The sequence below is a fragment of the Pelobates fuscus genome, chromosome 4 (assembly GCF_036172605.1).
Source record: "Pelobates fuscus isolate aPelFus1 chromosome 4, aPelFus1.pri, whole genome shotgun sequence".
Taxonomy (NCBI): domain Eukaryota; kingdom Metazoa; phylum Chordata; class Amphibia; order Anura; family Pelobatidae; genus Pelobates; species Pelobates fuscus.
The window spans coordinates 68301067-68589424 of NC_086320.1; the positions used below are offsets into that span (position 1 = coordinate 68301067).

Below are 288358 nucleotides of genomic sequence, written 5' to 3' on the forward strand. Positions count from 1 at the left end.
TCTTATCGCGTCCCTGTGGAACTTAGAGTGGAGCAGCGAGGTTAACTCGCGCCTTAGCTGTAGGAGTCTCGTTTGGTGTGTGGTGTGTGGTGAGTGTTTGTTGAGGTCTTCCTCGTGTTGGATGTCTGTCAGGATCTGGGTCAGGCGGGCCTCAGAGTGTTTCTTGAGTAGGGCTCCCTGTTGTATAAAGTGTCCCCGTATCGCACATTTGTGGGCTTCCCATCTAATCATCGGGGACGTCAGTGCTGGGGGGTTGTCCAGGAAATAATCCCTGATTTTTTCCCCGATGTGGTTCGTGAGGTCCGTTCTGGTCAGGAGATACTCGTTGAGTCTCCATTTAGTGATGGTGGGTCGGTAGAGCGGGGATTTTAAGCGTAAGGTGACAGGTGCGTGGTCCGACCACGTCGCCACACCAATCGTTGCTTCTTCTACTAGGGGTAGTGCGTGTTGTGTGGTGTAGAAGTGATCTATTCTGCTGTATGTCTGGTGTGGGTGGGAAAAGTACGTGAAGTCTTTTTCGTCGGGATGATGAGCTCTCCAGCAGTCTATCAGCCGGTATTTCCTAAGGAGTGACTTGAGGGAGTGCAGCTGTTGCAGCGGGGTGTGGGACGTGCCGGAGGAGCAGTCCCAGGCTGGGTCTAGTGTGATGTTAAAGTCCCCCCCCAGCACCAGCGTCCCCTCAGCGAACGCGTGTAGTTTGCGTAGTGTCTGGAGTAGGAAGCGGCACTGTCTTCTGTTGGGGGCGTATATGGTAGCAAATGTGTAGGGTTGCTCAGCTATCTTGCCCTTGAGGAAGAGGTATCTACCTTCTTCGTCGGTGAGGCACCCCCCCTCCTGGAACGGCACTCGTTTGTTTATTAGGATGGCTGTCCCTCTAGATTTGCCCCCATGGAAGTCGCTAAAGTATCCGTGAGGATAGTGGTGGTTCGTCAGTTTCGGTCTGTCGCCTTTCCTGAAATGTGTCTCTTGGATCATGACCACCGAGGCCCTGTGGGCGTGGAAGTCCCTCAGGGCCCCAGTCCGTTTTTCGGGCTGGTTGAGTCCCCTGGCATTAATGGTCATGATGGTGAGTTGGGCGGGGGTCAGTGCCATGTTTGACCTGGTGGGGCCCCTCTGTCAGTAGTGGAGGAGCGTAGGATGGGGGGGGGGGAGTGGAGGAGTGGGGTGAAGAGGGGCGTAACGGGGGTGGGGGGGATATGTAGGTCTCGTCACCTTGAGGTGGCGTCTGGGTGTGGGCGTCGGGGAGTTGCGGCGCACGGTTCCACCTGTGACCCGTGCGGGCTGCTCACCTTGGGTTGACGCCCCGTCCCATGGGGTAGTGAAAGGAGGTCTAGGCTCACCTAGCGGGCAACGTCTGTGTCCGGTCCGTAACCGTCGGATCTCTCCTTAGTCACCTGTTGCCGTCACAGACCCGTGTCGGTCCCCTGCGGCTCCAATGCGCGTCTCGTATGTGGTTGGTGTCGTAATCCTCGCCTGAGGTTGTGTGGCCTCGTGGCCTGTATGGGAGTAAAGCCATCGGTATTTAGCAATAACATCGGAAACATCAGTAAAACATTAACATTACGTACATTAGACAACGAGTCTATCAAAACATTAACAGTGGTTTGGTTAACTAGCTGTGGTTGTTGTGAAGCTTGCCTGTACAGGCCTATTACCTTGTGCATTATCCCGGATCCCTCCCGCGCCTCCCCCGCCCGCACGTCCCCCTCTGTTCTGTGTAGGCCCCCTTCTTGGCCTCTACTTCAGCGGGTAGTGTGTGTTGTGTGTTCCCTGTCCGTCAGTGGTCTGGTCGCTCAGTCTTGGCTCCGGGGCGTGCATAGTGTGTGATCTTGAGGTCTCCCCCGTTATCGTCACCCCTCTGTGTGTGTTGGTATTGTGAGTCCTTGTCGTCTCTTTATCGGTGTTGTGTCATGTCTGCGTTCTGGCTACCCCTAGTTCCAGTAGCTCCGGGTCTCCCCGGATCCCCCTCCCCAGGTGTGGCCCGCCGGCTCCACCCCCCCGGCCCACTCGCCGAGGGTCGTTACTGGCCGGGTGGGTGGCGGCGGCGGGCCCCAGCCAGGGAGTTAGGTCTCCTCCACCCCCCTCCCCCTCGACCCTGGTGTACTTGCGAGCAAGGGCTCTCATCAGTTCGGTATGCCGGCTCCGGCATTATTAGTCTCAGTCCACCCCAATACTCGGGGGTTCCGCTGATGTGGTGGCGCAGCCCGTCAGGAGGGTCACTTTAAATTGTAATTCCACAGCGCTGCATTGGTTCCGTACGGTGATCTTTTCGGGTAGTGTCTCTGGGGAGCACGTGGTCGGGAGTGCGCAGGAGGGCCGTGCAGTGTTAGGCCAAGTCTTTCACAATGTCCAGCCTCGGGTAACAGCCGCTTGGGGCCATTAGCGCGTTGCGCCCGACGGCCTCGTGGCTTGTTGTCGGGATCTCCTCACTCGTTGCTGTTGAAATGGAGCTGGGGGGTTCGGCCCCTGTGGAAAGGAGTAAAAGTTCAGTGGGTCGGGCCAGGTCATTTGAATCGGCGTGAGGTGTAGTTCTTTTAGAAGGTCTTCCATGTCCCCCTCACTTTTCACAGTGAAAGGTCCGTTCTGAGTGGTTGCTTGTAGCCCCGTGGGGAAGTTCCATCTGTATCTGACTTTGTTAGTCTGCAGTGCCCGTGTGAGAGGGCGCATCGCTCTCCTGTAGGCAAGTGTCGCTGGCGATAAGTCTGGGAACAGTTGTACCTCTACCCCATTAGAGATCACCTGTTTGGTGTCCCTGGCTCTGTGTAGGATGTCTTCCTTTGTCTGGAAGTGGGCAAGGCAGCAAATGATGTCTCTAGGGGGGGCATCTGGGGGTCCTTTCGGCCTGAGGGCTCTATGTGCCCTAATAAATTCTATGTGGGTGGTTGGTGGCCGGCCGAGGAGGTTGTTGAATAATTCTGACAGCGTGTCCCTGATAGGGGTAGTTTGATCAAGTTCCTCTGGCATACCTCTGATCCGTATGTTTTGCCTCCGCCCACGGTTATCGAGGTCCTCTATGTGCTGCGCCATTTGTCGGAGTTGGACTCCCTGTTGTTGGAGTGTGCAGGTATTTGCAGATTGTGCCGCTGCCATGTGGTCGCAGTCGGCTTCTAATTGGGCTACCTTCTGTTGGGTGCCCTGTGTCAGGGTCTTACCTGAGTTGGGAGTCTGTAGCGCAGATATGACGCTCACCCTTGCAGATAGCCACAGGCCGAGGTGGTCAGGTAAGAATTCACCTGGCCTGTGGGTCTGTGCACGGGGGCTGTGCAGGATGCAGTACCAAATTCGCAGGACAGGCAAGGACAGAACCAGCAGGATAGTCGAGGGATAGCCGAGGTCAAAGGATGCCAGAGGTAGAATAAACGAGTCACAAGCCGAGGTCAAATACACGAAGCAGAATAAACAGGAACACTGGTACGACACAGGAACAAAGATCAAAGACTTGACAATGAGTGCAGGGCGAGGCTGGGTTTAAATACCCTGCTAATGGAGATCAGAGTCAGGTGAGAAGCAGACAAGTCATGGTGCAGCCCCCGGTGTAGTAGCCAAGCCAGAATGAACAAGGCCGGAATCAGAAGTCTCAGGTAAAGCCGCTGTGGCTCAGAGGTAGAGAGCAGGACTGGGATAGACAAGTACCCCGGTTCAAGTCCCCTGTTGGGAATTCCAGGAGCGACCACGTCTTGCCGTCTGTCTCACAGGTGAGTACCCTGACAGTACCTCCCCCTTCAAAAACGACCTCTGGGCGTAAGCAGGCTCCTCATCGAAGTAATCTGTCTCACCAGTGTCACTCTCAGAATCCGTCGAGTCCCCATAGTGAAAGTCCTCAGTATGGGATCCCTGATTAGTTCGGGATTTCCCAGTACCAGCTTCTGGTACAGCTGACGATCGGTCTAGGTTCCGGGTAGGGGTGACAAAAACTTCCACCACTTCGGGAGGGACAGTGCTCGCAGCTAGCAGTGCTTTTTCGAACACTTCCAGGTCCTTTTTACAGACTGTAATGCCATTAGAAGCAATGACACAATCCTTAGGTAAATCCTTTTCAAGTGGGCAGGAAGTAGTGGTGGTAATACAGGAAGCAACTTTGGTAGGAAAGGCAGACGACTCTGGAGCAGGAGGTCTAGGAGGGCGAACAGGACAAAGCGTGATGAAGTGTCCACCCTCTCCACAGTAAAAGCACAGACCATGGCTTCTCCTTCGGTCCCTTTCTCCCGGTGTGACTTTGCAGTGGACACGTCCAATTTGCATAGGCTCCTCAGGATCAAGTTGAACACAGGATACCTCTGGAGTTCTCCTGGGAACTGGGTCATAAGAGGGCATCACTGGGGTGTGGTGACGTAGACTCCGCGATTTTTTAGTAGGTGGAGCTGGCTTGGGCTTAGTGGTCCTGCACTGTGAGTCCAAAGCAATAATAAAGGACTCCCAGCTGACAAGGACAGGACTCTTCCTCTGCAACATTTGGTAAGACCAAACTTTAATGCGTCCAGACAACAGGTTGATAGCCGCTCTGACCCTGATGAAATCCGTGGCGTAAGTTCGAGGCTTTAAAGAGAACAATACCTCGCAATCCATCCTGAATGACTGGAAGGACGTGTAGTTACCATCAAATCTGTCGGGCATGATGACAAAGGGTTCCGGAGCTGGATGTACTGCGCCTTTAAGAGATAAAAGTTCCTGCTGCAACTCCGAAACAATCTGGGCCAGGCTGGACACTTGCTGTCGTCTCTTTATCGGTGTTGTGTCATGTCTGCGTTCTGGCTACCCCTAGTTCCAGTAGCTCCGGGTCTCCCCGGATCCCCCTCCCCAGGTGTGGCCCGCCGGCTCCACCCCCCCGGCCCACTCGCCGAGGGTCGTTACTGGCCGGGTGGGTGGCGGCGGCGGGCCCCAGCCAGGGAGTTAGGTCTCCTCCACCCCCCTCCCCCTCCCCCTCGACCCTGGTGTACTTGCGAGCAAGGGCTCTCATCAGTTCGGTATGCCGGCTCCGGCATTATTAGTCTCAGTCCACCCCAATACTCGGGGGTTCCGCTGATGTGGTGGCGCAGCCCGTCAGGAGGGTCACTTTAAATTGTAATTCCACAGCGCTGCATTGGTTCCGTACGGTGATCTTTTCGGGTAGTGTCTCTGGGGAGCACGTGGTCGGGAGTGCGCAGGAGGGCCGTGCAGTGTTAGGCCAAGTCTTTCACAATGTCCAGCCTCGGGTAACAGCCGCTTGGGGCCATTAGCGCGTTGCGCCCGACGGCCTCGTGGCTTGTTGTCGGGATCTCCTCACTCGTTGCTGTTGAAATGGAGCTGGGGGGTTCGGCCCCTGTGGAAAGGAGTAAAAGTTCAGTGGGTCGGGCCAGGTCATTTGAATCGGCGTGAGGTGTAGTTCTTTTAGAAGGTCTTCCATGTCCCCCTCACTTTTCACAGTGAAAGGTCCGTTCTGAGTGGTTGCTTGTAGCCCCGTGGGGAAGTTCCATCTGTATCTGACTTTGTTAGTCTGCAGTGCCCGTGTGAGAGGGCGCATCGCTCTCCTGTAGGCAAGTGTCGCTGGCGATAAGTCTGGGAACAGTTGTACCTCTACCCCATTAGAGATCACCTGTTTGGTGTCCCTGGCTCTGTGTAGGATGTCTTCCTTTGTCTGGAAGTGGGCAAGGCAGCAAATGATGTCTCTAGGGGGGGCATCTGGGGGTCCTTTCGGCCTGAGGGCTCTATGTGCCCTAATAAATTCTATGTGGGTGGTTGGTGGCCGGCCGAGGAGGTTGTTGAATAATTCTGACAGCGTGTCCCTGATAGGGGTAGTTTGATCAAGTTCCTCTGGCATACCTCTGATCCGTATGTTTTGCCTCCGCCCACGGTTATCGAGGTCCTCTATGTGCTGCGCCATTTGTCGGAGTTGGACTCCCTGTTGTTGGAGTGTGCAGGTATTTGCAGATTGTGCCGCTGCCATGTGGTCGCAGTCGGCTTCTAATTGGGCTACCTTCTGTTGGGTGCCCTGTGTCAGGGTCTTACCTGAGTTGGGAGTCTGTAGCGCAGATATGACGCTCACCCTTGCAGATAGCCACAGGCCGAGGTGGTCAGGTAAGAATTCACCTGGCCTGTGGGTCTGTGCACGGGGGCTGTGCAGGATGCAGTACCAAATTCGCAGGACAGGCAAGGACAGAACCAGCAGGATAGTCGAGGGATAGCCGAGGTCAAAGGATGCCAGAGGTAGAATAAACGAGTCACAAGCCGAGGTCAAATACACGAAGCAGAATAAACAGGAACACTGGTACGACACAGGAACAAAGATCAAAGACTTGACAATGAGTGCAGGGCGAGGCTGGGTTTAAATACCCTGCTAATGGAGATCAGAGTCAGGTGAGAAGCAGACAAGTCATGGTGCAGCCCCCGGTGTAGTAGCCAAGCCAGAATGAACAAGGCCGGAATCAGAAGTCTCAGGTAAAGCCGCTGTGGCTCAGAGGTAGAGAGCAGGACTGGGATAGACAAGTACCCCGGTTCAAGTCCCCTGTTGGGAATTCCAGGAGCGACCACGTCTTGCCGTCTGTCTCACAGGTGAGTACCCTGACAGTACCTCCCCCTTCAAAAACGACCTCTGGGCGTAAGCAGGCTCCTCATCGAAGTAATCTGTCTCACCAGTGTCACTCTCAGAATCCGTCGAGTCCCCATAGTGAAAGTCCTCAGTATGGGATCCCTGATTAGTTCGGGATTTCCCAGTACCAGCTTCTGGTACAGCTGACGATCGGTCTAGGTTCCGGGTAGGGGTGACAAAAACTTCCACCACTTCGGGAGGGACAGTGCTCGCAGCTAGCAGTGCTTTTTCGAACACTTCCAGGTCCTTTTTACAGACTGTAATGCCATTAGAAGCAATGACACAATCCTTAGGTAAATCCTTTTCAAGTGGGCAGGAAGTAGTGGTGGTAATACAGGAAGCAACTTTGGTAGGAAAGGCAGACGACTCTGGAGCAGGAGGTCTAGGAGGGCGAACAGGACAAAGCGTGATGAAGTGTCCACCCTCTCCACAGTAAAAGCACAGACCATGGCTTCTCCTTCGGTCCCTTTCTCCCGGTGTGACTTTGCAGTGGACACGTCCAATTTGCATAGGCTCCTCAGGATCAAGTTGAACACAGGATACCTCTGGAGTTCTCCTGGGAACTGGGTCATAAGAGGGCATCACTGGGGTGTGGTGACGTAGACTCCGCGATTTTTTAGTAGGTGGAGCTGGCTTGGGCTTAGTGGTCCTGCACTGTGAGTCCAAAGCAATAATAAAGGACTCCCAGCTGACAAGGACAGGACTCTTCCTCTGCAACATTTGGTAAGACCAAACTTTAATGCGTCCAGACAACAGGTTGATAGCCGCTCTGACCCTGATGAAATCCGTGGCGTAAGTTCGAGGCTTTAAAGAGAACAATACCTCGCAATCCATCCTGAATGACTGGAAGGACGTGTAGTTACCATCAAATCTGTCGGGCATGATGACAAAGGGTTCCGGAGCTGGATGTACTGCGCCTTTAAGAGATAAAAGTTCCTGCTGCAACTCCGAAACAATCTGGGCCAGGCTGGACACTTGCTGGAGTGAGGGTGAGCACATTTCTGCGGACTCCATATTGGTCAAGTCTTTTGTCAGGGTCTTACCTGAGTTGGGAGTCTGTAGCGCAGATATGACGCTCACCCTTGCAGATAGCCACAGGCCGAGGTGGTCAGGTAAGAATTCACCTGGCCTGTGGGTCTGTGCACGGGGGCTGTGCAGGATGCAGTACCAAATTCGCAGGACAGGCAAGGACAGAACCAGCAGGATAGTCGAGGGATAGCCGAGGTCAAAGGATGCCAGAGGTAGAATAAACGAGTCACAAGCCGAGGTCAAATACACGAAGCAGAATAAACAGGAACACTGGTACGACACAGGAACAAAGATCAAAGACTTGACAATGAGTGCAGGGCGAGGCTGGGTTTAAATACCCTGCTAATGGAGATCAGAGTCAGGTGAGAAGCAGACAAGTCATGGTGCAGCCCCCGGTGTAGTAGCCAAGCCAGAATGAACAAGGCCGGAATCAGAAGTCTCAGGTAAAGCCGCTGTGGCTCAGAGGTAGAGAGCAGGACTGGGATAGACAAGTACCCCGGTTCAAGTCCCCTGTTGGGAATTCCAGGAGCGACCACGTCTTGCCGTCTGTCTCACAGGTGAGTACCCTGACACCCTGGATGTCTTCCCGCATGGTGCGCAGTTCCTCTGAGAGGGACTTATGGAGGGTGGCATTAGCCTCCTTCAGGTCGGCTTTGGTGGGCAGGTTTCGGATCATCTCGATCCATTCAGGCTGGGGGTGGCTTCCCCCTAGGTGGTCGACATGTGGTGATGGCGGGCGGGAAAGGCCCGAGGCCTCGGAGTCATTGGAGGCCTGGGCTGTCAGCTCGGCCGGCGGCACGAGAAATTGCCTCATGGCAGAATGTTGTGCCCCCTTCGGGGTGCTGGAGGGCTGGTTGGCCTGTGATGTCCGGTGAGTTTTTCCCATTTCGGTGGTCTGCAGTGCTTATCGGGCGAGGATATGTGCTGAGCCTGTGGGGAGCTCCCGGTTTACGCCGCCATTAGCCTCGGCGTCCAAGCCACGCCCCCATTATTATTTTTTATTATATTTTATTATATTGGGACTAATTTTATCTTATTTTATTTAGTTTTATCTTGGTGCAGCCTTTTTCTCTTTTTTCTGTACATTCTCACTCCAGAGGGTTAGAGGGTGACCCTCTGTAAGGTTGCTGCCTACTTATTATATTATTAGCGCTAACCTATCTTCCACTTAACTTCTTTAACTTACCTGAGTGCTGGTTCGGCCTCCGCCTCCACTCACCACTCACATTAGTTCTTCCCCTATAGGAAATTATTTTACAATGCTCCTATATGGTTTCAGGTGACACTGGTGACAAAAAGTCCCATAACAACCCGGATGTCCCTCTAGTGGCTGTCTGGTAGACAGCCAGTAGAGGTGGAGATAACCCAAAAAGGTAATTATTTTATAGTTTCTTAAAACTGCAATAATGGCTTATCGCAAGTATTTTGTGGGTCTGTCCTGGATCCCGGGCACCTACATTCTGGGACAATGTAATGTCCCGGAATGAGCTGGGCCCCATATTAGTGAAGAGGGGGCCCGCTGGAGATATCCCTCTGTCTCTCCCTCCCCTCCCAGCACTGCGAGGAAGTGAGGTCACAAGCAATGACATCACTTCCTCTCAGCCCTCTTTGAGGACGCCCGCGCAGGAGGAAATATAGATGAACTCCCAGGACCAGGTAAGTGCATACAGACAATCATTCTTCTGGCCTTATCCCCAGAGCTGCTGTATTTTTTTACCGAAATTCCAAATAATTCACATGTGTCGTTCCTCTTTTGTTATCAAAAGTTAAAGACCTGTATACCTACAAACCACTAATTTGTCTGATTCTCCAGTTTTCTAATATCATTGCTCATTTAATTCACTCTCTTATAAGCTGTACCTTCTTACAAATGTTGCTGTCATATGCAAACCATGGAGCAAACAACCACTATCACTGAGGATTATATTAAACAGAATAAAGATCAAAAACTGACCCCTAAAGAACTAGCATATGTCCCTCCTTTCAATGTCCCTAATTGATTAAGACAGTGTGCTGCTTGTCCTTAAACCAGCTTTAAATGGACTTAGCAAATCTTAACAAGTCTAGTCCAACGTGATACAATTTTTGAAGAGAGTTATTTTGGACAATAAGCTAATATTTAGATGAATTAAAATATACATGAAATATAGGGGGGAATGGACGATGAAACCCACGCTACACTGCTGTGTCCGGTGTGAAGAGGGGGTGCGGGAGGGACAAGGAAGTGTCCCTGAATGGCATTTTCAAAATGTTGTCAACCTAGGGAGATGTCCTGCATAGGGTGATAGGTTAGGGTCAGCTAAGGGTCAATGGTTAGTTTAGCTTGGAAGGTTAGGCAGCTGAATACAGTTTACTGCGGTTTTAATTAAGGTATTTTCATTGGCTGTTAGTTTTTTGGCAGGAAAATGTTAGGCTCTGATTGGTTGAGATTAAAGAAAGCAGCGCGTGCATACCAAGTTTGAATTGCGCGGGCTTCATGCCTGAGGGACTTACAGCTCAAGAGGGAGAGGTTTTGAGCTTCCCCCCCACGCACCCCTTTTTTATTTTCGTTTTAGTGTCGTAGGTAGGGGGATTGGGGGTAAGGTCGCCTCAAATACGAGGTGGATTGAAGCTTAAGGTTTAAGCAATCTGGCTGGTTCAAGGGCAGATTGTTAAATTTTAATCTGGGTTAAATGGTTATGGAATTAATTCAAAGTGTTTGGTAATGCCTGTAAATACCCTCAATAAAGCTACCGCCTTTCCATCCAATGTTAAATGGTGTCAGTGTTATTTATTATTGTATTTGGTTTATCTGTTTATATGGTATTTGGTTTATTTATTTACAAATATGATCATCTGAAGGACATTACCACTGCAGTGTTAAGGGACCTGGGAATATGCACCAAGGCCATTTCAATGAGCTGAAGTGGTCTGGGTGCCTATAGTGTCCCTTTAAGGATTATTGCAAGAGCAGAAATAGCTTGGACTAAACTCCTGCAGTCCTAAAATCTGGTGTTCCCAGGACAGGATTGTGAATGTGGCATCTAATTAAGATGAAAACATTTAAACCTCTGAACATTTCTTAACAATTTGATCTCAATTTGCTGATGTTGTGATGGTAAGCTGGTTAGGGGCCCCTAAAAGACTGTGTTCAATTTAGCATTGTGGTGTTGGGGATGAGACCTCCCTTCTCAGCTACACATTCACTGCAGATTTTTTTCTTTTTCCTCCCTGCAGTCCAACACTATCCTGAAATCAGTGCTAGAGAATGCTGCCTCCACTGTTTTATATTGCTTACTAAATTGTCATCATGTAGTCTAAAAAAAAACTCCAGAAAAATAACACTGCGTTTAAAATGAGCTACTGCACCACTCAACACCTCAGAGAGAAATCTCACTTTATTTTTTTTTGTAATTTGGATTTTATTTGATTTTTCAATTTCAATAATATTAGGATGGGTAAGGGGTACAAAAGGAAATGGGGGGGGGGGGAGGGGGTGAGACATGGTAGACTGTTTTACATGGTAATTTTCACACCAAAATACGCTTATTATACAATTTTCTTAAAAGTTTCATGTCAATACATTCGCAATGGCTTGCATGTGCAATATTTGTTAGAGTATACTACGGTGCCTGGTTTATTTAGTCGGGTGTTTTGCCATGGTTATGAGCAGAGGTGAATGCCTATTACTGGCGTGGTATTACCAAGGTGGGAATTTATCTTGCTGGCGGTGGGGGCATGCCTCACTTCAGTAAGTTATTGTCGATACTACCTACAGTATCATTTGGTTGGGGGTGCCCACATTAGGCTACATGGCGGGCTGGTCTGCTCTTGACACTGGTAACGCGGGTTTTTTGCATGCTTCACATGCCCTGTGAGCTTCTTTAACGCTCACGCGGTTTCCGAATTGTGTTGTCATTAACTCATATACCCAATTTTGGTCCACTTGCTTTATCAGATTGTCTAGTGTGGGGGGTGTTGTTTTTTTCCATAACCTGGAGATCATTAAGTTGGCCGAGATGATAGTGTGGTATATTATGGTTCTAGTGTGTTTCGGAATGCCCCTTGGTAGCATGAATAGAATGCACGCTCGTGGATTGTCTAGCTTTGGGGTAGGTAATACTTTTTGGAGTAAGTGTGCCACCTCTGTCCAAAAGGTGCCGAGTTTAGCACAGGACCACCAGATGTGTAGCATTGTGCCCACTTCTCTTTCGCATCTCCAGCAGACGTTGCTGGTTTTGGGCCATATCTTGTGTCATTTGTCTGGTACTAGGTACCATCGGTACAGCAATTTGTGTTGGAGTTCTAGGTGCGTAGAGCATGCTGTGAGCCCCTGGTGGACAGAGTGGGCTCTTTCCCATTCGTCATCTGAGATTGTCTATTCCAGTTCGCCGCGCCATGCACGTTTAAGTTGTTCTAGTGTGTGTACGAATTAGATGACGAATTAGGACGAGCTCCTGGTAGCCCCAGGACATTGTCTTTTTTAGTGGTGTGGTTCCTACACATTATTTCTCAAAGTTTGTCATGCTTGTAACGTCCTCAGGTTCTGGGTTATCTCCTAGCTTGTCTGCTACATATGATTTTAGTTGGAGGTATGAGAATGTCGTCTTAGTGGGAATTGCGTACTCCGCTTGGATTGTTGGGAATGTTTTCAGCCTCTCCCTGTCTATTACCTGGTATATGTGATGTATTCCTCCCCTCACCCAGGTTTCCCATGGGAATGTCGGAATCTCCAGCCCTATGGTCTGCATTGGTGTGGCCAGAGGCAATGATGGTTTCGTCACTAGTTTGTTCCTCATTTTGCTCCAAACCCGCAGTAGGGTTTGGGTGCTAGGCAGAAGGTTGTCATGAATATGTCTGGGGCATTTTTGCTGCCACATTATTGCTCAGAGGTCCTTCCGGGGGGCCCAGTGGGATTCTATGGCTACCCATTGTGGAGCGTCGGTTAGGTGGTTAATTTGTGCTATGTTGTGGAGATAGGCTGCCCTTGAATACGCTGTCACGTTTGGGAGGCCCAGTCCTCCCCTGTGCACTGTTTGTTGTAGGGTACCTGTAGCCACCCTTACTTTTTTCCCCCTCCCAAATAAAAGTGTCGAAGGTATGTTGTATGTTCTTTAGGTATTGTTTCGGGATGGGTATTTGTAACGTGCGGAAGAGATATTGGATTTTGGGCATAAGTGTCATTTTGACCTCCGCTATGCGCCCTATCCATGAGAGGAATTTCCCTCCCCATGTTTGTATGGTGTCCGCAAATTATCCTGTTATCCTGTTGATGCCTCGGGCCCGGGCTCCTGCTCCTCAACCGGGCCCGAGGGGTATTGCCTGGGAAGAGCCTGGCAGGCGGGCGGGAATGCCTGCCAGTGCTGGGGCGGCCCCCAGGGGCAGGGGCCGCAGGGGAGGCAGCAGGGGAGGCAGCAGGGGGTGCTCCAGGGGGAGGTAGGCCGCGGGGGGGGGGGGCCGACACCGGTAGCCATGCCTCATTAATGATTGCCAATTGCTCCCACAGGTGCCGGCCACCATCCACGCTGCAGCAGCCCTGAGGGAAGCCAGAAAGCCTCAACCTCATCCCTCAAGCTGTGTAAATCTGCAGGCCCAGGCAAACAGGAGCAGGAGGACAGGAAGCGGTTTGCTGGCCCGAATCCCAAGTGGCACTGAGGTAAGACCTCCCCCACACTATCTTACACAGAACATAATCACACCCACAGACTCTTTCCCAACCAATCCCATGCATCTATCCCCACACTCCTACATGTGCCCTTGTCCGCTTAGCTGCGCTATCTCCCCAGGGCCTAATCATAGTTGTTTGAATTGTTATAAATCGCCTACATTTTTTCAGAGAAGCCTTGCCCTGGTCACATCCCTAAATTTAAAGTGTCCCTCTTTGTCCATTTGAAATTTGCTATCCGTTTACACGTGTCCTGCTTCACTGTTTAGTGAATCGTGCTATGTGCACTGATTGGCAAAGTCACGGACCATACATGCAAATTCCGTGACTCTGCTTTCTATCCGTGGAAGAGTTGGCACGGAGGCCAAGTTGTACATTCAGCATGCACACGCTGCCCACCCCAGATGGCCAGAACTGACATCAGGCAGGCGGAACTGAGCATTCTATGTTTATTTTTCTTCCTTGCCAATTAATTGTGTTTGTTCTAAATTCTTGACCCCAGAATGGCAGTCAGATTTATCCTTGGATCAAGCAGTTATTACCCTACATTGAAAGATTATATCCTTGAATATTCTGTTTTTGCAAGTATGCATCTAGTAGCTGTTTGAACATCTGTATCGACTCTGATAAAACCACTTCTTCAGGCAGAGAATTCCACATCCTGATTGTTCTTAGAGTAAAAAAACCTTTCCTTTGCCTTAGACAAAATCTTCTTTCTTCTAGTCTAAACGCATGACCTCGTGTCCTATGTAAAGTCCGGTTTGTGAATAGATTATGAAAATATACTGATTATGAAAATATACTGTCATAATGTAAAAGGGTTAAACACCCCGGTTAAACGATATTGCCTGGCGAGAGACCTGCGCAGAGACCACCCAGACGTGGTGTGCCTCCAGGAAACCCACCTAAAAAAGGAAACCACCCTGGCACACACACTATACCCCATACAATTCCACAGCACCTTCACATCCAAAACCAAAGGTGTACCCATTCTAATTAGTAAAGATGTGTCATTCAAGCTATTATACGAATCTATAGACAAAGAGGGAAGATATATCATACTGGTCTGTGAAATCAACAACCTAGAACACACGATAGTCAACCTGTACACACCAAACACAAACCAGAGAAATTTTATGCACAAACTGATCACGAAATTTACACCAGTCGAGAGGGGCATCACAATAGTGTGCGGCGACCTATACCACATACTAGACCCTAGATGGGACACCACAGTGAAGCCCAAAACCCCTAGATCAGCCACCCTCACAAGAGAATGCAAACCGTTGACACGATTACTGGGAGAACATGACTTGTATGATGCTTGGAGAGTGCTACACCCGGAGGAGAGGGACTACACCTTCTTCTCTCGGGTGCATAACACTTATTCGCGAATTGACGGGTTTTATATATTGGGCACATTCCTCAATCAATTAACAGCATGCTCAATAGGAACCATCACATGGTCTGACCATGCCCCAATAACCCTAGAATTACATGATGCATACGACTATAAACACCGAAGTCCATGGCGACTCAATGAATCGCTGTTAACAGATAGTGATGTACCGAACTGTCCGCCGGCGAACAGTTCCCGGCGAACTTAGCGTGTTCGCGTTCGCCGCGGCGGGCAGACACATGCGCAGTTCGATCCGCCCCCTATTCGTCATCATTGGGCAAACTTTGACCCTGTGCCTCTCGGTCAGCAGACACATTCCAGCCAATCAGCAGCACTCCCTCCCTTCCACACCCTCCAACCTCCCTCCCAGCATCCATTTTCGATTCATTCTGAAGCTGCATGCTTAGTGAGAGGAGGGAAAGTTTAGCTGCTGCTGATTAGATAGGGAAATTGATAGCTAGGCTAGGGTATTCAGTGTCCACTACAATCCTGAAGGACTCATCTGATCTCTGCTGTAAGGACAGCACCCCAAAAAGCCCTTTTTAGGGCTAGAACATCAGGCTGCTTTTTTTTTTCCTGTGTAATGTAATTGCAGGTGCCTGCCTGCCAGCTTCTGTGTGAGGTTCACATTGGATACTGTGCCCACTTGCCCAGTGCCACCACTCATATCTGTTTTTACAATAGGTTAAGCTTTAGATTTAAAATAAATTATTTTTTTTCACTGTAATAGAAGAGCAGTTAGTCTGCAAGCGTCTGGGTGTCAGGCCTACTTCAGCGTGTGCTCTGCAGACCTGTGCCAGCGTGCTTTGACAGTTGCCAATCATATTTGGTGTCTCTTTAGCGTGCTTTTACAAAGAAAAAAGGATTCCAGTGTAAGCTAATAGCAGCCAGTCAGTGTCCTTCAAGCGGCTCTGTCAGGCCTTCCTTCAGCGTGTGCCCTGCACAACCCTGCCAGCGTACTTTGACAGTTGCCACTCATATCTGGTGTCTCTATAGCGTGCTTTTACAAAGAAAAAAGGTTTCCAGTGTAAGCTAATAGCAGCCAGTCAGTGTCCTTCAAGCGGCTCTGTCAGGCCTTCCTTCAGCGTGTGTCCTGCACAACACTGCCAGCGTGCTTTGACAGTTGACAATCATATCTGGTGTCTCTTTAGCGTGCTTTTACAAAGAAAAAAGGTTTCCAGTGTAAGCTAATAGCAGTCAGTCAGTGTCCTTCAAGCGGCTCTGTCAGGCCTTCCTTCAGCGTGTGCCCTGCACAACCCTGCCAGCGTACTTTGACAGTTGCCACTCATATCTGGTGTCTCTATAGCGTGCTTTTACAACCAAAATTTTGTTTCCACTGTAATAGAAGAGCAGTTGCCTGCCTGCCAGCTTCTGTGTGAGGTTCACAGTGGATACTGTGCCCTCTTGCCCAGTGCCACCACTCATATCTGTTTTTACAATAGCTTAAGCTTTAGATTTAAAAGAAATAATTTTTTTTCACTGTAATAGAAGAGCAGTTAGTTGTCTGCAAGCGTCTGGGTGTCAGGCCTCCTTCAGCGTGTGCTCTGCAGACCTATGCCAGCGTGCTTTGACAGTTGCCAATCATATCTGGTGTCTCTTTAGCGTGCTTTTACAAAGAAAAAAGGTTTCCAGTGTAAGCTAATAGCAGCCAGTCAGTGTCCTTCAAGCGGCTCTGTCAAGCCTTCCTTCAGCGTGTGCTCTCCAGAACTGTTCCAGTGCACATTGCCAATCATATCTGGTGTCTCTATAGCGTGCTTTTAAAACCAAAATTTGTTTTTCACTGTTATAGATTGAATAGCAGTTACTTGTCTTCAAGCGGGTGTGTCAGGCCTACAGTGTGTGCTCTGCAGAACTGTTACAGTTCACATTGCCAATCATATCTGGTCTCACAGTAGCTTGCACGCATAGTACCACTAATCCCCCAAATAATGACAGGCAGAGGCAGGCCACCCCGCAGGGGCCGTCGTAGTCGTGGTGCTGTGATTCCCTTTTGCCCTAGAATAATGCCCAGTTTTCAGAAGCCACGTACCCTGAACTTGAAAAGTTATGAGGACATAGTTGACTGGCTAACACAGGACACCCAATCTTGTACAGCCTCCACTCGGAACCTTGACGCACCATCCTCCTCCAGCTTAGCTTCAGGCACCTCTCAAGATACCACTCACCCGCCTGCCGCCACCACCAAAACTAGCACCACAGCCGCTTTACTTGGTATGTCAGAGGAGTTATTCACACACCCGTTTGAAGAAATGAGTGTTGCGCAACCAATATTGCTAGAGGATGTAGATAACAGGGATATGTCTCAGGCAGGCAGCATTAAACACATGGAGGTACGGTGTGATGATGATGATGTTGTACCCGCTGCTGCTTCCTTTTCTGAGTTGTCAGATACAAGCGAAGCGGTTGATGATGACGATGCGTCCATGGATGTCACGTGGGTGCCCGCTCGGCAAGAAGAAGAACAGGGCGAAAGTTCAGATGGGGAGACAGAGAGGAGGAGGAGACGAGTTGGAAGCAGGGGGGGGTCGTCGCAAGGAGCTAGTGGCACAGTCAGACAGCATGCATCGGCACCCGGGGTCAGCCCGACAGCACGCCAATCAACGCATGCTGTGTCCACCACCAGAATGCCGTCATTGCAGAGCTCAGCAGTGTGGCATTTTTTTTGTGTGTCTGCCTCTGACAACAGCGATGCCATTTGCAACCTGTGCCAAAGGAAACTGAGTTGTGGGAGGTCCAACACCCACCTAGGTACAACTGCTTTGCGTAGGCACATGATCTCACATCACAAACGCCTATGGGATCAACACATGAGTACAAGCAGCACGCCTACTCTAAGCCGCCATCCTCCTCCTGGTCCAGCATCTTCAGCCACGTCAACCACTGCTGTCCTTCTTGCCCCCTCTCAACCATCCGCCACTCCGTCTCCCGCCTTGAGCAGTTCCCGCTCATCTGCCCACAGTCATGTGTCTGTCAAGGACATGTTTGAGCGTAAGAAGCCAATGTCACCAAGTCACCCTCTTGCCCAGCGTCTGACAGTTGGCTTGTCCGAACTATTAGCCCGCCAGCTTTTACCATACAATCTGGTTGAGTCTGAGGCGTTCAAAAAATTTTTAGCTATTGGGACACCGCAGTGGAAGGTACCCGGCCGGAATTTCTTTTCACAAAAGGCAATCCCCAACTTGTACTCGATTGTGCAAAAGGAAGTCATGGCATGTCTGGCACACAGTGTTGGGGCAAGGGTCCATCTGACCACTGATACCTGGTCTGCAAAGCATGGTCAGGGCAGGTATATCACCTACACTGCGCATTGGGTAAACCTGCTGACGGCTGACAAGCAAGGAATGCGTGGCATTGCAGAGGAGTTGGTGACACCGCCACGAATTGCAGGCAGTCCTGCTGCCACCTCCTCTACTCCTCCTACTCCATCCTCTTCCATAACCTCCTCGGCTGAGTCCTCTTGTGCTGCTGCGTCTTGCTCCACATTAACGGCACCCCCCAGCTCCCCAGGTACTATTCCACATCCCGGATACGGCAGTGTCACGCCGTCTTGGGTTTGACTTGCTTGAAAGCAGAGAGTCACACCGGACAAGCACTCCTGTCCGCCCTGAACGCACAGGTGGAAAAGTGGCTGACTCCGCAGCAGAGCAGGGTCCTCTTCAACCTATTGTTCCTGTAAGTTTATTTGTAATTGTCCTATTTATAGTGAAATCCCTTCTCATAATATTGTAAAGCGCTACGGAATCTGTTGGCGCTATATAAATTGCAATAATAATAATAATAATAATAACTGGATATCGGCAAAGTGGTGTGTGACAACGGAAAAAATTTGATAGCGGCATTGAAGTTGGGCAAGTTGACACATGTGCCGTGCATGGCACATGTGTGTAATCTGATCGTACAACGCTTTGTGCATAAGTACACAGGCTTACAGGACGTCCTGAAGCAGGCCAGGAAGGTGTGTGGCCATTTCAGGCATTCCTACACGGCCATGGCTCACTTTGCCGATATCCAGCGGCGAAACAACATGCCAGTGAGGCGCTTGATTTGCGACAGCCCTACACGTTGGAATTCAACACTCCTAATGTTCGACCGCCTGCTCCAACAAGAAAAAGCTGTTAATGAATATTTGTATGACCGGGGTGCTAGGACAGCCTCTGGGGAGCTGGGAATTTTTTTGCCACGTTACTGGACGCTCATGCGCAATGCCTGTAGGCTCATGCGTCCTTTTGAGGAGGTGACAAACCTAGTCAGTCGCAACGAAGGCACCATCAGCAACATCATACCATTTGTTTTCTTCCTGGAGTGTGCCCTGCGAAGAGTGCTGGATCAGGCTGTAGATGAGCGTGAAGAGGAAGAGGAAGAGTTGTGGTCACCATCACCACCAGAAACAGCCTTATCAGCATCGCTTGCTGGACCTGCGGCAACGCTGGAAGAGGATTGTGAGGAAGAGGAGTCAGAGGAGGATTGTAGCTTTGAGGAGGAGCAAGACCAAACACAACAGGCATCCCAGGGTGCTCGTTGTCACCTATCTGGTACCCGTGGTGTTGTACGTGGCTGGGGGGAAGAACATACCTTCAATGACATCAGTGAGGAGGAGGAACGGGAAATGAGTAGCTCGGCATCCAACCTTGTGCAAATGGGGTCTTTCATGCTGTCCTGCCTGTTGAGGGACCCTCGTATAAAAAGGCTGAAGGAGAACGACCTGTACTGGGTGTCCACGCTACTAGACCCCCGGTATAAGCAGAAAGTGGCGGAAACGTTACCGAATTACAACAAGTCGGAAAGGATGCAGCATTTGCAAAATAAATTAAAAAGTATGCTTTACACAGCGTATAAGGGTGATGTCACAGCACAACGGGAATCTAACAGGGGGAGAGGTGGAAGTCATCCTCCTCCTCCTCCCACGACCACGCCGGCAAGGAAAGGACGCTTTAAAGACGTGTTGTTGATGGAGGACATGCGGACCTTTTTAAGTCCTATGCATCGCCACAGCCCTTCGGGATCCACCCTCAGAGAGCGACTCGACCGACAGGTAGCAGACTACCTCGCCTTAACTGCAGATATCGACACTCTGAGGAGCGATGAACCCCTTGACTACTGGGTGTGCAGGCTTGACCTGTGGCCTGAGCTATCCCAATTTGCGATAGAACTTCTGGCCTGCCCCGCTTCAAGTGTCCTGTCAGAAAGGACCTTCAGTGCAGCAGGAGGTATTGTCACTGAGAAGAGAAGTCGCCTAGGTCAAAAAAGTCTAGATTACCTCACCTTTATTAAGATGAATGAGGGATTGATCCTGAAGGGACTGACACTGGGCGATACATTCGATTAAAAAAGGCCTGATGAGATGAGCTGCCTTGGGCTAAAAATGGTCCACACACTGCTGTATTTTAGCTCTGAATGACGTTTGACTTGCGTGACTTATCCGCCACCAACTAGGGTTCAAGCCGCCATGTTTTAGGGCACTTTCTGCCTGTGAAACAAACATCAATTTTTCTGGCCGCTGCTACAGCAGCGGCTGCAACAATACCAAATTTTTCAGGCATGTGTACATGCCTAATTTTTAGGCCCACTGGTGCAGCACTGTGGCTTCAAAAACCAAACCAAAAAAAATCCTCCAAGATGGCACCAATATACCAGTGGTCTAAGCATCTTCCCACCTTGGCCTAAAAAGGGGAGGTGATTCAACAATTAAAAATCTCTGCCATTTACACGTCCACTGATAGGAGACGCGGAAGGTATTAAACTGATATGAACAATACTAAACTCACCACTCCTATCTGGTGGCACATTAGCTTGCCCGCGCAGTGCCCCAAATTTAAAGTAAGAGGACCGATCAAGCATCTTCTTCCATCTCCCTGTTACATAAATCAATGCCATATCCATAGAAATTGTAGAGAATATCCAGGATTACAGAGTCAAATCATGTCACCTGTTGAAAGAGGTGACCTTGCTCGGGTCCCAGGTGTGCGGTTCCTAAAATGGCTGCCATATACATGTCCACTGATAGGAGACGCGGAAGGTATTAAACTGATATGAACATTTACTAAACTCACCACTCCGAGTGCTGTTATTTATTTAATTTTTTTGTGGTGAGGCTTTACAGGACAGAGTGCTTCTCACGGGACATGTTAACTCACGGGCAGCTGGCTCATCAAGGAACCAGAGCAGCTTGAACGAGGTGACCTTGCTCGGGTCCCAGGTGTGCGGTTCCTAATATGGCTGCCATATACACGTCCACTGATAGGAGACGCGGAAGGTATTAAACTGATATGAACAATACTCCACTCCTATCAGTAGGTCCGTCCAATTGTGATTTATGCCCCCCACCCACCGCGCAGGGATGGGGGCCGGGGGGAGGAAAGTAGGCCCCCCCATTGTGATTTATGGCCCCCACCCACCGCGCAGGGGTGGGGGCCGAGGGGGGAGGACAGTAGGTCCCCCCATTGTGATTTATGGCCCCCACCCACCGCGCAGGGGTTGGGGAGGACAGTAGCTCCCCCCAGTGTGTATCATGGGCTTTGAGGACAGGTGTCAATCCATACCTGCCAAGTGACCCTATGTAGGGGTAACAGTCCCTATTCTGCTCTGTGTCAGTGTGTATCATGGTCTCTGTGGATGGGGAACAGTCTCTATTCTGCTCTGTGTCAGTGTGTATCATGGTCTCTGTGGACGGGGAACAGTCTCTATTCTGCTCTGTGTCAGTGTGTATCATGGACTCTGTGGACAGGGAACAGTCTCTATTCTGCTCTGTGTCAGTGTGTATCATGGTCTCTGTGGACGGGGAACAGTCTCTATTCTGCTCTGTGTCAGTGTGTATCATGGTCTCTGTGGACAGGGAACAGTCTCTATTCTGCTCTGTGTCAGTGTGTATCAGGGGCTTTGAGGACAGGTGTCAATCCATACCTGCCAAGTGACCCTATGTAGGGGGAACAGTCTCTATTCTGCTCTGTGTCAGTGTGTATCATGGTCTCTGTGGACAAGGAACAGTCTCTATTCTGCTCTGTGTCAGTGTGTATCATGGTCTCTGTGGACAGGGAACAGTCTCTATTCTGCTCTGTGTCAGTGTGTATCAGGGGCTTTGAGGACAGGTGTCAATCCATACCTGCCAAGTGACCCTATGTAGGGGGAACAGTCTCTATTCTGCTCTGTGTCAGTGTGTATCATGGTCTCTGTGGACAGGGAACAGTCTCTATTCTGCTCTGTGTCAGTGTGTATCAGGGGTTTTGAGGACAGGTGTCAATCCATATCTGCCAAGTGAGCCTATGTAGGGGGAACAGTCCCTATTCTGCTCTGTGTCAGTGTGTATCAGGGGTTTTGAGGACAGGTGTCAATCCATATCTGCCAAGTGACCCTATGTAGGAGGAACAGTCCCTATTCTGCTCTGTGTCAGTGTGTATCAGGGGTTTTGAGGACAGGTGTCAATCCATATCTGCCAAGTGACCCTATGTAGGAGGAACAGTCCCTATTCTGCTCTGTGTCAGTGTGTACCAGGGGTTTTGAGGACAGGTGTCAATCCATATCTGCCAAGTGACCCTATGTAGGGGGAACAGTCCCTATTCTGCTCTGTGTGAGGAGGAGGAACGGGAAATGAGTAGCTCGGCATCCAACCTTGTGCAAATGGGGTCTTTCATGCTGTCGTGCCTGTTGAGGGACCCTCGTATAAAAAGGCTGAAGGAGAACAACCTGTGCTGGGTGTCCACGCTACTAGACCCCCGGTCTCTATTCTGCTCTGTGTCAGTGTGTATCATGGTCTCTGAGGACGGGGAACAGTCTCTATTCTGCTCTGTGTCAGTGTGTATCAGGGGCTTTGAGGACAGGTGTCAATGTTAGGTGATTTCTGCCCTTTATGGATTAAAAGCAGACTCTGCATCAACTGTGTAATTTTCCATGGGAGTTTTGCCATGGATCCCCCTCCGGCATGCCACAGTCCAGGTGTTAGTCCCCTTGAAACAACTTTTCCATCACTATTGTGGCCAGAAAGAGTCCCTGTTGGTTTTAAAATTCGCCTGCCCATGGAAGTTCGCGTTCGCCGTTCGCGAACCGAAAATTTCGGGTTCGCGACAACACTATTAACAGACCCACAATTCTGTAACCACATTGAGGCAGACATTCAACACTATTTTACTGAGAACCAAGCCACGGAAATCACGCCAGAAACACTATGGCAAGCGCATAAGCCAGTCATCAGGGGACTTTTTATAGGGAGAGCCAGCGCCTTGAAACGGGCATCCCAAACAAAAAGGAGAGGATGGCTGACAGCCCTCTATAATCTGAATAAGCAAAACCAACTAACCCCGACCCCTCAACTGAAAGGCCAGATTAGGGACATGTTAGAAAAAATCAAGGACCACGACTTAACAAAACTAGGATTCAGCCTCCGGAAACTTAAGGCAACACACTACACTCAGGGGAACAGGGCAAGTAAACTGCTAGCCAGGATACTATCACTTAGGAATGCAAACTCCAAGATACCGTATATCTTGAACCCAGCTGGTGACAAAAAGGTGACACCCAAAGACATTAGCGATGTATTCGCTGACTACTACACGACCTTATACAACTTGAGACAGGACGCCACCACCCCCCAGCCAATGCCAACAGACCTAGAACGGTACTTAGAAGGAATAGCCCTACCATCCCTAAATGAGGAACAGATAGCATCCCTACTAGCCCCAATCAAGGAGGAGGAGGTACTCCAAGCCATCTCACGTCTCCCCAATGGGAAGGCACTTGGACCCGACGGGCTCACAAATACATACTACAAAAAATGTGCTACCTCCCTAGCACCTCACCTAGTCAACATATTCAATAACACCACCCACAAAGCGGAAGCTCCAGCAGAAATGTTAGGTGCTCATTGTAACGGCTACCCAGATAGAGAGAGGGTTTCTGCCGTTGGAGACGTCCTTTTTCCCTGCAAGCTGCTGTGGAGAAGTAGGCTGATATAATCCCATCCACGATATCCAGAGCGAAAATCAGGTTCAGCTGCAACAGGAACAGAATAACCTTCCCAAACAATCCCCTTTCAAGAACGAGACGAGGCTACGTTATGAAGGGTCAAGATGAACTGAGGACTGGGACACCCAGCCTGCTTTTTATTAGAAAAGGGTACACACAGGACACTCCCAGGGGGAGGATGAAAACAACCAATTATGCACAGGGTAACACCCCCACGTCTCCTCCCCTCAGATAACCACATAATACAATTAGAACATACAATATTTTGCCCCAGTTCTGGATGTACCCCAAAAACAGGGGGTACACCTTTAAATCCGGCACCGCTTGAGAGATCTTCGTTAGGGGAACACTCTGTCCAAAAATCAGCCCGATTGGATGAACGGTTCGGGAGTTACAGAGTTTCAAAGTTTTGACCGACCGCACAGACCAACTAGCCGAAAATAGTTCCATGAGTTTTGGCCTTGCGGTCGGTCTCTGTTCGCACGGTAAAACGGTATGAAAATCTTGTCATCCATCCGAATCGCGGGGTTCGCTGAAATCCCCATAGGTGACTGAGTGTAACTACCGAATGGTGGGGTGTTCGGTAGTTTCTGTGCGAACTTGTGGAGGTCTGGAGGACTCAGCGGTGTTCGCCTGTTTGCGTATCCGTTTTTAGTTCCATGCGGTTACAGGCAAACACCGCTGTTCGCACACAAGATGGCCGCGAACACGTGTAAAGTCCTGAAATGGCGGCCACCTATATTTCACATACGGACTTCGCACGAAATCAGGCGAACAGAGGCATGAACCGAACAAAAGAAAAGACTAAGTTGGAAGGATCTGTTACACTGCTCCCCTTTTGTGGAACACTCCGGCAGACCCGGATTGATCCTTTTCGGGTCAACTTGGGGCTGTCCGGTCCCTTGTTAGGGTAATAGTTCTGTTTGTCTGGACAGACCATCGGCATTCCCGTTAAACCTGCCCGGGCGGTATTGAATGGAAAAGTTGTAGGGTTGTAGTGCTAGGCTCCATCTCAACAAGCGTCCATTATCTCCAGCTACTCTGTTTAACCACACCAGGGGGTTATGGTCGGTGATTAGTGTAAATTCCTGTCCGTACAAATATGGGGTGAGTTTCTTTAATGCCCAGACCAGGGCTAAGCATTCCTTTTCCACTGCCGCGTAGCTCACTTCTCTAGGTAACAGTTTCCTACTGAGATACGCGACAGGATGCTCGCCTCCATCTTCTCCGACCTGGCTTAGAACTGCCCCCAGTCCATACATGGATGCATCTGTATGAACGACAAATCTTTTGTTAGGGACGGGGGCAGACAGGACAGGTGCATGAATCAGAGCATTCTTTAGGGCCTGAAAGGCTGTTTCACAGGCGGGAGACCACAGGACTATCCTAGGCAAGTTCTTTTTGGTTAGGTCTGTTAATGGTTTTGCGATGGTACTATAGTCAGGGACAAACCTCCTATAATATCCTGCGGTCCCCAAAAATGCTAATACTTGAGTTTTGGTGTGGGGTGTGGGCCAGTTAGCTACAGCTTCAATTTTAGCGGGTTCTGGGCGCTGCTTCCCACATCCCACTCGATGTCCCAGGTACTGGACTTCTGCCATGCCGAAGTTACACTTTTCTGGTTTCAGAGTCAACCCTGCGGCCCGAATCTGATCCAGTACGGCCTCTACATGCCTTAAGTGCTCTCCCCAGGTTTCGCTATAAATCGCAATGTCATCCAGGTACGCGCAGGCGAAATCCTGGAAGCCATCAAGGAGGCGGTCCACTAAGCGCTGAAATGTAGCCGGGGCGTTTTTCATCCCAAATGGCATGACCTTAAATTGGTACAAGCCAAATGGGGTGACAAAGGCCGACTTAGGGATAGCCTCCTTGGCCAGGGGAATCTGCCAATACCCTTTACACAAATCGATGGTGGTCAGATAACGTCCCCTGGCAATACGATCTAATAGCTCGTCTACTCGGGGCATGGGATATGCGTCTGTCAGGGTTTTGTCATTGAGACGTCGATAATCGACACAGAACCGGGTAGTCCCATCCTTTTTGGGGACTAGAACCACCGGTGAGGCCCACGGGCTGTCAGATGGCTCTATCACTCCTAGTCTTAGCATCTCCTGGATTTCCTTCCTCATCTCATCTTTTACTGCCTCAGGGATCCTATAGGGAGTTTGCCGGAGAGGGGGTTGACCTGGGGTCTCTACATAGTGAGTTGCTAAGGGGGTGTATCCGGGCTCTTGGGAAAATGTCAACCTCTTTTCAGTCAGCAGTTGTCGGATCTGTCCCTTTTCAGCGGGGGTTAGTCGCTCCCCTAGCTGTATGGTATTGAGCAGGGTCTTAGGTTCCGAGTTAGCTAAAAGGTCGGGTATGGGTAAGCTGTCAGGGTCTTCAGTGGCTGGTATACATATGGCTGCTATATCCTCGGGCCTTTCTTGATATTCTTTTAATAAATTTACGTGAAAGGACTTCTGGATCCTTTCATCTTTGCTGCTGGCAATTACATAGGTGGTGTCACATACCTGTGCTACCACTTTGTAAGGGCCCTGCCAGGAGGTCTGGAGCTTATTCCCTTTGACAGGTCTAAGCACCAGCACCTTCTGGCCTACTTGGAACGTTCGCTGGCGGGCGCCCTGATCGTACCAACGTTTCTGCCGGCCCTGGGCCGCATGGAGATGGTCCCGTGCCATCCGGGCTAACTGTTCCATGCGGTCCCGCATTTCTAGTACATATGGCACGATGGGGACACCCTCATGTTCTGTCTCTCCCTCCCAGTGCTCTCGGATGAGGTCGAGAGGGCCTCGTACTCTCCGGCCATAGAGCAGTTCAAAGGGAGAGAACCCTGTGGATTCCTGTGGCACCTCCCGATAAGCGAACAGGAGGTGCGGCAAGAATCGTTCCCAATCTTTGTATTCCGCTGTAAAGGTCCGTAGCAATTGCTTTAGGGTACCGTTAAAACGTTCACAGAGACCGTTAGTCTGAGGGTGGTACGGGGAACTAAGTAGGGGTTTAATACTACAAACCTTCCATAGCTGCTGGGTTAGGTCTGCGGTAAACTGGGTCCCTCTATCGGACAAGATTTCCTGAGGAAATCCCACTCGGGTGAATATCCCGACTAGAGCACTGGCGACAGTGTCAGCCTGGATATTCGTCAGAGCGACAGCTTCCGGGTAGCGAGTAGCATAGTCCACTACGGTAAGGATGTATTTCTTACCAGAGGGACTGGGGTTAGGTAGGGGTCCCACTAGGTCGACTGCCACCCTGCTAAATGGTTCCTCGATCACAGGCATAGGTAACAGTCGAGCTTTAGGGTGATCTCCTCTCTTCCCTACCCGTTGGCATACGTCACAAGTGCTGCAGTAACGTCGTACATCCTTTGAGATCCCCGGCCAAAAGAAGGTCTGGGTGATCCGGAAGGTGGTACGGTTACCCCCTAGATGCCCTGCCAACGGAATGTCGTGGCCGATTCGGAGAAGCTCCAACCGGTACTTTCTGGGTACCACTAGTTGGCGCTTCTGCGAAGGGGGACAGCCTCTCTTTTTCCCTTCCGTCAGTCTGTACAACCTGTCCCCATCCCATAGGAAACGTTCCTGTTTGCCCTCCCTACTGTCTGCTAATTCTCGATACTTTTGGAGAGTGGGGTCCTCTCTAGTTTCCCTCCCAAACTCCTCTGGGGTGTCCCAAGCTATGGGCCTGCTTGTTGTAGTGGGGTTACATGTGGGTGCTTGGCTTACCTGGGTCTCCCGGCCTGTATTAGGGTCATCTGTGACACGGGCCTGTGAGCGGGTGGTTACGGGACAAGCGGCAGCAGGTGTGGGCAAATATGCTGAGGTCAAGGGGCCAATGTCATTTCCCAAGACGACCTCGGCAGGCAAGTTGTCCATGATGCCAACTGTAGTTTTCCCCGATCCGACTCCCCAGTCTAAGTGTACTCGGGCAGTGGGCAAGCGAAAAACAGCGCCCCCTGCGACCCGAACAGCAACAGTGCGGGTAGACACATTCTCTGGCTTTACTAGGTGTTTTTGGATCAACGTGATGGTAGCCCCGGTGTCTCTTAGGCCTTGTGCTGTTTGTCCATTCACCCGAACTTCCTGCCGATGATGCTGTCGGTTATCTGGCGAAGCAGCTTGTATGGGATCTGCTTCATACAAAATCCCCAGGCATTCCTCAGGGCCCATTTCAGCTTCCACACAGTGAGCTGCAGAGGGTCGTGATGCAGGGGCCTCTGCGTTGGGAGTTGTGCGTCTCCAATTGTTACTAGTGGATCTTAGGGGACAATATCGAGCAATATGTCCGAGGTTGCCGCAGTGATGGCACGTCACTTTCGACAAATCTCGGGGGTAGTTGGTAGGTCCCTGAGGACGGGGTGGTCCTGGTGGGACTGGAGCTCGAAACTCTGGGCGTGAGACAGCGGCTGGGGTACGTGGCTCTATCTTATGAGCTGGTCGTGGAGTACCCTGGCTTACTCTCCTTGTCTCGGCGTATTCATCGGCCAGCCGAGCCGCCTCATTTAAATTAGCGGGGCGCCGGTCTCGTACCCAGTCTTGTAGGTCCGCAGCCAAATTTTGAAAGAAATGTTCCATTAAGAATAATTGTAATATCTCCTCTCCGGTGTTGGCCTTACATCCTTGGACCCAATGTGATGCCACTCTTTGTAGTCGGTTGGCCCATTCCATGTGGGAGTCCACAGCTTTCTTTTTGGACTCCCGGAAGCGGCGACGGTAGGCTTCTGGGGTTACCGCATACCTGGTGAGCAGTGCCTCTTTTACTGTTTGGTACTGCGTGATCTCCTCTGTAGTGAGCGCTCGAAAAGCCTCACTAGCTTTTCCTGATAGTTTTCCCGCCAGGATAGTGACCCATTGCCCTGGCGGTATTTGATGTAGCGAGCACTGTCTTTCAAAGTCCGCCAAATACCCATCAATTTCCTCTTCATTTTCTGCAAAGGTTTTAAATGCATTGAAGGGAATTTTCTTTACTGTAGTAGTGGGTAGCGGGGTAGGAACTGTCTGTGTAGTGAGCTGTCTGGCTCTTACCAGTTCCATTTCTTGATCCCTCTTGGTTTGGATCTCTTCCCTTGTTTCCCGGAGTAGTTGGGTTATTAGCTCTGTAGACGTGACTGGATACAACGCTAATCTCCGCTGCACAATTGCCGTAATCACATCGTCCTCACTGATGGGTGCCCTGGGTTCCGTTACCTCCATGGACCTATCCATCTCGTCCAGCTCCAGCAGGTCAGCTATCAGCTCCCTCCGTGGTCTGTTGCTGGCACTCCTACCACGATTCTCCAATAAATCCTTTAGTGTGGGTCTTTTCAGCTTGGCATACTGAGACTCCATTCAGCACTTGCTCCTTGGATAAAAGGACCATCCCACCGCTTGCCACCAATGTAACGGCTACCCAGATAGAGAGAGGGTTTCTGCCGTTGGAGACGTCCTTTTTCCCTGCAAGCTGCTGTGGAGAAGTAGGCTGATATAATCCCATCCACGATATCCAGAGCGAAAATCAGGTTCAGCTGCAACAGGAACAGAATAACCTTCCCAAACAATCCCCTTTCAAGAACGAGACGAGGCTACGTTATGAAGGGTCAAGATGAACTGAGGACTGGGACACCCAGCCTGCTTTTTATTAGAAAAGGGTACACACAGGACACTCCCAGGGGGAGGATGAAAACAACCAATATGCACAGGGTAACACCCCCACGTCTCCTCCCCTCAGATAACCACATAATACAATTAGAACATACAATATTTTGCCCCAGTTCTGGATGTACCCCAAAAACAGGGGGTACACCTTTAAATCCGGGAACCGCTTGAGAGATCTTCGTTAGGGGAACACTCTGTCCAAAAATCAGCCCGATTGGATGAACGGTTCGGGAGTTACAGAGTTTCAAAGTTTTGACCGACCGCACAGACCAACTAGCCGAAAATAGTTCCATGAGTTTTGGCCTTGCGGTCGGTCTCTGTTCGCACGGTAAAACGGTATGAAAATCTTGTCATCCATCCGAATCGCGGGGTTCGCTGAAATCCCCATAGGTGACTGAGTGTAACTACCGAATGGTGGGGTGTTCGGTAGTTTCTGTGCGAACTTGTGGAGGTCTGGAGGACTCAGCGGTGTTCGCCTGTTTGCGTATCCGTTTTTAGTTCCATGCGGTTACAGGCAAACACCGCTGTTCGCACACAAGATGGCCGCGAACACGTGTAAAGTCCTGAAATGGCGGCCACCTATATTTCACATACGGACTTCGCACGAAATCAGGCGAACAGAGGCATGAACCGAACAAAAGAAAAGACTAAGTTGGAAGGATCTGTTACACTCATATTATAACACTGCCCAAACCGGGGAAATCGCCCACATGTAGTCAAAATTTCAGGCCGATATCGCTACTCAATACCGATACCAAGCTTTATGCAAAAGTGCAGGCTACTAGGCTCACCCATATCCTCCCCACACTGATACATAATGACCAGGTGGGTTTCACCACAGGCCGACAGGGTTCCAACAACACGAGAAAGGTGATAGACCTACAGTCTACACAGGAGCCCAGAGGGAGGCGTACTGCTCTCACTTGATGCCGAAAAGGCATTTGATCGCCTCAACTGGTTGTTCCTGGAAGGCGTACTCCAGAAGTACAAGTTTCCACTACCATTTATAAAAGCAGTAAGGGCGCTGTATTCACACCCCACGGCCAGGGTACTTAACGCAGGTTTTGTATCCAAACAAATTACAATAACCAACGGATCGAGGCAGGGCTGCCCACTATCCCCACTGCTGTATATCCTAGCATTAGAACCACTAGCAGCAGCACTACGAGCGGAGCCATCCTTAGGAGACAGAGCGTATAAGCTTAACTTGTTTGCAGATGAAATTTTGGTAACTATCACGCAGCCCTTGGTTTCTCTGCCTAACCTGATGGCGCACATAAAAACATACAGAGAAGTGTCGTACTATAAACTGAATGTTACAAAGACGCAAGCCTTAGGGATATACTTAGGCGAAAGCCTCACGTCCAGACTGACTGCAGCGTTCCCCATGGACTGGAGACATGACTAGCTGACATTTATAGGTTTAAAACTCCCAAAAAACCCTGCCCAACTCTTCCAACACAACTATATACGATTGCAAAAATAATTTGCGGACACCATACAAACATGGGGAGGGAAATTCCTCTCATGGATAGGGCGCATAGCGGCGGTCAAAATGACACTTATGCCCAAAATCCAATATCTCTTCCGCACGTTACAAATACCCATCTCACTGCTATTTGGGGTTTAGGAAGGATTTTTTTTCCTACTTTGTTGCAAAATTGGAAGTGCTTCAAACTGTTTTTTTTGCCTTCTTTTGGATCAACAGCAAAAAACATATGTAAGGAAGGCTTAACTTGATGGACGCAAGTCTCTTTTCAGCTATGTAACTATGTAACTATTGTGTGATACTATAGGTGCTGGAGTCCTGTCTGCTAGTGCGTCATTAATGTTTTGTCTGGGTCTCTTTAGGCTGCCCCCTCCTCTAATCGTCTCCCTTGGTTGTGGGTTTGAGTCCCCTTATCGAGTATCCGGGTGTTCATTGGGTCCCTTTGTGACCTTATCCGGTGGGGTGCTACCTCACCATGAGTCCTGTGTTTCCATTGGTTGAGGTTAATTCTGGGGTCGTGTTCCTGTCTGGTGGTGGGGGATAGGGAAGGTGGATGTGCAGGAGGGTAACAGTAATGCAACCATTATTCAGAACATTTGAATAAAACATTACAACATAAATAACATATACACTTAGAGTAGCATCTATAAGCATGTCCCACTGAAGGGTCCGGCACCAGTTATGTAGTGCCAGGTGGAGCGTGGTTATCGCTTAGTGTGGAAATGTGTTGGGGTACCGGGTGAGCGCGCTATGCCCGGTGTGTGCTGTCTTCCTAAAACGTGTGTGGCAGAGCTTGTGTTTCATGTCATCAAGTGGGTGTAAGAGGTGCGCATAGTGGTTGAACGTGTAGGAGTTGTCTCTGCGGTAGGGATGATGCCATTTTTTGGGCCTTAGCCCTTTGCGTCTCATTTTTAGAATTTTGTTTTATTTTTTTTTGTATGTGATCTGTCTTGTCAATGTTTTCGTCTCTCACATTTCCCAAGTGGGTGCTTGGCACGTCTATATGCCACTTCTTCACTACATAATTGTGTGACAAGGGTGAGTGTGTGGATATGTTTGTGTTTAGTGTGTGTGTAAGTTATACTTGCAACATGACATCTATGCAACTCCGTCTCGTGTCTTCCATAGTCCGCATTTCAATTCTCAAGTCCGTACACCAGTTCATTTTTTGGGTCTCTTCCATTCTGGAGACAACCTGGTCTGCATTGTATTGGTCCTCCCGTCTTGGGGTAGCGTGATGTTCCAGCTGCGGCCCTCCTCTGGGTTGTTGGTGGTTGTCACCGTTCCATTTTTCCTGATCAGGAGGCGTATCGGGTATCCCCATCTGTACTGGATGTTATTGCTGTGCAGTGCTTCTGTTATGTCCTTAAATTCCTTCCTCTTTTGCAGCGTGGCTGCTGACAGGTCCGTAAATATTTTCACGTTCCTGTATTTTTGCGGTGGGTCTTTACCCACTCTAGTGGCCTGTAGTATGGCCTCCTTCACGTGGAAGTAATGTAGGTGGATGAGCACATCCCTGGGAGTGTCTTGTGTCAGGAACGTTGTTTTTTGGACTCTATGGTATCTGTCTATGAGTAGTACCTCCGCAGGTAGATCAGGTGCTAGTGCTTTAAAATATTCTATGAGGTATACATGGAGGTCCTGCTGTTTCACCTCTTCCGGTATGCCCCGAATTCGCAGGTTCTGTCGCCTTGATCGATCCTCCAGGTCCATGACCTTACGCTGTGTCTGTTCCATGTGCTGCTGCAGGGTTTGCAATTGATCTGCCACTTCATTGTGTGCAGACGCTTGCTCCTCTATGCGCTGTTCGGCACGTGCTGTCCTGTCCCCCAGTAGATCTTTAAGGAGCTCCTTCAAGGTACCTTGTATGGATGTCAGTATCTTGCTGGACATATCCTCCAGACAGCTTTGCAGAAAATCCTGGGTCACAGGTAAGTTGTGGGGTCCGGGGGAGTTTTGCAACGGCAAGGTGTCGTTCCCGCCGTCGCCATCTTGGTCCGGGTCAGTTAGGCCTGTACCTCGCGGTGTCGATGCTCGGGCCGCAAAGAACCCGGATCTGTCCGTCTTGTCAGCCTGCTTCTTCTGTTTCTGGCTTGCCATGCCGAGGGGGGTACCGGGTGACACGATTTAGCTGTGTTGTATGCTTTTTTTCTTCGCTTTTTGGGCTAGCGTTTTGCAGAGCTCAGATCAGTGCAACCATCCGCGTTGCTCGCCAAGCCACGCCCCCGAAAACTCACTTTTAAGGTGGTGTCCTCCAATTCTGACAGGTTGTTTCTTTATCTCAATGTAAGTGGGAAACAAACAAGTAATTTCATGGATGTTAATTATAGCTGTATTGGTATGATATTCAAAATAGTGTTCAGGTCATCACTTCCAAATTCCCCCTGCTACCTCTTGTCTTAAATCCTCATTATATCCTTTAGATTGTAATCTCATGGGCTGTCTGTTTGTATAAAAGAGCTTCAATGGCTAGATCTTAGCGCACAGGCAGCACCTTCTTTACCTATTGTATTGGTCTGTGCATATTGTATGTTCTACACTAATTGTACAGCGCTGCGGAATAAGTTGGAGATTTATAAATGCCTGTAATAAATAAAGAGAAATATTATGGTGAAAATCTATACAGTGACCTGGGTTATGTCCCCTGAAGCTATGCCCTAACAATTAAATGCAATTAAATTTAAAATGTCTGTGCTTTCTTATAAATGAGCCATCCTGAAATCCTGCTGGAAAGTGCAAAGGACACTCAATCTTTATAATGATGACCGGCAGAACCAAGTACAATGAATTTAGAACAAACACAATTAATTGGCAAGGAAGAAAAATAAACATAGAATGCTCAGTTCCGCCTGCCTGATGTCAGTTCTGGCCATCTGGGGTGGGCAGCGTGTGCATGCTGAATGTACAACTTGGCCTCCGTGCCAACTCTTCCACGGATAGAAAGCAGAGTCACGGAATTCGCATGTATGGTCCGTGACTTTGCCAATCAGTGCACATAGCACGATTCACTAAACAGTGAAGCAGGACACGTGTAAACGGATAGCAAATTTCAAATGGACAAAGAGGGACACTTTAAATTTAGGGATGTGACCAGGGCAAGGCTTCTCTGAAAAAATGTAGGCGATTTATAACAATTCAAACAACTATGATTAGGCCCTGGGGAGATAGCGCAGCTAAGCGGACAAGGGCACATGTAGGAGTGTGGGGATAGATGCATGGGATTGGTTGGGAAAGAGTCTGTGGGTGTGATTATGTTCTGTGTAAGATAGTGTGGGGGAGGTCTTACCTCAGTGCCACTTGGGATTCGGGCCAGCAAACAGCTTCCCTCCCGCCCGCCCTATAGTATATTTCGTCGCAGCTAGCCAGGGGTATGTCCTTGCCAATTGAGTTTGAGGTTACATTTTAAGTATATGGAATGAGATGAACAAGTTTTTAAGGTCTCAAACCTCCCCTGCTCCAAAGGTTAAACTTTAGGTTGACTGAGGTCTCGTGCCCATCGAGCGTGGATAAGGTCGGCTGATGGCAGGCATTGGAAATATATGATTTTTATGACGAGGGGGGAGGTGAGAGGGAGTGGTGATTAGGAACCACTCTATGTTTATTGGCAAGGACGGTTGGGTCACTGTCAGGGCCAGATTAAGAGCCCGGGGGGCCTGGTGCTGACAATTATGATGGGGCCTAATAACAGAATCTTATCGACCAAAAACACTAAAACAGTCATACCTCTCAAGCGTCGTGTATCTGATGGAGATGGTATTGGAGGGAAACTCATAGGGTGCAGCTATGAGAAAACACCTATGCTAATCTCATTCTAATATGCTTTCATCTTTCAAGTGAATCCATACCCCCTTAACAGCAGTGTCCAGTGAAGCAGGAAGTCAAGGTTAAAAGGGTGGGCAACTGACGTGAATCACGTGACCAGAACTGCAAAAAGGGCGAACATGCCCATGTCTGTCCAAAGAATTGGAAGGCCAGCCTGGCATCAGTGTCCCTATGTATCACAGTGTCAATGTTGCCCAGTCCCCTAGTCTCCCAGTGTCTCAGTGTCCCCATTTCTCCCATTGTCCCCATGTCTCAGTGTGTCCTGTGTCACAGTGAGACATGGGGCACTGAGACACTTGTGGATACAGATATGGGGACACTGGGAGACATGGGGACACTGAGACATTTGGGGACACTGGGAGAAATAAGGACACATACACTAGGGACAAAGAGACATGGGGACATAGATGCTGGGAGATATTGTCATGATCTTGTGCAGGTCAGATAGGAGACTTAGGTCAGGGTTGACTTCAGGTACTTTATTAGAGTTTTTAGACATATTATGAAACTTGAATGAAAACAGACTTTAGGCAATATGCCACAGGATACTTACCACATAACAGGTTACTTGCACATAATAATGAATGTCTGTAATTTCCAGGTAACAAAGGCAGGCTGGTAACAGTGGAAGGCTGGTTACAGAGGCAGGCTGGTTTGAAGTATAGGTAAGGGTGGAGCAGGTTATTGTTAGGAGCAGGTTTGAAGGTAAGTCTGAAGCAGGTTCACATGAGCCAGGATATGAAGTCTTTTAATAAGAACATTAACTTCAATGTAAAGGCCTTAAACCGGAGACTACAGGGTTAACCAATATTCTAACAATCATTACTGAAAGTCTCTTGGAACTATGCAAATCTGTTTCTTTCTTACTGCAATCAAGCTGCTGCATATCACCTGAGAAAAAGACTGAGACTGTCTTACATTCCAGGAAAAGCAGGAAACGAGAGCCGTTAAAGTAAGAAATACAAAAGAGACTTCAGTTCCTGGCTCCAGATTTACCTTCAAACCTGCTCCTAACAATAACACAGACACTGGGAGACTAGGGGACACTGGGATACGTGGGGATACTGAGACACTAGGGACACTGGCTGGGAGGCATGATGACACAGACATTTGGGGACACTGGGAGACATGGGGACACTAGAGACACTGAGAGACATGGGGACACAGACACTGGCAGACATGGGGACACAGACACTAGGGACACTGGCTGGGAGACATAAGAACACTGGGAGACATGGGGACACTGAGACACTAGGGACATGTAGACACTGGGAGACAGGGGGACACAGACATTTAGGGACACTAGAAGACATGGGGACACTGAGACACTAGGGACACAGACACTGGGAGACTAGGGGACACTGTGTCCCTAGCGTCTCCGCATCCCAATGTGTATCCCAATGTCCCTATGTCTCACAGTATCCCCATGTGTCTCAGCATCCCCATGTCTCACAGTGTCCCCTAGGGTCTCAGTGTCCCCATGTTCCCCAGGTCTCCTAGTGTACCCTAGTGTCTCAGTGTCCCCATGTGTCTCTTAGTGTCTCGATGTCCCCATGTCTCCCTGCTGCCTTTCCCCTCATCCCTCACTTCCCTGAGCTGTAGGCTATCTCTGCAGGCTGGGAGCTGCTGTCTAGACTCTCTGTGCTCTGTAGCTGCTCCCCTGCGGATTAGTGAGTAGAAAGAGGCAGGGATGCTGTAACTTCCTATCCCTGCCTCTCTCTACACACAGTGACCCCTACTGGCTGGTGCTGGTATTGCAGAGTAATCTCTGTTTATACTGATAAAAATATCTGCATTTGTATTGTCGGTATTACTGCAATACTGGCACGGCCAGGCAGCCTCAAATACCATCTGTGCTGGTAAAATACCAGTCAGATGGCAGACCTAAGAGTAGTGTGTAAAAAAAAAAAAAAAAAAAGTAAAACAATTTTTTTTATTTTTTTTTTAATGGGCCTATTCCATGGGCCTGGGCCTGGAGCTGCAGCTCCATCAGCCCCTATGTTAATCCGGCCCTGGTCACTGTATAACACTATGGGTGGAGTTATATATGTATATATGTTAATTTATGCTTATTTATGTCTAATGTTTTGCTTACAGAAAAGAAGAGATTTAATAAATAAAGTTATGGATGTGTTATGCAGTAACTTAGTTTATGATAATAAATGCTGTGGCCTGTTTCATCCATACTAAGTGGTCTGTCGTTACTGGGGGGTTTAATGGGGTTAGATTTTGTTCTAGGCTGCATCGTGATTCCCCACTACGTACATACAAGAACAAGAACAATGTATGTTATTTACACACACATATTTCTAAACACATTTAATGTAGTTTCAAGGCACATTATTGTATTATTGCTGTGGAGACCTTGTATAAATTCGGACACACCAAAAGTATTGAGCTCCAAGAAAAGAGGCACATTAGGGTAGAGAAGTGGGATATACGACTGTGGGCCCAATCTTGGTCTGTCCCTACTATGGTATGTGATTGTAGAGCAGTTCCACTAGTTCTGAAGGAGGAATGGACTTAATCCTGGTGGATAAACTACTTATCCCATAAAATGCTGCTGGACGGAGGGGTAAGAGGTACATGGGATAGACTTTCTCTCCCTGAGTTGGGAAAGGGTCTGCATGTAGTTGTTTACTGACACATTAAAGGGACTAAACTGTTAAACAAACTGTTTTCCTGGCACTGCAGGTCCACTCTCCCTCCCACCCCCATCCCATGTTGCTGAAGGGGTTAAGACCACTTCAGAGAGAGAGAAAGTGTGTGTGTGTGTGTGTGTGCGCGTGCCAACATACCATAGTATTGCATTATGCAATGAACCTTTTTTTTATTGGGCTAACATAATGCTTAAGAGTTGTCCTCTCTCCCTCAGGTCTCCAGTAATATTGACTAATAGTGCTAACCCAATCCACATTGCTATGGCAGAGTATTGCTTCAGACATGAGGAACATTCTGAAAATCTTGTCTTTTAAATATTATGTTAGTCCAATAAAAAAAGTTATTGTTGCATTTTGACATACTCTAGTTCAGAGGTAGGCAACCTACGGCACTAGTGCCATGCACGGCACTCGAGGTGTCTTTGCACGGCACTCAAGGCTGCTAGAGACAAATAGGCTCTGGCCTATCAGGAGTCCCAGTAAAACTTCAGATATCTGCTAATCCGAAAAGGTAGTGAAGAACAATCCTCAATTTATGCATTGCAGTACGTAGAGGAAGTGATCTCATATCACTTCCTCACAGCACTTGTGAATAGGAATCCACAGTGTAGTAGAGCAGCTCGCAGTTGCTGTTGCAGCTCCTGTCCTTGACATGTATCTGGCCGGTCTGGTCCCCACTGGAACCCAGGGAAGCCACCCACACTGCTAGATATACACAGGAGTGCAGAATCCCTCATACACATAGTACGGACAGCCCACACACAAACATACACATAATCTGCACACACCACTAACAATCCACATACATGCACACAACCCCACATGCAGTCTCTCACATGCAATACCTCAAACAGCCCCCACACACACTACCAAACACACAATGTGACATATCCATTCACACAATTCCACAAGCAGCCCCCATACACAACTCACATTCATATGTATCATACACAATACCATAAACTACTCATGAACATATACAATATAATAGCTAATATACGCAGGGCCGTCTTTAACGTGGGTCAAACTGGGCAGCTGCACCGTGAGCCCCGCTGGCCTAAACTATTTCTAACCCCCGGCCGGTAATCTGCACACTAAGGAGGCCCAACGGGTGGCCCGTGCACAAAGGGCCACCCGGTAGGCTTCTGTCAGCAGGGTCCCAGTGGCGCAGTGAGGCGCTTTAACAGCGCGAGCAGGCCCCTTGCTTTTTGGCAACAGGCTGGGAGGAAGTGACGGCCGTGCATCACTTCCTCCCACAAAGAGAGGAGCGTGCGGGAAAGAAGAGTAGGCAGAGTGGAGGGGGGCTGGCCGAGAGAGCCAGACCCCAACTCCCAACACCTTCAGCCACCAGCAGGAAAGGTAGGAAACTGGAGGGTGGGTTTAAAAGTGTAATTTTTGTGTCTGTCAGTACATCTGTGTGTGTGTATGTCTGTGTCAGTATGTCTGTCAGTGTGTGTGTTAGTATGTCTGTGTCAGTATGTCTGTCTGTGTGTGTGTCAGTATATCTGTGTGTGTGTCAGTATGTTTGTGTGTCAGTATATCTGTGTGTGTGTGTGTGTGTGTGTGTGTCAGTAAATCTGTGTCAGTATATCTGTGTGTGTGTTTCAGTGTGTATATATATATATCTCTGTGTGCGTGTATATGTGCATACATCTCAGCATTCACACACTAACACTACACACAAATACACCCCTATATTCAAATTTCAACACTACGTACAAACACGTCTGTGTTACACACCAAAATTATATGTAAATACACCCCTGAATTCAAAAACCAACACTACACAAATACATGCTTGCAGTCACACCAACACCACATACAAACATATTCCATATAAAAACCTGTTTACATTCGAACACACAAAAAACGCTTAGTGCTAAGACCTGGAAACATGGGTAAATGGTAGAGCCCCAGCTGTCAATGCATTACTGGAGTTGCACGACAGATGGGGATCTACCTTTTAATCACTCGTGCAACAGGGAGGCCCCAAACAATTCTTGCACCTCTCTACTTTAGGTCCGCCACTGCGTTGAGGTGGAGGATGTGATTGCACGCCTGGGGAGGGGGGACAGGGTCCAGGGGGCCCCCAAAAAATGCTTTGCCTAGGGTCCAGTCAATATTAAAGACGGCCCTGCATATATGCACAAATACAACGATACAAAGCAATTACAGTAAAAATAACACAAGCAGGATACGGCAGCATACACACCTCATTTAAAAAAAAAAAAAATAGGACCGGCACGCTACGGGACATCACAATCCTATATAGGCACAGTGCTGCTAAAAGGTTGCCTACCCCTGCTCTAGTTTATATCTACACACACACATTTTTTATTTGTATATTTAGTGCACTATAACAGTCATTGCGGCAGTCTCTAAATTTGAGATATAATGAGCAGTGACAGATCATTGTAGGTAATTAAACTTGATCCAACCTATAAAACCGTTTTGGCAGCATGCAATGCCCCTTTTAAATAGTCACAACAAATAAACACAAGTTAAACGAAGCAAAGAGCACCCAGAGGGTGTCAGCAGTGATTACAATAATGACACAGGTGTCGGAAATCAAGTAAGTGTGGGCAGAAGCTAACAGACTGTGGGCGGAAGTGAGCAGAGTGTGCGGGCGGAAGTGAGCTGTTATGGGCGGAAGTGAGCAGAGTGTGGGCGGAAGAGATTGTAAGGTTTGCTGTCAGTGTGGAAGGATAGGCGTGGTGTGTGTCGGAAGCGGTGTTGTTAATAGTTTACAGAGTGGAAGCAGAGCAGTTCCCAGGCGGTAGGTATCTGTCAGTAAGCCATTGTCAGCCAGTTGGTAGGTACAGCAGCAATGTTCACCAATTTGGTCCAGCGCTTCATGCACAGCCCCCTGCCCCGTCTTGTGATCAGGAGAAACCCCAGGGCTTCAATCAACACCACCCCGGGTGCCAAGGCTCATGTAAGACACTGGAGTGACAGGGACATAGTATGTCAGCATGTGGGAATAGCACACAATGCTCCTTCAATGTAACCAAAATACTAAGGTGTCAGGGATTGTGGGTAACATAGTCCTCAGTATCTGAGGGGGGGCACATGGAACCCCCATCACATCTTACTAACTCTGTTAATTAATAAAATTAACGTGGGTCTGCACAGCTTGTACCTAACAGGACTGATAACTTTATTGTTCATTTGTATCTCTTTTGCTATCCTGAAACAAAGCTATTTTAACTGTATCAACATCATTTCATGATTCGTGCATGCTTTTGGTTCATTTCATGTTAAATGATCAATGACAGGGTTTTAACTTATTTATGTATTTGTGCATGCATCTAGCTGTAAGTGCCATATAAAAAGGGGTGTGTGTAAAATCTACATGAAAATATATTTGGATTTAAATGTGCAAATCCATTTTAAATGTTGACAAATTAAATTGTAGTTTAATGTAACTTTTGCCAGAATGTGTCTAAAGTCTTACATTTTGTACACGTTATTAAACTGTTATACAATAGGAGACATTTCAAAATATTGCTGTACTAACACAGTTCTTTACCACAGTGAGAATTCAAATTTAAGGTGAAAATATGAGTTGGAAAAGACAGCTAATCTATTACATATAGATCGCTATTTTGACCTTAAATTTGAAATTTATTATGAATTCTCACTTTTGCGAATAACTGTGTTAATCGAATATTTTGAAATGTCTCCTACTGTAGAACAGTTTAGTTTATATAGGAAGAACTTGTGTAACACTGTTAATGGATCTTGACAGTAGGTGGTTCTCTGACAATTGGTGGGTATTTATCCCAAGAACTTAAATATAATTACATATCTATGTCCATCGCACATTAACTGGTCATTCAGTAGTAGATTTCTCAGGCAGCTATAAGTTGGAGTAAGGTGGTAATGCATATATTTAGTAGCAATGTCAAACTCAAATGTAAACTTTAAATGGCATTTTAAGAATTCAGAATTATTTTTTTTTTGTGATGAAACCGTAGTATTAAATTACTTGGTGTTTTAAAAAAATATATCAAAATGCAATGTATAGTATACAAAGCTGTTTTGGCAGCCTCCTGCAACCTGTCAACTGAATGCAGTTGTGTTGGTTTTGTGTTTTTTATTTGATCTGACGCCTGATTGCTATGTTGTTTATTTACGACCAATGTTTGGTTCGCATTCTTAATATTGTTTTATGTAGATTTTGTTAGATTTTTATTTATTTATTTTTTTTTTTACGTTTTGCCAGTTATATGATGCATGTAAATCTGGGAAACATTTTTTTCTTGAGTGGTTTATTATTATAAATGGAACGTTAACCAGTTTCCCCTCCCATTTTTTTTCAGTAGAGCAATAACTTTAGGCCAGATCCTACTGTATTTGGCAATTTAAAGAGCGTCTCTAATAAATGTCATCAAGCACATCTTGAGTCTCTAGATCATATAATTTTTCCCTGTTTGACTATTTAAAATGTGATTTTTTTTTTTTTTAATAAGGGAATAAAGACCGACCCCCACACCCTCCTCCGCCCCCCAATCTTTTTGTGAATGATTCATTATTTCTCCCCAATTCGGTTTTACACATTATTGTAAATTACATTGCAGAATACACATTTCCTGACTGAAGTTTCCCCATTTTGTATTTTTTATTTATTTACCAAATATTGATTTTTTTTATTTATTTATTTATTTATTTTTTAAATCGTACATTTTCTTACATTAGTTGTATCGCTAACTTCTATAACCTAAGCTGCTATATATATATATATATATATATATATATATATATATATATATATATATATTTATTTCTAAATTGTATTTCTCAAATGAACTTCCAGCTGTCTGGATACAATGTATATGGTAAAATATTGCTTAGATATAAGGCAAGTGAATAAGGGGAGTGGTGTATGTATGTCCATGAAGTTTGCCCTATATTAAATTGATTTGCAAAAGCAAGGCAGGGGGTAATGTCCAAGGATAATGCAAAGGCAGTGTGTGTTAGAGTAACTAAAAATGGCAAATTGCTTTTAATCAACCTTTTTGTCTTTTCTGTAGTCAACCTAAACAAGAAAAATAAACACGCACATTAGTGAAGTGTCCTTTTTAAGTAGTCTTAGGGAAGTGACACATAAGGAACTTCTCAAAGGAATAGTAATAAACATACATACAGTTAACTGCATAGTATACTAAACATTGCCAAGCAATTAAACAGTTCTAAAAAAATTTAAAAAAAATAAAAATGTACTTCCTTTTTCAAGTTTCCCTCAGCACTGCTTAAAAGGTCTGCATGCACATTTCTCCCACATAAGAACGAGATGCTCCAATCAGGAAGGTTTTATTCTGGTCTCTGGAGTCTAATCTTATCCCATAATCCTCTGTTTAGTAAGAACAAAGTTCTGTTGTAAATTCTAAGTAGTTTAGTTCATCCCGAAATATCAATTACAATTCTCACAAAGGATGTTCGGAACTTCTCAATATGTTGATAGCAGCCATGTTTTACTATAGGGGAAAAAAGATGACATTGCACAATGACATTGGCCATGGATATACATGTTCTTCCTTTGGATGCAGACGGCTCTTTCTGGCAGGCACCGGGAAACGTACCAGGGCATTGCTGCATTAACCCGTGGTAACGGGTGCAGTGCAGGCGAGCGAGACCAATTACAGCCTTTCTATTAGTGTCCCAGCCCTTCAGGCCCCACAACAGGAGAATACCTCAGCGGCCTTGTGAGAAATCCGGCCCTGGCCCCTAGGCTTTGCTTTTTGGGTGCATAACACAGAATAAGAAACAAGGCTCTAGGCAAGAAATGGAATTAAAGTCTAGAATAAGCCCTAGAACCATCGATGGATATCTATGAAGTGAGAGGGAGGAGGGCAGCGAAAAGTATACATACATACTATTGTCACATCCTCAAATTTCTGCATACTGTCAATGAAATATTTGAAACTATGCAGGTTAAAATGCCTAAATAATGGCAGTCCCAGCACCCTGATGACATCCCAGTTTTGCATTCTAGAAAAAGGAAGAAAACATTTTCATAGCAGGAAAGACTTCTTATTCAATGGTTCTAACCAGACATTTCTTTTTTGCATAGGTTTATGGGAAGTTTACCTTGTTGGAGAAAGGCATTGTCCTGTCATCACTATCCTTCTTAGCAATTACAGCGTTCAGAAGGAGGAGGCAACATGCAGTTGTACATGCTAGCATTAAAGGTAAGCACTGTAATTTATTTTCATAGATGTCAATTTTTCCATCACTGATCCGGTTTGTTCACTACACTCCAAATAATTGCAACATTTAGATAAAAATTGCTGGTTTGGAAACGTTGTCCAACTTGACTATAGTCAGAGCTCGAGTAGTTTAGTCTGCATTTTGGCATTGTTTGCAGCATTTCTATAATTTTATTTATTTATATATATATATATATATATATATATATATATATATAATATATATATATTCTCTATATCTATCTCTTACTAGTACTATAAAAAGATTCACAAAGCTCCTGTAAGGGAAACGATGGAGTAAAACCACCTCGATTTTATAAGCCATTATAAATATATAACTTTAAAAAATACAATAACATTTTGATACAAGATACAGGAAACACTAGACAAAACAATATTTTGTGCCGGTTTGTCCAAATCAAATTCCTGTTAATCTACACATGAATGACTATGGTTATACAGGTAAAATCAGGGTATATTGCTTTGTTCAGGTGTGGATTAAAAGGAATTTGACTCTGGTGAACCGGCTGAAACACATTTTTGTCTAGTAATGCCTAGATAGTGTGGGTTTATGTGATAAGTAATTAACCCCAAAAGCATTTCCATTTATGCAAAACATATACAATGCTACCTAGGACACAGCACCATGAAAAGAGGTACAAAATAGAAGCACGAAGGTCTATATCTTTGAAGAAAATACATAGTACTTATGTACTTAGTATTTATTCCTTGATATTTCAAAACACCAGCAGATTTTTAAAATGGGGAGAATTCCCGAAGCAGTCTGTTAGCCCTTTGTTGTTCAAGCCTCAAACAAAAAAAATAGGCAACAGTTGTGCTGTATATAGTTACTTGTACTGGCATTAACAGGCACTCTCAATAAAAATGCAGATTAACACAAAATATATATATATATATGTATTAAGGCCTTTTGGCCTGTAATTGTGGGAGGGGCGTATGACACACCTCTTCCCTACTTAAGGGACACCCCTTACCTGGCTCCATATCGTTCGAGGTCAGCGCTGCATCATTTCCACTTCCGGGTCATCCAGACGCCATTTTACCTGATTACTCCATGAGGTTTTTTAAGCAGAGCTGTGTCAGGAATCCAGCCACAGGCTTTTCCGGCCTACCACCTTCTTTCTTCAATCCATCGCCGTGGATGGTGTCCAAGTGACTCACAAACTGTAAGTCAACCTACCCGTTATGCCAGGCATCAGTCCCACGGCACCATGCACGGGTCAGGCCCTCACTTTACGGCTGCATTTTGTCTAAGTCTGTTCTAAAACCATTGCATGTTCATGCATATCATTCGTTTAAACCCCCTACCGGTCTTTGGGTGTACTACAGGCTTCTTAGACATTATCACATTTCATGTACAAACCACTGCATTTTCGCCTACACACTGACCCCTACCGGTCATTCAGTCTACTACAGGCTTCTCAGACATTATTGCATTTCATGTACAAACCAACGAACCACTGCATTTTCGCCTACACACTGACCCCTACCGGTCATTCGGTGTACTACAGGCTTCTCAGACATTATTGCATTTCATGTACAAACCATCGAACCACTGCATTTTCGCCTACACACTGACCCCTACCGGTCATTCAGTGTACTACAGGCTTCTCAGACATTATTGCATTTCATGTAAAAAACAACCTTGCTTCATTTAAACGATTGTCATTTCGGTTTGTGTTTTCTGGTCGGCACTTATTCATAGTATATTCTATGCACGATTGCTGTTCGCATTAAAATGCATACGGTTAAGCTATTCATGCTAACTTCTGTTTCCCTTCATACTAAGATTCGGTTATTCTGCTATGTATTCACATAGATCTTTTTCGTGAGTTACATTTCATCATTTTATGTATTTACATTTGGTTAAAAAGTTGCTTGGTTAAATAGACAGACCATTTTCATGCTATTTTTAAGGTATCACTTATTACATCAAGGGTATGAAACCAGCTAACATTTCTGTATAGACATTGGACTCCCACGCTTACTGGAGTTTTTTTTTATAATTATCCATTTCATTACAATTAAATCAGCCTACGTTACAGGCCTCATTTCTTTGTTGTTAACCATGACACAAGGATTTAATTCCTTTTCATGCATACTCGGGTTGAATCACACGTACTGATCCAACCAATCATACGTTTCCTGCACAGTAATCGGTTAAACTTTAAAATACTTATTTTACACGATCTTAGGTTGTCTATTTTGTTTCAGTTTGCTTATTATATATATATGGTTTTAATAATAAGTTATTTTATTTTACAATGCAGATATTACATGTATATTACTGTTATGGTTAGCCTACATTATGGCTCCTTTTTCTGTCATGCTCGTACGACATACCACGAGTTCAAGGACACGGTCCTATTTTCAAAGAGTATAATGGAGATATGATGTTATTACAACCATGTACATTACGATTACATGGCACTAACTATTCAGGCCATTTCTTATCATACTCATACGATATACCACGAGTATATAAGAACACGGTCCTACCTTCCACAGAGGGTTTCGGGTTGAATCACACGCATTGGTTCAACCACTCATACGTCACGTTACAACATTTTCTGCATAGATTGTCATTTCACATAATTTCACATGGCATTTACAAACTCAGGCCTTTTCTTGACACACTCAGGCGACGTAACACGAGTATTCAAGAACACGGCATATACGTCTCACAAGACTTTCGGTTTTTGAATCACACGTTCTGGTTCATACATTCATACGTCACTTTACAGCAACATTTATGATTCTGCATATTGTCACTTCACATTAAAAAGTCCCTTGCATTCCCAGATCAGTTTAGTGACATGCATATCATCTGATCACCTTCCATATATACACATTACACGGCCAATCCCCTGCTGCCAGGTATCGGACTCAGCGTAACGCTTGTCACCAAGCATGGGCAGTCATGTCACTATCATACTCATAGATTTTACACCTCCCACACATACTGCTAGAAGCCTAATCCCAGCCTATACAGATTACACAGGTCTCACAGGATCCATTCTCACTCGATCCCTTTTTAGGTTTATCCAGGTTTTCATACCTGTCGAATCTCAAAACTTCATACATACTACCAGGTACGTAAGCCTGCTCACGTTGTAGTTCACATACGTTTCATTCTTCTAGGCCATAGAGTACTGGCAAGTTAGGGGTATAGGCCCAAATAGGTACCTCCCTTCTTGGCATTTCTGCCTATCGTTTAGTGGTCCGCGAGGCCAACACCCCGCCTCAACGTTTCGGAGGCAAACGCCATCGGGCCACACGTGAGTTAGCCGCCTCGCAATATTATAGAGAGGGCCTCACCTGTCACTCCCTCCCCGTTTTCTTTTACTATCACTGAGAGGCCTACGATTCCTGCCACTACGACGGGTGGCCTCAATAACCCCTCGCGCCAACTCATAGACAGAGCCTCTCATAGCCACTTGGCAACTAGCAGGGCCTCACCTGTCACAAACAAGATTAATTTTTCGCCTTTCAGGCCTAGTTAGCCTGCCAGTATCACCCCTGGGGAATCGGTCACTACACCCCTTACCATGGCTGGGTCGGCCGCTGCGACCCCTCCAGCACTGGTTGAGTTGCAATCACTTTCTCCAGCCATCTGTTTCAGGGCACATGCTAAATCTGTGTCCAAATAAAATGTATCCCAAAACTATACTTAACATCAATAAACATTTCTGTACTTACGACATTACTGCCACATCATCCATCTAGACATTTGGTGGAATTCATTATCTCGGGTCTATCAGAAGGATTCACACAGGCCTCATACACATGCCTTCCGGAATCCTGGAATGTCCTAATTTACAATCCGCACAACAAACCCTACAGCGGTGGAGGCACTCATAGCCAGGAAGTGGCAGAGGACTTCCTATGGGGGCCCTTCCAGTCCCCTCCGTTCACCACATGGCGGACAAACCCCATCGGTATTGTCACGGGGAAATCTTCTCACAAACAGAGACTTATCATTGATCTATCAACACCTCACACCTCTGCCACTCCTAGTCTGAACTCCCTCATACCCTCTGAGGAATTTTCACTGCAATATTCCACCATAGATCACGCCATTACGGCTATCATGCAGGCAGGGGCCGGAGCATGGCTCAGTAAGACTGATATCACAATGCTTTCAAGTTACTGCCTATCCACCCTACACTGTGTCACCTGCATGGTATCAAGTGGGCAGGGAACTACTATTTTGCTCACGTTTAACATTTAGGTTCCAAAGTAGTCCGGCCATTTTCAACGTATTCGCCGAAACCCTATGCTGGTTTTATTAAATATAGCCAGATGCCCTACAGTTATACATTATCTGGATGATTTCTTACTGGTCGAGGAGAATATTTCCCCTCCCAGTAGCCTAAAAGAAACCATCAGTCTATTCGAACAGGTGGGTGTCCCAGTCTCCTCCACCAAGACTGAAGGACCAGATACCTTCATCACATTCCTGGGTATCATACTAGACTCAGCCACCATGCAAGCTAGCCTGCCACGCCCAAGGTAGAAAACATTCTGATCAACATAATCTCTACATACAACTCGGTACTTGCAACCGCAAGAATTAGTCTCTGCTTGGGTCACTGAATTTTGCCATTCGCATCATACCTCAAGGCCGGGCTTTCATCTCACAACTCCTTTACATGTTTCCCACTTTTAGACATGATGGACACAGGTCACCCCTGGATACCCAAGCCACGGCAGGCGTAATTATGTGGAGAAAACTTTTAACCACCTTGAATGGTAAAAGCATGTTCCTTCCAAAATTGTCTGACTCCTCACCTACCATTTGGTCAGACGCGGCGTCTACCACAGGTGTTACAGCATTTTTTCAGGAACGAATGGCTTTGGGGCAGCTGGCCTTCAGAAGTTCAGGACCTGGAGGGTTTTTACACTACCTCAGCTCTGTTTGAGATATATCCCATCATGACTGTTGCCGTGGCATGGGTGCATTTATGGGCAGGTTCGTCTGTACGTTGCTACTCAGACAACCAAGTAACTTGTCACATTATAAACAAGGCCGATCCAAATCACTGACTATTATGAGATTCTTGAGGAAACTCACTTGGCTGGCTGCATGTCATAATTTTCTCTTGTTTTGTATTCATGTTCCAGGTGTATGTAACACTGCTGCTGACAATTTGTCTCGCTTTAATTTCCAGGCTTTTCGTCAAATACTCCCGTCAGCCGCACTCACAGCCATGAACACCCCACTATTCCACCATCTAGTAATGGACTAGATGCTATTATGCAACATAGCAGAACATTGTCCCAATTAGCACTGTCTACTAATACCCGGGAAACTTACGATAGAGCTTTCATTTGATTTAAAGATTCCTTTCTGAACACAACATCTTACAACCTTTCATCGTGACATCCTGGTTGGGCTTTGCTTCTTTTTGCCACCTCAAACTCAAACTATCAAACAACACAAACAAACCATATCTGACAGGCATCCAACATCACATGCTAACTTTACAACCAGACAAATCAAGTGTCCTCCTACCAATTAAGAACACCCTTAGGGGTATTCAGAGATCCGAACCCCCACGTACGGCCCAGAGGCTACCCATAGATTTCCATATTTTTAAAGACTTATACAATTCACTAGATTTAAACCCTTTGCCAACAACACAAACCTCATCGTTAAAACCGCCATATACGTAGCCTTGTTTATGGTTTCTTGAGACCAAGAGAATTTACCGCCATCAGCACAACACAGTCCACTCACATCCTACTTCATTCACACTTAACAAAACACATGGACTATTATATCTTGACTCTGCCTCACTCCAAAACCAGTCAACATGCACTTTCAGTAGAGGTTAAGTACTATCCTACTCACAACAGGTGGAGCCCCGTCAAACTACTGGACTCATATACCCAGCATAACAACGAACCACCATCTCAACCACTTTCAGTCTACAAGGTTCGGTACTCACTACCACCACCTTTATGACACACGTCAGGTCTTTACTTGCACAGCTGGGCCTCAAATCAGCTAACTATTCGGGCCACTCCTTCCGCATAGGAGCGGCCTCCACAGCATCCAGTGCAAACATTCCAGTTCATGTTATCAAGTCACTAGGGCGCTGGAAATCATCGGCTTACTCTAGATACATACCTAACCCGGTACAAGAAGTAAGAAATGCCTTTCAAGACATGTCTGGTTAAAGTATGTATATTGCTGGTATGTAATAAATTTGATTTTCTACTTTTGCCCTCTTTATTTACAGGCCTACCTCATCGTCGGTTCCGGCACACCACAACCGACTTGCTCTTTTAATACCATCAGTGTTTGTATCTTCTGTACTATCATGAGCCCTTAACACAAGTATTAAGGCCTTTTGGCCTGTAATTGTGGGAGGGGCGTATGACACACCTCTTCCCTACTTAAGGGACACCCCTTACCTGGCTCCATATCGTTCGAGGTCAGCGCTGCATCACCCTCCCACCCACTCCTCATTATTAACTCCTTTTCTCTTTACATTTCTTCTTGGTGGGCCCTCTTTATTTACAGGCCTACCTCATCGTCTGTTCCGGCACACCACAACCGACTTGCTCTTTTAATACCATCAGTGTTTGTATCTTCTGTACTATCATGAGCCCTTAACACAAATATATATATATATATATTTTCCCAGCACTCAATGTTCCCGGTCTTTTTCGTGCTCCGGTGCAAGTAATCTCCAATGTATAGCATCCAAGTAGAGAGCACTCTGGAGTCTTAATATTATATCAAAATAAATGCTGCTTTATTGTGCAGAATACAAAAATGTCGACGTTTCAGTCACAATAGACTTTTTTTTCAAGACAATTCATGCAATGAATAAACTGTGATTATATATGTTACAAAATAATTCCTATTGGAGGGTGAAAAATTGAAAACGAGGTCAGGTGACGTCATAATTGACGTATTTAGACAGAATATTAGCCAGGTGATTCTTGACTCAATCAAGGTTTGAAAAAGTGAATTAATACTAATTAAATACACAGAAGGCTATATACAAAATTCTAAAAACAAAAACTAATAATTATGATAAGTAAACCTAAAAAATACTCACTATATCCTATAATCCTGTTAACTAACAACAAGTCTTGATTTTTCTATCTTGCAATTTCCTAATGCCTATCGGCAGAATATGTATATAGAGACAAAATCAGTATATCCCATTTATACCACAAAATCTCCTAACAATGTATATCTTAGTAGTACAATATTAGTTACAAAAATTATCATAATAAGAACACAATGTCATAATATCCCACAGATACTTCATATGCCACAATGTTATCGTCTATTCAAAAAACAATACAGGGCATTCTTCTCATTTAACCCATTAGGTGATAGTGCCCCTAAAGTATGAATCCAATACGCTTCACGTTTAAGTAAAGCCAAGTCTCTATCCCCTCCCCTCGGGGAGATGGGTACATGGTCTATGCCAAAAATCAAGACTTGTTGTTAGTTAACAGGACTATAGGATATAGTGAGTATTTTTTAGGTTTGCTTATTATTATTATTATTATTATTATTATTATTATTATTATTATTATTATTATTATTATTATTATTATTTTTTAGTTTTAGAATTTTGTAAATAGCCTTCTGTGTATTTAATTAGTATTAGGAGAACGAGAGGAGAGCAGGGTCTGTCCTATGGAGTATGGTTATATACACCATATATCGTGAATGAACAGTTAAAATTGATAACTTTATTCAGTGAAAAAAACACACAACACACACTGAACTATATACAAGGGGGGAAGAGGGAGGGGAGACAAATACATAGGGTGCAAAGCACCTAATATAATACCACTACCTAACTCCAGTACTGGGTAAAGGGTGCAGGCAACAGGGTACTCCAGTGGTGAGAGACCTGCCGAGAGCGAGTCAGATCCCTCAGTGCTGAAGTAAGGGCTCAGCAGGGCTAAATACCTTAGTGCACAAAAATGTTTTGTCAATTCACTATGATAAGTGACAAGAACTATTTAAAGCAGTATTAATAGTGCTTCCTCTTCCAATGAGAGTAAAGCCGAGCTGAATTAGCCTGTGTATCACTTCATGTGAAGTGTCTGCAAATAGTAACAAAGTACGTTTGTACACTACTGGGTATAGAGTGTCTACAGGTGATAACAAAGTACGTCTGTACGAATATAGTGCTTGAGTTTATGGTCGGAGCCTAATATGTCTGGATAATTCCGTGCACCACTGTCTGTTACAGTTATTGCAGGTGGTCACGGGGTCTGCCTGTGGAGAAATAGTGTAGCGGGTTAGGGCTAAAATACCGAGATCAGTTGCTAGTAGGATCAGTTCGTACTACGTTGCTGTCCGGATTGCAAACTGATACCCGTCAGGCTAGAGAGAAGGTTTCCCCGTGATAGGGTATTACCTCTTTCAGTGGTTGCAAATATTACCAAATTCAGCTGCACATGTCTCATATTTGTCGCAGGGCTACAGATGGCGAGGCAAGTTGCTTGGAGAAGCAGTGCGTGGTAGGCCACTCTCCGGGATGCAACTAGTTACCAAAAAGTAGTCAGCCGTGCGCATGGGAAAGTATCCACAAGGAGAGTGGATACAATGGCACAAAAAGTGAGTATGTATAAAATCGTATGTGCTAGACCCTATACCTGTGCCCCATGGGTTGTGAAGTTGAGGCTAAAAAAATCGTCGTCAGTTACCTAGCAAAAGATACTTATTTAACCAGCTGACTTAGTTGAGCCGGATATAGGGTAAAAGAGAATGATGCCTTCATGGGCACCAGGTATAGGAAAGAGGTATATAGAGAGGGAAAGTACAGTCCTTAATTGTAGATGTGCCGCTAACCCTATCGGATAATGTGTGCGAAAATAGTAGAGGAGAGAGTCCCAAAGGGGAATCGGTATGAATGTTAGGTAGTGGTGACCCAGCTTTACGGTTAAGTGGGTCGGGTGACGGTCTCACCCAAAGTCGGTCTTTTGGTCGGTTTTCGTTTTGACAGAGTCGGATATGGTCTCCCAGCTGTCTATCCCGACGTACGTTTCGCCTGTGTGTACCAGGATTAGTATTCACTTTTTTAAACCTTGATTGCGTCAAGAATCACCTGGCTAATATTCTGTCTAAATACGTCAATTATGACGTCACCTGACCTCATTTTCAATTTTTCACCCTCCAATAGGAATTCTTTTGTAACATATATAATCACGGTTTATTCATTGCATGAATTGTCTTGAAAAAAGTCTACTGTGACTGAAACGTCGAAATTTTTGTATTCTGCACAATAAAGCAGCATTTATTTTGATATAATATTAAGACTCCAGAGTGCTCTCTACTTGGACTATATATATATATATATATATATATATACCTGTGTGTGTGTGTGTGTGTGTGTATATATAAAAGCCATTCACCTAAAGCTAAATATGTATTTATGAATTTTGCTCTCTGTAATTGTATGTTCTCTCTGATGCTTATCATAGCCTTTTGTATGCCATGAGTCTTCAAATAACTCACATTAGCGCCTTTGCAAACTGTGTTGCTCTTTAGGTGTAGGTTAATTGCAATATGGATTTGGCATGCTCCCTCTGTACACCAACATTCTAATTATCTGTCAAATATATTGTATTAAAACATATACAGGCTTACAAATATTTAGCATTAACAATGTTGCAATTAATGCACTTTTTTTGGAGAGGGATGGGGGGGGGGGGGGGAAGGGGTAGATACCTGATTTGACATCTCTTAGGGAGAGGCTTTAAAACTCAGATGAGAGTTGTTTCAGTGTGTCCATATAGCATTGCATTTGTAATTCTGTCAAATGTTAAGATGTGATGGTGCTTAAGATTAAACGTTTAAAGCGGCACTGTCATGGCGAATCCCGTTTTTTTTGTCCTCCCCCACCCTGAGCGGCGGGTGGGGGGCCATGAAGATAATGAGGGGGGGGGGGACCTACTTTCCCCCACCCCTGAGCGGCGGGTGGGGGCCATGAAGGTAATGAGGGGGGGGGTGACCAACTGTCCTCCCCCCTGGCCCCCACCCCTGAGCGGTGGTTGGGGGCCCAAAATAAAGAGAGGGGGGGACTTACTGTCCTTCCCCCCCCCGGCCCCCACCACTGTGTGGCGGGTGGGGGCCATAAGGATAATGAGGTGGGGGAGATCTACTGTTCTCCCCCCCCCTGGTCCCCACCCCTGCGCGGTGGGTGGGGGCCCTAATAAAACAATAAGGGGGGGACCTACTGTCCTCCCCCCCCGGCCCCCACCCCAGAGCGGTGGGTGAGGGCCCTAAATAAAGATAGGGGGGGCGGATCTACTGTCCTACCCCCCCACCCCCTGGCCCCACACTGAGCGGCGGGTGGGGGCCCTAAATGAAAATCCTCCCCCACCAATCAACAAACTATCCCCTACCTACCCCCTCACCCTAAAAATAGTGAGGGGGGAAGAAAATAACTAACCTGTAAAAAAAAAAAAAAAATAAACTTACCATTTGACGTCTTCTTTTTTCTAAAATCTTCTTTCTTCAGCCCCCAAAAAGGGCAAATAAAAATCCATCATACCCATCGCACTTAAAAAAAATAAAAAATAAAAATTAATCCTTGTTCGCCCTTCGAGGGCACGCCGCATACTGAGCTCCGCAGGTCGGGTCAAGGCTTATAAAGCCTAGCCCCGCCCTGCAATTAGGCTTAGAACTCTCTGATTGGTTGGTTTAAGCCAATCAGAGTGCTCTGTGTCATTTTACACAGCGTGGGAAAGTTCTTTTGAATTTTCCCACGCTGTGTAAAATGACACAGAGCACTCTGATTGGCTTAAACCAACCAATCAGAGTGTTCTAAGCCTAATTGCAGGGCGGGGCAAGGCTTTATAAGCCTTGACCCGACCTGCGGAGCTCAGTACGCGGCGTGCCCTCGAAGGGCGAACAAGGATTAAATTTTTTTTTTAATTTAAAGTGCGACGGGTATGATGGATTTCTATTTGGCCTTTTGGGGGGCTGAAGAAAGAAGAATTTAGAAAAAAGAAGACGTCAAATGGTAAGTTTATTTTTATTTATTTTTTTACAGGTTAGTTATTTTCTTCCCCCCCTCACTATTTTTAGGGTGAGGGGGGTAGGTAGGGGATAGTTTGTTTTGGTTGGGGGAGGGGGGGGGGGGGTGACTAGTGGCTTGGGACCCCTAGTCACCTTGATTGGGGGGTGGGGGTGTGTGTTTTATTTAGGGCCCCCACCCACCGCTCAGGGGTGGGGGCCGGAGGGGAGGACAGTAGGTCCCCCCCTTATTGTTTAATTAGGGCCCCCACCCACCGCTCAGGGGTGGGGGCCGGGGGGGGGGAGGACAGTAGGTCCCCCCATCTTTATTTAGGGCCCCCACCCACCGCTCAGGGCTGGGGGCCAGGGGGGAGGACAGTAGGTCCCCCCCTTATTGTTTTATTAGGGCCCCCACCCACCACGCAGGGGGAGGGGGCAGGGGGGGAGGACAGTAGGTCCCCCCCCTTATTGTTTTATTAGGGCCTCCACCCACCGCTCAGGGGTGGGGGCCGGGGGGAGGACAGTAGGTCCCCCCCCTATCTTTATTTAGGGCCCCCACCCACTGCTCAGCGGTGGGGGCCAAGGGGGAGGACAGTAGGTCCCCCCCCTTATTGTTTTATTAGGGCCCCCACCCAACGCTCAGGGGTGGGAGACGGGGGGGAGGAGGATAGTAGGTCCCCCCCCATCTTTATTTAGGGCCCCCACCCACCGCGCAGGGGTGGGGGCAGGACACCAGCCGCGCAGAGGGGGGTTTAATTAGTTTTTTTGTTTTTTTACAGTGAGCAGCTATAGGCTGCTCACTGCTTACTACACATGCCCCTACTCGCGATATAGCGAGTAGGGGCATATTATTTACTAATACTAAGTAATCTTTACCTAGTATTAGTAAATTTGGCTGAAAGACCAATTTAGGTCTTTCAGCCTTTTAGTAGATAGCTCCCTAATACCGTGGGCAAGATGCAGCCGCGGCAATGAATAGGATCGGAGTTTCATTCATTAGAATGAAATTCCGATACGAACAAAGTGCCGAATTGCGTTCTAAAAGAAACGAACATACTGTTCTCATTCAGTTAGAACGCAATTCGGCAGTTTCGTCTAAAATGACAGGAAGCATCGCCGGAACACAGAGGAAAGGTAAGGATTATGGGAAAATTTCTCTGACCAGCGGAAATGAAGCACACTTTGCTCCTCCGCTGGTCAGAGCTGGTCAAGCGGAGGAATCCTCCATAAGGCAAAGAGTCCCTAAATTGTCTTATGATTTTTAAGAAAACTAAAGAAGACAGGAAGAAAAGAATAACAGATCCCGAGAGGGGGAGAAGAGGAAGAGATTGAGGAAAGGTAAGTTCGGCATGACAGTGCCGCTTTAATTTACTGGCTGCCACTTGATTTCAAGTGTTTTTTTTTTTTTTTGTGGTTCAGAGTAATTTTCTAATCACAGAGAGATTGAACTGATATAGTAAAGTCAATGTTCATACTGCCTACCTCATAACAAATCTAGCAATATTCATTATCTTTAGAAACCATTACATCATTCTAGTACAAGGTTGCCAGCATATAGGTATGCAAGCCAACAATAAAGATAAGATAACTTTATGTCATCACTGATAATGCTTATGTTTTTCAGACTGCAATAAATCTGTATATATTCCCCCTTGCATTCTTCTAAATGGCAAAATCATATATTGTTGTACAAACTTTCTTTAAAAATGTAGTTATTAGAGAGATTTCCAAGAGTACTGTTCCTGGCACAATTATTTTTTTCTCTCTTTATATTAAACAGTGGTAAGACTTGTATCCTTCCATCCCATTGTACAGCGCTACGGAATTTTCTAGCGCTATATAAATAATAATAATTTATGTCAGCTGTTCAGACTTACAGTTGACGCCTTAGGGATGTGCTCACACTGTGTGCAATAGTTATGTTTGTAAAGGCAGTGACTGTGCATCATAAGATTTAGAAAGATCCTGCACATCCTCCACTTTCTCCATAGAGCATATTTTATAATTCTGTTGCTTTTTAAATTTATACAGTAGTAACTTTACAACACAAGTTGTTTGTGCAATAATATATTTACAAACCGACATACAGTTTGTTTCTTTAAAACCCTGATTAGTAAACATTAAACTGTGGTGACTTGAGAACTGTGAAGCAAAATATAGGCAACAATTGCAGGGTTGGATAAAATCTTTGATTTAGCTAGTTTTGTAATGATCCGAGAACAGACTAGACCATTTTAAACCAAATTAAACACCAGAAATCTCCAATTATTGTTTAGTGTCTAAACCAGGCTTCCCCAAAATCCGGCCCTCCGGATGTTAAAGGAACTACAACTCCCATGATTCTATGAGTGAAATAGGCTGAGAATCATGGGAGTTGTAGTTCAGCAACATCTGGAGGGCCAAAGTTTGGGGAAGCCTGGTCTAAACCCTTTCTGCAGAGATGGCAGCTGAGACAGCATAACTGTGCGACACTTAGATGAGTAAAAGTGATTTTATACTTTTTCAGACTTATTGTTTATTTTTTTGTTATAATTTACTCTTTTAACATAAGAGCAGGTTTTGTTGCGTTTTCCATGTTTCTTGCTTGTAGCAACTTTCCAAGAAATGTTTGTCTCATTCAATAAGTTTTAATTTATTCTTAAGAATAATAATTATTAATATTAGATAACAAACTTATTTATTTTGTTTTCAATTTAAGCTGAAGACCTCAAGGAGCAAGCTGATTATCTTCACGAGAATGGAGACACAGAGAAATTATATGCATTTTTGAGCCAGTATAAAGAGAGGTAAAAAAATGGCACTATGTTAAATACTTCTTGGCATTTTAAGAGGTTGAGAGACTTTTCTTAAACTTCTAAACTTTTTTTTTTTTTTTTTTTAACAAGGTGAGAGATTATGAAGATTGAAGGATAGTACTGAGTAGAGAAGCCACTGTGAAATATCTATGTCTTTACCCACATTATTAACTAATACGGTGCAGTAATAATGATCTACGCACTGCTTTGTAGGCTATATTTGCCATAATGCTTGGCTTGCATAAATTGCATTATTTAAGAATTTAATAGAAACTGCGGTTCACAAACATCTGAAGTGCCAAGATCATCCTTTACTGGCACAAATAAAATCACGTTTGTATTAAATTTTCATTTCTTATACCAAATATTCTGTAGAATCCACATTTCTTTTAACTGAGTTTTAATTATAGGGATGTGGAGATCTGTTGCATTAGAATGCCATACCTTTTGTAAAAGTGTGCAGAATGGTTCCAATAATTTTAAAATTCAGTTGGTATATATATATATTTTTTTTTTTTGTATGGTAAGGCAATCTTTCAAAATAATATTGCCACAGATTTGGCAAACAGTATGTGCCACAGATTTGGCAAAAGGCTCTCTAGTTGAAACTTAGATGTATTTTAAAATATGCCAGTTTATATTACTGTTTATATTTCAGTGAAGATGCTGAAATCTTATGGAGAATTGCCCGGGCATGGCGAGACATGGCTCAACTCAGCACAGTTACTCCAGCCGAGAAGAAAAGGATGATTTATGAATCACGCGAATTTGCTAAAAAAGCACTGGAAAAAGATGAATTGTGTTGGGCCGCTCACAAGGTTGGTTGTATTTCTGTTTTAACCTACTGTATAGAACTGCTATGAAGGATGATTTAATGAGATGTTCTAACCTTTCATTAACGTGGTGCTACATCAATCTATCATATCAATTTCCACGTTGCTAAACAAGTCTCATCCTGTATATATGAGATGTACAGTATCTTCAAACAAGCACTCCAGGCACCATAATCACTTAGCAGGAGCTTGTGTTAGTGCAGGGATAGCTCATTGGCTGAGAGTGTCACATGATATCTTTCAGCTCTGGAGTGGAGGCGGCACCCCCCAGGGAAGAGGTCAAGCCATTCTAAAAAGATTTCGATACTTAAATTGAGGGTGGGTTCTGTGGAAGATTGGCAAGAGAATTGTACATTTTAAGCCAAAGTAACGAAAATATCCAGCTCAGCAGTTTTTCCATTTTGCCAATTCCCCATAGCTTGTGGTTTACTCAGTATTCCCAGCAAGTTTGTAATTCTTTGTTTTTGTATTTCAGTGGTATGGTGTATGTCTCAGTGATGTTGGTGATTATGAAGGTATCAAGGTTAAAATTGGAAATGCCTACATTATAAAAGATCATTTTCAGGTATATTTTTAATGTACAAATCTATCAGTTTATCTAGGCATTTCTTGTCAGTGCATTGTGCCTCATGAATAATTTACAGGTTTATCCACAAGATTTGAAAATGACAAGGACGTTTCACATTTTTAGCCCAAAATAACTGAAATAGGAAAACTTTCCAGTTATATTTTCCCAGCTTGACTTTGCTCAAGAATGTGTAAGTCCCTGGCCATTTGTGGGTTAATGACTATATAAGCCTGATTATCTTTAGATAATCTGTCATGTTTAAAGAGCCAATAGTTCCTCTCTCCTGTACCTTATTCGGGTGCATTTGACAGAAGCATAAGTAATACTTTCTTCTGCTGCTTATACACTGCTTCTGATATTTTCCCAAAATACTTCAATCATGCTCTGGAAAATGTGTACATCCTACCATATGCACACATCTGCAAATGGACGCAAGCTGTCATGTATGACAATGATGATTGTGCTTATTCATGTTTCACTGTCTCTGTGAAATGCTTCTTGCTCGGCATGGATGGATTTCATGCCACACCCGCTGTAAAAATGACTAGTACTAGTGATCTAGTGATCTCTGCGATTTCCAGGTTCATGTTAAATATTTTTCATGACTCTAAAATGACACAAAACAAGAGCACTAAATGGTTATCGTTAAAAAGGGGTGGCAAATCTAATCACAGTGACCTTTTTACTATACAATTTTTATTTTATTTTATTTTTTTCTTCTTTCATCTCATGATAGATTTAGCCATTCATATGTCAGGATTTTATTTTTGCCTAAGGCATGATGGTTCTCCATAAATGGAATTCTGTTTTTCTTAAGGCATGTCATAGTATAGTAAAGAACATCTCCTGTCATTTATTACAGAGAGCAATAGAACTAAATCCAAAAGATGCCACCACCATTCATCTGATTGGACTGTGGTATGTATTCAACATATATTCATACTATGGATTCAACGCTTGTCATAATATACTTTGCTTTCCCCCTGTGGCACTTAGCAGGCTGAAATAAAAATGTTTGCTAGGGTCGCCGAGATTTGATCAATTTAATTCTATGCATGTGGGAAAACATGTCAAGAAATCATAAATTTATGATTTTCACTAATTTACTATAAAAAGCATGTATCCTTTATATATGTTGTTTATTTAAAGGAGCACTATTGTCACCAGAACTACAGCTTATTGTATCTGTTCTGGTGAGTATAATAATTCCATTAAGGCTTTCTATAGTAAACCGTTTTATTTTTAAGAGAAAACACAGTCTTTACAGCCTAGGGATACCTCCGCTGGCCACTCCTCAGATGGCTACAAGAGATGCGGTTTGGCCAGGTCTGTGTTTGACTTGTCCTGGCTCTGCCCCTGATCTACCTCCTTGACAAGCTCAGCCAATCCATGATAGTTTGTTATTCATTCTTTTCCTCACTGTCCTTTCTCCTTTTTATTGATTTTTGAGTTTCCTTGTAGCTATCATGTTTGTTCTGAGTTTAAAAAAAACAAAAACATTTCTTTGATTATTTGCATGATTATATTTCCTATCCATTTTCTTCCACAATTCTCTTTATAGGGGGAGATTTCTTCCTTTTTTTTTTTTTTTCCTCTAACACTGCCTATTTTGTAAAGCAGCAATTGAAGAGAACTTTATCTGGAACAATGCCTTAGAATCCTTTTCCAACTCTATGATTAGAATCATAATTGACCAGAGGTCAATTACCCTTAAGAAACTGGATGAGGCTATAAAAAATCTTAAAGATAAGTTGAATCCCTTTGTATGAACGAAAGACTTTGATGATCTAACAGATGAAATAAGTAAGAAATTAGACCATTTGGAGTTGGACATTCTTGAGACCAAACAGAGGAAATAGATGATTACAAAAGAGTCACAAGCTGATTCCGGTGCCAAATTATCCATATTTAAAGCAGGACCCAGAGGTATTTTGACTATGCAGCTGAGGAAGGCTAGATAGCCAAAGTGTGTTGTGCCCCGATTTGAAAGGACCAATTTGCTGCATCAAGTGTATTTATATGTAAAGATATTTTTTTGTGTGTAATAAATCTGTACATTTTACTATAACTTAGTGCTTGTTTGTGTTCATCTCTTCCTGGGAGGATATCACATCAGGAATCTGACTTCAGGAGTTATCACATCCCAATAATGCTGTATTACCTGAGCCAGTTGTGTACAGGCTCATAAGAATGTGAGTGGGATGTGAACTATTTATTCTGTACACAATATATTTCACTACCACTGTGTACTACTATATTGCCGGGACAACTACTTCAGGGTGTTTTCTTTCTGAAAATATTTCTCAAAGTATGTCCATGGGTTTATGTATGGGTTTACATTATTATAATCACACGGGTGCGCTTTCCACCAATGTTTTATTGTTGTGTTTTACAATAATTGTGATGGCTGTGCTTTTGTGGGTCTAACAACCTGTTGTGTGAGTTTCTGACATTACACAGGGCAACAGGCTTAATGCCAGGCTAACAAGAATCCCCGTAGCTTTGTTAACTTTTGCTTTGCATCTGCTTTGAGCTAGGAGTTGGGGGGGGGTGCTTCTCACCACCTCCTCTGCCCCCCGCACGGTTCCCTCTGTATGTGGAAGGGAGCAGCTGTAACCTGATCACACTGTTTAAAGGCTACTGCGCCCGTCAGGGCACAGGTTCAGCAGTACCCATCGGGTGGCCCTAAGTGCATTGGGCATCGCTGCATCTGCAGTAGTGCCGCCACTCGTATAGGTTCCACCCGCCCCCCCCCCCCCCCCCATACATTTCTATTGGCTATGCACGCTATAACAATTTAGTGGAATATTCCCTTTAACTTTTTATTGAATGTTTTTTTGAACTGAAGGGAGTACATATTACTCAGTAAAGTCTTGTATTCTTGTGATTCTAACATATATCTTAAGGTTTATTAAAAACAAAACTTTTCTAATATTTGCAGGTACTATATGTTTGCTGATATGCCTTGGTATCAGAAAAAAATTGCTTCAACGCTGTTTGCAGCCTTACCCCCTGCTACATTTGAAGAGGTAACTCTATATATTTTGTGTGCTGTATGTGCTTCTATATACTTGTTTTTCTTTTAGATACACGTGACAGTATGTTTTTGTTTTTTTTTTAGGTTAAAAAATATAAATATTTAGTGACTTTGTGTTTTACAGTTGTGAAATGATATACTTGCATTGGGATTTCAGATTAATTTGAATTGGATTAAAATGACAACAGTTATGTAATATTTACTGGCTAGTCAGGGCTAGTGGCACCAAGTTTATTGTTCAAATTGAAAACACTCCATGGTTTCCTTTTTAGGCAAAATATTATGTGAATTGCTGTTTTATCTGTCTCTTTCCATTACTCACACTCGATATCCAAAAGTGGGTTTGGAAATTGGGGATTTTGTCTTCCTGGCATTTCTCGTATTTCCAAAACGATGACCGTGAGAAATTGTCATAACTTTAAAACATACGGAACCTACAGATAAATAATTCACATGGCTTTTCTTCCTCATATACAAATCAACTATTGATACCGCACTCACAATTGGTTTAAGAGAGATATATCCAAGTATGTGTAATCACACAGATATTCATTTAGAAAAATGCTTGTTATTTATTCTATTGCCATGTCTTCACAAATAATAACTTAAACTACTATGATATATACAATTCGTAATATACACCTCATGCCACTATAACTCCTGTGGTCATCAAAAAAAAACCACCAAACATCAATCAAAGCCCCAATACAGTCTGACAGTATCCGTTATAATTGTTGCTTAATCGCACTGTATGACTGAGAGTCCTCAATATAATCAGGATCCAATTTCTTCCTGGCAAGGAGACCTTATATTATTTGGTTGAAAAATGAAAAAATCTTTTAAAAAAAATATATATATATATACAAAGGGGAAAAGAATGAAAATTAAAAATATTTACAGTCCTAGTGTGTACACACCAATATGTCCTGTATTAGTAATATATGGGTAGATCTCACCAATGTTCTCTGCTGGTTTCAGTCTTGCACAGGATAAAGAGTTGTGGCTTATTCAAGCCTCTGAGCACAAAAAGACTCCTATTTAGAGTGTTGACTTTAAAGTGCTGGTGCTTCTAGGGTCCAGGATAGAGGGTCTCTCTGTTGGCGTCGGTGGGGTGCACGGGCTGTGCGCTCGGGATCCAATGCTCCCTTCAATGGCCCTGGAAGGGAGCATTGGATCCCGAGCGCACAGCCAGTGCACCCCACCGACGCCAGCAGTGAGACCCTCTATCCTGGACCCTTTTAAGCACCAGCACTTTAAAATCAACACTTTAAAATAAACAACTATGTTGTTTATGAGGATAGCTGTATTTTCAGCACAGATAATTATTTGCTCTTTAGCTGCCTCTTTATTAGCGACATGTCCTCAGGGTGAGGATTATGGCTGTTATCAATTGTGGCGCTCACCTAGTGTTTTATACTTTTTGTGATTTCTTAATTTGCTGCCCGACCATTAATCAATGTTGTGAGTGTTATATTTTTATTGAAAGTCAGCATTTTGTGATGCTACCTGCCACAGACACAGCCAATTCCTTTGGTGCTTTCACAGATTTTGGTGCTCCGCACTTAATATCTTACAACAATATTTATATGTACTCCTTTAATTGGCCATTACTGATTAACCCCTTAAGGACCAAACTTCTGGAATAAAAGGGCATCATGACATGTCACACATGTCATGTGTCCTTAAGGGGTTAAAGCATGCTCAGAGCAAACCGTTAAAATGGATCAGAGTATGTACCCTGCTGATTTGTTGTATAGCTTTATCTTTGCTTGATCTGCACATTTGTTTTTTGGCTGAATGATGCATTTGGTTTGTTTAAGTACAGAGGTAGTCACCTTTGGCACTCCAGGTGTTGTGGACTGCATCTACTATAATGTTCTGACAGCCTTAGTGCTGGCCGACGTTGCATCAACCTTAGTTTTCAGTAACCAAATTCTTAAACTCCCTGTTCAAGGAAAATACATTCTAGCAAGTCAAAGGCTTTATCCAGCTAAAAGACTGCACTCTTGCAACTTAAATTTTCTAGCCTAACGTGACACTGTGGCGTTTAAAGCGAATTCACCAGAATCTATACAGCTTTATTAAAATACTCCATAAAAAAAATAAAATCAAAATTAGTATGCATGCAGTTTTGTTTAGTGTGGGGGTATATGAAATCCTAAGCCTTCCCCAGCACAGACTTTCTGTGGCTGTCCAATCTCAGATGGCTTTGAAAAGCAGGTACTCTGGACAATTGCCTGCCTCTTAAGTTTAGATCCACAGAGCTAAACTACCAGGAGGTAACAGGACCAGCTGTCTGATTAACATGGTTCTTTTCTAAAGGCTCCTATTTTAAACCATGCTACATTTGCCATCTTTTAACTAATTTTTTTTATATGCTGTGTGTTTAACATTCGAGGAGGCTATATAGTTTAATAAAAACTAATGTGGCTAGGGAGAAATATTTATTTTACACAGTAGTATAATTGAAAGCCTGTTCTATTTAGTTTGGGTGACCATGTTTCATAAATCGGATTGCTTATTTTACATGTTTATACAGTGAAGTGACTAGTGCCCAACAGCGCATTCTAATATATATATATATAATTTTTTTTTGATAACTAGAGCCCTATAGGGCATTCTAAATGTTATGTCACTTGGTCCCCCTTATTCGACTTGTAAAATAAGCAATAACTTACCTGTAATTCAGCGTTGGGTGAAGCTGTTCTCACTGCTATCCATGCTTCCCGCACAGGTCCAACCATATGATTCTAAATGAATAGCATTTGACTGGATAAATCTCCCAGCTCAGAGTTGGGGAGGGATTGAGTGTGCGGTGTGGACAAGGTGTGTTGGCAGAGGTGTGGAGGGAGGAAACATACAAGCTTCTTCTTGCAGGGATGCTCACAGCATGTGCTGAAGACAGACCTAATAATTGAACAGTACTAGCATTAGGCAGTCCAGAACAGAGGTCCAGGCCGATTAAGTCACGTATGCGGGGGGTGCAAGTACCCTCGGCATGAAGGTGCAGATTACCCGGTATAGGCAGCGTTTCAAACAAATGCAGCTCCTATAGATTCCTTGCTCCGTAACCCTTTAACTTTTATGCAGAGCACTCGATTCTAAAATATTAACATGTATGTGATTGGATTTCTCAGGATTGTTCTTGAATCATGAAATTTGCAAACAGAAGAGACACACATGCAGCACAGAGCAGGAATAACTTTTCAGGAGATCGGAGGTGACCTAGAAAATATTAACCAAGGCCAGTAATCAGGAGAAAATATGTGCATAGCTGAGGGCCCTTTAATATGAACCAAGCTCCTTCATTTGTTATCTGATGGAATTTGTTACAGAGAAAAGTCTAAGTGTAGTGCAGACTTCTTAGTATCACGACCTTTACAAAGCCCCATAGAACACTGTTTCCTAGAAGAGTTATAGATGTGTATGTATAAAGAAAGAAGCTTGGATTTCAAAAAGTGAACTATACATTTATTTTGTATTCTTTATTTTTGCAGTGCATTGTAAGACAGGTAAGCTTGTATAAGCATTTCATGAGATGACATAGGACAATACATGAAGGCTTCAAATCTCATGTTGATGCTAAAGTGTTTATTCCATTTAAAGGGACACTAGTCACCAGAACTACAGCAGCTTATTGTATTTGTTCTGAGAAGTAGAATAATTCCCTGAAGGCTTTTTGCAGGAAACAGTCTTTTCAGAGATAATGCAGTGTTTACATTAACCTAGTGATAACTCCACTGGCCACTCCTCAGATGGCTGCTAGAGGTACTTCGTGTGGCATGGTTGCACAGTGGGAAGTACTGCCATTCAGTGTCTCCACCCTCTAGATGCAGACACTAAACTTTATTTATAGAGATGCACTGATTCGCGTCATCTCTTGAGTAGATGCTGGTTGGCCAGGGCTGTGTTTGACTTGTGCTGCCCCGATCTGCCTCCTTGACAGTGTTAGCCAATCTTATGGGGAAGCATTGTGATTGGCTCAGACCTCTACTTCTGATGTCAGCAGGCAGGTCAGAGTTGAATACAAGTAAGATTTTACTATATTTAGGGAGGAAAGACAGGGCCAGAGGGGCTAAATGGTGGGTTTTAACACTATAGGGTCAGGAATACATGTTTGTGTTTCTTTAAAGTGTGGTACCGGGCTTATTGACAGTGAAAAAGAGAAAGTATACACACTAGAGACCAGAATAATATATGTTAAATCGGAGTGTTCCCAGGTGTACCTCACTTACATCTACCAGCAAAAGACATCAAGAAAAGAAAAAAGTGGGAAAAACACCCAGTAAACGTAAAAAAGTTTAACTTAAATACAACCTGCAAAAGTTAATCCAGGGCAAATGAATCCTTATATAAATCTATAATAATAAACATAACATAGCGTGATACAGTAAAAAAAAATTCAAAAAAAAATAGTGTGGGTAGCAAACTCACAAACAAAAGTTGAATCGTGCTTCTCACCCCAAAATACAAAATTTTTGATTGCATTTAAACGGGTAGAAGGTATGAGCATATCTCCACACAGTGGAACTCTATCGCAGCGTGATCAGTCTTGAAATTGCCAACTTCAGCCGCAAAGAATAAAACAAAGAATAAAACAAAGTCCATATAAATGACGATCCAACTAGTTTTGTCCAGATAGGGGACTTCTTCAGGGATCTAGCAAGAAGTCCCCTATCTGAACGAAACGCATTGGATCATTTATATGGACTTAAGTTGGAAATTTCAAGACTGACCACGCTGCGATAGAGTTCCACTGTGTGTGGAGAAACTAGTAGAAGGTATGAACATATCTCCACACACAGTGGAACTATCGCAGCGTGGTCAGTCTTGAAATTGCCAACTTCAGTCCATATAAATGATGATCCAACGCGTTTCGTCCAGGTAGGGGACTTCTTGCTAGATCCCTGAAGAAGTCCCCTGTCTGGACAAAACTAGTTGGATCATCATTTATATGTACTTTGTTTTATTCTTTGCGGCTGAAGTTGGCAATTTCCAGACTGACCACGCTGGGATAGTTCCACTGTGTGTGGAGATATGCTCATACCTTCTACCAGTTTGTAAGTGCAATCAAATAAATAGTTTTCTGGTTTTAATCATACTTCACTATGACCTTTTTCTTTTACATATTTGAGGACTCCTGCTTCTAAGATCTACCATCAACTCTAGCTGTTTCAAACCCCTGGTGGGGTGAGAAGCCTGATTTAACTTGTGAGTCTGCTACCAACACTACCTTTTTTTTTTTTTTTTTACTGTATTACGCTATGTTATGTCTATTGTAGATTTATATAAGGATTTATTCGCCCTGGATTAACTTTTCCAGGTTGTATTTAAGGTAAAGTACCCCCCCCACACTTTTTTTCTTGTTATTGACAGTATCTACCCAATCTCCACATGCATATATACACATACTTTTTATGCAGTATTTTGACATGTACTAGACTAGCCTTATTGACTTTGCAAAAAAGATCACGCATTGTCTCCTGTTGTATAATTTGGTTAATGGCTTTGGTAGATTAAATTATTATATTAATTGGTCAAAGTGTTAAGGCATATGAAGAGTATTCTAGTTTACCTATAACCACCACCTTTTGGGATTGTTGTTGTGCGTTTTTTTTTCTCTCTTTAGAATGTAAAATAGCTTTCTATGTGACCGGTGTATTCTGTTCATTCTAAATAACGATGCCAAAATCTGGATGCTTTTCGGGTTTATGAATTAGGCATTGTGAGCAGTCCCAAGTGTGAAACTCCAAGTTTCAGACTTTGAATTAGGAACTACAAAAAAAAAAAAAAAAAAAGACAGAGCTTCCTACATCTTGGTCCTTTTTAGAGCAACAAGTGGAATTTTTCAGTGTGTGTGTTGGGGAGGGTTTTTGATAGTGATTAGGCATAAAAACTAAATGTTGGGGGATGGTGTTCTTTAGTGAATAAAAAAAAAATCATGTTACTAACAACATCACTTTCCTTTCAGGCTCTGGTATATTTTCAAATGGCTGAAGCAGGTAATTATGCTTTACTCTGTCAAGCATCCTTGTATATTTTATCACATAAACAATCAATATTACTTAGAGAACTAAAGCACATACATTATTAATGGGAGAACTGTGTTTAACGTCTTGCATCCCTGCAATGCAACACTGAAAACCAGAAAAGATAGGTTTTGTAAAGAATGCCTTAGTTAAAGTGGCACCATAACTTCATTAGAATGACGTTATGATGCAAAGAGGTCACAGGTAACTGTTTACATTCAGGGGTTAAACCTATTTATGTACAAAGCTGAGTTAAAAAGGTGCCCAGTCCAAAGCATCCCAATTGAAACCTGAGTTAAACGGAAGTGGAGGGGTAAGGAGTAGAGATGACTGACTCAAGTCGTTGGGGTTAAACCATTCGCTAATAATAAGCCGGTGCCCGAAGTGTTCCTTCTAAGAGGGTCTCCAAGCACCATGACCACTTTAGTGATTTGTAGTGATCATGTTGCCTGTAGTCTGTATGGGCAGCTTCTTGCTATGAGACGCTGCACATGCAGTGTTTAACCACTCTGTTGAAAGACATAACTACATCTGAGGTAGGACATTACCTGTGTAACTTTAGAATATTAAGCATAACTTTACTTTAATTACTCAATGATCTCACTTTTAAGGAACACTAGTATCAGGAAAACACGTGTATTCCCAACTCTGGTTTAAAAAGCACTGTTTAGGTTACCAGCCCCCTCTCCTTACGTTTAAAAAATTATTTTACTCCCCTTTTTTCCCCCCTCTTGCCACGGCTGAGATAAAAAAAATTGACGGTCTTAGCCAAGGAAAGCATTTACAGGCTATTGTGAATGCGGCCAAACTCTACATGGAGATGCTGATTGGCGAAGTGCAGAGATACTATGACTCAATGCATCTCTATGGGGAGAGTTCAGCCTCTCCACACTTTGAATGGAGACTCTGAACATCATTGCTGCACTGTGTAGCACTGCCCCAGGAAGCACCTCTAGTGGCCGTCTGAGTGAGTGCCACTAGAGGGGTTACTAGGCAGTAATGTATATTTCAGAGAAAAGGCACTATTTACATTAAGAAGCCTACAGTGACATCCTAAAGACACCAGAACAAATACATTAAGCTGTAGTTGTTCTGCTGACTAAAGTGTCCTTTTAACATTTGTCATTTTCTCACATATAAATACAATGTCTATAGATATGCTGCAATAAAGGAGTTTGTGTATATATAATTCCTTGAAATTTTTTCCATTATAGCGGATCCAAATTTCTATAGCAAAAATCTACTTTACCTGGGTAAGAGTTATTTAAAGTTGAAAAACAATGAATTGGGCTTGTTCTGGATATCCAAAGCAAAGGACTACCCTGCACGATCAGAGGAAGATCAACAGGTAATCTCTTCAAAATCAAGCATTTTACACTAAAATACCAGGCCAAAGGTTTTATAATCATGTGGAGAACAATATGAAATTAATACTACAATCACAGTATGCTAGTCTCTCAGTGTATGTTAAATATAATGCAGCATAATGTATTAGAAAAGTTACTTCTGATCCTGGAGGTCCTCTCTAGATTTATTGGCCCCTCTAATGATTCTTGTAGAGAAGTGTTTGCAATGTATCAAACAAATGCTTCACTCTATAAAGACCTCACACTTATACCTTGAACAAGCATTTAAGGACATGTCCTCAAAAACTAAAATCAGTCTATTTCCAATCACCCCACACTATGGACTTTGGAGGTTAACCGTTCTAAATTTGTCTATGGAGAGGATGATGCTTAAACTGTAATGCCTAATTGTAGCCACTAGAGAGTTACAATGGCTCAGTTGTTTTGTAATAGCTAGGCTTAAAGGAACACTTTAGTGATAGAAATAAAATGTTGTTTCTAACACTGTTTCCATTACAATGGAGAATGAGCCTAGAAGATGCTTGGGAACTTCCTTCATTTTCAGCTTCCAACCTGTCAAGTTTGAATTTCCCATCCCGAAGAACATTGAGCAAAAGCCATGGATCTTGGGAGGTAGACACTCCTAAGGATGAGTGTCAGAAGCAGTGGTAGAAACCTTACTGGATTTAAGGAAGTTGCTCCCTTTCTTCATACCATAACATTTGGGCCACATTTCAAGAAACTTTTTTTTTTTTTTTTTTTACTTTCTCCAGAAAGCTTGTACCAAAGCTTAAAAGGAAATTCTAGTGCTGGGAAAACAAAGTTATAGCTCCCTATAGTACCCCCTCACTCAAGTGTTAACTTCCTGTCCTTACAGCTGAGGATCAACCTATAAATGATGCTGCTGCCATGGAAATCAGCCAGGAAGAGAAAATTAGGCTGTTGGAATACATTGTTATACTGCTTTTGTGGAAACTGTTACATTTGCATTGTATAAATGTTTTGTTAAGACAACAATGTTAACAACTTTCCCTTTTCAATTTTAGGTCCACAAAGAAGCTAGTGACATACTGAAGTCCATGGGACGATAATTCAAATTGTGATAAATTCTCAAACATTTTAATTCAACCAATACAGGTTTTTTTTTATTATAAAAAGGTATAATTATCTGTTAGCATTGTGTCTAAATAAAAGTAACAAAAGTATTGTGTGACGTTGTTGACCTTTGTTCTTTTGGAACCATCAGAGATGCTCCACCATTCATTCCACGGTTTGTAGTAAACAGGGCAGAATCGGCGAAAAACTCATGTAGATGTTACCATATAAATTCACCTGAATGAAAATGACATTTAGAAAAGGCCAAACTATAAACAGTTATGGGACAAGAATATTTTACGCTGAATGTGACTAGACATTAGCTCACGTTATCTATGCATGTTTCTGGTTAGTGGCCCAGGCTGCACTGTGAATCTGGTTTCACGTACAACAAAAGAAAGAATGGTCCTTCACACTACCTTTTGTGTGTCAACGCTCCAAATTTAAGGATCCACACAAGTGAGCAACTTTTTGGCCTTCTGTGAAGGCTTTCACCTAAATCAGAGACATCGCTTACTTGTTAGATCTTTAAATTTGAAACCCTAATATACAGCCCTTAATGTTGGCTAAACCTCATGGGAATTGAGATTTAGAATAGTTGGGGGTTCTCATTCCCTGAATTTGCCTTTGAATTGGTTTCGCACACACAGGAATAGACTAACATTAACAAGCACACAGACAGTAAAATGTGTCAAATGGATTTTACATCTATTTACAATAAAGGATGATTGATAATCTAATGAGTGGGTGAACACTGCAGAGGTTTTGAACATGCAGCCTGAATGCTAAAAATTGACCATTTGTTCATGATTAAAGAATTCTACCTCAAGAGTGAAGGTTTAAAACGGTGTTTGCACTAAATACTCATGGAAAGCAGAAGTATAGAAGATAAATTCTGAACTATAGTATAAGCACTTTGAATGCAGTCTGGGGGAAAAAAATAAATTACACCACACACTGATTTGAGATTAAAAAAAATTTAATTTGTCATTTTCTTTTGAAAAGTTTGCAATGTAATCCTGGTATTTACACTAGACAGCTTCAACTCCTCATCCTGTCAAGTCTAAAAGCCTGTGGTTCCACATTGATTGTATGCTGCGTGCGTGGTGCTAACACCACTCTGCAACTGTGTGAGGCAGAACCCTTGTTGCTAAAGGGTTAATTTGAACACTGCTACCTACACCGGTACATCGTTCCACTCACAGCTCCTCTATATTTGCACCATTGAAGAGATCACCAGTTATCACACTGAATACATGAATTGGGCAGAACTGGGCATTTTCTGCCACTTTAAAAAGCCAGCAGCAGTTTATATTTTAATCAAGTCTTTTTTATTTTTTTGGGCATTAGCCTTTAACACCATTTGTTGGCTGCCATGCAATAATCATTTGTGGTATGGATGTTGTATACGGAAACCACTGATCGCAAAGTGTTTCTTATTGAATAAAGCAGGTCCAGTCCTCCAATGGCTGTGATTTTCTTTTTGTATACTTACAACTCTATAAAACTAGAGTTCTCAGTACATACACAGTTATATAAATCTTAAAATAAAGTCTTCGGTCAGCATTTTAAAATTAAAGTTATTTTATCTATTCTGTTATTTGAAGGGGAAATAAATAAAAATAGAAAAGGCTAAAGTGTTTTGCATATCTATGTGGAAGAACAGAAATATCTACGCATTAGTTTCAGAAAGATCACTGTACAGACTAAACAGCTTATATACAAGTAAGAGTGTGCAATGTTACTTGGCTGGACAGAACACAGATGTCCTTTAGCATTGTGTGCGTCTTAGACACAGCTGCTATTTATTCTTGGCCAAAACCTTCAGTTTCTTCAATTGCAAAAAGCAGCTTCTCTTTTAACTGTTCGTAGCTTTTATAGGGAGGCAAATCCAAACGGTTGAAACTGTGAACGAAAGGGAGATGTTAGATGTTGTGCAAGTTGGGGCAGAGAGCAATGAAGATGGTTTACCCAAGAACTCTTAAAAGGGACACTGCGGGCACTACCACTATTTCATCCCAAAGCAACATTCCTCCATGCAGTGTGAGCCATTTCTGGACATTTTAACACTAAGGATCCCCCTGGCTACCCACAACACAGCCCTGTCTAAAGGTATGGCTAAAACAGATTATACACTTGCTTTAATTCATACCAGTAATGGGTGCTGTGATAAGCTGATAGTGGTCAGCTGCTACTCAGGCTAATATTTTATTTCCACAAACATTAGAGGAGACGGGCTGCTGGGAACTTTTGTTTAGTATTAAAAATAAAAATAAAAATAGTTTGATGCTGAATGGAAGGATGGCACCAGGGGACTCCAGGAACTATAACCATATTAATGAGATGAAGCCTGCGGCTTACAATGACTATTTGTGGCCCAGCAGAGGCAGCTCTCTAAATCGCCTTAAGGCAGACTAACATGTCGGGTCCTCGGTCTATGACCCTGCTCCACACTATACCACACCCCCATCCTCCGGCGTCGTCCCCACCCAGTCTCCCCCTCCCCATCACATTTACCTTACCTCTCCATGTAACACTCCCTCCTCCAACCATGTGACACTAACCCTTCCTCATTCTGCCACACCTGTCTCACAGTACTGGTTTATGTTTATTTCAACCATCACATTACAAGGTGATCAAAATTTTACATACCATGTATGACTTCTTGGCAGCCATGTTTCTTTGCCAACTTTCTCAATACAGAATTTCTGAGGTCCATTACTCCCTAGATTAGAAAAACTATTATATGTAACTTTTCCCAGCAGAAATCTTAAAAACAATACGCTTAGCAGTCCTTTTACACAAAGTAACATTCAGTGTTGCACTGCAGGCTCTTTGAAAAGAACAAAATGAAAAAAAAAAGACCAAGGGTTTTTGGGAGAGAGTGGCCCTTTTATCTTTAACCCCTTAAGGACACATGACATGTGTGACATGTCATGATTCCCTTTTATTCCAGAAGTTTGGTCCTTAAGGGGTTAAAGAGCTCGTCCTGCAGGAGTCACTCCTTCAAACTTGTGGAGGAGATGCCTATCTGGTTGTATCCTATGTGCAAAAGGAACAACCCAGTCATAAATACAGCCTAAAAAAACAATAAGGTACCTCCCCGGACATTGTTTAGCGTATGCTAGTGATCCAATAGCTTTCAATGGAAATACAGAGCTTAGAGCTCTGCAAAGCTACAGCATAGCACAATTCACTTAGATTGGATAAACCATAAATGTGTTCTGTACAGCTCTAAGTGGAACTGCAACTTGCAATAACTTCTGCTACACAGCCTGTTAGGATACTACAGTTGTACTTGACCTAACATATACCGGTAGTTGTATTACATGAGAGAGGAATACACTGCAGTTTGGGAAGAGAAACTGAATACCTGGGCTTATATAGCAAAATGTTTATTATATATAAAAAACAAAAGTCAAACCAAGTTTTACAATGCATATAAGTGTTTCTACAGTCCACTTTAAATTCAATTAATTTTATAATCAAGCACCCCCAACTACACAAAAACAGTCAGCCATCATTAGGCAATTTCATTTTTTTTTTTTTTTTAAAATATAGTTTAATGATTCCAGACAGCACTGCTTTGCAGACAGTTTTAATGTCAAATGAATTTACAAACCCCATAACAGAGAAGGTCTGTCACACCACTAAAAAAGTGGAACATCTGAAATTAGGAAAGCATTCAGCCAGGCCCATCCAACAGTAATCAGTCCATAAGCAAAGGCTTAAACTTACCCATCAACTCCGCAAATCCGCCCAGAGGTAACCTGCAGGTACCAGTGACAAATTGGAGTAACCGAAGTCGCACCTCATTGTCCATTTCCTTCACAAACTGAAACAGAAAAGTTGATTTCCATTTGTAAATTTTCTTACAGTTTCTGTATACTGAGATAAATTTTAACACATGACAAATTGTTCAGCAACAATACATTTAAGATAACTTTAAGAAGCATTCTAACTGAAGAATATATACAGCTCTAAAAATAAAATAAAGATACCATTCCATTTCCATAATCAGCATCCCTACATGTATGGCAGCCATTCTATGACATCTCTATTTTGCCATCCTTGTCCTTTCATATCACAGAATAGCGCACCTCCGCTATCAGAAATTTTGCTATCAATCAAATTAAGGACTATTCTGTAAACAATATTTTATTACTTATTAGTGTTGTTTAGCATTTCTACACCAACATTTGGCGTAACCCATTTTTAATGTCCACCTCTAACTGAAATTATTTAGGGCACTAAAGTGTTTCTTTAAGGTCAAGTTATGAGGTTTTATAAACACTAATCTATGGCAAATTGAATATTAAGTGATACACCAATAGCCACCCATGCAAAAGACAATTTTATATGAACTAAAGTATTTAGAATAGTTATTAATCAGTTATAGATTACCTGCCAGAACCAAATGATCTGCTTGCTATTTCGTGTATAATGACGATACACTGTGTTCCGCTGCCAGTCTGATAAATCCACTTCCTGCATTCCGCAGAGCATCACCTAAGACATCACACATGCTGTTCACATTCCACGTAAGTAAATTCTTGCATTGAAGCTCAATATACAGGTTACTAGTGTAGTGCGAGATCTACATTAGCTATGCACAGACAGGGTGACCATACAGAAATCATTACAGTACTGCAGGATACATGTGTTGGTATGGTCACTTTAGCTATGAATCAGGTTATTCAGAAAATGAAATACAACAAATTAATGCAAACAGACAGACTTGAACTGTGAGTGAGCCACATTTTAATAGTCCGTCAGTACTGTCTCCACCTATAAAACACGCTGTCTTGGTTTGGACGTTTGGCCAACTCTACAATAAGTTATGAAACCATGTTACTTTGTGTATTAACCCCTTAAGGACCAAACTTCTGGAATAAAATGGAATCATGACGTGTCACACACGTCATGTGTCCTTAAGGGGTTAAGCAGCAAACAATTTCTGAAGTTACTAATAGAAGTATGGGGTGGACTCTGCATAATGTCACACAGCATTCTAGACTGAGTGCAGTAGAAGTATCAGTCTCCATATTGTAGTGTTAAAGTTTATTATTTTTTTAAATCTGCTTATCAGTGTGTAGATGATGGATAGGTTTACCTTCCTGTAGATACAACTCGGGAAGTAGCTATTCTTATAGATTGTGTAGCATTTGATTGGTAAATCTAGATTACCATTTTATAATTGGGTGCTAAGCTCAGAAAAACTTGACATTATCCCTGTATCAGCAACTTGCACCCTGCACAATTCATCATGATGAAACTTGGCAAACAGTGAATAAACATTCAGGCTGAACGGTTTTCTCATTTCTTTTTAACTCCCCTATTAACAAATGTATCCTGTAACCACAAAAGGTCCATCTTTAGATGCCAGTCTCAATCTGGTACCTGGATGTCAACATTAAGAGCACTGGAAACATTTTAAGGATGCATATACATTTCAAAATGTGTTTTGTGAATGTTACAAGCAAGTTATATACAAACGTTATGACATTAAATTCGTAATGAATATCCATATCGTGCTGGGTTAGTATAGTCTAGGACGGTAAACATGTCACTGAAAAAATTGAGTCTGTTAGATTTGAGTTACTTGGGAGGAAGGGCAACAATTCATGATTTTAGGGAAAAGGAAAAGCATTGGATTGGTTGAGATCACCAAGGAGGAGGGCAGGGCCAAACACCGGTTTAGCCGATAAGCATCTCCACATAGAGATGCATTGAATCAATACATCTCTATGAAAAAAAGTTCAGTGTTTCCATGCAGAGGGTGGAGATGCTGAACATCCGTGCTGCACACAGTGCAGCACTGCCCAGGAATCATCTTTAGTGGCCATCAGAGGAATGGCCACTGTAGGTGTCCCTAGGGAGCATTTCTCTGAAATTAAGCGTTTACAGCAAAAAGGCTGCAGGGACTGACCATATTTACCAAAACAACTATATTAAGTTGTAGTTCTGGTGACTATAGTGTCCCTTTAAATTACACAATATAATCGGAACCGATTATTTTTTTTTATGACAGCTTTACCAACCCAGGATCTAGATGCTGCAAGAACCCTCCTTTTAGGGAACACCAAAGACAGAGAATACCTAGACGCCGCATTCTGTGCTGAGCGGCGAGGAATGCGGGCGCCATCTTGGACCGGTCGCCGCTCTACTGAAGCTATTGAAGAACACTTGGAAAGCCCATCTCACTAAAGGTAAGTGAAGGACTTGGGGCACTTATAACCCTTAATGCCCCTACCCCTACCCCTACCCCATGTCATTAATTCCCCTACCCCATGTCATTAATGCCCCTACCCCATGTCATTAATGCCCCTACCCCATGTCATTAATGCCCCTACCCCATGTCATTAATGCCCCTACCCCATGTCATTAATGCCCCTACCCCTAATCCTTAATACCCCTACACACACAGTGTTAATACCCCTATCCCAGCACACAGTGCTTAATATCCCTACAAGAAGCACAGGGGTATTAACACTGTAGGGGTAGGGGTATTAAGGACTAGGGATAGGGGTATTAACACTGTGTGTGTAGGGGTATTAAGTGCCCCAAGTCCTTCACTTAACTTTAGTGAGATGGGCTTTCCAAGTGTTCTTCAATAGCTTCAGTAGAACGGCGACCGGTCCAAGATGGCCGCCGCATTTCTCGCCGCTCAGCACAGAATTCCATAGACGTGCGGCGTCTATGTATTCTATGTCTATGGGGGAACACATTATGTACCTGCACTCTGATTGGCAGCACATTTTATTTTTAGAGATAGATAACCAGGCATTACTGGTGCAAGAATCAAGAAAAAAGGTGGGGTTTGCATATGATCTAAAAATGACCATACTCCCTGGCAAGTACATTGCAGCAGTTGAAACCGATAAAAGTTGTGTTTTTTTTTTGTAGTCAACTTAAATGTATGTAAACGATTAGGTGCTACTTTCAAACAACTGTATTTCAAAATAAATCAACTAATACGGTTACTGCTTAGATGCATTAGTCTTCTTGCCCATTGTCACAAATATAGATTTACGTATATATGTACATTTGTATTTGTCGAACCTCTAACTCTTTCTCATCAAAGTACTGCAGCCATTGAAGTGGGACGACAGCATTAAAGCCGTCAAGAAATGCTTTGGTTTGGTCTTCAACTCCACGTGAGAATCTCCACTCTGCCATTAGCCTAAAAAAAGAATGGGGAGAGATAAGTGTTCACAATATTTCCTGTACATTTCATTTGTGATTTACAGGAGTCTGTAAAAAGCTATTTATATAGTAATATACACAAAAATCATCTATACAGCGATCTGAGAGTCTGCTTTACTGCAAGAAGCCCAGCTTATAAAAACAAATACACTGAATAAATAGCACTGATACACAACATTCTCAGTTTATTTTGATTGACCTCTAGCTGTGTTTAAGCTACAAATCAGATTAACCCCTTAAGGACAGAGCTTCAGAAGCTTGTCTTTCACTTAATGACAACGGCATTTTTTGCTATTTGCGTTCAACTGCAATTTGCATTTTACTAATTTATTGCACCGACACATATTATATACCGTTTTTTAAAGGACAGAAAGGGCTTTAATTTGATATAACATATATATATATATATATATATATATATATATACTTATTTATTATAAAAAAAAAAATACAGAAATGTGCAAAAAAATGAATTTTTGTGTGTTTTTTTTTTTTACAGTTTTTGCAATAATAATGTGTACATAATTAGTGCAGGTTAAGGAAAGTAATTAAAAATAAATTCATTTAGTTGTTCTGAATTACAGAATATATAATGTGTCTGGGATTTTACGTTTTTTTTGGTAGTTACAGGTCACAAAGCACAAGGAGTAAAATAAACTTTTTATGTGGAGCGATTTTAGAATTTGGTATGTTTGTCTTGTAAGCCTAATAGCCATAAAAGAAAACAAAATTGCCACACAAAAGTATATATTTATATAAAGTAGACACCACAGGCTATTTACCTAAGGTTGTTTTGACACTTTCTACGTAGCCATTTTACCGCCAACCTCTGCTAAATATTGGAGTAAAATTGTGTTTTTTGGGGGTTTTCGCACACAAACTTATAACAAAGAACTTCTCATGTGTATTTTGTAAAGTTGGTGTGTGCTATTCCTGTACAAAGTTGTATTATGTGTTCAGTTACTTCTGCTGAGTACAACGGTACCCCCATTGTATGTCTTTGGCACTATTTCGTGAAGCTACAGTGCCATATAGGAGAACTGTCCTTTTCAGTATTCACAGTAGAATTTTGAGAGACGGATTTAATGAGCCTATGCTTCCATTTGGGGTACTATAACAGTTTGACTGTTCAAAAAAAACCCACAAAGGCCTACCATTTGTAAAAGTAGACACTCCAGGGTATCTCATAAGGTGCATATTGTGCCTTAACATGCCCCCATTTTTTTTACCATTACATGCCAAAGTATGTGGTAAAAAATAATTTTGTGCATTTTTTACATACGGATTGCATTTTTGCTGGGCATTTTGTATATTTCATGTGTGCCACTAAGTTCAAACCCCCCAAATTATGCTCAGCTAAGTCTTCTGAGTAAAAGGACACCCCCATTGTATGTCTATGGCACTATTTTGTGAAGCTACAGTGCCATACAGGAGACCTGTCCTTTTCAGTATTCACTGTAGAATTTTGAGAGAAGGATTTAATGAGCCTATGCTTCCATTTGGGGTATTATAACAGTTTGACTGTTCAAAAACACCCCACAAAGGCCTACCATTTGTAAAAGTAGACACTCCAGGGTATCTCATAAGGTGCATATTGTGCCTTAACATGCCCCATTTTTTTACCATTACATGCCAAAGTATGTGGTAACAAATAATTTTGTGCATTTTTTACATACGGATTGCATTTTTGCTGGGCATTTTGTATATTTCATGTGTGCCACTAAGTTCAAACCCCCCAAATTATGCTCAGCTAAGTCTTCTGAGTAAAAGGACACCCCCATTGTATGTATATGGCACTATTTTGTGAAGCTACAGTGCCATATAGGAGACCAAGCCATATCAGTTTTGACCGAACTTTGAATTTTGACGCCGGGCCTATGTGCAATTTCCAAGCATCTTTGCAGGTTTTAAATTAAAACTACCCCACAAAGGCCTACCATTTCTTAAAGTAGACACCCCAGGGTATTTCAAAAGGCATATTTTGAACCTTAGCGTGGGATCATTTTTCCGCTAGCGTGTACCAGGTGTAGTGGTTATAAGCGTTTTTTTCTGCCTTTTTGACACACAAAGTGAGTTTGCACAGTATATTTTGCAAACCATATGTATACTACCACTGTATAATACTTCATATTTTGCTCAGCTATGTCTGCTGAGTACAAAAATACCCCCGTATGTACCTTTGCCAGGTATATGTGGACATCGGAGGGGCACATTTAGGACACAGTCATTCCATTTTTTTTTTAAATTTTGAATTTTTACGCAGTGCCCATGTCCCATTTTAGAGTATTTTACCAGGCTATATAATCCAAATACCCCCTAAAGCCATACCATTTCTTAAAGAAGACATCCCAGGGTATTTCAAAAGGCATATTTTGAACCTTAGCGTGGGATCATTTTTCCGCTACCTTGTACCAGGTGTAGTGGTAATAAGCGTTTTTTCTGCCTTTTTGACACACAAAGTGAGTTTGCACAGTATATTTTGCAAACCTTATGTGTACTACCACTGTATAATACTTCATATGTTGCTCAGCTATGTCTGCTGAGTACAAAAATACCCCCGTATGTACCTTTGCCAGGTATATGTGGACATCGGAGGGGCACATTTGGGACACAGCCATTCCATTTTTTTTCAAACTTTAAATTTTTTACGCTGTGCCCATGTCCCATTTTAGAGTATTTTACCAGGCTATATAAACCAAATACCCCATAAAGCCATACCATTTCTTAAAGAAGACATCCCAGGGTATTTCAAAAGGCATATTTTGAACCTTGGCGTGGGATCATTTTTCCGCTAGCTTGTACCAGGTGTAGTGGTAATGAGCGTTATTAAATGTATTTTTTTACTTTTTAAAACTATTTTTTAAACTTTTGTTTTGATTATTCATTTTTTTAAAGTTTCCTAAACTTTCGTAAAACTTTTTTTTTTACAGATTTAACATTTTTCTAAGCTTTTTTTTTACGTTAACCCCTAACTAGCAGTAAACAGCACTAACAGTAAATTCCCCATTTTCCCATAACTCCCACCCACCCCAGCTAGCAAAATATTTAATTATACAATATTTAAATTAGTTAATTAAATAAATTTAACCCCTGAGGGTTAAAAAATAAATAAAAGTTAATCGTCAGGGGTTAAAAAAAAAAAAATTAGATCGCAATATAATACTGTGATCTGTATTTTGATCACTGTAGGCAGTGATCGACTGGCAGGGAAGGGGTTAATTTTTATTTGGACTGGGTAAAGGGTTTATTTTTTTTAAATTTTTTACTTAAACGTTATTAAAAACTTTATTTTTAACTTAATTTTTTAACTTTTTAAAGCTTATTTTTAAACTTTTTTTTAAAGGACCACTCTAGTGCCAAGAAAACATACTCGTTTTCCTGGCACTAGAGTACCCTGAGGGTGCCCCCACCCTCAGGGACCCCCTCCCGCCGGGCTCTGGAGAGAGGAAGGGGTTAAACTTACCTCTTTTTCCAGCGCCGGGCGGGGAGCTTTCCTCCTCCTCTCCATCTTGATCGCGACGTCATCGGCTGAATGCGCATGCGCGGCAGGAGCCGCGCTCGCATTCAGCCGGTCGCATAGGAAAGCATTTACAATGCTTTCCTATGGACGCTTGCGTGCTCTCACTGTGATTTTCACAGTGAGAAGCACGCAAGCGCCTCTAGCGGCTGTCAATGAGACAGCCACTAGAAGATTTGGAGGCTGGATTAACCCTCATTATAAACATAGCAGTTTCTCTGAAACTGCTATGTTTATAAAAAAAGGGTTAATCCTAGAGGTACCTGGCACCCAGACCACTTCATTAAGCTGAAGTCGTCTGGGTGCCTAGAGTGGTCCTTTAACGTTAACCCCAAGTTAGCCTAATACTAAATCCCCCAATTCCCCACTAGCTTCCACCCTCCCCAGCTAGCTAAATTTATAGTTTTAAAATATTTAAATTAATTAATAAAATAAATTGAACCCCTGAGGGTTAAAAAAAAAAAAAAAAAAAAAAGAATTAACCCTCAGGGGTTAAAAAAAAAAAAATCAGATCATAGTAAAATGTAATCCCTGCCAATTGATCACTGTAGTCAGTGATCAATTGGCAGGGAAGGGGTTATTTTTTTATTAAAATGGGTAAAGGGGGGGTAAAGAGGGGTGGGATTTTAAATACATTTTATTTTTTGTCACCAGGGGGCAGGATCAACACTGATCCGTCTCCCTGCACTTCACAGTGAACCCGGAAGTGCAGGGAGGCGGAGGTGAGTATACACAGCACATGTGCCCGCTCTGGCATGCTGTCAGAGCGGGCACATGTACTGGGGCAGCCGGATCCGGTGCTCCCGGTCTGCCTCTAATGCAGAGGCAGACCGGAGCACCATTAACCCCACGATCGCCGCGATTGCGGCGATCTGGGGTTAATTTTAACGGGTGACGGACGAGGTCCGTCACTCGGCGTTAACGCATTCCCCTGAGTGACGGACCTTGTCCGTCACTCGTCGTTAAGGGGTTAAATTGACTAAAATACATCAAGTATAAAAGTAAACAACATCTCTTCAAAGAACATCTGCTATACAATGATAGTGACTTCAACGAGCACATCTCCCTGCCCCCCCAAAAAGACTTGCTTCTACGAAAGCTAAACGCAATGCATTATGACATCCCTAACGGAACTCTGCTATGTACAGGGTGGCCCATAAGTCCCTACCCATCCAGCACACAGATACACTGGATATATAAGATATATAGTTGGGTAGGGATTTACGGGCTACCCTGTATAATATATTATAGATTACCGTATTTGACATACATGTAAGACTACCCATTTATAAACAGGAAAGTGCTATATGGACATGTGTCTGATGCTGCACAGAATGAAAAACAAGTCAAAGGCCCAGAGAAATTCTAGGTAGATAATGGTGGAGCCAGTTTATAAAAAAAATATATAATGAACTGGTCTATCAAGCATCTGTGAGCTCTCAAAAAGATGGTTAACAAGATGATTTAAAAAAAAAACAAAAAACGTACACATCTCTGGCTTTCAAATTATCACATGTACTTTACCAGGGATTGCGGACCTTAGGCAATCCAGCTGATAGAAGAAGTGCCATGATAGGCATCCATTTAAACAGCTATAGTCTCCAACAGCAGGAGTGTCAACAGTAATATGTGACTTATGGAGTAGAACCTTTAAATTCCCCTGCAATTTCACTGCTCAATTCACTGTCATTTAGGAGTCAAATCACTTTGTTTCTGTTTATGCAGCCCTAGCCACACCTCCCCTGGCTATGATTGACAGAGCCTGCATGAAAAAAACACTCAAACAGATGTAATTTACCTTTAAATAATTGGATCTCAATCTCTAAATTGAACTTTAATCACGTACAGGAGGTTCTTGCAGGGTCTAGCAAGCTATTAACATAGCAGGGGATAAGAAAATCTTAATTAAACAGAACTTGCAATAAAGAAAGCCTAAATAGGGCTCTCTTTACATGAAGTGTTTATGGAAGGCTGTGCAAGTCACATGCAGGGAGGTGTGACTAGGGTTCATAAACAAAGGGATTTAACTCATAAATGGCAGAGGATTGATCAATGAGGCTGCAGGGGCATGTTCTATACACCAAAACTGCTTCATTAAGCTAAAGTTGTTCAGGTAACTAGTGTCCCTTTAATGCTACAGGCAGACTTCCCAAGCTTCAGAAATGACACAACATAATCCCGATTAGGCCCAGCTGATAATCACTAGTACTTTGTATGGTATACTCCCTACAAGGATAATTCTATCCCTTAAAGTAGTATGACAGTTTCTTAGATGAAGATAAATAGAAGTCTATGAAGGTTACATGATACTTCCACACAGGCCAAAATAATTTTAAATATTTATCTCTTTCAGTCTTTTTGAGATTTAAAAACATATAAAAATTTAATCATACCCAATATATTCTTCCTTGTTTTCTTCAGTAACAAGGACATTGGATCCTTCAGGTTTGAGATCATGAGATGTGACTTTCCCCAGAATCTCCATGTCCACAGAAAAGTACATCTCCAAGTTACATTCTTCAATGTTATTGTCCCTGCAAATGACAAATAATGTTGGCAACCATCTGCTAAGCAGCTTTTGCTACTGGGAAGACACATCTTGTTACTTACTAACCTTATCCATATTAGGGAGTTATAGAACTCTGGATCAATGGATTCCAGGTCTTTGATGGTGAGTTTCTTGCTCAACATTCTCTTGTAGAATGGGAGAGAAAATCCTGTATCAATAAACTTACCATGGAACAAGGCCTAAAGAAGAACACAAAACCATCAGTTAGTGCATTGAGTGGCTTTACACCAAAGTTTTATTTTTAGAATATCGTATTATCCAAAGACGGTAGTCTAAATTATTAGGGACTGAAAAGTGTGGAACGCGTTAAGAGGTGTCTTTTTTTCCTTTTCCGTAGTCCCCTTGTGATTTTTTTTTTCCTGTTTCTTTACATCCTTCTCTAAAGTTCCTTCTTTAAAGTTCTCTTATGGTCTTTATTTTTTTGCATTTACCATGACACCAACTTACCTTTGTCACAAAAGATAAATCGTAAAAACGTGTATTCCTTCCTGCTCTCTTTCATTCAAACACATTATGCAACTCAAATATACAGCTCATTCACTCTTATTACACAGAGCGTCATATTGATGTAAAAAGAATAGCCGTTTACATTCTAATTCATTAGATTCAAAGTGATACATGAATTAAATAGTACAATAAAACTGTACAAGACAATATCTAAAATGTATAATCACGGATATTCTGTAAATAGTTCATGAGAAATATGGCATTCAATCTTTTGTGTACTTATAATGGGCACCCACAAATCGTAACTCACGCAATATATATATATATATATATATATATATATATATATATATATATATATATATAAAAAACACACACAAACCTCAAATTGTCATTATATTCCAGTTAAACAACCTTCACCATTATACATCTTTTATATCACATTATATTTTTCGGTTAGGATTATTGCAGGGGTTAATGGGAAATTAAATGTAGGGGTTAATTTTTGTTCTATAGGAGTAAATGTGTAGTGTAGGGTGTTAGATACATTTTGGGCACGGCTCAAAATTTCCCACTCGTCACCAGCCAGTAAAAATGTAGCACTCGCAAGTAAAAGTTTACCTGTGGTGAGTGTGCCAGGCACCCTCCAGGCACAGTGACAAGTAATTTTTAAGGTCTGGCAAGATTTTAAATTTTAAGCCTTGATGTGAGGATTAATGCCCCAATGCTGGCTGAGATTCGTGGGAGTCACAGTCCTGTAAGGCAGCTATTTAAGCTACCATCATTAAAATGGAGGCAGGTATCGTTCTGGAGCATGCCTGTGTATACCCCGTGCGTACTTAATTACGGGCCACAAGACTGCAGAGGTGATATGTGTACTAGTCTAGCTGATCATAACAGGGAATAATCTCAAGGATTATTATAAAACCTGAACTGTACACTGAATTGTACTCATTGTCTCCAGGATGGATCATATGTTATATACACAATATGCAGTAACTCCCTTTATATATGAAAGACTACAAACCATAGCAATGAAGCGTCCGATGAAGCAGAAATAGGAGAGATGATCAGGATTGATCGTTGATGCTGGGTTAATCTGCAGGCAGTAATTGCTCTTTCCTGCATATTCAAACAAGCAGTACATCGGGTTCAGCACTTCATGAGAAAGTAAGAAAAACCATTCTCTGCAAACAAGCACAGACAATGAATCCAGTAAGAAACCGCAGTAAGGACAAAATGTACAATACAGAGCACTAAAAATGTCTGCACCAACACAAGGGTTTATAAGCACAACTGCTCAAATCATCTTACATTGGCTGTAATTATTAAAAAGCGCAAATGCATCTTGAAGTAACATTTAATAGCAACACGTATGTAACGTATATAGCTAGCCAGTTTATACAAGAGTCAATGTAAACTGCCATACAACAACAGCAGTCTCCACTCTAAAAGCAATGTAACTCTTTGCTAGATTCACCCCCCCCCCCCGTAGTCCAATTTAATATAATTCAGAAATACTTTTGTTGTATTTGACGGGAGAATTATTTGGCCATTTGACTCCAGATTAATTAGGCTATATATATTGCCACAGCCAGCACTTCCCACAAATTAAAATAAACTGCAGATCACATAGATGCCAAGTTAAAACATATAAAGCAAACAGTTACCTTGCCAGACCGCCATAATCTAAACCTTCTTCCCCTCTGAACATTACATATAGCCGTCTTCTTAAATCATACGGTTTTAGCGCCATGATCTACAGATGAAACAAATTAACAAATTTAAAAAACGTATCTGGTTGGAAAGGCAGTCGATAAATAATGTCTTCACACTTCAGTATCAGAACATTGCAATGCCACAAACGCTAAATATTTTTTTTTTCATGAGTTAGCCGAAAGGTGAATAGAAAAAAATAAATAAATAAATAGCACAGAGAGTATAAGACAGTGACACGGATCTTTTAGAATGTGCTTTATTTATGAGGTAAATAAACCCAAGAAAAGAGAAATAGAATGTGCATAAGGTGAAAATGTATAATTTGTTTATATTATGGAACATGTAAAGAAGGGATTAGAATGAGCTTACGTACCCGGGGCTATAAGAGGCATTTTTTATTTTACTTGCACAGTATTTTAAATGTAAGAATATTACAGGTATTGGAGTCTCAAAGTAGCTCAGCATGTGTCCAGTACAAACTGAGCAATTTCTTTACTTTCACATAATTCTACACCATACCATTTATTTTGACAACTGGTGGGAATAACCGTAAGCAACAGTAAGACACATATCTGCATTAAAAACAAAAAACAAACAAAAAACCATGGTATCTCATCACATTGTTAATGTATAGTGTACCTGCTGAAAGGAGTCTTCAAAAAGTGTCTGCCTGGATACGGTTATCTTGACATGGCTTGGCAATGCATTTGACTGTAGAAACAGATGTAAAATGATTATTTTCAAAAGATTTGAAGGTAGATTTTAAACAGAACCTGAGGTTATATATAGTGTAACCATGAAAAACGCTGGCATATGCATGTGATGTGCCTAATCGAATCCTTGTAATTCACTGTAATGTTTCTGCATACACTAGCTACTGCAATGGTGCTCTCCCTGCATTAACGCTGCAGCTGGAAGAAAAATATAGCTTACAAGAAAGCCTATACTTTCCATTTTCTTATTGCAGCAAATCCTGAATCCCTAGCACACAGCTGATTAAAGCCGCTGCATCACCTAGAACTTCCATTAACCTCTTTTACGTTTTCATGCAGGGCCGGCGCCACCTGTAAGGCGACCTAGGCAGCCGCCTAGGGCGCAACTTACCAGGGGGCGCCGGATTCCTGTCCCCGCTGCGCCTCCTCATGCTGCGCCGCCTGAGCGATTTAGCAAGCCCCAGGCGGAGCAGCACTGCTGCATGGAGGGCGGCCGGGTTTGTGACCGGCAGGAGGGAAGCGCAGAGCGCTCCCTCCTGCCGGTCTCTCCATGTAGCGTGGCCGGGCGGCGCGGAACGCGAGACAGGAACCTTTGTTTCCTGTACCCGGCCGCCGACGGAATGACAGGAAGTGCTCACTCAGTGAGCATTTCCTGTCATTCCGCCGGCGGCCGGGTACAGGAAACAAAGGTTCCTGTCCCGCGTTCCGCGCCGCCCGGCCACGCTACATGGGCAGGAGGGGAGGGTAAGGACCACTAAGGGAGAGGGGGGTTAAGGACCACTAAGGGAGGGGGGGTTAAGGACCACTAAGGGAGGGGGGGTTAAGGACCACTAAGGGAGGGGGGGTTAAGGACCACTAAGGGAGGGGGGGTTAAGGACCACTAAGGGAGGGGGGGTTAAGGACCACTAAGGGAGAGGGGTGGGGGTTTAAAGGACCACTAAGGGAGAGGGGGGGTATAAGGACCACTAAGGGAGGAGGGGTGGTTTAAGGACCACTAAGGGAGGGGGGGGGGTATAAGGACCACGAAGGGAGGGGGGGGGGTATAAGGACCACGAAGGGAGGGGGGGGGGGTATAAGGACCACGAAGGGAGGGGGGGGTATAAGGACCACGAAGGGAGGGGGGGGGTATAAGGACCACTAAGGGAGGGGGGGGTTAAGGACCACTAAGGGAGAGGGGGGGTTTAAGGACCACTAAGGGAGGGGGGTATAAGGACCACTAAGGGAGGGGGGGGGTATAAGGACCACGAAGGGAGGGGGGGGGTATAAGGACCACGAAGGGAGGGGGGGGGTTAAGGACCACTAAGGGAGGGGGGGGTTAAGGACCACTAAGGGAGAGGGGGGGTTTAAGGACCACTAAGGGAGGGGGGTATAAGGACCACTAAGGGAGGGGGGTATAAGGACCACTAAGGGAGGGGGGGTATAAGGACCACTAGGGGAGGGGGGGTATAAGGACCACTAGGGGAGGGGGGGTATAAGGACCACTAGGGGAGGGATGGGGGGGGGGGGGTATAAGGACCACTAGGGGAGGGATGGGGGGGGTATAAGGACCACTAGGGGAGGGATGGGGGGGGGATAAGGACCACTAGGGGAGGGATGGGGGGGGATAAGGACCACTAGGGGAGGGATGGGGGGGATAAGGACAACTAGGGGAGGGATGGGGGGGATAAGGACCACTAGGGGAGGGAGGGGGGGATAAGGACCACTATGGGAGGGAGGGGGGATAAGGACCACTATGGGAGGGAGGGGGGGATAAGGACCACTATGGGAGGGAGGGGGGGATAAGGACCACTATGGGAGGGAGGGGGGGATAAGGACCACTATGGGAGGGAGGGGGGGATAAGGACCACTATGGGAGGGAGGGGGGGATAAGGACCACTATGGGAGGTTGGGGGGGGATAAGGACCCCTAGGGGAGGGGGGGGATAAGGACCACTAGGGGAGGGGGGATAAGGACCACTAGGGGAGGGGGGATAAGGACCACTAGGGGAGGGGGATAAGGACCACTAGGGGAGGGGGATAAGGACCACTAGGGGAGGGAGGGAGGGGGGATAAGGACCACTATGGGAGGTTGGGGGGGATAAGGACCCTAGGGGAGGGGGGGATAAGGACCAATAGGGGAGGGGGGATAAGGACCACTAAGGGGGGGAAGGACCACCAAAGGGGGGTAAGGAGGGAGGACTACTAAGGAGAGGGGAGGAGGGTGATTACCACTAAGGGGGTGGGGGGAGTAGGGGAAGGTCTACTAAGGGGTTTGTGAGAGGGAGGACCACTAAGGGGTTTGGGAGAGGGAGGACCACTAAGGGGGGAGTGAGCAGACCACCAAGAGGGACTGCAGAGGGACAGGGGGCTAAGGGAGAGCACTAAGTGACAGAAGGGGAGAACACGGAGGGACAGAAGGGAAGGGGAAATCAATAATTGAGGGGAGAGCACTATGAATTTTTTTAAAAAAAAGAAAGAGCTGTTCCCATCTCAGTCCCTATCCTACCCCACAAACCTTCTCTTTTACACTACACACATACACAATGCATCCCCCCCACACACACACAGAAACATACAATGCATTCCTACTCACACACAGACACACCCGAAACACACAATTCACCCCTTACGTTCTCTTACATAATTAATGCACCCCTTACAGACACACACTGCATTCAATTACATACACAGAAACAAACCTTGCACCCCTTACACACACACACACACACACACACACACAGAAACATACAATGCATTCCTTACACGCAAACACACACTACATCCCCTATAAACACACTACATCCCTTACACAAATTGCACACATACAACATCCCCAACTCATGGATGGGCCATGTAGGTGGATTTATGGGTGGGCATTGTAGGCGTATGCCCCCTGGGGGCCCAGACCTTGAGCTGTGTAAGGGGCCCTAAAAAATGGAGCTGCTTCCTGTTCGTTAATTGTTGTGAGCACTGTTAAAAACAGTTTCCAGAGAGCCTCTTCTACACCAGACCTGTGGAGCCAGACTGAGCCCATCATCAGCCTCTTGTCCTCATCTGGTGGTAAGTAGGCAATCCAATATATTATTAGTGGCACTAATCTCTAATTTACCTCACATTAAATGGATACTATAGTCACCAGAAGCACTACAGCATAATGTAGTGGTTCTGGTGTCTATAGCCTGTGCCTGTAGGCTTTTTAATGTAAACACACTGTCTTTTCAGATAAGACACTTTGTGAAGACTGGCGTTGGCCCATATGGCAGAGCATATGGGCGGGGCATTGTGATGTCACATGGTGGGCTGGACATATGGGGGGGCGGCAAATTTTTTTTTGCCTAGGGCGGCAAAAATCCTTGCACCGGCCCTGTTTTCATGTAAGAAACATACATCGATACCATGTTCAGTCCTGACACACAGTGCATTGGAAATTTAGAAACAAACATCTGGGAAGATCCTACAAAACAGTGCTGAAAAATCTGTTTATGAACAATTTGTTTCTCTATTCTGATCTTTTCCACTATTTATGACTTTGTTGGTTTTTTATTTTGTATCTTTATATATTATTTTTTTTGCGCAATATGCATTCAGGTTTTTTTCTCTTGGTATATAACGTAAGGCAGAATATTTGCACAGTATTTTTGTAGTAGATAACATATAATTGAGAAGGGGCAGAAACCTATTGGCATATATGCAAAGGAGGAAGGGGCCTCTTTTTACACCACTTTTAAAACACTTTAATAAAATGGATGAGATTTTTCAACCCTCCAAAAAAGAAAGAATTTTAAGGACACTGATAAATCCCCTCATTGTTTCTCTCATAGCTACACAGGTCAGAGCTAATAGTAATGATTGAGAAGGAGACAACATGGAGGCCTTGATTCCAGTATAGATGTAAATAAAGCGATGTAGAATTTTACATTTAATGTTATTTAATACTTTAGAAACACATTTGTTAAATATAGTGGATAATTAAACTTAGGTTATTCACCAATTGATTCCTCTTCTCTTCCTCTCAGAATCTGTCCTTCTTTATTTCATTTCCGATCTAGTTTTCTTTAAAACACAAGTCAAAATAGGGACTACTTTGTCTTAAGTATTTTTCCTACGCCTGACTTTCTTTGAGCCAAAGAGGAGCTTAAGTTGGCTCAATTTTCTGTGTCAGAAAATTTTCCCACAATATTCACTCTTCGACACAGGAAAGGGACACTATAGTCACCAGAGCAACTAAAGCTTATTTGTTCTGGTGAGTATGATCATTCACTTCAGGCTTTTTGCAGTAAACACAGTCTTTTCAGAGAAAAGGCAGTGTTTACATTACAGCCTTGGGATACCTCCACTGGCCACTCCTCGGGTGGCAACTAGAGTTGATTCCTGGGGCAGTGCTATACAGTGTGCAGCACTATCATTTAGTGTCTCCAGCCTCTGCATGGAGACACTGAACTTTCCTCATAGAGATGCATTGATTCAATACATCTCTTTGAGGAGATGCTGATTAGCCAGGGCTGTGTTTGGCTTGTGTTTGCTTGGACCCTGATCTGCTTCCTTGGCAAGCTTAGCCAATCTAATGCTTTCCTATGGGAAAACATTGTGATTGGCCTTGATCAACACTTCTGATTATGTCAGCCAAGCAGGCAGATCAGGGGCAGAGCCAGCAGCAGCAGTAGACTGGAAGAAAGGTACATTTATACAATATAACGGTGTAGGAAAAATATATACTTCTGTTTTAAAGAAAACTAGATCAGAAATGAAGAACAGGTTCTGAGACAGAAAGAGTAGAGGAAACAATAGGAGAAAGGTTAGTTCGGCATAACAGTGCCGCCTTAATGACAGAGTAGCTCAACTGAAAGCATAGCTGACATTTATTTAAAATCCTGCAATTTTCACTTTAAAGTTGAAATTCACTTTAAATTATCACTTCAGTAAATAAATATGATAACATTTAAAATCTTAAAAAGTTACAGTTTCCCTTCACACACTCAAAGAACTGGTAAAAGTTTCACATTTTTATTTCCATAGCCTATTTAGAAATTATAAAAGATGTTAAAGTGTACTTATGGGTAATAAGAGACCTTTAAAAACTTAATCAGTACAATGAGCCAGCAACTGCTGACATGTGTGCACACACGCTTCCTTTGCAAGAGTATTTTTTTATTTTAAAATTTAGTAGGAATTAAAAAACTTAATTTTTTTTCTCATTTCAAGCTCCATATAAATCACTTAACATTCCTGCAACATGACGAGGAGGCACATCAAAAGTGGAAAAGTGCTTCCAAAAGCAAGGTTATGCTTGCACAGCATGGAAAGGTTATGTTTACACAATAAATAGTACATTATATTATGGAAAGGCTTGGGAAAACTTTCCTCTTTGGCCACACGTCAATCCATTACAAACACAATTACCTGACACAAGTAACGGAAATGAGCGAGTTTCCACCGAAAACTGCGTTCATAAGCAATTTGTGGACCTTTTGTTCTGAAAAAAAAAAAAAAAAGAAAAAAAAAAAAGAAATCAGAGGCAAGGAACAGTCCACTACCCCACCCTCATAATTTAAAACATCATTGTTTAGTAGATTTAACTCAACATAAACAATGCATTTAATGATTTCATTTCATTGGGGATATATCTAAAACGGTTTGCAAAAGCTGCATTTCTCTTGTCTGAAACCTTTGCAAGTCCTCCCCTTTCAACCCGTCCCAGATTTTCTGTGAATGTCCAATCACAGGCTTCCCAATGCAGCTCACTGAGAAGTTTTTGCAAGGCATGTGGTCTAGGGTCTTGAATGTTCCTTTAACTTTCTAAGCATGTACTCAGCACAGTGTCAATTCTGATTCTCCTGCTGCTACTGGCTATAGTTTCCATAATTTTTTTGCAGAGAAATAGGGGAATGTAGACGTACAAAAGCTGTAAGGCCCAGATTACAAACTCCAAGTGTAAAATATATATGTCAAGAAGGGCTTAAATATCTTGCAGTTGAAAATGCCATGGCTCCAGCCAGCAAAACAATGACAATTAATTGTCTACTTTGCTGAAGTGTGCATTCCCCAATACTGTGGATCATTTGCTTATGAAGTATGATAAAAAGCCCTTTGCAAAACATTGTGTGTTTCTTACACTGATGATTTCCCAGTACGTGGATCACTGAAAGTGGTTGTCTTTGTGTTGTGATCAACAAAGTACTTGACTCCCTCTCTTGTATAGCGGATTTCCCATCCCTCTGGAAGGGGATCTTCATTTTGTAAACTGTAAAAAAAAGAAAAAGGAGAAATTCCAGTTATTCACCTACAAAATAATGTTCTACTCATACAAAAAAAAAGTGTATTGTTCTCGCATTTCCATTTATATGGAGACAGTGTCTTGGTCTACGTAAAGGGAAAAAAACAGAGGAAATATATATATATATATATATATATATATATATATATATATATATATATATATATATAAAACATTTTATATCCCTCAATGCTGATAATGTGCACATTACAGTACTTTGTGTAACGTTCTCCCTGTCCCCATGTGCACTGCTAGCAGCTGTCATAATGCAGAGGCGTCCTTAATCCAAGATGTCTTCCCTTGTATATCCCACCCACTGCGCACGGAGATCAGGACTGGTTTATAGGTTTAAAAATAATCAAGCCATAGCAATGTACAGTACTATGTGAGATGAGCGGGACATCGCATTAGATTGTCTGAAACACATAAGTATTGAATAAATAGGTCTGATGTCCTCTATATTGTAAAAGAAAGTGTTTAAATGTGGCAGCTCACCAAAGATCAGAATTGGCGAGTGTCCATGGATTATTGACAACAAAAATAAACAGAAACGCTTACAATATTAACTACTGTTTCTATTACATGAAATAACAACAGGGTAAAACAGCAATCTAACAAGGGTTGGTACAAATATTGCTTTCCAACCAATTCACTTAGCCATTCTGAGAATTTACACTGTTAACTATCTGAAAAACTCAAAACTACAATGAAGAAATGTCACTGAAAATGTATTTCCCACCAAACAGAAAATATGAATTGATTGCAGTCATGCTTCTCATACTCACCCTTGAGTTCGAGGGTCTTCCCACTGTGTTGTTTTTGTATTGTGATTTACAAAATACACTCTATCAGTAGAATCCACCCTTCGTTCTGAAACAAACCGGAAATTTACTTTAGTTTTATAAATTTGGGTTTCCAAAACGGAAAACCTTATTTTGTAATCTCTTACCCCATCCTGGTGGCAAAGGCCCAAGCGGATCATTTTCTGCTGACAGCATTGAAGCCTACACAAAGAAAATCAATTATAACAATGTAAAAAAAGAACATTGTAATAAAAAATTACTAGCATTCCTATAGTTAAAAATGCGATTGCATGCACTGTAAAAAAAGTCTCGATGGATTTCTACCTACAGAGTTCCTGTCTGTTTAATATCCCACCAGGGGAGTTATTAGAACAGTTACAAGCAGCTCTGATAAATGCCTGAAGCTGAATATTTACAAGTATATTCATCTTAGGATCCTATATTAACCACTTAAGGACCATATGACGGTCAATATCATGTAGTGCAGGGCTTTAATGCCCAGTGACGGCATAGACCGTCATGCAGTAAAGGTATCAGCAGGGGATAAATCCCTGCTGGTACCCAGGAATCCAAGGTATCGAAACACAGGAAGTGGCCCCAAACTGACTGATAAGATGGGAGTGCTGCTCCTAGATTAAACTTCCATCAACAGCAGTGCAAAGTGCAAATACATTCATGTTGGGGAAATCGCATCAGCAACTTTGATGCTAAGTGAGTCTTTATTGACCTATGGTGGGATATCACTCTCAGCAATTTGTGGAAGCTCTCGAAAAAAGAAAGCTCTCCCCCAAATGCTTTAGCTTGTAGTAAAATTGGTAAAGAATCAATAAGTAAAATGTTGTTTCCAGGGCACTAATGACTGATACGAGAATGACATTTTATAAATGAAAGCTTGAGACTGGTCTAAACTTGAAAATGGTGCCATGGACCAAAGCAAAATGTTTCTATTTGAAAAGTTGCAGTTTTGCATTCTGTTTGGTTGTGCTCACTTTCCATGCTCCAGCAAGACCCAGAGCGTTTCTGCAGAATGCTTTAGGACAGTTGTTAAAGACACATATCTACTTGGGAGCTAAATATAGTCAGAGCATTAAAATACATGACTAATCAATACTATTTTTTCCATGGTTAAAATGATAATCAAAATTATGAGCTCATACAGCCCAACCAACCCATCTCTATTACAACATATAGTAACACTGCACACAAAAAAAAGAATGACATGGTCAGATACCAATCTAATGAGGCCATCAACTGTGACATTAGCAAAAATACAAGTGACCTACAGTCAATACCTACCGAATAGAGGTATCGTTGGTTGAACTGCTGCATAGCTCCCTGGAGTTGATTGCGTTGGGACTGCCACTGCTCAAAGTTTCGGACTGATTCCATGGTAGGCCGCTGCCATGTTGTGGTTCGTGTGTTATGGTCGACATAATAAACCCTTCCTCGATCATCGACTCTTCTTTCCCACCTACAAGATGCACAGCTTGTAATTATGAAGATACAATTATCAGTTGGCTATACTTCTCAAATATGACATGGTGTATTTTATAAAACTTGAGAAAGGAGAGCTAAGAAATTTGTAAATTGAAGGCGAAGTAGAACCCAGTTTTGGATGTTCGTATTATGAAGACGTTCGTAGACAAATCACTGTGCCTTCAGTTTCTAAATAAAAACTCAATGATCAAGCAATTCACAGCATAAGCAAACATGGCACTGTAAAAAAATATTTATAGACAATGGAGACTAAGCCAATGGTGTAAAAACAAAATCAATAAATAAAAATCTTATCTGACAATTTAAGGGCAGGCAAAAGTGCACCACCTGTTGAACGAAACCTTTGGGTAGTATGTCCTACACTGACTAAGGTCTTCAAAGGGCCAGGAGATTCCTCAAGTAGAACTTAGATGGATAACATCTGCTTAGTGTTCATTCAGCCAGGTACGAGGATGCTTGCTAGGTGAATTTAATGCTCTTCAAGGCAAGGTATGTCATGCACATTGTTAATCCAGTTTAAAAATTGTACATTAGATATAATCTTAGTCTGACATCCTATTGGTAGAGCATCAGTAGAATATTCTAAAACTGTTCAGGTATTTAAATCAAGTTACTTTTCATAAAAATCTTCACTCACTAAGCATTTATAGTAACCAAATAACATTCCAAAAACACTAAATTATTGCCAAAAAAAAAACACAAACTAAACAAAACACAATAAATTGCACATCCATCAATGAACAGGGGATTTTTTTGCATGCTGCAAATATACACTGGAATTCATAGTCCTAAAAGTGGTTTTATAAATTTTTTTTAATATATTGGCCTTTTTCTTACAGTATTACAATTAATTTAGTTTTTTTTATGCAACAGAACCACTTAGTAACATGTATGCTTGTGTTAACTCTCACATTCTGCAGATAGTCTTATACGACGAGACTGTTGTATTGAATATGTCCCACTGCAATGCACCATAGTAGAATCCAAATTACAGGTAATCTGATCCCATACCACAAGAGGTCGCCATTTATCTACTGGAATTTATGTAACCAACTATCATGATGATTTGGATAAAACAATATTTGAAAAAGACAGAAAAACAAAATCTCTTCTCTATGTAATAGAAACAATTTAACCTTCCTGCATTACCTAATAAGGACTGCGCTGGCCCATATCACCAGAATTCTGCGTATACCACCATGGGTGAGGTAGACAAATCTCCAGGGTTTAAACAGATTATGGGATTGCATTATAGAATCACAGAAACAGTCTAAATATCAGACCAATGCATTCTCACAAACTCACCAAATTTACAGCACACGCTTGTATGTTTCAGTAGAATTTTTGCACCTAGTTGCAAATGTTACAATGATTGTAGCAAGAGTTTGAAAATTCTCCCAAAATTAAGAGGACAAGATTGCAAACTCACCAGGATCAAAGTACATGCTCATAAACATGCTCAAACAGTAAAATATGCCCCCCAAAGTAATGCAAAGAGGTGACCTTCAGAGGAAGTGTGATAGCACAATGTATATGGTTTTATCTTTGTTACCAGGGCTCTTTTAAATATAGTTTCCACTTCATACTATTCTCATTGGTATTGTTAGTGTGTTGAGACAGATTTGTTTTGGAAAACAAAATTCAAGTCACAGTACCCTGGAGGCAAAGGCTGGGGACGCTCCCACGTTGTAGTCCTTGTATTGTGGTCTACATAGTATGTTCTGCCATGAGGATCCTTTCTTTGTTCCCATCTGTAAAAATATGAGGTTATAAACACACACACAAAAAAAAGATATTGGTTTTACATATGCCTAATGCTTGTCAGATATACTTTTTTCATTCTTCTTAAACAATGGTACTCAAGCTTAAAGGGCATTAAGCACCACAGCGACTGTATTGATTATGCTTTCAGGAGATAAATCATTTTTGAATGACACCCAAGATACCTAGGTAAGTTGTAAACCATTTGAAGACAGTTTGATTCTAAATAGGAGGACTAAAGTGAACTGCCAGATTGTTCGCAGACTCATAACGGAGTGTTATCTGTGGAAAGGATGCTTTCAAAGCATAGAGAGCGATATTTTTTCTAGATTCCTAACAGACATGCTCAACATTAGTAAAGGCACATTGGCATATTTGTGAATTCTGTTTTTTTTTTTTTTAACCTTAAACTGTAATATACATAAAATAAATGATATCCATATATTGGTTAGATGTAAAATATTCTATGAATTGTATTTTGAGATTTATCTCCCCCTTTCAGAAGATCTCCCTTTTGTATCGCATTGTAATAAGAAATGATGCCTGTCAGTGAGGTATGTACCACCAAACGCATGCACGTCCCAGCCCTGGAACATTATGAGAGTATTCAGGAGAGCCCCATTACACAAAAAGGAAACACTGGTCGTTAAGTAGTTTTAACTTCAGATTTTTTGTTAAAATTTCACTATTACAGGGACAGCTTGAATTATGAATTTCATCCTCATTTCATGTTTTGCACATGTCCATAATATCTCATGCTGTTCACATGTACTCTGATGTCACAAACCAACCTCTTACAGTTTAATAATCTAAATGCTTAAAAGCAAGCAAAGGGGTGAAAACTTCCCAGTTCTTGGGCACTCAAAGTTTTGAGCAACGGCAGAAACATTTTCACCTCTGATAAACATTCATCAAAATAAATAAAAAATAAATAAAAAAACAAAACATTAATTCTATTATCACTTTGAAAACACACAAACTGCAGGCTGGAATGAGTATGCGAAGAGAGGACCAGACTGATATGCCTGCACTGCAGACACTGTGGAGGATACGTGACAGCTCTCTGGTCCATGATCATTAGCCGTCTGCAAAAGCAAAAAAATACATCCGCATACCCAGGTGGCAGGGGCTCTGCAGTGCTGCTAGGTTGCTGTCTTACAGGATCCACAGAGGCAGTAGCTGTCGATTGCCTTGGTTTCAACGCTTCGGGGCTGGTGCTGCCAGCAGCAGAAGATGACACAGAGTCTGTAGCCCTTGCAGGTTCAGGTGCAGCATTGACTGTACTGTTTACTGTGGGTGTGCTGCTTTCTGAAGTGCAGGTCACCTGTGTACCTGCTGGGTCACTTGTATTGTCTGTGCAATCTGATATGAATGATCCTGCAGGGGCTGCTAACACTTCAGGACATGATGTGCTATTGGCTTCACTTGCAGCAGTTGTGCCGTTAACTGAAAGGGAACAATTAACACATTTCAGAAAAGGATTTGGGGCTTCAAACAGCACACTAACAAATGAGCATCTTTTCCACTTGGAACAGTAACAATAAACTGTCAAGCACAAACAATATGTAATTACTTTACAGATCACAGGTTGCCAAAAGATATATTAAGAGCCAACAAAGTAACTTTTAGCCGCCTCTGTTGCAGGCTAAAATACATTTGCTGTACCTTGCGCTAAATACACTAATTGTGGTATAAAGAATGTGGAGATTTTAAGCTTACATGAAAGGTCTAATTGACAGGTGTGCTAATTCAATAGAGCTACACACGATTAGGTGCTTCCACAATGCCCAGAATTATTGTACATGTGACTTGAATAGTTATTTACTTTATTAAATATACAAGTAATGCATAGAATTTGCTAAACCAGCAATGTGTCCTTGGAACAAGAATGAAATGTTCATTTCTGTTGCCCTTCACAAAACTCTTTCATAATTGGTGACAAGATTCTTAAAACACTCGAAGTCTGGAACAATTTGTCTTTTCAATGTGTTTTTATTTTAACCCTTTAAATGGCCACCACACAGGGACACACATATTCTAACAAAGTGCCAATGTAACATTGAAAAGGGACGACTGTGCTTAACACTGCATTGCTAGGCAATTCTAAATAGATGAAAAAGGAAAAACCTTGGTTCACCACAGGGAAAAAAAAATGGTTTTCATTCTCAATGACCGTAAATAAACGGTTTTAAATGCTTGACTTATTGTACTAACATTTTGGAAACTCGAGGCTTTGGAGAATTGATGAGGTAAATACATTTATTGGGCCAAAATAGCATAGTCCAAAAGAAAGAAATGTTAACGATGGATGAATAAGGGAAATAAATGTTCCTCTGTTTTCATTCCCCTGTTGCAAACCTGTGTGGGGTGGGACTCAAGTCAGAGTGTGCATACCGTTGACCAGGCATAACCTGCAAATACAGGCTAGCAAGGAATCATGGGAGATGTAGTCCTAAAACAGCTGGGGTGTAATATTTGATCACACTTGTGCTTCTAGCTCAGTGGAACAAAGCAAAACATTTTATTTTGTGCTTACTAATTTGGATGTTGAAAGAAGGGCAGTGACGTAAAAGCACTTCTGAGCAAAAACAGGCCGTGTCCTTCACCATAAAGGGGTTAATCAAACACTGAACGCATGGCACACAAAGCTTGCGTAGGAAATTTAGACTTTCTGGCTCACGGTCTTGTGACAGAAAGCTTGTATTTGTGCCAAGATATTTTCATTGCCCAACTTCCACTCGCAAGGTAATTATTTGCCCCACACTTATTCTACAATGAACAGCCATTCAAGGACTTCACAGCACATCTCACTTTAGTGCCAAACACCATCATTTTATAGACTGCTAGAAGTTGTTGGTATTTAGTTAAATGGAAAAGTATTATTGTGTGCCTACCAGTTCTACTGCCCGTCTGAGCATTAAGTGGATTTGGTGCTGGTGTATTTTTGGGTCTGGCTGCAACATGAGGAGAGGAGTGGGCGCCGTCTCTGTTTGCTATTTGTGCATTAAAGGCATTCTGTTCTGTGTAACCGGATGGGGTTTCACTAGATGTCCCGTTGGGAACGTCAACAGTAGAGCTTCAAAGGAGATATATAAAAAAAAAAATGTATTAATTCACATCTAGTGATAAGTAAACAGTAGTAAGTGGAAACAGAGATTAATAATAACACGTGTTTAATCCCATAACGAAACCCCTAAATTGTAAGTTGGCAAGGTAACCAACTGTAAGCCCTCTAACAAGCAGGAGAAAATGCAGATACCACACCGGGGTGTGAAAACAGGAATATATAAACACCATCAGCAATAAAAGAGTTAACTACCTGACAAAATTCAAGGTAAGGATACAATGTTTCAATGTCACCAAATCCATATTAAAGCAAAACATAGACAGACAGAAGGGATAAATTGTGCTACAAGTTCTAAAAGATCTCTGAAAAAAGGAACCCAGCCTTCAATTAGATCATATAGATATATATACCCTCACAACCCTTTATTTCAGGTTGACGGTAAACTGTCTTTTTTTATTATTAAGGATAAAAATTTAAAAAATAACAATGATAAAGCCACAGAAACAAAAGCGAATGGTGTTACAGGAAATGGAAGTAATACTTTTCTATAAGTATGTGCTGATCTTGGCGTTTCAATGCATCAGCATGTAGAAAGGGATCATGTCATCACCATTTTCTTCCAAAGAGGGCATCACAGGAATGTCATAAATAGCTGGGAGAGGTTTACATGTGATGTGTGATGCTCCAGCTGTTAACTAATAGGAACTTTAGAAACCTGGTTCATCAGCAAAGAAAGTGTGAATGTGGTCTCTTTCAGCTTAATTCAGTTGATAAAATACCTCCTACGCTCCTGCATGGCAATTGTGTTCAGCATCACCATGCTGTACATGAAGATGCCAAATGCAAATTTCTTAAAAAATGCAGGTCTTAATTAGGAAGTGCCTCTGGTGACCAACTGTCTGACTGCCACTAATCGCTTGCTTTTAGACCAACCTAAACTGACATTTATCAGAAAACAGTAATGTTTTACAGATTATTGACCCAAATAAATCTTTTTTAATCAATAAGGACGTACTAATTGGAGTAGAGACTGCTATAGCTAATTGGTGGCGACCCTGCCCGGTGGCACTAAGTGCTTCCGGTAAGATTCAGATGCCTGATGCCGCCGGGGTTACCTGCATATAGGCGCTGTAGGCAACTTTTGATGTTAGATTTTTCGCGAATGCTTTATCCCCTTAAGATAAGAATGCACACTGGGGACTCCTGGCACCATAACTTAATTTAGTTGAAGTTGTTATGGTGACTGGAGAGTCCCTTTAACTTTTCAACTCTTACACAACTGGCCAGACTTTATAAGACCTGCCTTACAGTATTTAGTAAAAGACTCTAGTGACAAAACAAGCACTCGCACAAGGACAGTAAATTAGATTTGCAATGAAATGAATACACTGACATGAAACATCTTTCAAGACCTAATTTATATAAAATATGGTGTGTGATTTGCAAGTCAGTGAGGGAAATGTAAAACATCTGCCAAGAATGTATTGTAAAAGGTGGATCATACCTCCTTCTTGCCTCCAAAGAGGTTTCAGCTCCGTTTTCACGAATAGCATCACCATTTTGCTGGATTTCTACTACAAGTACAAAAACAGAGTTGCATTTTTTTTGTTTTCCATTTGATTAAAAAAAAGGAATATCATCAAGTTATGAAACTTACTGAGTGGAGGAGATGTTGATCTGGTATTGAGGGATTCTGGTTCTACAATCAAACCATCTAAAATAATGCTTAATTCACCCGTCTGGACAGTGCCATGCTTGCCATCTAACGAAAGCTTTAACTGCTGTTTTACTTTGTCCACTGACGAAGATAGAAAATGTGATTAGTAAATCAACAGAAAATATAGAACCCATACATGGGTATCCATATCACATTCTTCAATGATCACCACTCTCTTTCAAAGCATTACAGAGAAATCCAAAATTTTCTGGATCCTTAACTTTTTGTGCTTTTGTAATGACACATTATTTAAGGCACAAGAAACATTGCTGAAATATTTGGGTACCACACAAACCAGCAAAATGAGGTAACAGAACATAGAAAGGTAAGCTCTATAGGATAGATAATGCTTTTGCCACTCTTTGTATACAGAGACTGCATTGCATCGTACCTGCTGTTCATGCAGTGTGTGTTGATGAGAATTCTAAATCCACTATTTAAATGGGTTAGAGTACATGAACACACTAAGTGTATATACAATTAAACCATTATTAGAATGCCATAACAACTACACAAAACAAACCATGTGAACAAGAAATGGTTGACAAACTCCTTTTAAGATAGAGACATTGTAAAGAATACAGTAGAGTTTGGAGAGGTGGTTACTGAAATTAACTTAGTACAATGTTAATGTCTGCATACGCATACGCAACCATTTTTGCAATAAAATATCTCCTTAAATCATACCAACTCAATTACTACAGAAAGTAGAAAAAGGCTACCCAAACTCTTTTATGGTTACACCATGACCTTTGGAAGTGGCTCTGAAACTTGTGAGTCAACAATTTATAGTTTACACGGACAGCTGCGTTCGTAAAACATTGTACTTTCAGGTTTTATGGCTTTTCATGCTTTACTAAATTTTTTAATACTGACATTTATTCTGTTATAGCGATCAACTTTTTAGTTTTATTGGTGTGTTAAGGGGAGTTGTAATGCAGAGCTCTGTTGCGGTTGATATTTTGTTATAATTAACACAATGAGATTTATTTTTTGATTTACTGAACTGGTTATATCAAATCAAAATAAAACAGGTTTTCAGTTAGTTTACTATTCTAATGTACAATCGATCAAAAGTGATTTCCTCTTTAAAATAACACTAACACACACAACCCACATATCTGTTTCCAGCTATTTACCGACACTCACACTTGCTATTGTGGGTTTCCAAGGCTTGTTTTAAGTCTACAAAGGTTTTTCCAAGCAGTGCATCTGCTTTTAAAGTATGGTGACTCCATACCTTAAATTCAAGTGTGGTTTCTGGCGTTACGTTCCTAGAGAGGGAGGAAGGGGAAGAAGGAAAAAAAAAAAAGACATTGACAATTAGTCTTATTTTATGTATGTATGCTTTAAAAACCACTGAAAACCAGAGAGTGAAGTAAAGTTGGAAACATTTCACCAAAGATGTGAGGCCTATGACTGCCAAGACAGGGCAGCATTAGAATGTGCCTTCTTTCTAGAACCTCTCATTTTAAAAAAGATGTTAGGCCAGAATAAGTCATTTCAAACAAATTCTTCTGATGGCGTGATGACAGTGTTTCTAGGAAAGAAGAACACACTCGGAAAATTGTCTACTTACCAATAAATCCTTTGCTTGTAAGCCCGTAGTTAGCGCGGACATTTGAGTTTATCCTATCGGCTGATAGCTGGAGGCAGGACAAAAGAAGTAATCCTTGTGACTCCTCCTCCATGACATAGCCTTATTCTAACTCTAGATTACTAATCCATGTATATTGAACAGTCTGGCCGTATTAAGAAAAAAAGATGAAGGAGAGTCTAGAAAAAGTAAGCCGAACAAAAAAAGATTACAAGAACAGGGTGGGATGTCTTGCTTAACATACGGGTTTACAAGGATTTATCTGGTTTTATTGTCTTTCATCAATGCATTTAGTGCAGAACTCCTCCTCAAACACAGATAGGAGGCAGAGCATTGGTCTGTTGTGTCCAATGAGATGCTTTTTATAGAGAAGCATCACAGCCATATGGCGCATGCACAACTATAGCTGCATTGCAAAAATATGAATAGAGCTCAGAAATGACACCGTTTTCATTCGGCACGGCTGCAGGGGCAACACATTCCTCCCAAAACAGTGATGCCAAGACTGTGTTAATTCACGTGTCCTTTTAAAGCAATCCGTATAGCCCTCTTGGGTTTCTAAATCAGGAACGCCTTAAAAATTTTGTTTAACCCCTTAAGGACCAAACTTCTGGAATAAAAGGGAATCATGACGTGTCAGACATGTCATGTGTCCTTAAGGGGTTAAAGTGATCATTTTGCTAAACTAGAGAAATCTCCACTTCACTTTCATTTCCCATTCGGCATTAAACTGGCAGTAATGCATATGGCAATAAATGTTCAGCTTCAGATAAATATAAACAAGCCTAATTGCTTCCATATCCTTTGTGTATATACATTTTTAGCTGCACTGACTATTAAACATAAGGACACGATCATTGATTTTGTTGCAACCAGTGTATTTTTTATAAAATATTTCTGATGCATGTCTTGCAATAGCAAGCTATTGAATCTCTCTGGAGTTTTTGCTATATATGTAAATGGTATAGGTTCACTATTTTTCTCAGAGCTTTCCATTGTTCTCATATTTTCGTTTTTTTACTCCAGTTCTTTGAAAAGGACCTTAAAGGGACACATTTTATTGTTAAACAGTTTCCAGTAGGTTTAACATAAAAGTATGATCCCTGGGCTTCACAGCCAGCCCCCCTCTGACAAAAATGAGTTACGCTCCACCTTATACAATAACAAATGATATCAGACAGAGGCCAGCAATAGGCTTAAAGTCTAAAAGGAACAGTGGTAGGAATGAAGGACACTGCTATTTAAAAGAAGGACACCTAGTAGCGATGTCAAAACATCATACAGGCAGCAAATATATTTCTGCTCACAGATGTGGCTTTCTAAGGGAACCATGCAATTGACAACAAGAAAATACCATAGGGTCATCGGCTCTGGTCAGTTGGCAAGTTGCTGTGAATGCATTCATTTTAACTTCACAAGCAACTTTCTCATATAAGTAGACTCACAGATGGCCTTCTAGAAAGCAAAATGGTTATAGATACAAATATCCAGGCACCCTGATAGTTTCTTCCAGACGGCAGTTTTTATTTGAAAGAAAGGCTCATTATTGTCTCCATTTCTGTGTTCCAAATGAAGAAACCATCATGCGTGACTGGTTATTTGTATCTACTACCATTGGACTTTTGTGGAGACCTAATCGTCCCTAGCACCCTAGTGGAAGTACTCCCCCGTTTTAATGTGTGTGCACTACTCTCTCCTATTCGTAGCAGAAGGCTTCCCCAATAGAAATATGCTAATCATTATCGGCATAAACATAACAGAAAAAGTGGGTGAGAATTGGCATTTCCCCAGAGTAATTGAGCTGCATTTAAAAGAGAAAGTTACCAAACTGAATAAAACACCCCTAAAAACGTATACTTTTTCCTCATGTGATGCTCCATGGTCTTTTAAATGTATGTTAACGATTTAGCAAATTACATCACAATTCATTTCAGTACTGGCACGATGCAAACAGTAGCAGAAAAACATTAGGACATATTTAATCGAGTGATGAAATGGTCCCTCACCACTGCTTTGCCTCTGGGAGATAATCAGCTCTGATGATCTATTGGCCAATTCAATGCTTCGTATAGGAAAGCATAAGGACAGGGGAACACATGCACAAGAATTGAAATGCCTGTAATAATTCTAACTGCAAAGCATTGAAAACTGTCAGAAGTAGTGACCTAGTCCTGCCATACTGGTGCACAGACCCAGTGAGGAATTGCAAATCCCCACTGTCTCATTAACCCTTTATAAAAGTGACAATTTTACTTTTATAAATTGTCTTAGTTGCTTCCTCTCAGGTGTTAAAGAGTGTAAAACCCCTACATTACTTCAGCAAGTTTTTTTTTTTCTTAGTGTATTCTGACAGATTTAAAGGGATACCATATACACCAAAACAACTTTTGCTTTATGAAGTAGTTTTGACGTATAGATCATTACTCTATAGTCTTACTGCACAATTTTCTGCAATTTAGAGTTACAACACTTGTTTATGTTGCCCTAGCCACACCTCCCCTGACAGTGACTAACAGCCTCCACGAAAAATAGCTTACTTTATAATCAGATTTTACTTTAGACATTTTTAATCGCTTGGTTTGTTAATTAAATTGCAACCACACACACGAGGCTCCTGGATGCGCTGGCACGCTATTACCAGAGCAAAAGATACGGAATTTCAAGTTAAACACACTGTGCAATAAAGGAAGCATAACATTTTATTCTCGCTTTGCAGGAAGTGTGAAGGTAGGCTGTGAGAGTTGGTGTGGCTTGGGCTGCAAAAACATGTGATTCAACAGTAAAACCACTTTATTAAACTAGAATTGTTTAGATGAAATAAAGGTAAAAGCTGCGCCAAACAAATCAATAAAAATAAAATGAAAATAAATAAAATAGTCCAAGTAAGGAGAATCCAGATAAAATAAGATAAAAGTCAGTCTTAGCTGGATGTATCTTCTTTAAGATAAGTTTCTACAATGGTGTTATCCTCGTAGTCCTTCCTCAGGTAAATCCAATAATATGAAAAGATAAAACAGATATCCAAAATAGTGTAATATGTTCTCTAAGATATAATATATAAAAAGAGAATGATATAGCACTCCCATTTGATAGAGCTATAACCAGCTCTAACGTAGAAAGCGTACAGCGGTACAAATCCCCGCTTATGGAATACAATGCGGTTTCCTTCTCTTCAGGGGTAAGTGCCACTCAAATAAAAAATAAAAAAACAATAGTGTTCTCTGTATAAAAGAGAGAACATATTACACTATTTTGGATATCTGTTTTATCTTTTCATATTATTGGATTTACCTGAGGAAGGACTACGAGGATAACATCATTGTAGAAACTTATCTTAAAGAAGATACATCCAGCTAAGACTGACTTTTATCTTATTTTATCTGGATTCTCCTTACTTGGACTATTTCATTTATTTTCATTTTATTTTTATTTTATTTTTATTTATTTGTTTGGCACAGCTTTTACCTTTATTTTACCCATTTGTGTCTCAAGGGTTTTGAGGGTTTTTTAAGTTGCTGCCTTGTTTTGTTCTGTTTTAAAGCGCTAACCCTCTTCATTCCTTTTATAGAATTGTTTAGAGCTTAGACTGTCACTTTAATCCCTTAAGGACCAAACTTCTGGAATAAAAGGGAATCATGACATGTCACACGTCATGTGTCCTTAAGGGGTTAAGCAGACACTATGTACCAAAGACATTGGCCTTAAAGGGATCCTATAGTACCAGGAAAACAAAGCCGTTTTTCTGGCACTATATGTTCATAAAGAGTCCCTCTCCCACGCGCCCCCCTCCTGCAGGGCTGAAGGGGGTTAAAACCCCTTCAGTCACTTAGCTGATTCGAGCGCCATGTCCCACGGCGCTGGGGTCAGGCTCCGCCCACACTCCTCCCCCCCACACACGTCACCCGGCAGGGGGATCTAATGCGCATGAACAGCAATGGCCACGTTTGCATTAGGATTTCCCCATAGGAAAGGATTATTTAATGCTTTCCTATGGAAAAAACCTGACGCTGGAGGTCCTCATGCAGAGAGTCAGATATAGGACCAAAGGTCCTTTTTGATTCCGAAAATGCTCCAGTAGCTCCAGTTTTACATTGCAGCACTAAGTGAAATAGGGACATCGCACCCAGACCATTTCAATTAGCTAAAGTGGTCTGGGTGCCTACAGTGTCCCTTTAATGACAAATGCAAATACACTGTTTGACAACCCCTCATCCACCCTATTTTCTAAATGTTATTTTTTTTTGTCTGTCCTACTTTTCTACTAAGCACTTTATCTTCCTCGTGTGGTAATGAAATATGACTTCTTCAGGCATTGGCAGCTTTAATAATCTTTGCCAGTATAACAGAAAAAGAAATATGAATCCTACAGTAAGACTACTGGACATGGTCGCAATACTTATGCAGAAATAGCGAGATCTAAGCCCTATAAACAGATGAATCAGAATTATACCCCAAGAAACGGTTACAATCGAGATGAGAGGGATACTCGCTACACCCCGAAGAAGCTATACAACAATACATGGAGAAGACAAGATAATCCTAATCATATTCCTCTCTCAGAGTCCAGGGACCTCCTTACCAAAAGATCTACCAATGATTTAGATGTTAACACAGGCCCAAGCCACCACGGTCCCACAATCAAGGCTTTTCAAGAGATGCCCAGGTCCATCAGATATTCCCAAGACTTTTCCGCTATTTTCCAAGAGGGGAGGCAGGAAAAGAGATACACCCACAGGGGAACAAGAGGAAAGGGAGATGAACCCCAACAAAGTGAGGTGCCTCCCTTAGTGGGAATCTTTAATTTGTCTACTCATATATTGAAAACCTCTGAGATCTCCCTGCTGAATAAAGGTTTGAACTCTGCCCCCCTCAGGAATCCTAATATTTTGGATCTATTCAGGGATCTCAATCAATTCATTAGGAAATTGACCCTTACCAGGTCTTTCAATATTAAGGAGGCAAATAGCATAAATGAATGTCCTGGATTTCTAAATGACCCACAAGACAGAATTATACCCAAGAATCTGATAGGTCTCCTCAATTAACAAACAGAGTCTGGGATCACAATTGATGCCTTGGAGGTTGTAGACGCCAGCATAACCACAGGCCTCAAACCACCTTCTACTTATTATCCTGTAGCAGATAAAGGAGGATTTCTACCTATCTTCTACGAACTGGTACTGAAGGACTTTAAATCCTTAGTCACCAGTCTAAATGTTAAACAAAGAAATCGAAGGTTAGAATATAACCTCACGAATTTGGAAATGACAGCACTGAAAGACCTTAAGAAAGATCATAACATCGTTATCAAGGGGGCGGATAAGGGAGGAGGGATTGTCCTACTTGATAGGGAGGATTACCTCAAGGAAGCACATCGGATCCTGGAAGATGTGAACTAGTATAAAACTCTCACATTTAATCCCACAACTCAATTCACCAGGTATCTTAAAACCTGGGTGAACAAGATGTTTGATATAGGGGTTATTGACAAATCAGAAAAAGGTTTTCTTCTTTCCAGTGGAGGCAATACACCCATATTTTAATTCCTCCCTAAGATCCATAAGTCCCTTACTAACCCACCCGTTAGACCTATCATTTCATCGATTGGTTCTCTTACAGCACCCTTGTCGAAATGGGTAGACATTCATCTTCAGAAAATTATGATTAACCTTCCCTCATATATCAAGGACACGTACTATCATTGATGCAAGAGATTACTTGGCAGGATAATTATTGTTGGTTGACTGTGGATGTGGCAGCCCTTTATTCAAACATTGACCACAATTTGGGCTTGAAAGCCATTCAACACTTTCTCTTGGAAGATCCCCTCCTCCCTCCTTGCCAAGTGGAAGCAATTCTGGAAAGCATATCTTTTATTTTAAACCATAATTATTTTTGTTTCAATGGGCAATTTTACCTACAAGTAAAAGGTACAACAATGGGGGCCAGTTTTGCCCCAGCATATGCAAATATCTTTATGGGCCTTTGGGAATCCACTCATGTACTAAACCATCCTGTAAGGAGAGAACATCTTATATTTTATAAAAGATTCATCGACGACGTCTTGTATTTGGAAAGGTGATCTTGATGATACTGACAACTTTGTCCAATATCTCAACAACAACGAATGGGGACTATCTTTTATAAGTAATAAAAATAAGACAACTATTGAGTTCCTGGATTTGGTTTTATGGGGGAAACCTGGACATGTTCTTACTAAAACCTTTAAGAAACCGGTGGACGTCAATGGCTTTCTACATTCAACGAGTGGTCATCATCCAACGTGGATCAGTAACATCCCGTTTGGCCAGTTCATTAGATTACGTCGCAATTGTTCTCTTCTAGAGGACTTTGAGGAAGAGTCTTTGGAACTATGTCAACGCTTCTTGGATAAAGATTACGATCCGAGCATCATCTATCAGGCATACCAAAAGGCTAGAAACATCCCTAGAAGCTCACTCATAGATCCCTATATTGATCAAGAGTCTTCAGTTACACCACCTCTGTTATTGGTCAAACATAGGGAAGTGTTATCCCTTTTGGAAAATTCAACTCCTAAAAGAAGACCTAATTCCCGGAACAAATTCAATATCAGCACCAGGGATGTTTCTCTCAATAAAGGTCCCATATTTACCACTACTTTTAATAGGGCATATGACCAGATTATCTCTATTTTATGCAAACATTGGTCTATTTTATTATTGGATCCTTGGTTGAAATTCAGTATTGCTGGGTCACCCAGAATAACCTTCAGGAAAAATAGAAATTTGAAGAATCTGTTGGCTCCATCTAAACTTGCCTTAGTAGAATCCCATAACACATTGGTACTCTCTGGTGTAGGGAACTTCAAATGTGGCTCGACGCGATGTTTGACATGCCAGTACATATGCCATGGAAGTTCTGATTTTTTGTCCTCCTGGAATAATGAGATCTTCCAAGTAGCTTCAAGGATTACCTGTAACACCCCATACGTCGTCTATTTACTGAAGTGTTCATGTGGACTACTTTATGTTGGCCAGACCTCTAGGTCATTGAAAACCAGGTTTAGAGAACACAGACTAGCGATTATCAACCAGGATAGGAAATCCCCGGTAGCTAGACATTTCCAGATAGCCCATGAGAGTAACCCTTTATATAGATCAGTTATGGGTATTGAACACATCCCAGAGAAGACTTTCAATAGAAAAGCAGCCCTTATTGTAGCTGAGACTAGGTGGATTTTCCGACTAAATACACTTAACCCTTATGGGTTGAATGAGGAATTGGAGCATATTACCTAAATTTTCCCCCCTTGCTTTGTTTATTTCAAGCTTTATTCGTTCATGGTTTTGTTTTAGTAGTGGGGAGTGTATCATAAGGGATATGAGGGTTAATTAATATATTTCCAGCCATATGACCCTATCCCCCTAGGCTCTGTTTAATTATAACTTGTTCATTTTGACAATTCACCCATTGTTCAATTTATATGATTGTACGATATGAAATTTCCCTAAAAAAGTTTTTTCATATGTTACATATTGATCATATACAAGATGTATGTGTTTCCTCGTGTTTCTTTATGCTATTTTTAGTGATTGGGATCATTATTATTATTATTATTATTTTCTGCACTTATATCTGTTTTATATATTACTTTAGAAGCTTTTGAGAGGTTCTAATCAATAAAGTATAAGTAATGAAGTTCTTTATTCACACACAAAAATCCTCTGTGTTTTGGTTGATGTGAAAGGATATATACATGTATGTATACATATAGAAACATAGCATATAAATATTCTTAAAATATGAAAAAGATAAGAGACACATTTAAAAAGTGGCTTTGTTGCATGCAGCCTTGATTCCACATGTTTTACCTGTCAATATTATCATTAAATAGAGAGAGTGATATCACTTATTAGCTGATGATTATTAATACCATATTTTGTATTACAAGATTCTTTATGATTTATAATTATTAATATTATTTTGATGTTTATATTGCAGTTTGTGTTTATTTTATTTTTTTAAATGCACACCTTAGGCGATCCGCCCTCTATCAATTTACTTTTAATCTTCATTATTTCTTAATTGAATGACCACTCCTTTAGATGCAGGGTATATAAACCCAGTTTGTGGACAGCAGATCTTTGTCTTGAGAAAGTCCTCCAAAGGGGACGAAACGCGTAGACGATCTGTTTTCCGTCTCCTCTGTTTTCCACCCGGCTTTATTTACGGTCCGGGAGGGATTTTCGGCAGCTGTTGAATTCGGACCTACACATCCTATCTCGTGGTAGGGAGTTGGCGTGCTCCTCTTACCTTACACGAAGGTCGGGTGAATAGGGTAAGTTTCTCTGACTTACTCCCTAGGTTTGCAACTTTGGGAGATTATTCACAGCGGCACCCTCTACCTTTACCTAGTTGTTTGGCGGGTTTAAGAGCTCCCTCCCCCAGGAACGATATATGTGTTTGGGGTCTGATATTCATTTTTTGATGTTCTACATTTTTTAATTTTTAATTTTGATGTGCACAGTCCTTTGGTTTTTATTTTTATTTTTGATACACTATCAATATTAGTGTTGGGGGTCCCACACTGTGTATCTTTGAACTTTGGCCTGGACATATATTTTTGTGGCAACATTAATTTTTTTCATGTTTGATTCATTTTATTGTTCATATATGTATAAATAAATACTTTGTGTATATTTAAATGTTTTATTCAACAGCTGCTGCTTTGGAGTATAATTTCTAGTGGTCATATTTTAATTTGGAGCGCTCACATACCATTGTTGGTTTCTACTTTTCTACTAAGCACTTTATCTTCCTCATGTGGTAATGAAATATGACTTCTTCAGGCATTGGCAGCTTTAATAATCTTTGCGATGAGACCATTCATTCCTTTGCCTAACTTAATTGATAAATGGTTGTCTTATTAATATTATTTAACATTTTTTTTATATATATATATATATATATATATATATATATATATATATATATATATATATATATATATATATACACACACACACATATATACATATATACACACATATACACACACACACACACAGAGCATAATATTACACATTTGAAGTGACAGCTCTCCTTTCATGTTACCTATATCTCTTTCAAATAACAGAAGCAATAGAGGGACATATAAAGTAAAGAATGCATACACAGTTAACTGCTCCTCCCATTTTGGATTACTTGAGCTGCTCGATTTTGCAGTCTTTTTTGTCTCGCCATTGACAGCCAGTTCCGTGTACACTGTAGTTCCAAACCAATTCTTTTTTCTCTTCAGTTTGGCACAGGACACTATGAAAAAGAAATAGAATGTTACTTTGATCCTTGTTAATAGCAAAGGCTGTGTATGTCACTCAAATCCTTACCAAGCTACTAAAATCAGAAAGATAAAATATAGAATTTAGCATAATCGCTGTTCCTCAGTTGACCCAGAGACAAAGCAACCTCTGCTATTACAGATTGTAGGAGGGTGGCAAAATATAAGTTGGTAGAAGTTAGAGAGAAACCACAATCACAATAAAGTGAGATTTGAAAGTGAATTTCACATTTAAATCCAGTGTAGGTATCCTGAAAGCATTGCTCACAGAGAACTTTTCCGGTTTCACTATATTGACCTTGTATTTGAAATTCACTTTGAATTCTCACTTTTGTGAAAAACCTTGACAATGTTTCTTATTTCTCCTCATCTTTGCAATGTGTACCAAGCTGGATTGTGAGGTCTTCTTTAAATCTATGTTATATGAATTTAAACGAAAATTGAGCACTTACCTATAACTTTAAACGTAGCTGGTCTAATACCTTAATGTCTGGTAAAAACTAGTATCAGAGTTTTGGCAGATTATGGATGATATGCAATTTTATTTAAATCCATTCACGGATATTATGTTAATGTGCCATTTAATTTGGATTTGACAAAATGTATGGAATATTAATGCCAGCTTTCTTTTTTCTTTTACAGTTCAGACAATGATGCCAATCACATCTTGTTCATGGCAGGACTAGGTCACTAATTCTGACAGTGGATTATTTAATATTCCGTTTAATTCAGAGAGACGAACAAGCAGCCATTCTATCAGTACGATGATTAGCTCTCATTACAAATTAATTCAGACATGTCACAAAATGCCTTGGATGTTGGCAAAGATACGCAAAGTCTATGCAAAGAGTGCCTTGCCGATTTACCAGGGTTACACAAATACTGCACATATAGTTTTATACATATCTGCCAAATTTAAGACCAGAGTGGTTTTAGATTTATAAAGTGTTACCTTACAGATATTTGTAAAAATAAAGAATTACATTTTGCTGCAATATTCATGTAGTAGAGTCAAAAGTCTGTGTTAGTCACCATAAAAAGAATGGGATAGTTGGTATATCAAGTCCTACCAGAAGCATGAAAATCCCTAATAGACACCAGGTTGCCCAGCTATACAAATGGACCACTTATGACAGACAATTGAGTAGAGATAGAACGTTCCTCCTAAATGATTGCAGCAACAGGTTGAAGGATAATGTCCCTTTAATGACAAATGCAAATACACCACTACTGACCACCTCACTACTGCTACGTGGAGTGAGGTGGCCAAAGTGTGCAGCAGAAATAAATTATACTTACCTGAATCGGTCGCCCTTGGTTTCCGCAATCTTCTCTCTTCAACTCCTTTTTTTTTTTATGTTCCAGAAGTTCACATCAGGGTGGAACAATACTGATGATCTCAAGAGTGCCACCATAGATCATGTCTCACAAAGAGCTGGACAATATCGGATTTCTATATCCAGGGCCAAAGATTGCTGTGAGAATTGACACAACCTGATGGTGGAAGTCCCTCGTTTAAACTTAAGACTTCACCATAAGTACAGCCCACTCTGTATTCTATAATTTCACTATGTTGGAATATTAATGGAATTTCAATACTGTTAATAGAAGAGAAGAAATGCCTATACTTTTTTGGTGTCAGGGCCAGGTTAAAACTAATGTGCACATATAATAATTGTATTTATTTAATAATTTTGGGGTTAAAGAGATACTCCTCAGCCCCTCATTCAGTATATCGGTAGTACTAAGCTATAAGTAACCATTTTTATGCATTAGAATGTGCAAAAATAATACATTTAAACATCTCATCCAAAAAATACTGTTTAAAGTATGTAGGTCACAATTTGTAAAATGAAATGTGAGCATGCTTAACATTCTGAAAATGCTATGCAATTCTCCAGCTATTAGTAACACTCAAGGCAAAGATATTCTTACAGTTACTGCCTGGATTGAATCAGACTGTAATGTCAATTATTAGTGAGAAATAAGCTTTAAAGAGATGACACTAATGCAGAAATTCTAATAAAATGTAACCAGCTCAGACAGGACTCTTAGAAGTAACCCAATTCATCCCACCACTTATGGTGTAGAATGCAACAATGTATGTCAGGTAGAGTTTTATTGGCCTTTACCAAACCAAGTGTTTCGACTTCAATTTTGTACAAACGCTTATTTATTAGATCCCAGCAGAAACCTTTTGAAATCTGTTCAAATGCTTTCCAGCTTAATGCTTCACATCCACCCTGAAAAGCACAAGGCAATCAGTTGCATTTTTACTGCTGCTGCCCAAATCACTTTGGTGACAAATCATATTCACACAACAATTAAATACATTTTTATGGCATATAATAACGTTCACCTTAAAGAGATTCTATGGGGTAAGGAATACAAAGTGGTATTCTTTACACTATAAAGCACTCTGGTCCCCCCCTCCTCCCCCAACAGTAGAGTCTGACTCAACAAGATGAATTGAAATTGTAAAAACCAAAGAGGAAAAGGTCTAACTTTGAGCATATACATAATGTTTACAAACTAGCTTTCAAAAGCAGATATTTACAGTGCTTTCCATTATTTATTTTTTTTAAGATTTTGCACACAAACCGGGTTATTTGCTAAAGTGAGAATTGCCAGGAATTCACAGTGAATTGCAATTTTAAGGCCAAAGAAGCAGAACTAGAGGAATAGCTTGAATTCTTCCAGTCAAATTACTTAAGCCTTAATTTTGAAATTAACTTTGCTCACTTTAGTACCTAAACCTGAAAGTATGATAGAAGTAGAATAAGAGTTAGAAGTTGCATTTGTGGCAAAGAGTTTAAACAAGTCAGTGGTCAATGCCAAGACAAACCGGGGTGGAGACAGGACTAGGAGACTTAAAGGAACACTTTAGTGCCTATAGGGTTGTTAGGTTCCCCCCTTCAGCAACTTACCTTAATTCATCGCCGGGCTCCTGAGTGGAGCCGCATGCGCGGCCAGAGCTGCAAGCGCATTCAAACCGCCCATAGGAAAGAATTACTCAATGCTTTCCTATGGAGACCTGAACTCACGCTGCGTGAGTTCAATGCGATTTTCACATGGAGAATAGCGGAAGCGGCCTCTAGTGGCTGTCAGGGAGACATCTACTAGAGGCTGGATTAACCATACAATGTAAACAGAGCATTGCTGTTTTTATGAATGTGGACACTGCAAGACTAAACAAGCCATGAGGTGCCATGTTGAACTTCCAGTGACTAGTATGAGAGAGTGTGAGAGCGATAACACCAAATTTAACACACCTGCTTCCCATTCACACCTGAGACCTTGTAACACTAATGAGTCACATGACACTGGGGAGGGAAAATGGCTAATTGGGCCCAATTTGGACATTTCCACTTAGCGGTGTACTCGCTTTTGTTGCCAACGGTTTAGACCAGGGATGTCCAAACTCTGGCCTCTCCAGATGTTGCTGAACTACAACTCGCATGATTCTTTGAATGGAATAAACAGGCAGAGAAACATGGGAGTTGTAGTTCAGCAAAATCTGGAGGGCCAGAATTTGGACATCCCTGGTGTAGACATTAATGGCGTGTTGAGTTTTTTGAGGGGACAGCAAATTTACACTGTTATACAGGCTGTACACTTACTACATTGTAGCAGAGCAACATTTCTTCAGTGTGGATATAAAATATTTACAAAAATGTGAGGGGTCACTTTTGTGAGATACTGTATCACTAAATTGTAAGCTATTTCAAGCAGTGTCCTATTGTTCATGTAACATTTTGTAATTGTCTCTTTTATTGTTAAGTTTCACCCTTTATAAAATATATATAACCTTTACACAATATTTTAAAACGGAGGGAGAAGTTGGTGTTACAGCAATGTGAATAATAATAATCTAGAAATATTAATCAAAAGAACACTACAGCGCTAGGAATACAAATGTTTTCCCAATGCAATATTGTCCTGTTAAAGTTTAGGTCCCCGGCTCCCCCTTAAACAAAGTCAAAAGCACTTTTACTTAATTGTTCTCCCTTCCAGATAACCGAAAGCATGTTTTTACAAGAAACATAAAAAAAAAAAAAAATACATTAGATGACTTTTATAGTTTGGGCTGACTTAGTTGCTTATTCCTGTGATAAACATTTTACAAATAACGTGTCACTGCTATCCTCACTGAAACAAATAGTTTCCCATTTGTTTCCTTTTAATATCAAAAACATATATAACAATGGTGCTAACCTTATGCCACAATTGTTTAAAACGTAAAATCTGAAGTATTATGGCATCCAACAAAAATGCTTGCCCAGCCCCTGTCCAACAGTTACTTATAACTGCAGCAATTGGCAAATGTCACTGCAGGTAGAAGACTGCCCTTTTTCTCAGAAAGCTCAGTGGACGAAGTTATATTTGCGCACAAGGGATAACTACATGTATAGCATATACACTTAACATGGGTGAACACCTATCCCTACCTCTTCTCACCAGACCGTTCAGATCCCTACCTCTTCTCTCAGACAGCATGATTTGCAGCTGCACGCGGGTACAGTCTGGGGCTTGCGCCAAGACACTGTGATAGGACATCTCGCATGTCATGGTAAATAAGTTGGCCTGAGGGGGTTTTCAATTGTCCATTAAAATTAGTAGACGAATTTGACTTGTTTTATCTATGCTTTTGAGACTTGTTGAAAGACCGAGTAGGTTTGTATAGTTTATTGATGCAGAAGCGGATGCGATCACAACACTTCTGCATTTATGAGATGCTAGAGATATTTTATTTGTTTGTACTGTACTTTATGGATTACTCAGTAGTATAAACGGCAGACAAAAGGCAAATCAAAACCAAGATAGCATTTGAGGACATTTACGGTGACAAGTAACTTTTATCCTGGCCAGTTAAGTTAGGACTTTAAATTATGAGCCCCTTATTAAAATATTGACATTTTTCTTTGTTTTATTTTACGGTTTACAGACTGAACACTAACAAAATCCTAATATTAGCTATTTACCACTATAAAATGAATGGTTGATACATATACTCTTACACAGACTCCAAGGCCCGGTGACCCACTTCACTACCCTAGCCTTTTGACAAGTAATGTTTCTCAGAGAAACCAGTATCAAACTCATTCTGTGGGCTCCAATCACATTCAAACTACAAAAGCAGAGACAGAACAATTCCAAATGAATTTTCAAACCGTAAAAATGACAACTGAGAAGTGACATCGATGTTTTACTTTAGACTCCGGCACTCAAGACGCTGCTATGCTAAGCTAATGTGAGGCAGGAAAGCATGCATGAAACTGATAACATACACACTGCTATGCGACTGTCCAGCAGATGTGACACAGCAGGGAAAGGTAAGCTCTGTGTTTGATGCCAGGATGATTTGTTTTGGCCCGTCAGCAGAGCAGACAGAAAAACAATGTTTTGCTAAAGGAAAGCAATGGCTTTACCAATACAGATTTCTCTCCAGGCAGAATGTAATAGGTTTCACATTCAGATGTGTAATCCTCCTGATTATTGCTCAAATTGTTTAGAAGACAATGTGTTCACAAGCCTCGCCTCCTGCACGAAAGCTGCTACCCTCGCTTCAGCCCTTTATAATGATTGTGTGTGTGTGTCTGCCAGTGAGTGAGTGAGTGTGTGTGGGGCAAGTGAGTGAGCGTGTGTGTGTTTGGGGAGGAGGGGCGGGGTGAGTGAGCGTGTGTGTGTGTGTGTGTGTGTGTGTGTCTGCCAGTGAGTGAGCTTGTCTGTGGTGAGCATGTGTGTCAGTAAGCTTGAGCATGTGTGTGTCAAGGAGCTTGTCTGTAGGGAGATTATATATATGAACAACAAGAGCACTCAATGGATTTGATGAAGTAAAAAGTTTATTCACATTAATAGATCTATTTATGCGAATGTGAACACACTTTTCTTCTTCATTTCTTTGCGCTGGAAAAGCACCTTGGTTTCTTTGGATATATGGTTTATGAGGGAAGAGTGCGGGAAACAATATTGTAGGATAGACAGACAGACACAGACTACTAGCATACATTTATTTTTTTCCAGTGCAGCTTTATATCCCCAGTCCGGCACTTCTTTCATCTGCTGTATATTATTTTAGGAGTTTTCTTGTACTATGGGAGATGATTGTGTTATCGAGTATGTGTATAAAAGGTTAACAGAAGGGAAGAAATTAGTTTATAATACAATAGCTGTTGTGTAATGGATCTTGGTGGCAGGCAGGCAATTCAATTATGGACTCTTGACCTAATCCTGTACTAGACACCAAGATTCCAAGGAGTGACTTGTATTGTTTTGTGTGATGACCCCCTGTATAAACCTGTGGTTCACTCAATCAAATCAGTTCTTAATCGCCCATAGCGAAATTTTGGCTAGTGTTTGGGTGAGACAGGTGATTACGTTGAGCTGTAACACAGGACCGTGTTCCAGGGTGGAAAACTTCAGATTGACCCCAGCCAAGCTACAATGGCTGAAGCGCTACAGGTGTCCCGGTTGAAGCTAGGAAGAGTGCTTGTCGGAGGTACCCAGCCGGGGTCTGTCACACAACTGATACCCAAAAATACAGTGGGTTCTTTTTAATGATTTTAAGACTAAAACATGACATGTCTAACCAACAAAATATAGTCCATGTCTCTGCCCCTCTATTCACAGATAAAATACAAGTTGTATACGTAAGGATAGGTTGCCCATGTTTACTAAGATTGTCCTCTTGACAAGTGATGCCAAAGAAGGGAACATTTCCACGTAAAGTATTTTTTTCAGTTCTCAATCTTATACAGTTCAGGAATCTCATTCCACATCACTGCTCCTTAAAATGCAATATGAGACCAGTCAGTCTCCTTTATACAGTTGGATCCAGAAGTGAAGCACACATACCATCATGATATCCAGTTGCACATGTCACACATCTGGCCATTTAAACTCTGTACCTGTATTCTCCAACTGATCTTCTAATTTGGATTCCTTTCTGTGAAATTATGGAAGAATTAGTCATTTCTGCCCTATTTCAATGCGGGGAATTGCAGAGGAACTTCCTACCGGAGCTTGGTTTGGTAAGATCATGAGAGAACTAGAGACAATGTAACAAGAAGTTAGATCAGCTAGCTGTATTAAACCAGAGCTTGACAAATTTGCTCTGAATCTACTAGCTATCTAAAAACAAAGTTAGGAGTCAGGTTTTTAAAACTTGCAAAGCTTTATTTTTAACAACAAAAAGACAATTCTTAAAGAGAGACTCTATAGTCACCAGTACCACTACAGCTTTATGTAGTGGGTTTGGGGTCTATAGCCTGTCAGTGCAGGCTTTTCAATATAAACACTTACTTTTCAGAGAAAAGGCAGTGTTTACATTGCTGCCTAGTGGCAGTCACTCAGACAGCCACTAAAGTGCATCCATAATATGCAGTACATTCAGGGCCTCCACGCTCTGGAGCATTGGATTTGCAGAGATAATCACACACACACACACACACACATTAATTTTCATGCACTTTTATGCCACCAAGCCTCCTTACCTTTGGGAGAGCTGGAGTGGATCTGTTTTCCCTGGAGTCCAGTGGGTGGTCAGCTGGGGGGGCGAGGAAGCTGTGATCTCCCTGCTCTGCTCCCTCATGCCGCTTAGTGATGCCGGGGCCGGAGTGACGTCATATGCCAGCTCTGGCATCACTATGCAACACACAAGGGAGATCAAAGCTCCCTCGCCGTCAGCATACAAAGCACCTAGGAATTTGTCGAGCCCTGTATTAAACGATTGTCCTAGATAGTTTTTTCTAACATTAAATATTAGAGATCAAAAATTATAGGTCGCAGAATGGATACGGTCTGTTATCATTTGAAACAGATTAAGATTACATGTACTTTAAAGTATAAAGGTTTACAATGTCTTTAATTTATCTTTTAAAAGAAAAAAAATGCTCAAGCCCTCTAGACAAGAACATTACAAAACTACTCACTTCGGTTTGAAAATTCGTAAACAATTGCTTGAGTGGAATGCACTCTAAATTTCATGGCTGGGTTGCATGTTCACAACAAATATGAATACTCCTATTCCAACTATTCCAAACCATAAAGTCTGCCGGGCGGCCATATGAGCCCTTTTTAGAGCAAGACTACTCCCCTTTCATACTTGGCATGTATCGATCTCCCATTACCAATAGTCTATTCTTCTCACCTATTCCCTCAGACCTTTCTGATCTATCCCAAATTCAGATTTTCACCCTGGAAGCACAAACAATTGTCTATAATACTGGTAATCAACCTTCAGCACTCCAGATGTTGTGGGCTACATCTCCCTTGATGCTTTGCGAGCATTGTGGGAGATGTATTTCACAACATCTAGAGTGCCAAAGGTTGTTTACCCCATGTCTAAAAAAAGTTAGAGGAATTGTAGGACTGTAGGACTTTATCTGTAAATTTCCTTATTGAATTTCTTCATAAAATACCTAATCATCTGAGCCATCCAACTTTAAAGGGACACTCCACTGACACTTTAGTAGATCTATCCTAAATGAAAGCTTGCATGCATTTAATTATGCATTTTTTCATTGGAGGTGTATGTAAAAACAGCTTGCCTTTGAAAGCCCTCCTCTTCTAAACCCGCCCAGACTATGTGACTATCCAATCACAGACTTCCCAATGCAGCTCAATGAAACGCCTTTGCATGGCAGGTGCTCTGGGCAATCAGCTAATTAAACCAGGAAGTAACGGGACCGCCTGTCTGCTTAAAAAGACAGGTGGTATAGCCAGTATAATTTATAAAATGTGTTTATTTCTATTGAAAGCTGCACTTATCCCCCAAAATGTGACAGAGCGGAGGCCATTACTTCTCACAATAAATGTCATTTTTATTTTGAGAGGCTGTACTGAGCCTTTAAAATGAAGAGTGTAAAGGTTAAAAAGCCATTACAGTTCCAGAACAGTAGACAACCAGAAAATGGGAAGTAGAAATGGGAAACCGAAAGGAGGGGGTGAGGGGGGAATAAATGTAAAAAAAAAAACCCTGATACAGAACTAGGAGAAGAAAAAGAAAGTATCAAGCACAAACACTTTAAAAAATAAATTGCTAGATGTTAAAAAATATACGCAGCCTCCCCTGTGACAAACATTCCTAGGAACAAGCACTCAAAGTGTTTTGAAAGTCTGTTTACAGCGCTGAAAGAGCGGCAAAAATATCCAATAAGTAGTAAACATAAGTGGGAATGTGCTGTGAGGAATGGCATACGATCCTAAAGGAAAATAGTTTAGAAGTCCAGATGGCAGCATTGTGCATTAGGCTGCACTGCATACTCTGACAGATAGCATGCTCTTTACTAGCAAACAGCGAGAATGTTACCACCTAATATTTTTACATACAATAAGAACTTGCATATAAAAGCAGCCCAGTCACCACCTGGTCACTTAAGCAATTCAAAGAAAATCTTTATGAAATAAACAAATATACTGCTTGCATTGCAATTTCATTCAAGTAGGATCTACGGCAGACCGGCACAACATGTGGCCAGCCAAAGGATTTTGTGCGGCAAATCGGGAGGCCCTTGCACTTACGGCCACCAGATGGGCCACTGTCAACAGTGGGCAGTTTGGGCACTGTGCCCCTTTAACATCGCAACCTTGCTTATCAGCAGCCTCGGAGAAAGTGACACCCTGTCACATCCTCCCAGAGAGATGCGGAGCCACGCAGAAGGGAGGAGGTAGTTATGAGGCGGTCCGGGACTGGGGAAGACATGAGGACAGAGTAGAAGGCTTGAGAGGAAGGGGCAAATGCTGTAAGAGCCAGCCCCTAAGTCTCAACAACCTCAGCCAGCACACTGGAAACCATGGCAGTCACCCTCCTGCACCCAAAACATAGGAAACTGGCGGGTGGCTATAAGCATGTATATTTTAACGCGTGTGTGTGCGCACACTTTTTTTTTTTTTGAGTTTGGATTTTACAGAGAAATTGGTATAAGGATTTGTATTTATATATATTGTATTATATATATATATTTTATATATAGTTTATTTTTATAATTGGAAAATTAGGCGCTAAAACATATCTTCGTCTCAAAGAAGTTTAGTCTTTTAATTTTGGCCCTACCTACTGCCAAGTTGTGCAGGACTGGTCTACGTTATCTTATAGCGAAGTCTAAGTTGACAAAACTACAATAAGCAGAGCGTCAGATGTCCAGTTCTATCAATTCCCACAGCTGCCACTAGCTGTAGGAAACTGGAATTTTTTTCAGGAAACAGCAAGAGTTGCCCAAAGAGAAGATCACAGTGTTGCAGGATCACAGAAATCTATCTGGATTACTACATATATATCAGGTCAGTGTGATACCAGCTATAAGGAGACCACGATACTTGCATTTTTCTTGTAATAAAGTATTTTGTACTGGATTGCACTGTTCTCTGGTGGATTGGATCAATTTCCTGATTGGTGTCCCTTTTGCAGTTTGTGGATTTGGTTCTATACAAGACTAGTACTTTGTTTAGCTTTGATTTTATTCTGCCCACCTCCTGACATTGTTGGTTTGGCAGCAGTGACCTGCTCTGATCATTGACGAAGACTCGTTGTTTGATTGTTTCGGTCATACTGTAAGCTTTTAATATAATTGCGTACAAATCTATATTCCTAATGCTGTAGTGTCCTCTCCCTTGCTGTACTCCGGTGTCCCCCAGTTTGGAATTAAAATTTAGAAAAAAATAAATAAATAAAAAGATTTACTTGCCTTTTTCCAGCTGTCTGCCTCCCGCCATGTCCAGCATTGGGGACCTAATGCGTATTCACACTTTCCCACAGGAAAGCATTGAATCAATGCTTTCCTATGTAGTTTCCATGTCACATGACAGTACTCTGTCAGTGCAGCAGAAGCACCTCTAGTAGCGGTCATCTGTAAATAGTTTTTTTTTTTTTACTCTTCTATAGTTCCTACACAATGCAGGATTTAAACCATGCTCTCCACAAATAGCGCCAAACAGACCCCTATAATTACGAATGAGTGTTTTCATAAGCGTTTTTTTTCATATACCTCCAAGAAAACAAGCAGAAAGAGAGAAAAAAAATAAGGGGGGGAACTAAATTTCTCTAGTGTATATCTGCTAAATAGTGAAAACATACATTTCAATGACCTCCTATGGGATACAGCTGAATACCTCAAACATAAAATAAACAAAACACTGTGTATTCATGTTTCAATGTGCCCTGCAAAATTAAATAAGTATTTCAAGCTTTCAGAAAGCTTTCTCTTCGATGGGAAACCAGAAGCCCTTGGCATCCTCTCTGCTTTTTCGGATAGGAATTAGGATACAGGTTTTTAGTTATAAGAATAATTTATTTAAAATTAGTTTAACAGATATATATATATATATATATATATATATATATATATATATATATATATATATATATATATAATATAAAAAATAATAAAACAAAGTAAATAGTCTGCCGTCCAAAATAAATATGTAAATAGTCTCAAACGCGAAGGACAGAAGAAGACTTAATTTTGACCGAAAACTACTTTAAAAAAAAAAAAAATTATGTCTCAAACTAATTTTAAATATAATTTATACCTACCCACCTGGATCCAGATTCTTATCCTAAATGTAGAGAGGACGCCAAGGGCCCTGATTTCCCATTTAAGGGAACGATTTCTTAAGGCATTTGAAAGACTGAGTCGGAGTGCAAAGCTCTCCACAAACACTGAATTCTATTATTCTTTCTAGCACTGCTCAGCCTTTCCTATAAGAGGTGGTTTATGGGCACACCGTGGATTTCTGGTAGTCTTTGGTTCAATCAGATTTCAACTGAACACGTTTAAAAGAATATGTCAAGTGCATCAGTATTTTTGGATCAAAAAGGTGGGGGCAGAAAGGGTTTTTATATTTAGCAAAACATGAATTACATGTTTCACTTAATATGTGGGTGACTGCACATTATATTTAATTGACATACAATAAATGTTTCTGATTAAACTGCATTACATAATGGGCAGTTCAAGGTTTTCCAGGCTTTGCCCATATGTCCTTTTCACTGGGATTTTACCATCTTTGCAGACCATTTTGTAAGGTTTATAAAGAGCACATATGGAGGAAAGCCAGTAAAGTTCCAACCCACACTTAGAATTGTCTCCCTTATTTGCAATCACTACATTAACATGGTCCTTACAAAAACACATTGTATGCATTTTAGGAAAATAAAAAGATGTGTTTTGTGTTCCGTGGCAACCAAAGGTCTAAACGGTAAATATGACCTGATTTCCGAAATGTGTTTCTTGAACGTTAAAAACACTATGTCCACATTTCACTATGTTATAGGGATACGGTGTCAATTTAGTGCCACCAAAAGGATTTGTGGAGCTGGGGTATACTCGTCAGTTTAAAAAAATAATAATTTTCATATCCTGGGACTCTATCATATCTGACCCACTAAAGCTACTAAAATCCACCTCCCACATTGAACAGCATCGCAAAATTCTATACCGGTGGTACTTAGTGCCGACCAGACTGCACAAGATCTTCCCCTCCACCTCACCACTTTGTTGGAGATGCCAAGCAGCAGAGGGCACAATGCACCATATATGGTGGAGCTGCCCAAGGCTACTCCCTTACTGGACTGATTTCCACACATTGATCCGAGAAGCCACACAGAGCTCTCCCCCATTCACCCCACAGGCGTGTCTATTGCTGGACCTCCCTAGAGAAATGCCTCCACACGTCAGAAAGTTGACCTTACACATAGCCTTGACGGCGCAGCAATTGATAGCAAGGAGATGGAAGTCCACGATCCTTCCCAAGAAGAAAAACCTCAGAGGAATTGCATAAGCAGTGGATTTACGAAACCTCCTACACGTCCCTCTTCCCCCCCTCTACGCTCTATAGGAAAACTTGGGAGCTTTGGCAAACATGGAGGTACCTGGTAAGGTACCTGGTAAGGTACCGGGTAAAGCACCAGGGGCTGTACCTAGCAAATGAGCTGTAATGTCCTCAACATACCCAAGTTGCATATGCTTACTCACACTCCCACAACCACCCGTGGGATGCTGCTGTTGATATGTTGTTAGATATAGTGTGACATGCTACAGTGGGGACATAGTGTCGTTCAGAACTGGAAATAATGTGGATTTACTGTTACTGTAACAAAAAAGCTCGTCTGTATCAACCTGTGATGCACCCATCCCCTGCTCCCCCTACCTTAACCTCCCCCCCCCCCCTCCTCTGTTATGTACCCTCCCCCGGTATAAGGAGCAACTGTCCAAATCTAATCTTATTAATTATTATCCCATTCTTTTCTGTACCCTGAATATGTTGCTTACTGACAAAATAAATACAAATTGTCAAATTTAAAAAAAATAAAATAATTTAACACTGCAACCATAGCTTCCTTGCATCATGAACACTAAAATAAATGTTAGTGGCTATTCTTGACGTTTCCATTTACAAGATACATGTTTAATAGAAAATGATATGCAGTCATTCTGTAAATATGTTCAGAGTATATTAAAAAGGGCTAGAAAAAATATATAATTCAATGATAGCGTTTGCTATCAGCACAACATTCAGCCCGCTAGTAAGTGATTGAATTAAATAATGGAAATTAATGCAGGCAGGCACATTTCCACGTCAGGAATGTAAAATCTTGCTTTCTTCTTCACCAATTGACCTCAACTGAAATGTTCTTCCAATTCCAGTATGGTGAACAAGGCTTCCTAAGGCAGTGTGCTGGGGATAGATTTAACACTTTTTAAAGGTCACAATAGTTGCTTTGGCTGTGCAGAATTCCCTGCCCTGAAATAAAAAAAAAAAGTCTATAGAAAATTGAAATGTGGTTACGGTATGCACATTTCAGTTGCAATGGTGGTTTAGATTTCAACTCACATGACACAAAGTAGGTCCTAGCTATTATCCTTAACATCCCTACCTTCAATCTGGGATGCAGCCACTCCTAGCTACACTGTACAGATAGCATCATCATTTACTAAAGCACTGAAAATAATCTTGAACGCATGTTAACATGAAGCTGCATGGAGGAGAAGGAACAGTAAAGGACATTTCTCAAAGTGTTCTAAAAAACCAAGGTTAAATTCAGTCATTATTTTCATCATATTTATCAGAGTGATCTGAAAAGTGACAATTTTCTTTACAGTAAATTTTCATTTTAGAAGACCGCCGAATTCACGTTGTGTCAAAATTGTGCAACTTTTCTGTTGGGAAAAAGTGGCATAACAATTCATAAATCCATTTCCTGTGTGTTCTGCATTGTGGGTTGGTTTCCATGCCAGCTCATTTTGACTTTTTTTCTGACCTCCAGAACATTAAATTGGTATATATACATATACACATATACACATACATACATACACACACATATACACATACATACATATATATATATATATATATACACATACATACACACACACACATACATACATACATACATACATACATACATACATACATACATACAAATAACACTTGACAAAGTACTCAAGCTTGTTCGAGTGCTTTACATGTTGATTAATTATTTTTTGGAAAGCTTATAAATGGTTGCAATTGTTTTTAATAATATATATATATATATATATATATATACACATACAAACAAAAAGTGATGGGAGTTGCACTCCAGCTCTCCTGTGGATATTGCCCGGTGCTCAGCAACACAAAATATACAGTTCAATCAAATGCTAGCACTCAGGGTCTCTCAATGTAAACAAAAAATAGAAAAAACCTTTTATTCCAGAAGTCGACGTTTCAGTCCATACATATACACACACACACTTTTATAAAATGTTATATAAAATTCCAAATCGTGAAAACATACTTTTCAATTATTTCAATGTTATGTTCTTTTAAATATAAAGGGATAGGTAATCAAACACACACACACATACATACATACAAATAACACTTGACAAAGTACTCAAGCTTGTTTGAGTGCTTTACATGTTGATTCATTATTTTTTGGAAAGCTTATAAAAGGTTGCAATTGTTTTTAATAATATATATATATATATATATATATATATATATATATATATATATATATATATATATATATATATATATATACACACACACACACACACACACACACACACACTTTTAGAAAATGTTATATAAAATTCCAAATCGTGAAAACATACTTTTCAATTATTTCAATGGAATGTTCTTTTAAATATAAAAGGGATAGGTAAACAAAGGGTAACTAAGCACTTTAGCTAATGAAGTGGTTGTGGTGCATTAATCCCACACCTGCAGTCTTACTGCTCCATTCTGAGTCACATAGGAGATAGACCACTTTATTTCTCCAACCCTAACAACACCTCCCTTGACTGTTACTTACACAGCCTCCCTACTATTTCCTGAATAGACTTGATCATTCTTCTGTGCCGATTGTGCTTACTCTGTTCATTGCCTGCTAATGCAAAGCAGCCTCCTATAGGTTGAAGCCAGAAATCAAAGCTAGTTCAGGCTTGTTGCACTACAAGAAGAATATATTACAGTGCAACACGGGTAAATTATATTATTTATATACGTAGTTTGTAAAAGATTCAGTATTTATTTAATAAAGTTATTTTTTATCACTAATATTTACTTTTATGTTTGTTTGTTTTTTATATTCCAAATAAGAAGCAATTAATTGGAAACTACCCAGTAAGAACAAGGAAGTTAGCGATTGGCAAAGAGGGGATAGATCAACTTGCAGAAAATGTAGGATTTTAGAAACATAATAAATGCATATTTTTATTTTAACTTCCTTATCCAAGTGCACTAAAATGCATTTATTTAACCTAGACCTTTAGATATTTAATATCAAAATGATTTCTATTTTAGGTTTCAAAATGCAGGGGAGACAAAATTGTTGTTCACACAAAGCAGTATGCTCTGAGAAAGAAACTGAGCTGAACCTCAGAAACTGATCTAGAGTGGTCAAATCACCACTCACGATTTCCTACCCTAAATTGAAAAAGTGTATTATTGCCAATTCATAGAAACAGTCCATTGCTAATCTGACATGCCAAATTGGCTAGAGAACTTTAAAGAGGCTGAATTCTACACTCTGTCAGATTCTATCATTATACCGTAACAATGCATGCTTACGTCACACAAATATTATGTACATCAGGAGGTGAACGAAAATAGTTTTAACAAACAAAAAAAGGGTATAGCCTCTTTGTACCATAAACACTACAATATAAAGTAGTCTTGTTAGTCTTTATATATCTGAATAATTCCCCATGAGCATCAACAATAAAGGCAGATGTTTTAAGTTGATCCATGCCACATAGAAAAGAATAGTGCCATCATTTAAAGTCTTCTATATAAAGACAAACAAATTAAGCTGTACAAAGTACAGGATGTTGAAATAGGATGTGAGATCAGCGACGTGGCTGAAAAAAAAAATAAAAAAAATAGAACCAACTATTAAGCGATGTACTGCACTTGAACTGGGAAACTGAAAGGAGGTTGAAACAGGAAGTGTGGTGGGTGAGCTAGCCAAAAAAATAAAAGCATCAGTTCTTACTGGTGACATACTGCACACAAGCCAACACCGTAACTTGGAATAACCTCCTAGAGCAAGCTTTCCAGAATGGATAGACCATTATTCGGCTGTACATGAAACTGGTTGTGAAACTGCTTGGGCAAGCTCCCTATTAAACAGACTATAACGTGTATTTGTCCCAGTAAACCATATTCAATGACAATGTTATGTCAAATAGTATTGTACAGTATACAAATTTAACGGCCAGTTTGAAGAATTGATGACACTTTTCTGATCTTTATGGAAAACTATTACCTTTTCCCAAATGTCCCATTTCTTCAGTGGAATCCATTACATGCATTGAGAAAGCAGTTGGGAATATCTCAAAGATAGTGGATCCCAGGTATTTGGTAATTATTCCTTTCCATCCTTAATTGTACACAACCTTTATTTCTGAAGTCATACTTCGGGTTGGGGGGAGGTTCATTTACAGATAGTTATAACTGGATGGCTCACACAGGTGCTTTATTATGGGGGGGAAGGTTGAGGTGTGCTGTGGAGGTGAGATCAGTGCATGGTTCCCGACAATTACTAGCTCTCCATCCACCATACATCTGCCCTCTGTTGTTCCCGCTCGTATATCCTAGCGAGACAAGTTATTCCCCCCACCTACATCATTTCCAGTGCGTTAGAGCTGGATCTTTTCCTTAAATGTTGGTCTACTAAATGCAAGAAAACCACCTGCTAAAGAAGGAACATTTCTATAGCACTCAACTTGTAAGAACCAAGTCTAATTGAAAAAACGCATTAACAGATGCAGGCTTAAAATAAAATCAAATGGCGGTTTTCTTATTTACTAATTTGTCGAGCAGGGTCTTCATAGTCTCTCTTAACAGCTTGCAGCATAATCAATTTTGTGATAAACACCTCTGCATGAATATAGATACCACACAGTGATAACAATAAGTACAATCTGCAGCTGTTTATGGTTTAAGTAGAAGAGACATTCTAAACCATTAGATATCATAACAGTGGATCCTCCAGTTAGTTTAACAAAGGCTGTGTACCAGAGCATTGAGGTATTTACAGGATATTTTACTGGCCCTTGAAAATGTAATTAGCGGCACAGATTGTGGTGTTTTGCCAATAAATGCAGGAAATTCCTGCAATGATGAACTCGGCTAGAAAATACTGCTTTTCTTAAGGTCTACAATAAAGTCAATAAAGCATGTCTTTGAGTGAATGACAGCTCACACTCCATAACACTATAGGCACCCAGACCACTTCAGCTTAATTAAGTGGTCTGGGTGCCAGGTTTAACCCTTTTTGCAGTAAACATAGCAGTTTCCGAGAAACTGCTATGTTTATAATAGGGTTAATCCAGCCTCTAGTGGCTGTCTCATTGACAGCCGCTAGAGGCGCTTCTCACTGTGATTTTCACAGTGTGAAGACGCCAGCATCCATAGGAAAGCATTGAGAATGCTTTCCTATGAGACTGGCTGAATGCGCATGCGGCTCTTGCCGCGCATGCGTATTCAGCTGATGACGAAAGAAGAGGGAGGAGAGTCCCAGCGCAGAGGGAGCCCGGCGCTGGAAAAAAGGTAAGGGACTAACCCCTTCCTCCCCCTTCAGCGCCACGGGAGTGGGACCCTGATGGTGGGGGCACTATAGTGGTGGTCCTTTAAGGACAAGAATACAAATATAATCTGCTGCAGTGTAGAAAAAAATTACAAATAAATTCACCGGTATTAAAAGTTACATGCAGAAATGTGTAAAATATCCAGAATGAGATACAAGAGCAGATCAGACCCATTAAACACAAGGAGGAAAGCCGGGTTTAGATGGATAGAAGTAGAATGAACGTTAAAATTCACCCCTAGTGGCCATACTATGGCTTACAATAACGAGTAACTTAAAACCTGGCTAGCGTATAATATATATTATCTGTGCTAGAAAATAATTCAGTTCTTTCACAAGACAAAATTATTAACGACACTGCATTGGACACTGGTGCTATAGGGAGTGTTTATCTGTCTTGATCCAAACAGCTTGATTAGTACACTATTCACCAAAATCCCTAATGTAGTGGCCATGGTGTATAGATGCAATCCTTGAGCTTTTTTGGTCTGAAAATGTAAAACATAGCCTTTCTGAGAAAAGTGGTTGGCAGACAGGCTGTCAAAGCTGCTTCCTCCTTAAGAGCTTCGATTTGTATATATTTAAGGTTTTATGTTCGACGCCATCACGCACAGGCATGATAATGCCCAACATTGTTAATGCTTCTCATATAGAATAGATTTCTATTGTAACAGAATGTTTCTTTAAGAAACAAGTAAAGATTTGCGAGTACTGTCTTCAGTGGTATTATGTTTTACATTATGATCATGATTCAGAGAACTCTGCTTTGTTTGTGATTTCTCAAGTTTCCACAACTGCAAAAAAAATTAAAAAATCCAATGATGTGAAGAGTTTAAATATAGTTTTAAGGGAAGAACAAAATGACACAATTTTTCTCAGATTTTCTGAAGCTTTTCACAGTATCGTTTTGGACTCCTCTCATTTGAGTTTGAGAATGCGGTGTAAATAATTTAAACAGTGGTTGGAATGTGGGCTACAAGCAAAATTCAAGTCAAGCACTTCACTTTGGGTTTAGCACATCCTCCATTTTTTGTCAACGTGTTTGAAACCAGTTTGAGATTGCACCCATATTCTCTCAGTACCATAACCTGTAGACAACATGCAGCTCGCTCACCGTTTATGATTATCTCCAATCATCTTTTGAAAAGCTTTGTTAGGACAGTACATTTGTATAAAGCAAGCTTTTGTACCAGTCATGTAAATTTAGCATACAGACACTACATAAAGGATTAGATTTCACATATACACTGCATTAACCAAACTGACAGCAAGAGCATAGACATTTTATTGCCACTAAGTTGAAAATTCAAATGGCAGAACTGAGGCAAAATTAGGCCACGATAATAGCAAAAGTCACAGTGACTATTTTTGCCTAAATTCTGGCATTTGGATTTCAAATTTAGTGGGTAAAAGCAAAGTATTGCTATATATCCTAATTCATGCTTCCCTATGTTTGCTAGCGATTTTCTAAACACACTCTCAGTGGCCAATTCATTAGGCACACCTGCTTATTAAACACAACTTGTCAAACAGTGAATCACAAAGCTCAACTTCACATAAAAAAAAGAAAAACATCAATTAGTGATCCAAACATTAGGAGGAAGACCATGTATCATCTAAAAGACTTTGCTGGGGAAAACTGTTTTCTATGATTTACAGAGTGTATACAAATAATATATTATGAAGGTCAGTTCTTGATAAACCATTTCAGGATAAGGAATAGTAAAAAAAATGATCAGTCCTTAAATGCAGTTTTACTTATACCTTCAAAGTACCTCTTTTTGGATTTTGCTTTATAGAAACATTTTAGTTTCTTTACTGCAGGACACCACAAATCCAAGGTGCCAGGTCACCATGGCGACTAGAAATGTTGTCAACGAGTGTGAGTGTGTGTGTATCAGTTTGTGTATGTTTTGGTCACCGTCCTCACTAATATCGCATTGGAATGTTTACCGCTCACCCTTTTTCCCACATCATGCCGGTCTCATCGTTGCTGGCCCCACCTCCAGTCATTGCGCCAATCAGCATCACCTAAGATATGAACTGAAAATAGGCACCAGGGCACTTCATCTTATTGAAGTGGTCTGGGTGCACTGTCCCTGACCCCTGAGTCCTGCAACGTAAAACATTTATGCAGGGTTAGAAGCACTTCCTTTTACCCAATTTAATGCAATGAAGAGATGCTGAAAGTCCTCACTCTGAATCCCTATTTGAAAACACTGATTCAATGCTTTCCTATAAGGTAGGCCTAATGCGCATGAGACGCTTGCTGTGCATGCACATTATCGTCTCTCCATTGCAGATATCAGAGGAGATGGCGATGGAATAAGTTTATGGCTAACTGACACTATAGTTCTAAGGAACAAAGGTGTATGTCTAACACTATAGTGTTCCTTTAATAGATAAAGCACTTTGAGGTTAATATAGCCCACAACATTTACCACTCCGGGCCAGATGGGGTAATTAGAAATTCAATGCTGAATTCCCACCACAGAAGGGTAAAAAACAAAAAATGTTTGACAATTCATGACGCACAGTCTTTTCCTTTCCCCGTCTTCATAATGAATAAAATTAGTATATAATTAATATTAATGGTGGTTGGTATGTGTAAGTAGAGGGTTTGTTTCACCGACTCAGGAAACCATAGAAGAGATTGCACTGCCCAGGAGGTATGACAGCTGTAAAGCTCGGATGAAGCAGAATTACAACAGACTGTCAAAATGTTGTTATTTTAAGAAGGAGCAACAAGGAGAATGTTTAACAAATGCATTATTAAACAGCACTATTTAAAAACACATATTCCTAAAGATACTCACCCCCCCCCCCCCCCCCCCACTCTTTTTGAACCAATTTTTTAACACTAATAAATCTCCCCCATTTTTCATTATATGTTTATGTGAATACAGGATTACTTTGAAAGTCTAAATGATCCAAAATGATAGATTTGTTTTATTCAAACATCACTAAAGGCAGTGGGTCAAATGTCTGCAGAAAAGGTACAAACATGCGACGGTAATTGTATATTTAGTTGGGGTATATAGTCTCCATCTCAAAGCAAAGTTATAGACAGTTCTCAAAATTTCCATTACCGCACTAGCCACTGGCAAATCAAAATTCAGCCATGACGAGTTCCACTGAATCCCTGGTGAGTGTACAATGGTCCATATCCAGGCTTACAAGTTACTTTTGGCCTGTCTAGCAGTGTGCACCTTGTAATTTTGAGCCCCGATACATACAGACAGACATATAAATGTTACATTTCTTATACAGCAAGTACCAACATTTGTTCCAGATCTGAATTCAACTGATACAGAGTCAAAGAATGTATTGTAACACACACACACACACACACACAATATAATGCACAAAAGATCATATGTAAATGGACATACCAAAAAAAAAATAATCACAAATGCTACATGTTTTTATTAAACTGTGTTCATTATAACTGCAAACTTAAACTACATTGCCATGAAACACCATCAACTAATGGCAACTGTAGCACTGCAGATGTTTGCAAGTCTACTACTTGCCCAACGATGCCCAACCACCCATCACAGGAAATGCATTTGATAATTCCTTGCAGTGCCAAAGTTATGAACGACTGCTCCAACAAGTCATACATCAAAAACGTTCTTGAACGATGAGTAAATATACTAGAACTCCATATGCCGCATACATTAAGTTAGTGTGTAGTCGCAGTGTCCTAAACTGGATTTACTAGAACATGTAACTTCAGCCATTGGACTCTTATTGTCATGAGTAATGACTGTTGTAGTCTAGCTACAGACCAATCATATATTGCCATGCATTAAGGAGTTTGTATGTGATATTTTAACTTCAACCACTAACAGGTGCCTAAAATAAAGAGTACATCAGAAACGGTGTTAAGAAATCAAAAAATCTTGCAGACACAATAAAAACCTACCTGTCACGTGCAGCATTAAATCTTCATGACTATTTCTCGTAGCCGGCCTTGGTGAGGCTGCGGCCATGTCCAGTTACAGGTCAGGCCTGCGAAATAAAAGAAAAAGGGATCATGTGAGCACAGTGACTAAACAGCAATGGGCAGAGTGTGCTTATTTTCCTAGTTGTCTAGTGCACATTCGGTCATGGGTGACTTAATCAGACATCTCGAAGTACAGAGAGGCACTGTACCACTGACTGAGCACTTAAAGAGACACTGCAATATAAACAATACATTGCACTTTATTATCTCATAACAAATCTTTTATAACTCACCTAGAAAAATATGACTACATTACACATTCATTCACTAGATAAATATAGAAAATATTTGTTTACATTTTTCCTACCATTGAAATAAAAGCAGCAAGAACAATCATTAAACGAACACTCCAAGCACAAGTTATGTGGTTTATTATTGCTGCAGCTTTATGCACACCTTTAACTATGTATAGACATAGGTTGGAAGCCACGTTCTTGCAAAGATCTTGTATATAAGTAAACGTAACACATTGTTGTTCTGAAAATACGTCAAGGGGCAATTGCACTGACAACCACTATGGCGCTTTCTTTTTCAGAACAGAGTCAAATGCTGTTCTTTATGTTCAAAGCCCTCTCACACAGCATGAGGGTGTCAAACGATCAATCAATGCTTCTCTAAATGAAACATTTGATCGGAAGAATGTGGCGCTTGTGCTTCTCATCCACAAGACTTCTCTATGAGAAGCATTTGATTGGATGGCACGTCAAAGAGGACAGAACATTAAATGGGAGGCAGAGCAGATGACAACATATAGTCGAAGATGCTGGTAAAAACTAAAGGGCTATTTGGATTATTATAATCACCTCAGGTAGTGCTTGTTAAAATGAACACTAGAGGATCAGGAACACAAACATGTATTCCTGACCCTATAGTGTTAAAACCACCATCTAGCTCGCCTGGCCCCCCTTATCTCCCTAAATAGAGTTAAATCTTAGCTTTATCCCAGTCTATTGTTGAGTCTTCGCCTGATCTGCTTCCTTGGCAGACATCATTACAATTGGTGATTTCAGCCAATCACAATGCTTTTCCATAGGAAAGCACTGGATTGGCCGAGACTGTCAAGGAGGCAGATCAGGGACAGAGCCAGCACAAGCAAAACACAGCCCTGGCCAATCAGCAACTCCTCAAAGAAATTCATCGATTCAATGCATCTCTATAAGGAAAGTTCAGTGTCTCCGTGCAGAGGGTGGAGACACTGAAAATGCCTGCAGGGAATGATTATACTCACCAGAACAACTACATTAAGTTTAAGTTGTTCTGGTGACTATAGCGTCTCTAAGAATTTATTGGTATTACTACATTATGGCAACAATTTTATACAATAGAAAAATACAAAAGATAGTATTAACATCACAATGCTTTTCATGTGTAGACCAACATACACATAAAAAAAATAATCATTGACAATTCTGTATAACATGAGAATTTGACTAAAAGAAATATATATGGCAAAAACATTTTGGAAAAAAAAAATCACAAATATTGTTAAGCAAAAAAAAGGGAGAGAAAAAAAAATAAAATAAGTGTTCATATCACCATATAGCACGACGTTATCTGAGCAAAACAAAAAATTAAAAAAAACTCCTATATAAGTACATATGGTGTAACTATCACTAAAGGTAATAAGTATTTACCCGGTGTTAAAGATGTAATTGTAAGCATTATGGCACAACTTAGAAGAAATTAGCCTCAGAGTGAATGTCTTGGGTCTTAGAGGAACAGAAAGGGAGGGGGTAACCCTCAAAAATGTAATGACAAATTTGAAAAAGGGAAAGCAAGGAATCTGTTCCCACTGCCTTTATTGGGTAACTAAAGAACAAGAAGAAAAATAACAAATACTTTATTAATCGATAGGGGACACCTATCCAAGGTAAGCCCCAGCAAGGGTTGCCTAACTAGACGAAAGTCACTAGCGGCAATACAATGTAAAATTAAAAAGAACAGTGTAAATCAATAGATGAGTTTAACACTCTTCGTGATACACATATGTATCAAAAAAATAATAAGATACAATGTGAGAAATCCCACAGGGCAAGTCTGCTCACTACTAGTAACAGTGTGTCAGAAGGAGAAATATGATACAAAGTATCGATGTGGTAATTCACAATGTATTCCTGTATAGTCAAAAAGCAAGCTCAATCTATTGTAATAATAGCGATAAAAAGTGTCAGTTTGACAATATCTCAGTACATCTAAATCGCATCAGCATAGTGTGTTAGTCTCAAATAATATAAGTCTGCATCAGTCTAATAGTGGTAAAAGATAATTGCAGCTAATCCCATACCATGATAAATAATATCGTCAAAAAAGAGAGATGTCTTAAATTAGCACTGAGGAAGGGCTTGTTGCCCGAACCGTTTGTTTATATTGTGTCCTCTAATAAATTGCAGTAGCACCTGGGTGTGCACTACCTACTTGATGCGCAGAACTTCACGCCGGCAAGCAAACAGTGCTACATATATACCAACACCAACTTAGATAGTTATGCACTCAGCAGTATACATTGTTGGAATAACAGTTTAATTGCCTCAATGCATCTCTACAAAATAACAGCAACCAATTTCAGCAGTCACTAACACTTGCTCCCAGTTTGGGTCCTTCCCAGGCCAGATCAGATCCACCCATGTAGAAGTGAGATAGATGTCAAACCACTTTTTACACCGCACATGAGCAAGCAAAACAATCTAGAATATACCACCATAACATATTTGTGCATTTGTCTTATAGCAACTAATTGCTTTAATGCAGACATATTTGTCTCTCGCTCTTTTTTGGAAACCAATTAACAAAAGAAAAGGGATATGGAAAATAGAAAGTTAGGAAGTAAAGAATTAATGAGATTGCAAGTAAGACCAATCTTGGCTTTAACACTTTTTTTCGCGCTCAGGACGATAGAGTCCATTGCAGCAGTAGATAGAAAGTTCTAATTTGAGAATTCACAGTCACTGTATATTGTAGTGAAGGTACACATGGCACCACGCGTTGTTTTGAACTACATTTGTATTATGCAGTGATGGCCTAAAGGACTCTACAATTAAACAACATTTTGCTTAAAATCAGCCCCCTGTCCCCCAAAAAATGATTCAGTTGGAAGTGCTTTAGGGGACTGGATTAATCTTGAAATATATCAATATAACCATGCAAATGCAGACAGTCCTTATGCCAGGCATCACATAAAGAAGTGTAAACCTACCAGTGGCTATTTCTCTTAAACTGCACCATCCAAATGCGTTTGGGTTTTTTTTTCCCGTCACTTTAATGAATCAATGTTCAAAGCTAGAAGTTTGAATATTTGTTAACAATGGCACAATTCTTGAACAGATCACTGTTTCACAAAGGGCTATTATTAATCCAAACTCCTCTAGAGCTATGCAAATGCTTACTTTCTAACGAATGTAATAAAATTCCTATAACGTGCAACCTCTCAGAAGCCAGCTCACGTTGTGGACAGCGGACTCTTAGCAGAATCTAGAGGGTACACCGTTGCCCCCGACTATAAGCGGATCACCAATCTGGGATACTACCTAAGAAAGCTCATAACAGAGAGGAGAAATTATGTATTACATTAACAAATAGAACTTTTCTACAATATGTATCCACTCAAAAATTGATCAAATTTTTATCCGTGGTCTTGATTGCACTTTGAGATTATGGTCTGTGTGACCAATATAGTGGTGTGCAGTTACATGATGTAGCCTTAGAATGCATGGGATTTGAAGGGGTAGTTTACTGATTTGATGCCAGGAGAGACCCAGCTTGTTCTACGATAAAACCATCCTAAGGTCAACCAGTGCCTTTATTCCAGCCTCAATTTCTGATGGATATCTAAGAAGCTCCCCCTTTTGCAATAGAAATAGCAATTTTGCCCTGTTTGAACAAAATTAATTGGCAAGGAGTGTCCAGAGATAATGGCGTTCCATACGATGATAGGAGGAATTATCACTAATGTGAAAATAGGGATTTACACATTAATGATATGAGAAATGGTGAGACCAGAGGTACCCAGAGGACAGTTTGACTACTTACTGTGGGAAAGCGCAATGGCTCTCTTGGGATCAGAACTACAACATGCTGTAGTGGTTATAGTACCCCCATCAAACAGACTAATGAGGTGTAAAAACTTGTCACAGCTTTGTGGACTGAAGGATACAATGCACGCAACTGCATTTTTTTTTTAATATTCTCAGTTAGGAATTAAACTACTAATTGATTCAACTTTGTTCAGTAGGTGGTTAAAAAAGAAAGAAAGAAAGAAAGAAAGAAAGAAAGAAAAAACTGCTGTAGATCCAAAGGACATGAACTAAAACAATATGTCTTAACGACTGGGTTGGGCCCCAAAATTGGGTTCCATGCTACTTAAGTTGGTCTTCCAAGGTTGGAACAAGTACCCCACAATCATCTAGCAGCAAGCAACTACAAACACATAAATAGTCTAAGGAATTTTTAAGGTGTTTTTTTTTTTTTTTAAATATTATATATCAATTGAAAATTGAAGAGTCGATAACCAAGGCTGTGCCATATGTATTATTTAGGCCCATGTCAAAAAGGTTAAGAAACACTGGTATAAAATATACTATACTTATATGTACAGTTTTATAGACCGGTAAATTATAAGGGTGTTCTACGTGAGTACCTGAGATGTTTCGGTACCTTGTGACACGTAATGCAGGAGCCATTTCTAGACCACAACAGTTCCCAGGCTGATAAACTTTTATGTTGGCTTTAATATCACAAATAACTTTGTCAAGTTCTGGTCTATACTACACTGGAACAAGGCTCTTAACCCGTTGTGTATTATAGTATGTATACTTTTGCCTGGGCCTTGCGGTCATGAATTTGTTTTAATTTATCTGTTTCCTGGCTACACTGTACAGCCCGGTGGCTGAACACAAACCTGTACATTTAATGTATCCAAGACTGTTTCTCTAACAATCAATAAGACAGGTTGAAAACCCAGGTAAATGTTATTCCCATGGCCCCAATTATTGTAAAAAGTACATTTTATTATATAAAGCAACATTTAAGACTAATTAACTGCCAGAATTAGGATCTGCAGGGCTGTTAATTACCATCTGGTTAGACTTGGAGAATAATCCACTTACATATACAAAATATTTGTTCTGCAGGATGTTTCTGCTTTGTATTGAGAGTAAGCAATGTGAAGCAGACCATGTTTAATCCTTACTTCTGACTAAAGATGATGGGTATAACTGATCAGTTACCATAAGATCTTTTCTCGGCCATAACATATCTTCTTCATTTTGCCTTAAATTAATGACCATTATACATTAACCAAGTTATTCACTTAACCAAAGGCTATCAGAATTTTACCACCGGTCATATGCTTTTAGCCCTTTTGGAAAACAATCTCTAACTTAGCTATTTTATTAATAGATATTGTGGCCTTACAATTTTAATTTCAAAGGTCAATTCCTGAAAATGTGTGATTTGATGAAGGTGTAGATAGTCAACCTTGCTTTTTTCTGGAATGTATCCTCCATTAGTTCTTGGAAACCTTTGATCACACCCCCCCCCTCCCCCAAAAAAACAAAACAAAAAAAACTGCATATACATGTTACTAACCTGCCACATTGAAACATCTCCGTGAAGGCAATAATTAACACATAATAGCAGAAACACTTTTCAACAAACCCATGGTTGGTCAAGGCAACAAGGCATGACCAAGGACCAGCTGGAGGCAGGAGGGGGGGAGGGGGGAGGAATGGTCCCAGAGAAAAGCCTTCATATTTTGAAGAAGAAAAAAAATGAACTGAATCATGATCACAGTGCAACTAGAGCTTTCTGTGTGGATGAGCTTGCACAATAGAGCAAAGGTACATGTTGTTTATCAAAGGATATGCATGTTGAAACATTGTTTTTTCAAAAGGTTTAGTAATTTGACAAACCAGAAATATTTTAATGAGATTAGAATAAAATAAAAATTCAAAACCAAATAGGCAAATTTAAGCAGCAGAGGTTTGGTGTACAAAGTGTGCGAAAACATAACACCTAGAGGTATTGGCAACCTTCGGCACGCCAGATGTTATAGACTACATTTCCCAGAATCCTTTTACAGTCAGAATGCTGGCAAAGCATCAAGGAAGATGCAGTTCACAAGATCTGGAGTGCTGAAGGTAGCCTGCTCCAGTCCTAGATCTCTTTCGAAGCAGAGAAAATCAATGGTGCATGGAAAACCAGTGATCAGGCATGAGTTAACAACTAGAAATCACTGCAGGCGGCGTGCCAGTTAACAATGAAATCTATTCATGTGTTACAGCTTTCTGTGCAGCAAGTATTTTGAAATGCCATCGCAGTAGGTATAATACTTTAATAATAAAAAGATCCACTCACAATACCTGTGGAGTCAATAGCATGTCACGAAAACACTCCCAGCGGCTACAGCAGCAGATCTCCCCCTCCTTATGCCAGAGATTCTGATCCGTGCCAGTCATGTGACTCTGATGTCATTGGCTACAATGTGTAGACTGGAACAAACTTCCTCGCATTTTACTGCAGCTGCTTACTTTTTTGATGTGGTACTGGAGACATTTTTCGCCACATATAAACAAAAACTAAATAGAATAAGAAAAAGGGAACACTTCACAACTAATGGGCCATAGCTGTGAAATTCTCAACACCCGTCTAATATACGATATTCCAGAATTAAATCTAGAACATGTGCACCAATTATACTACACTTTAACAAACAAGTAGAGCAACATACAAAACTGGCCAAGCGGCTGCTTAGTGACAATGTCATAATGGGAAAGAATATCAATGGTCCTTAAGGTGTTAAATAATTTTATGAGGGGAAACAAGAAAATCTACATTTGAAGTAATACTGTAATATTCCACAAAAATGTATATGTTTGTGTAATATATATATATATATATATATATATATATATATTTGGTGAGAATGAAGGGTATAAATATGAAATAAGTCACTGGAGTTTATATTTTAAAGAGAGGTAATGATTAGCGAAAACATGTCCAGTCTGGGAAAACCTGTAAAATGTAGTGAAGTCCATAATAAAGGTATTTGATAAACGTTTCATTATAATGTTACATTAGCTAAAAGCAGCACAACAAAACAACAAGCTCCACTCCCATTACATACACCCAAAAACACTACACCCAAAGGGGAATAGTTATTACAGAAGATAATTAAGTGTCTAATGACTACTTTAGCAAACTGTGGAAGCTGTTATAATGACCATAATTAAGTAATAAACATACTGTCCAACACAATTCCAACTGACAGAAATGAAAAATATGGTGTGTTGCTAATGAAAGGTTAGACGTCAGATTTAGTGGAACACTCCAGGCTCTGTTTCTCAACAGACAAGATGAGCTTCATAGTAAACCTAAAAATAAGTTGATCCAAAATTTCAAATGTTTAATGATCTCCAACGTAAGCCGATTATATATGTAATGGTGCAAATAAGTGCCCTGTCTCCTTGGCAAATTTGCTTTAACTGCAGTAATTTGCTAAACATGCTGCAGGTACACATTATAAGCCTGCAACTTTTGTCTCAGATGTCAGAGGGCAACACTTTACTTCCGGTCCTATATATATTTAGACGGCATGTAGACGTACACGCGGTTGTCATCCCACCTTCCTCGGTGGTTCTGTACTGGAGCCAGAGTTTTGCTGCTGTGCACAGCCACCTTCAGAAAACTGGGCAGTATCTCATGGAGACTCCTGTGCAGGGCCGGGAGGAGGGGGGGTATCAGGCAAGTGCATTCTATTTTAATTCTGTACCACCTGAAGTTGTTTATTTTTATTTTCCTATTCCTGCTTAGGATGTAAAAATTAGGTTTGCAGGTCACTGTCAGTATCTATTTTGAAGTGCGGTATACTGTCTTTTAAATTTAAGGTATTCATATCTCACCATCTATGCGTAAAGAGATCTATGAAAATACACAACGCAAGCAACAAATCTCAATATCATCCATCAGTGTAATAAAGAGTGAGCCGATGCTAGTTTATCTATCCCTTGGATAAACTCATTTCAAGGTGTATCTTTGTTTCTGATACCCATAAGAACTCACATTTTGGGCTAACGTTTAATGGTTCTTTATCATTTATCTACTCAACTATTGCTTCTATTGGACACTGTTTGTACAATAGTAATGGCTTCACTGAAATCAGAAAATGGAAAAGGAACCGCAGTCAATTCACTTAAGATAGGGTGCTTAGCTGAACAAAGGGCCAGGACAAGCCCAGAAGGTAAATACCAGTATTTGAAAAATTGGAGTGCCTGGACCCTTTTTCTAAAACTGGTATTCACTGAAATTAAGTCACTACATGCTATAGGTGCACCAGTGCCTGCTTGCTTTATGGTGCTGCAGCTGTGGACTACAGTTCCCATAATCCTCTGCTAAGTGTTTTTCAGCTATCAAGACAAAGAAACATTGAACACACATGAAGCCCAGTAATTGTTTGTTGCTTGCCCATGCATTCCCCCAAAGCATTCTTCACAGCTCAGAACATCACAGACTCTATCCCAAGCCTTTTTAAATTGTTCAAATGTGAAAGTTTTTAATACATCCACTAGTAGCCATTTACTGATTTACAAAAAAAAAAAAAAATCAATATATTTCTCTCAATAATTTAACCCCTTAACGACGAGTGACGGACGAGATTCGTCACTCATGGGAAAGCATTAATGTCTAGTGACGGACCTCGTCCGTCACGCGTTAAAATTAACCCCCGATCGCCGCAGTACCGGCGATCGCGGGGTTAACGCTGTTGCTGGGTGCCTCCGAGTCAGGGGCAGACCAGCAGCAGCAAATCCCGATATCCCAGCCCAGGTGATCACTGTGACAGCCAGTCACAGCAGTCACAATGCTGCTGGGATAACTGATCCGCCTCCCTCTACCTCGTGTGGGTTTGTGAAGTGGAGAGAGACGGATCGGTGCTACATTGTGTCCCAGAAGAATAGCTAAGTTTAAAAAAAAAAGTCCCTAATACCTTTCCCCTTTATTAAAAAAAAAAAAAATAACCCTTTCCCTGCTGCTTGATCACTGCTAGCAGTGATCAATATACAGGTCACAGTACTTTACTGTGATCTATTTGTTTTTTTACTTTCAAGGGTTATTTTTTTAGTTTTTTTATAACCCTAAGGGGTTACATTTTATTATTTGATTTTATTAATTTGTGATTTAGTTATTTTGGTGGGTGCAATTTAGTGGGAATTAGGGAATTTAAAAAAAAATATTTTTTTTTTAGTTAGTGTAGATGCAAATATCCATTTTGATATCTATCCTAGCTGTCCAACAGTTAGTTAGAGTTTTGTTAGCTGTGTTAGCTGTATTAACAATGTTTAGAAAGTATAGCGCAGAGGAGGCTTATGCCCTGTTAGCGGCCGACTCAGAGGCGACTGACACTGCCTCAGAGAGTGAAGCAGGGAGTGACGCAGGAGACAGGGACTATGTGCCAGATACTGCAGGACCATCAGGGGAAATCGACGATTCCCCTAATGCTGAACATGGCGCAGATGGCTGGGTACCCCCTAATAATTTTTCCCCAGACATCCCAGTGTTTACAGCCAATCCTGGCATACAGGCTGACCTGTCTGCCTATAGTGCGCTGGATGTTATGCAGCTGTTCTTGGGGGATGAGATTTTTGGGGAGATAGTCACCCAGACTAATCTCTATGCGGAGCAATATCTGGCACGCAATCCAGACTCTTATCTCCAGGAAAGAGAGATGGAACCCAACCAGTGTGCCAGAATTGACCATGTTAATGGGGCTAATTAAAAAGCCCACAATTAGGATGTATTGGTCTAAACGTCCTATTTGCAATACCCCCATTTTTGCCGAGACAATGACGAGGGAAAGATATGAAGACATACTAAGATTTATGCACTTTAGTGATAATAACAAGTGCCCCCCAAAAGGTGATCCGCAGTATGATCTTCTTTACAACATACACCCTTTAATTGCCCACTTTAACAGTAAATTTGCCACTATATATACCCCCAATAAAAACATTTCCATTGACGAGTCCCTAATTAAGTTTAAGCGAAGACTGGGGTTTAGACAATATATCCCATCCAAAAGATCCCGATATGGGATCAAATTTTATAAACTATGTGAAAGTGGCAGTGGCTACGTATACACCTTCCGTGTATACGAAGGAAGGGATAGCCACCTTGATCCCCCAGGTTGCCCAGATATAGTAGGGACAAGTGGGAAAATTGTCTGGGACTTAATAATGCCACTAGTTAATAAAGGTTATCATCTATACATCGATAACTTTTATAATATCATCCCACTGTTATAAATGTTGTACTGCTTCGAGACCGTGGCCTGTGGCACTATTCGGAAGAATCGCACAGGTTTCCCAAAGGCTCTAGCGAACAAAAAAATTAAAAGGAGGGAAACAGCAGCTCTCTGCCAGAATGAACTGCTGGCACTCAAGTACAGGGATAAAAGGGATGTTTTCATCTTAACCACCATCCATGGTGAAAACACTCGGAGGGTCGCAGTTCATGGCAGAGACGAATGTAAACCAGTCTGCATACGGCAATATAATCGGCATATAGGGGGCGTTGACCTGTCCGATCAACTGATGCAGCCGTATTTGATCATGAGAAAGACCAGGGCATAGTATAAAAAAGTGGGCATATACCTGATGCAGATGGCAATCCACAATGCCTTTTAAAAAGGCAAATGCTGGGCTGAAAAACACTTTTCTTTCTTTCCAGTTTGAGCTAATTTCTAATCTGCTAGAATGCCACACAAGGAGACCATCAGTGGAACCTAGCAGAAGAATGGAGGCAGGTCACTTCTGCTTTAAGATTCCACCAACCCCTAAAAAACAAAACCCCCAGAAAAGGTGCAGGGTGTGTTACAAGAGGGGCGTAAGAGTTGAGACCAGCTATTACTGCCCTGATTGCCGCTCTCAGCCCAGCCTATGTATTGGCCATTGTTTTAAAATTTTTCACACCCAGGCCGAATAAGTAGACCAGTTTTGGGGTGTGATTTTTAGTCATCTGTCTGATTGGTTACCGAATCTTGGCTTTGTCTACCAGTTATCCTGTCTTCTCTGATCCTTGACCTCGGCTTGTCCTATCATTGTTCCGTTTCTCTTTAACTCCTTTGACCTCGGCTTGTACCTTGACAATTCTCTGCTTGTATAGCCTGGCCATTCTAAGGACCGGCATTACAAGTTTCTCTCTCTGTGTTCTCTCTCTTTGTGGTCTGTGTTTTTGTTTCGGAATCCATGACAGCTTTGCCCGGGACGCAGATGACTGGGTACTACCCCCAGATAAGTTTACCCAAACTATTCCCCATTTTCACAGCAAATAGTATGCACTTGTTCATAATTTGAATTGATGAGCTGCTTATACTTAAAAATATATGTGGCCTTTGAGAGGTAATTTGCAGTCCTGAGCTGCTAAAATGAGACTTGGGCCCAGCATCCACTTTTGAAAAATATGGAAGTGGTGTGTCTCCAACCCTTCAACATTCACATAACCCTGAAAAAGGTACACATGGGGGTATCATTTCACTAAGATGACATAGCTGAGCAACATATTAGGCGTTATACTGCCGTAGCACACATAAGGATAGCAAAATATACAGTAACATCTCCAAGTGTGTGTCAAAAAGGCAGACAAAAATGCTAATTGCAACGAGACTTGGTACAAACTAACAAAAAAAATGATCCTACACTAAGGTGTAGAATATACCTTTTGAAATACCCTGGGGTGTCTACTTTAAGAAATGGTAGGCCTTTGTGGGGTAGTTTTAATTTAAAACCTGCTAAGATGCTTGGAAATTGCACATACATCCAGCGTCAAAATTCAAAGTTCGGTAAAAACTGATATGGCTTGGTCTCCTATATGGCACTGTAGCTTCACGAAATAGTGCCAAAGACATACAACGGGGGTGTCATTTTACTCAGAAGACTTAGCTGAACATAATTTGGGGGGGTATGAACTTCGCGGCACATGTGAAATATACAAAATGCCCAGCACAAATGCAATCCATATGTAAAAAACGCACAAAATTATTTTTTACCACATACTTTGGCATCTATTGGTGAAAAAATGGGGGCATGTTAAGGCACAATATGCACCTTATGAGATACCCTGGAGTGTCTACTTTTACAAATGGTAGGCCTTTGTGGGGTTTTTTTGAACAGTCAAACTGTTATAATACCCCAAATGGAAGCATAGGCTCATTAAATCCGTCTCTCAAAATTCTACTGTGAATACTGAAAAGGACAGGTCTCATATATGGCACTGTAGCTTCACGAAATAGTGCCAAAGACATACAATGGGGGTGTCATTTTACTCAGCAGATGTAACTGAACACAAAGTTTGTACAGGAATAGCACACACCAACTTTACAAAATACACATGAGAAGTTCTTTGTTATAAGTTTGCGTGCCAAAAAACCCCCAAAACACAATTTTACTCCAATATTTAGCAGAGGTTGGTGGTGAAATGGCTACGTAGAAAGTGTCAAAACAACCTTAAATATATACTTTTGTGTGGCAATTTTGTTTTCTTTTATGGCTATTAAGCTTACAAGACAAACATACCAAATTCTAAAATCGCTTCACATTAAAAGTTTATTTTACTCCTAGTGCTTTGTGATCTGTAACTACCAAAAAAAAAAAACTGATAGATCCCAGACACATTATATATTCTGTAAATCAGAACAACTAAATGCATTTATTAATTACTTTCCTTAACCTGCACTAATTGTGCACACATTATTATTGTAAAAACTGTAAAAAAAAAACACAAAAATTCATTTTTTTTGCGTATTTCTGTATTTTTTTATAATAAATAAGCATATATATATATATATATATATATATATATATATATATATATATATATATATGTGTGTGTGTGTGTGTGTGTGTGTGTGTGTGTGTGTGTGTGTGTGTGTGTGTGTGTTACATCAAATTAAAGACCTTTCTGTCCTTTAAAAAAACGGTATATAATATGTGTCGGTGCAATAAATTTGTAAAATGCAAATTGCAGTTGAACCAAATAGCAAAAAATGCAAAAAATGCTGTTGTCATTAAGTGAAAGACAAACTTCTGAAGCTCTGTCCTTAAGGGGTTAATGAGAGCTTCCTTTGACACTGATAATGTAATCATCAGACCAGGTGACAGCATGCACTAATCCATGGATGGATGGATGGATAAAAACTGAGAGGATGTATGTGATATGTGATGCAGGCCAGTCAATCAGAACCTGTGATTTGCAGAGTCTCACTCAGAATTCCATTGTGAATGAAACAAAACCGTCTCTATTATAACATTCTGTCCTCAAAGTGCAATTTCTCTTTTTATACTGAACAGATTAGGCAGTTTTTAAAATGCTATACAATGACAGGCTATTTATGCTGACAGACACTTTACTGTTGTCCTTTTACACAACAGATCAGTGTTGAAACAGCACAACTATTAGGACTTTAACCCTTGCAGTGCACAAAGGAACAAACACTTTCAAACCACAGAGTAGCACTAGGATTTGCAGCTCAGCGTTCACTTAACCCCTTAAGGACCAAACTTATGGAATAAAAGGGAATCATGACATGTCACACATGTCATGTGTCCTTAAGGGGTTAAACCACAATACATTACAAAACAGTTCAAGTTCATCATAGATTTCTCCATTATAAGGGAGGAAGAGAATCTTGTAAAAACGGTTTAGCACAAAGCTCATAAAAATTATGTTATTGCTTAAACGTTGCTACAGAATTCAACAGATGTAGGTCTTTAAGAGTTGGCAGATCATGTTATGATTTAGGAATGTCTGACAAACGCATACAAACACACAAAATAATACCCTGCGTTAAAACTCCTACTAATCTTGGCAGCAGCAACGGCTTTAGTGTTCAGCAGCCCAATACATAGAAGAGAAATAAGGTTACCTACGCATGCGCTGCTAAGCAGAATTTGACTCAAGGATGGAGTTTAACTCTGTATTAGAGGAGGGAGCATCTCAAGTGGCTGTCAGAAAGACAGCAATTAGATGTGTATTTAAGAGAGACAAGAGAGGAAATCTTAGAAGTGGACAGAGCCCACATCAAAATTCCTAAAGGGTTACAGATATATCAGGGGGCATGGACCCCATATAGTGGTTAAAGTAGACAGAAAAGACTAGAGTGAAATGGTTGTTCCACTAAAGATGGAAAAGTTGGACATCCATTCCACAAGTTGATATCTCTAAAAAGTAAAAATAATTATAGGGTATAACCTTTATTACGCCGCTTACGGACAAAACAAAAATAAAGTGTATTAAAGGTGAAACACTCGTGGAAATATAGGTGAATTAAAAACTGGGTAGATGCACTGTGGATATTCTACACGAGTAATGGGGGTGACAACTGTATCCGAGATAAAGTTTAGAGTAAAGAGTACATTTTATAGTATAATCTATATTTAATCGGATATCGCACAGCCCCTATTCCTTAAGAGGGAAGTTCCCTCAATGTGCAGGATTTAGTAGATATCCCGGCTATAAACGTGAGTCCACAGCTCATTCCCACAGACTCTGGTGTATTTGTAGTAGGATTAGACAATTTAAAATAAATACATATTATCCATGTGTCATGTATTATTCCTCTAAATTGTTACAAGTAGTGGAGAGTCTAGAATGAGCTAAAGGAGAGTGTGTATCTATTATATCACTCTGTGTTTAAATAGAGTGTTGATACATAGGAGATGTCTCCTTACATGGGTAAAGTACCTTAGAAGTAGACTTTATACTTGATATCTATAGTCAATACTTAGAGACAACAGAGCAGCAAATGTCTCAATAGATTGATTAGAGCGCAGATAAATAGATGTACCTAAGAGACTGGTTTCGCAGGATACACATGAGGGTCAGTCCACAGATGTCCCAAAGTAAATGGGTAAGGACACAGACCCCATATAGAAGTAAATACCCGCCAATAAACCAGATTCCTCCCAGAGATAGAGGTCACCAAGGCAGATTTAAATCAAATGAGCTATGAGTATGGTTTTAACCAGGTCTAGCTCCTATATACAGTTAAATACACTGCTGCTTCAAGGCAGCCTAGTCTAACTGACTAGAAAAAATGTTCCAAAGCAGCCTCTCTCTAATATGTGACAAATAGACTGTCAAACTGGCTAAAAGAACAGCTGAATATATCCCCTATTATTGCCAGAAACTGCTGCTGCTACTAAAAAGACAGTTACATAGTCTAGTGTCTAAACAGAGGTTGAGATAGACTCTTTAGCTGCTGAGTCCCTATTTCCTAGTAATACCAGGAAGTGACTACTATTGCTACTGCTAGAGAGACAGTCTAAGGTACAAGGTACTAATTCCCCATGTTATTCAAAAGTAAGCCGTCTGCATCCCCCAGTAGTAAAAACAAAGTTCGGCAAACGCTCGACGCGCGTTTCGGCGCAGTCACACGCCTTTATCAAGAGCTCCTGGCACAGCTGAGAGGAGGTGAGTTTATACCGGGGAGAGTCCCGCCCATACATCCGTGCTTTTCAATCAGTACGGCTGAAGGTTGGCCGGGGGCGGGGCTATGCCTCGATCGAGTCCCCCTCAATCAAGGGCTCGTTAGTCAAGATGTCACGTGTCTCCTGTGTATGGGCTGCGTTAGCTATCGCCATGGTAACACAACTAGCCTTACAGTGTGCGCACGCAGTGCAGAATGGCTGCACAGAGACCTAAATCTGAAGGTCTATCACCTCACTTGGCTACTCTTTTTTATTATATATAGTTGCCATAAGTAAGCCATATACATCAAAGCTACATTAATAAAGTGATTGGTAGCTCGCCAGTGGAGAGGAGCCACTTTATTCAAAGGAGAATTTAGACTGAAAAGAGAGATTACGTCTAGCATGATCCATAGAAAGTTAGATCACTGTACTCAGTCCTCTCCCATTGAGGTTCACCAATCACCATCTAGACAACTCTATTATAGAGTGCTATTAAATTTAGGTATGGCTAGGGATAACGCACAGCATTAGTAGTATGCCATATGGATTAATTGGGTTTAAGATTCAATTAGATAGAAAAAAATCCAAAATGTATATTCATTAGATATGTTACCCAAAATGGCAAGTTAGTGACACAATTGTACAGTTTACCCATAAGTGAACAGAGGTATGGACATATATTTATCTACATGTTCTAAGGTCATCTAGACAGAAAGCCACTATTATAGAGTGCTATTAGGTGCAAGTATGGCTAGAGGTAACGCACAGCATTAGTAGTATGCCGTATGGATTAATTGGGTTTGAGATTCAATTAGATAAAAGATCCAAAATGTATATTCATTAGATATAGTACCCAAAATGGCAGGTTAGTGACACGATTCTATAGTTCGCCCATGAGTGAACTCGACCGGTGCCAGGTTAAGGTATACATACCACAAAATTATTGTGAATAATAATCAAGAAAGTTTATAGTTGTAAGCAGACAACAAATGCAGGTAAAAGGATTTTGTATTTAACCCTTCAATGGAAACCGTTTCTACAATACTGCAATTTTTATATTCCAGTATTTAAATGACAGGTCGACTGCACCCAGAGCTCTTCATTGAGATGAAGTGGTCTGGGTAATTTTAGTGGTCCTTTAAATACGGCATACATACAAATACACAAACTCATAAGAAAAAAACGCACAAAATTAGAAAGGATTGCCTTTGCTTCCCGAATTCTATTTAAAGTACAAAGATAACTTCTAAAACTGCAATGATTTACATTGCGGGACTGGGGCACTGCACCCAAACCAATTAAATGAGAAGTGGACTGGCTGACTATAGTATCTCTTTAACCTGCTAACGAGCAATCAAGATTGACACAAAAGTTAAATCAGGTATCTACACAGGGAACCGTTAAGGTGGTGGTCCAGCATTAGTGTGAACCTGAGCACAACTTGTGTATACCTATGCTGGATTCCAACTACTTCAAACTTTGTAAAAATGTTCTTTTACCAGCTAGAAAATATAAAAAGTGAGATGTGCACTATAGGCTAAATTCATCATCCACAGTGATTACTAATAAAATGTGTAACTGAAAATGTAATGGCTCATTAAATGTGAACACATTAATCATACGTTGGTTACATGCATGTGTCTAATGATCTAATCCCCAAAGCTTGCAAGCCACCCATGTAATAGAGCTTATTCATGTACGCTAGGTTTGTCTGTCTTGTTTTTTAGTCGTCTCAGCACTTATCAAAGCTCCATATGCAAACCACACATCATCAATTCAGTTATGACAAAACGAAAAAAAAACTAAAAACTGGAACATATGGCAAATCTCCCAAAAACAATAACAAGGCAAATTAAAAAAAATAAAATAAAAAAAAAAAAAGACACAAGTGGGATTCGCAGAGACATAAATAAAAAGGATGACTGTGCCTTTCATGGCAAGACTGGGATAACAGCCAGCACTGCAACAGCCATTTAGTTGCAACTCTTATCACTCTTAGAAGAGAAAGGGGAAAAAACAAATAAAGCTGTTTTTCCAAGATTAATTATCTATGCACTTTTAACCAATTTTTTTTTTTTCGTCCTGAGTTAAATATTTGTAGCATTAAGAAGTTAACCAAACATTTAACTTCTATTGGAAGACAATTTTACCATAAATGGTAAATAAAAATGCCTTATTGCAAGATGCAATATATTTTAGGAGCCCTGTGTTCTTCCTTTCAACCATTCATATTGGGGAAAAACTTTAAAGGGACACTATAGTCACCTGAACAACTTTAGCTTAATGAAACAGTTTTGGTGTATAGAACATGCCCCTGCAGCCTCACTGCTCAATCCTCTGCCATTTAGGAGTTAAATCCCTTTGTTACACCTCCCTGCATGTGACTTGCACAGCCTTCCAAAAACACTTCCTGTAAAGAGAGCCCTATTTAGGCTTTCTTTATTGCAAGTTCTGTTTAATTTAGATTTTCTAATCCCTGCTATGTTAATAGCTTGCTAGACCCTGCAAGAGCCTCCTGTATGTGATTAAAGTTCAATTTAGAGATTGAGATACAATTATTTAAGGTAAATTACATCTGTTTGAAAGTGAAACCTTTTTTTTTTTTCATGCAGGCTCTGTCAATCATAGCCAGGGGAGGTGTGGCTCGGGCTGCATAAACACAAACAAAGTGATATAACTCCTAAATGACAGTGAATTGAGCAGTGAAATTGCTGGGGAATGATCTATACACTAAAACTGCTTTATTTAGCTAAAGTAATTTAGGTGACTATAGTGTTCCTTTAACAATCACCTATCATAGCAAACAAGTATGGGGATTCAGTTACACCATATGGCCATATTGTGTTAAGTCCACCGCAACGTCACCGGACCCCAATATCTGTGAGTCCCAAACTAATTTTTACATGGGAGATTAACATGTTAACTGCAATACTTACTGCTTAAACTGCTTCCAGAGACTCTCCTTAATTTAGTGGTGGAGTTGACACAGTAGCCTTGTGTAGCCTTGTAGCCTTGTGTTGTACTCTGTTCCTTAAATCTGTATTTTGTATATATTTTGGTCTTTAAGGTGCGTCACCAAGAAATACGTGTTCTAGGTGTGTCCTCAATTCCCATTTTTTCTGTGTAGATTTGGAATCCAGTCCAGATTCTGGTTGGGCTGACCACCCCACCCATCCCCAATAGGTGTTCCTCTGGAGGTGACCACAAGCTTCTTACTATGAAAAACGCTGGGCCATAGTTACATCTGAAAACTTGGTGTGAAGAGGTCAGCAAGGCAGTGCAGCTGCCATCAGCTAAGGCACCAATTCCATTTCATGAGGAGTGGAAGAGCTTTCAAATTGCCATGATACCATATGTACAAAAAGAGGCACTAGTCCAGAAGCACAGCAGAGGTAAGTGCTTTTATAATGTACTTACACCCACTACACTCCTCAACCCACTAAAAACATCAAGTATGTTTAGTCAGGTAAAAAACAACATAGGCTAGCTGCCCCCAACAAATAGACCTTCCTCGAAGCTGGATATCGATCATTTAAGTCATCGTATCTTCACACGCATTTCTATGTGTGGGTCAAAAAATTAATTTTGCTCATCCAGTGGATTCAGTCAGTTCCCCCGAAGTAAAGGGCTTCAAGGCCCCGGTGTTCTATATGAAAGGAAAAAATATGCATCCTTTGTGTTTTAAAAACCTTAAAGCATGCTGAATAAGAAGTCACTTAACCCCAGTGAGAATTGCACAACTTACAGTGTGACAATATGGTTAAAGAAACCTATGTAGACAACACATACACATTTCAAATTACTCGTAGTCATTCATATGAGCCATCAACAACAAAATAAGTTTCCCATTATTTCAAAAACTATAACTGAAGCCCATACGCCAAAGAGGAGCACAAAGAGACAGTTTTACAGGGTCACATATGGTTTGCATGTCATATGCCTTCTGCATTCAGCTACTGAACAGTTGTCAGAGTGTGTGCACATCCTTTGCCAACCAACTGGGATTAGTGAATATTACAGACGGAGCCGCAATATGATGTACTATAAATGCAATAATACACTAAGAGAATTTGGTGGAAATAAAAAAAAATTAAAAAACACACACATATATATATATATATATATATATATATATATATATATATATATATATATATATATATATATATATATATATATATATATATATATATATATATATATATATATATATATATCTCCTCCTGAGTCCCAATCCATTAACGTGTGTCCTCTGTACTGGACATTGAATTCACATGCATCTCCTTTTATTCTTTTGAGCTACTCTATAAATCCCTGCTGTATTGTAAAGAGGACATCCTGGGCTTTCCAGTGATATGTCATGTGATCTTCCTCTTCCTTTTCATCAAAAATGGAAAGAAATTGAAAGAATTGTTTTTTCCTCTGTTCCCTGCAGGATATAAAACATCAGCAAATGGAGTTTGGGTCAGATTTTAAACACAGAATCATAGTCTGAATGTGGGGTCTGAATTGTACAGTACCCATGGTTTTGGAGGTTTGGATCTTCCAAAACTTAGTCGAGATGCATTTGACAGTATTATCTGGCCTCCCAATTCAGCAGAATAGCTTGGATAGACAGAAGATGGAACACTGCAATCCTGAGACGCACTAGATACTATGAATTAGCAGAAGACGATTGACATGTACTTTAACCCTCTAACAAATGATGCATCAATATATGGAATGTTTTATATACCCATTTTCTTTTCTCCGTCCTGCTACTAAAACACTCTGTACTTGGCAAATAGTTACAGACTAAATCCAGGTCTCTGTGAGTTGCTAATAATCAGTGATAAAATATTTATTCCAGCAGGATACACACTTAATAAAGCAATGTCCCTGCTCGAACATAACAGATAATTCCTAACTTGTAATGAGAGTCATGACTTTATAAACTGCAGCTATAACTTCAAATAATAGTGTGCCCTGGTCTTAATTTTAAAGCATATCATTACTTCTTTAGAAGTCTGTTCAATAGATGCGTGCTTAAATTTACATTTCCCAGCAATTCTATCTGTAATGTTAGGCATTGAATGAAAGAGGGACTAGGAAAGCTAGCGTGCACATAGAAGAGCATATTGCGGAATAAGAAGCCACTTCTTCAGCAATATACTCGTCACAACAATTCTAGTGAAGTCAATCCAGGCCCCAGGTAATTTTTTTTTTTTTTTTTTTTAAATAAGATATCCTGCACAACAGGGATTTTTAGGTGATATGCCTAGATCATGGGTTTTACCTATAGTTTGTCGTCAATCATTGATTATTTTTGATTCTTGCAATACATTTACCAACCCTGGCTTTAAGTCTGTTTTGTAGGCAATATAGCTTTTAGGCAGTGCCAATATTCTAAATATAATCAGCAATACCTCTACAAGTACCTTTGTAAATATTTGATTTCATTCTCTATAAATACAGACACATTGCATTAGGGTGTGTTTTACGTTGTGTTAAGTCACGCTGTTTTTTTTTTTTTTAATCTCACTGTACAAGTGTTGGGGAACACCTATTCACACCCTTAGCACAAACCTTGGATAATTCTGGTAAGCACCATACACTTAGATTGCAATATTCTATAACCCACAGGTTTGCCACTCAGCAATGCAGTGGTGCAAACATGCCCACATGCCCATGCCTACCGGACAGCAGCATGGAGGGATAGACTTAACGCACGATAGCAACTCAGCGCACCGTTATATAACAGATGTCAACACCACACGAAATCTCTCTTGGGACCACAGACTTCTTGAGGCCTAACTAGCGTATTAGAACAGTTACTAAAAGTTAAAATAACAGATAATGTGAAACTGGGATCGGGTGGGAAGGGACGAACCAACTATAAGGGGCTGCAATACACATTGCCTGCGTGCATCACACAACAACCTTGGTCACAAAGATATCATATTACTGTGCAAAGTTTTGTTTTGCTATATGCTATAGTATGTTAACCCTTATTGTACGACAAACTATATTTGATATTTGTCTTTCCACCTGAACGCTCATTCACAAATAAAGAATTATAAAAATTTTAAAAAAATGGCCACATGCCCAGTTGTAAGATACTGCCACTATACGAAAGGAGGGGTTGGGGGGGATACTTTTTAAACTGAGATTTTGCAAGAAGTGGAGGTGCCTGGTCGACACCCCAATGTAAGCAGTAAGTAGTGGAACTTTTTACCTGGGGTCTGGCAGGCTCTGCTCCCTAAATGCACAAGCACACTCCTGGAACTATAACCAACAGAGAAAGAATGTTCCACCGGTGAATGGCTGGCATCATCCATGCATGTTGTGTGCCATCACCCTTTTCATCATTTCACTAAACAATCCAACATGATAGATTTGTTTGATCAGCTTTGAGCTAACAGAGGAGATGTTCTCATGGCAATAGACAGAATATGCAGCTAGTCTTAAAATACATGCACTTTTTGGATTTCATCTAGAGCTTAAATGCTTTACTTTAGCTTTTTCAGCACATGCCTTAGTGAACTAAGTAAACTATTTACTAGCACAATACACACACTGTTGAAACAAAGTTCAATTCTAATTTATAATGCACATGTAACACCAAACATTGCCTTTAAGTGGTTAAACCAAGAAGGACTTCGGACCCATGTATTAAAAGGAACAGTATAGTGTTAGGAACACAAACCTGTGCCGGTTCAGTTTTATTTTTTTGTTGTGATTTTATTTCGCAATAAACCATATGATGAAAGAACAGTTATTCTGACATTCACTCCAATCTTCAGTTGGCCTGTTTTATTTTATATATTTTAAGCACCTAACCTGGGATCACAGCTACAAAAATGTACTAAGAATACAGCCCCAAGGATCAGCTAGATACAGGCTTCCTCAAATCCCGGCCCTCCAGATGTTGCTGAACTACAACTCCCATGACTCTCAGCCTATTTCATTCATAGAATCATGGGAGTTGTAGTTTCTCAACATCTGGAGGGCCGGATTTTGGGGGAGTCTGATTTGGAAGATAGCCTTTTATTACCCAATTGACTTTACTTCATTAGAATGTGCACACTGGTCGGCAGCACTTTTCATGCACAGATGCTGAACAAGGGGAGGTGATGCAAGATCTAGCAAAATATGGTGAATCTAGCAACCCTAGTGGGCAACTGAGCATAAAATAAATGTAGTCAGCGCACATAGCATGCCTTGTCCAATCCGCAATTAAAGTCTAAGCCCTCCCTACCTTCGATGGCTCAGAGCATGCGCCATGATTAAAAAACAAGCAAACATTTAAATGTACCCATCCAACTACACTTTTGAAAAGTTTCTCTGCAGTCTTCGATCCAAATTAGAGACCTGACAATTTCTTCATTTTTCTTTTTTTACTTAGAAAGCTGATGCTTGGCCTGTGTCAGTTATGAGGCTTCTTAGAAGGTCACAATTACTTTTTATTGCAGATGTCAGACTGTGGCTAAACATGAAAGCTTAGCCATGCTAATAAAAGGTTTGTCATGCAGCCCTTATTTATATATTTTTGGTCCCTGCTGAGAAGAGGGAAACATCACATATCAGGGTTTCCCTAGTAACAGCAGGGGAACAGGGGAAAATTTGCATGACACTATTATTCTGTCCCGAGCCTAGACTACAAAGATGGAATCATTCTGTCATAAAGCCCCACAAGTACCAGTTAAAGCAGGGGCTATTCAGCTTTTAATTATTTTATTTTATATACATTATAATTATTTATATAGCGCCAGCAAATTCCTTAGCGCTGTACATGGCATTAGGATGGCGATCCATGCTTTAATTTTATAGTAAGGAAACCCACTTATAGCCTTATTAAGTCCTGCAACGTACTCTAATCTTTACTTTGATCTAGCAAGAAGTATTTACGGGAGTTATTAGAAGTAATGTGCAAGCCTTCATAAAACCAAATGAATGATCAACTGATATGAACAACCATACAAATTCCTTAACATCATTGTGTTTACTTATATATGAATCATTAGCTGTAATAAGTATGATACAATGAAATAGGCAAGATAAAAAGACTTGTCACAAAGTTTAAAGGAACAGAAACATATTTCTAACCATTTAGGTGGCTTGCCCCCTTTATTTCTACAGAATGTAAGCTCGATTGAGCAGGGTCCTCTTCAACCTATTGTTCCCGTAAGTTTTTTGTAATTGTCCTATTTATAGTTAAATCCCCTCTCATATTGTAAAGCGCTATGGAATCTGTTGGTGCTATATAAATGGCAATAATAATAATAATAATAATAAATTATTTACAGCGTCCCACGCCGATCTGCCTCCTTGCCGACATCAGAATTTACGATTTCAGCTAATCCAATGATTTCCCCATAGGGAAATCATTGGATTGGCTGAAATCAGCAAGGCCAAACGCCGGCTTGTCCAATCAGCACCTCGTCATAGAGATGCAGAGTGTGGAGACGCTGAACAGCAGTGCTGAACAGCCCAAGGGAAAACCTCCAGTGGACACCTGAGGAGTGGCCACTTGGAGGTGTCCCTAGGGGGCAATGTAAACACTGCATTTTCTCTGAAAGACAGTGTTTACATGAACATGCCTGCAGGGAATGATTAAACTCACCAGAACAACTACATTATGAATTGGGGAGTTCAAAGTAACAAGGGAAAAGGAATATACTTCTCCATTCTGGTTTTAATCGTTTAAAAAGACAAAGAGCACAGTTTTTGGTTTTAAGATAAAAATGGCAGTCAGTTGGATATGGATGCACATTCTAAATATATTTTAATATTATCCGTGTTAAAAGATAAGATAATATCACACAGCCTGAACAGTACTAAGAAAACCAAGTAAGAGCAACTCATCAATAGTCACCCTAATTGCTTAAGGTCAGAAATAATTCAGAGTATAGAAATGTTGCTATAAACACTATACAGTAGTGTTTCTTTAAAACCCCTTAAGGACACATGACGTGTGTGACACGTCAAGATTCCCTTTTATTCCAAAAGTTTGGTCCTTAAGGGGTTAAAGTGGGACCCAATAAAAAATTGATTTTGCAATGTTAGATCTTCCTGTTGCCAGAAAGGAACCCTGATTTCCCAGGTCACCTTCAAAATAAGAAAGGGAACAATGTTCAATATTAACAGAAAAGATTCGATCGTATCTATTAAATATGGTGGTACATGGTCACGGCACATTTAGCTCATATATAACTCTTATGGTGGGGAAAAGTTCCACTTACTACAAACAGCAGTCACAAACTAACCATCCAAGAAACAAACAACATAATACATTCTCACCTACCCCATAACACACAAAACTGTACAACAAGGTCCTATTTTTGGGCAGTAGACACAAAAAGTGTAAAATGAGACCTGATGAATGATTGACAGCTGACATTAACTCTGCCTTGAGGCAGTAGAGATGTCATGCAAGGTTAATGGAAATAGTTACTTCAGTAGTCAAGTTATGGATATCCCTCTGGAATATACAATAACTAGATCTGAACAATTTTGAGCTCTATGTGGACTGGCTTGATCAGCAAGGAGCTACTTTGTGGATTTTCAGCTTTTCTTTTTCCCAGTCAACCTGGCCATTAACACTGCCACTGGTTTGAATTTAAAGAACATTACTACTTCAGGTTTCTTAACATAAAGAAACACAGGACACCTCAATGTGAATTCAAGTACAGTGTCCACAAATAATTATAGGATTCCATTTGCCTCCCATCATTCAAGATACTTTGCATTTCTATTCCTAGAAGCAGCCCTGCAGCAGCAAAGCAACGCAGGAGAATATCCCTTATTCTCTGAATAGAGTTTACTGAATGCACGTGTAACGCTACCCTACTTTTTGTGCCAGATCCAAGTATGACTGCGAAATGAGGCAAACGGCAGTTTTGTGCTTCACGTACCAATGAGAGCAGAACCGCCATTAAAGGAACACTATAGGGTCAGGGACTCAAATGTGTAATCCTGACCCTAGTGTTAAAAACACTATTTAGGCTCCCGGACCCCCCTTGATCTCCTTATAAAGAGTAAAAAAAAAAAAACACCTTTATTGCTGAACGTCAGTTGTGCAGCACTGACTCAGGTAGCACCTCTAATAGCCATATGAGTGACTGCCACTGGAGGTGTTACTAGGCAGTAATGCAAACACTTCCTTTTCTATGAAAAGGCAGTGTTTACATGAAAATGCCTGCATCGACATACTATACTCACCAGAACAACTACATTAAGCTGCTGTTTTTCTTTTAACTATGCTGTCCCTTTAAATGTGTATAATTTCCATTTGTTGATAATCAAGACTGGCTAGGATTATTTTAGACTAGCTTTGCATTCACCTTCTTTACAACAGCAGCTTCAGTTTACAGTAGCACTATCCCACAGAGATTCTCAGCAAGCATGTCCTCGTAAAATCAATATAAACATACCACTAAAGCACTCGTGACACTGCTCTGCCAAATTTAGTATATGTTACTTAACATCAAATGAAAATAATGAACCTATAGATATAAGAAAATGAAGAAAACTAAAGCTCTAGAAGTAGCCACTGATACAGCTGAATTACGGTCACTAAACACTAGAAATCTTGCCTAATGGTATCAGTTTAAACCTTTAGGGTGTAGCTAGACTACTGGTAATGAGCCAGCACTTGCAAACTATTTTGGGCTAATGGTTTCTGCAATATCAAAGGGAAAGTAGACTATTTGAAGACGCTATCAGAAATAGACATCTGGCTTTTTATCGAGATCTCTGTATATAAAAAACATATTGACATCTCAATTTATCTACTTATCTGCCTGGAAAAAAAGAATAAGAATACGTTTTTATAATGACTCAAGGCACCACTATTAAGCATATGTAGAATTAAAAAAAGTCTCATCTATACTAATGCCAATGCTATATGTGTACTTTATTCAATATATTCAATATAATAAAACAAAAAAACATCAATTATCAATATGCATATTTAACAATTAAAGCATCTGTCATCTTCTAAGGTATTTGCATATTTTTAAAGACCCCCCCCACCTCCCAATGGTGACATCGCCACTTGGCATGTGGTGGCCCAGTGGGGTGCCGTACAGGCAAGTTATATTTACTTGATGTTGTCCCCCGTGGGGGCACCATCTTCAAACTTTAGCTCTTGGGGATTCATTCAACAGGAGCCCATGTCTGTGCTGTACTCTCGTGCATGAGAGTACAACACGAATGTCTATTGAGGATACTGCAAGATTCCAGTTCTCACGATGAGTCATAACAGCTGGGGGAAGTGACAAAATTTGACAGGGGTAGCTCCGCCTTTTGTCAAAGTGTTGGCTTTACAGTAAGACAAAAGTAGTCCCCGTACTGTGTCACATCTTTTGAGTGTGTAGATATTTTCAATTTTATAAACTTTTCATTTACATTTTTTTGGGTGGAAGGTTGACAAACCCGCTTTAATTTTAATCAGCATTATTTTATTAGTATTTTATTAAAAGGACACTATGCGCACCAAAACAACTTTAGCTTAATCAATCAGTTTTGGTTTAGTATAGATCACGCCCCTGCAGTCTAACTGCTAAATTTTCTGCCATTTAAGAATTAAATCACTTTGTTTATGCAGCCCTATTATTTATTTATTTATTATTGCCATTTATATAGCGCCAACAGATTCCGTAGCGCTTTACAATATTATGAGAGGGGGATTTAACTATAAATAGGACAATTACAAATAAACTTACAGGAACAATAGGTTGAAGAGGACCCTGCTCAAACGAGCTTACATTCTATAGGAGGTGGGGTGTAAAACACATTAGGACAGGAATTTACACTCAAATAAGGTGGGCTGCCCTTTAGGAGAGGGCAAGAGACAGGTATGTGAGGTAAGGGTTAGTCTTGGAGGCCATAAGCTTTCCTAAAGAGATGGGTTTTAAGGCACTTCTTAAAAGATGCAAGACTAGGGGAGAGTCTGATGGCGGTAGGCAGGCTATTCCATAGGAAGGGAGCCGCCCGCGAGAAGTCCTGCAAGCGCGAGTTGGCCGTACGAGTGCGGACAACGGACAGGAGGTGGTCACGGGCAGAACGGAGAGACCGAGAAGGGACATACCTATGGATCTGTGAGGAGATATAAGAGGGGCTAGAGTTGTTCAGTGCTTTATAGGTGTGAGTTAGTACCTTGAATTGACTCCTATAGCATACAGGAAGCCAATGTAAGGACTGGCAGAGGGGTGAGGTGTGAGAGAAACGACTAGAGAGGAAAATCAATCTAGCAGCAGCATTCATTACGGACTGTAAGGGTGCAGTACGGCTATTGGGAAGACCAATCAGGAGAGGGTTACAATAATCCATGCGGGAAATTACTAGAGCATGGACAAGCTCCTTGGTAGTATCTGGTGCAAGAAAGGGGCGGATGCGGGCTATGTGTTTAAGATGGAATCTACAGGATTTGGCAACATGCTGGATGTGAGGCTCAAAGGTGAGACCAGAGTCAAGTATGACGCCAAGACAGCGCGCTTGCAAGGATGGACTAATGTTGGTACCACAAACTTGGAGGGAGAGCGAAAGATGAGGATCAGTATTAGGAGGAGGAAAGACAAGGAGCTCAGTTTTTGAGAGATTGAGTTTCAGAAAGCGGGAGGACATCCAGTCAGAGATGGAAGAAAGGCAAGCAGTGACACGTTGCAGGACGGCAGGGGAGAGGTCCGGGGAGGAGAGATATAGCTGGGTGTCATCAGCGTACAGGTGGTAGTGAAATCCAAAAGAGGTAATAAGTTTGCCAAGAGAGGCAGTATAAAGAGAAAATAGAAGGGGACCAAGGACGGAGCCTTGGGGAACGCCAACTGAGACAGGGCAAGGGGAGGAGGTATCATTAGAAAAGGAGACACTGAATGAGTGTTGGGAGAGATAAGAGGAAAACCATGAGAGGACAGAGTCACAGAGACCAAGTGATTGAAGAGTTTGAAGAAGGAGAGCATGATCAACGGTGTCAAAGGCCGCTGAGAGGTCAAGAAGAATTAGTATGGAGTAGTGGCCTTTGGATTTAGCTGCGATTAGGTCGTTAGTAACTTTGATAAGGGCAGTCTTATCTTACCCTAGTCACACCTTCCTGCATGTGACTTCCTAAACACTTCCTGTAAAGTGAGATCTAATGTTGAATTTCTACATTACACAGGCACATCATACATAATGTCTGCCAGAACTCCCTTATCAAGGACCATAAATTAGAGGGACAAAGGTTTACAAATAATATCAGGAAGTATTACTTTACTGAGAGGGTAGTGGATGCATGGAATAGCCTTCCAGCTGAAGTGGTAGAGGTTAACACAGTAAAGGAGTTTAAGCATGCATGGGATAGGCATAAGGCTATCCTAGCTATAAGATAAGGCCAGAGACTAATGAAAGTATTTAGAAAATTGGGCAGACTAGATGGGCCCAATGGTTCTTATCTGCCGTCACATTCTATGTTTCTATGTTTCTATATCCCCACACAATTTATTTTCCTGGAAAGCTTATCACCGATCGCCCTTGCTGTCCAAATAGTGCTACAACTATAGAATGTGCCAGTTATGCCATGTAAATGTTTTACCAGTTGCGGCTGTTCCGAACTGGCGACAAGTTACAGGTGCGCGGCAGCTTAGTCCCGGTCTCCAAAAAGGGTTTCCCATCCCATGGTGTTGGATGCGCTCTCGAACCCCAGGTATCCTTCAATGCCTCTTTTCCTCCCCGATTTACCCTCCATTTAGCACTACATTTGGAGGTTGTGGGACCAAGCAATACCCACTGAAAAATTGACGAGACCTCGGCATTGTCCCGATCCGAGAAACAGTTGTTGAGTGCTTCAGAGTATCATCCAGTCAGGCGCTCGGTATATAAAATAAGTCTAGGCGATCCCCAGATGTCCTCAAGTCCAGCTGGGAAGCATAGTAAGCATCCAGGTACCCCATAACCCTTCCAACAGTGACAAGAAACCCTTTTAGAGGCTCTTGTGGCCAGGCCCATAGTCTGTTGGCAGACCTTTAAGGAGCTTCCACTGCACTGTCCTTTCAAAAACTTTTGTAAAAACTGTAAAAAACCTGCAGTAGATATTCTAATCTGCAATCTGCCAAGTTTTGTCACACAGTACATGCAGAATATTTAGTTAGCTCTGCCTCTGAATGTCCTTTCTTTGCTCTTTGCTCATGGCTTCCAATAGGCTCACTGGTTCAGATCTCAGCAAGACACAATCAGAGAAAGTTTGGAAGCAGTGCTAATAGGTGAAAGACTGAATATTTTGGTGTTAAATTGTTAATTAACGGTTTACCCCTTTAGGTAAGCTGGCGCCTTGGACCTCCTCGCACCATAACAACTAGATCCCAATGCAGTTATGTTGCCCATAGTTTCCCTTTAATATTTTGTTCCCAAAACAGACAACTACACGTTCATCTTGGTTTAACGGTTTGCGATCAGAAGGAATTTTGCAGTGCACTCTGGATACACAATTTAATGTCATGACACAAAGAAATGGCAGCTATCCAAAAGTTAGAACCAGAAGAAAACTCAAGAAATTGTCAAAAAACAAAATAGTTTACAAAAAAAAAAAATGAAAACAGTATTTTGCATACGTTATAAGTCTGCCTACTCTGCACTTTATGCAGCTCAGAACTTCAACTATATATTGTGCTTCCATGCCTCCCAAATTGCCCACTTCCGGCAGGACAGTCCAGACTTCGGGATCCTGGTGACACCAGGGAGCTGTCCTTGGCAGCACAGTGCATCATTAGAGTGGTTCAGCATGGTAGTCCATTTTCTCCAAATTAGTCTTGCCTAAACTTTGTAAATCACTTATAAATTCACCACAATTCTCTGTTGAGTGAATAGACCCCAATGCATTCCTGTGAATTAAAATGGCATACATAACTGTCCTTTCTTGCTTCCTTAGTAGGGTATTAATATGTCTTAAACCAACACAGAAACTGAACCTCTTATGGATCAGGGATCTTGAGATACAACAATTGCAAACATTTTTTGGCACTTTTGCCATGCATTCACTCAACCACAATTTTGCCCTTTCTGTTTAAGTGCACCCATACACAACGACGACGACAGAGTCATGGGACTGTTATGAGGTTAAAAGGAAGTGACTTATCACTTCATCACATTGAACAGTTTAACACTGAATCAGATTTCCCAGCAGACATAGCCCCTCGATGCTGCTTATCAATGCATTCCTATTAACCAGAACAGAGGTAGAAAGTGACAGACTGAGTATATCAGCTGACCATCGCTGGTATGACTTAGTATTGCTAAAGTGAACAGCAATTGCTGCCTAGTCATACCTCCAGGGAGCACTGGGGAACACTTGCTCAGCATTCAACCATTTTAAAACTGAAGGCAAAGAGGGCCTAGTGTCATCCCTCTATGAGAGTGTCCCTTTAAGAACAATTTGGTTTCCATGCCAACTAGTGGGCAGACTTTTTTTTTTTAAATAAATACATTCATATCAATGCAGCAAAATTGCATTGCTAAGAAGATAAAGGGTTACTCCACACATCATAATCCCTATAGCAAGCATGTCAAACTCGCGGCCCACAATGAATGTTGCAATAGCAGCGGCTGGACAGTGGAGAATCTGGCGGGGCACGCAACGCCACATTCTGACGGGACGTTAACGTGTTCCACTTTCACAGGTTTTCAAGGAGTAGCAGGAGGATCCGTTTCACACAGGAAGCTGGCAGCGCCATTGGGGGTATACCAGAGGCTGGACTCCGGAGTCGCATACTGGCAGCGGCAATGTGAGTGGAGTCTGCTTGTTGGAGAATATTGTTTTTTTGAACGAGGGCTAGGGTTTACTAGAGGGGGTGCTGGGATTTAGTACAGGGGGTAGGGAAGGGGGGGGGGGGACGACTTTGAATAAGTACAGAGGAAGTGATGTGAATTAGTACAGGGGGAGGGGGAAACTGGTATTTAGTACAGAGGGGGATGCTGTTTTTTATACTGTATTTTTTAAAACAAACCTACGCTTCTGTGAAAAAAAGTTTAACTTGTCTTAGTTGCAACCAATTGTTAGCCCACCTAATGTATAGCTCTGTGGAATTTGTTTGTGCTTTATAAATAAAAATACAGTGCCCCTATAAAGTGAGTAAAAGAGGTTGTCAGTCCAGAAAAAAAACTTTAATTTTTTTGTTAATAATCAGTCTTTGACCACAAACTTTGGACCAGGAGTAAGCAGCTATGACACACCCATATGAAAAATTAGTATTTCATAATGATTGTGTTGGAATTTCACTAAAATTCCAACTTGGTCAAAAGATATAGAGAGACAAAAACCTAAGGACTACTGTGCCTCAGTATTTTCCCTATGTTTGACAATATTGACAAAAAGGCAGAATTGTCCTTTCCCCTGCCTTTACCGGTGATGGCTGTAGGGAAATAAAGCACTCTCTATGGAGGATCTGGCAGTCTTGCAGGATCCTCCATGGATTTCAAGGCTTTTCTGTGGCACATGCGCGAGAGTACAGTGCTGGCATTGGCACCTAGCAGCTGAAGTGCCAGGAGCTCAAGAAGAGGATGGCGGCACCCATGAATCCTCACACCATGGCCATGGGACACCCAGCGGCGATGTCTCTGTCGGGAGTCTATACAAATTATGCAAAGCCCCCAGATGGTGCTTTAAGAGTCGTATTAGGCAGAATTTTATAACAGCACAGATTGCATACTCTGGCCCCACCAATTCGGATGGCCTACAACTTCTAAATTCTTTAAATTTAATAGTTGGCCAGAGCTGTAGTTAAATGAGCACTATAGGGTCAGGAACACAAACATGTATTCCTGATCCTGTAGGATTAAAACCACCATCTAGCCCCCCTGGGCCCCTCATGCCTCCCTAAATATATCAAAATCTTACTGTATTCAAGTCTGCAGCTCCTGGCTTTGGTCTGGTTTTCTTTAGACCTGCCCACTACCTGCTGACATCAGCAGAAGTGGCAGCCTGATCCAATCACAATGTTTCCTCATAGGATTGGCTGAGACTGACAACGAGGCAGATCAGGGGCAGAGCCAGCATGATTCAAACACAGCCCTGGCCAATCAGAATCTCCTCATAGAGATAAATTGAATCAATGAATCTCTATGAGGAACGTTCAGTGTCTGCATGCAGAGGGAGGAGATACTGAATGTTTGGATGCATTTTAGGCAGCTATGACCCAGGAAGGATCTCTAACAGCCATCTGAGGAGTGGCCAGTAAAGTTATTTCTAGGCTGTAATGTAAACACTGCATTTTCTCTGAAAAGACAGTGTTTACAGCAAAAAGCCTGAAGGTAATGATTCTACTCACCAGAACAAATTCAATAAGCTGTAGTTGTTCTGGTGACTATAGTGTCCCTTAAAGGAGCATCTGGGGAGGGTAGGACTTGAATGGTCTGTTTTAACCCCTTAAGGACCAAACTTCTGGAATAAAAGGGAATCATGACATGTCACACATGTCATGTGTCCTTAAAGGGTTAATGACATACATGTTCATGGGATACAAATAACAGTAACCACTATGCATGTAACAAAACACAGATATGCAAACAAGAATAAACATTCTACAAATACTATTATCACTGCAGAATTAGCTTTAACTGAACCAGTCGCACGTATTAAACTTTGCTGTCTGTGACCACTGCCTTGGTTTCTAGCACGGAATTGAAGTAACCAACACAAACTGCTGTATGCTACGCACTGCAGTGTCCTTTTCTCAGCAGTAGCAAAGAGCTATTGTGCTGAAGCCCAGTTAACCAAGTGCCAGTAATCAAGAAACATGCATGTTTCAATGTGAAAAAGCATTTGACAAACATGTAAGCCATCAATTTCATGACAAGGACGTATATGTAACAGTATACTGCCTTTTAATGTAAAGTGATGATTGCCATTTATAACCTGGTAAGATCGCTGCAATTGACAGTAAAGAGTTATGATTAGAATATGTCTGAAGAAAGTCTTGAGGACACTACGCTGTGCCGTCTGCCCTTCAGGAATCATAATGGCACAAGATGAACAGCAATAGACACATCATTTTACACTAGACTGTGCAGTAAAAAACATTCTACAGGAGGACTGTATTGTGTGCAATTTAAAATCCAGAAACTAGTAGAAACTAGCTTGATTTTTATTTTACCAAAACACAGATTGGTACATTTCTACAAGTCTTTATAAAGTGCAAAAACAAAATATTAGGTGACAACAGAAAATTAGAGCAGCCAATTATATATTTAATTTGTGAAGAACTTGGTACAAGGAACTAGACAATCGTTTATAAATCGTATTTAATAAAAGGTTTTGTAATTGGATTTCAAAGCAGTGCTTTAGCAATTTAAACAGAAATTGTGAAGAATTAATAAGAAACTGCAAGATGAAGGTCAAGCTTTCTGAACTGGAACGAATTCTCTTAGTCAGCTATTTTAGACTAAAATCTGCAATTTTCTTGTCCAGTCCTGGTTCAGTGAGCTAACTTCACAGTTTATTCTTTAGCAGGAGGAGTTAAAGAAACACAGCAAACACCCCAACAACTACAGTGCGTTGTAGAGGTTCTGGTGCATGGAATGGCCAAGCAAGTTGTTACACAATTTTTGTAACAGTTTGTCTTCTTAGCCGGGGTCTGCTGGTAGCCTGTCCCAGCCTCCACGAGAAGCTTGAGGCACTAGCTAGGAGCTTCCTTGTCTCTCCTAAACTAAATCCTGCTGTGACGGCTAGGCTTAGCTAAGGGAGGAGAACTTCCATCTAGGAGACAAAACTGAAACTGAACCCCTGGTAAGAAGTCAGTGGTTATGGTCTTCAGAGTGTGATTTTAAATAAGTAGAATAAAGTAGACTTACTATATAAAGAACATAAATCTTAAGTCAAAACAATATAATAACCAAGAGATAAAGACTGTAGAGCAGGGGAATTCCGATCACCCAATGTTTTAGAAGTACAAATACCATAATGCCTTGTTAGACTCTGCTGTATAGAAGGTAGAGAAGGGTTTACCTATGTGGTATAACATTACTTTGTGATATCATATTTAGGACTTGGGATTTGCACAGCTTTCATGTACTTGGGTGTACTTCAGGGAGGTCATGCCAAACTAATCTTATTGATATTTTTTGATTCGGTAACTAAAATAATAGATCAGGGTGGTGCAGTAGGCATTGCTTACCTAGATTTCAGTAAGGCTTTTGACACTGTTGCACATAGAAGGCTTATCAATAAACTGGAATCTTTAAGTTTGGATTCCAATATTGTTGAATGGGTGAGGCAGTGGCTGAGTGACAGGCAACAGAGGGTTGTAGTCAATGGAGTATATTTAAAGCATGGGCTTGTCACCAGTGGGGTACCTCAGGGATCTGTACACACTCTCTATAATATATTTATTAGTGATATTACAGAAGGTCTTGATGGTAAGGTATGATCTCTTTGCTGATGATACTAAAGTTTGCAACAGGATTGATGTTCCAAGAGGGATAAGCCAAATGGCAAATGATTTAGGTAAACTAGAAAAATGGTTGTTGTGGCAACTGACATTTAATGTGGATAAGTGCAAGATAATGCATCTTGGACGTAAAAACCCATGGGCAGAGTACAGAATATTTGATAGAGTCCTAACCTCAACATCTGAGGAAAGGGATTTAGGGGTGATTATTTCTGATGACTTAAAGGTAGGCAGACAATGTAATAGAGCAGCAGGAAATGCTAGCAGAATGCTTGGTTGTATAGGGAGAGGCATTAGCAGTAGAAATAGGGAAGTGCTCATGCCATTGTACAGAACACTGGTGAGACCTCACTTGGAGTATTGTACGCAGTACTGGAGACCGTATCTCCAGAAGGATATTGATACCTTAGAGAGAGTTCAGAGAAGGGCTACTAAACTGGTTCATGGATTGCAGGATAAAACTTACAAGGAAAGGTTAAAGGATCTTAACATGTATAGCTTGGAGGAAAGATGAGACAGGGGGGATATGATAGAACCATTTAAATACATAAAGGGAATCACCATAGTAAAGGATGAGACTATATTTAAAAGAAGAAATACAAGAGGACAGAGTCTTAAATTAGAGAGGCAAAGGTTTAAAAAAAAATGTCACATTGACAGAGGATTTGCAAATTTATATCCGAAAACAATTCAGTTTTCTTCTCAATTATCTACAATTCCTATTTAAGTGAACAAACATGTTCATCTCAGATTGTTAGCTTCTTGAGCAGGGCCTTCTTTAACTCGTCTGTTGTATTCCGTATGTAAACTACTTGTTATATATTCCATTTTATAATTGTAAAGCGCTGCAGTGTATGTTGGCGCTATATAAATGATAATCATGTCACAGGGTAGGGGGCCTGTGAGCCAGACAGACACATAGACATATGCACACAGCCAGTTACAGAGGAAAAAGGAGGAATGTTCACAGGAAGTCCAGACAGATTGAGCAAGGAGGGGCTAATAGCAATCCCAAGTAACACAGAGACAGCTAAACAAAGACAGTAGACAGTATGGGAGAAGATCTGAAGGGAAATCCGCTCATTGAAATAATAGACAGATCTGAAAGTAACATCACAAAACTTAGTAGTCAGAGAAAGAATGCAGACAAGGAAGGAGAGCTCCCTTCCCGGCGGGGCAGCCGGCGATACCCCCATTTGCGGCCGTGCAGCCGACGATACCCCTCTCGCGGCCGGCGATACCCCCCTTCGCGGCCGGGCAGCCGACGGTACCCCCCTGGCGGCCGGTGTGCCGCTCTTTTAGATTGTAATTGTTTCAAGGAGGGTCCTCATCAACCTATTGCTCCTGTAACATTTTGCAAATGTCTCACGTATTGTTATATTTCCCCCCTTTTATAATATTGTACAGTGCTGCGGAATATTGTTATTAGTAACAATACCTGCCTCTTGAAGAGGGCAAGGAGTCAGGGGGGGCAAGGAAGCCAGCCACTTGAGGCAGGCAGGGGTTAGTAATAAAGAGAATTAGACATTTATATAACAGATAGCTGATGAGATGTGAATGGGCAGAGATATAGAAAGCAGGGACAGCCCTCACAAGCAGAGGATCCATGGCTGGGAGCAGAGCTGCACACATAGAGAGTAAAAGTGAGCAGCATATCACATCCCCAGCTGTTCTAGAACTACAACTCCCATGATGCTTTGCCGGCAAGGCTTAGCGATAGGACAGGATCTATGGTGTTGGCCATCCCTGGCCTAGAGCCATTAATAGAAAGCCCTGTATCGGGAGGACACCCTGCATGCCCGGCTCACACAGCGACACGGTACCTACCAGGGCGGATATCCCGTCCTCGGCCTCCCCTCACCGGGCCGCCTTGACCACCTCCTCCTCCCCGGCTCCTCGCTCTCTGTCTCACACTCTCACCGCTTCCAGTGCCTCTGCGGCCATCGCACAGCGCCGCTACAGACCACGCCCCCCGGCACGTCAGCCGGGCCCCGCCCGCGCAACGTCACTTTGCAGCTAACTTCCCAGCGAGTCCCTGGGAGAGAGTGTGGGCGGAGCCCGGAGAGAGTGTGGGCGGAGCCCGGAGAGAGTGTGGGCGGAGCCCGGGGAGAGTGTGGGCGGAGCACGTGATGAGGTCTTGGCTGCTTGCAGTGCATGCCTCTGTTGAATGGGATTTGGTAACTCAGAGCCTATCACAGCATGGGGCAAGGGGGGCATAAATACCCAGCCCCAAAAATGCTGTTTTTTCTTTTTTTTTTATTGAAATAATGACCTAAATGTTTGTATAATGGTTTTGCTTGCTCTCTTTTTAGAAAGTTAACTATAGGTCATGCTTTTTATTTGTAAAAATAGTTTTTAATTGTTGTTCCCTGCCTGGCTGTCTGGGTATAGCGTTAATGTTAGTATTGTCTAGTAAGAGCCAACATATGACAAGTAGCTGCCATAAAACGAATTGGAACAGCAGGTTCTCAGGACCCTGCTCAAGCTAAGGGCAAACATTCTGATATTGGTAGGTCTGCAATCAGTCATGTCATCCCCTCTCACACTGTCACCCCCCTCCCCCTGTCATCCCCTCTCACACTGTCCCCTCCCCGTCATCCCCTCTCACACTGTCACCCCCCTCTTACACCATGTTACACCCCTCCCCCTGTCAACCCCTCTCACACTGTCACCCCCCTCTCACACCATGTCACAACCCTCCCCCTCTCACACTGTCACCCCCCTCTGACACCATGTCACACCCCTCCCCCTGTCACTGTGGTGGAATCTCGGTAAAAATAAATGTAGTAGGCCGAGATTGCCACGTGGTATGTGCACGTGCATATACTGATGTATCTGTCGGGTGGTTGCACGTGGCAACGATACAATCCGTAGTGTACGGAGCATGTGCAGGAATACAGGATATAGAGAATTTCCCTCCTCCATTGTGCTGGGAAAGCCATGTGGTCAAACAGGAAGTTAATCTTTATTCTGTTGATTGGGTTAGAGTACATGTGGGTGGAGCTGATTATGGGAGGAGCTATATACCTATATAAGGGACCTACACTGTATGATTAGGGCTCAGACTTTGCTGTTTTTTGGTGACATTAGTCCCTCTGAGTCCCGGTCGGTGAATCGAATAAAGATCTCTTGCTTCCTGAAGAAACCTGTGTCCATCTCTCTGTGCTCGGCTTCCGTCAGTTTCTCCGGTATCATCACCTCCTCTCACACTGTCACCCCCCTCTCACACCATGTCACCCCCCTCTCACACCATGTCACACCCCTCCCCCTGTCACCCCCCTCTCACACCATGTCACAACCCTCCCCCTGTCACCCCCCTCTGACACCATGTCACACCCCTCCCCCTGTCACCTCCTCTCACACTGTCAGCCCCCTCTCACACATGTCACACCCCTCCCCCTGTCACCTCCCCTCACACCATGTCACACCCCTCCCCCTGTCACCCCCCTCTTACCATGTCACACCCCTCTCCCTGTCACCCCCTCACACTATGTCACACCCCTCTGACACCATGTCAACCCCCTCCCCCTGTCACCTCCTCTCACACTGTCAGCCCCCTCTCACACCATGTCACACCCCTCCCCCTGTCACCCCCCTCACACCATGTCACACCCCTCCCCCTGTCACCCCCCTCTTACACCACCATGTCACCCCCTCTGACACCATGTCAACCCCCTCCCCCTGTCACCTCCTCTCACACTGTCACCCCCCTCTCACACCATGTCACACCCCTCCCCCTGTCACCCCGTCACACCCCTCTCCCTGTCACCCCCCTCACACTATGTCACCCCCCAGTCATCCCCGTCACTCCCCTCTCACACTGTCACCCCCTCTCACACCCCTCTTACTCTGTCACCCCCTCTCACATTATGTCAATCCCCACTTACACTGTGACCCCCCTCACACTATGTCACCCACCCGCTCACACAGTCACCCACACTAATGTCACGCACCCCACCTCTCACACTTTGTCACACACTCTGTCACCCCCTCCAAACACACTGTGACCACCCTTTGCACACACTGACACCAATCTCCGCACACACTGGAATCCCCCTACATACACACTGTGACCTCTCCACACACACGGGCGCTACTCTCCGCACTCTGGCTCCCCACACTATACACACTGTCACTCTCCTCTGCATTCTGGCACCACCTTCCATCCACACGGTCACCCCTCTGCACATACACAGGTAGACAATGCAAGACACACTCAGAAATACACACAGACAGATAAATACACATTGTGACAGATTTCTTTAAAAGCCCAACCAAAATAAACATTTCTGTTTTCAATAACCTCTTCACACCAGCACTTATGTATACACAACTGCCAGGCTATGCAACCATACCTCGCAATCGTGTGTAAACAATTAGCATTATTGCAAATTTAAATTTGTTTATTGCAATATATGCCATAACTACAGTCAGAGAGCTCACAACACAGCAGCACAGTGAGCTGCAACAATGCAAGCCTCTGAACAATGAAGAGAGAGACTAGGTCTCTACATCCAATGCTGCAAGCCCGCCCTTCAATATATCTACAGCTTCTTATACACACACACACAAGTCAACCGCTATTTTTTCCCCCACTAATGGTGTTACTTGGAACCTCATTTTTGAGTTTTGCCAAGTCTAGAGCCGCCACTGCTCGGACTCACATACAAATGCACACACTGACACACATACAGATGTGGGGACACACAGATACAAACACTGACACAAATGCAATACACAGATACACATACAGATGTACAGACAAACAGAGGCACACACATATAGATACACAGATACAAACAATGACACACATGCAGATACACAGACACATAGATACACATACAGATGTACAGACAGATACACACACTGACACACATACAGGTACACAGATACAAACAATGAGACATGAGGATACACAGCAGACACACCGATACACATACTGACACACAGATACAATGAGACATGAAGATACACAGCAGACACACAGATACACATAATGACACATACAGATACACATACAGTTGTACAGACACAATGACACACAAATGTACAGATACAATGACACACTCAGATACACAAACATACAGATACACACTGACACACACAAAGATATAAACACTACATACATACAGATACAGACACCCAAAACACACACACGTCACAATTCTAGCCACCCTTCAGTTTCCTACCTCGTAGGTGCAAAAGGATGGCTTCTGCAAATTGGGGATGATGGATATAAGGGGCTTGTTCTTCTCCCGGTCTTCCCCCCTTATAGCTCTGCCCCTTCCCACTTTGCTCTGTCTCTTCGAGCTGAGAGGAAGTGACAGGCTTTCACTCACTCCCTTCCAGCTCTCCCAGCAGGTTAGAAGAGGCCCTTGCTGTTAAAGTGCCACAGCACACCTCCGGGCCCTTCAGGGCACAAGTCCATCGGGTGGCCCTAAGTGCATGAGCTATCTGATGGACCTGCTCACCCTGCGGTTCCCAGCCCATGCGGTGTGGATGCATTACCAATTTTATTTTGTGTACCCCCGGGGGCACTGGATTAATCTCTGGAGGCTCCTGTGTTCTTGAGTGATTCTCCATAGATATCAGTACTCCGTGAAAGAGCAAGAGCACTAACACAGTTCCTGGTAGATAAAGACAGAAAATATCAGCACCCATGAAAGACAGGTAAGTATTTTAACCTTCCACTGCCCCACCTTGGTCTCCAAGCGAGGACGCAAAGACCCCTATAGGTGACAAAGCCGCTCAAGTCGAAAATATTTTAGCATTGTGGTAACAAAACTATATTCATGCAATTAGAATTGCAATTGCCAGTTGTACTGTGTTTTCCTGCACACATATAAAAAGCAGAAATACAAGACTGTGATCACTTTGCTTTGAGTTCATAGTTTGCTTTTGTTTGCCAGTGTTCTTGTATCTGATTCCTGGCTTCCCAATTACTGGCAATGTTCTGTGACCATAAACTTTTAATGCCCGCCACAATGTCTGGGCCTGCTGCCTGTGCTTTTTGTATTCTATGTAGCACAGAGAGGATATGAGTCTAAGGACTCTCATTTAGCTTTAAAATATTAAAATTGTAAAGATGGCACCAGGAGACAGCAGACACTAAAACCACTTTAATGGGATGAAGTAATTACAGTGCCTACAGTGTCCCTTTAAAGGGACTCTATAGTCACCCAGACCACTTCATCTCAATGAAGTGGTCTGGGTGTCAGGTCCCTCTGAGAAACTGCTATGTTTACATCTGGCAGGGTTAAGCCAGCCTCTAGTGGCTGTCTTCCGGACAGCCACTAGAGGCGCGTCGGCAATGATTGAGGCATATTATCCCTTAATCACGCAGAGCGTCCAAAGGAAAGCATTGAAAAATGCTTTCCTACGGCCACTTTGAATGCACGCGTGGCAGTGCCGCGCATGCGCATTCGGCGCCGGTGACGTCGGACAAGGATGCTGATGTTGGCGGGGGAGGAGGAGAGGTAAGGGAGCCCGGCGGGGGGAAAGGGTGAGTAGATAAAGGGGTTTTACCCTCAGCGTACTATAGTGTCAGGAAAACCAAGCAGTTTTCCTGACACTATAGTGTCCCTTTAAGTACAGATCTCATTGCATTCCCCATAATTAACCAAAATGATATTGTATAATTAATAACTAATTTTCAACTGAACCATTGTTTGGTCCAAATGAGCTACATTTTTGGCTATGCCATGAGCAATCACACACTACTGAATGTGTGAATTATTAAATAGCCTAATCACTGTATGCTGAGCCGGCTAAGAGTTTCTATTAAGTTCAGAGAGCAAGAAAGGAAATCCGCTAACAGAGACCTAGAGTTCTCTTTGACCCTCCATCCCCGTCACAGGAACAGTCACTAATTTCCTCCATTCAATCGGTCTTCCTTTAACATAAGATAACAAATTAGGCTACTATGAGCATTGAACTCAACAATGTTTAACACACTGGGGATTCCAATTTAATTTATTTTGGTATTGCAGTCCAGAGCATTTAAACAGCAGATAACCCCTGATTAACGACAGGTCTGCATTGTGAAGTCTTTCAGCCCCTTTCTAAACCAATGCCCAACCCCCCTCCCCCCCATGCTTCATTGACTACCCCCACTCTAAATATTTTTGTCAAATAAAAAGTATGCAACCAGCACAATAAGGTTACAGCCCAAAACATAGTTACAGTAAATCCCTTGCCTTTCTGCCCAACAAACTCCAAAACAGGCCAACATAGCCTTCAATTACTTACCAACATTAATACACTACGCACCCTTTACTACCCCTATACTTGCTACAGTGTAATTCCCCTGACAACCCCCACCCAGCTCACCAAATACCTTTGGTAGACCCTTTTTCACTCCTAAACCCCTACCACCAAAGTAAAAATACCCGTGGTAAGCCCCCATTCCATCCGTATCCACAAACCTACCAAAATACCTCTGGCAGACCCAAATTCCTTTCATACTCCCCAAACCCAACCATATACACCTGGAAGAACCACTTTTCCTCCTTTCCCCTTATTACCACGGTGAAAATACCCCTGTGACAGGTCCCCCCACTATCCTTAACCATATCCTCACAACAATAAACATGCTACAAGCAGACCCCCTTTTTCTCCTTATACCCCTAACACCATAGTAGACAGACTATGACATATGAGGTCCCCCTTTCATCATCACCACAATAAAAATACTATTGGCAGATCTTACCTCCTTCCCACAAGGAGATTGTAGCTACTGTAAACTTGTCTCTGGTAGCACCCTCTCTAAAGTAAAATTATGAATGAAGAGGCACTGGTGCACTAAAGAAGGAATGGGGGGCTTTATCTGTTACATTTTAGAATGCTAAACTGTATAGCTGGTGTTGGTTGGTTAAGGGTTCTGGGGGAACTGTAAAATGTGTCCAAGTGATGAGACATTATAACTTTTCATTGACATAATAGTATATTCTACTAATTTATGAACTAGTTAATATATGTGAAACTATTCTAAATGCCGCTATAGCTCCACAGTAGTGATGAAAAATATATATATTATACGATTATTTCCTGCTACATAAAATATGCTCAGACATGAAATTGATGTTGTTAATGTACCTGTTTAAAGCATGAAGTGTTACCGTATCTGACTGCTTTTATTTTATTGGTTTTCCAATAAATCTGAACACGCGATATTCTTCTTTTGTTTCAGATCTTTATTTGCCCATAAAAAAAAAATATTTTAAAATGAGTCTGCAATATCTGTTTATTTAAAGATCAAGACAGCTGATTTGGAACATCATTGTAGCTACTTTAACATCCAACTATTACCGTTTTTAAGAAGACATGGACTGTGATTTCTCAGAGATCTCTTGGAAGGAGACAGTGTTGTGATTCAAATTTGAGTTCTCAACTCATGAGTAGGGATGCACCCAATTTCCTTGTATACTTGTTTGCCTGACATGTATCAAGTGGGTAAATGCTGGGGTCTCGCAGACCCCATAATGTTTTTTTATTATTATAATCACTTTTTACCCCTGCAGCACCACTGAAGAGAGCACTATATCATGATGCCCTCCTTTGTGGCATTGAAATGTTTTATTTTCATTTTGGTTTGCATGCCAAGTTAGACTGTACTAGGTAGCCTGTCTGGTGATGCATGGCTAGTTGGATCTTACACGCGGTCCTAATAGCCATAACGTTTATGGCAGGAATTATTTTTTTTACAGGAAAACTGCAAAGCTATAGGCTGATTCAGATATTATTTTGCAAATTACAAGTTTTCCCATGGAATTTTTTTTTTTTTTTTTTTTATTGGAGCGGCTCACACTATCTTAATTGGAAACACTCCCAAAGTCAACTATGTTTCCAGTACAGCTACTCTAGCCTTAAACTTGAAATTCACTCCGAACTCTCACATTAGTGAAAAAACAAAAAAGAAAAACCCAACCCTGTAAAACTCCTTTTATGCAGTAACAGAAACATTTGTCAATTACAAAATATTAGTAGAAATATTCTCAAATCAATAAAATGGCATCATTAGAAAATCCACTAAAATTACTGTCACTACTTTTTAAAATTCTTTATTCATAATCTGACGGCTAATAACAATATTCAACCAGTAATAGTTTTGAAAAGATAACACATCACACTTGTAAATCGCCATCTGACTTTTTACTACTGTGAAGGTCACACTACCTTTCATATACATAGGATGGATCAAAAGAAAATACGTCACGAAAGAAGAAGTAGCATTGAGGAAGAAAGTGAACGAAGAGGAGGAAGACCAAGGAGAGAGAAGAAACCCGTAGTAGGAAAGCCACAACTAACATGTCCAAGGTGGCAGCCGACCTTGATAAGACTATAAGGGAGCCAGACTTTGTCTCAAATTTTTACATTACATAAGAGATATGAATTGACCTCCATTTTAATACATCTCACAGATAACACTGCAAAGTGAAATAAATAAATAAATGAGTGAAGTTTCTTAATTTGTTGCAAATCCATTAGAATATGCTTTCAAATGTGTGATACGTATGTATTAATGAATGTATGTTCGCCATATAGAATTACTGGACAATTATAGGAAATGTTTTTTAAGAGTAAGCAAACCAGCTTTGTAGTAGAAGACATCGTGATAGCAATCTCATTGACTCCTTACAATATTGATGAATCTATATATTACCATTAGTATCTATTAGTTTAATTAGTGGGATCTGTTAGAATGTCAACAATATATGTTCTAAGAGATGACACATTCTAATAACAATCTCAGTAATTCCCTAAGGTTATCGGGGTAACAGGAGAAACCAGAAAATAACAATGTCCTTGAAAACTAGGTAGTAATTTTGTTAATGTGTGAGCACAAGGAGATAGAATGTACAGTTGTAATTAAAATTACTCAATCCCCATTGAAAATCAGGTTTATTGTCAAAATTTACAGACATGCAGCTGTTTGCAAAGAAAAATAAAATCAAACAAAAGCAATTGAAATAGCTCAACACAATGAATGCTTCAAGTGGTTTCTCCAAATTCAACTGAAAATTCAACTTATAATGACTTTATCCGTCTAAAATTACGCAACCCCTTCATGGCAAGCACTTCCAGTACTTAGTAGAGTACAGTACTCAGTAGAGTACCTATTTGCTGTTATGATCTGCTGGAAACAAGATGCATAGCCAGACTCCAGCTTCTGGAAGCGTCTGAGGAATCTTAGCCCTTTGCTTATCAGCAATGGCCTCCAGTTCAATAATAGTTTTGGGTTTTTGTGCTGCAATTGCCTTCTCCAAATCCCACCAGAGATGTTCTATGGAGTTCACATCAGGTGACTGATTTTCCAGGACTTTTTCTGCAACCATGCCTAGGTGGAATTTGAGATTTGAGGTATGATTGGGATCATTGTCTTGTTGGAAGGTCCAATGCTGTCCAAGCTCCAGCCTCCTCACAGACGGCATGACGTTTTCTCCTAGGATTTACTGATACTTCAATTAATTCTTATTGCCTTCTACAGGCTGCAGGTTTCCAGTGCCAGAGGATGCAAAGCAGCCCCATAGCATCACCAGAGCATCATTCTATAAAAGCTATGGGAGAGATTTCATTTTGTAGTAACTGGGGAAAGGCCTGATTTGGAAATACACAATGAGTGATCAATATTCTCATTTCCTCAATATTGTTGCCTAACGTGGGTCACTATTATTTTCGAATGAACTAGCAGCCATTTCTTTTTAGAGTTCAATTAATTGTATTTTTTGCTTTTTACAGCACTTTTTCAGTGTAACGTTCACAAGGGAACCCTAACACGCAGACAGGACAGAGTAGAGAGAATTGCAATACCGATCCTTAGAATGGTCGGCTTAAGCAAAAAGGGATAATCAAAACACAAGCCGAAGTCAAGGGAAACAGAGAGACGGAACCAGGAAATCCAAATAACAAGTGCAACACTCAATGGTAAACCAAAACCAAATAAACTGGATCCTGTGCTGCACATGCGTTCTAGCACTCCTGCTACTCCTCCACAGCAAGGTCCTGGAAGGTAAGTAAAACTAGTTTTACACTTTCATTATAGTTAGTGCATTCACTAAGCTTAGGCACACGGGACATTTCCCGTTCAACATTAGAAACCTATAAATACACATATTTGGAAAAACAACAACATCCCCATTACAGAGGTCCATCTCCACCACCTTATGCTGTAACCAAACAACGGCATTAGAAGATAGCATAATACACAGGCCTGTCTTATAGGGTGCCCATGATCCTATGGACTAGTGCAAAGCTGATGGGTAAAGTTAAAAATCTTGTTACAGCAGACTAGGTATGTCCAAGTGATCTATGGGGTGATCTTAAACTCTCCCAAACTTTGATCAGTTGCCCAATTTTTTATGTTCAGCACACACTTAGAATTAGTCCTTACCATACCACTTCAAGATTTGGGGATTTTTGTGTGAGGGAGTGGCCAAAGGACCACAAACCAATTATTTCGGCTAAAAGGCATTGGGTCACTGGCAGCACTAAATTGAGACTATTATATAAAAGCAGATAAAAACATACATTAGATCGTCTCTCACTATTATTGAGCAGCAGCATTGGCATGGAATTTAGTGCAAAGGAAAAAGCAAAATAAAACAAACAAAATAGGTTTTATTAGCACTCTTAGCACTTAAACAGCTAGAATAATACTAAAGCTTTAGGAATACATATTTGTGTTCCTAACTATTTATACTTGTATAATGTTCCTTTTATAAAATTCAAATTTAGACAAAATTCATTGACAGTGCAGAATATCTGCTCCTCATACGTGGTTCACCATCATGTATCTTTTATATTGCATGTTTCTTTTCTGTTTTGTTTTTTTGACAAAAATATAGAGGGTTCATGGCACCAAAGCAATTGAGTGACACATATTTGTACCAATTATATTTTTGTGTTATAAATTTTGAGAGTATTCTATTTTTAGAGAAATGAAAAAACAAAACAACAAAACAACTAAAACATTTATAACAGTGGTACAAATATTACAAGTAGCAGCAATGTTGAAGAGAAAAAGACAAACCAAAACAGGTCGTGTTGAGGGAAAACAAGAGAGAAAAATACATTGAGTTCTTTCCTATTTTTTGCCCTTTATTTTGCAATTTGGATGCTAACAAAATGAGCTTCAAAGCTTAGTTAGTACACAGGGTCTCATTCACTAAACAGTCTCCCCTCGGTCAACAACTGATCATTGTACTATAACCAGAAGGATCACAAAGGCTTTAAAAAAAACTTTTTCGGTAGAAAAGGATTTGAAAGTAAAACTGAGAATAAATGTAGCTTCCTAAATCATTCAAGATGACATTTACTATAGAGTTTCCAATGTGAGCTGAAGTCAATGTCTTTCTTTCAACTTAACAAATAAGCAAACAAGACAGTGTATAAAATAAACAGTGTTATCACCAGGCATATGCAGCTCTAGCAATGTCTGGCTAACCTACATACTGAACTGACCCAGGCTATGCCTGTGCTTCCCTGGTCTGGTACAGCAGAAACAATGATTGGGTGTGGAGGGCCGAGGTGATAACACAGAGGAATGTGCCCTAACACCTTTTAAGCCAGCTTATTTATTAATCATGATTGGATTAACGCTTTGCGTGCCAGATGGGTGTAACATACTTTCCAAAGATTTGCAGTGTTTACGTAATTGTAGGGTTATAGAAGACAACGTATTCTGTTAGCAATAAACTTAGAGGGTGGAACGCCCCAACCAGTTTGTTACGTTTGAAAACGTTAATATATAATAAGTGATAATAAGTGAGGTAGGTGTATCTAAAAGACTTTTAGGTAGTTTTCCCCTAGAGATCTTCTTACAAGTCGGAACTTGTAAAAGGAAGATAATTAAAAATAACATAAGTTGGTATGCGCGGTGGTCCCTTTCAAGCGGACGGTCAATTGGCTCTTGGCGGGAATGTAAATATATTTTCAGGAGGTTTGTTCTTGGTACATAGAAACATAAAACAGAAAATACATAAAGTTCTTCAGCTAGACATTCACGCAAACTTCACTCAGATCTATTTGTAAATCTGGACTTGAAATATAAAGTAAAGAAAAAGGTCTTCTTTCTCACCTATTTAAATTCCCCTCCTAAAAGATGTCACGAGAAATAGGGGAATGTAATAGCTATAATTATCGTTTACCCACAAATATAGGGTGATGAAAAAGAAGAGTTCTCTATTTACTAAGGAGTCAAAAGGAACCCATTTTGGGGTTGTTAGTGTTTCTACGTCAATCCCTCCCTAGTTAACCTCCCTAGTTACCATGACGTACAGTAGTAGCAGTAACAGCGATCTCTTGTTGTGAAATGCAAGATTGAGTCAGATCAGACAGCAATAGTAAAAAAAAATAAAAAAAAGTAAATTGGGAGGGGGTGGGGAGAGGACCCACGTGAAACATGCATCACTCAGCAATGGTGCTGCAGTAGAAATTCATTTTTATACAAAATCCAGATTAAGGAACAATGCACACACAAAAATGCAGTTTGTTCCCCATATTTGTTTGCCAAGATAGGTGATTTTCAGATACCGGACTGATACCGGAGCCGGAAGATGACGTCATCTTCCGGCGCCGGCATCCCTACGCAGCGCAAGAGAGAGCTGAAGGGGGAGCACACAGGGGAGAGGACCAGCCAGCCGGGTGACACCACTGCACCCCACAGGTAAGGAGGCTGGGGGGATTAAATAAAAAAAAAAAATCATGTGTGAGTGTGTGTTAGTGTTAGAGTGTGTGTGTTAGTGTGTGTAAGTGTGTGTGTGTGTTAGTGTGTGTGTCTGTTACTGAGTATGTTTGTGAGCGTCTGTTAGTGAGTGTGTGTCTGTCAGTGAGTGTATATGTATGTCTGTCACTGAGTGTGTGTCTGTCAGTAAATGTGTGCGTCTGTTCATGAGAGTGTGTGTGTGTGTGTGTGTGTGTCTTAAGCACTTACCTTTCTCCAGCGCCGGACTCCCTTGGCGCTGGGGATCTCTCTGCCCCGATCCACCTTTCAGCTCCGAATGCACATGCGTTGCAAGAGTTACGCGCGCATTCAAACTGAGACAGCCGCTAGAGGATTTTCACAGTGAGAATCGCAGAAAATCCTCTAGCGGCTGTCAATGAGACAGCCACTAGAGGCTGGATTAACCCTCAGTTTCTCTGAAATGTTTTCAGCTGCAGGGTTAAAACTAGAGAGACCTGGCACCCAGACCACTTCATTGAGCTAATGTGATCTGGGTGTCTTTAGTGGTCCTTTAAGTGCATGTGTTTATGCATGCACTGGCGTACATACCGCGGTCGCAGGGGTCGCAGCCCTGCAACCAAGTGCCCGCCGCCATGTGTTGTGGCCCCAGCCTGCGCAGAGTAAGCAGGCGCGCGCGGGGGGCCCCACGGATCAGTTTTCGCACCAGGGCCCCATGGGTTGTGTGTACGCCACTGGTGGAGCGCATAAAGAATAAGATATACCAGTAGTGCCAAGCAATAAAATGGTATACTTAAATTTTTTTGTCCAAATAAAATTCCAAGCCAGGCAAATGCATGTAAGATAAAAAAAAGGGTAAAAAAATATAATAGTATACCCTGTACAGCAAGGATGTCTAGTCCTATTAGATTCTAGTCTGCTTACCATGTACTAGTGTCACCAAATTAGATCTGGCATTAATTGGTGATGTAATGGCCAAGTGAAAGACTCAAAATGCCCCATATTAAATAGCTCAAAGTGTCTTTTTTTTAAATGTTGCTTTGATTTTTACATTGTTATTGTTCATATGTTTGCTTATCAGACTGAAAAATTGAATTAAATAAAGAGTTGTGAGAAGTTGTTTGAATTGAGGTAGTGACATCTAGTGTTCGGAAGGAGTATATTTTACGTAACTGTTACCTTACAATTAACCATATACAGGTTTAATCACTAAATGAGATCTGTCTGGAACTCAAAGTGAATTTACAATTTTAGATCAAAATAGCCATGTCCTAAGCAGAGCTGACTAGAAGATTGCTTTCCAATTCAGCTATTGTAGCCTTAAATTTGAAATTCTATTTGTATTGACAATTCTCACTTTAGTAAATAACGGTAACAATGTTAACACAAAAAAATGCTTCCATGTAACAAAGAAACAAGCCCACATGTATAAAATATGCTGTCAGACATGTAGAAAATAAAATAATAGTTTACCCACCTTACCATCTCTTTTCTGAGATATCTTTATTTGAGACGGGTTTCATAGCATATTAAGCTTGTAAACGTTGTGTTTCACACATCCTGTATTACATACCTCAGAACTGAAACATACACAGAACAGCCACAACATTATAACCACCTACCTGATATTGTGTAGGTAGCACCCCTGTGCTGCCCAAACAGCTCTTTGAGGCATGGACTCAGGGCTGGCCTTAGGGGTGTGCAAGCTGTGTGACTGGTGACAGGTGTGCAGGAGGGAGCTAGGGCAGGTACCCGGGTGGAGGATTTCACTATTCTCACTATTTGTCCCTTCAATAACAGGACGACACACAGTTTTGGAGTGTAAGCTGGAATAGAATTTTAATGGAGGCACACTGGCCTTTTATGCAAGTTTCCCAACAAGGGTGACACCCAGGTGGACTTTGTTAGGCACAGGTACACAAAGTGAATAAACCAATATAAACAAACAGAATCATACAGTGAGACACTCCCATACACAAACAGTAGAATCCCTCCTCTGTGCTTGGGAGATAATTGAATCAGGAACTGTACTAACTAAAAGGAGAAAAAATAAAAAATAAATAAAAAAATAAAAAGTTACCTGCGCTCTTTTCCACATCCCTCTGTATTTTTAACTAAATGGAGGTTTTTAGTTACCTCCAATGGCCATGAGAGGGTATGCCCACCTGCCACGTCAAGGCAGACCTCTTAGGTGGGTCCTAACTCTAACCATTCGCCTTGCTTCCTTGAGCTTCTGGCAAATATCTCTAAGGAGACAGAAAGGGGTATTTTTTATATACTTAATAGGGAACACATGGGATGGGCAGCAGCATTGTAACCTAGCTGTGTGACACAAAAGTAATAACAAATACAAAGAAACAAGTCCTGCGCTCAAATTCCCATTACTCCTGGGCGGCAGCAACGACCATAGTACACATCAGCCAAAATAAATATAGTAAAATAGATGAGAGGGTAAGCATGTAGGGATGTATATAAAAAATACCCCTTTCTGTCTCATTAGAGATTTTTGCCAGAAGCTCACGGAAACAAGGTGAATGGTTTGAGTTAGGGCCCACCTAAGAGGTCTGCCTTGACGTGGCAGGTGGGCATACCCTCTCATGGCCATTGGAGGTAACTAAAAACCTCCATTTGTTTAAAAATACATAGGGATGTGGAAAAGAGCGCAGGTAACGTTTTTACTATATGTATTTTGACTGATGTGTACTGTGGTCATTGCTGCCGCCCAGGAGTAATGGGAGTTTGAGCGCAGGACTAGTTTCTTTGTATTTGCAGGAACTGTACTAATCTAACCCAATTATGTCCAAGCACAAAAAAAAATTAAATTTTATGAAACCCCAAAAAGTACCTTAAAAAAACCACATAAAACCCCCATAAAAGCTACATCCCCTGATAGCCCTGATCTGGGTGAATAACATATCCAAAAATCTCCCAGGTTTGTTCAGTGGTTAAGGAATTTCCTGGAAGTTACAGTTTTGACCGTCTGTGCACATGGTCCTATGTCAGTGCTAACAGTCAGTCAAGTTTGGTAGTCTTTTACAGCTTTCCCTGCAGGGCCCATAGTCTGTGGGCAGGAGGCTGGCAAGCAGGCTCCTCCAGGAGCTTGTGGCAAACTCACTTGGAGAGGGGAGTTTGTCACATATCTTCCCCCTCCCAAGGAGACTATCCAGACCCCAGACCTCCAATCTATCTTGGTCTGTGATAGTCTGGTGGCCTTCTGCCACAAGTGCCCATTTGTAGATCCAGTGTCCTGGGGGGAAACAACCTGGATGCACTCCCCCATGGTTATACCAAGTTGTTGCTGGGGGCAGATGCTGTAGTTTGAGTTTCCCTCATCCGTGCCTGGTGGATCATCAGGCCCCAGAACAAAGAGGTAGGTAGGGCAGAGGCCAGCTGCGCTCTGCCCAAATGCCAGCTCTTCTGCTGTAAGGGGGTCAGTAGAAGCCTTGGTTCCCTTTCCTGCACCTGGACCATGGTTGGGAATGGGCAGTTGGGGATCTGGGTAGTCCTGTGTGTGTGTGTGTGTCTGCCTGTGTGTGATTGTAACTTTGTCTGTGTGACTGTAACTTTTCCTTTGTGTGTGATTGCAACTGTGTATGTGTGTGACTGTGTCTGTAACGGAGCGTGTGACTTTCTGCCTGTGTCTAAGCGTGTGTGACGATCTGCCTTTGTGTTTGACTGTCTACCTGTAACTGTGTGTGAATGTCTGCCTGTAACTGTATGTGTGTGACTGTGACCAGCCAATCAGTGCGTTGCTGTGGATTACCACAGGAAAGCTCTGATTCCCAGCACACTGGAACACACTGGAGATCAGCATTCCGCCTCAAGGTAACAACCAGGAAGGGAGAATTAATATTTAAAAAAAAATTATTATTAATGTAATAAATCCCCTATACAAACACACATACATGGATGAATGTGTATGACTGGGGAGGATGGGGCGCTGTGAATATTTTTTGCACAGGGCACCTAATGGCCTGAGGCCTGCCCTGCAGGCAGGCCTCAGGCCATTACCACAAGTACTCTGAACATGTCCTGTGGTATCTGGCACCAATACATTAGCAGCAGATCATTTAAGTCCGGCAAGTTGCAAGGTGGGGGCTTCATGGATTGGATTTGTTGTTTCAACATATCCCACAGATGCTCCATTAGATTGAGAGCTTGGGAATTTGGAGACAATGGCAACACCTTGGACTCTTTGTCATGTTTCTCAAACCATTCCGGAGTCATTTTTGCACTGTGGTAGGGTGCATTACTCTGCTGACAGAGGCCGCTGCCAATGAGGGAACACCATTGCCATGAAATTGTGTACATGATCTGCAACAATCTCTAGTTAGGTGGTACATGTCACAGTAACATCCACATGAATGCCAGGACCAAACAAGCAGAACATTGCCCAGAGCATTACACTGCCTCCGCCAGCCTGACTTCTTCCTATAGTGCATCCTGCTGCCAGGAAAACGATGCACACACACACACCGGGTCATACACCTAATCTAAAAGAATATGTGATTCATCAGCAACCTTCTTTTCTTGGTCCAGTTCTGACACTCACCTCCCTATTGAAGGAGCTTTCCGCAGTGAACAGTGGTGATCATGGACACTCTGACCAGTATGCAACTATGCAGCCCCATACGCAGCATACTGTTATACACAAAGGCAAAGTGCTGCAGAGCTGCAACGCTTGCCATGTGTATGACTGTGTGTCTGTATGGCTGCGTGTAGGACTATCTCTATGACTGTCTGATTGTGTCTGGATGGCTGACAGACACAGCCATACATGCACTCATAAAAACAGTGTTTATTTCTGTATGTGTGTATGGCTGTGTCCGAATGACTGTCAGGATGGCTGTGTCTGTATGTGTATCTATATATGTATGTATAGTTGTAGCTGTTTATGTGCTGTATGGCTGCCTGTATGAGTATGGCTGTGTCTCTATGGCTGTCTGTATATGTGTTGTATGGTGTCTGTATGACTGTGTCCTCATGTGTGCTCTATGGCTGTCTACAGGGCCGGTGCTTGGATTTTTAGGTACATAGGCGAAGATGCATTTTTCCGCCCCCTCTCCCCCCCCCCAAAAAAAACAAACATCTTCACCTATGTGCCTCTTAACCAGCCCTTCTCCCCTCCCCGACCATTAGTGGTCCCTTCCCTGTCCCTTAGTGTTCTTTTCCCCTCCCCCCTCTTTTCCCTGTCTCTTGGTGTTTCTCTCCCATTCCCTCCCTGTCCCTTGGTGCACCCCACTACCCTTTAGTGGTCACACTCCCCTTCCTGGTGTGCCTCCTTCCTCTATTGTTGCATTGCCGAGCGGAGCAGACCCACTAAAGGAGCTTCAGTTTTCTGTACCGGGCCGGACTGACAGGGAGTGCTCTCTCTGTGAGCACCTCCTGTCAGTCTGGCCAGGTACAGGAAACAGAAGCTCCTGTACCACGCTCCGCTCCACTCCGTACACACTGACAGTCACACACTCAATGACAAACACACAGACGTCACTGACAGACACAGACTCATTGATCTGACACACACTCATTCATTGACACTGACAGACCCACACTGATTGACAGACACACTGATAGTCACACACAGACTCAATGACACACTGATTTGACAGACACACACTCATCATACACTGACAGACACACTCATACAATCACTCACAGACACACACACTGTCAAACACCGACACATCACATACATTCACTAATTATTTTATAAATAAACATTTTCCACCCAGCCTCCCTACCTGGAGAGCTGGTGTGGATGATGAATCATTCCCTGGGGTCCAGTGGGGCTGTTGGGCGGCGTGCGGCAGTGCTGAGATCAGACGTCATATTCCGGCTCCCGTGGTATCAACAGACAGCGCGCGAGGGAGCAGAGCGGTGAGATTAGAGCACGCCGCGCCGGGGGTCGAGATGGTGGCCGGCAGGAGGGAGAGCTTCCCTCCTGCCGGCCACTGAAATATTGCGCCCCCAGAGCCCGTGCGCCCTAAGGCCGCCCTTAAAATTCGTTTAGGCGATATTCCCCTTTCAGATATAAAGGCAGCTACTGTAGAACATCAAACTCCCGAATTGAATACAAGTGAATGCACCAAACTCCCAAACTGCATACAAGGGAATAAGGTAGCAGTCCAAACTCCCGAACCAAAACCTCACGAATAGCTGCTAGCAGACGAACAGGAAAAGCTCCCAAGCGGCTTACACTCCTGGCAATCAGTCTCTAACAGCATGCAGTAAATCCCCCCAAAGACGAGACAGAGCTCCGTGTTGAAGGTCAAGCAGTGGTCTGGTTTACTCAGGGCTACCCACCCAGTATTTATGCAGGTCTCCCACCTGGTAGACACTCCCCTAGGGGACCAGATGGGAGACTGTAACAAAAGACAGACATACATCATTTTAGGACATACAGTCACCATACTTTCCCACAATGCATCCTGGCTTCCTCTCCTCTGCCCTGGAGATAATTGAGAAGTAATTCAATTATCTCCCAGGACAGAGGCAAATCGGCATTATACACGTGGGAACACAAAGACAATAAAACACCATAAAATACACAAGGTTACGTTTTATACATTAAACACAGACATGTCACATATCCCCAGATAGCTGGGATCTGAGCGCACAAAACTACCGAATAGCGCTCAGATCCTATACACACAGTTCAATTGCCATGGAGCCAAAGTCTTTAACTACACGAATGGGCTCCATGGCATAGCAATCTGGGTTAACACATTCACATAAAATAAAATACAGAATGGACATGTGTTCGTTAAACTGTACGAACAGGAACCAGGCGGCAGACGGCTCAGCGGTGTTCGTGCAAATACGTGTCCGTTTTTAGTTCCATAGTTTAAGGGCCGAACACCGCTGGCCGTACGGGACTTTTAAAATTGCGCCGCCACGTGTTCGGTAAACGAACAAAGAGCACCCTGAATTCGTCAATTAAGCTGCGGTTAACCGAGCTGCAGTCCCCTGGAGGTGAGGCCTTCGACGATCAAGTTGGGGCCTGTGCCGGCGGTGAGAGGGGTGGACGGCCGCTGCCCCCCCCCCATGGACCAGTGGGGGTGATCCAGGTCCTCACAAGATGGCGGATGCCATGTGCGCAGGAGTCAGCAGAGGGGAATGCTCTACAGCGGAGCTCAGAGCATCCAGCGAGGCATCCAGACACTGGCCCAGGGGGGTCAGAGGAGTCCGGGGCCTTCCTTCCCTTCATCGCAGCCCAACCGGCGATATCATACCCGCCCACGCAACGAGCCAAGCTAAAGGAGGGCAGCGGCGGAGGCCTAACCGGACCCACAGCAGCTGCTACACTAACAGACCGGGACCCCGCTCAACAATCACCTCTGCCTGTAACTAATGATCCCGACGCAGAGCGAGGCACTCTCACAGCAGGGCCGACCACACTCTTGCCCTACGCACTCCCTGCAGAGCGGCAGCCCCGAAGAGGGCCAAGCAATGACTCCCAGCAGCAAACCAGAATAAGCAACGCCCGCATGCCAATCCCGGAGTACACTCACCTCCTGATGCCCAAAAGAGGTAAACCTAACCAGACAAGGAAGCAGCCCACAGAAAGCCAGTGAGGAGCCCAGAGACGTGCCTGGAGAGACATCGCCAGAGCCCCAGCCTTGAAAGACACTAACACCCTGTCACAGCAGATCAGGCATCGGCTGACCATGTGTCCGCCACCACCCGCGAAGCATCGAGCCCGCCAGGGGCGTACCTAGAGCAAATTCACACCCGGGGCGGGTCCTATTTTTGGCACCCCCCTTCAACTTTAAATATAAAAACAACCAAAATAGTTTTTTATGTATTTAGCACTAAGCAGTGATTGTGTGTTTGAATGTATGCATGTTTTTGTATGGAGTATATGTGAGTGAATGTAGCGGTGTGTTTGTATGTAGTGTTGGCGTTTGAATGCATTTGTGTGTTGTGTGGTATTTGAATGCAGTGGTATGGTTATATATAATGGTGGGGTTTGTATGTAGTGTTGACGTTCAAATGCATGAGTGTATTTGTGTGTAGTGTTGGTGAGATTTTTAGATGTCTGCACATATACACATACACACATGCAGATACATATACACACAAACACAGTCACACACAGATACACATTGACACATGCAGATACATATACACACAAACACAGTCACACACGCAGACATCATGGCGACTCTAGGAACAATATATATGCGGGGGGGGGGGCACATAAGATACCACAGTCAAAACAGGAGGGGGAGGGGGAGCAGTAAAACTTCTCACTAGGGGATGGGGTAATATGCTGCCATTGGCTGTCTGATGTCAGCATGCTGTGTTCTGCATGCTGGCATCTGACTACACATTTGCATATAATTCACATTAGCCACCCAGATTTCTTGTTGTGGGCTGGCTGACACCTCTCAATTTCAATCTTTGTTTAGCAGATAACTCCTCTATTTACTATCCTTTGTGGGATTGCCATATTTAAGGACACCAAATAAGGTGCTAAACAGCACCCTCATTTGGTATCTTTAAATATGGAAATCTCACATACGGGCACCAATTCCGGGAATTATCTACTAAACAGCTAAAGGAATAAAAAAAAAAAAACGCCCTTTTCTTATTTCCAGTTGTTTAGTAGATAAATCCCTTATTTGTTATCCTTATGTGGGATTGCAATATTTAAGGACAGGAAATAAGGGAGCTATCTACTAAACACATACGCAGAGATACACACAATCACAATCACTGACCGACACACATACAATCACAGACACACAATCAGATACACAAACATTACATACATACACACATTTAATAATTAAGAGGTCCACCCAGCCTCCCTACTTGCTCTAGAAGGGCTGGAGTGGATCATCAGTCCCTGGTGGTCAGTGGTTGCTGCTGGGATCTCTGTGCTTTTTCTGCACAGGTCCATTGCACGCCCTGCAATGACGCCGAGGCCGCAATGACATCATATCCTGGCTGACGGCTCACTGCAGGGCGAAGACCGTCAGACACAGTCAGATGCACACACAGTTACAGGCAGACAGTCAAACACGCAGGCAATCACACAGGCAGACAGTCACACATACACACACACACACAATCACAGGCAGACAGTCACACATACACACAACACAGTCACAAACACAATCACAGGCAGGCAGTCACTCACTCACACACCCAAAATCACAGGCAGACAGTCACACACAATCAGAGGCAGACAAAACACAATCACACACAATCAGAGGCAGACAATCACACACACAGTCCCACAGACAATCACACACACAGTCAAAGACAGTCACAATCACAGTTACACACTCACTCAGTCACAGTTACACACAGCACACACACAGTCACAGACAGTCACAATCACTCTCTCACTTACAGTCAGCTTGGCTGGAGGAGGAGTAGATTCAGTCCCTCCTGTGCTGTAGTTGGGGAAGCAGGGACTCCTTCCTGCTTCCCCTCTGTGTGAGCAGCAAGAGGCTGCAATTAGCTCCGCCCCCACGGCCGGTCTAGCTCCGCCCCCAACTCTCCGTGCAGGTTTCCCGCTTGCTTCCAGCCCCTGCGCGTGAGCTGTGTCGGCTGCCCGGCGCCCCTGCTGCTATGGCACCCGGTGCAGCCACACAGCTAACTGAATAGCAAGCCTGGCCAGCCCTGGTGGCACCCCCCTGCCTGATGGCACCCAGGGCGGACCGCCCCCTCCGCCCCCCCCCTTAGTACGCCACTGGAGCCCTCCATGTCGATGGTCTTAGGAGCGTGTGCCAGCTCATGAACTTTTGATCAGCCAGGGTGATATTTTATCTGTAGACTGTTGTTTAGCCTCAGCATGTTTATATACTAAGCCTTTGGGCATAGCTTACCGTACAAATCTTGTCACACACCCAATAGACATGCATTCAAACTACCAGCCAGCATTACGCAGCATAACAGTACCTAAGCCTGTTCCACACTATGTACTGTACCTTTAATACTTATACATCACACTAATGCCATCTCTGTTATCAACCTTTGAAACACACACTGGCACATGAGTGAGCCACCAGCTAGATTTCAGATACATCACAGATAATCTAGGGTTAACCTGATATCAAAGCGCAGCAGTTTAATATGCTATAAGAATGCCATAACGTACCAATTGATTGATGTCGGATGTAAATACCCAGCATGTATTTAACTGGTTTCATCGACTTTAAAAAAAAAAAAAAAAAGTGTGCTTTACATCTGAATGTCATACAGCTGTTAATGAATACTTGTTTTTAAAATGTATGCAAATGCTGTTGTGGCATTGCTGACATGCATAGGTTATCTCAAGCACAGCAAAAATAAAGAATTAAAAAAATAAATAAATGACCATTACCACTACACTTGGTACAAGCTAGCGGAAGAATGATCCCACGCTAAGGTTCAAAATATGCCTTTTGAAATACCCTAGGATGTGTTCTTTAAGAAATGGTATGCCTTTATAGTGTAGTTGTAATATGTAGCCTGCTCAAGTGCTCCAAAGTGGGACACTGACGCATCAAAACCCTCCATGAAAATTTACACTTGAAAACCTTAACTTCTTATGTCTCTTTTATAGCAGTGTAACTTCACAAAATAGTGTCTAGGTCATACATTGGGCATATTGTTTTACTCAGAAGGCTTAGCTGAGCATAATTTGGGGGGTTTGAACTTAGTGGCACATATGAAATGTACAAAATGCCCAGCAAAAATGTAATCCGTATGTAAAAAATGCCCAAAATTATATTTTACCACATACTTTGGCATATATTGGTGAAAACATGGGGGCATGTTAAAGCACAATATGCATCATATGAGATACCCTGAGGTGTCTACTTTTACAAATGGTAGGCCTTTGTGGGTGTAGCGGAGTGCAGTAGTATAATCCACGATCTCCGCTGGTATTACAGGTACATCCACAGTCAGCGCTGAAAAGTAAGGCAATATCCCCAATCCTCCCAATAACCGGACGAAACACAGTCTGGGAGTCAACTAGCAGCTTTATTAAGAACTTCCAGTATTTATGCAAGTCCCCATGCAAGGGGTTTCCTTACTGACAAAGCAGGGGTGATACAGTAAGGGACTACATGGGGGACTTAACATTTGGTAAATTTTTCCAATCAGCACGAGAGGGATACTCCCACTGAAATATACTGTTAACTGGATTATCCCCTCGTGGAGCAGAACCGGCATTTCACATTAAAATCTGTAACTTTAACAATATTCGTCTTATTTGCACGAACAGGCATTCGGTAGATAGCTGGGGTCTGCGGGTACATTTCATGGGAATACCGCTCAGATCCCAGCTAAACTAACCGAACGCCGCACGAAATACATTCATCTATTTAATTCATTTAAAAAGTACCGAACACCAATCGGTCTCCCAATAGGAGAATACCGGAGCTCCCGAACAGCCTGGAAGTACAGCGGTGTTCGTGCCGTCGAGTAGCCATTTTTAGTTCCATGCACTCGACGACCAAACACCGCTGGGGGAGACAAAGAATCCAAGATGGCTGACCGCCGCGTGGTCGGTAGTCGAACGACGGCCACCTAAGGATCCACTTAATTACCGATTGCAACAATGTTGCAATCGGGTAATTGGTGACACACGCCTCTAAGTGTGTGGGCTTGCGTTCGGTACCTAATTCGTTTCACGAACAGCCGGGAAAGTTGCTGTTCGTGAAACGACCATGTAAATGCTAGCGGCTTGCGGCTGCTAGCATACGAATACCATAAGAATACATGCAACCATACATTTAAAAGCACGAATACAAAGTACATTCAATTACAACATATCAGCAGTGGGTAGGACAACATTTAGGGAACTAGTTCCATAGTCTGAAGTGGCTAGGTTTGCCACAGTGTTTTTTTTTTTTGAACAGTCAAACTGCTATAATTCCCCAAATTGAAGCATATGCCCATTAAATACGCCTCTCAAAAATGTACTGTAAATGTTGAAATGGACAGGTCTCCTATATGGCACTGTAGCTTCACGAAATAGTGCCAAAGACATACAATGGGGGTACCGTTGTACTCAGCAGAAGTAACTGAACACATAATACAACTTTGTACAGGAATAGCACACACCAACTTTACAAAATACACATGAGAAGTTCTGTTATAAGTTTGTGTGCCAAAACCCCCAAAAAACTTAATTTTACTCCAATATTTAGCAGAGATTGGCAGTGAAATGGCTACTTAGAAAGTGTCAAAACCGCCTGTGATGTCTACATTATATAAATATATACTTGTGTGGCAATTTTGTTTTCTTTTATGGCTATTAAGCTTACAAGACAAACATACCAAATTCTAAAATCACTTCACATTAAAAGTTTATTTTACTCCTTGTGCTTTGTGACCTGTAACTACCAAAAAAAACTGAAAATCCCAGACACATTATATATATTCTGTAATCAGAACAACTAAATTAATTTATTTTGAATTACTTTATTTAACCTGCACTAATTATGCACACATTATTATTGCAAAAACTGTACAAAAAACACAAAATCTATATTTTTTAAAATAATAAATAAGCATATATATTACATCAAATTAAAGCCCTTTCTGTCCTTTAAAAAACAGTATATAATATGTGTCGGTGCAATAAACGAGAGAGATGCAAATTGCAGTTGAACGCAAACAGCAAGAAAATGCAAAAATTGCTTGTGTCATTAAGCGTAAGACAAGCTTCTGAAGCTGTGTCCTTAACCCCTTAAGGACACATGACATGTGTGACATGTCATGATTCCCTTTTATTCCAGAAGTTTGGTCCTTAAGGGGTTAAGAAACACAACGATGGCTTATGTATTATGGGGCGTTGGGTGAGGGGGTGCAATTTGCAGTTCAGGATTCATTTCTCAACTATTCAGCATTCAATCTTGTTGGTTCTTATTTATTTTTTTACATTGTGAACTCCTTGAAGACATTATGTTCCCATTTTCTCTATCTGTATCTCTTTATAAAATCTTGGAATAATTTGTCTTGGCCAGTAAAAAGAAAGGTATACGAGTTTATTTACTAAGCAGGAACTGCTCTAAAAGAATTGGGCACCAAATACTCAGTTACTGTGTAAGGTATTTGGCCCACAGTCAAAATGACAGGATGAGTACTATAAATACTAGGGGGGGGGGTTTCTTGCGGTGATTTGAAACACATCTGTTAAATAGAATGTTTTCCATTTGGAAATGTGTGCCGCCCTCTAGCTGCAAACTGAGCTAAGAACACCCAGTTTTGGTGATGTAATAATGTTTTTGGATCAATTTTGTTAACTGGAAAACAAAAATAAAGGCAGCAAGCACAATGTAAAGAACAAGCAAAGTCACAGAAAAGTCAAAATCTGAAAGAAAAAGAAAAAAAAAGAAAAATGTATATATATATATATTGAATCCAGTAAATGATTCAAGACAGTACAAGATAAACGACTGTACACTTTACTTGCTGTAGTGGTTATGGTGACAGGATTGCTCAGTGTAATCTGTTAAACTGTTTTAGCATGTTTGACGCTGACCTGGATCCTGCTATGCATCTCCGCTTCTTCTAGTTTGCTTGATTTTCTTGAAACAGACATCATATTTCTAAATTTTCACTCTGACCAGACAATGTTTCTTTCACTATTTTTGGATTTACTGGCACCTTTTCTTTTTGCACCAAAATATCCTTTACTTCGCCTCTTGAATCATTTCTTTTACTGTTTCATTGTCCGTTTTGAATTTTTCCAATATATAAAAAGTGAAAAGTGTACCTTTATTTTCCTAACAATTATTTTCCACTGGTGTCAGATTTTCTGTAACAGGTAAGCACGTTTCCTTTTTTTTTTTTGTCTTTTTTTTCCTTCTTGTAATATTACTAATTTGTCTTATTTTATGCACGTCATCTACCATAAACTTATCCAAAAAAAAAATTATTAGCACAAAAATGATAGCGTTGTTTTTCCTTGTTCCTTTGCCCTTTTCTTCTAGATTGGAAGCTCATTTGAGCACGGCTTTCGTCAACGCTCTTTGTCTGCCAACAACTTGTTAAATAACCCAATTGAATAACTAAAGCATCTCTAAAATTGTTGCCATTATATAATTAAGATGCCACGGGCATTAAGCACTGCGGCATATATGTTTGGTGGCAATAAAAGGTTAAGCGGTCCTGTTGGTACAGTTAGTGAAATTTAAGAGAGTTCATGATCCCTGGTTAGGTTGTTGGGCAAAGTGGGACAAGTAGCTGGGCAGATATGGTGACACAGCTGGCTGAGGATTGGTTGCTGGCCATGAGCCAGCGGAGCGCGGAAAGCCAGGTAAGCATAAAAGGTGACAGCGCGAGCTGTTCTCGATCAGGTCAGAAAGGAGATGATTGCCAGGTTTAACAGAAGTGACTTTATACGTAGCTATTGACAATATAACCGTCTTTTTAGTAAAATAAATAAGCAAAAGGGAGAAATAATCGTTAAGGCAATATGCCCTTTATATAAAATAACCAAGAGTGCAAATTATAAAGCTGGAGAAGTATATTGAAAATAACAAGACAGGGATTAGTAACTTTTAAGAATCAGGAATGAAAGGAACACCTTAGATATCAATTTGCAGCAATGTCCAGATAGTGGGTTTTGTAGGTTTGGATTTATCAAGTTATTTAGGATCATTCAAATAGCAATCCAAGTAGGAAGGGTGCAGGATTGAATGAATCAGGTAGGTAGGTTAAATCAATAGTACTCCAAGTAGTTATGGTGCAGGTTTGAAGCAATTCAGGCAGGTATGCAATTACAGGAGAGTTCATAATAATCCAATTTATGAAGGAGTCATGTTTGTAGCAATTCTAGTGGTATGCCATGCAGGTAAGTACCTTTAGGTAGGATGCAATGCAGGTAAGTACCTTTAGGTAGGATGCAATGCAGGTAAGTACAGGATAGTTGATAATAATCCAATTTAGGAAGGTGAGAGGATTGTAGTAATTCAAGCAGGATGCAATGCAGGTTAGTACAGGATTTCTCACAGGAGCCAGGATATAAAGTTCTTGGTATGAACACCAACTTCAATGGAACGGCCTCTTGGATTGTTGGGTGTGGCCATTTATAGCAGGACTTATTAACATAGGATATAGGTGAGTATGTTGTGACTAGTGGCTAGGGAGGCCACTAGAGGTGAAAACCAGAACTGCATTTAAAGGGACGGTAACAAAAAGAAAAAAGTCTTGCTTATTATCATTAGAATGTGACAAAAGGCGGTCAGGTTAGCTATGACTGACTGGCAATTAAGTGATGGTGACATTTTAAAGTTTTCAAAGTAAAGTGAAAAGTTTATGTGAATCTGTTAGTTATCAAGTTACGGTGGTAAACCCCCTTTAAGCTTTAAATAAACCCACAGCCTAGCCCATTGAAATAAATTAAACTGTGTCTGTGTTTATTGTGTGGTCTAAGTTATTTATGAGAAATGTTGCCTACCATACATAACAATAACAATAATCATAATCATAGGAGATCTGATGGTTTCAAGCTCCCGGCAAAATTTCACTCTCAGCACAGGTTATAATTGGTATACTGGTTGAAAGTCCCAGATTCTACTCTGTTCATTCTCAGTATTGCCAATATGAACAATTTCAGCAATATTTTTTTTGCCATGTCATAGTAATCATAACTTTGATCGTTCTTATTTATTATTATTGGTATTTAGACATATGCAATTCGTTTCGGGTCGAATATGAATTTGGACAAATTTCGGGCAATTCGAGCATTCGGGTACTTCCGAATGGCCGAATAGCCGAAGTGCGAATTACCGAGGTCCTGAAGTTCCGTGTAATTTGACTCATAACACTCTGATTGCTGGATTAAGTAACCAATCAGAGAGTTGAGTCAAATTACACAGCGTGGGAAAATTCCAAAGAACTTTCCCACGCTGTGTAAAATGACACAGAGCACTCTGATTGGTGGATTTCAAACCAACCAATCAGAGTGCTGTGACAGGTAAATGTAGAGACTTACCTGTCAGTCTCTTCATTTACCTGTCAGAGCACTCTAATTGGATGGCTTAAACCCACCAATCAGAGTGCTTTGAGCCTAATTGCAGGGCGGGGCAAGGCTTTATAAGCCTTACCCCGCACTGCAGAGCTCAGTCTGCGCGGAGGACTCGCCGGGTGAAGATGGATTTTTTATTTTTTTTGCGCTCATTTTTTTTTTTTTAAAGGGTGTCGGTTATTATGGCTTTTTATTTGGCCTTTTTTGGGGCTGAAAAAAATAAGATTTTAGAAGAAAGAAAACATCAAATGGTAAGTTTAATTTTTTTCAGGTTTTTTTTCTTAGTTAAATGGTTCCCCCTCATTATTTTTAGGGTGAGGGGGGTAAGTAGGGGATCATTTTTGGGGGAGGGGGGTGACTAGGGGTTTGAGGACCCTTAGTCAGCCGGGGGAGGGGGTGTTATTTTTTTATTTAGGGCCCCCACCCACCGCTCAGGGGTGGGGACAGGGGGGAGGACATAAGTTCCCCCCCAATTAGTATTTTAGGGCCCCCACCCACCGCTCAGGGGTGGGGGCCAGGGGGAGGACATTAGGTCCCCCCCTAATTAGTATTTAGGGCAGACCCACCGCTCAGGGGTGGGGGACAGGGGGGAGGAGATTAGGTCCCCCCTAATTAGTATTTAGGGCACCGACCCACCGCTCAGGGGTGGAGGCCAGGAGGGCCCCCACCCTCTATCTGTATCTCTTTATAAAATCTTGGAATAATTTGTCTTGGCCAGTAAAAAGAAAGGTATACAGGTTTATTTACTAAGCAGGGACTGTTCTAAAAGAATTGGGCACCAAATACTCAGTTACTGTGTAAGGTATTTGGCCCACAGTCAAAATGACAGGATGAGTACTATAAATACTAGGGGGGTTTTCTCGCGGTGATTTGAAACACATCTGTTAAATAGAATCTTTTCCATTTGGAAATGTGTGCCGCCCTCTAGCTGCAAACTGAGCTAAGAACACCCAGTTTTGGTGATGTAATAATGTTTTTGGATCAATTTTGTTAACTGGAAAAAAATAAATAAAGGCAGCAAGCACAATGTAAAGAACAAGCTAAGTCACAGAAAAGTCAAAATCTGAAATATATATATACATATATATATATATATATATAATGAATCCAGTAAATGATTCAAGACAGTACAAGATAAACGACTGTACACTTTACTTGCTGTAGTCCTCCCCTCCTGATTCTAATTTAGGGCCTCCACCCACCGCTCAGGGGTGGGGGCCAGGGGGGAGGACGTTAGGTCCCCCCCTAATTAGTTTTTAGGGCCCCCACCCACCTCTCAGGGGTAGGTCCCCCCCACTCTAATTTAGGGCCCCCAACCACCGCTCAGGGGTGGGGGCCGGGGGAAGGACAATAGGTCCCCCCCATTATTTTACTTTAGGGCCCCACCTGCCGCTCAGGGGTGGGGGATCGGGGGGGCAATAGGTTCCCCCCCATTATTTTACTCTAGGGCCCCCACCCACCGCTCAGGGGTGGGAGCCGGGGGGGGGGAGCAATAGCCCCCCCTTTAGCTTAAAAGCCCCCACTCGTGCGTTGCGGGTGGGGGCTCAGGAGGGGGGACCCATTTTTTTATTTTATTTTTTTAACAGTGAGCAGCCACTGGCTGCTCACTGTTTAATATACATGCCCCAACTCCCGGTATAGCGAGTAGGGGCACAATTTACTAATGCTAAGTAATTTTTACTTAATTTTTACTTAGTATTATTAAATTTGTCTGAAAGACCAATTTAGGTCTTTCAGCCTTTTGGTAGATAACTCCCTAATACCGTGGGAATTAGGGAGTTATCTATCAAGCGGCTGCAAGAGACGTTCCGAAATTCCAGAGTCCCGAAGTTGCTGAGGTCTTGAAGTTCAGACATTACCGAATTTCTGAAGTGTCGAATTGCCGAAGTTCCGAAGTGTTGAAGTGCCGAATTGCCGAAGTGCCGAAATCCCGAATTTCGGAATGCCGAACCGAACTGAAATTTTTTCCCATGCACATGCCTATTGGTATTTATATAGAAGTAATTCCGCAGCACTTTACAATATTATGAAACGGGGGGACATTTACAATAAATGAGACAATTACACAGTGACACAGGAACAATAGGTAGATGAAGGCCCTGCTCAAACGAGCTTACAGATTTAATATAGAGGATTTAATCTAACCGCACAATTCAAATATTATTTAATGGCCTTTAATTTACTAATATTTTCCTATATGACCTGTAGTATGAGTAAATGATAAAAAAAAATAGAAAAAAAATAATTTCCACAAAAAAACCCATCTGAAGGAAATATGACATGCGATATGTATATCTATATCTCTGATGGGTGAAGACTATTTTAAGCTCACCTTCAACTCAACACTTACTAAGTGGCTCGAGTGCAGCTGCCGTGTTCTCACTGAGAGCCGGGTCAGGAAGGAGCAGTTATTGTGGTCAGTACATGCCAGAAGACTATGAGGGACTATAAACATTAATGTACCATCATGTATACAGAAGACTATGAGGGACTATAAACATTAATGTACCATCATGTGTACAGAAGCCCTGCTGGACCATCAGAGATCCAGGATCTCAGTGGACCAACAGGGAATCCTGAGTGGAGAAAACAATGGATGAAAAAAGAAATACTGGATCAAGAGTATAATATATTAAATAAGCTGTTCGTACTTCTTGAAGAAGTGAGTGCAACTCACGAAACACGTAGGAGCGAACAATCACCGAATTCAGCAAGATATGACCTATTTAAGACACTGTCCTTCCAAGTTCCAGCATGGCAGAACATGCAACCGGCGGAACTTGCAGAAGGACTTGACATTATCTCAACTGGTGCAACTTCCATGAGCTCTCCACATACATTACACCAGCAAGACCTCAAACAGGTCCAAGCACTTAACACACGCACTGAATAGCTGCAAAAATGGTGTGTCACGGATCTAAGGAATATTCACCATCCAGCTCCACTCACTTTTTTGAGTACACTCCAGTAAGGGAACAGAGGACTTTTTATATATTTATAATATATAAAATGTTATAATAATCTTACTTCACCATAGAAGTCTGGTTTGTGCTTCTATGTACAGTGAGGGAAAAAAAGTATTTGTTCCCCTGCTGATTTTGAATGTTTGTCCATTGACAAAGACATTATCAGTCTATAATTTTAATGGTAGGTATATTTAACAGTGAGAGACAGAATAACAACAACAACAAAATATCCAGAAAAACTCATGTCAAAAAAGTTATAAATTGATTTGCATGTCAATGAGTAAAATAAGTATTTGATCCCCTATCAATCAGCAAGATTTCTGGCTCCCAGGTGTCTTTTGTACAGGTAACGAGTTGAGATTAGGAGCACTCTCTTAAAGGGAGTGCTCCTAATCTCAACTCGTTACCTGTATAAAAGACACTTTCCACAGAAGCAATCAATCAATCAGGTTCCAAAACTCTCCACCATGTCCAAGACCAAAGAGCTGTCCAAGGATGTCAGGCACAAGATTGTAGACCTGCACAAGGCTGGAATGGGCTACAAGACCTTGGTGAGAAGGTGACAACGGTGCGATCATTCGCAAATGGAAGAAATACAAAATAACTGTCAGTTTCCCTCGGTCTTGTGCTCCATGCAAGATCTGACCTTGTGGAGTTTCAATTATAATGACAGCGGTGAGGAAGCAGCCCTGAGCTACACAGGAGGATCTTGTTAATGATCTCAATGAAACTGGGACCATAGTCACCAAGAAAACAATTGGTAAAACACTATGCCATGAAGGACTTAAATGCTGCAGTGCCCGCAAGGTCCCCCTGCTCAAGAAAGCACAAGAACAGGCCCATCTTAAGTTTGCCAATGAACATCTGAATGATTCAGAGGAGAACTGGGTAAAAGTGTTGAGGTCAGATGAGACCAAAATTGAGCTCTTTGGCATCAACTCAACTCGCCGTGTTTGGAGGAGGAGGAATGCTGCCTATAACCCCAAGAACACCATCCCACCATCAAACATGGAGGTGGAAACATTATGCTTTGGTGGTGTTTTTCTGCTAAGGGGACAGGACAACTGCAACACATCAAAAGGACGATGGACAGGGCCATATACCGTTAAATCTTGGTAAGAACCTCCTTCCCTCAGCCAGGGTATTGAAAATAGGTCGTGGATGGGTATTCTAGCATGACAATGACAAAAAACACACAGCTAAGGCAATAATGGAGTGGTATAAGAAGAAGCACATTAAGGTCCTGGAGTGGCCTAGCCAGTCTCCAGACATTAATCCAATAGAAAATCTGTGAAGAGAGCTGAAGATTCGAGTTGCCAAACGTCAGCCTCGAAACCTTAATGACTTGGAGAGGATCTGCAAAGAGGAGTGGGACAAAATCCCTCCTGAGATGTATGCAAACCTGGTGGCCAACTACAAGAAACATCTGACCTCTGTGATAGCCAACAAGGGTTTTGCCACCAAGTACTAGGTTGAAGGGGTCAAATACTTATTTCACTCATTGACATGCAAATTAATTTACAACTTTTTTATAACTGTTTGACATGTTTTTCTGGATTTATGACTCTCACTGTTAAAATACACCTACCAATAAAATTATAGACTGATCATTTCTTTGTCAGTGGGCAAACATTCAAAATCAGCAGGGGATCAAATACTTGTCTCCCTCACTGTATATGTACTAAACAAGGCTTTGTGTTAACTGTAATCATATGTATTGAAAGGGTAAATCTGTCTCTGCACAAAATAAAGATCCAGGACTTGCACTCTAGCCCACACCACACGTACTAAGGCCATGATTTAATACATTTTCCAAATGATTCAATATTGTTAGAACAAGTTTCCAAATGATTTATCTTCAAAAATTCCCATACACTGTAATGGAGACTTCTGCAGCTAAATCATTTGGAAAGCTTATTAAATCAAGGCCTAAGATGGAAAAATGATTTGGACATGCCTGTAAAACAGAATATGCTGACAATACGGGACAATATAAAAATAACCAAAAAAAACCCAAAACAATTAATGATACATCAATGGATAAATTATTAGGTAGGAAAAAGGCTTATCTATGGGGTTAACTAGTGTGGCTACACCGGGGCCGGCAGGTATTGGCAAACCAAGTAAACAGGTAGGTCTGACCCAGGGCCAGTGGGTGCTGCGGCCTTCTAGCAGCAAGACCGGCCCTTTTAATATCGGCAGCCAGTGTTGGATGTGACTACCTGTTACATCCCCCCAGCTTACAAACCGTGCAGACTGGGACGATAAAGGAGGCACAGAGAGAGGGGAGGAGGAAGACAGTCTAGACATCCTCAGACTCCTATCAGCGTCAGCCAGCCCAGAGAAGTCATCCTCCTGCACCCAAAAGGTATGGAAGCAGGGTGATGGCTAAAAATGTGTAAAGTGAAACTTGTATGTGTGTCTGTGTAGGTATATGCATGTATCTGTGTATGTGTCAATGTACGTTTGTGCCAGTTTGTGTGTATTTGTCTGTGTAGGTATGTATTTGTCAGTATGTTTTGTGCCAGTGTGTATGTGTCTGTGCACAGCAGGTATAAATTTGTATCAGTGCATGTATTTGTGTGTGTGTACCAGTGTATGTGATTGTGTAGCAGGTATATGCTTTTACCAGTGTGTGTATACGCCTGTGTAGGTATATGTGTGTATCTGTGTATGTTACTGGGAGTATCAGTGTGTGTATATATATATACCAATGTAAAAATGTAGGCTGCACTCACGGACTTCAAACTTCAAAAAAGGTGTTTTATTCCATTAATTATATGTTGTGTATATAAATATATATATATATATATATATATATATATATATATATATATATATATATATCTGTTTAGGTGTACATTTGTGTCTGTGTGGGTATGTATGTATGTATGTATGTATGTGTGTGTGTTTATCTGTGTCACTATGTGCATGGCCACTTATGGGTATATGTGCATACATCCCAGCATTCAAACATCAACACTACATATACAGAATACTACAATCAAAAGGTAACACTAGAACAATCAATCGCCAACACTGCATACAACATATTGTTGCAATCATAAAACACACCCCTGCATTCAAACACCAACACTACATACAAACACATCCTCACCTCCCGCCCAAATATACTACACAAAAGTACACCATTGCTTTCAAGTGGCAACAGTGCATACAAACACACAACTACGTTCAAATGGCAACACTACACACAAACAGAAACCTACCTTCACACACACACAAACTCCATACAAAATATATGATTGCATTCAAACACAGAAACACTGCTCACAAATAAAACCCAGCAAGGAGGGCAAATGGTAGATCCCCAGTTGGCAACGCATTGTGGGAGATTTACAACAGATGTGAATCTATATTTTGCCACCCTTGTGCTAGTGGATATGGCCAATGAGTTTCTTACACCAGGGCCTTCTCTGCATTAGTCCCACCACTGGGGTTAACCCTGTTTATCTATGTATCTATTAGCTGTACCAGTGATATATCATCATCATCATCATATTTGTACACACATTTAGCATCAGATTATTATAGATTAAATCATGGATGTATATTTTAAAATCATAATTTGAAGATTTGAATACTGAGCCAGCTACCATAAGAAAAAAATATTGATATCCATAAGCAAATTCCAGATTTGAATATTCCATCTTTAAATTAAACTAACATTTTCTTCACAAATTTATTTAATATATTTATTACAATTGATCCATTGTTTGAACACAGATCGGCAACAAATGTAGTACAATAACGGACTTCACTTTTATTTTATTATTTTTTAATAAGCTTTTTCAAATTATTTAATATTTTTGGATAAACGTTTACATTATTTTATTCAAAATATTGAAATATCAAAAACTTCATAAAATATTTTTGAAGGGGCGTGGCCTAGCAGCGGAGCGGAATGGCTGCCTAATCTCTGAGCTCCTCCGTACTCGCCCTGCAAATCGCTAGAAAGCTGCCCCAAACGCAAATATGGGGAAACACACTAAGGCTGGGGGTACCCCTAAACCAGCGGCCACCCGCCCACCCGCAACCCAGGCATCGGTCAGGCAATACATGACCACACAGCCGGACCCATCTTCCCAGGCCTCCGCTGAGGCCTTCCTGTACTCGGAGGCCTCATCCATGAGCCCGAACTCCCAGGTCGGCGACGCGAGCGGAGAACCCACAGAACACCCGCCGGCAGACTGGATGGCCCTGCTGAGAGCACTGCCTACCAGAGCTGACCTGACCCAAGCCACATCGGCCCTCCATGCCTCGATCCGGGCCGACCTCCAACTGATGAGAGCGGACATGCAGGGTATGGCGGACCGCATGGCGCGGCTGGAAGAGGAACAAGACAACCTCACTGTGGCCCACACAACCACAGAGTCCACGCTTCTCAGCCACACTGCCTACTTACAAGCCATGGCGCGCCATGTAGAAGATCTCGACAACAGGGGCCGCAGAAACAACCTGCGGATCCGAGGCCTACCTGAAGGCGAAGAACCCTCAACCCGGCTCACCGACACACTTACCTCCTTATTCAACGACCTTCTAGGCCGTCCTACGGACACGCCGATTGACTTTGTCCGTGCACACAGGGCATTAAGACCCAGAGGCCCTGAAGGAGCGCCGCCAAGAGATGTTATATGCTGCTTAACTATCTTCTCCCTCAAAGAAGACATACTACAGGCGGCTCGTAATGCGGGATCCATTACCCATGAGGACCACCCGATCCAGATATTTCCTGATCTCTGCCCGGCCACATTGGGCTACCGCAGGGCCCTGAAACCCCTCACTCGAGCCCTGACGGCTCAGAAGGTGAGATACCGATGGACTTTCCCGACCGGCCTAATTGCTCACACCCCTAATGGTCCCATGCCGGTACGCAACCAACAGGACCTGCAAGATCTCACCATTGAGCTCCAGCTACCACCTTTAAACATGCCTTGGCCGGACCCATTGGACTTCTACGTAGGCCCACCGAGGCCGGCACGAGACGACCCACTGCCACAAAGAAGAACCAGATCTAGACTGGAGACGGCGCGACCAGTCGGCAACACCCGCTGAGTTCTACGGCTCCTAAGAGACTTTGAGACCCACAGTTTGAGGTACCTGCCTATGAACAATGACCCGCTGGGGAGCTTCCCATAAGGTATCTCACAAACCACACTGAACTGCCGGACTCCCTCTCTTGTTACACTTTTGGGTGGGGGGCTGAAACGGGGGATTTGATGACTCTGCGGCTCACGCTATGCCCCGACTGCCACTCAGAAGGGGAACATTCTCTTAACCGGCTGCGTTGCCATAGAGGGATTGACATTGCCACACCACCAAACACGAGCCGCAGAGACGGGGAGACTCGGTGCCACCGGCACATTTTGTGACTACTAATAACGGTGATATAGGGTCTTTGTCGGAGGGCCCAACCCCCCCCTCTATTGAAGTGGATGGGTATATACCATGGGGAAGGATAGGCAGGAGGGAAACACAACCACCACACACACGCCTGACGCTAGAGCTCAGGGCCACAACACGACACGCCACCCAACTAGACACGCCATGATGCTCGCACACACACACGACTCACAAGGCTCGAAGCCTGGTCCACACGACATGCATAATCTTTACGATACCCCACTCACAAGATCACAGATAACCTAGGGGCTAGAGTATTTTTTGGGCGGGGCGGGTAGGGGGTAGCCAGAGGGGTCTTCCACGTGGGAGTTTTTCTTTTTTTTTTTGTTGTCACCGCTGTAGGTGACCCCACGGGGAAACACCTCGTTTCTTTTCTCCTTTTTATCCTTTCCTCTCCCCTCTCTGAACCGGGACCCCGGAAAGAGACCGGGTATATCCGAGAGGCATTCAGTAACCAGTAGGCCACGTTCCCACCTGGTCGGGGTGTCAGGTAGAAAGGCAAGGGGACTCGACCGAACCGCTAGTACGGACGGGACGACTCCACCTCGGCCTACACCCGAGCCATTATTTTGTATAGTGTTGTTTTATTGTTCATAGTTTACTTATTGTTTACATAGTGTTTATTTTATTTTTCTTTTTTTGTTGTCTCTGTATCTAATCCTAGGCACTCAAAGTCCGGCTGCGGTGTCCGCGTGGGGACTCGGGAAGGGGCCTCATCAAGGACCACCCGTCCAGGTAACACCCTTTCCCTGTACCTCTGACACGCTCCTCCCCTGAACCCACCCACCACCTGAGTGGTACTGCAAACCGTAGGCCCACCATTTATCTGCCCGCACTACCCCTCCCAGAGTAGCCCACAGGTACTCCGTCATGCAGAACCCGAAACCGGTAACCAGAGCAGACATCAACATTATCTCTATTAACGCCAAGGGCCTTAACCAACCTGAGAAACGATCACAGGCGCTCCGCCACTTTCACAGCCAAAGAGCCCACATAGTATTCATACAGGAGACACATTTCAAGGAAGGTCTGACACCTAGAATGACTGACAAACGGTTCGCCCAATGCTATCTCAGCAACAACCCCTTAGGAAAATCCAAAGGCACGGCCATCCTCCTTCATAAATCCCTACATTTCACACCCACAGCAACCATGAAAGATGACTGGGGAAGGTATATATGTGTTAAGGGAACGATAGCTGACCGTACGTACACGCTAGCCAACCTGTATGCTCCTAACACTGCGCAACACCGTTTTATGACTAAATCACTGAAAGCCATCATGGCCTTTACGGAGGGTTGTCTGATCATGGGAGGAGACCTAAATGTGGCCCTACAACCGAGCCTAGACACCTCTACGGGCACCTCGACGATACCCAGACATGTGTTGACCACTATCAACAAAACCCTTAGAGACCAACGCCTGACCGACTGTTGGAGAGCGACACACCCTGATGACAGAGACTTCACCTTCTATTCCAATCCAAACAAGACATACTCCAGACTTGACTACTTTTTCCTACAACACTACTACCTGACAGATGTTAAGTCTGTGACGATTGGGACAGCGACATGGTCCGACCACGCACCACTCACCATGACGCTAACGTCTCCCCTCTATAAGCCGACGTGCAGCAACTGGCGACTGAACGAAGCCCTACTTAACGACCTAACAGTAGCCACGGAATCCCGAACCGCACTTACTCAATACTTCACTGACAATGTTACCCCAGATGTGACACCCCTCTGTGTGTGGGAGGCCCACAAATGCGTGATACGAGGCTACTTCATAGCTAAAAGCGCAGCCCTGAAAAAAGCAAAGGCTGCCAGACTGGCGACCATAATCACGGAGATACAGGTGGTGGAAGCCAGGCACAAACTTACACGGCTCCAGAGCGATGGTGCCAAGCTACTGACACTACGCAGGGAACTGGCATCCATCATGAATGCCTACCACCAAAGGGCGCACCTGCGCACCAAAGCCTTCTTTCACACACACGCCAACAAATGCGGGACCTTGCTGGCCCGTATGATCGCCAAAAAGAGAGCAGAATCCTACATACCTAAAATTCGGGATAAGGAAGGGCGACTGAAACATCTCCCGGGAGACATGGCGGCGGCTATACGGGAATATTATGCGGAGCTTTATGCCATACACCCCGACAGGGAGCCACCACGCCAAGGTGACGCCTTACCAGAGACTAGACAATACCTACGCACACGCATACATAACCGACTTCCCAGGGAAGCTACGAATGCCCTTGACGAACCGATCACACCTCGCGAGTTAGCCTGGGCCATAAAAGAGTCGAAATTGGGCAAATGCCCGGGCCCTGACGGTCTCCCCACTAGATACTATAAAAAATTTGCTGACGTGTTATCCCCACATCTCTTGACTGCCCTTAACACCTTACGTGACGGAGCCAGCCTACCCACACAGACTCTAGAGGCCAACATCTCCCTAATCCCAAAGGAAGGTAAGAACCCGGAACTCTGTGCGAGCTACAGACCTATCTCCCTACTAAATTGTGACCTTAAACTCTTCACAAAAATACTAGCCCGCAGACTACAAACCTACCTCCCTGATCTCATACATAGAGACCAGGCAGGGTTCACGTCCCAGAGAGAAGCAAGAGACAACACCATCAGGACACTAGATCTCATCCACAGGGCACAAGACAGTCGGGAGGGCCTCCTCTTGCTCTCCACAGACGCGGAGAAGGCCTTCGACCGCATAGATTGGGGCTACATGCTGGCGGTATTGGAAGAGATAGGTCTGGGCCCGCACATGATGAGCTGGATACGAGCACTATACTCCAAACCCACAGCAAGGGTATGCGTGAACGGACTGTTCACGAACCCGTTCCCCATCCGGAACGGCACAAGACAGGGATGCCCCTTGTCCCCATTGCTGTTTGTACTGGCACTGGAGCCCTTTCTTAACTCTGTCCGGGACAACCAAGCCATAAAAGGGATACAGATAGGGCAGACGAGACACGTAGTGGCTGCCTTTGCAGATGATCTGCTGTTTTATGTCACTCAGCCTGAAACATCAATGCCAGCAATTATGGCAGAGTTCCAGCTCTACGGCCAATTATCGAATTTCAAAGTTAACCTCGCCAAATCTTCGGTTCTGAATGTCTCGATCCCACCCAATAGAGTTGCAGCCCTGAAGCACACGCTCCCATTCCAATGGTCTGACACTACTATAAGATACTTAGGCACCTCCATACCAAGAGACCTGTCACAAATATACACCGCTAATTTTCAACCCCTCCTAACCACAATACGTAGAGACTTGGAGGAATGGACTAAAGTTCGCCTTTCCTGGTTTGGACGCATTGGAGTGTTAAAAATGAACATTCTACCCAGGCTGCTCTACTTGTTCCAGACACTGCCAATTCACATACCTGAGGCATACTTCTCAACGCTGCGCTCCATGGCACTCAGATTCACATGGCACAACCTACAGGCACGGGTCAAACACGACACTCTCACATTACCAAAACGGAAGGGCGGCCTGGCCCTCCCAGACTTCCAGGTTTATTACAAGGCAACCCATCTCCAGAGGGTGATGGAATGGTCCAAATCGGAGGTCCACAAGTTATGGAAGGAAATAGAGTCAGACCAAATATCCAGACCAATAGGGCTCCTACCGTGGCTAGATCACCACCAGGGCAGACAGCTGGCTAACCCACACCCGCTAATTAGAGCGACCTTAATGGTTTGGCACAAAGTGGGGACACCCTCCTCCCTCACCACGCCCATCTCACCACTCTTACCCCTGACGCATAATGACGCCTTCCCACCTGGACTAGACGCAGGCCCGTTCCAACAACTGTTAGGAAACTCACTACCTAGACTCTGCCACGCTACCACCAATGGCACGATACGGACTCTTGAGTCCCTGCTGCCCGTGGGGAGACCGACGTTCATGCTGCAGTTCAGATACAAACAACTATCCGCTTACCTACTAATAGTCACCAAAGACATCCATGCCCACAGGCCGCTCACAGACTTTGAAAGGCTCTGCCATGACCCAAGCCCACTGGCCAGGGGACTGTCCACACTCTACAGCCTCCTCATGGACGCAAAGAGACTTCCCCCACCGAGCTTCATGAGTAAATGGGAAACCGACCTGGGAATTACACTCTCGCCAGCCCAATGGGAAAAGATCTGTACCCTGTCCCTTCACTGTTCAACATCCAGCGGCATACAAGAAACGGCCTATAAGGTACTGTCTCGCTGGTACCGCACGCCACTGGCCACCCATTCCTACGATCCAACCGCCACCAACAACTGTTGGAGATGTGAGAAAGCCCTAGGCACTCTCTTCCATATCTGGTGGACGTGCCCCCTGATACGACCCTACTGGGCAGCGATCCACACGATCATCACCAAATTTTCTGATACTCCCCCCCACTTAGACCCAGCAGCCTTTCTCCTGCACCACACCTCCACCCGTAGCTCAGCTTACAAAAAATCCCTAACGATCAGGATCTTAAATACGGCCAAGAGTCTCATTCCCTTATACTGGAAACAAAAGACCCCACCACCTGTGTCGACCTGGTTTAAGCGCATGGAAGAGCTCAGGGCACTAGAGGAACTCACCTCACACGCAGAGGGGAGGGAACAGTCGTATATGACGACCTGGACACACTGGATACTGACCACGACGAAACCCGACTTCCAGACGCTTATCACAGACTGAGTAGACATCAGAGGGGACATGACCCGAGACGATGGGTAGGGGTGACAAGGAAAGACCGACAAGACAGCGCACGTCATACATAAAGCTACCACTGACAGAAGTTAACTCGACAATTCTGGCCCTGACAGAGACGAAGGACCACATAAACCTAAAGGGAAGGGAGGACGCTTTCTCAAACGCTGAAGGATCCCCCCCCCCCATTTTTTCTCCCCCCCCCCCCTCTCCCCCCCCCCTCTCCCCCCCCCCCCCCTTCCCGGGTGGACTTGCGGGCCACGCAGCCGGACCAGGATACAGCAGACCACAGGTATGCCATTAAATGCTTAACTACGCATGTTCCGACCTGGAAACCTGCGCGTTTCCCTGCATTACTTTACCGACACCTCAGAATCGCTAACAATGTGCCTTATTACCTGTATCTGCCAGTTGTTGGAAACCTGCGTGTTTCACTGAACCACACTTGAGACGTTTACCTTTATTGTTATTTGCAAATTTATTCTTGAAAACCTGAATAAAACTTAATTCACAAAAAAAAAATATTTTTGAAAGTAAATATTGAAATACATTATATCATTTGAAAAGTTTATCCAAAAACATTAAATCAAGGCTATTTAAAAAAAAAAAAAAAAAAAAATGCTCAGGCATTTCCAGTAGTGTAATTTGGAATGTGTTTATAAACAAAAGAAGAAATAAACAAATGTCACAATTTAGAGCAAGAGAATATGGTAGGAAATAGTTTAAATATATATTATTTATTTAATTATTATATCTACACATGAATCACCATAAATTAATTCTAGGGGAGCATAATTGTCCATTTGCTGTTTGGAATTTTGCTATAAAAGCAATCGGCAGATGACAAAGCAATAATTAAATATAATTAAATAATGATCTGATATTAGGTATTATAATACCTAATTATAAATCATAACCTGATCTTTAGAACACATTTATTTGTAAGTATGTTGAGTATTATCGCATACGGAACACATGAATATTGAGTTATCTCTAGAATGTAAGCTCGTTTGAGCAGGGCCTTCTACACCTTCTATTCATGTGCGTCCAACTCGTCTTTGGTGCAAATACTTGTCTGTTAGTCCACCTATTGTACAGAGCTGCAAAATTTGTTGGCGCTTCATAAATACAAACACCTATAGAATTCTTGTATTTGATTTGTTTTAACTGAAATTGTCATTTTTCATAAATAAATGAAATTCTCCAGATTAAAACTATTTGGACACGTTCAAATGATAGCAATTGGACTTTGCGTGCCCAGCATAACAAAAGAGCCCCAAAAAAATAAAACAGAAAAAAATATTAATTGAAAGATGAAGTTTGAACATGATAATTAATAATAATCTGATATATGGCAAATTAATGTATGATACAAAGTAGAGACAATTTAGAACCAAGAGGTAAATAGAGGCAGTTCTACAGAATGGGGATATAATTATTAATTTTAGTTCTGTGTCTTTGAGAAATGCATTCGGCGATCCATACAACATTCCTGCATTCTTGCTCCTTCAACTTAATGTACGCATAGAATACACCGAAGTGGAACTGGTTGTTAAATGCCAGCACATTCATTTGTACCTAGGAAAAATAATACAACATAAATATATTACTATCACTGTGAATTATATAAATACGCATTGTCACGCTATACATAATGAAAAATTAATATCAGTAAATCAACCACTAAATGTACTATAGTACACCTCCTCATATTACACCTGGATTTATTTTACCTGCATTTGTCAATGGGACCAGGAAATAAAGCAACTTGCCAAAAGTACTTCTCTTAAAGTAACACTCTGCGAAAGCTGTAGTTGTTATGATGTCAGTAGGGCCCTGGCAACCTTCAAGTGTAAGTAGACAAAGCATTTTTTAAAGGCTTAACAACTTACTTGGCTTCTGCCAAGTGCCGGTCGCCTCCTCCTTTGGAGCCTGGGCGCTTCTGTTATCTTTCCTGGGCTGAGCCCTGCAGTGGCTGAGAGCATCACCTGAGGTTAAGGAGTGAGTCCAGTCATGTCCCTACCCTACCTCCTACACTCAGTGCATACTGGTTATGCCCTGGAGCTGCTTTTTATAGACCAGGCAGAGGAACAGGTCCTGTTAGACTTCACAACAAGAGTGGCAGTGTTGGAATGAGGTCTGTGCATTCTCCTTCCTACCGGTCACCTGTATAGGGCCAGCCAGCCCCACACCACCCCTCAATTACAGGTTACTGGGCAAAACACTATTTTTTTGTGATCTAGCCTTGTTGTATGCATTTCATTTTAAAATTATTATATATGCCATTTAGCACTGTAAGATATTGCAATCTAATAAAAAGAAAATCATTTATAAAATATTTCTAAAAATGCCAATCTACGCACTCATAAAGTGCAGGGTGTATTTACTCTTTTCAATTACAAGTAAAATCTTAAAACACAAATAATGAATACACGTCAGAAGTACAATGTGTGAGGTTTTATATATATCAGTGTTTCTGTCACCATCTGGGATTGAATAATTTGCAATGACCCCTGACGGTGACTTTGTTGCCTGATGTCTGGTGGCCTCGGGGTGCATGGGAAGGTAATTTATACTTAACCGGGGCCTGTGCAATGCTCTTACTGACGGTCTTTTTGAGCTACTGGTGCTTCAGCTGCGAAGAGGCTACGTTAGCCTTGTAATTTCATGCATGTGCAAAAGTATAACACTGAGGTCAATGAAGGATCCTGTGAGACCGTGGGCCCTCCATAAACAATGCCTTCTCCCTCTTAGCCATAATGATGGCTGAGGCAAATGACAAACCTTGACGAAGAATTTTTTTTTTTAAAGTTTTTATCTTAATAAAGTGGCAGTGCTGCTCTAATATCAAAAACATTTAAATCAATATTTTATAGTGATATTAATGTTCACGTTATTGGTATAAATATTTAAAACACTGATTTACTTTGAAATATTTAACTGTATTTTTTTACCTCATTTTCAAAAAACTTGTCTTCCAATGTTTTTTCTCCGGCTCCACTTCCGACACCTTCAAACAATGCTTTGTATTCCTAAAAACACAGGATGTGAGCCATGAGTATGTATTGAGTTTTATAGAAATGTTATTATTATTCTCATTTTCACTAAAAATCAAACAATAATACAGAAGGAAAACAAGATATTGGTACATCACATCGATAAATAACAATATAAATAAACATGTGTATGCAAAGGTTGTGATCACATTTTATGGCGTGACAGGAGGCGGACTGCTTTGTGCCTTTAGAACCTTGAACATTGCTTCTTCACCCTGGGAAAACCCCAGTATAAAAATACTGCCATTGGTTGTCGCAAGATGCAGCCACGGCACAAATCAGATCGGAGTTTCATTCACTCGAATGAAATTCCGATTGAACAAAGTCCCAAATTGCATCCTAACACGAATGGAGAAACTGTGCTTATTCTGTTAGGACGCAATTCGGTAGTTTTGCCAGTGTTCTGTCTAAATGACAGGACGTTCGGGAAAAGTGAAAGGAGCACGGAGGAAAGGAAAGAATTATGGTAAAATTGCTTTGACCACCAGAAATGAAGCACACTTTGCTCCTCCGCTGGTCAGAGATGGTCAGATGGAGAAAACCTCCATAAAACAAATAGTCCCTACTTTGTCTTATGTTTTAAAGAAAACTAGAGCAGACAGGAAGAAATGAAGAACAGATCCTGACAGGGAGAGAAGATGAATTGATTAAAGAAAGGTAAGTTCGGCATGACAGTGCCGCTTTAAATTAGCAGGTTTGGAGCTGCATACCGCATAATATTCTGCAATATTCTTCACTTGATCATAGTCATCAGCATTGGCAAGCAGCCTCAGTCCTTCAGGGTACAACCTTCCACAGGTGGGGTACAATGTCTCTCTTTCTTCCTTGTTGAGTTCAGTTCCAAAGGAATTGATTGTGATAATAAATGCCCGTCTATCAGCTTCAAACTTGATGAGGAAAAAAATATTAACATCTACCCATAAAATGTTAGGCACATGATATTATGCATTATTAAAGTTGCCACAAGAAACATGAAAAAAAAAATATATTTTTTTTTACTGTTTTATACATTCACTGTCACTGCACATTTTTGATCAAGGTTTTTTTTTTTTTTGACATTTCACTCATGTTTTGTATGATATTCATTTCACTGTACTTCATTTTAAAAAAGTACCACACTTACAGTTATTTAATGAAGTGAGAATTCTAAGAGAATTTAAAATTTAAGGCCAAAGATAAAAAAAATTCCAAGTCAGCTATGCTTCCTTAAATTTTACATTTACTTTTAATTCCTGACAATTCTTAGTGAGAGAAAATCATAACCAAACAAGAACTACAGGTCTGTAAAAAGCCAACTAGAATCCATAATTTCAAGAAGACCTCTAATTCTGAGTGTGAGAAACGAACGTTTGCCACAAACTCTTGGAGGAGTGTGGAACTGGACTCCTGCCCACCGACTATGGTCCAGGTTGGAGTCCCCGTTCGGCAGTTACCCTGCCTAGCTGCCATTAACAGCTTTTCCTTGGTGCCCCTGGTTCAGCACTTTCCCTTCATTCGAATGTAACTGAACACTTGCTTCCTGGTAGCCTTTCGCATGAACCAAACCCACAAATGGTCCTCAGCAGTACTTAGCCTCGACCGGTATGGAACTAACTTCAGCATGAGGACTTTGTGGTTTCCGGTCATGTCAGCGGTACTTAGCAGTGAATGTTATGGAACTGTTTTTGGAATGAGGTGACCTTGCGCTTCTCGGACAACTTGGTCTGGGGTTTTGTACCACTTTGCGACCTGCCAAGAGCCCTTTTTGGAGGGAAGGTGCCTGAGACAAAGGAAAACAAATCCTCCCTAAGAGCCAGGCAGAGCACTCCGTATTATGGCCGCAGGAGCTCCGCTCCAGAAAGTTGATAGGCCAAAGCACCAAACTCTCTGGAACTATTTTGGGCATATGACCACGTGTGCACCACGGCATATGACCACGGAAGCTTTGAGGAAAAAGGGAGCAGGGATATTAGACGATAGTTGGAAGGGGAAGATGGCTTCTTTAGGATGGGTATGACAGTGGTATGTTTAAGCGGAGCAGGGACAATACCAGAAGAAACAGAGCAGTTGAAGATGTAAGTTAAGGATGGTACAGGACACGGGGAGAGAGATCTGATAAGGTGAGAAGGGATAGGATCAAGCGGACAAGTGGTGGGACGAGAGAAGAGGAGAAGCCATCTCCTGTTTAGTAGCTGGGGAGAAGGCCTGAAAGGAAGAGAAGGTATGGTCCAGGTGCAGTTACAAGAGAGAGAAGCAAAGGGAGAAGAATTTTTTTCCTTAACTGTTAAATGACTAATCTCTCATACTGTTTCCAGTTGCAATGCTGTCAATGTCAATGAAAAATAAATAGATAAGTGAAGCCGTTATGTATTTTTTGGAAATATTTACTTACCTCAAGGATGGGACACATTATATCTTTGGTAGTTCCTCCTTGTGCGTCACAGAAGTTATAGAATGCTTCAAGGTAGGACTAGTAAAAGAAATTAACATAACAAGAATATGTGAATTATATTATAATTTTAATTTATTCTACAGGACTTTTAACTGGGGGGTTGGTAATTCTAATTAAAAGTTCATATGTAGTGTATCTGTTATACACATGTCAGCATCATAAACGGTGTACTACCAGTTTGATGATAAAAGTAAAAATTAGTTTTGATACAATATATAATAAAAAAAATTACAATTTCCAAAGATAGTCTATGAAAAAAGTTATTGATACAAAAATGGAAAAATCTGCAGAAATATTTGAACAAACTTCTTAACCAACACATAAATCTATCATAATTCCATTTTTTTTCCCCCGTTTTTTTTTTTTTTTTCTGGTACATGTTATGCTATTACATGTATAAATCATTTTAAGTATATATTAATGTTCAGGGATACTGAAATAACACCCTTTTAAATTTCTATGTTTTTAATATCTTAGTTACAGCTTCCTCCACTTTTGCTTCAGATCAGTTCCCTTTTAGTTCCATTGTTCCCTTATAAGGATTATTGATGTATACATCTTGGCACTGGCATGTTTGCGCCTCGTTTTGACCCTCCCTTTTTTGATGTTGAGGAACTTCCAGGACTCGAGATATGGTAGTAGAGGTAGGAAGCAGTATCCAGTGTACCCCAGGTAAGAAGTCAAACTGTTCTATATGGTTTGACTCCTGACAATGGAGGGGGTGTCGCCAGGACACTATTGACACCATAATAACTACAGAGAGCTATAGTGGTTATGGTGCCTTGAGTGTCCTTTATACATCGCCTGTTCACACAGAAAAAAACAAAAAATAGAACACTTGCATTCAGTGAGGTATTACTTGGCGAGGACATGAGTATGAAGTCTTAATGAAATTTGTTTTGTTAAATAAATAAAATAAAAACGGCAGTTGCGAGACATCATTTCTTCTAGAAAACGGTGCTAATGATCAAACAAAAAAGAACTAGCATATTCAAGTAATTATTTCTTTGCTTCCTTAGAACAGGACAACTATAGTGATTTACTGTTTGAGATGTGTATGTGTTTTGACAGGCGATTAAAGGGACACTCCACTGCCCAAATGCAAAACAAATAAAAAACACTATTTAGTAGATACGCACCCAATGAAAAAGGGATTCATTTAATTATACATTTCTAAAAACAGCTTGTAAAAGTTGCAGATCTCTTGTCTAACACCTTTTCAAATCCCCCCTCTCTACCACAGCCCAGACTTTCTGTGACTGTTCAATGCAGGTCAATTAGAAGTCTTTGCAAGGCAAGTGCTCTGGGCAATTGCTGCCTCTTGAGTTTAAAGGGACACTATAGTCAACATATAAAAGCAAGAAAGACAGGTCCCCCAGCCTTCTTTCTTGCTTTTATATGAACTTGCCATAAAAAAATAAAAAAAAAAAATCCAAACTTAAATCCAAAAATAAAACTTACCTCCGTTCCAGCGCCGAGCTCCCCGCTAGGCCACGCCCCCTTTTTCATCAAAATGACGAAATCGCAGGCCCCAATAGGACGCTTCTCCTTGAGAAGCGTCAACGCGATGTGGTGCGCATGTACGGTTTCGCGCTGCACCAATCAAATTCTTCATAGAGCGGCATTGAATGCCGCCCTATGAAGAAACTCAGCGCTCAACCACACATGTGCGTGGAATGTGCGTTCGCGAGCTGAGCTGTCTGACTGACAGCTCAGTTCGCTTTCTATACCCGCCCCCCTCCTCAGCCAAACTGTGTGTTTGCATGTTTGCATAGAGATTTCTCTATATATAGTGTTTCTATGCAAACATACAAGTAGTAAAAAATTAAAGACATACACACACACACACTTTTTCTCCATCCATATCCATCCATCCCCATCATCCATCCCCATCATCCATATCCATCCCCATCATTTATCCCCATCATCCATATCCATCCCCATCATCCATCCATCCCCATCATTCATCCCCATCATCCATATGCATCCCCATCATCCATATCCATCATCCATATCCATCCCCATCATCCATATCCATGCCCATTATCCATATCCATCCAGTCACCCACCCACACTCAGTCACCCACTCACCCTCAGTCACCCACCCACACTCAGTCACCCACCCACTAAATAAGTTTACTTACTCATTAAGCTGAAGTTGTTCAGGTGACTATAGTGTCCCTTTAAACAAACCAGGAAGTAACAGGACTGGTTGTCTGATTGACAGCCAAAATCTGCACTTTTTGTGAAATATAAAAAAGAGGTCACACTCTTCACCCTTAAAGCACTTTAACGAGCCAAAGTGCTTTAGGGATGTGGAGTGTCCCTTTAATATTTGAGGCCAACCTGTCTGGTATTTTCACCTTAGCTGCCAGGATGGAAATTTAGTCAACTTTCCCATACTGTGACCCAGTCACTAGTGGACGGCATAAATACTGGACTATTTTTACAATGTGTGACGTGAAGATTTTTTATTTTTATTTCAATCACACCACTGTCTGATTTAGTTGCATGCTTTCCTGATTACTAAACATTTTGTGAAAACTCATCACGTGTCTGATTTAAAATCCATGTAATACTTTGCAATCCAATTAAATTGAAAGCCTGGGTAATTGTTCATTAGATAGAAAGGGAAGTGGCAGTATTGCTTGTACATAGAGAATGTGATGTTTTAGTGAAAAAATAGAGCATGCTGTTTAACCCCTTTCCTCACATCTATGTGTATACCAATGCTAACTTTCTAGTTGCATAGCAAAACATTGCAAACCAAAATGTAGCATTTAAAATTCTTCTTGCCTTATATTTGTTCCAGCACTGTTTATTACCCTATATAGAAATATATGTATCTAAGACAGGGGTAAGCAACCTTAGACACTCCAGATGTTGTGGACTACATCCCCCTAATGCTCTTACACCCAGAATGCTGGCAAAGCATCATCAGGGAATATTACTTTACTGAGAGGGTAGTGGATGCATGGAATAGCCTTCCAGCTGAAGTGGTAGAGGTCAACAGAGTGAAGGAGTTTAAGCATGCGTGGGATAGGCATAAGGCTATCCTAACTATAAGATAAGGCCAGGGACTAATGAAAGTATTTAGAAAACTGGGCAGACTAGATGGGCCGAATGGTTCTTATCTGCCGCCACATTCTATGCTTCTATCATGGGAAGTGTAGTCCAAAACATCGAGAGTGCTGAAGATTGCCTACGCCTGGTAGAGCTTCATTTTGTCTCCCCACCTGTTTGCCTGAGAATTGCAAATGGCAGCCCACTAACTCCTTCAACACTTTACAGCAACATTTGTTAGTTCTTTAGGCATGGATATACACTTGACTAAAAATTGCCAAGATGGCTATAAGGGATAGGTGGAAGTGGTTGATCAGTACCAGCACCCGAAGAAGCTCTTTTTTAAAACAATGTTTACATTTAAATAAATCACTCTTTAAAAAGAAAACGAAACACGTAAGTGTCCAGCGATGAAAAAACAAGTTTGATTATACCTTAAACAACTTGTTGCGCATAATTTCAATATTCATCTCATCCATATCGTTTTCAGACAGACAATCTTGGAAAAAAGCCGCTAATATGGAAAAAAATAGTTACAGTGTAAAATTTAAATACAAACAAAACAATACTTGTTACTCTATGTACAAAACGAGGTAATGCAAGCAGAAATCTTTATTTTAGGATATAGTACAGTACCCATAGTTAAGTACAGTAAGGCGAAGCATGACCAAACATGTCTTGATTAACATAAAACTATCAAGAAATACACAACAGAATTATAAATCTCCTTTAGGAAATTATGGGCACGTTAGAACACCTATCATGGAGACATTGATGCTTCAACTCAAATTTCTTTTATATAGGAAGTGTATGTAAAAAAGGTATTACAAGATACAAATTGTATCTGTTTTATATAGGAAGGTAGATAAACACAGACAGATAGTCATATAGACTGACTCGATCGATCGATAGATTGATAGACAGACAGACAGTGTGGATGGACCTATGGGAGCATGCCAGATAGGGCAGGATGGACAACCTTTAAAATAATTCCATCTTAGAGGTTGCTTTGGTGTTTCAAACAATATGTTCTCTGGTAAATTTTGCAAACAGCACATGTTCTCATTAACGTCAAAACTCATACCAAGACATCTTCAAATTGGCACTGTTTGTATTCTTAATGGCAATGATTGAATACATAATATATTTGGACTAATTCCCCTGATAGCCACATATTATATTGAAATACAGAATTTAGATGTATCTACCGAGAGGGGTGTCAACCAAAATAGCATTGAAGAGTTCTGCGGGCGTCTGAGCAATGTTCACAGCTTCCATCTGCTCGAAGCTGCCCAGGGGGTGGCATTTAGGAACCAGTTCAGAAATAGGTCTTTGGTGCAAGGTCCCCGTTATCAACAGAATCATGTTATCAATCATGTAGCTGTATCTGTATAGAAAAAAATTAAAAAACATTATATATATATCTATCTATCTCAGCAGGAGAAGCTTGCCTTTTCTCTACAGGTCTAAACGTTGGAACCCCAAAAAAATTCTGCTGGCTTAATTGTTGCCCCACAAAACTCAAATTACGTGTAACCCTTTTTCACAAGTATTGTTCGCTTTCACAGAAAGGACATGTTTATACTTTTATAAACAATATAATTAATTCATACAATTTATTGTGGAACTGCACGTTGGATCTTAAGCTGAGTAGCAAGGATTCAATTACTATAAGCATGAGAGCAGGCTAATAGAATAGTAAGTACAAAAGCTTAGATAACAATTTTATTTAACGCAGCATAAATCCCATATACCTCTGCATAGAAGGGATTATACAGGGTTAAGGAATGTGTTTTGGAGATCTTGGATCCCTCATTATTATTATTTAAATATGTCCACGTTTATTTTTAAAATCTCTCCAGTTTTGTAGTAAAGAAGAACATATAATATTTGGAAGGGCAACCCCACTGCATCATTGAAATTTTATAAAACCGTTCAATACAAAATGTCAAAGCTGTAATATAATTATAGATAATAGATCGCAGGATAAAACGCAGGAAATTTGAGTGGGTGGGGGGGAGAGGGAGGGAGGAAATTTGAGGGAGTGGGGGGGAGAGGGAGGGAGGAAATTTGAGTGGGTGGGGGGAGGGAGGAAATTTGAGTGGGTGGGGGGGAGAGGGAGGAAATTTGAGTGGGTGGGTGGGGGGAGAGGGAGGAAATTTGAGTGGGTGGGGGGGAGAGGGAGGGAGGAAATTTGAGGGAGTGGGGGGAGTGGGAAGGAGGAAATTTGAGTGGGTGGGGGGGAGAGGGAGGGAGGAAATTTGAGGGAGGGGGGAGAGGAAGGGAGGAAATTTGAGGGGGGAGAGGAAGGAAATTTGAGGGAGGGGGAGAGGAAGGAAATTTGAGGGGGGAGGGAGGAAGGAAACTTGAGGGGGGAGGGAGGAAGGAAATTGGAGGGGGGAGAGGAAGGAAATTGGAGGAGGGAGGAAGGAAATTGGAGGGGGGAGGAAGGAAATTGGAGGGGGGAGAAGGAAGGAAATGAGAGGGAGGGGGAGAAGAAGGAAATTGGAGGGGGGAGAAGGCAATGAGAGGGAGGGGGAGAAGAAGGAAATTGGAGAGGGGGGAGAAGAAGGAAATTGACGGGGGTAGGGGGAGAGATTGACATCCATCACACACACACAATGCACCCCTTGCACACAGAAAAACACACAATGCATTACACACAGACACACATACACAAGCAATGCATCCCTTACACACAGCAACACACAATGCACCCCTTCCACACACTCAGTGCATCCCTTACAGCAGTGTTTCCCAACCCAGTCCTCAAGGCACACCTACCAGTCCAGGATTTAGGTGTCTAAGGTGTTTTTTCTAAAAACACCTTAGACAAAACTGGGTAATCCTTAAATCCTGGACTGGTAGGTGTGCCTTGAGGACTGGGTTGGGAAACACTGCCTTACAGACACACACACTGCATCCCATACATACACAAATTCACCTTGCAGCCCTTACACATACAAACACAGATTCACACAATGCATTCCTTACACACATCAGGACATCCCCCCCCCCACACAGACACACACCCCTGTGAACAAACTCATTGGTGGAACATGAAGGTGGACCCTGGGACCCAGACCTTGAGCTGTGTAAATGGCCCTCAAAAAATGGAGCTGCTTCCCGTTCTCCCAGAACATTGATTTTTGTGACCACAGTTACAAACCGCCTCCAGAGAGCCTGTTCTACACCAGACCAGTGGAGCCAGACGGCAGCTGAAGCCCATCATCATCCTCATCTGGTTGTAAGTAGGCAATCTAGTATATTATTCGTGGCACTAATCTCTAATTTACCTCACATTAAAGGGACACTATAGTCCCCAGAACCACTGCAGCGTAATGTAGTGGTTCTGGTGTCTATAGCCTGTCCCTGCAGGCCTTTTATTGTAAACACGGCGGCACTGCAGCACTGTGTTAGCTAACATGGCAGATTATATGGGTGGGGCACTGTGATGTCACATGGGGGGCAGCAAACTTTACTTTTGCCTTGGGCGGCAAAAATCCTTGCACCGGCCCTGCAGACACTGCATCCCTGTGGGCGGACTCGGGGGGGGGGGGGAGGAGGACCCGGGTGCAGGCGCCGGGGGGCCTAGACCTTGAGCTGTGTCAGGGGCCCCAAAATTTCTGATGGCAGCCCTGGTGGGATATGCATAAGGCTATCCTAGTGTCACGTTAAATAGCCGACCGCGGCAATGGGGGTGTGGCTAAGCTCCGTCAAACCCGGAAGCATGAGGAGACATCGGGAGGCTTAAGGCCTGACACCTAGCTATAAGATAAGGCCACGGACTAATGCAAGTATTTAGAAAATTAGGCAGACTAGATGGGCCAAATGGTTCTTATCTGCCGTCACATTCTATGTTTCTATGTTTCTAGACAATATAAAGCCATGTCTTTGTTGAGGAACAAGACATGTAGCAGTAAATCATAAAGTGATTACAGTGATACTACCCACATATTGTAGGTCATAATTTTATATGTAGTGATGACTTCAAACATAAACATTGAGTTCTCAAAAAACAAACAAAAAAACAACAACAACTTACGTAATAAAATTAAGAAATGTGGCAAGTGGCTCGAAAGCATGGTTTCTAAAGTAGTGGAACTCCGTCATCAACTTTTCTTTCAACTTTTCATCAATCGTAGATACAGTGAGTTGTCCTGTTTCATTGGACAGGAAACTTCCATAATCAGTTGATTGTAAATGTAGCTTTAAATCTAAAAAAAAATGTAAAGGGAAGTGTTTAGAACCACATGTCTAATTCCAGTTTTATTATGAAGTCAGCCAAAGAAGGCCATACATGAAATTTATTCAATATGTTTGGGGCAATTTATTCACCTGAGACTAACATATTACATTGTGCATATATTTATTCATATACGGATAATGAAAGTACCCACTTCAGTTGTTGATATTTCATAAACAGTTGTGTCTAAATAACTAAAATTGTTACTAACATAAGTAACTAAGTTTTTACTAACATTCTAAAATTTTAAAAAAGAATACATTTATGAATTCATAAATAAATAAAAGAACATATTTCTTTAACAAAAACGACTATTTTTAAGCAAATCCAGATCTAGTTTAGTAAAACTGATCTCAAGCTGAAATGTAAAGATTTGCACAAACCTTGGTCTGTATAGGATTCTTTGTGCGTTGCTGATGCTGTCTGTATAATAATAACTTCTAAGTCGGGTTATATAAAGTAAACCCGTCATCTACAAATTCATATACAGATAGTTGCAATCTATACATTGTGTTGGCAAAACTGACACCAAAATATATAATTACTTAAGTTTGATTCCTTCACACACAGCATGACACCTTGGAGTGAACAGAGTGATTGACAACTATTCCGAGCATCCATGTGCAGTCTATACTGCCATGATAACAACATGCCAACAGTATAGCAGTTAAAACCAAAGGAGGTCAAAATTAAACGATCTTTCATCAATGTAACTGTTAGCACTTTGGCTATAACGAGATGAATATGAATGCTTACATTGTTTAAAGTCATCTGTCATGACAGATTTTCACGATCTCTTTCTCACGCAACTCTGTTAATCTCTATCGATGATCAGAAGACGAGGGTATACCATTGCTCATCATCAGGATCAGAATTCTGGGAATTTGGGCTCGTATTGTATATATTAAATCAATTATGCCTTTTTATATACTTAAATAATGCATATTTTGTATGAAAGCGTCACTCCAACCATCATAAACACGATGGCCCATTGTAGTGATAATGATGTGGCACCGTTTCCTGATACTGTGGCAAGCTGTTCTACAATGGTTTGCCCTCTTACCTTAGCCCCTGATGGGTGCAAACTCTCTTCTCAAGCGGGTTTATGTCATCCGGCATCTGCCGATCCTGCAGCCCATTCATTGGCTAAGAGCATTAGCTGACCGCTCTCAACCAATGAACTCAACTCTGTACATAGAAATTTGCACAGAATCGACATTAGCCAGCCGCTGATGACTCCCCAAAGGTGCTGCCACTGTTGGCGTTACACCTCAAGCAGCAAAGCGGCTCAACAGAATATTGTAAAATTCATAAATTGTAGATTTAACTATTTGAGGACCATTTGCTAGCCACCATGCTGGAACAAACGCCTCAAATTATCATCATTGTGATACACTAAGTAAAGATTGAGCTGCCTAATTAGATGCTTTATGAATGGAGGGCCGAATCAGAGTAGGTCAGCCCTTTTGGGCACTAATATGAACGGAACAAATTGTGAAAATGGTGTGAATCGTGTCCTTATTATGTCTAAATTTAGCAAGGGCATGACGATGAACACAAGAGGCTGAGTCACTTTTTGGAGAGCATTGCCGTTTAATCTACTTCCTTATTTTATAGGGTGTAGCTCCTGTCTGAAATACAGAAACACAGTGACACATTATTTATACAGGCATACAGCTAGTATGTCTACCTGTCATTTTTAGAGATTAATATTAGATGATATAAGTAACCTACATATGTGTTGTATATTAAACAAAATATAAAGTGATAACGTGTCTCCGTGTGTTTGTTCAAATGAACAATACATTTTTATCCTGTTAAACTACATGCACAGCCTAAATTGTTGAAACACTGTTTTAGAGTATACTAAACTGTATCTTATGAATGTTGTTTAATTCACAAGCTATCACAATCCTTTTGTAAAATTCCTAGCAGCTATAGATTTATCCCCTCAGTGGCAGAAATCATTCGAGGAAATATACTTCCTCTTCTGCCTTGCCAAATATTTGCATCATACGCACATGCTATAGAAATGTAAGCCTCCCTTGATAGGTAAAACTTGCTGGGAAGGAGCATGAGTAGTGGTCACGTGGAAGAATGGTCATGTCATCAAATCTTAAAGGAACACTCCAGGCACCAAAACAACTGCATCTAAATTAAGTTGTTATGGTGCCAGTAGGCACTCTCACCTTAAAGGGTTAAAACGTTTAACCCCAAATTTGCCTCCAGCGGTCATATCAACACCCACCCATGTGGCATCTGGCTTCTGAATATTCAGTTTCAGGAAGCGCGGAGTGCTGCCGGGCAGGGTCACCGCTGATTGGCTAAAATTGGTCAGATGACACTCTCAGCCAATCAGTGACTCCCCATTCTCTGAACTGGCTTGAGAAAGATATATTTATTTTCAATCCAGTTTTATGAGTAGGGAGTCACTGATTGAGGCATTTAGATGAAGTTGTTTTGGTGTCTGGAGTGTCCCTTTAAAACTGCAGCCTCGAAACTGTGGAAAGAGCAGTCAGACTTGCTAGCAATTCCATCCATGCTGTGTTATGAATGGGATTTCTGCCAACTGTTTAACCACATGTCCCATGATCAGTATAGATGCTTCTAGGTCTTGCTGAGCTCACTTAAGATGCTGTAAAGCCTAGGCATTTACTGTAACGCATTGAAGCCATTCTGAAGCATGAGACGCATTGCTTTATGCTTTGAGTGAGCACTGCAAGCAAGGAAGAGCACACTAGAAGCTTTTAAATAAAATGCTGGTTTCTTTTGAAATTGTTACTTAAGTAAGATGGCAGGGGAGGGGCGGCTTTCTGCTACCCTCTAAAGCACCGCAAACTGGAGTACTGTGAATTAGTTCAATCAGTGATTACTATTTTCCATTTGGATGAAGCACTATGTTTTCTGTTGAATCTGGGTTTAAATTATTTCAGACCAGGAAAAACCTGTTTGCAAACCTACAAGGCTATCACATTTTTTTTTTTTTTTTTAAATCTTTAAATAAACCCACAAAGCCCAGGCTGTAGCGTATTGAAGCTGATTTTGTCAGTCAGGACAAGGTTTGTGTAAAGCAGCGGTTTTACATGATCTTCACTAGACATGACCAAATGATACTGAAAGCCACCAGCACAAACTGCTTCAGCTGTGAGACATGTTTGTACTCTAATCAGGGCGCATAGCTCAGCTCCAGACCCTGTTGCCAAAACACATTAAAGGTCATATTGCTATAAATGACTGGGAGTAGTGACATTGCTGATGCACAAGGTTCCGTATCATTAAGCAGCAAAGTTAATTGAGGAATGGAGAGATAGGTGGATCATTGCTCTAATCTGTGAAACATCAGAGGGAATGGCACAATAGTTAAAGAACTAAGAACACCACTAGGGCGAATTCACTAAACACCAAGTTGTAGTGACCTGCACAATATGGCAAAATTACGGATAACAGAGCTATGATGTGGCTAAAGCAGAATGGGAGATTTTTTTTTTCCCTTATCAGCACTTTCTGCCTAAATTTTGCAATTTGCTTTTTAATTCGGTACATTTCAGTGTTTAGTCAGCAAACCCCTATTTGAAAATGCAAATATTTTGGAATTCTTGTCATCATACTACGGTGTAATAAGCTCTTTGTTAGCCGTGTTTCATAATGTCATGGAAAATAATACATGTCACCAAAATACATTACATTAACCCCTTAAGGACCAAACTTCTGGAATAAAAGGGAATCATGACATGTCACACATGTCATGTGTCCTTAAGGGGTTAAATAAATACATTACATTTAAACACAGAGCTTCCATGTGAAATAAGAACAAAGCTGCAGCATCATGCATATTGGTTTATCAGGGACACCCAAAACAATGACAGCAAGAACACAATACAGAGACTAGAGTACTATGAAGGGAAATATCACCTGTCTGATACATAGGCAGCCTGTGTGGTCATAGGTGATGGACAGCTTATTTAGGCGTGCGGAGAAGCAGCACAGGAACATTAACAGGACTATTTACTAACCTGAATTTTAGGGAATTTAATCCAAACTAAAAAATCTGTTTGTTTTTATTAAGTTATTGTCTCACTGAAAAGCAAGCATGTCAATGCATACAGGAAATTAGGGAAAAGGGGGCTAAAGCTTTTATGGAAATAGTGCCTAAATGTTATGCAATAAATTTCATAGCTCTGAAGTGCTTAAGAAACTCGAGAACTAAATGACACAAAATACACATTAAGCCTTTCGATTCTTTTTAATACTAGTGAAATAAGTACATCCAAACCCTTCACTATCAGTGCACCCCTTCACTACCACCAGAAACACACACAGATACTCAATTGCAGACACACACACACACACACACACACACACACACACATATACCATTACACACAGCCAGGCAGACACACACAAACTGAGAAGCATGTATACACATACTGACAAGCATGCACAGGCAAACATGGATACACCCACACTAACAGACACACTGGCAGTCACACATACTCCAACAGACATATATACCAACACTGGCAGAAACACACACATACTTACCCTGCTACACTGCAGATTTGTTCAGAAATGGTTTGAGCACCATGACAAAGAGTTCATTGCATTGGCCTCCAAATTCCACTGATCTCAATCCAATTGAGCATCTGTGGGATGTGCTGGAACAACAATTCCGATCCATGGAGGCCCCACCTCGCAACTTGCAGGACTTAAAGTATCTGCTGCTAATGTCCTGATGCCAGATACCATAGGACACGTTCGGAGGTCTTTTGGTGCCCATGCCGCGATGCATCAGAGCTTTTCTTTTGCAGCACAAGGGGGACCTACACAATACTCTGTAAAATGACGCTGAACGTCTTTACATTCTGCATGAGAACATCCTATGTCAAGAAAAACCCCATAGGAAAACATTTAGGCAATGCTTTCATATGGGGTAGGCCTAATGTGCAAAGTGCTCACCACGCATGTGCATTAGGTCCCCCTCATCAGCTAACGTCAGAGAGGCAGCACGCGACCTAGCGCTGCATGGCATGGGTACTGGAATCTGGTAAGTGAATAAAGGGTAATTTAACCCTTTACATCAGAGGAACACGTTAGTGCTATGAATAATAATTAACATCGTGACTGAGCAATGTATACTTTGTTGGGAAAGAAGGAAGGGTTTAATAATGTTGTTTTTTTTTTTTACTAAATGTATAATACATGTATAGTTCATGTGCTCTATATCATAAAATGTAATAAATTAATTGTTTAAAAATAGTTTAAAGTGAATCTCAGAATTTAGGCCAAAAAAATACAAAACTGAAAACGCAACTAACAGAGAACATTTTTAGGCTCTTTTGGCTTATAATTAGTATTTCAATTACATTTTCTTTGAATTCCTTACAATTCACACTTTGGTTAAAAAAAACAAAAAAAAACTATATGTTTCCTCTGTGCTGTAGCTTTATTATGTAAACACTTGATTGAATGGCTCAGTTGTAGTGCAACTGTGTTTATGCAAACATCGATGTTGTCTGTAATATCAGCCCCAGCTGGATGAATCCATTCTAGTCAGGCCCGATAGGAGACCTTACGAGGCAAGACATAGCAATGAAGGACATAATGAAATCTGTCTGATAAGAATAAACTATGATTATTTATGAATAGAGTGGTTTATTCCGCAGCAATGCATACATTCAATAAAAAGTGCACCAAAATATTTACAATTTGTTTATTTTCAAATTGATTATCCAAACTTGTGTAAGTTTTTATTTTATAAATTATAATATCATGTTAACTGATAATTTTAGCTTGGAGCCTTTATTTAGAAAATTGGACCTTAGCTTTGAATGATACATTTGAATTAATTTGACTTAAAGAGTACATGTAACAATTCTAAAAATATCACAGTAACATATTTAAAGCCCTATTTATGATGAGTGTGACATACACTGTTGGTGTATTATAATGATGTGACTTACAGGTATATCAGTTTACCACATGCTGGAGGTTTAAGATAATTTATGGTCAGGGCTGGGGGATTAAATTTAGGGGGACTTAGTGTTAAGGGGGTCTTAGAGTTAGACTATACCGGTACCTATCACTCCCAGTCAGGCAACAATTTTCATCAGTGGTGGAAAAACCATGGGATCATCCATAGGCAGAGCCAATTCCCTGTATCCGTCACTAGTGACAGCTCTCGGGATTGATTCTGTAGCTCCCAGAGTCTACCGTTACTCATTTTTCAAGGGAAGGGGGGTGATAGTGCAGCTTTAAATGGCATTTCTTATACATATACATTCTGTATATAAATAGAATACTATTCCAGACTGATCATGTCACACAATTTTGTTGTGTGGCCGACAAGTTGCAAAAAGTCCTTCCAATTATTCTACAAAGACTGCAGGACAACCAAGTTAAAAACATGTGGGCACTGCAGAGCATGTCAGCCCATATACAAGTACTTCACCCCTAATTGGCTTTTAATTCTGTTGCTAATGTGTGCCTGGGAAAAAAAATCCCTTTAGGACCAACCAGGCCATCTTTCCCAGCTGCAGCTACCTTCTTATTTGGATCTCAGACCTGTCAGTCATGGCATGTCTACTAATCATTCTGTCATTCAAGCTTTAAGCTCGCTAACTCTTTTTTAGGTTAGTATAAAACTTGGCATGACATTCTGCCTGCTGGTTTGCTTTCTAATACAGTGTTTCCAGAAGATAAATTGCATTACAAATAAAGGCTATTCGGTGTCCTTTCATTGGCCTTCAAAAATTAACAAATGTTGCATTTAATGATTTGCAGGTGGAGTATACCTTGACAGCCCTTTTATAGGCATGCATGATTATATATATATATAAAAACTTCTAAAGCAAGTTAACATCTGATTTACTTGTTTTTTTGTTGCATTGTTTTACTTTTTTGGAATTTTTAACACAAAATGTCACAATGTACTTTGATTTATTGTATATATACATATATACAATAAATCATATATATATATATATATATATATATATATATATATATATATATATATATACAATAAATCAAAGTACATTGTGACATTTTGTGTTAAAAATTCCAAAAAAGTAAAACAATGCCCAAAAAAAAGTAAATCAGATGTTAACTTGCTTTAGAAGTTTTTATCTCCTGCTCTGTGAAGTGAACTTTAATCACACACAGGAGTCTCCTGCAAGCTCTATAAGGGCGCAGAGCCGGATATAAGAAACTCTGAACAGAATATGAAACAAACAAAATTTAAACATTAGAGCTCCCTTTCCAGGAAATGTTTAGGAATGCTGTGCAAGTCACGGAAGCAGGAAGGCATACAGCAGGAGGGTATTGTTGTATAAACAATTTGATTTAACTCCTAAATGGCAGAGAATTGAACAGCTAGACTTCAGGGGCATGATCTATACACCAAAGCTGCTTCATTCAGCGATAGTTGTTTTGATGCTTATAGTATCCCTTTCAAATCAATATATCTGAGCGAGACTGACTTTTTATATCACATCATGCCTATAGTATCCCTTAAGTGTGTTTTAATGGGGCATTCTAAGCATTATAAGCAGTAGAGCCTACTCTATTGTATGACTTTGTGTCCCAGTGCTTGTCAGCGTTTGTAATGCCAGTATGTTTGTTTGCGTGAGTAGTCTGTGAGTAGTCTGATCCTTCCCTCCAACTGAATAGTCCCTCCACATTTACGTCTCGATTTAATATTGTTGAATAAGCTTTCCAAATGATTTAAAGGGACAATGTAGGCACCCATCCCACTTATCTTATTGAAGTGGTCTGTGTGCAGTTCCCTCAGGCCTGTGTTTCCCCATGGGCACACTGGGCAGTTGCCCGGGGGCCCCACAAGCATGGGGGCCCCACTGCGCTGCCCATGTGCCCAGACCGACTGGGGAGATCCGGCCTATGTAGAGCTGGCCCTGCATTTTTGATGTGGGCCCTCTCGGGCCGGTGGGGAGATCAAAGATCTCCCTCACTGGCTCAAAGGCCCTTTGTTAGAGGGGAGAGATGGTGGGAGGACCCGAAAGGAGAACGCTCCTCCTGCGATCATGCTGGGTGAAATGGCAACACTCCACACAGCGCTCAGCTCAGGAGGAGAGGAGCTGCAGGCCATAGATCTACTACTTATCACCGGACCACCAGAGTTGGCAGTGTTCTCCCCTCCTTTACCAAAGGTAAGAAGAAAGGTTGGGGGGGCATAAAGATTTCATTAATAATGCACATTTATTATTTCAAAACAAACAAACAAGAAAACCTTTGCTCCATGTACCCCTCACACTCTAAAACACACACACACACCACTCACTAGACATGTGTAATTCGTTTCGGTCTGAATATGAATTCGGACGAATTTCGGACAATTTGGACATTCGGGTACTTCCGAATGTCCGAATTGCCGAGGTCCCGAAGTTCCGAAATTACCGAATATCCGAAGTGTCGAAGTGCTGAAGTGCTGAAGTTGCCGAAGTTCCGAAGTGTCAAAGTGCCGAAGTTCCGAAGCACAGTATTGCCTAAGTACTAATATACTTACCCAGTGAAAGAAGAAGAATGTTACATTGTAAACAATTTTAAACAAAAAGTATACAAACATAGCCAGGATTCAGCTGTAAGCATTTGCAACACTTACAACAATCAAGTAACATACATTCATATAAAATGTAAGTTACTTGGCCAGTCAGTGTAATGACAGGAATGAATAAGTAGATAAGTAGCCTTTTAGCTATCTACTAAAAGGCTGAAAGACCTAAATTGGTCTTTCATCCAAATTTACTAATACTAAGTAAAGATTACTTAGTATTAGTAAATTATGCCCCTACTTGCTATACCGTGAGTAGGGGCATGTCTATTAAACAGTGAGCAGCCTGTGGCTGCTCACTGTAAAAAAATAAAATAAAAAATAAGGTCAAACTAAAGGTGGGACCTATTGCCCCCCCCGGCCCCCACCCCTGAGCGGGGGCCCTAAATACTAATAAGGGAGGGTACCTAATGTCCTCCCCCCTGACCCCCACTCCTGAGCGGTGGGTGGGGGCCCTAAATTATAATAAGGGGGGGACCTAATGTCCTCCCCCCTGGCCCCCACCCCTGAGCAGTGGGTGGGGGCCCTACAGTAAAATAAGGAGAGGACCTAATGTCCTCCCCCTTGGCCCCCACCCCTGAGCGGTGGGGGCCCTAAATACTAATAAGGGGGGGGACCTAATGTCCTCCCCCTGGCCCCCACCCCTGAGCGGTGGGTGGGGGCCCTACAGTAAAATAAGGGGGACACACGTAATGTCCTCCCCCCTGGCCCCCACCAATATATCCACCAATCAGAGAGTTATGAGTCAAATTACACAGCGTGGGAAAATTCCAAAGAACTTTCGCACGCTGTGTAAAATGACACAGAGCACTCTGATTGGTGGATTTCAAACCAACCAATCAGAGTGCTGTGACAGGTAAATGTAGAGACTTACCTGTCAGTCTCTTCATTTACCTGTCAGAGCACTCTGATTGGATGGCTTAAACCCACCAATCAGAGTGCTCTGAGCCTAATTGCCGGGCAGGGCAAGGCTTTATAAGCCTTCCCCCGCCCTGCAGAGCTCAGTCTGCGCGGAGCCCTTGCCGGGTGAAAAAGGATTTTTTTTTGTGCTCATTTTTTTTTTTAGAATTGCGTCGGTTATCATGGTTTTTTATTTGGCCTTTTTTGGGGCTTAAAAAAGAAGATTTTAGAAGAAAGAAAACATTGAATGGTAAGTTTTTTACAGGTACTTAGTTAAAGGTCCCCCCTCATTAGTTTTTAGGGTGAGGGGGGTAGGTAGGGGGATAATTTTTATTGGGGGGAGGGGGTGACTAGGGTTTGGGGACCCCTAGTCACCTGGGGGGGAACATTTTTTTTAGGGCCCCCACCCGCCGCTCATGGGTGGGGGCCAGGGGGAGGACACTAGGTTCCCCCCTTATTACAATTTAGGGCCCCCACCTGCCGCTCAGGGGTGGGGGCCAGGGGGGAGGACATTAGGTCCCCCCTTATTAGTATTTAGGGCCCCCACCCGCCGCTGAGGGGTGAGGGCCAGGGGGGAGAACACTAGGTCCCCCCCTTATTACAATTTAGGGCCCCCACCCACCGCTCAGGGGTGGGGGCCAGGGGGGAGGACATTAGGTCCCCCCCCTTATTAGTATTTAGGACCCCCACCCGCCGCTCAGGGGTGGGGGCCAGGGGGAGGACCTAAGGTCCCCCCCTTATTAGTATTTAGGGCCGCCACCCGCTGCTGAGGGGTGGGGGCCAGGGGGAGGACACTAGGTCCCCCCCTTATTCTTGTTTAGGGCCCGCACCCACCACTCAGGGGTGGGGGCCAGGGGGAGGACATTAGGTCCCCCCTTATTCTTGTTTAGGGCCCCCACCCACCGCTCAGGGGAGGGGCCAGGGGGAGGACATTAGGTCCCCCCCTTATTAGTATTTAGGGCCCCCACCTGCCACTCAGGGGTTGGGGCCAGAGAGATGGACATTAGATCCCCCCCTATCATTTTATTTTAGGGCCCCCACTCGCCACTCAGGGGTGGGGGCTGGGGGGGCACTATTTTTTTTTAACAGGCTGCTCACTGTTTACTAGACATGCCCCTACTTGCGGTATAGCGAGTAGGGGCAAAATTTACTAATACTAAGTAATTTTTACTTAGTATTAGTAAATTTGGCTGAAAGACCAATTTAGGTCTTTCAGCCTTTTGGTAGATAACTCCCTAATACCGTGGGAATTAGGGAGTTATCTACCAAGCGGCTGCAAGAGAAGTCCCGAGGTGCCGAAGTCTCGAAATTCCGAAGTTCCGAAATTCCGAAGTGTCGAAGTGTTGAAGTGCCGAAGTTGCCAAATTTCCAAAGTGTCGAAGTGCCGAAGTTCCAAAGTGCTGAAGTGCCGAAGTTCCGAAGTTGCCGAATTTCCGAAGTGTCGAAGTGCCGAAGTTCCGAAGTGCTGAAGTGCCGAAGTTCCGAAGTTCTGACGTTGCCGAAGTTCCGAAGTTTTGAAGTGCCGAATTGCCGAATTGCCGAAGTCCCGAATTGCGAAAATCCCGAATTTCGGAATGCCGAACCGAACTGAAAATTTTCCCCATGCACATGCCTACCACTCACATCTTACATACAGCACCTCTCACACACACACACACACACCACTCACACACAGCACCTCTCACACACACACCACTCACACCTCACATACAGCACCTCACACACACACAGCACCACTCACACACAGCACCCCTCACACACACACACACAGCACCTCTCACAGCACCTTTCACACAGCACCCTTCACACACACAGAACCATTCACACACAAAGAACCATTCACACATACAGCACCCCTCACACACAGCAACGCATACACATCACCTCTCGCACACAGCACCTCTCACACACAGAACCCCTCACACACAGCACCCATCACACACAGAACCCTTCACACACACAGCACCTCTCACACACGCAGAACCCTTAACACACACATAGCACCACACCACACACACACAGCACCACACACACACACACACACACACACCTCACACACATCACCTCATACACAGCACCCCTCACACACAGCACCTCACACACACAGCACCCCTCACACATAGCACCTCTCTCACACACAGCACCCTTCACACACACACACACACACACACACACACGCACACACACACACACACACACACACAGCACCCTTCACACACACACATCACCCCCAACACACAGCACACCTCACACACACAGCACCCATCACTTACAGCACCCCTCACACACAGCACCTCACACACACAGCCCCCTCACACATAGCACCTCTCTCACACACAGCACCCTTCACACACACACAGCACCCTTCACACACACACACACATCACCCCCAACACACAGCACCCCTCACACACACATCACCCATCACTTACAGCACCCATCACACACTACAGCACCCCTCACACACAGCACCTCTCATGCACACAGCACCCTCACACATACAGCACCTCTCACACACACAGCACCTCTCTCTCACACATAGCTCCTCTCACAAACACACAGCACCTCTCACACAGCACCCTTCACACACACAGAACCATTCACAATCACAGAACCATTCATACACACAGCACTCCTCACACACACAGCACCCCTCACACATGCAGCACCTTTCATGCACACAGCACCCTCACACACACAGCACCTCTCACAAACACACAGCACCTCTCCCACAGCACCTTTCACACACACTGAACCCTTCACAAACACAGAACCATTCACAAACACAGAACCATTCACACACACACATGACCGTTCACACACACACACAGGACCGTTCACACGCAGCAACTCACACACAGCACCTCTCACAAAGCACCTCTCACACACAGCACCCTCCACACACACACACAGCATCTCTCACACACAGAACCCTTCACACACACAGCACCTCTTTCTCACACACACACAGCACCGCTTACACACAGCACCGCTCACACATAGCACCTCTCTCACACACAGCACCCTTTACACACACATTATCCCAACACACAGCACCCCTCACACACAGCATCTCTCACACACAGTACCTCTTACACACAAAGCAGCCCACTTACAGCACCCCTCACACACAGCACCTCTAACACACACAATACTCCTCACACACAGAGCACCTCTCACACACAGAGCAGCCCTCACTTACAGCACCCCTCACACACACAGCCCCTATTACACACAGAACTTCTCACACACAGCACCCCTCACACACACAGCACCTCTAACATATAGCACTCTTCACATATACAGCACCCCTCTGCACAAACCCATACACTGCACCCCTCACTGCAGTCTGTGTGTATTTAGCAGTCTGTGTGTGTGTATTCAGCAATCTGTATGTTTTCAGCAGTCTGTCTGTGTGTGTGTGTATTCAGCAGCTTGTGTGTGTATGCAACAGTGTGTGTATACAGCAGTCTATGTGTGTGTTTGTGTGTGTGCATTCAGCGGACTCTGTATGTATTTAGCAGTCTGTCTGTGTGTACTCAGCAGTATGTGTGTTTACTCAGCAGTCTGTGTGTGTGTATTCAGCAGTTGGTGTGCATGTATTCAGCAGTCTGTGTGTGCATGTGTTCAGCGGTCTGCAAAATTAAATATCTCTCATAATATTAAATAATTTTAAAAGTTTATGCAAAAATATGCAATCATTTGGTAAGCTTATCCAGCAATAACAATGAAGCCTTAATTCCCCCATTCACATGCCAAATATGTTCATTTAAACTCCTTTAACACCATTTGCCACCCCCTACCTTTTAAAATCCACCTCCCATCCAGGAAACAGACTTTCAGTATCTTGGTGCTAAATTTAAATATGTGTATCCACAAGAAATACAATGCTTTAGTTTGTTGGATGTAGTCGCTAAACAGTAAAACAGAAATGAAAATAAATTTGCTAAACTGAGTCCAAAATTGTGAAACTGTGAACGTTAGACATTGTTAAAGATTTGTTCAACTCACACCTTGGTCAGAACACAAACATCACACGTGTATATATAGTGCCCTTTCAAACCGTTGTTCACCTTCAGTGTATCTGAGTTGCATTAAAACCCAATATCACCCAAGATCCTCCTACTTCAAGGTCACTCACTAACAGGCTATTCACTGGAGTGAGAAGTCAAGGTGAATTCAGAGTGAATTTTCAAATTTAAGGTCAAAATAGCTGAATTGGAAACTTTTTCTAAGTCAGCTATGCTCTCAGTTTGGCTACTATGGCCTTACATTTTACATTTTCATTAAAATTCACTTTGATTCCAAGAGGACAGGTCAGGGAACCACTGCTCTAGTAGAAATGCAAACAAATGTATAGCTCGAGAATGAAGGAAAATTATTTCATTTGCTTTATTCCCCAATCTACGATATCATAATGTATTGCTATATGCAAATTAAAAAATACCCCTCTATTTATCTCCTTTCTCGCACCCACTTTTCCACCTTACTTCTACCACATAATATAGATGGTCCATAAAACCAAGACCCAACTTTTTGTTTGAGTTTTGATTTTAAGGACACCATATTACTATAGTTGGTATGTTGGAACGTTTGTTAAACTCTATAGACATTAAAGAAAACAACAAAACATTTCTCTAGATTAGTGTACATTTGCTTCATATTATCTTAGTAAAAGCTATATAAATTTATGCTCCACATTCGTTGCAGATTTTAACTGATGGGTATTGCTCTAATAATCCAACATATTTGACCTATCTAACACGATTCAATGAGACGATTTATGATGAACTATCATTGTATGACCTTGACTGTGCCTGACGTCCAAGATTCACACTAAACTATGTAAGTGAAATGTTTTGTAATCTAAGAGCCTTACCTTCAAGGGTTTCACATTGCGCTAAATTGATGTAATCGGATGATTTGAGGATTCCACCTTTAAATCCCCTGACTAGCCCCTCCAGGTAGCCATTATCCACATTGAAATAAAACTCAGATGTAGGCATGGTGCAACTGACAATTGCTGAAGGCTCTCCTGTCTGCAGACTGACTTCAGAAGGCTGTGATTTCCACTGAGCTAGAGGTTGGGGAATTACTGTTTTGGATGTTCCTGTTTCTCTGTTTTTACACAGTTCCTCTTTGTTTATTGTTCAAACACATAACTGCAACCAACCAGTCAAACAGAGTTATGTTTTAACCCAATCAGTTCACAGAAATAAACAAAGTATCTCACAAGGAATGCTGTGAGGTCTGTTCACCAAACAGCAAAGGTGGGGACTTCAAAATCAATTTAAAGAAAGAAAGAAAGAATCAGAAAAAAGGGAATTGTAAGGTGAAACATGTTTGTTTACTCTGTAAAGAGACCCCCAGAGGGAATTCATCTCAACAGAAATTGAAATTGTTTGGAAACTCTTAAAGGGACACTCCAGTCTCATAAAGTACAGTACGTATTTATTATGGTGTTAAAAGACAAAATACATTTTACATAAAAGATCTACGGGTCTGTAGGACCCCATAATTATCCCTAACAGGACTAAATGACTCTCTCATGATCACAAACACCACTTGCACAGTGGGGTTATTTAATTTTTCTTTAAATTATGTGGGGGCCCTGGACACCAATGCTAACGAGGGAGTCCCTGCTACCTCCATCCCACATACTATAGGGCACAATAATAATAATAATAATAATACGTTGGCATTTAAAAAGTGCCAACATATTCACCAGCACCGTACAATCTGGAAAAATCCAATACATAATAAACAGAAAGGCCCTGCCCGTGAGCTTACAATCTATAGGTAAAATACAGAAATGAGACAATAAGTAGCAGAGGAATTTGGAGGGGATGACAGAGAGAATTTATAGTGTGACTGCAGTGATTGATAACATGTGAAGGGAATGAGGAGGTGATTGACTGTGGTTCTAAACAGCTGGAGGAGTCATGCTATATAGTTAGAATGAACCAGGGCGGGCGGGAAGAGGCGTGGGTGGATAGAGCTGAGTAGAAATTACGTTTCTTAGTGGCAGGGATGGAGGTTAATTTGGGCCTTTGGAGTAAAGATACACAGTTATTTAAAAGGAGCTAGGAGGGGCAAGTAGATGGGGAGAAGTGGTGGAGCAGACTAGCCAATCAAATTCTATCAATCAGATTATCAATAACTACATGTAACTGGAAGTACCAACTATTACAGTAGTAAACTATAGGTAGAAATGGTAACATTGTAATAGTAAATTTATATGTAATAACAAAGGTGGAAGAAATCTGGGGAAGTATTCTGAATCTCAGTCCGTACAACGATTCAAACACCTAGTAGGGAGTCAGTGGGGATATAATGATGAACTTGGGGTTCCAGGCCCCCTAGCTGTTAATTGCTGGATCACTGGATGGCCATTCTATGCCGAAGGATGCCAAATGCACACCCTTCAAATGGTGTTGAAGAATAGCTTGGTTATTGATCTGGCTACGTAGCTATCCCAATTTTTATGTGCAGTAATAAAATGACTTCACCATCCAATCATGTAAGCATTTTATCTACTCTCTCCTTGAGTCCATAACCATAAGCACTTTGTACAATTATTTTGTCTGATATATCTGGTATCACTTTAGTTACACACTCATTGTGTGCCTAGTTTATGTGTGGTTTTGTTTAAAAACCTTCAGATTTGGTTAATACGACACAGGTAGACAAAGACTAGTTTTGTTTTGCAAAGATTGTCATGGCACAACAATGGGATTTCTGTAATTACTATTTTAGTAAACAAACTTTCTGTCCCCACTGTAAACTTCTGCTTTTTAATTAAAACAATGAAGGTGTTGCATGTATATATTGTCTATTTTGCCAATAAATAAAAAACAGAATGTTTATTGCAAAAATTACTGAACCTCAAGTTTGCCTTAATATGGCCATGGAGATATTCAGCGCGTAGAATGAAGATGAGTGAGCTAGGTCCCTTCTGTAAGAGAGAAAGGGATTTATTATTATTAACATAGATATGGCACCAACATATTCCTCAGCGCATTATGATTATAAAATGGGGATATTTGACAACAAGTAATTGACATACATAATATTAACAGAGACAAGAGGTGAAGAAGGTCCTACTCAAACAAGCTTAAAATCTATGAGGAAGGGGTGAAGACACACAAGAGAAATAACAGCCTGTCTGAGGGGCGCAAGGACTGATGGATAAGATGCCCTTTTTGAAATAAGCTGGTAAAAGTGGTGTGTGAAACAAGCAAACAGTGGAGGGAGAATAAAATGGGCTTTGGGGGCGATGGAACTGAGGAGGGCAGTGAAATGATAGAAGCATCACCAGGAAGATTGTAAGAGGTGTGTTTAAGTCTGCCCCCAGTGTTTGTCTCCCAGACAGCAACTGGAGGCATATCCTGCATCCAAAATGACGTTTGGTCCTGCTAAACATCCGCACACTCTGCATGAGGACATCCAGCGTCAGATTTTTCTCCATAGGAAAGCACTGATTCAATGCTTTCCTATGGAGAGGTCTAATGCGCACTGGTCCTGGGGCATTGGAAGAGGCAGAGCCGTGACCCAGCACCGACGGACATCGGTAAGGTAAGGGTTTTAAATCCTTTTTTGACCACCGTGGGGATGTGAGGAAGGGGGAGGCAGAGAAAGTTATAGTGTTAGGAATACAGCTTTGTATTTCTGGCACTTGTCGTATCCATTTAAAGGACTGGAGGCTAGGGGAATAGCTGATGGCATGGATTAGGGAATTCCAGAGGAGTGTTTTAAATCGGATCCTGAAGGGGCAATGTGGGTATTTGAAAGGCCGGTGAGCAGTGAGTTACAATAGTCAAGTCAGGAAATTATATTAATTTGATTTACTTGCAGCTATCTGTTACTTGCAAAAATGTATCCTCTTTAATTGGCCTGTGGAGCCCATGACTTTGGCCCGCGGGAGGCCTCTAAGACATGGACATTTAATAGCGCACCACACTGACCCCTGTCTCACATCAGTCTTGGTCAGCCAGTTCCCAATGGACCCCAGGGAAGCTATCCTGCACCCAAAAGTTAAGAAACAGGAGGGTGGCAAAACTATGTTCATTGCTACTTATATATGTATCTGTGTGTGTCAGTCTGTCTGTGTAAATCTGAGTGTGTCTGCATATCTATGTCAGTGTGTGCATCAATGTGTGTGTGTTTCTGCGTGTATCTGAGTGTGCATACACATCTGTGTCCGTGTGCGTGTATCTGTATATGTTTAAATGTATATGTGTATCTGTGGTATGTGTGTATGTGTACCTGTGTGTCTGAGCATATCTGAGTGTGTGCCCATATCTGTGTAAGTGTGTGTATCCATATCTGTGTAAGTGTGTGTGCCCATATGTGTCCATATCTGTGTAAGTGTGTGTATCTGTATGTGTGGCAGTGCATACATCCCAGCATTCAAATGCGAACATTGTACACAAATACATCCCTGCATTCAAATACCAACAGTGCACACAAATACGCATTCAGAACATAAAAACTGCACACACTATAGGCAAACATAGCCCTGCATTCAAATGTCCTTACTACAAACACTGCCCTGCATTTAAATATCCTTACTACAAACACAGCCCTGCATTTAAATGACCTTACTACAAACACAGCCCTGCATTTAAATATATAAATGACACACAAACAAACAACTGCATTCACCAATACTACACATGGCTACACTCTTATATTTTAATGTCAACATTACACACAAACACACCCCTGCATGCAAACTCCAATACCACACAAATACACCACTGCATTTAAAATGGCAACTGTACATACAAACATACAACTACAGTAAGACACCAAACACTACATACAGAAAATAATGAATTCCATTTATGACATTATGTTAACTTGTTCTTTGTGCCACCCTTTTTTACTTGTTTGTGCATGTGTGTGTGTATATATACATTTTATGCATTTGGCCCTCCATACGTATTTCAATGGACAATTTGGCACTCCCAATCAGAAGAGTTTGACACCCCTGATCTACATTTCTCACAAAAACATGTGCATACTGTATTGTGATTGGAAATGCAGATTTTAATTTATTTTAGTTGTATCTTGTAATTGTGCTATATTTTGTGACTCTATAGAGATTTTCATTGTTGTACTGATGCAATATATAGATTATTTCACTTTTAAGTCACTACGAGTCTTCCATTCCACAAACTAACTAACTAAACCCATAATGAAATACGTATGAAGATTTTGTATTTATCATAGAGAATCAATAGTTTTATCGTGTCATCACACTTATGTATTACAACATGCTTTGTGTTTGTACACCGTTGCTTGATATTAGTAGATACAGTGCACTTGATTTTATACTTGACTTGTTACATTGCACATATCAAAGCAATTGTTGAGCTCTTTCAGAGTTTACTTTGTTTAAACAGTTTGCCTCCCCCTAGTTAGTTCTGTTTGTCACACATCATGTGGTCACGTGGTAGGTTTCGATTGAAAAGTTCTAATGGGCAGTGTTTAGGAGGGCTGTGCTTGTTGCTGATGAAATAAACTGTACTTTGTGTGTTGGCTACCTGGCTGAGCGATGGATCTTGGTGCCTTTTCTCTATTTCCCCTGCTCCTGTCCTCTTGATATGGGGTGTGGAGTGAGCAGCAAAGTGCTCCCAGAGACTATGGAGCCTCCCTTGAAACAGAAAAACCCTTATTATGTGAAGTTGATACGTGCTGTAATCCCAGTCCAGTTTTGTAAGGAGCCAGAACCCTGCAAGGGAGAATTTTGGGGACTTCAAGAGGAACCCAGAAAAGACAAAGAATTACAAGCGAAGAAAAACCAAGTTGCCCGTTATCGAGCCAAGTTCGATCCCAGAGTAACTGCCAGGTAAGGGTATAGTTGTAAATTGAACTTTTAACTTTATAATAAATGGGTCAACTACATATAGTGGAAGTCCCCCAAAAATGATGTTCACCCCTGAAAAAAGCAAACAATTGTATTTTAGGGTCACACAATCTTTTATTCTGGCCTAAGGTATTAAGGAGTTATTCTTAGCATCATTTTGTCTCTACCATTTATTTTGTTTAATTGTGTGATGCACTACATGAAAAGTAAATGAGATATCTCATCCGTATTGTTTCCTTTAACCCCTTAAGGACCAAACGTCTGGAATAAAAGGGAATCATGACATGTCACACAAGTCATGTGTCCTTAAGGGGTTAAATAGCCCAATACCTTTTTTTTATTTTTTCAACTCAGTTATTTTGAAAATGGCAGCAGATGCTGGTTGGGAGTGTATAGAAACATAGAAACTGACGGCAGAAAATAACTATTTGGCCCATCTAGTCTGCCTATTCATTACAGGAAAAAAATAGTGTGGATTATATCTCCATCTGTGCAATATAGGAATTTAAAAACCAACAACATAATGCAAGGTATTAGCGACACTGTGCAGTGTGCGGCCCATAATATCAGGCTAGCATCGGAACATACTTATTCAACTTTATTTTTTACAAATTCCATAACTAAATGTTTTGTGTACATTTATGACCTACTGAATCTTAAATTGTCTGTCCTCATCCGCAGATGCTGATTCCAATAGCTGTACTTTTGTTTACATTTTAAAACATGCAAAATGGTAGTTTCCCCTTTATGAGATAAATGGGATTTGTAGATCCTAATTTCCTATTGTTTACAGGGAAAGATGTCAGCTATTAGTTCAAGTGAACAGGTGAGGGGAAATGCACATGCTTACACCAGGTAGTGTATAGTTCTCAAGTGGATTGACCAGTTTTGGCCCATCAGCTGTTATTGCACTACATATCCCAGAATTCTGTGCCAGCCAGTCTTACAACATTTCTCAAAACAACAGCTGCAGGGACAGAGTCAGATGTCATTGTCCTATGAAGTTTGTTGTGGATTTCTACTGATTGGCAATACTAAGAGTTTTCAGAGAATTAATCAATTTTGATGCAAATGTTACTATCTATTTAACCTGTTCTTTTTGTGGTCATCCATACTGAGATATGTTTGAATCTAAGATTCTAACGAAGCCTTACTAATTAGCATGGTATATTAGGAAGGTGGTGATAAAATGTTTGGGACTTAGAATCAAAGCAGTTAAGAAAACACCACACATTACCTGGGTACAATAGGTGTAGTTTAAAAGTACACTCTCTGTTTATTAAAGGACGTAATACATGACCGTTATAAAAAACAATCACAATTATTAATGTAGTGCCAACATATTACATAGCGCAGTACAATAGGTAAAACACGACAAACAATTTATTCTAACAAAACATGTTTGACATATGGGGACAGTAGGGGAAGATTCCCATGCCCAAATGAGGTTACAATCTAAAAACGCAGACATTTATCAAAACCTTGATAAATAGCAAGCCATAAAATGTTTACTTTTATTGTATTGATAAAAGAGTGGGATTTATTATGAGATTTATCAGAGAAGAAATACAGAAGATTAATGGATAGCTTTACTGGAGCAGAAATGTAATTAAAGAGTATGACTGGAAATGTAAAGACTTCAGTATAATGTCTTACGACTTTACGTTTGTATAATTGAATGATGGAGATTTTATTTTTAGTTCTTTTACTTTCGGATGATGGGTTGTTGTTATATTGACTTTTGTTACACATGTTTCACCATGTCAAACAGCTGATGGTGTAGGTTTTAATTTTTTATAATTTTTAAAATTACCTTTCATCCTTATTAAGTGATTGAAAAAACAATAGTGGTAATTAAACAGATGATATGGCTGCTTTATTACTAAATGTATAATTAATAGCTTTGGGCAATTGGGGCAAGGGTCAGGGGCAGGGAGTTGACCCCAGGGTTACTAGCATAGAGTACAGTACAATACAGTGCTGACATATCACGTAACTGTATCATATCATTATTATTTTATAATAGTTCTTTCAGTATTAGTATAAAATAAAATAAAAAATAAAATAAATAAAAAATAACAAAGGGAGTGGAATTTACTAATCTGGTGTCAAATTGTGCTATTTATTTGGATTTGCCCTCCCCCATGCCAAATGTAGCCAGTCCTCCCATGACAGCTATCTTTACACAGAGAGAGAGAGAGTTTGAGCTGGGAGAAAAATCTCTATAAGTGCAAACAGTTCACTGTCATTGTGAACTAACAGAGTTATTCACCAAAGTGAGAATTATTGGGATTTCTGGGTGGATTTCAAATTTAAGACCAAAATTCCCGGACTGGAAAAATATTCATTCTCACTTTAGTGAATTATCCTGTATGGGCTAATCTAACCCATGGCAATGATCTGGTGCAATATACTTGTTAAATAAAACTACAGTTTTTGGGGTACCAGTAAAAGTTAGACCACTGGGTGTCTGCTAATACCCAAAGTCACGCACAAGGAATGGGTAAATAAAAGTGTGTAATGGTTTAGTGTAAGAGGGAATTGGATACTAATGCCGATAGCATTGGGATATATTGTGGAGGATACAAGTCTGCTGAACAATGTTGCTCCTAATAGTTTATCAGAAGCCCTTGCGGGGTTGCTCTCATTACTTGGATGTATCTACTGACTCCTCGACCTTGCATGGCCGGTTATATTTAATATACCTGGAGACCTTTGCATCTCATTATGTAAACAAAGATTTGGAAAAAATAGATAGGTGTCCGACATATCCCCTCTTGTCAAGATGTGGAGATTAAGGACTCCCAGGTTCTCCCCTACCATATACATAATAGTTGGGGTCCTGTGAATAAAAGTTTGCTCAGTATCCCAGCTACCAGGGAAGACCCTTTTCCCTCATCCTGTGTATGGTAGATGAGAGGTAACTATATTGGTTGAAAGCCAGGACAACGCGCTGTATACCTGTTGTAATCAAGGTCGGTGAGTAATAAGATTGAGAATAGATAGGCCCCAAGTCACGTGTCATATAACAATGTGGCAGCAATATACTGGTGTCATATACGTCCATTATGGCCACTTTGTAATGTAAGGACTGCACTGGTCTAGCTCAAATGTGTGAAAATACACAGGCTTTTCACAACCTCATTATCATCAATAAAATAAATTCAATCTCTTAGTCAAAAGTACAATTAGTATTTTACTAGATACCCCTTACCTCTAACTAGAATTTGGAAGGTGATGGAAGTCTTCCATAACGTTAAAAAAATCCTTCTAAAGTCTCTCCCCCTTCTAGACCAATGTTACCTATCCCTTCCTTCCAAGTCTTTGATCTTGTTAAACCTCCCCCCTCAGGCTATTATAGTCATGTCTATAATATATCTTCCACCCTAACTATTACCCCTCCCTACCCCTCCCCTGCCCTTTTCTCTCACACTTACTGCTGAGGTTGAGCCAGGGGAAAGTGAAGGGACTTGTGAAGCAGTTCTGCCCAGCGAGCATAAGCATTGTTAGAATTTAACATAACAAGTCATGTGCAGCAAACTCCTAGACTGAAATTATAATTACACAGTCCTGATTTAATTACTTTACCATGGCCTCAATTTAATATTTTTGGATATGTTTTTCAAATAATATTTTGGCATATACGTTAAAAAATATTGAATATCATAACAAATATTTAAAATTTATTTAATATTTAGATTTTAAAAATAAATACATTTCTATGTCTTTATAGACAATATTTTTTGACATTTTAATATCCAAAATATTACATTATTTGAAAAATATTAAATTGAGGCCTAGGAGTCAGGACTGCGGGGAATGAACAGATCTGGACAAAAACTAGATGAAAGGTACCAATGAGGACATACATTCTTTTTTTTTTTTAACATTAATTTTCTTTATAGACTATCTTATGATGCTGGCCTATTTATTGTAGGATTAGACATAAATATTATAAAACAAAAAGTAACTAGAAAGATAGAAACAATAAATGTGATGGCAGATAAGAACCATTCGGCCCATCTAGTCCACCCAAATGTTTTAAATACTTTCATATAACTATAATGACAACAAAAAATGAATAGAACATGATTATGCTGTCATATATCTATGACTGTAGCCTAGATTGTGTGTGGTGAACTATATAGGAATATTTCAGTTTATATAGTAGATTGTCTGTTCGACCTAAATTTGTCATGGGTGTATAGTCAACTATGCATAGTTAGGTGTCCGGGATTATATTTACATAATGTTTATTTACGACAACACATGTGCACATATACCCTGCAATTTGTGGAATATTTCTAAATTTAGTGAAACTGCACTAGACCTGTACAATGACAGCCATGGTTTAGGAATTCAGATTTAGGGTTGTTGTGTTCCGGCTATGCTACAGTGATATTTCCCAAATTATAAATAGATACCTCTTTTGTAATACACAGGCACAATTTAAATGCATGTATTCAGTTGTATTATGAGAACAATGGTCTACGAAGTGTCGCAGACCATTTATCTCTGTCCTATATGCTTTCTGTTCAGAAATCGTGGACCCATGAAAGTATTTGAGTAATGACAGCAACAATATTTGATCTTCTTATTTGACAATGCAAGTCCAGACATGCAAAGGTTTATCAGTAATACGAGGTCTATGTGTTTATTCCAGCAGGCTTTTTATTACTGATGAAAATTAGGCTTGAATTACGTAAAAGCTTTAGAACATGAGATTTTGTTAATTTGACTCACAAATTATAGTTCTAAGCCTTTTTCAATTCAAGTGCTAACCCTTAGATAATGCTCTTTTCTAGATCAGGAGACTTTTATAAACTTAATTTCATAGTGTGACGAAAGTAACCCCGTCACTGGCTTTTGGAATGGCCTGTTTGCCAGCCTCCTACCCTGTGATTATGGCCCTGTGACGAACTGAATCTCGTCACGGGTTCTTGGAGGGGCCTGCTGGCCAACCTCTTGCCTCAGGACTATGGCCCCTGCGATATACTTTGCCCAATGCACTTTAAAAGGCTCTGTTCGGGGCGGAGCTTAACCGCCGACGAAGATGGCCGCGTTGTAGGAGAGCTCCGTGGCGGCAATACAATTATCAGCGCACATTAGGGGCAATACCGCACAAGGACACCCGAAAACTGACCTCCACGACCCCGACCCACAACGGAACACATCAAGATGGGAGGGGGACGAAAATCCAGAACCGGAGCAGCCGTAGCGCCAATTTTCAAAGTCAGGTCAGACAAAGAGCTGCCAGACACACACAGCCTGCAGGCCTCAGATTCAGATTCTGACACCAGCGTCACTAGCCGCAAAAGGGAGCCCTCGCCCCTTACAAGGAAAGACCTAAAAGACTTACTATCTGACATGAAATCACTAGTGGCTGATGAGCTGACAAAACACCTAGCCCCACTTAAAGAGGGCCTGACTGACTTAACGAAACGCACTCACACCCTGGAAAACAAAATGGCCGACGTTACCGCCATCACCTCCAGCCACGAGGCCACACTCAAGGAAGTGCAGGGACAAATAGCATACCTAGAGGACCTACAAGAAGACCTGAACAACAGATCCAGGCGGAATAACATCCGCATAAGAGGTCTGCCGGAATCCTCCGCACCAGAAGCCCTCAACGCCATGCTTCATGAGGCTTTCAGCAGCTTGCTGCCAGACGCTCCACCGTCAGATCTTCTCCTCGACAGAGCGCACAGGGCCCTCCGCCCACCCTCCGCAAATGCCTCACAACCACGGGACATCATAGTCCGCTGCCACTACTTCCACATTAAGGAAGCAATAATGCGCGCAACTAGAGAGACCCCACTGCAAATAGAGGGTCATGTGGTACAACTATACCAGGACTTAGCGCCTACAACCCTCCGCAAACGCAGAGAGCTGAAACCCCTAACCCAAGCACTACAAGCAAGAAGAATACGCTATTCCTGGGGCCATCCATTTAAACTCATGGTGCGACACGACAACCGCACATACACGCTGTATAGGCCTTCAGAAGCCCAGGAATTTGCCGAACAACTAGGCCTCCAGGACCTTGCCCGAGACATAACCGCAAACTCGCAACAACCTGCAGCCCAACACCGAACATGGGACCAACAGCCGCAAAGGGAGCGCGACAGAAGACAGCGCCCCAGGCAGCCCCCAGCCTAAACCCACACACCGGCACGGCTGCCGCGCCTCGACCGAATCCACAACGACCCTAATTACAGCTACTTCACATGGACCCTTCCCGCCACACTAGACCCAGCTGCATGTACAGAAGAACCCTGATTGATACCCGCATTGAAACCAATCTGGAGACCTGACCGCAAACCCCGGGGCCCGGCGCGAGACTCTGGTTGTCGCGCTCGCCCCGCCACCGCACGAACACTTCAGCGCTCTTGAGACCCCCCCCTGGGAACTCTGCTCTCCAGCACCGGTCCCCGCATTGGCGGCGCTGGGCCTCCCCGGATTGGTACGCCTCTGCCCGCGGCCCTAGGAGACCCCAGCGGGGCCACACAACACCTCGAGGAATACAGCAAAGCACCCCGGGACGCATATGCCTAAGGCCCCACTCAGCTATTGATCGACCTAAAGTACACCCCAACACCCAGCGGCTGGACAGCGACCTATAAGATCAACACGATCTCCAAGAACTTTACGAACTCTGGGAATACCGTAAGAACACTATGGGGACACTCTCTGTTTTATGCCCAGGGCTGGGGTGGGGATATGGTTTCATGGGGACAGCCGCTGTCCTACACTTGGGGCTGGGGGTGGAGGCCCCGGGGCCCTGGTGGTCTTTCCCCCCCCCCCCCTTTTTTGGGGGCGGGGGGGGCAGCGGACTGCGACGGCCCGGGTACGGGGTGGCCGCGGCGCCTCCGGCGCGACCAACAAAACTCTGGGGACCCTGAGAATACCGTAGGGGCTCTATGGGGACAATCTATGTTTTATGTTTTATGTATGATGCTGGGGTGGGGTACACGGTCTCTGGAGAAAGCCTCTGTTTTATACTTGAGATGGGTGGAGGGAGGTCCCGGTTCCCTGGTGGTCTTCCCCCCCCCCCATGGGACGGGGGGGCGGCGGACTACGACGGTCCCGGCTGGGGCGGGCACTGCATCACACAGGTTACACCCGATTCGGCCTCAGCGGTCGGGACAGCCGGCGGACGGCTGGAGATGGATACCTCTGGGCTCTGGCGGCCCTCCCCTCCCCCCCTCCCCCCCGGGGGCGGGGGGGACGGCGGGCCGCAACGGTCCGGAGATCGGGTACCACACCACGGTGCCACTTTGTCAGGGACGGGGACGGGAGGGGACACGGCCTGGGTCTTGGCGGCCTTCCCCCTCCCCCCGCCTTCAGGACGGGGGAGGCGGGGGGCCGCGACGGCCCTGAGCCTCACGGATATGAGATACCCAGGCAGCAATGGGGACCATGGGCGACCTCAAGGCTCCACTGGCCCTCCACCCTAGACATGGGCTCGGGGGGACGTGACCCCTAAACCACGACGTATTACCCACACAGAAAAGACCTAAGCCGTAACACACCACACAACCCAATGTCGCATCGAGGCGCGGCAAGAAGTACACACCGCTGTAAATAGTTCCAAAAGTTACTCTACAGGTTCCATTACACCAGGTTTTACACTATTACCAGACCGCCCACCTACAATCGCAAATTGTTTGCCGCCCACTCCTAGACAGACGACCTCTTCCCCCCACACGACCTGATTTGTGTCGACGGTCTCTGACCACTCCAACCAGGGAGACCCCAGACACCACAGACCACCCTTGCTGGCAACTGAGATAAGACCAGCACTTATACCCCCTCCATACACCCCACCCGTCCCGCCACACCCTCCTCCCCCTGCTGCCCTCCTGGGGACACCCAGACCCTGATACCCAATCTCTAGATCTTCCCACACCACACAGACACATCCCAACACCTGACCAACTCAACCCCGGCCATGACACTCAAGCTACACTGTGTTTCCATCAACGCAAAGGGCCTCAACAACCCCAAAAAACGTCACGCTCTACTACGATGGGCCCACAGCCAAAAAGCAGACATTCTCTTAGTTCAGGAAACCCACTTCACCCCTCACAAACACTTCCCACTCCGAAACAAACACTACAACCGCAGCTTCCATGCCAACTCACCAGAAGCCAAAACTAAAGGAGTAGCCATCATACTTAAAACAACCTGCCCTCTGACCGACGTCCAAGCCTTCCCGGACAAGCAAGGTAGATACCTCACGCTCACGGGCAAAATAGGACCCTCAACCTACTCTATCACCTCCTTATACGCCCCCACAACCCCAGACCCAGCTTTCTGGCAAACATTCTCGGCCCACCTAACAACGCTCAAGGCAACCTTCACCATTGTAGGGGGCGACTGTAACGCCACACACCACCCAACCCTGGACCGCACATCCAAATCTCAAGGGGACCCACGACCCTCGCACAACGACGCCCCTTTCTCTCAATTCCTTCACACACATAACCTCCTGGATATATGGAGAGCCCAGCACCCCTCCACTCGAGATTATACGTTCTACTCCCATCCCCACAACACCTACTCCCGTATCGACTACTTCCTCATTTCCCCAAACATCACATCCAGAATCACACACACCTCCATAGGCCATATAACATGGTCAGACCATGCCGACATCTCCCTCACCCTCTCAATTCCCAACATGACACGACCGTGGACATGGAAGCTCAACTCACAGCTCCTACAAGACAAGCTCGTAACCATGTCCCTGGCAGAAAACATAAAAGAATACTTCACCTTGAATGACCCTTCTGTGTCCTCCCCAATCACCCTTTGGGCGGCCCACAAACCGGTCATAAGAGGCAAATTAATAGCCATTGCAACGACACGCAAAAAACAACACAACAGACAACTCATGGACACTATCTCTGAAATAGGCCGTCTAGAAACTCTACACAAACAAAACCCAACTCCCTCTCTCTTTGACCAGCTCTCAGCAGCCAGAACCCTGCTCAAACGCCTCTCACTCTCAGCCACAGCTAAAGCACTCACATGGACCAAACAAAAATACTACGAGAAGGGTAACAAAGCAGACTCGATGCTAGCAAAACGCCTTAAGCACCTAACGGAATCGAAACGAATCTCCAAGATTCGTACATCAGACGGCACACTGAGTAGAGATCCCCACACAATCGGGAAGACATTCCAAGACTACTTTACGTCCCTCTACAACCACACCCCGAACCCCCAAACCGACCTCACCCAAACCTTAACAGACAACTTCCTCAAAACACTCTCCCTCCCCTCCCTCACAGACACAGCTAGAACGATAATCTCCGCAGACATCACCCCAGAAGAACTGCAAGCAGCTATAAAAACCTTAAAACCCAATAAAAGCCCTGGGCCTGACGGCCTGACAGCTATCTACTATAAAACATTTGGAGACATACTCACCCCACGACTATGCAAAGTATTTAATGAAATGCTCAAAGGCACCCCACTACCCCCCGACATGACGCGAGCGAACATTACTCTCCTACCCAAACCCGGTAAGACCCACGAAGACCCAGGCCACTTCCGCCCCATCTCCCTACTGAACATAGACTTAAAACTCCTGACCAAAGTGATGACGACAAGAATCAACCCCCTTCTACCAAAACTTATCAACCCAGACCAAGTAGGTTTTATCCCTCAAAGACAAGCACAAGACAATACCAGACGAGCTATAGACCTCATCTGGTATGCCAATCATAAACGCCTCCCCACCACGATACTCTCCCTAGACGCCGAGAAGGCCTTCGATCGCCTTCTCTGGCCATACCTCTTTACAGTACTCCACAAATTCGGATTCCCACAAGAATTTACCCTTTTTCTAAAAGCAATGTACCACACACCGACCGCAAACCTCCTAATCCCCAACATCACCCCACCTTCCTTCCCCATACTGAATGGAACCCGTCAAGGTTGCCCCCTGTCCCCTTTACTATTCGCCATCTCCCTTGAACCTCTGCTGGAGACCATACGTAATGACCCACACATAGAAGGGCTCCGGATCAGGGACGAAACATTCACAATCGCAGCATACGCAGACGACATCCTCCTTACCCTGACTAACCCCGTCCCGACCCTAACCACCCTCCTAACAACCCTACAAAGCTACTCAAAAATCTCCGGATATCAACTCAACGCCACTAAATCAGACCTAATGCCGCTTAACCTCTCGGAATCAACTATCCACACCCTGAAACGGGACTTCCCCTTCAGACTATGCCCATCAGCGATCACCTATCTAGGGGTCCAAATCACCAACGACACCTCTACCCTATACACAGCCAACTACCCCCCACTATTCCAAAAAGCATTCCTAAATCTGGAACGCTGGAAACCGATGACCATATCTTGGCTAGGGAGAATAGCATCGGTTAAAATGAACCTCCTACCCAAATTCCTCTATGCCTTCCAAGCGCTACCCATCCCCTGTAAAAAAACAGACCTCAAACAACTGCAAACTGCCATAGACCGTTTCATCTGGAACGGGAAAAAACCCCGAGTCCGTAGATCCACACTATACGTACCCAAACCCTCCGGAGGGCTAGGCCTCCCCAACCTTACACTCTACCTCCATGCGGCTCACCTCACCCAAATTCAACACTGGCACCTTCCCCCCTCACACAAACGTTGGGTAGACTTGGAACATCTCATCTTCGGTAAAGAACACCCCTCCCAATACATGTGGCTCCAAAAAAAATACAGATCGCTGCCACCCCCCACCTCCCCAACAATCACCCACTCCCTAGACCTCTGGGACCACCTAAGCGACAAATTTGAGCTGTCCACGGGCCTATCACCTCTCACCCCAATCCTCCGCAACAGAATGTTTCCACCAGGCCTCACTCCACAAGACTACGCCCACTTCGAAGACCGAGACATAGTTCGACTAGGACACCTTTACCCCAATGGAAAACCCCTGCAATACACCGACATCCCCAACCCCGAAACCCTAACCACGTACGACTACTTCCGCTACCTCCAACTTCGAAGCTTCGCAGCAACAGACACAGTCCGCTTAGCAGCAACCTCATCCCTGACCAGTTTTGAAAGGGACACCCTCCACTCACCATTCAGAAAGAGCCAAATATCAACCATATACCAGACACTAACCACACACCATACACAGGTATCCCTCCCATACATCACGGCCTGGGAGAAAGACCTGGGACCCCCCGAAGACCCCTCAGATTGGGCTGACATCTGGGCATCTACCAAATCCATTTCGATATGCGTCACCCATCAAGAGCAGGCATACAAAATGCTCTTCAGATGGTACCTCACTCCCTACCGCCTAAAAGCCATGAAACAGTGCCCCACCAACCTCTGCTGGAAATTATGTGGCGAAACAGGCACTTTCCTCCACTGCTGGTGGACGTGCCCTAAACTTACCCCCTTATGGCTAACGATAACGACCCTCCTATCCAGACTACTGGACAAGCCAGTACCCCTCGACCCATGGGCTCTTCTACTCTCCAAACCGCTGGATAGCTTCACCCGCAATGAAAATAAACTCATAGCAAGAGTGACCCTTGCCACACGCAGAGCAATTGCAGAACACTGGTCCACATCACGTATACCCACCCACCCTCAAATATACGCAAAAATCACAGATAGTATAGATATGGACAGAATGACAGCACAGATACACGACACCCCTAAATCATTCCACAAAGTTTGGTACCCATGGCTAGAAGGCCACAGTAACCCTCCATGGTGATCTACCAGATCACGCAACCAACACCACCAACATAGAACGAATGCGAAGACACACACCTAACCAGCCAACCCCACACCAATCCCACCCACCCTGGGCTCGGGGGGTGTACCCAGGAGGGCAGCAGCCTCTAACCCCCCTCTTCATAACCCTCTCCCCACCCTTAACAACCCACCTACCCAACACTCCCCCTCCCCACGGCACCCAACCCACCTACTAGGCCATGCCGCCATCGCCACAGTCACTAAACGACCCAAAGGCCGTAATTCCCAAGACAAATGTTCCCCCTTCCCCCAACAATAGAACGACCGTCATCAAAATACCTGACCCAACAAGCCTACAACCTAACTTGTCTCTATTAACTGGCAAACTTTGGGACCGTTACCTGGTCAGAAACATCATAACTGACCTACACCCCCGCAACAACGGCTGACCAAAGTGAACATGACCTGTAAGGTCATACACACGAACCTCCCACCTCTCAAGTCCCCAAGGGAATATTATGTATGAGATACCAAACACAATGCCAGAGTTATGTATAAATAAAAATGTGTCGTATCATTGTTACCCCCTGACTAACCAACCTCTTTTTTCTGTAAAACGTTCATCAACCTTTGTTTATGAAGAATGAAAAATGAAAAATAAAGAATCTTTAAAAAAAAAAAAAGGCTCTGTTCATGTGAAGTATGTAATTTTGTACTCCAGACAGAGAGACCGACCATTAGCCCTAATTCTCTAGAACTGTTTTGGGCATGGGACCATGTGTAGGCCAAAATTAAGACTTCCTGGAAATTCCTGAAACCCTGATCTGATCCGGGTGATTTTTGGATATGTTGGTCACCCAGATCAGGGCTATCAGTGGATATGACATTTTGGGGTTTTATGTATTTTTAGGGTACTTTTGGGGTGTTTTAAAAAAGTATGCTTTTTCTGTGCTTGTAGATAATTGGATTAGAATTAGTACAGTTACTGATCCAGTTATCTCCCAAGCAGAGGGGAGTGTCGTGCATTTTAACTCTGTTGTTATTGGTTTACAAGTTTGTGTCACAGTCCCCAACAAGGTCCATATGGGTGTCACCCATGCATGGGGACTTGCATAAAAGGCCAGTGTGGCTACCATTAAAACCGAATGCTCTACTCCTTCATGAAGTCTTGGCTCATGTGTGGGGTTTGGAGAACTAGGAGAGGTCTACCCACTGGAAGATGGATCCTGGTCTTGGATCAGGGAGGGTGGAGGACGGTGAGACCCCAACCAAGGTGCAGTGGTTCGTGGGGTTTACGGTGGTTATGGTGTTCCGGTGCGGTGCTTATGGTACTGAAAGATTACTAGGAAGCAGCGATTGACGGAGGTACCCGGTCGGGGTGCAAGGCGGTCCGTCACACATAGTTACTAAAATGGATCCAGAGTCCTTTAACCCCTTAAGGACACATGACATGTGTGGCATGTCATGATTCCCTTTTATTCCAGAAGTTTGGTCCTTAACCCCTTAACCCCTTAAGGACCAAACTTCTGGAATAAAATGGAATAATGACGTGTCACACACGTCATGTGTCCTTAAGGGGTTAAGGACCAAACTTCTGGAATAAAAGGGAATCATGACATGTCACACATGTCATGTGTCCTTAAGGGGTTAAGGGGTTAATGGTAATATTTCCCACAATATAACCTTCACATTTATTTATCAAGATTGCCAGTTGGATTACCAATATTTTGAAATGTAGGATATTAAATAGATTTAACATAACATCAAGATGTAGCTAAGGATTAATAGGCACCATTGAGAGGAAACAATTGGGGTTTGGTACACTCATTGATATAAGGATTGGGCATTGGACATTTGTTGTAAATGTATATTTAGTGCTAAGTGGTAGGGTGCATCAACCATGGGTCAAGGGAGGAGGGATATTCATTAAAGGAACACTATTGTGACAGGAACACAAATGTGTATTCCTGACACTATAATGTTAGCCATACTTACCTCCCATTGAAAAGGTATTTTATGCCTCCATGGCTGAGATCATCAAATTTGATGATCACAGCTAATCCATTGAGAGGCTACATCATCTCCTCATAGAGATGTATTGGATCAATGCAGCTCCATTGGGAGTGATCTGTGTCTCCATGCAGAGTGATGTGCAGCACTAGACTAGGAGCACCTCTAGTGGTCATCTGAGTGACTGATTGACTAGGCAGTAATGTAAACACTGCCTTTTCTCTGAAATGGCAGTGTTTGTAATAAAAAGCATGCAGGAACGGGCTGTAGATAGCAGAACAACTACATTAAGAAGCTGTATGTGTTGGTCCCTTTAACTATGTGACCCTATACCTTGCATAGGCAGTGATGGAGGAGTGGTGCCCCTGGTACTCCTGCAAGGCATAATTAATCCATTACTAGTTGCACTATGAAAAAGTATGATAGCGCATGTGCTAATTCTCCCCAGACTAGTTAGTGGCTTTATAAACACAACCCATATGATGGAAGACAGAGAGTGGATTGGGTGTCCCAACTCGGTTATAACGGCTCATACTCTATTTCACATGGGTGAAGGGATAGGGCTCACTTATTTGGTATTTGTTTGTCTAGAGCAGGTGTAGGCAAGCTTTGGCACTCCAAATGTTATGGACTACATCTCCCCTGATGCTTTGCCAGCATTTTGGCTGTAGGAGCATTATGGGAGATGGAGTTCACATCTGGAGTGCTGAAAGTTGTCCACCCCTGGTTAGAGTCACCACAGTTACCAAATAATGTTCCGTTCCCCACTGTAATGGGATAATTCAATAAGAAGTCCGATGCACTGTAATTGGATGTATGATATATGTACCCATAATTCTTTGCTTAGCAGGAATTCTGCTTGATAAAGGCTCCTGTCTGAGCAGAAACTTTGTAATTCTCCAATAAATCTGCCTTGGAGTTCATTACTGGCTTTGTGCACAGTCCTTCCTACTGTTGTAGCAGGACTTCTAGGGCCCACAGCTGTTTTATCACCTTTACCGAAAAAAAGAGTGATCCGATCCTGGTACTCCACTCATTTTTTAAATATTATTTTTAATATTGTTTATACCACGTTGATGTTCAGTATATCAAATTACCAGAATTTCCCCTGGATTCATCTCACTTGGTAAATTACAGGACAATTTGTCTACAATTCAGTTCAGCCAAAATGCTTATTTCTCAGCAGAACGAGCTGAGTATGTAAATTCACAGTTACCGACTGCCAATGGAATTTTGTGTATTGCCAAACTGGATTTTTAAAATTTGTAATCTAATCTGGATATTGTACAAAAATGTAGCAACTGAGCTGCCAAATGTTGCTACAGCAAGTAACAATTTAAGGGAATACTCCAGACAGATAAATCACTTCAAAGAATTGCAAGAAAGGGTCGGTGCTGAATTGTAGCGTTACTTACCTTATCCGGGGGCCGGCCGCGGTCCTCTCTTCAAGCCGCGCGCGGTCCTGCGGCTGCACGAGCCGCGCGCGGCTCATCCGACTCTCCTAACAGGAAGACGGGCAGTGACCGCGAGATGCGGTCATGTGTCCCGCCTGCAGCTAAGAGCGCGCCGCGAGTCTCGGGCGCGCTCTTAAAGAGACAGTGGGAGCCTAAATTGCAAAAAGGCTCCCATTGGCTCCTGTCATGCCAATCACCCCATACACTTACCTGTTGGGGGTGTGGAAGTGACAGGAGCCAATCACATTAGTTTGAAGGCTACTTATACTCACCCTTTTCCCTTAGTTCCTTGCCCTATCGTGGTTTCTGCTACAGTTCCCTTTAGTGCTTGTTGTGTTCAGTTGTGTTTCTCCGTATTTGACCGTGGCTTTGTATTCTGACTTCGTTTTCGCTTTATCCTTGTCTGTACTGTTTGCCGGCTTGCTGATTCCTGTGTACCAAACCCCGGCTAGTTCTCGTTTATGCTGTCTCTTTGTGCCCTTGACCTCGGATCATTCCTGACTCTGTCTTCTCCTATTACGTCGAGTCCGGCCACTCTAAGGTCCGGTAGACGTATCTCTCCTCTGTGCTGTCTTCTGTTTGGCTGGATCCTGCGTGTAGGGGTATATACTCGTTACATGAATAAAGTTACAAAATAAAAAATGATTATGGGCAGCACACCTTGATAGAAAGGGGTTCCCTCCTAATACCCCAACGTAAACAGCAAGAAAGGAGAAGGAGAATAAGGTGTGAAAATATGAGAAAATATGAAAATTGTGTGATAGATAATGTGTTTGAAATAAATTGTCCAGTGAATATGTAAAATACAAATAAAAATGATAAAAAAGTCATTGAAAAGTCTTTACAAGGAACAGCCAATCTTGATATAATAGGAGCGTTCTTGAGGGATTTTCTTCTCGTTCCAGAGGTATATGGAAGACACAATGGAAAAAACAGGGGGACTCCAATGGTGTAGTAAGTAATACAAAAAAATAAATATGAAAGTAGATGGGATAAATACTACTCACATTTACCAGAGCTTAATCCAGCTCTGGTGTGTATCGCGTGAAGTGAAATGATCCTCACTTCTAGGATATAGGTGGTATGTAATATTCCCAGGTATTACCAGTGATGATAATTCCAAAACCAGAAAGATAAAAATGGCAAAAATAGTGTTCTATGTAGCCAAATAGTATTAAAATATTAAGGAGGAAATTTACTCACATTTTTCTGAGCAGACTCACTGCTCAATGAGTAGGGCACTGGTGGTATATTCCCCACCTAGGATTCTTTTTGTCCTTGCTTGAAAAAGTTCAGTCAGGATGCAAGGTTTAAAAGATATTAAAACAAAAATCCTTCAGCTTACTGAAAGGCTTTATGTGTAAACTGTCAGTACCCTTTCTCCTATTATATAAAAGACATTAGCATTTTTATAAATCTCCCCACGTTTTTTTAAATCATTTATTTGAAACTAAGGGCTACTTATAGAGAAGCAATGAATTAATTGCTTCTTGAGGGGATATTGTGTGTTGGTGTGTGGGGACTGAAGTAAATATATATTAAAGAGGAACACAACTTTTTAATTTACTACAACTGTGACAGAGTTGGTTCGTTTTCAATTTGCTAATTGACTGTTTTTATTGATACTGGAGGAATCTGGCAAAGAAGTCCATGCCAAAGTCAATCTTTCCATTGTTGGTTGAGTGTCCCATTCTTGTAGGAAAAGGTTAGACCACTGCAGATGATGAATGAGAATCCACTTCTGTCTGACTCTGGATATCCTAGTCCTCAGTCCAAAAAAAAAAATGGTATATACCCAGGTGTAGTACTCGTTAAACATTTGATGTTAGTGTACATTTGACACATCAGTCCTTAATATGTAGGTTCTCCACACTGGAATTTCCAATATGTTCCAAGTTATAAATAAACATTTCTCAGAAGTGACTCTGGGATTACCTATTACCAAGAACCGAGAGGGAGTTTGTATCTCCTGAAAAACATTTCCACCAGCTCCATTTTCTATAGTATTCACTATGGGCTTTTTTTTTTTTTTTAAACCCTGTGCACTCACCTGGAAATATTAATAAGTGCACCAGCAACTTCTATTTATGGACTTTTTAAGACTGTTGTTGATTAATTGTATACATTTTATATTACCCAGTTTTAATATAATTTTTTAATTTGATTATTTCTTTGTTATCACTAGCCTTTATATCAGCTCCAGGTTATTTCTCCATTTCACATTACGTACATTAGAGGCTATTTTGTTACTTATATTTGGGTGCATTATATGGTTTACTCCTTACCTGTGTGAGTGTCACGGTAATATACCCCAACACGCAGGAATAGTCCAGATAGTCAAGAGACAAGAAAACAGGATTCGTCTTACCGGACCTTAGAATGGCCGGACTTAGACGAGTACAAGAAAAGACAGAGTTCAGAACAAGCCGAGGTCAAGGGAATGGAGAGACAACGTAAAGTAGAACAAGCCAGGGACTGATACACAGGAGAGCAAACCGGCGGATAGACAAGCAAGGATAAAGAGAGAACGGAGTCAGGAACAAAGCCAAGGTCAGCACCAAAAAACCAACTGAACGATACAAGCACTAAAGGGAACTGAACAGAAACCACGATAGGGCAAGGTACAAAGGAAACAGGTGAGTATAAATACCCTAGTGTTCACTTTGATTGGCCCCTGTCATATCCACGCGCCCAAAACGTGAGTGTATGGGGAACGTAGCACGACAGGGGCTAATGGGAGACTGATTCTAATTTTGTCTCCCACTGTCCCTTTAAGAGCGCGCCCGAGACATGCGGCGCGCTCTTAGTGTCAGGCGGGACACGTGACCGCTTCTCGCAATCACTGCCCGCCTTCCTGATCACGTCGGCGGCCGAGCCGTGCGCGGCTCGTGCAGGAGCAGGACCGCGCGCGACGAGAAGAGAGGACGCCGGCCCCTGGAGAGGGTAAGTACTGCTACAGTGAGTAAAGGAGGAGACTATATTTAAAAGAAGAAAAACGAACACAATAGGAGGACATAGTCTTAAATTAGAGGGGCAAAGGTTTAAAAATAATATCAGGAAGTATTACTTCACTGAGAGGGTAGTGGATGCATGGAATAGCCTTCCAGCTGAAGTAGTAGAGGTTAACACAGTGAGGGAGTTTAAGTATGCGTGGGATAGGCATAAGGCTATCCTAACTAAGATAAGGCCAGGGGCTAATGAAAGTATTTAGAAAATTGGGCAGACTAGATGGGTGGAATGGTTCTTATCTGCCGTCACATTCAATGTTTCTATGAGTGACAGTTAGACGATATTACCCCCTCCCCTTTTTAGTTTTCTTTTTGTTAGTTGTATACGCATTCAGGTCTGATACATTTTATTAAGCAAGAGACAAGCTAAATACTGCATATGCTTAAAGTTGACACATACGGCTCCATATTTTGACTTGAGTGCATTAAATATTTTTCCTGGAATGCATGTTGGTACTCCAACCATCTGTAACAATTAAGTTTAGAATGATGCTTTTATTTCTGGAACAGTGCCCTGTCTTTCAAAAATTTAAATAGATACAACATATGCATTTTAATGTGCTAAAAGTCTGTGTAAGCCCAAAGAGATATATATTAGCTAACATTTGTTACGGTCTTTTGAACTTCTCAGTCACTTTGTCCATCGAGGGTGTTATCCACCATCAAGATTAATACAAGCTTTTACTTAGTGTAATCAATAACAGTGTCATTTCCAAAAAGCTACTTATTTTCTTTTACTCATTATAATGAATGCTTATACAGTTGACAATGAATGCTTGTCTATGAGAATATCTGGAGTGAATGTCCTTCTTTCAGAATTGGATTTAGATCAGGCATAAAAAATGATTTAAAGGGACACTGTAGGCACCCAGACCACTTCAGCTCATTAAAGTGGTCTGGGCGCAATGTCCCATCGACCTTAACCCTGAGCATGTAATTATTGCAGTTTTTATAAACTGCAATAATTACCTGCTAGGGTTAACTCCTCATCTAGTGGCTGTCTACCCTCTGGGCTTGAAGGTGACTTTTGCCTAAATGCATGAGGACTTCCAGCGTCACTGGATTCCCCATAGGAAATCATTAAATAATGCTTTCCTATGGGGAAATCCTAATGCGAGCGTGGCCATTGCATGTGCAGTAGGTCTCACCCCGGCTGACATCAGCATGGATGGAGCCTGGGCAGAGCCGATCCAGAGCCGAGGGACATCAACGCCGGATCCTGGTAAGTGACGGAAGGGGTTATTAACCCCTTCTGCACCACAGGAGGAGGGTTGTGAAGGGGGGGGAGGTTGACAGAGTGGGAAGCTGTAGTGCCAAGAAACAGAGTTTGTTTTCCTGGCACTATAGTTTCCCTTTCAATTCTGCTTTTGGGACAAGTAAAAAATAAGCCCCAATTAAAACCCCATTATGTTTAAAAAGGTGCTTGCAAATGTTCTAGGTTATACTAGGCAAAGGATTTCTGTTCACACAAAAGTGATTCAGCAGTGTTCCAAACAATGTCAGTTGTGTTTGATTGTCTTTGAGGGCTGCATGTCATCTTGAGAGAATATGTGTTGTGATAACACTTTTTTTTATGGCTGTGAAAGTCAAAGGCTACTAGATTATGGTGACTGTCTGTTTAGTGGATGAAGCCAGGGCCGGACTGGGACAAATATTCAGCATTTAAAGGTAGAGCAGCCCTCGGAGGGATGTGGCCCAAGAGGGTGCATGTTGTGTCATCACCAATGACATTCATGCCTCTCCAAAGTGGGTACATTTGTTTAATACCCCCCAGGGTAGTGTGGGGCGATGTGGGTGTGAGGGGGAGACAATAGGGGATGTTGTGTTAGGGCGGAATAAGAGATCTAGAGTGTGGAAAGGGGAAATGGGGCTGCAGGGTGTGAGAATGGACATGGGGCTGCATGGTGTGAGAGGGGACATGGGGCTGCATGGTGTGAGAGGGGACATGGGGCTGCATGGTGTGAGAGGGGACATGCGGATGCAGGGTGTTGAGAAGGGACATGGGGCTGCAGGGTGAGAGATGGTATCATGGGGCTGCACGGTGAGAGATGGTGTCATGGGGCTTCTGGGTGTGAGGGAGAAAGGTGCTGCAGAGTGTGAGAGGGGACATGCGGCTGGTATGTAAGACGGGTGCAGGGACTGCTGGGCAGAGCCACCATCAGGGGGTGACAACCGTGACGGTTGTCACGGGCCCGGCGGTCCTGGGGGGGCCCGGACTGCTTTGCTATGCTTTGCTATGCTCGCTATATATAGGTGCAGCCGCGGACCCCCCTATACTTGCAGAGGGGGCCCAGCAGATTGCAGCTGTACTTTACAGCATTTCCCTTGCTCTAAGTCCCGCGAGACGTGCGGTCGTTAGAGCGTTGCCATGGATTACCATGGCAACGCTCCGCGCGGCGTGCACACCACATCTCGTGGGAGTGAGAGCGGGAAATGCTGTAAAGTACAGCTGCAGTCCGCTGGGCCCCCTCTGCAAGTATAGGGAGCCGGGGGGGGGGGGGGGCACAATGGCACTGGACCGCACCACCAGGGATCAAAGAATCTTCCCCCCTCCCTGAACCAGGTAAGAAACAGGGAGGGGAGAATAACAGAATACATTTACATTATTACATTTACATGCATACACTACTAAACACACACACACACACTGCATTCACTACACTAACACACACACTGCATACACTGCACTAACACACACACTGCATTCATTACACTCACACAATGCATTCACTGCACTAACACACTGCATTCACTGCACTAACACACACACTGCATTCATTACACTAACACACTGCATTCACTGCACTAACACACACACTGCATTCATTACACTAACACACACTGCATTAATTACACTAACACACACACTCTGCATTCACTACACTGACACACACACTGCATCCACTGCACTAACACACACACTGCATTCATTACACTAACACACACTGCATTCATTACACTGACACACACACTGCATTCACTGCACAACACACACTGCATTAACTACACTGACACACACTGCATTCATTACACTGACACACACACTGCACTAACACACTCTGCATTCATTACACTAACACACACTGCATTCACTGCACTAACACACACACTGCATCCACAACACTAACACACAGTCTACATTCACTACACTAACACACACACTGCATTCATTACACGGACACACACTCTGCATTCACTACACTGACACACATACTGCATTCACTGCACTAACACATACTGCACTCGCTGCACTAACACATACACACTGCATCCACTACACTAACACACACACTGCATCCACTACACTAACACACACACTGCATTCATGGGGGGCACAGGCTGCTGTGTGAGAGGTGGAGACAGGGGATATAGGGATATGAGAGAGGCTGCTGGGCAGGGCCGGATTTTCCTATAGGCTAACTATAGGAAAATCCTATACAACATATCGACTGGCATAAACGCCTTAGTGATAAAAACACTGAGGAAAAATGGAAACTATTCAAACGAATATTAGAAAGGTACATTTCACAGTATGTATCATTGGGTAATAAATATAAAAGGAACAAATTAAAACCAATGTGGCTTAGTGGAGAAGTAAAACAAGAGATTAAAAATAAGAAAAGGGCTTTTAAAGCATTTAAATTGGACCAATCAGATGCATCCTATATAAGATATAAGGAAGCCAATAATACTTGCAAAAAGGCAATTAAAGTGGCTAAACTAGAAAATGAGAAATTGATAGCCAAAGAATGCAAAACCAACCCCAAACATTTTTTCAAGTACATTAATTCTAAAAAAACAAAAAATGAAAGTGTAGGTACACTGAAAACAGAGATGGGTCTGTTAGTCAATGAAGACCAGGAAAAGGCAAAAATTTTAAATAACTATTTTTCTTCGGTATATATTAATGAGGATCCTATGGCAAGAGATATGCATATGATTGCTGCAACAAACTTGCAGATAACTTGTGATTGGATAACTCGAGACAAGGTGCTACAGCTATTAAAGAAAATTAATGTAAATAAAGCTCCGGGGCCTGATGGTATCCACCCACGAGTACATAAGGAGCTAAGTGGGGAAATAAGTGAACCTCTGTATTTAATTTTTCAAGATTCTTTTGTTTCTGGTATTGTACCGGAGGATTGGAGGAAGGCAGATGTTGTTCCTATATTTAAAAAGGGTTCAAAATCCTTGCCGGGAAATTATAGACCTGTGAGCTTAACTCCTGTGACTGTGACTGGGAAATTATTTGAACGGCTATTAAGGGATAATATTCAGGAATTCATTGGGAAGAACTGTGTTATTAGCAATAATCAGCATAGTTTTATGAAACATAGGTCATGTCAAACTAACCGAATTGCATTCTACGAAGAAGTAAGTAGAAATATAGATAAGGGTGTTGCAGTGGATGTGATCTACTTGGATTTTGCCAAGGCATTTGATACGGTTCCTCACAATAGGTTAGTCTTCAAACTAAAAGAAATTAGTCTAGATGAATATTCTTGTTCTTGGGTAGAACATTGGCTTAAGGATAGAGTACAGCGAGTTGTCATAAATGGTAAATTTTCAAGCTGGACAAAAGTGGTAAGTGGTGTCCCTCAGGGTTCTGTTTTGGGACCGCTTAACATATTTATAAATGATCTTGAAATGGGCATTGAAAGCCATGTATCAGTGTTTGCAGATGACACAAAACTTTGTAAAGTAATAAAATGTGAGCAGGATATTGCCTTGCTGCAGAGGGATTTGGATAGATTGGGGAACTGGGCACTAAAATGGCAGATGAAATTTAACGTAGAAAAATGCAAAGTTATGCACTTCGGGGTTAAGAATGCACAAGCAATTAACACCCTAAATGGTAGTGAACTAGGGATAACCACACACGAGAAGGATTTGGGAATTGTTATAGACAACAAATTAGGTAGCAATATGCAATGTCAATCTGCCGTTGCTAAGGCCAGTAAGGTTTTGTCATGTATAAATAGGGGCATAAATTCTCGAGATGAAAATATAATTTTGCCTCTTTATAAATCGCTGGTAAGACCACACCTTGAATATGTGCAATTTTGGGCACCTGTTCTAAAGAAGGATATCATGGCACTAGAAAAAGTGCAGAGACGAGCTACAAAATTGATAAAAGGAATGGATTTAGTTATGAAGAAAGGTTAAAGAATTAAAATCTCTTCAGTTTGGAAAAACGGCGCCTTAGAGGGGATATGATAACATTATACAAATATATTCGGGGCCAGTACAAACCATTATCTGGAAATCTATTCATAAACAGGGCTATACATAGGACATGAGGTCACTGTCAGGATCGGGACAGGGATCCAACACGCAGAGTACAAACAGGTGGTAGGTACGTATACCGGACCTTAGAATGGCCGGACTTAACGTAAGGAGTAAGTAGAGAATGGTCTAGGAACAAGCCGAGGTCGAGGGAACGAGAGGACAGGTAAGCGAGAGACAAGCCGAGTCAAAGGGTAACAGAGATAAACAGGGTAGTACAAACAAGCCGGGTCAGAACCAAAGAGACAACGAGAATACAAGAGCACTGAGTGACTAGACAGGCTAGAACCACGACAGGGCAATGAGCAGATGCCGAAAGCCTTACTTTATACCTAGATTCTAGAGGGTAATCACGCCCCCGACGAGTCCTGATTAGTGCTCGGGACTTGACTGACAGGTCGACCCGGGTTGGCGTCATGACGTCGACTACTGAGCGTCGCGTCATATAAGGAAGTAGATCCCTCGCGGTCGGCTTGTAAATGGCCGAGAGAACCGCGAGGAACGGAAGAAACATCCCCTCTGGGGGGATAAACGTCTAAGTCTCTCACCTCCTCTGAGGTAGAGACTACAGGTACCCTGACAGTACCCCCCCTCTCAGAAACGCCCACCGGGCGGAAGGAACCGGGACGAGATGGAAAACGGGAGTGAAAAGCCCTGCGGAGGCGAGGAGCATGTACATCCTCCTGAGGTACCCAAGTCCTCTCCTCAGGACCATATCCCTTCCAGTCAATAAGATATTGTAACTTCCCCCGAGAGATTCGAGAATCGATGATGGAGTTGATTTCATACTCCTCCTGACCCTCAACCTGAACAGAGCGAGGAGAGGATATAGTGGAGGAAAATCTGTTACAGACTAGCGGTTTCAGTAAAGAAACATGAAAGGAGTTAGGAATGCGTAAGGCAGCTGGAAGAGCTAGGCGATACGCAACTGGGTAAATTCGAGTCAGAACCCTGTAAGGGCCAATGTAACGAGGAGCGAATTTCATAGAAGGAACCTTCAAACGAATGTTTCTAGTACTCAACCATACCCTATCACCTGGAACAAAAACCGGAGCCGCCCTTCTGTGCTTATCAGCGTGTTTCTTGAACAACATGGAATTATGTAGGAGAATTTGTCGAGTCTGATCCCACAACTTCCTCAAATTGGCAACATGAATATCAACCGACGGTACCCCTTGGGAAGGAGAAACCGAGGGAAGAATGGAAGGATGAAAGCCATAATTCATGAAGAAGGGACTGGAACGAGTAGAATCACAAACGAGATTATTGTGTGCAAACTCCGCCCAAGGAATCAAACCGACCCAATCGTCCTGGTGTTCAGAAACAAAACAACGCAAATATTGTTCAATCTTTTGATTGGTACATTCAGCAGCTCCGTTAGACTGAGGGTGATAGGCAGAAGAAAACTTCAATTTGATGCCTAGTTGAGAACAGAAGGATCTCCAAAAACGTGAAACAAATTGGGAACCTCTATCGGAAACAATTTCGGAAGGTATCCCATGTAAGCGAAAAATCTCTCTCGCGAATATCTCCGCCAATTCAGGAGAAGTCGGGAGTTTAGTTAAGGGCACGAAATGAGCCATCTTAGTAAACCTATCAACCACCGTGAGGATCACAGTCTGTTTTTTAGAAACAGGCAAATCTACAATGAAGTCCATAGCCAAACAGGACCATGGTCTCTCTGGAATGTTCAAGGGATGTAACAACCCACATGGAAGCGTATGAGGTTGCTTAGTCTTCATACAGACCTCACATGCTCCGATGAAATCCCTAATATCCTTCCGTAAAGAAGGCCACCAGAAATCTTTAGAGATCAAGGAACATGTCTTGCGAATACCCGGATGCCCAGCCGCCTTACTGTTGTGAAAACACTGTAAGAGTTCCAGTTGGAGTTCAGGAGGAACGAAATGCCTTGCCCCAGGAGTCTGTCTAGGCGCCAGATGCTGCAACTTCATGATCTGACCAAGCAATGGAGAGTGAATCTTAAGACTCGTGTTGGCGATAATATTGCACCTGGGTACTATAGAAGACAAAACCGGCTCAGATATCGCAGAAGGTTCATATTGTCGAGACAAAGCATCGGCTTTAGAATTCTTAGAACCAGGTCTATAAGTGAGCACGTAATTGAAATGCGTGAGGAATAAAGACCAACGAGCTTGCCTGGAGGACAAGCGCTTGGCCTCCCCAATATAGGACAGGTTCTTGTGGTCTGTCAAAATAGTAACAGGATGTAAGGTGCCCTCCAATAAATGTCTCCACTCCTTTAAAGCCATGATAACTGCTAGTAGTTCCCTGTCACCAATGTCATATCTGCTCTCAGGGCCTGATAGTTTCTTGGAAAAAAAACCACATGGATGTAAGGGCTTATCCACACCTAACCTTTGGGACAGGATAGCACCTATACCTGTCTCTGAGGCGTCGACCTCGAGTAGGAAAGGCAGAGTCGTATCAGGGTGAACTAAAATTGGTGCAGAAGCAAACAGTTCCTTGAGTGTTTTGAAGGCAAGAAGGGCTTCAGTAGACCAGTTCTTAGTGTCAGCCCCCTGTCTGGTCATATTGGTAATAGGAGCTATAATTGAAGAGTAACCCTTAATGAAGCGCCTATAATAGTTGGAGAATCCAATAAACCTCTGAATGGCCTTGAGGCCCCTGGGTAAAGGCCAATCCAAAATGGACTGGAGCTTATCCGGGTCCATCTTAAACCCTTCCCCAGAAATCACATAACCAAGAAAGTTTATCTGGGATTGGTCAAAGCTGCATTTCTCCAATTTGCAGTACAGGCCATGTTGAAGAAGCTTGCGCAATACCCTTCTGACTTGTCTGTGGTGAGTCTCAATCTCTCTAGAGTGTATAAGTATATCATCCAGATATACAATAACGCAGTCATGTTGAAATTCCCTAAGAACTTCATTGATCAGGTCCTGAAATACTGCCGGTGCATTACAGAGACCAAAAGGCATTACTGTGTATTCATAGTGCCCATAACGGGTATTGAACGCCGTCATCCACTCGTGTCCCTGCTGAATTCTCACCAAGTTATACGCCCCTCTGAGATCTAACTTGGTGAAAATCTTGGAGCCTTTTAGATGATCAAAGAGCTCGGTAATCAAAGGAATTGGGTAGGCATTTCTAATGGTTATTTTGTTCAAACCTCGATAATCAATGCAAGGTCTTAGTGTACCATCCTTCTTTTTAACAAAAAAAAACCCAGCCCCGGCAGGAGAGGAGGATCTCCTAATGAATCCTTTTTCAAGGTTCTCACGAATATACTCCTCTAAGACTAAGTTCTCTTTAGTGGACAAAGGATATACATTACCCCTGGGGGGCATAGTATCAGGTAGTAGATTAATCTTACAATCAAAAGACCTGTGTGGAGGTAAAGTATCAGCATTCTTTTTGTCAAATACTGCCTTTAAATCCAGGTACAGGGGCGGTATTTGTACCTCTGTAGAGTAGGTAGAATTAATCGGTGTGTTAACTGCGAAAGCGGTGACACTGTCCGTAAGCACCTGTCCTGACAACCCTTACCACATGAGATTATCTCCCCTAATTCCCAATCAATAAAAGGGTTATGTTTTTTTAACCAAGGGTACCCCAGGACTATGGGAACAGAAGGAGAAGAAATAAGCAATAAAGATATGTCTTCCTCGTGTAAGATACCAACAGTTAATTTAACGGGTATGGTTTCACGGAAAATAACAGGCTCAACTAAAGGTCTACCATCTATGGCCTCAACGGCCAAGGGTGTCTCCCTTAACTGGGATGGGATAGCGTGTTTGGTAACAAAAACTTGGTCGATAAAGCTCTCAGCAGCGCAGGAATCTATCAATGCCATAGTTTCTAGTACTCCCTTCTCCCAAGTTAAAGAAATGGGTAGCAGAAGCCTGTGATCTTTATAATTAAGATTAGAGGACAAAATAGAAACACCCAAGGCCTGTCCTCTAGAGAAACTTAGGTGCGAGCGTTTCCCGAGCGATTAGGACAATTTAGGCGTAAATGACCTCTGACTCCACAGTACATACACAACCCCTCCCTTCTGCTGTACTGTCTCTCCTCTTCTGAGAGGCGAGTATTGCCTATCTGCATAGGTTCTGGAAAAAGTGAGGTTGTGGATTCAGAACTTTGAAATGAAGGAGCTAGTTTAAAGGAAGGTCTACGGTTTCTCTCTCGAGTGTTCTTCCTCTCTCTTAAACGTTCGTCAATGCGAGAAATAAAAGAAATTAAATCCTCCAAATTTTCAGGAAGCTCTCTAGTAGCAACCTCGTCAAGGATTATGTCTGATAACCCGTTTAAAAATACATCTATATAAGCCTGTTCATTCCACTTAACCTCTGCCGCCAAGGACCTGAACTCTAGTGCATAATCCACAAGTGTTCGGTTTTCTTGTCTAAGGCGCAACAGTAATCTAGCTGCATTGACCTTTCTACCTGGAGGGTCAAAAGTTCTTCTGAAAGCAGCTACAAAGGCATTATAATTATATACTAACGGATTATCATTTTCCCACAATGGATTGGCCCATCTCAAAGCTTTCTCAACAAGTAATGTGATAATAAATCCAACCTTCGCCCTATCTGTAGGATAGGAGCGGGGTTGTAATTCGAAATGGATACCTATTTGGTTTAAGAAACCACGACACTTCTCTGGAGAACCACCATAACGTACAGGTGGAGTGATACGGGAAGAAGCACCTACAGTAGCTACCTCTAGACCTGAACTCACAGGAGAGATAGAAGTATTATGCATCTCCTCTGGTTGATTACTAGAACGAGATAGTAACGCCTGTAGTGCTAGAGCCATCTGGTCCATTCTGTGATCCATGGCGTCGAACCTAGAGTCAGAAGGACCAACCTGAGTGTTTGTACCTGCAGGATCCATTGGCCCTGTCGTAATGTCAGGATCGGGACAGGGATCCAACACGCAGAGTACAAACAGGTGGTAGGTACGTATACCGGACCTTAGAATGGCCGGACTTAACGTAAGGAGTAAGTAGAGAATGGTCTAGGAACAAGCCGAGGTCGAGGGAACGAGAGGACAGGTAAGCGAGAGACAAGCCGAGTCAAAGGGTAACAGAGATAAACAGGGTAGTACAAACAAGCCGGGTCAGAACCAAAGAGACAACGAGAATACAAGAGCACTGAGTGACTAGACAGGCTAGAACCACGACAGGGCAATGAGCAGATGCCGAAAGCCTTACTTTATACCTAGATTCTAGAGGGTAATCACGCCCCCGACGAGTCCTGATTAGTGCTCGGGACTTGACTGACAGGTCGACCCGGGTTGGCGTCATGACGTCGACTACTGAGCGTCGCGTCATATAAGGAAGTAGATCCCTCGCGGTCGGCTTGTAAATGGCCGAGAGAACCGCGAGGAACGGAAGAAACAACCCCTCTGGGGGGATAAACGTCTAAGTCTCTCACCTCCTCTGAGGTAGAGACTACAGGTACCCTGACAGTCACACATTTAGGCTTGAAGAAAGGAGATTTCATCTAAGGCAAAGAAAAGGTTTTTTTTACAGTAAGAGCAATAAGGATATGGAATTCATTGCCGGAAGAGGTGGTTTTGTCAGAGTCTATACAGATGTTTAAATTGCAATTGAATAAATACTTGCAAAAACATAACATACAGGGATACAATTTCTAATTAGTGGGCTAATAGCTGCTTGATCCAAGGACACATCTGACTGCTATTTTGGGGTCAAGAAGGAATTTTTTCCTAGTTTGTTGCAAAATTGGAAGCGCTTCAGACTGGGTTTTTTGCCTTCTTTTGGATCAACAGCAAAAGCATATGTGAGGAAGGCTGAACTTGATGGACGCAAGTCTCTTTTCAGCTATGTAACTATGTAACTATGTAACTATGTAACTAGGCTTCAGCCTAGGGCCTCAAGATCAAGAGGGGCCTACATTCAAATTGTTAGCAAAATTAAAATTGCACTATTCTAAAAACAGTAAACACTAAAAAACTGAACTGAAAATAAGGAGAAATTCTACGCATATGATATGACCAGTGGCGTACTAAGAGGGGATTCGGGGGGGGGGGGGGGGGCGGTCCGCCCCGGGTGCCACTTACTAGGGGGGTGCCCGGGGCAGACTGCAATGCCAATCCTGCCGCGATCGCCGAGACCGGCAGTCTGCAGCTCCGCAATGTGCAGAGCTACAGACCATGGATCTCGCGTGCACTGCCCACCCACGGCAACGCTCTGATTGGGTCTCGCGAGATCCATGGTCTGCAGCTCTGCGGAGCTGCAGACCAGAAATGAGGGCCACCGGACCACCAGGGACCCTACCAGACCACCAGGCAGCCCTCACTGGACCACCAGGGATTTAAGGTAATTTTTTTAGTCACCCCCCCTCTCCTCATCACCCCCCTCCCTCTCACAATCACTCCCCTTTCACAATCACCCCTCCCTCTCACAATCACCACCCCTCTCCTCATCATCCCCCTCCCTCTCACAATCACCCCCCCTCTCCTCATCACCCCCTCCCTCTCACAATCACCCCCCCTCTCCTCATCACCCCCTCCCTCTCACAATCACCCCCCTCTCCTCATCTCGACTTTTTTAAATTTATTATCCGTGCCACATTTTTTATAAAGGTTAGTACCAATCACAACATGTTTCATTTAACATATTGATATATATCACAGTAATGATGTATTTTATTGTCTCTCATGTAATTTACAAACTTAAAAATGGGGTGAAAGGGCCTCATAAGTGGAATAGCCTAGGGCCTCTTTTCATCTAAATCTGGCCCTGCTGCTGGGTGAGATGAAGGGCTGGGTGAGAGAGGGAGACAGGGGCTGCAGTGTATGGGGACATCGGGCTGCAAGGTGAACGGAGGGCAGGGGCTGCAAGGTAAGGGGGGGGGGGCAGCGGCTGCTGGGTGAGAGGTGAAGAGGGGGGCCCCGGTGGGAGTGGTGGGTTGCGGAACAGAAGCTTCTGGGTTAGAGGGGAAAATAGAGGATGCAGGATATGAGAGGGGGAGACAGAGGATGCAGGGTATAAGAATGGGAGACAGGGAATGCTGGGTATGAGAGGAGACATGGGGCTGCAATCTCAGAGGGGAAGGCAGGGGTGCTGGGTGGGGGGACAGGGGATGAAGAGTATGAGAGGGGGAGACAGCAGATGCTGGGTGAGAGGGGCAGACAGGGAATGCTGGTTGATAGAGGAAGACAGGGGATGCTGAGTAATAGGGGGAGACAGGGACTGCATCGTATGAGAGGGGCAGGGGCTGCAGGTTGAAAGGGGGACAGGGGCTGCAGAGTGAGAGAGGGCAGGGGCTGCAGGGTGAGAGGGGGACAGGGGCTGCAGGGTGTGATTGGGAGACAGGGGCTGCAGTGCATGGGGACATGGGGCTGCAAGGTGAGAGGAGGGCAGCGGCTGCAAGGTGAGAGGGGGGCAGCGGCTGCTGGGTGAGAGGTGAAGAGGGGGGTCCTGGTGGGAGTGCTGGGTGGCGGGACAGAAGCTTCTGGGTTAGAGGGGAAAATAGAGGATGCCGGGTATGAGAGGGGGAGACAGATGATGCAGGGTATAAGAGGGGGAGACAGGGGATGCTGGTTATGAGAGGGACATGGGGCTGCAATCTGAGAGGGGAAGACAGGGGTGCTGGGTGTGGGGACAGGGGATGCAGAGTATGAGAGGGGGAGACAGCGGATGCTGGGTGAGAGGGGAAGACAGGGAATGCTGGTTGATAGGGGATGCTGAGTAATAGGGGGAGACAGGGGCTGCAGCGTATGAGAGGGGCAGGGGCTGCAGGGAAAAATGGGGGGAGCAGTGGATGCTGGGTGAGAGGGGAAGACAGGTAGTCCTGGGTGAGAGGTACAGACAGGGGCTGCAGGGTAAGATGGGGCAGGGACTTCAGGGTGAGATGGGGCAGGGGCTGCAGGGTAAGAGGGGGACATGGCTGCAGGGTGAAAGGGTCGGGGGCTGCAAGGTAAGAGGGGGGCAGGTGATGCAGGGACTGCTGGGTGAGGAAGGGGGACATGGGGCACAAGAAAAAAATAACTTACATATTACCCCATCGCTCTTCCTTACCTTGATCCTTGGCAGGAAAGGATGCTGGGGAGGAATTATTTTGCCTGGTGGTCCAGCAGAAGAAGCTTCTGGTCTACACCTCTTTACAGGTGTAGACCATGTGCACGGGGACTGCCCTGTGCATCGGTGTGCAGGGTGGTGGGAGAGATCTTTGATCTCCCCACTGCACAGAGCTCCCTCTATGGGCCGGAGGTCAGGCAGCACCAGCCCTAAAGAGTCCGGCCAGGGAGGTCCTTTGATCTCCCCTGTCAGCCTTGGCCTATGGCCATTGCTGCCCACCGGGTATTTGCCCGGTTTGCCCTACAGCCAGTCTGGGCTTGGATGAAGCCCATGAAGCAGAAGAGCGCAGAAAGTAGTTTAGTAGATGAACCAGGTTTGCAGTACAAAAGGGGTCAAACGGAGAGCGTAGTCAAGGATACTAAAGGTCAGGACAGGCGGCACAGATTCAAAGATGAAGATTCAAGCAAGGGTCAAAAGCAGGATACGGCAGATAGTTAGTGAAGGTCTTTACTCAATCAGGAACACAGTACAAATGGTGTGTGGGGTTTAAATAGGGAGAGTGGGTGGTCTGCCTACTGTAGCTACTCCCAGGTCTCCTCCTCCTGTACCTTTATAAGGCTCTATTTCTCCCTGTCAGGATCGGGACAGGGATCCAACACGCAGAGTATAAACAGGTACAGGATACGTATACCGGACCTTAGAATGGCCGGACTAACGTACGGAGAATATAGAGAATAGTCAAAGACAAGCCAAGGCAAGGGAACGAGAAGACAGGTAAACGAGGAACAAGCCGGGTCAAGGGTAACAGAGATAAACAGAGTAAGTCAAACAAGCCGGGTCAGAACCAAAGGGATAACAGAAATACAAGAGCACTGTGTGACTAGGCAGACTAGAACCACGACAGGGCAATGAGCAAATGGGAGAAGCAAGTTTAAATACCCTGGCTCGGAAGGGTAGACACGCCTCCAACGAGTCCTGATTAGTCTCTGAAGGATTGAGTGACAGGTCGTTCCGGGTTGGCGTCATGACGTCGGTTTCCGGACGTCATGCTAGAAAAGGAAGTGAGTCCCTCGCGGCCGGCGTTTACGTGACCGGATGGACCGCGAGGAACAGAGGAAACAGCCCGTCTGGACGGATGGACGTCTAAGTCTCTACCTCTCTCGGAGGTAGAGACTTCAGGTACCCTGACAGTACCCCCCCTCTCAGATGCGCCCATCGGGCGGAAGGAACCGGGACGAGATGGGAAGCGGGAGTGAAACGCCCTGCGGAGACGAGGAGCATGAACATCCTCCTGAGGTACCCAACTCCTCTCCTCAGGACCATATCCCTTCCAATCGACCAGATATTGTACTCTCCCCCGGGAGATTCGAGAATCGATAATAGAGTTAACCTCATACTCCTCCTGACCCTCCACCTGAACAGAGCGAGGAGAGGATGATGTGGAGGAAAATCTGTTACAGACTAGTGGTTTCAACAATGAAACATGAAATGAGTTAGGGATGCGTAAGGCAGTTGGAAGAGCTAGACGATACGCATGTACGCACCCTGTAAGGTCCAATATAACGAGGAGCGAACTTCATGGAAGGCACTTTTAAACGGATGTTTCTTGTACTCAACCATACTCTATCACCTGGAACAAACACCGGAGCCGCCCCTCTACGTTTATCAGCGTTTTTCTTAACCAGCATAGAATTGTGCAGAAGAATCTGTCGAGTCTGATCCCACAACTTCCTCAAATTGGCAACATGAACATCAACCGACGGCACCCCCTGGGAAGAAGAAGCCGAAGGGAGAATAGATGGATGAAAGCCATAATTCATGAAGAAGGGGCTTGAACGAGTAGAATCACAAACAAGATTGTTGTGTGCAAACTCCGCCCAAGGAATCAAACCAACCCAATCGTCCTGGTGTTCGGAAACAAAACAACGTAAATATTGTTCAATCTTTTGGTTGGTGCGTTCAGCAGCTCCGTTAGACTGAGGATGATAGGCAGAAGAGAAATTCAATTTGATACCCAGTTGAGAGCAGAAGGACCTCCAAAAACGGGAAACAAATTGGGAACCTCTGTCAGATACAATTTGGGAGGGTATCCCATGTAATCGAAAAATCTCCCTTGCGAATATCTCCGCCAATTCGGGAGAAGACGGGAGTTTAGGCAGGGGAACGAAGTGAGCCATCTAGGTGAATCTGTCAACCACGGTGAGGATAACAGTCTGTTTTTTAGAGATAGGCAAATCGACAATAAAGTCCATAGCCAAACAGGACCATGGCTTCTCTGGAACCTCTAAGGGGTGCAGAAATCCACAGGGAAGGGTATGAGGTTGCTTGGTCTTAGTACAAACCTCACATGCACCGATGAAATCTTTAATATCCTTCCGTAAATCAGGCCACCAGAAGTCCTTAGAGATCAAAGCACATGTCTTGCGAATACCAGGATGTCCAGCCACCTTGCTGTTGTGGAAACATTGCAACAGTTCCAGTTGTAGAACAGGAGGAACGAAACGTCGACCCTCAGGAGTCTGTTTAGGAGCTAGATGTTGCAGTTTAATGATCTCGGCAAGTAACGGAGAGTGAATCCTGAGATTCGTGTTGGCGACAATATTGCATTTCGGAACTATAGAGGAAAGAACCGGTTCAGATATAGTAGAAGGTTCATATTGGCGAGACAAAGCATCGGCTTTGGAGTTCTTAGAACCAGGTCTATAAGTAAGCACATAATTGAAGTGGGTCAGGAATAAGGACCAACAAGCTTGTCTGGCGGACAGTCACTTAGCTTCCCCAATATAAGACAAGTTCTTGTGATCCGTGTCTCCACTCCTTTAAGGCCATAATGACCGCTAAGAGTTCCCTGTCGCCAATGTCATATCTACTTTCAGGGCCAGACAGTTTCTTAGAAAAAAAACCACAAGGGTGTAGTGGTTTATCCACACCTAACCTTTGCGACAGAACAGCCCCTACGCCTGTCTCAGAGGCATCGACCTCGAGTAGGAACGGCAGAGTCGTATCAGGATGGACTAGAATTGGAGCAGAAGCAAAAAGATCCTTGAGAGTCTTGAAAGCAGCGAGAGCTTCATTAGACCAAGTCTTAGTGTCAGCCCCCTGTCTGGTCATATTGGTAATAGGTGCAATAATAGAAGAGTATCCCTTAATGAAGCGCCTATAATAATTGGAGAAACCAATAAACCTCTGAATAGCCTTGAGTCCCTTAGTCAAAGGCCACTCTAAAATGGACTGGAGTTTGTCAGGATCCATCTTAAAGCCTTCCCCAGAAATCACGTATCCAAGAAAGTCTATCTGAGACTGGTCAAAGCTACATTTCTCCAATTTACAGTATAAACCATGTTGCAGGAGTTTGTGTAATACCTTTCTGACCTGTCTGTGGTGGGTCTCAACCTCTCTAGAGTGTATCAGTATGTCATCCAGGTATACAATAACACAATCATGTTGAAATTCCCTAAGAACCTCATTAATCAAATCCTGAAATACTGCAGGTGCGTTACAAAGACCAAAAGGCATGACCGTGTATTCATAATGCCCATAACGGGTATTGAACGCTGTCATCCACTCGTGTCATTGCTGGATTCTCACCAAGTTATATGCCCCTCTGAGGTCCAACTTGGTGAAAATTTTAGAGCCTTTCAGACGATCAAACAGCTCGGTAATCAAGGGAATCGGATAGGCATTTCTGATGGTTATCTTATTCAAACCTCGGTAATCAATGCAAGGTCTTAGTGAACCATCCTTCTTTTTAACAACAAAAAAACCAGCCCCGGCAGGAGAAGAAGATCTCCTAATGAATCCCTTGTCTAGATTCTCCCGAATATACTCCTCTAGAACTGAATTCTCCTTAGTGGATAGGGGGTATACATTGCCCCTCGGAGGCATGGTACCAGGTAGTAAGTTAATTTTACAATCAAAGGTCCTGTGTGGAGGTAGAGTATCAGCATTCTTTTTGTCGAATACTGCTTTTAAGTCTAGGTACAGAGGCGGTATCTGTATCTCTGTAGACTGGGTAGAACTACCTGGTGTGTTAATTACACCCAATGGAGAAACCCTCCGTAAACAATTCTCCTGGCAACCCTGGCCCCATGAGAGTATCTCCCCTAACTCCCAATCAATAATAGGGTTATGTCTTTTTAACCATGGGTAACCCAGGACTATGGGAACAGAAGGGGATGAAATAAGCATAAGCGATAAGTCTTCCTCGTGTAAGATACCAACAGTTAAGCTAACTGGGATGGTCTCACGAGAGATAACAGGCTCAAGTAAAGGTCTACCATCTATGGCCTCAACGGCCAAGGGTGTATCCCTTAACTGGGATGGGATAGTGTGTTTAGTAGCAAAGACTTGATCGATAAAATTCTCAGCAGCACCGGAATCTATCAAAGCCATGGTCCTTAGTACTCCCCTTTCCCAAGTTAAAGAAACTGGTAGCAGAAGCCTGTGATCTTTATAATTATGCGTAGAGGACAAAATAGAAACACAGAAGGCCTGTCCCCTAGAGAAACTTAGGTGCGGGCGTTTCCCGAACGATTAGGACAATTCAGGCGTAGGTGACCTCTGACTCCACAATACATGCATAATCCCTCCCTTCTCCTGTACTGCCTCTCTTCCTCTGAGAGGCGAGTATTGCCTATCTGCATAGGTTCAGGACATAGTGAGGTAGTGGAATCAGGACTTTGAAATGCGGGAGCTAATTTAAATGAAGGTCTAAGGTTCCTCTCTCGAGTGTTCTGTCTCTCTCTTAAACGCTCATCAATACGAGAAATGAATGAAATTAAATCCTCCAAATTTTCAGGGAGCTCTCTAGTAGCAACCTCGTCGAGGATTATATCTGATAGCCCATTCAAAAATACATCTATATATGCCTGCTCGTTCCACTTAACTTCTGCCGCCAAAGACCTGAACTCTAGTGCATAATCCACAAGAGTTCGGTTCTCTTGTCTCAGGCGCAACAGTAATCTGGCTGCATTGACCTTTCTACCAGGAGGGTCAAAAGTTATTCTAAAGGCAGCTACAAAGGCATTATAATTATATACCAAAGGGTTATCATTCTCCCATAATGGGTTGGCCCATCTCAGAGCTTTCTCAATGAGTAAGGTGATAATAAATCCAACCTTCGCCCTATCTGTAGGATAGGAGCGAGGTTGCAATTCAAAGTGGATACTGATCTGGTTAAGGAAACCACGACACTTCTCAGGTGAGCCACCATAACGTACTGGTGGTGTAATACGAGAAGAGGCACCTACAGTGGCTACCTCTAGACCTGAGCTCACAGGAGAAATAGAAGTAGTACGCGTCTCCTCTGGCGGGTTATTAGCACGAGACAATAACGCCTGTAGTGCTAGCGCCATCTGATCCATTCTGTGCTCCATGGCTTCGAACCTAGGATCAGAAGGACCAAGCTGACTGTTTGTACTTGCAGGATCCATTGGCCCTGTCGTAATGTCAGGATCGGGACAGGGATCCAACACGCAGAGTACAAACAGGTACAGGATACGTATACCGGACCTTAGAATGGCCGGACTAACGTACGGAGAATATAGAGAATAGTCAAAGACAAGCCGAGGTCGAGGGAACGAGAAGACAGGTAAACGAGGAACAAGCCGGGTCAAGGGTAACAGAGATAAACAGAGTAAGTCAAACAAGCCGGGTCAGAACCAAAGGGATAACAGAAATACAAAAGCACTGTGTGACTAGGCAGACTAGAACCACGACAGGGCAATGAGCAAATGGGAGAAGCAAGTTTAAATACCCTGGCTCGGAAGGGTAGACACGCCTCCGACGAGTCCTGATTAGTCTCTGAAGGATTGAGTGACAGGTCGTTCCGGGTTGGCGTCATGACGTCGGTTTCCGGACGTCATGCTAGAAAAGGAAGTGAGTCCCTCGCGTTTACGTGACCGGATGGACCGCGAGGAACAGAGGAAACAGCCCGTCTGGACGGATGGACGTCTAAGTCTCTACCTCTCTCGGAGGTAGAGACTTCAGGTACCCTGACACTCCCGAAGCTTTGCTTCCTGTGTGGTCATGTGTGGGAAGCAGCGCCGTTCGCATGAATGTAAGTGGTCAGGGTGGGGGGTTGGGCTGACCGCGCTGTCTGGAGAGTCACGCTCTGACACAGCGTCCTCGTGGATTGAGAGAGACACACGGCGTGGGAGCACGAGGTAGGAGAGTGTAGAAGCGAGGGCATGATACTGGCATGATGGCGAGAAGACTTGAAATGCAGCAAAGCAAACGCTTTCTGTGGTCTTTAACCTATGTGCAGTGGCGTATATACCGCGGTCACAGGGGTCGCAGCTGTGGACCCCTGCGACCGGGTGCCCACCACCATGTGTTGCGGCCCCACCCCGCATGGCAAACCGGTGGGACCACGCGTTCAAGGGCCACCTGAGGAAGATGAATTTCCAGGGGGCCCCGGTCGCGCTGTTAAAGCGCCGCAGCGCTGACCGGGCCCCCTGGAAATTCATGTCCATAGGGTGGCCCTAACAGCATGGGAGGAAGTGACTGCCCATCACTCCTCCCAGCTATCATAGAGAGCCCGCCCAGGACGAAGGAGAGAGAGTCATTATGGGAACTCTGACTCCCACCAGCTGGAGCCACCACTGGACCCAGGAAAAGTCACCCTCCTGCACCTAAAAGGTAGGAAACAGGAGGGTGACTTAAACATTTTGTATATATGTGTTTTTGTTTGTATGTATGTGTGTATGTGTCTGTATGTGTGTATGTGTCTGTCTGTATGTATGTATGTGTCTGTATGTGTATGTGTGTACATGCGTGTGTCTCTGTATGTATATATGTGTCTGTGTGTGTGAGTCTGTATGTATGTGTCTGTGTGTCTGTATGTATGTATGTGTGTCTGTCTGTATGTATGTGTGTCTGTCTGTATGTATGTGTGTGTCTGTCTGTCTGTGAGTATGTGTCTGTATGTGTGCATGTGTCTGTATGTGTGTGTTTCTGTATGTATGTGTGTGTGTGTGTCTGTCTGTCTGTCTGTATGTGTCTGTGTGTCTGTCTGTATGTATGCCTGTCTGTATTTATGTGTGTGTCTGTCTGTATGTATGTGTCTTTGTATGTATGTGTCTTTGTATGTATGCGTCTTGTGTGTGTCTGTGTGTCTGTATGTGTCTCTGTATGTATGTGTGTATGTGGCTGTATGTATGTGTCTGTCTGTCTGTATGTGTCTGTGTGTATGTGTGTGTGTGTGTCTATGTATGTATGTATGTGTCTGTATGTATGTGTCTGTGTGTATGTGTGTCTCTGTGTGTCTCTAAGTATGTATGTGTCTGTGTGTTTGTGTATGTATCAAATATATAATAGCAATCATATGTTCTTAAAATTAGATAAATACAACCTCAAATGAAAAACAACACATTACATATTATACCGTGTCATGATTTATTTAACAGAAATAAAGATAAAATGGAGAAGCCATGTGTGAAAAACTAAATACGCTGCTTCCATTGGAATTCAGAGGCTAAGTAGCAGAGTGCTGCTAATCAAATGCCCTTGATTAATTGATCATAAGCAAGTGTGACCACCTCTATAAAAGTCAATGTTTTAGGAGTTTGCTGGTCTGGAGCATTCAGGTGTGTATTAACACAATACCAAGAAGGAAAGTCATCAGCAATGATCTTAGAGAAGAAATTGTTGCTGCCTATCAAATTGGTAAGGGTTATGAGGCCATTTTCAAACAATTTAATATCTATCATTCTACAGTGAGAAAGACAGTTGCCAATCTTCCCAGAAGTGGACATCCTCAGCAAATTTACCCCGAGGTTAGCATTTCAGACTCTACAGGCCTCAGTTAACATGTTAAAGGTTTGCCAGGAGAAAGCCTATTTTCTCTAAAAAGCACATGGCAGCACGGCTTGGGCTTGCAAAGTAGCATCTTAAGAAGCCACAATACATCTGAAACAATGTCCTTTGTACAGGTGAGACCTAAGTGGAGAGGTGTGGCCATAATACACAGCGCCACGTTTGGTGAAAACCAGACTCAGCATATCAGCACAAGCACCTCACACCAACTGTCAAGCACAGGGGTGAATGGATGATGGTTTGGGCTTGTTTTACAGCTACAGGACATGGGATAATTACAGTCATTAAGTTGACTGCACTCAATGACTGCAACGTTCACAGTCATTAAGTAAACTCCTCTGAATACCAAAATATTCTAGAGTGAAATATGAGGCCATTTGTCTGACAGTTAAAGCGTGGCTGAAATGGAGTCATGCAACAGGACAGTGATCCCAAACACACAACAAATCTACAACAGAATGGCCGAAAAAAAGAAAGGAATCAAGGTGCTGCAATGGTCCAGTCAAAGTCCAGACCTCAACCCAATTGAAATGCTATGGTGGAGCCTTAAGAGAGCTGTGATAAACAAATGCCAGCAAACCTCAATGAACCGAAGCAACGTTGTAAAGAAGAGTGGGCCAAAATTCCTCCACAACAATGTGAAAGATTGATAGTCATACAGAAAATGATTACTCCAAGTTATTGCTGTTAAAGGTGGTTCTCCAAGCTATTGAATCAGAAGGTGTACTTTTTTTGCACATGACTTCTCCATTATTTGTCAAATAAATCATAACACTGTGTCATGTGTTGTTGTTCACAATTATACATGCATGTAACAGTGTGCATATATGTTAAAGCAGAGTTTGTATAGCTGAGTGTTACTTTTATTCTCTTAGAGACGTGGATAAAACAGGTAATGGCACATTTAGTGTTCTGTTTTGAATGCTTAGAATTAAACTGAGCAATTTTAACATCTAGCGTTTATACTGCCTCATTTTATTTAAAAATAAAAATGCCAATTAATATTCTCATTTGTTCAGTCATTTTAAATAATGATTATACTAAGGTATTTATATGGTCTTTAATTTAAACTATTGGATAAAAAGCTATAACTTGTGTTAACCTTTTTTTCTTCTTTTTTTAATTTTAAATTTTTGTTGTGCAGGTAGGTACGTGTTAGCATAAAACGACAAAGCAGCATACATATATATATATATATATACATACAGGATAGACAGTGACTTGAGAAGTTGCATATTTTTTGTAAACATATAAACAAGCTTAACGTAACGGACGAGTCTCCAATATGAAATTGAGTGTATATATGATATAGGAATATAATGCAGGAGTATTTTGTAGTTTAGGCAGGCTTGGTACAGAAGGGTAGAGAGTAACATGTTTGTAAGGATAAGTGAAATAGTGTGTTCTAGTTGCGTTCTAGCAATGTCAATTAAGTACTGGAGGGCAAGTTTGTCAGCCAAGTAGCCTACACATGTGTAACTTATTCAATGTCGGCTCCTCAACCATCTCCCCCTCCCTTTGTTGCTGTACTTCACCCAAAGCCTGTGGCCATGAGAGCCAAGTGTGGAGGTAGTGTCCTGGCAGTCCACTGCTGGCCGCACCGCCGGCCCCAGGCTACCATAAGAGCCCATGTACTGGTCCCACTGCTGCGGTCTCTCTCAACACTGTGGGTAAGGTCTTGGGGGTGTTTTCACCGCTGGAGCTCTGGCTTTCTCCTTCCAAGTACGTGGGTTATCCTCAAGAGTACCCTTCCACACAACCAAAATGTCATCTATATAACCCAAAGGTGTATCATGGGGATGTGTGATGAAAATTTGTCTGACTTAATGACCACCTCTTCCCACCAACCTAGGTGCAGGTTGGCATACGATGGGGCACAAGCTGTCCCCATCGCATTGCCCCGCACCTGGTGGTAAAATTTGTTGTTGAAGAGGAAATAGTTGTGTGAAAGGATAAACCTGAGAAACTTCAAAATTAAGCTCGACTGTGATTGGTAGTCTGTTCCCCTTTTTTTGAGGTAGAATTGAACATGTTGGATACCTCCTCCATGAATTATTGAAGAATACAGAGAATCCACATCCAGACTGCAAAGTGCTGCTGATTCGGGCAAAATCAGATCAGAGAGAAGAGCCAGGGTCTGCTTAGTGTCATGGATGAATGAGGGTAGGGATTCTACTTACGGTCTTAAGATTCTATCGATATAGATACTCCAATTTTGCATAAGATTATCAACACCGGATGCTATGGATCATCCGTGGGAATTTTTTAGATCCTTATGTATCTTGGGCAAGCAGTAGAAGGTTTCTATGCTTGGATTATGATTTAAGATGAAGTCATATTTATCTTTACATATCAACCCTCTACTGCAGCCCATATCTAGAATTTAATCAATAAATAAGTGCACAATATGGAGTAAGCAAGTGTTGTTAAAGCTCAAAAAACACCTTAAGTGGTATCCCCTAAACCACTTCTATAGAATACAAAAAAAAACATACATACATATGGTGGAGCTTCTTACATGGGCATTCAGTATATATCTGTAATCATATGAGTACAAGACAATAGTGCAATATTGTTGTAACAAAAGTAATCTATAATGTGAACATATGGAGTATCACTCACAAGTCAGGAGTCATAAATCTCATATGACTTGGAATGATAAATGCCCTGTCCTTAAGGATCTTATGTATCCCTGTCCTTAAGGATCTTATGTATCCCTGTCCTTAAGGATCTTATGAGCCATCTCAACATAGTTTGCCGAATTCATGACAACCATGTTGTCCCCCTTATCGGCTGATTTTAAAATGATTCCGTTGTCTTTTCTGAGGGACTGCAGAGCTTCGTTTTCATGTTTGGTTAGATTCATATTCGGATAGAATTGCCAATTAACCGTTCTAATGTTCTCAATTTCAAATTTTACTGCCTCTAGAAATAGCTCAATATTTCGGAAGCTGCCTATATTTGGGGGGAAACAGCTCTTAGGTTTCAGATCTGTTTGTTTATGAGTAGTAGTTTCCTCACTGTTACAAGATGCTTTAAAAACGATATGAATACTAATTATAATAATTGCCAAAGAAATCGGACATTTTATTACAAAGTAGCTGAATTAGAAAAAAATTAGAAAAATAGCTGGAGATGGTTTGCAATTATTATTATTATTATTCTTTTTTTTTTATTTGGCTCAAAATGTTACATTTTATGTGTCATTCTCTGCTTCTTAATTTATGTGACATTTGTGATGGTAAAAAAAAAAAATATATATTCCCTAGGTAGTATGTAATAAAAGATCATGCTGTGATCATGCTATGAAAGACAAAAGCACAAAAGAGGGCCCATAGTGTTCTCAGTGAATAAAATAGTGCAAAAGGTAAAAATGAAACGTACTTACAATAAATAGAGCAGCCACACTGCTCTATGAACCAGGCGTGAGTGGAATAATCCCCACCTAAGGATTTCTTTGTAGTACTGGATCTTTAAAACAGTAGAAAACAGCCAGGATAAAAGTAGCAAAAAATAAAAATAGAAGGACTGACCATAAGAATATAGGTAGTTTAAAAATACTTTAATAATAACAAATTTGTAAAAACACAACGCGTTTTGCCTAAAATAGGCTTTTTCAATTGCTACACTTTGGGCCCTCTTTTGTGCTTTTGTCTTTCATAAATCCTGCACTCCATACATCACCAGAAGGATATCCTACATGTGGGGAGTTTAAATACCACTGTATGCTGTTTTACTCAGAGCTGGTTATAGCTCTTTTTATTGTAAGTTAGCACTCTCAGGACTTCAGTGTTTGTCTGTAGCTGCAGGTGTCATACGTTATTGTACCATTGGTCCGCTTTTTTCCTTTATGTTTTTTTATATGCTGACACGCATTGGATTCGTTGTACAAAGTATTGAAGAATCACCTATTGTCCAGCTATATCCTACATGTGGGGAGTTTCAAATACCACTGTATGCTGTTTTACGTAGAGCTGGGCATAGCTCTACTGATTGTGAGTTGACATTTTTCTCTTCTGTGTTGTCCGTGACACTATCCTTAACGGTTGTGCACTATTGGTCTTCCTTTTTGTCTAATTTTGTTTTTCATATCAACCACTGAGGACCTCATCAAGAACCTAAGAAGACCTACCCAAGACCCTCTTGTGTATTTTCAGAGACTTGTCTTTTTATTACCTCCCATTCCACCTAGCGCACCCTGTATTTTTGTTGTTTCCTGCTCCCAGTGTAAGGGTTACGCCCACTTCACAGTGACAGACCAAACTCCCCGTTTAACGCACCGCAAACAACCGCAAACAGTCCATTTGCACAACCGCAAACTCCATATTTGCAAGGTTGGATACCAAGCTAGCCATGTCCTCACTGATGTAATTGAAGGTCTCTTCCTCCACCCAGCCACGTACAACACCAAGGGTCCCCAAAAGGTGACAACAAGCCCCCTGTATTTTTTTTTTTAAATGTACACTACTGTTACACCAGATATGAGTTGCACTGGTGTGACACTGTGCCCTGGCAGGCCCTGAAACGCACACGTGTGAAGGAAACTGACTGCTATTATATTACAGTCAAAAAAGTTTTTTTTTTTTTTAAATGCAAGCTATTGTGACACCATATATGAGTGGTGGCACTGGGCAAATGGGCACAGTATACGCTGTGAGCCTGACACACACACTGGCAGGCAGGCAACTGCTATTAGATTACACAGGAAAAAAAAAAAAAGCAGACTGATGTTCTAGCCCTAAAAAGGGCTTTTTGGGGTGCTGTCCTTACAGCAGAGATCAGATGAGTCCTTCAGGACTGTAGTGGACACTGAATACACTAGCCTAGCTATCGATTTCCCTATTAAATAGCAGTTAGTAGTCTGGG

At 42.3% G+C, this 288358-nt stretch overlaps 4 protein-coding genes across 6 annotated transcripts in view; 2 read left to right on the forward strand and 2 right to left on the reverse strand.

Annotated features, from left to right (window-relative positions):
• Nucleotides 1-39871: 39871 nt before the first annotated feature.
• RMDN1 (regulator of microtubule dynamics 1) lies at nt 39872-70934 on the forward strand. The gene is made up of 10 exons (XM_063451277.1): nt 39872-40131; nt 43270-43387; nt 57127-57214; nt 57882-58041; nt 58532-58621; nt 59487-59542; nt 61566-61653; nt 67633-67663; nt 68905-69038; nt 70083-70934. Exons 1-10 carry the CDS (start codon nt 40024-40026, stop codon nt 70125-70127), a joined length of 918 nt encoding a protein of 305 aa, XP_063307347.1. The 5' UTR covers nt 39872-40023; the 3' UTR covers nt 70128-70934.
• A 173-nt stretch (nt 70935-71107) lies between these two features.
• On the reverse strand, nt 71108-171237 carry WWP1 (WW domain containing E3 ubiquitin protein ligase 1). 3 transcript variants are annotated; one of them, XM_063451274.1, is made up of 24 exons: nt 171083-171237; nt 134326-134411; nt 112152-112290; nt 102549-102673; nt 101340-101480; nt 101187-101256; nt 99510-99691; nt 97731-98061; nt 96510-96605; nt 94654-94828; nt 93504-93558; nt 93340-93424; nt 92393-92521; nt 91681-91753; nt 86229-86300; nt 85541-85629; nt 84898-85057; nt 83469-83602; nt 83248-83388; nt 77194-77314; nt 74536-74640; nt 73870-73966; nt 72784-72856; nt 71108-72036 (listed from the first exon to the last, which is right to left on the reverse strand). In XM_063451274.1, exons 2-24 carry the CDS (start codon nt 134390-134392, stop codon nt 71937-71939), a joined length of 2760 nt encoding a protein of 919 aa, XP_063307344.1. In that variant the 5' UTR covers nt 134393-134411; nt 171083-171237; the 3' UTR covers nt 71108-71936. The 3 variants fall into 3 exon arrangements, with proteins under 3 accessions (XP_063307344.1, XP_063307346.1, XP_063307345.1); XM_063451276.1 differs by lacking the exon at nt 171083-171237 and adding an exon at nt 156076-156095; XM_063451275.1 differs by lacking the exon at nt 171083-171237 and adding an exon at nt 140763-140856.
• A 41551-nt stretch (nt 171238-212788) lies between these two features.
• ATP6V0D2 (ATPase H+ transporting V0 subunit d2) lies at nt 212789-239374 on the reverse strand. The gene is made up of 8 exons (XM_063450338.1): nt 239166-239374; nt 224620-224791; nt 221783-221961; nt 221009-221088; nt 217452-217529; nt 215791-215967; nt 214979-215056; nt 212789-213602 (listed from the first exon to the last, which is right to left on the reverse strand). The coding sequence occupies exons 1-8, from the start codon at nt 239290-239292 to the stop codon at nt 213441-213443; spliced, it is 1053 nt and encodes a 350-aa protein (XP_063306408.1). The 5' UTR covers nt 239293-239374; the 3' UTR covers nt 212789-213440.
• A 4474-nt stretch (nt 239375-243848) lies between these two features.
• Nucleotides 243849-288358, forward strand: part of PSKH2 (protein serine kinase H2) — an 84349-nt gene continuing 39839 nt past the window's right edge. Inside the window, exon 1 of the mRNA XM_063450340.1 lies at nt 243849-244139. Coding sequence (XP_063306410.1) covers nt 243895-244139 — 245 coding nt within the window. The 5' untranslated portion in view covers nt 243849-243894. The remainder of the gene's footprint in view (nt 244140-288358) is intronic.

Bases quoted from the DNA above. Each gene is read 5' to 3' on its own strand.
- RMDN1 (XM_063451277.1), top strand. From the start codon at position 40,024: ATGTTCACCAATTTGGTCCAGCGCTTCATGCACAGCCCCCTGCCCCGT. The intron at 57,215-57,881 runs GTAAAAAAATGG...TTTATATTTCAG, and splicing joins TTGAGCCAGTATAAAGAGAG to TGAAGATGCTGAAATCTTAT. The intron at 67,664-68,904 runs GTAATTATGCTT...TTTCCATTATAG, and splicing joins TTTTCAAATGGCTGAAGCAG to CGGATCCAAATTTCTATAGC.
- ATP6V0D2 (XM_063450338.1), bottom strand. From the start codon at position 239,292: ATGCCTACATCTGAGTTTTATTTCAATGTGGATAATGGCTACCTGGAG. The intron at 224,792-239,165 runs GTAAGGCTCTTA...ATTTTTTTTTAG, and splicing joins GCAATGTGAAACCCTTGAAG to ATTTAAAGCTACATTTACAA. The intron at 213,603-214,978 runs GTAAAAAAATAC...TATTTTTCCTAG, and splicing joins ACAAGTTTTTTGAAAATGAG to GTACAAATGAATGTGCTGGC.
- WWP1 (XM_063451274.1), bottom strand. From the start codon at position 134,392: ATGGCCGCAGCCTCACCAAGGCCGGCTACGAGAAATAGTCATGAAGAT. The intron at 86,301-91,680 runs GTAATTGTGTTT...CTGTTTCTACAG, and splicing joins ATTTCCGTTACTTGTGTCAG to TCAAATGCATTGCCAAGCCA. The intron at 85,058-85,540 runs GTAACTGTTTGC...GCTTGTTTGCAG, and splicing joins GATTATGGCGGTCTGGCAAG to AGAATGGTTTTTCTTACTTT.